Source organism: Carassius carassius, chromosome 31 (genome assembly GCF_963082965.1).
Source record: "Carassius carassius chromosome 31, fCarCar2.1, whole genome shotgun sequence".
In the NCBI taxonomy this organism is placed as follows: Eukaryota; Metazoa; Chordata; class Actinopteri; order Cypriniformes; family Cyprinidae; genus Carassius; species Carassius carassius.
This window is the reverse complement of record NC_081785.1, coordinates 25,791,143-26,079,500: the sequence shown is the minus strand read 5'-3', so window position 1 is coordinate 26,079,500 and position 288,358 is coordinate 25,791,143. Positions and strand designations below refer to the sequence as shown.

Sequence of the window (288,358 nt, the reverse complement as noted above, 5' to 3'; positions counted from 1 at the left end):
GCAGTCCTGACTGTCAATTGTAGTCTCTTGTCTGTAGATTTCTGATTTGGTAGCTGAACCAAACCAGACAGTTATGGATAAACACAGAACAGACTCAATGATGGCATGATGGTATAAAAGGCTGAACTGAAGTCCACAAATAGGATCCTTGCATAATTCCCAGGTAGGTCGAGGTGTTGCAGGATGTAATGCTATCCCATGTTGACTGCATCATCCACAGACCTGTTTGCTCTGTAGGAAAATTGAAGAGGATCCAGAAAGGGTCCAGCGATGTCTTTCAGGTAGGCCAGGACCAGTCTCTCAATTGACTTCATGACCACAGACGTAAGAGCGACAGGTCTGTAGTCGTCAAGTCCAGTGATTTTGGGCTTTTTGGGATGCCGGACGCCGGATCATTTGCTGACAGTGCTTTTCTCAGCTTTTCTGAGTAGTTTTTTTTTAGCCACTCTGATATCCTTTGTTAGTCTGTTCCTGGACTGGTTATACAATATTTTATCCCCACTTCTGTAAGCATCCTCTTTGGCGTGACAAAGCTGTTTGAGTTTCCCAGTAAACCACGGTTTATCTGTTAGGTGGGAGATAGAGGACCAAAAGGCGAGATTCTCAATCCCAGTCTTTTAATAAAAATTAGAAACAGTGAAGGAATCAACGGGAAACATAAATCCACTCCGGAGACAGAGGTATCAGTCAAAACAGAAATCTTCACTCATAAACCCTGAGCATTAACAAAAGGTGGCAGAGACACTAGTTACTGAGATTTGAAATGAGCGGCAGCCGTGCCAGGTGCAGTGGAAGATCCCAATAGAGGGTACGGCGAGAGGCGAAGCCTGCAGAGAGAGTGGGAATGATAGGCTGGATACCGCGTCCGTTCAGGACCACAACATCTGAGTTGGTAGAGCACAGTAAGGAGCGTGAAGGAAAAAAGGCTTCCAGACAAACCGCACAGGACAAGACGGGACAACACTTGACACAGCAGGTAAGAGATGCGCCTTCAGCATTGATAGCTAGGAATAAACTGACAAAAGGGGCAGAGAAAGCGGAGGTAGAAATATCAGGAAGAATCAGGGAAAAGGGAAAACAGCGATCGACAACCGTAAGGATTACCGTATTGCCACCCGACGAAGGAAGGCCCTTAATAAAATCCAGAGCAATATGAGACCAGGGTCGAGACAGTATGGGGAGAGGACGAAGTAAACCCGCCTGAGGAGAGTTACTGGTCTTAGTCTGAGGGCAGGTTACACAGGAGACGATGAAACTGTGCGTATCGCACTCCATAGTAGGCCACCAAAAACGTTGACGAATACACGTAAACCGGGATGGGCAGACAATTTAGACGAGTGTCCCCACTGGAGGACAGCGCAGTGAGCAGCTACAGGAACAAAAAGGAGCCCCTCTGGACAGTTAAGTGGCACGGAAACCTGAGATGAGTGCGTGTTTGACCAATCTCTCGACTCCCCACACGTCAGTCCCCACAACTCGACCAGGAGGAATACTAAATTCTGGGGTCTCGGCTGCAGAGGGGGGACCATAGAGGAGAGAAAGGGCATCAGCCTTGACATTCTTAGAACCTGGACGATAGGAAATGTAGAAGTCAAAACGCATAAAAAATAGAGCCCAACAGGCTTGGCGAGCGTTGAGTCTCTTAGCTGAACGTATGTATTCGAGATTATGATGGTCGGTCCATACGACGAAAGGAGTAGAGGAACCCTTCAACCAATGTCTCCACTCGCCGAGTGCCAACCTGACAGCGAGTAGTTCGCGGTTGCGTATATCGTAATTACGTTCAGTGGGCGTAAGACGATGAGAATAAAAGGCACAAGGATGAACTTTCCCGTCTGTGGAGGAGCATTGGGAAAGAATGACCCCTGGAACACGGCGGGGGCATTGACTAAACCGAAGGGGAGGACCCTATATTCAAAGTGACCGAGGGGCTTGTTAAAGGTGGTTTTCCACTCATCACCTTCTTTTATACGGACTAAATGATAAGCGTTACGAAGATTGAGTTTGGTGAAAATCCTAGCCCCCTGTAGGATCTCGAAGGCCGATGACATTAAAGGCAAGCAATAACGATTCTTGACAGTTATCTCGTTCAGCCCTCGGTAATCGATACAGGGACACAATGAACCATCCTTCTTTTTGACAAAAAAAAACCTGCTCCGGGTGACGAGGAAGGCGCAATCGTACCGGCATTGAGGGAATTGGACAGGTAATTCGCCAGTGCCTCCCGTTCGGGAGCCGACAGGGAATATAACCTGCCACGTGGGGGCGTGGTCCCTGGGAGGGGGTTGATACTGCAATCGTATGGATGATGGGGGGGGGAGAGAGGTGGACCGGGCTCGACTAAAGATCTCCCGCAGATCGTGATAGACCTCCGGGACTCCAGACAAATCACCGGGTTCCTCCTGAAAAACAGAAACAGCAGAGACAGGTGGAACAGCAGAGGTTAAACACTCAACATGACAGGACAATTTCCACGACAAAATGGTACCATCTGACCAGTTAATCTGGGGGTTGTGTTGTACTAGCCAAGGGCGACCAAGAACCACAGGAGTGAAGGGGGAATGAAAAATAAAAAAGAAATTGTCTCTTTGTGATTTCTCAAGACGGTAAGCGTCAGGGGCACAGTCCTTTGCTTAATCCTAGGAAGGGCGCTACCATCTAGGGCAAAGAGAGGGGTGGAGTCTTTTAAGTCTAAGAGGGGAATACCTTGCTTTCGAGCCCACAACTCATCGATGAAATTACCCTCTGCCCCCGAATCGACCAGAGCCATGCAGGAGACAGAGGAGACGGGCCACCGAAAAAGTGCAGGAAGGGTAGTACAGGACTTGGATGGAGAGGTACTAGACATCGCGCTCGCCAGTAACCCTTCGCCTACTGACGAGCGCTGGCTTTTACCGGACAGTTGGAGACGAAATGGTTTGCAGAAGCACAGTACATGCACAGACGATTGAGGATGCGTCGCTTGCGCTCCTTTGCAGAAATACGGAGACCACAGAGCTGCATGGGTTCGGGGTCCGTGACGGAGGCTCGAGGGGCTGTACCAGTAGATGAAGTCGAGAAGAGGGCGGCTTCGGTACGGCGTGCTCTATGGCGCTGGTCGAACCGCTTCTCAATCCAGATCGCCAGATCGATAAGAGCATCAAGTCGAGCAGATACCTCGCGCATGAAGATCTCGTCCTTGAGATCAGGATTCAATGCCTCCAAGAAACACGCAACCAGAGCCGGTTCATTCCACCCACAGGATGTGGACAGGGTGCGAAACTCTATGGAGAATCAGTAACAGAGCGCCTACCCTGGCAAAGGGAAGAAAGGAGTCGTGAAGCCTCTTCTCCGTGGGCCGACCGGTCAAAGACACAGATCATCTCTCGCTTGAAGAGAGTGAAGTCGGTGACACAACCACTCTCCGCCTCCCAGTCTGCCGCTCCCCATTCCCGAGCTCATCCCGCGAGGAGGGAGATAACGTAGGCCACCTTTGCCCGGTTCTGAGCGTAAGTAGCAGACTGTAACGAGATGTTAGGTGGGAGATAGAGGACTAAAAGGCGAGATTCTCAATCACAGTCTTTTAATGAAAATTAGAAACAGTCAAGGAATCAACGGGAAACATAAATCCACTCCGGAGACAGAGGTATCAGTCAAAACTGAAATCTTCGCTCGTAAACCCTGAGCATTAACAAAAGGTGGCAGAAAAACTAGTTTCTGAGGTTCAAGATGAGCAGCAGCCGTGCCAGGTGCAGTGGAAGATCCCAATATAGGGTACGGCGAGAGGCTAAGCCCACAGAGAGAGTGGGAACCATAGGCTGGATACCGCGTCCGTTCAGGACCACAGCATCTGAATTGGTAGAGCACAGTAAGGAGCGTGAAGGAGAAAGGCTTCCAGACAAACCGCACAGGACAAGACGGGACAACACTTGACACAGCAGGTAAGAGATGCGTCTTCAGCATTGATAGCTAGGAATAAACTGACAAAAGAGGCAGAGAAAGTGGAGGTAGAAAAATCAGGAAGAATCAGGGAAAAGGGGAAACAGGTGAAAGGATTATGTAAGTGGAAACAGCTGGGACTAATGAAGTTAAAGTGATGGTGTAGAGAAAGAGTGTGTAGGATGACCACAAGAGGGGGACAGAGAAAGGAGTAGGGCTGTAGTACTCGAGTCCTGGTCTTGGACTCGAGACATTTTTCTGTCGTCTCGGACTTGCATTTGCACTCGGACTTGTCTCGGACTTGGCCATTGGACTCACCAAGTATTCTAGTTGGTCTTGACCGAGTCCAGCAAAAAAAAAAAAAAAAAATTCTCCTTCTAAATTTGCATGAAGATTTGCAGATTTGCATGAAGTCGCGACTGAAAACGTGTGGAAAACGCTAGGTGCGCCGCTTTTTTCCTTTTTTCTCCAAAGCACTCTGTAGCCTGCAATCTACGCTTGTGTTTTTGATCAATAAACGCTTATTAATGTATAGCCTTATGCAACAATTACATATGTAAATTTTAAAATCTTTATAATTATGACATATTTAAATGACCATGTAACAGCCAGTATCTGTATCTGTAACAATCACAGTTCAATTCAATTCAATTCAAGTTTATTTGTATAGCGCTTTTTACAATACAAATCGTTACAAAGCAACTTTACAGAAAATTATGTTTCTACAATATTTAGTAGTAGCTAGTAGTTTGTGCACGTTTGACAGGATTTTAGAAAAAGAAAAATAATAATAATAATAATACAAGACGTAGTCAGCTAGATGATGAACTATCATATTATTAATTAATAGTAATTATATGATGCAGTCACACATGTAGCAATAATTGTTAGTTCTGTTTGTTGATTCAAGGTTAGGATCATTCTGGGGTCCTCTGAGGGTCAGCATCATCTCTTCTCAGGTGTTCTGGATGCAGACTGGAGCTTGTGTAAATCCTAGTTACCACGGGATGTAAATCCCGTGGCAAAACATAGAAACAAAATAGAGACATCATTAGCATAGCTGCTGATCCAACAAAGTAAAATTAGTTTAACCCAAGCTAAAGAATAAAAATGCAGATGCAACTACACTCACAATTTAAGAGATACATTATTCGAATGCTAGGCGAAATAGATGCGTTTTTAATCTAGATTTAAACAGAGAGAGTGTGTCTGAACCCCGAACATTATCAGGAAGGCTATTCCAGAGTTTTGGAGCCAAATGTGAAAAAGCTCTACCTCCTTTAGTGGACTTTGCTATCCTAGGAACTACCAAAAGTCCAGCGTTTTGTGACCTTAGGGTGCGTGATGGGTTGTAGCGTGGTAGAAGGCTAGTTAGGTACGCAGGAGCTAAACCATTTAGGGCCTTATAGGTAAGTAATGATCATTTGTAACTGATACGGAACTTAATAGGTAGCCAGTGCAGAGACTGTAAAATTGGGGTAATATGATCATATTTTCTTGACCTGGTAAGGACTCTAGCTGCTGCATTTTGGACTACCTGTAGCTTGTTTATTGACGAAGCAGGACAACCACCTAGAAGTGCATTACAATAGTCCAGTCTAGAGGTCATGAATGCATGAACTAGCTTTTCTGCATCAGAAACAGATAACATTTTTCATAGCTTGGCAATGTTTCTAAGATGGAAGAATGCAGTTTTTGTAACATTGGAAATATGATTTTCAAAAGACAAATTGCTGTCCAATATAACACCCAGATTTCTGACTGTAGAGGAAGTAACAGTACATCCGTCTAGTTGCAGATTGTAATCTACAAGATTCTGTGTGGTGTTTTTTGGTCCAATAATTAATATCTCTGTCTTATCCGAATTTAATTGTAGAAAATTATTTGTCATCCAATCTTTTACATTTTTAACACACTCTGTTAGCTTAGATAATTGGGAAGTTTCATCTGGTCTCGTTGAGATATATAGCTGAGTATCATCAGCATAACAGTGGAAGATAATTCCGTATTTTCTAATAATATTACCAAGGGGCAACATGTATATTGAAAATAGAAGGGGACCTAGGACGGATCCTTGATCCACAGCATTTTTCGTATCTGCATTCGGATACAACGTCGTACAGTTACTTGATAAGACCCTTATGACTTTTTATCTTTTTTTTTCGTAGTTATCACTGAACAAGTATGTCGTGTTAAACTAAAATAATTATTAATTTATAAAACAATATTTATCATGCAAGCAGAGAGATGCCATGACCAATGACTGAATCCATTCAATGCGCACATTTTCATTACATTAACACGTTAAGTGAGTCTTATGATAAGCCGGCAGCCATATCACCCTGGAGCCCAAGACCGGTTTCCCACTGAAGCTAAGCAGGGCTGAGCCTGGTCAGTACCTGGATGGGAGACCTCCTGAGAAATCTAGGTTGCTGCTGGAAGAGGTGCTAGTGAGGCCAATAGGGGGTGCTCACCCTGTGGTCTGTGTGGGTCCTAGCGCCCCAGTGTAGTGATGGGGACACTATACTGTCAACAAGCTCCGTCCTTCGGATGAGAGGTTAAACCGAGGTCCTGACTCTCTGTGGTCATTAAAAATCCCAGGAAGTCTTTCGAAAAGAGAAGAGGTGTGACCTCGGCATCCTGGCTAAATTCATCCATTGGACTCTGACCATCATGGCCTCCTAACAATCCCCATATCTGCTGATTGGCTTCATCACTCTGTCTCCTCTCCACCAGTAAGCTGGTGTGTGGTGGGTGTTCTGGCGCACTATGGCTGCCGTCGCATCATCCAGGTGGATGCTGCACACTGGTGGTGGATGAGGAGATACCCCCTGACAATGTAAGTGCTTTGAGTGCCTAGAAAAGCGCTATATAAATGTAATGAATTATTATTATTATTATTATTAATGTTTAGTAAACTTCACTAAACAGATGTGTGTGTGCCGCGCAAACCAGCAAAAGGTAAAGATGCACATGTAGGACGAGTAGACAATGTATCCGTATCTAAGCTGATTATTAGCCTGCTCTCGGGAGAGAACTTGTTTTGGTTTTTGAGAGACTGAGACGCGCAATGCGGATGTTTGATTGGTGAGCGAGCTGTGCTTATTCCATTCATTCGTATCATATCATAGCCTAAGCTTTAAATCATTGCCTTTTAAATATATACAAATACTATAGCGTGTATGATGTATTATTATAGGTGATATTACTCTTGCAACGCTCTGATTTCTGAGAGACGCACAGAGAGGCGACAACAATACGGTGTTTGATTTGCGCTCTTTTTGCTCATAAAGTTTACATTCATTCACTTCACACTCGTGACTTTAGAGCTCTCCGTATAATATTGCGTTGATCCCCTGGCTCACCTGTTATCTAGCAAACACCAGACTGTGTCAGCTTCAGCCGAGTATTCAGGCAGAATTATTCATTGTCTGTTATTCGTTTTTTAAGCCATTATCCGAGCCATTACGAATAAGGTATTCGGCTTCAGGCACAACCCTAATTATTAGGTTACATATTTTATTTTTACATGCAACATAGATAAGGTCATAGAAAGTAACAGCTCCATGCAATATTGTAATTCTAAATTTACGTCGTACTTGCAAACACTTTGTATGCATTATGGTTAATGCATGCTGGAGTAGTTGATTGTTTCCAACAGTGCTCGACTAGTCTATGCAAGCACTAGTATAGTATGACAAAAATTTCGCTGTATTTATGTGCGCATGCCCAGTAGTATGCCTTCTAGCCTTGCTGCGCACATTTGTCACATCCCGAGCTTTGCATGTGTGTGTGCACTGTGCCAAGGCATCAGTCATTTTAATTTTTAACCACAGACATAATGTCAGCAAAAGCAGCATTCTTAAGTAAATAAAATGAAAATAAAGTACATAAAAATAATTTGACCTTACAGCTCCAAACTCTGTTCTACAGGGCCAGTGTCCTTTATAGTTTAGATCCCAGGGTCAGACTGGAGGTAAAACCAGTACTCATTACCAGGGCCCCAAAGGAAGAGAGGGCCCTTGAAAAGTATTAATCTGAAATATATTTTATTTTACCTGGATATTTTCATGGGTGGGGGGCCCATCAGGACTGCCTATGCATAGGGCCCGGGATCTTGTGTAACACCCCTGTTAGCTTCAACCCTAATTATACACACTTGAACCAGCGAATCAAGCTCTTACTAGACACAGTAGAATATTCCAGATAGGTGTGTTAAGGCCAGTTGGAGCTAAACTTTTCAGGACATTGGCCATCCAGGGTCTATTTTGGAGACCCCTGTCCTACAGAGTTGTTACTTTGCACATGCTTTTTGATCATTACAAATAATAATGTAAAATTATTTTCTTAGAATAGGAGATATGCTGTCTCTCACATCACATACATTATCAGTAATTAAGTATGTGGTCTTGAAGAGGACCCTTTTTTCTCTCATTTGGACTCGGTCTTGACTTGGACTCGAAACTTTTGGACTTGGACTTGACTTGGACTCGTACCTCTTTGGACTCGGTCTTGACTCGGTCTCGATTAGTCCTGGACTTGGACTTGACTTGGACTCGACAAAGCTGGACTTGACTACAGCTCTAGAAAGAAGGAACCCGGATCATGACATTGTCATTATTAAATGATAAGAATCTCCAGATAGGAATGCACATATCTTCACAGAAACTGATATATGAAGTTACAGTCTCAGTGAGCTAATCCAGATCAGTGGCTGAAGCTTCAAAAACACTCCAAACAGTGAGGTCAAAACAAGCTTGTAAATCACTCTCTGCTTCATTAGTCCATCTTTTAACAGTCCTTAATACAGGTTTAGCTGATTTCAGTTTCTGCCTGTAGGCGGTATAAGATGAACCAAACAGTGAACAGATAGACCCAAAACTGCCCATTGGACAGAGTGATATGCATAATTTATTGCTGTGTAACAGTGATCCAGTATATTATGGTCTTATTCAATATATTACTTTCTTATTCAGCCTAAACTGGCTGTTGGTAAGAAATCACACACAATCCCGGTGCACATTCACCACTTTCAAGAGAAAGAGCTGATTTTGCATCACGGGAGACAACAACCACATGAATACAAGGGCAAAAGGGTCCTGATTTTTCTCAATTATATCACTGAGATGATGTCTCAACTAAATGCCTTTCGGGACATGATGCAAACAATGCGCAAAAAGGGCATTAAGTTGAGGCTGTGGTACCCGGCCAGGCTGCAAATCCATCATCACAGAGCGGAGGCACCTACAGTTTTTTAAGATCTGATGGAGGCAGCATGATTCCTGCAAAGGTGTGGTGAGAACTCAGGAGAGTGAAATTAACTATGTTCAAACATTAGCCTATTATACTTTACTGCTGGCATGCCTATGTAGGCCTACAATTGGGACTCAGCTGCAGTCTGTTGTCATTTAAGCTAGCATGCACCTAGACCACTACCACTTAGAGAAGAAGTATATTTCGAGCTTTGGTTATGGAAGGTGGCAGTCCCTTTTGTTAATAAGAATACCTCCAACCAATTCAGTTCTAATATCTCCCCACAATGCTGGGTCACTGATGGTCACAGGTGGTCATTGTTATGAAAATAGTTTATGGTACCTTTAAGAAAGGTACTGGTTAATGTTGTGTTTACCCTTTAAAAATTGGGACCAGTTGCTTTTTGCTGTTCTGAGTGTGATGTTAAGAGATAGTGATGGTAACACTCACAAAACGCTATTTAAATATAACAGGCTGGTGTTTGGGATGGCGTCTAGCCCGGCCATTTTTCAAAGGACAATGGAAAGCCGATTGCAGAGAATTCCACATGTGGTAGTGTACCTCGACGACATTTTGATCACAAGGAAAACAAGAGGAGCACTTCAGTAACCTAGATAACCTGGTTTTAACCTTGGTTAAAACAAGGCAAACGTACATTCCAGGCTGGCAGTATTAAATACCTGGAAGATCAAATATCAGCCCAGGGCCTCCATCCCTTGCCAGAAAAGCTCAGGGCCATTAAGGAGGCCCCAAAACCGGGAAGTGTGTAAGAGCTTAAATCATTCCTGGGCATGGTAGCATATTACGGGAATTTCTTGCATGATGTATCAACTGTGCTGGCCCTGTTGTACCAGTTGTTGTATCATGATTGCAAGTGGAAGTGGGCGGTGGCAGGTGCCTTCATGAAAGTAAAAAAATCTGCTGCAGTCAGCCAGTGTGCTAATCCATTTTGACCCAGATAAAGAGCTGTGTCTTGTGATGCCTCTCCATATGACATTGGCACCATACTGTCACATGTGATGGAGGAGGGCTAATAGAAACCTATTGCATTTGCATCAAGGACACTTACTAAAGTAGAAAAAGGGTACTCTTAACTAGACAAAGAAGGCCTGGCTATTGTGTTCTTTGTGAAGCGTTTTCATTAATATCTCTATAGTCGTCATTTCACAGTTTCCATGGATCATAAGCCGTTGATGAACTTGTTCAGTGAACATAAGAGCATTCCTTCCATGGCATCAGCTCATATCCAGAGGTGGGTGCTGATATTGTCTGCCTACAAAGTAGGTACTACATAGTATAATGAGCAGGGAAGGAAAATTCCAATGCAGATGCATTAAGCAGGTTACCACTTCCAGACACCCTGCATCCAGCCCACTGCCACCCAAAAACAGTTTTCTTGTTGGAAAAGTTGAGTGACTCACCAGTGAGTGCGAAGCAGATCAAAACCTGAACAGAGAGAGAGACAAAGTCTTATCAAAGATCTAAAGATTTGTCATCCAGGTTCTGGCCATTCATTGTGGTGGACACAGAGAGGAATTTTTTTGAGAAAGGGAAAAACTAGCTCTCAGTTCAGGATGGCTGCATCTTGTTGGGTTCAAGAGTGGTGGTACCGCCACCAGGATGAGCCAGATTGCTGTTGGAGGTCCAGATAGCCCATCCTGGGGTGTTACTCATGAAAAGCCTAGCAAGGGCATATGTCTGGTGGCCAAATATGGATTGAGATCTCGAAAACAAGGTCCACCAGTCACTCTTCAGATCTGGGAATGGCCTAGTAGGACTTTGTCTAGGTTGTATTTGGATTTTGTGGGTCCATTAATGGGGCGATTAATGGGGCGAATGTGGATGTCTGCACCAAGTGGCTGGAGGCACACATCTTGAAAAACATCACAGCTCCCATGACAATTGACACACTGCGACAAGTGTTTTCTATACATGGCTTGCTGGGAGAGTTGTTTAAAGAATTTGTCAAGAAGAATGGAATTAGACTTTTTCGTACATATTAGTTTCATTCTGCTTCATTGTTAGAAGAATGGCATCCATGCTAATATTAGTCTGTTTCTCTCTTATTCTGAGGTCGATGTGAGTCCTCTGCACAATATGACTTTGCTGAAGCCTGGAATTGAACCATGCCGTTTTTTTACTACCAAGACACAGTTTCCGACCGTGAGTTATTCCATAACGGACGCAAACAGTTCTGTCGCTGAAGAACTGAAACGTAAACAAAGGAATTATGATGGGGGGTGGGACCAAACTGACATTCAAAAGGGGACATGCCTAAGGAAGAGTGGTGTAACGTGTTGTGTGCAAACTCAACAGAGCTCCAGGCAGTCTGATTGTTAGAGACCAGGCATCTGAGAGTCTTCTCGATCTCCTGGTTGACCCCCTCAGTCTGTCCATTTGATTGGGTGTGAAATAATAATAATAATAATAATACATTTTATTTATATTGCGTTTTTCTTATACCCAAAGCGCTACACGCACAGAACAAAAGTCAATACACAAAAAAAATAAAAAATACATGTACATCCAGTGTAACCAATCAAGACACAAACACCATCTTAAAAAGCTGGGGTTTTAACTATTTCTTAATACTTGTTAATGTTGGGGCATTCCTAACAGTTAAGGGAAGTGCATTCCACAGCCTGGGGGCTGCCACAGAGAAGGTTCTTTTACCCATCGTTTTTAGTCTACAAGTAGGCTGTTTAAGGAGAAAAGAGTTGGAGGAGCAGAGAGAATGAGGGGGCATATATGGCGTAAATAAATCACATATATATGATGGCGCAGTTCGATGTACAGCTTCATATGTTAAAATAAGAGTTTTAAAATCAATACGGGCATGGACCGGAAGCCAATGCAAGTTCCTAAGCACCCCAGAGATATGCTGACGAGAAGGAGTATGTGTAAGAACACGAGCAGCAGAGTTCTGTATGTGTTGCAGTCACTTAATAGACTTTGCAGGTAGGCCAAGATAAAGGGCATTACAATAATCAACCCTAGAAGTAACAAGTGCATGGACAAGCCTTTCTGCATAAGGTAATGAGAGAAAAGGCCTAACCCTAGCAATATTCCTTAGATGGAAAAATGCAGATTTTGAAATGCTCTTGATATGTGCTTCAAGTGTCAAATGAGTATCAAAAATTACACCAAGGTTGCGAACTTGAGGTAACGGAGATACTACATTATTTTCAAGGTGTAAACTAAAGTTTCTACCATTACAGGTAGCTGCAGGGGTACCAACTAAAAGAACCTCAGACTTTGTATCATTCAATTTAAGAAAATTTCATCTCCTGCAGACAGTCAGATATGTTTGCTGATATACCTGTGATATTAGTTTTCATGCTAATATGACATTGATTATCATCAGCATAGAAGTGGAACCCCAAACCATGCTTTCTAATAATCTGCTCTAAAGGAAGCATGTAAATATTAAAAAGTATCGGGTCAAGAACAGACCCCTGAGGAACACCATGAAGAACCTGTCCAACGTTAGATTTATTGTTTTCTAAAATGACAAACTGTGTACGGTCAGTGAGATAAGATTTAAACCACTCCAACACTGTACCGGAAATACAAAGCCAAGTCTCTAGTCTCTCAATCAATATAGAGTGACACACCGTGTCAAAGGCTGCACTCAAGTCCAACAGCACCAAGATAGTAAGGGCACCAGAGTCAGCAGAGACAAAGAGATCGTTCATAACTCGGACCAAGGCAGTCTCAGTACTATGTCCTGATCGAAAACCAGATTGAAAAGGTTCTAAAAGCTCATTCATGGACAAGTGAGAATGAAGTTGTGACACAACAACACATTCAAGAACCTTCGCCAAAAAAGGAAGATTAGATATAGGCCTGTAGTTAGACAGATCAAACACATCACATCCAGTCTTTTTAAAAACTGGTGAGATGGAGGCAACTTAAGGGCTTGGGGAACAAGTCCAGTAGTAAAGGAAGCATTAACAATGTTCAAAATAAGAGGACTGATAGATGACAGACACTCTTTAAGAACGTTAGTTGGAATAGGATCCAGAGTACAGGTAGCAGAACTCATCGTCATAATTAATTTAGAAATGTAATCAATGGTAACCATTTTAAAACTAGAAAACAAAGTTAACGGACAATTTAAAGGCTAAATATCAGGAGGTGCACCCAGAGAGACAGAAGTAATAAACTGATAAATATTCTCAATTTTTTCAGCAAAGAATTTCAAAAACTTATTGCACTGCTGCACAGAGGAACAAATAAGTGAATTGGTTAGTTGAGTTTGTTGATTACTTTAAACATCTTATTTGGATTTGCAGTACCATCATTAATGACTTGAGCATACTATTCAGTTCTTTCTATTTTGAGAACATCGCTGTATTTAATCAAATGCTCATCGTACATAAGTTTATGGACAGTGAGCCTGACTTTTTATATTGTCGTTCCAACTGCCTGTTCTTTGCTTTAAGAGCCCTAAGCTCAATAGTAAACCAGGGTGATAATTTTGAAAATGAAACAATACGTTCTTTCCTGGGGGCCAGCACATCTAGAGTTGAAGATAAAATTAAGTTATAGTGATCAACAGTATTACCTGTAGGACTACCATTGATCATACATGAAAACTGATTAAGATCAATATTTTTAAGATTTCTAAAACTAATAACCCCTGTAGTTTTTGTAGAGAAACAGGTAAGTTAAAACTCAAGAGCTTATGGTCACTAATTCAGAAATCTTTGCCTTCAAGTTGATTAATATCTGCACCAGCTGTACACACTAAATCAAGTGTATGAGGACAGGCTAATGGATGCCCCAATGAGGCGACCGAAAGACTTCCAGAATCGGGAAGTGAATTGTGATCCCCGGTCGGACACCATATCTTGGGGAAAGCCATGAATTCGGAAAACATGTTGCATCAACAATTCCACAGTCTGGCCCGCTGTGGGAATCTTGGGTAATGGTATTAGATGACAGGCTTTAGAAAAATCGGTCTACGCCGGAGGATACAGGTCTTTGCTTGGGGATAGTTAACACCTCTGTGGATTGGGCTGGTGGCTTGAGAGGGATGGGCAGCAGCTTGGAAGGGGTTGGGGAGTCAGACTTCGCCAGCAATTCAACAGATAACAGAGAGAGAGAGACCTGAAATACAACAATTACCCCAATCAATCACTGCCCTGGCTGTCCAATCTATATGTGGATTATGGAGGGATAACCATGGGAAACCAAGGATTAAGGGGAACTCTGGTGAACGAATCAAGAAAAACTGTATCCTCTCCTTATGACAACCGATTTGTAGATGGAGGGGTGTAGTGCACTGTCTCACCTGACCAGAGCCCAGAGGTCTCACGTCCAATGCAGTTATGGTCAGGGGTTCTTGAAGAGAGTTGGTCTGAATTCTAAGGTTTCTGGCTAAAGTATAATCCATAAAGTTTCTAGCAGCCCCTGAATCTAGGAATGCCTGAAGCTTATGTTGGTAGCCCCAATTCAGTGAGACATTGAGTGAAACCCCAGAAGCTGTTGGTTGGGGGAATGTGATTACTCTTGTCCCAGCCCCCCTCTTTTCGGACGAGAGTTGTCTTTTCCCGTCAGCTCAGGGCAGTTGGACCTGAAGTGGTCTGGCTTACCACAGTACAAACAGCACTTCTCCCTCATGCGTCGTTCCCTCTCGGCTTGTGACAGTCTGGTCCTTTTCAGCTACATGGGTTCCTCGAAATTCCTGGGGAGTGGAGATGGATCGAGGGCACTGCTAGAAGCTTGGGGCTCGGGCAGCCGGACCTCCCCACAGCGTTCCCGTTTGCGTTCTCGAATGCGGTTGTCCACCCTGATAGCAATGTCAATAAGGGACTCTAGGTCGGGAGCCGGATCCCGGAAGGCCAGTTCATCCTTGAGTTCAGGGGACAGGGGATGGTGGAACGTTGCTCTCAGGGCTCGTTGGTTCCAACCACTCTCAGTGGCTAACGTGCAGGAACTCAATAGCAAATTCCGCTACACTACTTGTCCCTTGAGAGATCTGAAGCAGCCTGTGATCAATTTCTCCCCCACTAGCAGGGTGATGAAAGACCCTCCTCATTTCAGCAATAAATAGGTCACAATTGTCAGTAAGTGGGGATTGTTGCTCCCACAAAGCCGTAGCCCAGTCCAGCGCTTTTCCAGTGAGCAGAGTGATGATGTATGCAACCTTACTGCTCTCCGTAGGGAAATGGTTATGTTGTAATCCAAATACTAGAGTGCACTGAGTGAAAAAGCCCCGACATCTCTCAGGATTCCCATCATACCACTCTGGTGCAGGTAGTTTTGGCTCAGACAGAAGCTCAGGAACTGGAGGTTGCGGGTCTCACAGCTGGAACAGTAAACACTGGAGAGGTTTGAGACTCAGTTTGCTCACCTAAGCGTTGTAGGATCTCAGTTAAGATCTGCTCATGTCTGCGAATGGTGGAGGCTTGGCCAGACAGAGCAGCTAATATACGATCCACATTGGAGGCAGGTGGGGCTCCTTCTGCTGGGTCCGCTTCCATGGTTCAATCTTGCTGTAATGGGTGTCTGAGGCTGGAATTGAACTCAGGTCTTCTAGGCAACTGAACTACCTCTTTACCGCTGGGCTATGGTGGATGATAGATATCCATTGGACCCAAGAGCAGAAGAACAAGAAGGCTTTGTCAATCGAACAAAAGAGCTTTCCTGAAGGTTCCAAGATCCCAAAGTACAACATAAAAGAAGCCGTGCTTCCTCAGTGAACATACAAAACAAAACATGAATACAAAACAATACAATACAAAAGATGAACAGTAACAAAACCAGAAGCTTAACAAACTTGACTTCCTAGGCAAGGATTACACACAACAGGTTAGCTCAAGATTGAACACAAGTCTAAGGAAGAGGCACACTTAAATAGGCAGAATACAAACAAAATAATGACCAGCAGGTGGTAGAAATCAATCCCTAATTAGTGGTGACCCAAAGAGATCTACAACAGCTGGGCCACCTAGTGGATGGGAGAGTTATTACACCTCATGAGTGACAGCGCCGGATAATGGTTGGGAGAGTCATTACATGAGCAGCAACTAGAGGCTGGAGCCTTACAGTTTCCTGTTTACATTTGTGTAAGTGGCATTTCTCTTACAAAAACTTATAGTTTGTTCTCTAACTTAAATATCCTCATTGTATTCTGCTAATAGAGATTTTTTCAACAGTATTTAACAAGACCATCCATTATGTATGATGCTTTTTCAGATTTCTTTTTCAAGTAAAGTGATATTTTTATGGCAAAAAAAAATTTACCACTTCTAATATGTAAGGAAATTTTAAAGCCATTGTTAAGAGTGAACAGATTCTCTTTGTCCAAACCTTAAACACACCCATCGTGAGTGATTCAATTGATTTTCTTCCTTCCTCCATAGTTGTCTCTGAAATGCTGTCTTCACAACTTGTTGTGAACCACACTGGCTGCTCCTTTGCATACCTCTCTTTTCATCCTACAACCTTTCTTTCTTTCTTTCTTTTAAGTGAAGTTAAGTCTCCTATATTTATATAGCGCTTTATACAATACAGACTGTGTCAAAGCAGCTTTACAGTATTAAACAGGAAAATAGTGTATTGATAATGCAAGAGGACAATAGTAAACACTCAATTTTTTCAGTTAAAGTTCATCATTGATTCTGTGATGTCATTGTCCAGCTCAGTTTAGTTCAAATAGAATCTGTGCAATCAAATCAGCAATATTGCCAGAAATCAACCCCAACTAAGCAAGCCAAAGGCGACAGTGATAAGGAACAGGTTGTGCAGAGGACTCAACTGGTTCCCGTGGTCTTGTGCTGATCTTGCAGAGGATCTGTCTCTGGGGCTATTCTAGTTGACATGGTCTCTGCTGACATTCAGGTGCTGATCCAACATATGGACTAGATACAGACTGGATCTGGGGAGCTATGTTACATTGGTGTAATGGGAAGTGTTCCCTGTTCCGGTTGACCTAATTGATGCAGCTTAACAATACTCAAAAGGTTTGAATTATAGGAATGTGATAGTGTTTTATGTGTTTCAGAAGAGCTTTAGCTTGAGGCTGCCTCTGCAAAGGTGCCTGCCTCTTCTCTCCCCTTTGTTAACTATCCACCACCTACATCATCTTACACCCTCTTTAGAGCCATCCCCATAGCAACCCCAACCCACACCGCTGCTTTTCAGTTCAGTTCGATCTGGCCCATATGTCAGAACCCCAAAATATCACAGACCTTTCTAAAATGAACCGAGACAATCTCTAGAGGTGGTCTGAATACAGTTAAGTATGGGACAATAAATTGATGTATCGCAATTCGTGGATCGATTCGGAGACATTGGCTCCATATGAGGACCCGTCACCCAGCCCAAGGGCTAGTCTCTCTTTGCAAATCATACATTCCACTAAATCATTAAAATTTTTCTATAAACTAATCTAAAATTATTTCTCTCACTGCTGCAGCTGTGATTTCTACTCATATTAAAAATGTTGGGGTTTGATTTAATCCGTTAAAGTTTTCTTTTCTTGTATCACTAAACTCCTCGCAGGTGATAGCACAGCTTGCTGTTCTTTGTAAACACTTTTTGGGGGATGAACTTGGAGCTCAAGCCGAGCCTGGGTTTGAGCCTCCATTGAGGACAGCAAGTGTATAATACTCTTTTTTTTTCTCTTAAAAAAATAAAATAAATAAATAATAATAAAAAAAACCTTTTTAACTGTTGTTTCAACTGTACAAACAGCATTTTACAAAAAGTGTTGTGGAACAAATCCAGGTTGGGCAAACATGAGACATACCTCAATATTTATTATAACGGCAGTGGTTTGGTTGTCCTTTCATGAACTCCATTCTTGTTTCGTGTTTTTCTGATACTAGACAAATGAACAAAGACTTCTGCAGTTATCATTGGGTTCCTTCTCACCTGTTTAAGGATTTCCGGCTGGGTTCTTCAAATAATTTTTGCAGAATGCCTGCTCCTAGGGAGATTAGCAGCAGTCCAGAATTTTCTATATTTTAGACATGGTATCTTACTGTAAGTCATAAACACCTAGGTCTTTAGTAATGCTTGACATGATTCACACTAACCATACTTTCAAGAAAAGAACCGATTTGTCAGTAACCAGACTTTGTGTGCCTTTATTTAAAGGGACTTGCCCTTTTAATCTAATCTCCTTAAATAAATCCAATTAGCTTTTGAAGAAGTTGTCAAAGAGAGTTTCACTTAAGTTTACTTCCAGCCCTATTCATCAAAGAACTCTAAAATATGTAATAAGGTTACCACAAAAGTATTTAACTATTTTCAACTCTGAAATTTTGTATTTATATTTTTATTTATTTATTTATTCCTTGAATTGAAAATCAGAATATTAGAATGATTTCTGAAGGATTGTGTGACACTGAAGACTGGAGTAATGACGCTGAAAATGTATCTTTGATCACAGCAATAAATTAAATTTTATTACATATTAAAATGGAAAACGGTTCTTTTTAATTCTAATAGCATTCCAAAATATTTTTGCTTTTACTGTATTTTGATAATTATAATAATGATGATAAAAAGTAAACGCAGCGACCTATTTTCGAAAACATTAAAAAAACACACAACCTCAAACCTTTATATGATGCACAAACACACACACACACACACACACATATACATCTTATACATACTTATGTTTCATTGACCCTAATAAAACCAATAAATAGTCCTTACCAATGTTTAAACCAACATTCAATACTAGTGAATGTGTGGTGTGTCTTTGTAGAAAAACTTGAGATAACCTGTGAACTCCTGTCAAATTTATTCATGATAAATGCATCTGTCTATCTCAGCCTGCCATTTTTACTAACGCCTGTATGTTTTTCACTTGCCTGACTCATTTCTTTTCAAATGCTAGTCCCTATGGTGACAGAAAAATAAAACGTTTTTGTTTCTGAATTTATGTGACAGATTGGCAATCATCACCAAGTGAGTGGGTGGATGAATGGAACCACAATGCCATTGTTTTTAATGTATGACTTTTCAGAAAACAATTCATACACTCAGTTTTAGCTCACTCTGACAGATCAGTCTAGCAATACGAAATAAAATGTGTCGCTTGCTTGCAAATTCATAGTTGACATTATAATCTCACCACAAGGGGGCAGGGCAACGCCACTAAACTTTCATTCTTGGAGCTCTATGCATTAAAGCATGCACACACACACACACACACACACACACACACATATATATATATATATATATATATATATATATATATATATATATAAAGCATAGCAAAGAAAAAATACAAATACAAATTTCAACTGATGCCTTACAACATGGTTTTAACTGGCACATTAACATAGACAAATGCTAGAAATCCATGTGTTAACCTGCTCTGCTTTCACCAAACTAAACTGAGAGCCTGGGCCATAAAGTACAGCTTTTCTCTGATGTAAAAGGGAAAAGAAGCAGGTGTGACGACTGCTGAGTTATGGCTTTATTGTAGCTGTTATTTTGCCATGTCCCCATCAAAACACACAGGCCAAGTCACCTGCCTTATCAGCAGTCATATAAAAAGACAGATATGGACATTACAAGAGGATATTCAAGGAAGTGCAGTATAGACACTGGCTGTTCTGTATATGTGCCATTGAAAGCTAAACCAATAACCGATGATCATTTTGTCCTGTTTACCTAATGATGTATACAATTTGGTTTGGTTAGATGCGTGAATTTAGAAAATTGTGTTTTGCTAAACCTCTTTCCATAGTGTTAGTGAATATTGAATAATAGGAAAATGATCTCAGACATGACTCTTCTCTGTGGAATGGCATTTATGCCGGCAGATATAAGGCTGGATATATTGATTCAGCAACCATGCACTAAAAATGCCTAGATCCACAGACATCAAACAACAAGTGCTCTTGTCTTGGAGTGCAATATGCATTACTGTAAGTCAGAAGATCCTTCTGCAAATAGTTTTTATCACACCCAGGCAAGCAATGGCTTCAAGCCTTTCTGGTAGTGCCTCATCAAGCCTGTGGCTTGACACAGCCTATCTATTCAAAGTGTCCAGAAGTATATGTAATGTATTAATATAATGTTTCAAAAGAAGTAAGTTACATGCTCAATGATTATCATTACTCTTTTACTCACACTAAAAATTGCAGAAGTTTATAGTGTTTTCTTTTTGTTCTCTATTTTGGTGTCACTTTCAATACTGAGTTTACATCATCAGTGCAGATATGTCAATTTCAGGTATAATTTTTTTTCCATTTCTACTGCATCCTGTATTCTGGTAAATCTCACATCATTTAATTGGATTGGACTAAGAAGCTGGATAAAAGGGAAGACCAATTTGTTAAATTTCATACTTCGTATTGAGCACTAAGGAACAATATAGACTAACATCACATGGCATATTTTTCCAAAATTTCCCTGATCAGGTAGATTGAAAGAAAGTCAACAAGTGGGGTTTCATGTCAAGCACAATATAAACTCCCAGTACTAAATTAATTGCCTGTAGTTGTATCTTAATTTTATTTTAGTAAAGCTAGATTTTGTAATACAAAAATAATTGAAATGTATTTAGCACAGATTCATTACTTTCCAAATTACTTTGCTTTCAGTTTGTCTGCTGAGCACTGGCAGTTCAGACGGCAAAGAACACTGAAGGCCTTAGGTTGAAACTGTGAATAAGCTTTAGTGATGCCTTTTTCGTCCATGTTCCCAGAATGTGCTCATTAATCAGTGGTCGAGCCCTTTTCAGTTCATGACACTCTGAGCATTAAGCAATGGTCCTGTGTTTACAGAGAGGGAGGTACCAGGATTTACACCCAAGCTTTAGTGCCTTTCAACACCTTTCGCTCAAGCTCCTCTGCCTCTGCTCTCAGCGAACTGGAGTTACTGCTCCCACCTGCCAGGTACAAAGGAAAGTTCTGCACTTTTTATGACAGCAGGCCGATATTCTTTAAAGTAATGACTCACCAATACGACAATTGTTTGATTGCTACAATGACTGTATGAGTTCTTGAATCTGGGATAGTTATTTTGACTCTGAGGCTCATCTGACCATGGAGTTATCAAGATGATTCGGCGTCTGCTGAGATCTCTCTCATCTAGGAATGTAAAGTTTGTTAACTCAGTATCTATTGTCTGAGCTTAGATTCTTTGCTAGACATTATATATGTGAACCCATCTTGACACAATATGATATTCAAACATCCCTTGGGGAATAAAAACTAGAGAAACCACACACAAAACACACTTTCTCTCTATTAAAGCTTGAGAATAAATAACTCAAAAAAAAAAATGTATATACAGACTTTTAATACTGAAAGTCATAACACTATTACAGCTGTATTTTTGTAACAAAGTGCATGCTTTGGTCAAATAAGAAGATTTTGAAAAAAAAAAAACGTTTAACAAATAGTCTTCTGCTGACTCTTTGACTTCATTCATGCTTTTTATTTGTAGAGTGTGATTTCAGATTTCATGTATAAGGAACATGTTAATGAATATGATAATCAAGTGCAATTACAGAAGGTTACACAGTAAGATATGAACACAGCTGATTGCCTACATTACTTTGATTACGAATACTCAGCAACAAGAATACAGTAAGACATAGCATACAAAACTAAGCCCATGACATTTGAATAAGTAGATGCAGGGGACTTAAAAACAGGAACATTTGAAAACACAGGATCTTGGTAACACAGGTTCTACTGATTCCACTGTGTGGGTAGTTTTTACCTGCTATTTGCGTTGTCGTTAAAGCATCTGGCCAGCCAATCAGGTGATGAGAACACTGCTCAGATGAGCTTCGCTAGGTTGCTAATAAATGAGCATAAACGGTCGTTTACATACATCTCTTAACTATCGGCCAAACAAATTAGCAGTCAAATAAGTTGTAACGTCTGTATTATACGTTAACGTAAAACGTTTTTTAAAAACCATTAAGTGAAGACTTGGCCTGAGATGTAAATTTATTCCATTCAGTATTCTCTTTTTAAAAGGATCTGTCATAATTGTAACCATTGTAACCAGTGAAAAATAGTATTCATGAAATCAATATCTATTTCCATATTGCGTGCCTCTGATAATACAAGTTTAAGCCTTTGCAGATGGTGCTGCAGGAAGAGGCCGTTGGTAGTGCTTTTCTTATAAGGGTTCATCAAAAATAAAAAAATAAAAAAGGAAAATTTGACACTACAATATGAAATCTGCATAAGGCACGTTGAAAAAAAAATCAACTAAACTTGCCTTCCGCTTTGCATTATCATTGTGGTCAGCGGACAAAAGTGTCTAATCTGACAGAGTTAAACTATGATACAAGATTAAATAAATGGTTAGTAAACTGTTCAAATTATAGCGTACTACATAAAATATTTCAGGAACATTTACGATTTAAAAAAAACATAAAATGTTGTCCAACTTAAACCATCCTAGGGGTCAATGTTTGGCTGGTTAGCTTAGTCTAATGAACCCCTGCTGGTAAATGGCATAACTACACCATAGTTACTGACTAAAAGCATCTTTCTGCACAGACACCCCTTCGAAGGTAACCATTTAGACTGGTGAAACAAAATAAATTATTGTGGCATACTGTCAGCAGAGACCATGTCAATTAGATGAACTTAGAGACAGATCCCCTGCGAAGACCTTATAACCAGGGGTTTCAACCATATTTCTGGAGCACATAACACTGCATATTTTCCATATCTCCTTAATCAAACACACCTGATTCAGGTCATCAGCTCATTTGTAGAGACTCCAAGACCAGAAATAGGCGTGCCAGGTAAAGGAGAAATGCAAAATGTGTAGTGTTGGGATAGCTTTAGGAGTGTGTTTGGGAACCACTGACATAGATGGCCATTGGCACAAGACCACGGGAACCAGATCAGTCTTTTGCACAATCTGACCTGTGTTGCAGTCTAGAATTAAACCACGCCATGTTGGTTTTATCTGGCCAGAGAAGAACTAGCCCCCCGACTGAGACTGGTTTCTCCCAAGGCTTTTTCTCCATTTCTGTCACTGATGGAGTGTTGGTTCATTGTCACCTTTTGGCTTGCTTAGTTGGGGACACTTCATTTATGGCAATACTGTCTACTTGATTGCACAGATGTTAACTGAACTGAACTGAGCTGGATGATGACATCACAGAATAAACTGTGTATTGACTTTAACTGAAAAATTGAGTGTTTACTATTGTATGCTTGCATCATCGGCATTCGTGTAAAGCGCTATATAGATAAAGGTGACTTGACTTTAGTAAGACCATTTTTTGGAGAAATCATAAAAACACGAATTAGACTTCGATTTTTATACTGCCACTGATGTCATAGTTCAGGATCACATAGTTCTGCTGAGTAATGTGGTATGTACAGATCAGATAATTAACTGAAGAAGAAAAAAATATTTGGAACTGTGTACCCATGAGCAAAGATGCCAATAAAGAGGCTGAGCACTTCCGAGGGGACACGCATCAGTTGAGCTACTGCCATTTAGATGAATGGCAGAGCTGAAAAGTTTCTGTTAGACAATCCTTTTCCCATTCAACCACTTTTTCCAGATGGCAGTTTAATACACATGCCCGTCAGAGGTGGGTAGTAACGAGTTACATTTACTTCGTTACATTTACTTGAGTAATTTTTTGGGGTAACTAATACTTTTCGGAGTATATTTATATACTTTATACTCTTATTTGAGTAAATTTTTGGGGGGAAATCTGTACTTTTACTTCGTTACTATGGGCGACGCCCCTCTCGTTACTTTATCTTAATGCAATAAATGTTATAAATGCTTCAGTTTATTCCAAACGCGCCGTCTACTTTTCTCTGGGCAATGAGCGATGCCCATTCGCGAATGATTCATTCTTTTGAGTCAACTCTGTTCAAAGGCTTGATCAAACCGAATGGCTAACGTGTGAATTGGTTCATGAATCAGTTTGAATGAGTCGTTCAGTTCCCTGCCGCACGCGCTGAGGGTCTGAAGTGGTTCACTCAGAGTTGTAACGTTTAAGAACAGAAAGAGCGCTGAAAACGTGGCTGGAACTGCACTGAATTGAAAGCAAATCTGCAAAGGCTACTATTTGCTAGCGATGGAGATCCTTATTAGATGAACACCGCGTGTGCTGTACTGTTTAACAGGTAATAACTTGGGCTACATTCGATTACAGTACACGATACCACTGTGACATTAGTTAGTTGTACGTGTGTGGCTTATAACAGAGGGGAGTCAAGTTGAATGCAGCTTCCAAAAGACAAAAAATAGCCGATTAAGATTTTATTAATTTTAATACAATCACACCGGTGCGAGTACGTTCAGCGAGTCATATTATCAGCTGCTAAATTCAGATCTGTGATCGCTTGCTGGCGCTGAGCCAGAGATAGATGCGTTTTTACAGCGCTGCGCATTATAACCAATCACACATGATTCTGTTGAGCTTATTAAAGCAATGGCCAATCAGAGGTGTTCCGATGAGTCATCGCTAAAATGCCGGTGCTTCCTTCACTCGCTCGCTGACTGAATACCTCTTTCTGGCGAATTCTCTCGTCAGAAACAACAAAGTGCAGATGTGTGTACGAATCTATAATTAAGATATTGATTTCACAGTGTTAACAGTTTCAGTGATTTTAATGGGAGTTTCTAAGAGTGATTGAAATCTAGCCTGTCAGTGAAAATGATCTTTGATAATGTAAATGTTATTTGCTCTCTTTCTGAACAATGAAAGATTAGTAGCAATTTTTATATCACATTAACTTTCAATGTTAAATTCACATTTAATATAAAGTCAGTCGTATTAAAAATATGTTATGGCATGACACCTATATCTGTTACTTATGTAATTAGACAGGGTTTTATAATAAATTACATAAATTGGAGTAAAGGCTGATGAAATATATACGTTTATACACGCACGCATACATTACATACATTTTATCTATATATCTAAATAAAAATAGGCTCAGTATATATGACCCAAAGTAACTAGTAACTAACTACTTGAGTAGATTTTTTATCCGATACTCTTTTACTCTTACTCAAGTAACTATTCACGACTAGTACTTTTACTTTTACTTGAGTAAATATTTCTAGAAGTACTTTTACTTTTACTTGAGTACAGTTTTTGGGTACTCTACCCACCTCTGATGCCCGTACAGTTTCATATTATATTATATGAGAGCCAGTCACAAAATAATCTGTACACCTCTGGTCATCACTGCATCAACACCCTCATTCTACATTGCACAACATGGTAAATCTTCTCACACATCTCTAGAACCATTATAAATGGTTTACATAGTTTATAAAAAAATTAAAGGGTTAATTTCATCAAGCTCATATAGAGAGAAATTCTATATGAACTCTATCAGGAATGAACAACAGTGTTTTGGTGCTGAAGTTATTGAGGCACAGTATTAGTGTTGAGAATATTCTTTCACTTTGACTTTCATCTTTAAAGGAAGCCAAACAATATGTATTTTTTTTTACTTTTACCATCTCATTGAATTGCTTTGTGAGATTTATGGGAATGTGGCTTGCCAGGTGCATTGCCATGGCATGGTTTAGATGTGGTTGCCTTAATCAGACATTGTTGTTCTTCCTATTGTTGCATCGCCTTGGATGTGTGTGAGCAGTTGCTTACGGGAATGTCTTTGGTAATACAGATGCCCAATGTTCAGCCTCTTAATGTTACTGCAAAACAAGAGATGCATGACTACCTTGATTCACTCAACAGATGTTCAGGTCTTTTAAAGGATGTTGCTTTTGTTCAACACAAATGGCAGACTTCCAAGACACTATTTAGACTTCTGTGAATTAGTAAGTAATGCCAAACACCTGCAACCTTCCAATATCAGGGATTTACAATTGGATTAATTGGTCATTAACAAACCTGTATAGATGTGTGGTGTTTTCAGGAACTTTTTTTCGTTGGTGTGTGAGCTTTCAAGCTTCCAATTGGACCTGTAACTGGATTTCTAGGCCTGATAATTCAGTTGAAGCAGAGATAACCACTAAATACTGTAATGAGGCTGGTTCAGTGGCAACATCAATGTTAAAATCTTTGTCTTGGCAAAACAAAGTACTACAGTATGATTTATGTCCATAACGTTGTCCTTTTTCCTCCAGTTTGTAAGAATTATTCAGAACATGGTTGATCACAAAATTTTTTATCCCCTTTCATATCTTTATTTATCACTGATGGTCTGTGATTACATCACCTCTAAGGCTCATGTTCATACCAGGTGTCAATACGGCCATTGTGTGCTGGTGTGGTGTATCAGTTGCATTAGACTTAGCAGTTACCGTATTGAGATGGTTAAAGTAATTTAAATGTGCATATGAATCTTTTTGAGATGCACATGTACTTAGGTCAGTTGTGGCAAATTGAAAAGTTCACCCTCTCTCTGACCACCTTTCAGATGCATGGTGACACACTTGACAATTGATTAATGTCTCTTTAAGTGAATTTTCAAGGCCTAGCCCCAAGGGTCAAATTTTTCCCAATGACCCTCTTTTGGGGTGGTTGACTTTCTCAGGTTAAAATGATGTTTCTTTAAGAGGGGAAAATAATAGAGCTCCTTCTTAACAACACCTTGACAGCCCATTGACAAACTCACAAAGAACTAGAGCCACAGAGTGCAGGGCAGAGGGAAAGAAAATAACGTCACACACACTTGTCAGTCACTGAGCTGGTTTGCTTTGATAACTTTGTCTGACTTAATCTATTAAAAGACATGTTTGCAGAGTAAAGAATACCAAAACACTGAGTATTTGCTTATATCTTAAGCAATGTTTAAATGAATTAAATACACAAACTCTATGTATTTTATTTGTAAGCACATTAAAATAAAACATATGCTCAATTAATATAGAACTTTGATATATGTTGCTGTGAGATGTATGAATGTGTATTTGAGACATTTAACATCTTGATTTTTGCATGGGCGGAAACTTAACTGCATAAAGAATAATTTGACATGTTTTGGCTATCAATTAAACAAATCTCAATTAAACAACTACAGTGTTGAAGGGTTAGTTTACCCAAATAGCAAAATTAAGTCATTAATAACTTACCCAAATGTTGTTCCAAACCCGTGAGACCTCCGTTTATCTTCGGAATACAGTTTAAGATATTTTAGATTTAGTCCGAGAGCGCTCAGTCCCTCCATTGAAGCTGTGTGTACGGTATACTGTCCATGTCCAGAAAGGTAAGAAAAACATCATCAAAGTAGTTCATGTGACATCAGAGGGTCAGTTAGAATTTTTGAAGCATCGAAAATACATTTTGGTCCAAAAATAGCAAAAACTACGACTTTATTCAGCATTGTCTTTTCTTCCGTGTCTGTTGTGAGAGAGTTTGTTTGTCATATCCGGTTCGCGAACGAATCATTTGATGTAACCGGATCTTTTTGAACCAGTTCACCAAATCGAACTGAATTGTTTTAAACGGTTCGCGTCTCCAATACAGATTAATCAACAAATGACTTAAGCTGTTAACTGTGGCTGACACTCCCTCTGAGTTCAAACAAACCAATATCCCGGAGTAATTCATGTACTCAAACAGTACACTGACTGAACTGCTGTGAAGAGAGAACTGAAGATGAACACCGAGCCAGATAACGAACAAAAGACTGAATCGTTCTGCTTTGTTTTGAATTCTCTCACAACAGACACGGACGAGAAGATAATGCTGAATAAAGTCATAGTTTTTGCTATTTTTGGACCAAAATGTATTTTCGATGCTTCAAAAAATTCTAACTGACCCTCTGATGTCACATGAACTACTTTGATGATGTTTTTCTTACCTTTCTGGACATGGACAGTATACCGTACACACAGTTTCAATGGATGGACTGAGAGCTCTCGGACTAAATCTAAAATATCTTGAACTGTGTTTTCCGAAGATAAACTGAGGTCTTACGGGTTTGGAACAACATTAGGGTAAGTTATTAATGACATAATTATGCTATTTGGGTGAACTAGCCCTTTAATATTTTGTTATAATGTACAGGTTAACTGGGTTAAAGTAAGATTTTTTGTTTTAAAGATGCAATATGTAATATTGTCAGCTAGCCTTTGAAATGAGTACTGCAGTCCAAATTTAAAATATTGGAGAGTTGGTTGTCCCACCCCTCCACCTCAGACTCAACAATCATGTGGGTTTCCAGTTTGAGGGCATTCAACAGTAGCCATTTCGACTGACAATAGAAGGCAGGAAACACTGAAAGTTGATGAGATGCTTTATTAATATGGCTTTTTGTTGTTGTTGTTATTGTAGTCTGGCCATAGAGCTTTTTAGATTGATGCTGAGGCTTTTTAGGTCGGGCAGAATCTGTGATTTCTGACCCAGTTCATTTGCTGGCTTCCATGGCAGAAATACGCTGTTTTCCACTAACTGGCAACCCGAGGTGTCAAAATACTATTGGGTAAATTGACAGTGGGCTGAATCATACAGACAAAAACAAAAACAGACATTCTGACACGGAACACACATTTCAAAGTAAAGTAACTGGCTGTAGTGTTGTTTTTTGCAGAAACAAGTATGTGAACTTAGCATGTTTCCTAAATATCTGCAAAAATATTGTGGTATTTTTATGCTTTAGTACAGTAAATAATAATAATAATAATAATAATAATACATACATACATACATACATTCAGCACCTTAAAAGTAAAATGTTTGGTTTACAATATAAATTTAGTTGCTATAGTTTATTATATGCATCTGTGTGCCAAGTATTGTGTGGATTCTGAGAGCAGCAGGCACTGAATCCTGCCAGCCATAACCCTGGAGAAATGGACTCATTGATGGCTTTGTGACTGCATGTGTCATGGAAAGTTATGAGTGACTATAGCTAACAGACACAATGACAGACGGAACAGACTGCAACACATTGGAAGTAAAGCTTGGGACCCCTGGGAGATATTTTGACAGACGTACAGACTTCAAGTTTTAGGACTGAGGTTATTGGCTTGATATTAGCTTCAATAAATTATAGTTAAGAATAATGCGGCTTTGAGAAACTTTGATCTTTATGGTGATGCAAAACTATTTGAATTGCTCTCAGAGTGTTTACACTGTAAAACATGATTTTTGTAATTGTAAAACAAAGATTATTGGAGTATATTTAACAAGAACTTCACTTTAAATTCAATGTTACTTGCTTTTTCTTTGTAATTGTTTTACTTAATTTATTTTCATGAAATAGGTCCAACAAGTATGGCATTTTCACAGCTAGTTCAGAAATTTCTATATCATGCCATCTCTATATATACAAAATGTATATCTTACATATTGGCATTACTAATGGTTAAAATCACACAGATTTATTTTGTTGCTGTGAAATTTTTGTTTTCGTTTGTTTTACAAGATTTTTGTAGAGCTTGAATGTTGGGATAGAGAATTTGGTCATGTCATTGGGTTCAATTATGGGATGTGAATCTGTGGTAGGGTGTAGCAGGTGGCTTAGAAAGCCCTCTGCCCAATTGTGTGCTGAATTGTGTTACTTAAAGGATATTGCAACCAGATGGTAATTTGGACGGAAAGTTAAGTTTCTAATCTTTCTAAAATTTCTATCCAACACAAGTACCCATGTTGAGCAGTGGAATGGATTCCACAAGCAAAGAAGAGCCTTCTGATGACCATGAGATTTCTGCAAAACTGATTGAAAGATGACATTAAAATTGCATATTGTTGTCAGAGTCTGACAAAAGAAAATGACATAAAAGAATGACACATTTGCGACTGTCAGTATCATTGGAAGGTATTACTAATATTGTAAAGAATGTCATGACCTGCAAGTGACTCACACGGCAAATGAAAACAAGACTGATGAAAAGTCTTTACTTGCATGATTGATTAGAACAGAATGACAGGCTCATGCTCTTTCAGGGGTGGTCCATGGCTTTGAATCACACAATGAACTTTTTACCCTCAGTATTCTGTGTTAGATTTGCTCTCGTGAAGTTTATTTATTTATTTATTTATTTATTTATTTATTTATTTATTATCGCATAGATTTTAAAATATTGCTTATTCCTTATTAAGCCCTGAATGGTTTAGCACCTCAGTATTTGAATGAGCTCCTTTTACATTATAATCCTCTACGTCCGCTACGTTCTCAAAACTCAGGCAATTTGATAATACCTAGAATATCAAAATCAACTGCAGGCGGCAGATCCTTTTCCTATTTGGCACCCAAACTCTGGAATAACCTACCTAACATTGTTCGGGAGGCAGACACACTCTTGCAGTTTAAATCTAGATTAAAGACCCATCTCTTTAACCTGGCATACACATAACATACTAATATGCTTTTATTATCCAAATCCGTTAAAGGATTTTTAGGCTGCATTAATTAGGTAAACCGGAAACCGGAAACACTACCCATAACACCCTATGTACTTGCTACATCATTAGAAGAATGGCATCTACGCTAATATTTGTCTGTTTCTCTCTTGTTCCGAGGTCACCGTGGCCACCAGATCCAGTCTGTGTCCAGATCAGAGGGTCACTGCAGTCACCCGGATCCAGTACGTATCCAGACCAGATGGTGGATCAGCACCTAGAAAGGACCTCTACATCCCTGAAAGACAGCGGAGACCAGGACAACTAGAGCCCCAGATACAGATCCCCTGTAAAGACCTTGTGTCAGAGGAGCACCAGGACAAGACCACAGGAAACAGATGATTCTTCTGCACAATCTGACTTTGCTGCAGCCTGGAATTGAACTACTCATTTCGTCTGGTCAGAGGAGAACTGGCCCCCCAACTGAGCCTGGTTTCTCCCAAGGTTTTTTTCTCCATTCTGTCACCGAAGGAGTTTCGGTTCCTTGCCGCTGTCGCCTCTGGCTTGCTTAGTTGGGGACACTTCATCTACAGCGATATCGTTGACTTGATTACAAATAAATGCACAGACACCATTTAACTGAACAGAGATGACAACTGAATCCAATGATGAACTGCCTTTAACTATCATTTTTGCATTATTGACACTGTTTTCCTAATGAATGTTGTTCAGTTGCTTTGACGCAATGTATTTTGTTTAAAGCGCTATATAAATAAAGGTGACATTGACATTGACATTTATTTATTTATTTATTTATTTATTTATTTATTTATTTATTTATGTCCAGACATAGGTATGACAGCTCTTTGCTTGAATATTTCATCATGTATGTGATTTGGATCACATATTTTAGCAAACATATGAGACTGTAATCATTATTGCTATTGAATTAAGGGAACAATGTTGCCAAGAATATGGAGTTGTGGACAATGTTGAAAAAGGTAATTATACACCTTTATACATTATACACTTTTATGAGTGAGCATCAGTCATAGTGTTGACTCATTTGTTCCCCTAATTGACCAATTATTAATTATTTGTTATTTATATAAATATAAAAATAAAAATTTTATAGATTGTTTATTGTGAAAGGGGACCCAACATAATATGTTTTTCATTATTATTATTATTATTATTATTATTATTATTATTATTATTATTGTTGTTGTTGTTGTTGTTATTATTATTATTTTTTTTGTTTGTTTGGTTGACTATTTATTTAGTTGCTTGTTTATTCATTTTACTTTGTTTTGAAGAAAAATAAAACAGAAAAAAAACAGAACAACTGCTGAATAACTCACTGATCACAAAGCATTTTCATGGTATGGTATTGGAAGGGGAAAAAAGTCATATAGGTTTTTAGTTACATGAGGGGTAAATGTGTTTGAATTTTTTTATTTTAAAGCCAATAATCTACAAAACGTTTATATATATATATATATATATATATATATATATTTTTTTTTTTGTTTTAAACATAGACTCTTGATAGCAGTGTTTTACTTCATTTTTGATTAATTGTAGCAAGGGTGCGTTTACTATCTTTACATGCCTGCACTATAGCAGTTGTTGTGTTTAGCTTTTTCTGTTTTCTTGCTTTGTTGTAAACTGCTTTTGTCAGATTTTTTCTAGACAAATTAAGCTAAATGGGAAAGAACCATTTTTACCTGTTACCTCATACCGCCCTGTCAGCATGAATATGATTCATAAAAGAACTGCACCTGCACTCATTGTGTCTATTCTGAGGTTAAAGAACTGGAGCAACATTACTTTGAAGTTCTCTCTTGAGCATAAAGTAAAAACACAACAAGACCTGTTTAGTCATGTGAAAGTCATTCACTCATCCCGGTATTTCAATAAATTCAATAAACTGAACGCCTACTTCTACAAGTCATTAGGAAGATGTTTGTCCTCAGGCTTGTCTTGGATGTCTTCAAGGTGCTGATCAAACATCAAAACAAGAAGTTTCAAACTTGATTTCTAGTGGTTGTCATATTTAGTTATGTGTGGAAAAAAAATAAAATAAATAAATATATCAGTACAGATTAAAATTTAAGGAAGAATTAGATTATTTCACTATCCAGTTATTTTGAAAACAATAAGAAATCAACAAATTTACATAAATTGTCACACTTCGTGCATTCTTACAATCATATCCTTTTCTACCAAGAAAGTGATCTACAAAGTTACGCTTTGTTATAACAGTGATTTGTATAGTGCGTATAATAGTGTTTAGAGAGGAACTGTAATTACAGTGTAATTACTTTCATTTTGAAAAATGATTTTAAAAAGATGGCCTGTAATCTATTAGATTTGTTTCTACTTTAAATTTCCTGTTAAGTTTTTTTCCCCTTTTTCAGTATTGACATGCAGTAGTGTTCAACATAACAGGACATCACATAATGTGTTATCTTTATTATTATTATTATTATCATCATCATCATCATCATCATCATCATCATCATTATTATTATTATTATTATTATTATTATTATGTGTCACGCTTGGTTGATTATAAATTAGTGCACAATGATGAACAAAAAATCTACAATAGCTGATTGAGTGACTGAGGTCCAATGAGGAGCCGGAGGGAAGGAGGAGACAGATGGAGCCAGAGGGATGGAGGCATGAGGCGAAGCTGGAGGAATGGAATCCCATGGCGATGGAATGTCGATGACTGACCAAGGCATGGAGCTGGAGGGACGAGGGAGCCTGGTGGGGCCAGTGAAATGATGGGCCATGGTAGATATGATGTAGCTAGGAGCCAAGGTGAAGCTGATGGTTTGAAGGGCTGAAGTGGAATACAGGACTCAGGGGCCGGAGGCTCCAGGATGGCACTGACTGAGAGTGAGCTGAGGGGCTGGCAGGAACTAGCAGAAACAGGGCTGAAGAACTGGCTGATATATGGAGAGGAGGGTGGAGAGGGAGGTTTGGTGGGAGTTCAGAAGAACAGTAGCTGGGCAGAACTATCAGAACTGAGAAGACTCAGATGATTAACTTGACTCAGATGATTCAGTAGTCCTAGGTAACTCAGATGACTCAGGAGATTCAGGGCTGGACGGAACCAGCAGGAAGACAAACAATTCAGGTAATCCAGGAAATTATCCACTTCATAACTTCTCCAGAGGCCATTTGTAGCTCACCCTCAGCAGCGGGAGCGTGGAGAGGTTTTGATCCATCCCCTCGTACTTCACTAATATTCCATCCACCAGGTGCGGTTTTACCAGCTCAACACCTGGTCAGACGTGTCAGGCTCAGGCTCCAGGGTAATGGCAGGCTCAGTCGCTTTTTCTCCTGCTGACTCTTCAGTCACGGTGGATTCTGGCCCTCTGTCTACAGTGGGCTCTGGCAGATTCTCAGTGGGGTGATGGCTGGCTGGGCTCTGGGTCAGGAGTGGGGCTGATGACTTCCTGCACGGGGCCTATGGTAAACAGCGATTCACAGTTAACAAACACTGCTCCCCCAAGGACCTTTCCTGTACAGCTTGGCCTTCGTCTAGGTGTTTAGTCCGACATAATAGAAGGTGCAGAGGCAGATGTCCAGGTAATGATCCTGGTAAGCCAGGTCTAAAAATTCCCTCGTGTGGTCCTTGAGGAGCAAAGGAGCTTGACAGCAGGTATATCCATTTTGGAAGGAGGGCGGAAACAAAACAAATAAAAGAAACAAATAAAATTGCCGCAGTAATTTTCACTGTGTGAGGCCGTTTACTCTGTCATGCTTATAAATGAGCCACACAACAATAAAGAACTAATCCACAATAGTCTTTTAATTATAAATCCACAAAGACCACAGACGAATCACCAGAACCAACGTAGCACAAAACGTAGACACAATGACTGGCACCAACTCAACAGAACAGGGAGTATAAATACAAAACCAAGTGAGGGACTAATGACTTAATTAATAGAACACTGGTGAACTGAAAGACATAATTAAGACATATAAGGAAAACTAGGTCAAAGGAAAACTATGGCAAATTGCATTATTATTATTATTATTATTATTATTATTATTACATTACCCTGTGTTTTAGTAATGTATTTTTGTCTATTAAAAACCACATGTGCGGATATGTATCATGGCCACTTACCATTTAAAAAAAAAAAGAAAAATATAAATGTAATTTTGTAAGATAATATTAATGTCCCATTATTAATATTATTATTATTATTATTATTATTATTATTATTATTATTATTATTATACAAAAAAAACTAAGAGTAAGACTGGTCTGTCTGGTTCTGGTGTATTTCCATACCAACAAATTGGTCTTGTGTTTGCTGAGTTATTGAGGATCTGTTGACAATTTCCTCTTCAACAAATTGTATTTGGACAACAGTATATTTCGCTGATGTCTTTTGCAGTGGTTGGGGCCAAGGTCAGTTTTATATTCTACTGAAATCATAAAATGACACTCGAGATAAACAGAATGTTTACACTCCCTGTGTGAGCTGAAGCAGATATGTAAATTTAGCCTTATTCCTTCAGCAAATTTGCATTTGGCCTCTTAACCAAACACTATAGGGCTCCAATTCAAACAACTTTAATGATGGCCGCCCCTTTATGAGTGATTTCTGTATCAGGAAAAGGGGAAGAGCAATTTAGATTGGTATGAATGGAGAAAAGCGGCTGAGCTATCGCCCACCAGCTGACAATACTTGGATCAACTATGCAGAGAATTGGCTGTGTTTTGATGCTCTAGTGGCAGACTGGTGATCGCCTGCCTTTTTTGCCTATTTATCATTTGTCTTTTATCTACTGCTAGCAGACCTTTCCATGGTGCCATTCTGGGCCCCGCTAATCAAACAACTTTTTAATAAGAGGGAACGGCAGCTCCACAGCCTGTGCAGGGATTCGCCACTCTCGCTCGCTGGGAATGTAGGGATGAATATCAATGAAGACTCTCTCACACACACACACACACACACAGAGTTATCTTGAAAGCTTTTGTTGTATTGACTTCCAGTTGATTATGTCTCTTCCTGTGATCGAATTCAAATTTATACACATATATTGTGCGCATTTGAAATGATATATTAACACCATCGGTTCATAAGCATAACACGTTATTGGCTAAAATTATGTTTCCTTATCATTGGGAAAAAAGTCCACAACGGTGATCACATAGTTAAAGGGCATATCATTCATGAAACATATCATGAAAATTCCCTTGTTCTCTTGAGAAAAAAAGTGTGCTGATTTTTTTTATTTGCAATCAAAGTTTTCAACCAAATTTTGTTCAACATTTACATTTAATAATTTAGCAGATGCTTTTATCCACAGCGACTTACAAATGAGAACAATAGAAGCAATCAGACCAACAAGAGAACAACAACAGTATACAAGTGCCATGACAAATCTCAGTTAGTCTAGTACAGAACACGTAGCCAGGTTTTTTTTTTTTTTTTTAAGAATATGATAGACAAGAAAATGAAAGGTAAGTACTAGTATTAGTTGGTTAAGTGCTGGTGAAAAAGATGAGTCTTTAGATGTTTTTTGAAAATGAGTAAAGACTCAGCTGTTCAAATTGAGATCGGTTCCACAAGCTGGGCACAGTCCAGGAAAAGGTCTGTGAGAGCCAAGAAGATTGAAGTGGTAAACCATAAGTCAAATTAAATTATTTATATAGTATACATATATAAGATACATATATAACATATATATATATGTTTTAAAGAAGCTTTACAAAACATTGTGATGCTGATGTGTATAATACCTTTGTATCATCAGTTCAGTTCAGTTAATCTTTATTTATTTCCCGAAGGCAATTTGGTTGCAGTATACAACCATATCACATAAGCCAACAAAACACACTATACAAAAAAAAACACTGAAAATCCTTCCTAAAAAAGTTTTAACCTTTAATCTTCTTGGCTTTTAGCCTCATTTAGCAGATTAGAGCTGGTCAATAATAAAGTTAACATTTGTGATGATACAAGCAATCAAGCAGTTTTGCTATATAGCATATATTGCTCCAAGTGAGAATACTGAATGTATGTGAATACAGTTGTACATGGCAAATTTGAAATCTGGACTATAATAAACTTAAGATCTTGCAATAATAATAATATAAAAAAAAAGGAAGATGAGAATTTCTATATAGTATATCACTTTACAATATACTGTAAAATGTATGGTATGTATGCAAAAAAGTTGGAGATAATCTAAATCCACATTTACATGTAGAACTGGGTGATAAAATAGACGAAATAAAAAAATCAGATTTGCTATATAGTATATACTGCCCTATGTATACTGTTGCGATGATATAAAAAAATTTAGGCAGTTGAATTTTGCTATATATGTATGTGTGTGTATATATATATATATATATATATATATATATATATATATATGTATGTATATACAATGTGAGCATACTGTGTGTACTGTATGCAAGTAAAGTTGAACATACTTTTATATCCACATTTATATTGAGAGCTGGGCGATAATAATAGTTACCTTTTATGACAAAATAAAAAATCAGGCAGTTGAGATTTCTTGTGTAGTATGTATCGCTGACTGTGAGTATGTGAGTATACAATCATACTTTAGTTTAGGGACCACTTTTTAATATTGATTAAGTATTAACTATGACTTTTTGTTGACTCCTAGTTTATTGCTTATTAATAGATAGTTGTTAAGTTGTTAAGGTTAGGTATGGGGTAGGATTAGGGGTCTAAAATGTGGTCATGCAGAATAAGGCATTAATATGTGCTTTATAATTAGCCAACTAATAAACAGCCAAAATGCTAGTTATATGCATACTATTTAATAATGAGAATTGGTCCTTAAATCGAAGTGTTACAGAGTGTACTGTATGTATAAAAATATGTTTTGGATATATAGCTGTCCAATAATACAGTTTGAAAATCGCATTTAAATATATTTTGACACTGCCGTCTGTCCAGTTTCACCAGTAACATTTCTGGAAATTTTGTACAAGTTCCTCTGCAGTCGCTGCTCATTTTTGCGGCACATCCTCGTGAATACTAATGGCTTGAGGGTCCCGGCGAGCTGGACAGCTGCTGGGGCTGGTGCAGCCGCTGAGAAGTTAACAAGTTCAAAACAAAATAGAGACAAAATGGCACAAAAGGGAGGGGGTGGGTTTCAGAGTCTGTGTTTAAGGAGCATCCCCCTGTTCTCTATCACTTGCTCCCTAGACGGACACAGAGGATAAAAAGAACTGTGGTGTGGGCCTTTGCTAGGGAACTGAGAGTCAGTTGTTTGGAATGTGCCTCTCTTTAGATCCTCGATTTCCCCCTCTGTAAGTCGACTGACTCCGGCTCGCCTTATTTTTCTATGTTTGTTGAAGATAAATGTATGATTATGCCGAAAGTCTTGTTTGTGGTCCAAACTGTGGCTTTTTCCACGCGTCTGTCAAATTGCTATCTAATGGTAGCAGTTCTGGCTGGGAGAGAGGAGATCTGTTTTTCTTTCTCTCTCTCTTTCTTCCTGGCTGCCAGCGGCCCTGCCATTCACAAAGCCAGGGGATGCCACACACATTCTGTTTGTTCTACATGAGCAAACAGATTGTAAACTGGCTGATAATTTTTGTACTGACAATGTCATTTACGGCTGTCAGCCTTTTGTCTTCTCTGTTTGCTTTATTCAAATATGAACCGAGTGGACCTCCCCTCTGCTGCACTCTTCTGCATTAAAATCACATCAATTCCCTTCCATTTCTTCTTATCTGAAATTCATTGGAGGCAGTCACTTGCTTGAATGCTCTAGGGTTTCCATAGAGACCAAAGGTCCCGCGCGGACTACAGAAGGATTAGAGACTTGTAAGATTTAAGTCTTGAAGTACACAGTTGCTTTGTTATGTCTCCCTTTGATATCTACTCAAGAAAATTGTCCTTTTATGCTTTGATTTAAGGAGAAAAATATGTATTGACTATTAGGCTTGTTACTTAAAAAAAAGATTGATTATAAGTTTTTTATTGCTTGTTTTACGAGGCGATCGTAGGCTGCTTTGCATTCACATAGCTTAATTGCACACGGCATGTTGGAATATATGTTTCGCTCCTGTGCCGCTCTTCTCAGCTTGTCCATCTTTGTGTGGCAACTATGACAGTCGTAGTGGTATGCGGTGCTGGGTGCCCCGATGGCACCGCTTTCACCCGGAGCCGGGACAATAAATCCCGCTCACCGGTCCCTCTCCGGGGGCTCTCCGCTCCTCTGCTAGGCATCTCCCCTTTGTTCTCTAGAGGTCAGGGCAGGCTGAAAGTTGAGTTATTCACATCTCAACTGTCTGTCTGGAAGCGTCTGCAGATGTTACTGTGCTTTTCTTTCTTTCTGCTGCTTCTCGGCACTTCCAGGGCATTTGCTAGTCCCATTTTTAAAGCACTGGAAGAAAAAGGGGAAAAAGAGTGGCCCCAAAACTGCCTCTTTGGTTTTATTCCTCGCCAGCCAAAAGTACAAAGTAAACAGCCTGAAGTAAATGGATTAATTTTAGTTTCAGCGTGGCATGCTGTGTACGGCTGAATGCTCCTCCTTTTTGTTCTCTTACGGGTAATAATTTCCATCTATACTACTGCATTGTTGAAAGTGAAAAGCATTTGTCCTAATTTGTTTCATATACAAAAAAAATAAAACATTATTAATCTTGTCACTTTAGAGTTTATTAATGTATTTCGCCTTGTGTAAATGAAAAAAAATATATAATAAAAAAATATATTTTGTGTGTAAAAGTTTTGTGTGTATGTGTGCTTTTACATCAGTACAATGTGCACAGATAAACATCATATGCATTAAAACAGTGTGACGAGTGGGGCGGGGCCGAGGGACATGGGAGCGAGGCCGGTGGAGTGATTGGAGATGAACTACACCTGTTCGACCCGCCGGTCTCGAGGCCCATGGAGGAGATGGAAGGATATAAAACTGGAGCGACGACAGTGAAGGACGAGAGAGGACCAGGCCTGGGATTTTAGTTGTGTTTTGGTTTTATTTGCGCGCACCAGTCGTCCGTGAGGGGCTGGTGCGCTGTTTTGTGTTTATTTTGAAATTATTAAAATGTTCATTTTGATTGTCCGCCGGTTCCCGCCTCCTTCTTCCCGATGACTAGGAAGTGTTAATTCATTACAGTGGTGCCGAAACCCGGGAGAAGGAGGGACGCGCTGCTGAAGATCCCTCGCCGCTGTGGTGAATCCGCGGTGCCATCGAGCAGGCGAGGAGTGTGCCGCCATGGACGCTCGAGGCGGTGGGCTGGAGCGAGTTGCCGGGGACGGGCGAGCTCGCTACCGGCCGCCCACGATGTGGAGAGACGGCTGCCGTCCGTGAGGGAGCGGAGGAGTCGGCGCCGTTCGCCAAGTGGCCGGAGCCTGCTGCCATCCGCCGGAACGGGGAGGAGCAGGGAACGGGGGACTCCTGCCGGCTGCCCAAAACCGGAGGAGCCGTCGCCGTCCACCGGGCGGCGGAGGAGTGTCGTGCCGTCCGCCGAGGGCCGTCCAGTGCCACCGCCAGGCACCGCGGAGGAGATCGCCCAGCTGGTGGAGGGCCGAGCAGCGGTGCGTCTGGGAACCGGATTTTTTTTTTTTTTCCTCTCTCCCCTCTCTCGTCTCTGTCGCTCCTCCTTCCATCTCCTTTTCTCTCGCCTCGTCTGTCCTACCCCCAGGTTCCCGCAGGTCCCCGTGAGCGGCCCCCCCGGAGGGAGGGGGGGGGGGGTAGAGCGCAGTCTCGGGAGTACCCCCCGGCCTGCGAGGGGCGATGGGGGTATGTGACGAGTGGGGCGGGGCCGAGGGACATGGGAGCGAGGCCGGTGGAGTGATTGGAGATGAACTACACCTGTTCGACCCGCCGGTCTCGAGGCCCATGGATGAGATGGAAGGATATAAAACTGGAGCGACGACAGTGAAGGATGAGAGAGGACCAGGCCTGGGATTTTAGTTGTGTTTTGGTTTTATTTGCGCGCACCAGTCGTCCGTGAGGGGTTGGTGCGCTGTTTTGTGTTTATTTTGAAATTATTAAAATGTTCATTTTGATTGTCCGCCGGTTCCCGCCTCCTTCTTCCCGATGACTAGGAAGTGTTAATTCATTACAAACAGTTTCAAAATATAATGAAGGTGAAATAACAAACCAAAAACAGTTATACAGGAAAATACTTAATTAGTGACAATTAAGGGAAATTAGTTTTTGTTGTTGTTGTTGTTTTACTTTAACAGACCTATAAGGATTTTTCCTATCACTGTCACTGTCTGAACATGGAAAACCTCATCAAAGGGTCAACACTCTTTAATGCATTTTCAACATTTTCTCAAATTTGGGAAGTAAACAAATGTGACCTCCAATGGCATGCTGTCACCAAGAACATCTAAACAATCAATGAACATTTGCAACTTGCTATTTGCCATATTGTTTGTATCGTTGACTGGCTGTCAAGGTTGAGATATTACACAAAGGTGATCACATAGTTAAAGGGCATATCATTCATGAAACATTTCATGAAAATTCCCTTGTTCTCTTGAGAAAAAAATAAATAAATACATTTCACTGGTAGCAAACATTTAAATGTTTCAAATGTTAGTCCAAATGTTACATTTTAAATTATTTAAAAAAAAACATTAAAATAAAAGATTGTCATTCTATGTATTATTAGTTCTTCAGAACAATAATGTATTAGATGAACACAGCACATTTGTATCTTTAATAAATGATCAATAGAAAAAAATGCATGTTTCTAGACTCTTTGTCACATACACATACATAAAAAATAAATAAATAAAAGCCATCTGTTTCCTTAACATGACAAACACAAAGCGCCCAAGTTATGTTCTGTCCAACTCATCTCTCAGTTTTTCAAGAAAGAACGTATTCAGTCTTGATCGTGGCATAACTCACAAAGGCTTGTCTCTTAAAAAGCCTTGCAAGGTGATCTTGTCCATGCCTGTTGGGACGATATTCTGTGTATGAGTGGAGGATTATTCCCAAATACCAGTCCTGGGTTAAAAAAAAGACCTGATGATAGCAAATTAGGCTTTGGGTTTTGTGTAAGGAGAAAGAAAAAATAGAATGAAAACTTTCTTCAAAGGTTTGACAAACCTGGTGGTCTTTTAGTGCTGTAAGTGTCTTCTGTGCCACTAATTTATTTGTGATTAATATGCATTACATGAGACCTCGAGGTGTGTATGTTCCATTCAGATGCCTCATTCTGATTGTGATGCTATTTTATGAAGCCTTTGTCCAGATTTAAGTCTAGCTGCCAATGGTGCCAAAATAAAATCGTTTTAAGCATTTGTTTTTTTGACAAATGTGTTGGGCCACGCCAAGTATTAAGCCAACACTGACAAGATGAATGTGTTTCTACATGGAGTGTATTATTATCCCAGCTAGCAGAAATATGCTCTAAGAATGTTTTGCTAACGTTCCATTAGATTATGTCTAAATGTTCTCTGATCCTTCAAAATGTTCCGTTTACTATTTTAGAATGAAAATAACTTATTTTGTGCTCAAATTTTGAGAGCCTTATTAGATCATCTAAATCATTTTGAGTGAACATTTAATTAACTTTACTGGAAGAATGTTTGTTGATAATTTTAAGATTATTTAACTGAAGTGAAGATATGATTGTTAACGAACGTGTCATACAAATGATCAAATTGTGAATCTATTATTGTGCAAACCCTCAGACCATTCTCTCCACATCTCTTCAGAATACATGTGAGGCCGATGCTACTCATGTCTACACTGCATCTGTGACTTTGTATAGGTGCATGTCACCACTCGAGCCTCTGCCAGAACATCTGCAGTTTGTTTAGGTAGTTCAGATGGATCTGCGCAGGCCTCAGTTGCATGGCTTGTTGGTTTTAGGCCTAGGTGGAGCAGCTCTCAGGAGTTTGGCACATGTCCTCTCATTGCTCAGAACATTCCATGTGTGACATCTCTCAGTCATTAGCAGGCACTGGTTCACATTGTCTCTGCGAGGGAGTCCATTTTGATAGGATTAGCCGTAGCTAGGAGCTGTGTTATTGCAGATTTAGGTTGCTAAACTTAGCTTGTATTGTACTCTGAAGGGAGAGCCACGGCCACCCAGGTTTCCAGAGCCACTAGCTCAGGGAAATAGTCACACCCATTGGGAAATGTTAACTAGAACTACCACAGAAGTGCGAAACACTGATGTGTGAAAGTTTTACAAATTCCCTACTGAAGTAATAATGGGTGGCAACAACACCAAGATATTACACTTTAATTTAAAATTTATTACACTTTAAAAGAACACAAAAGAAATGTTGATTATCAAGTATACGTCCACTATTTTTTAGTAGTCAACACTCTCTAGAAGATAACTAATGGGATTCTGTCCAGATCTCCTGATCTGATGTCAATTAGCATTCAATACCCTCAAATAATCAATTGATTGTGTTGATAGTGTATGCTTTTTGTGTCTTGGAACTGTGAGGGACGGCTTGAGCAAGGTAGCAAGGGATACTTCTTGTGGTTCTTTTGTTTGCAAGCCAGCTACGAGATCATGTTGGACTGGTGCAGTCAGCAGGAGGCCGCAAAAGTTCATCTCAGAGAGAGGGAACCATGCTGTGTGGGATGTCCCCTTCGGACCGGCACCCCTCTGTGTTAGCATTGTGACAAGTCCGAATCCCATCATGTTTGCTTAGGTCACAATTGCTAGTTTGGTTATAATAATGCCAAGTCTCTAACTGAAATTAAAGAGATGTCAATGAAAATCGGGGGGCTTTACCATTTGGCAACCCATCAATAGCGTATTTTTCTTTTTAGGCGTTCTTTTTCTCATTGTCACTTGTCTGGGGACATCTTGTAACCGCAGTGAGCATGCTGAAGGAGTGAATGGGGAATCTTCAACAATTTAAAAGCATACTGATCTCATATAATATGGCCCCTTGCAGTTACCTTCGGTGTTGCTCAGTGGTTTTTGTATCAAGGAATGTTGGATTGCTTTGCTACTTTTCACATGCATTCATTAAGCATTCATACCCCTTATGGTTGTCTTAAACAAATCTGTAGAGGAAAAATCTGAAAATATGCATAACTGATGTGTGCACAAGGATTTTGAAAGGTGGCATGAGGCTCAACATTGTGGCCAGCTTTGGGGTGCACAACCCAAATGCAAACACTCACATTTATATCATCTCTCATTAATATATCCGAGTGTATAGGTGTCACTGGAATGCAATATTTCATAATTACATACTGTGATGCTCCTTTATTCAGTTTATTATTTTATTTTTATTTAATATTTATTTTCATGTGACAGTAATTGTGCAAAAGCGTCTTTGTTTGCAAATGCACTTTCTGAAGGAGATCATTTTCATAAATAGACACGGAGTCAGTGTAAATGAATGCAGAGCTATGAAAATTTCCACATGAATTGCCAGTGCAAATATGAATTTTTCTTTTTCTGAAACGGTGACTAAACTACAAACGTGACTAAACTACAAACTAAAAAACAAACTAAACTACAAACTAAAAAAAAGGTGACTAAACTACAAACTAAATAACTTATATTGCTCAGACAGGGAATAAAAATATTTTCCCCCCACCTTGTTACACTTCAAAATTGACTGACCTAGCAAAAATTGCTTATAAATTTCTTCTTGGCCTAGTGGTTAGAGATGGGAAGTTGTGGCCTAGTGTCAGGGATCTTGGATGGAGGACCGAATTGCGGTGCGAGATAACAAGGTTTTATTGCCAAGACAGACTGATACAAGAGGGTAGTGATGTGCACAATAGATACCACAACAGGAACACCGTAAACATAAATAGTTAGGGAAGGCCACTGGGATGGCTTCAGACATCTACTGGCAGAATGCCATGGCAATAGAGGGGCGGCAAAACCAGGCTGATGGAGAAGACCACACAAGGTACCATAGAGCAGAGCTCAGACACTTGTTGACCACAGACTCTGAAGCAGACCAAGTGCCAGGCAGGTAGAACCAGAGCAGGACACATGGACAGGTCAGGAACTCCTACACAAGACTAGACAGGACAAAAGCTCCACAAAGACAAAAATTAAACCCAAGACAAAGAATACAAACCAATGAACTAAAAGGTAAAGTAACAATAAGAAATTACCAATTTAACCATCTTAGAAAATGTCAAACAAAACCAAAAATCAGGACTAGAAAAAACTAAATATATTACAAATAAACAAAAACCAAACAGATTACTAAAACAAGGAGCAAGACAAAAACATGGAACTACAAGGACTAGACTAAACACAAGACCAACCAGGCAGGGAGACACAGACACATATTCAGCCACATCCATAGACAGAGACCAAGACAGTGACAGAGGGGGTGAAAATGACCACGAACCAGCTAACACAAAAGGGTAAGGGGCACTATACATAGAAGGAAAATACATGAGAGACAGGTGGACACAATTAGACTAACCAGGCTAACAAGAGGGTATGGTAGAAAGGAAACAAGGAGGAGGGGCAAAAGGAGCACATGGCCGAGAATACAATTAACAAGGCCATGTGCTGACACTAGACACAAGAAACAAAACATAAAACAAAGTGACAGGGCAAAACCCTGACACCTAGTGGTTAGAGAGTTTGACTCCTAACCCTAGGTTAGTGAGTTTGAGGCTCAGGCTGGCAATACCACAACTGAGGTGCTCTTGAGCAAGGCACCGAACCCCCAACGGCTCCCAAGCGCCACAGCATTAATGGCTGCCCACTGCTCTGGGTGTGTGTTCACTGCTGTGTGTGTGCACTTTGGATGGATTAAATGCAGAGCATGAATTTGGCCGTATGTCATGTCACACTCTTGTTATATTTTCAGTTCTTGGATTTAATCTTGCATAATCATTGCTTTTTTTTTTTTTATCAATTAGCACAGGTTTTGTGTTTCTTTTTGGAACTGATTGACTGTAGACATAATTATAGGCTATTTTGGTCATTTTTGAACAGGAACACAAGGGTTAACATCACTTAACCAACCTACATACATAAATGTAACCATTTTATGGGTAAAATCAGGTAAAAATAGCTTTTTAAGATTATAATTGCATGTTACCATTTTTTACAGTGTATCTCTGCTTTGGTGATGTAATCTTTATGCAGTAGTTCTATTAGTATCAGATTAATCTTAATTTTTTAAGATTTATACCAGCCTAAATAACAGACTTAATTCTAATTAGTACCTCAAAGAGAGCTTGAGATGGGTTGTGGTTTGCCAACCTCTTTTATCATTGAAACATCCATTTTATCTAATGCTGATAACAAAAATAATAAGCATGCTGCATTTAATGGATCTTTCTTAATGGAAAACTTCTCAGAAAATGCTTGATAAATAATCTGAAATGGATTACTTTCAACTCACACAATAACCCTAATCACAGAATTGGAGACTGCCTGCAGATTCATGTCAGATCAATATTTTGTTCTTGCCTCATTGCAGCTCTGTTTACCTTGGCTAGAGCTGCCTACATGCTGAGCCCCTTCTCTTTGTTTGAACATGTGACTCTGTAATAATGGCAGGTAGAAGAACTAATAGGCACTGCAATATCTGCAGTTTGACCCCATGTGGCTTTTCCTAATTGATCCATAGATTAGCATCAGACTCATCAGTTAGAGGATGATCTGGCCTGTTCATTGCTCAGTCTGTTCTCTGCCTCACCAAATCATTCGTGAAAGGACAGAAGGAACAGCTCATTCCTGCTTTTTAAAAATCAAACATGTTTAAAAATAAGGATACGGAAAGATAATAAGTGGCTCGTTGTGTTACCTCATAAAAAATTGAACAAGGGTTGTATGTGTTTTTCCTTGTCTTCTGCTTATTCCATTCTGGCTTGCATGTGAACTTTTAAATATTTGCATTTTATTTTAAGTGACTATGCAGGCAATCTAACCTTTACATCCAACCCACAATCCCAAAGTCCAACTCTGACCCCCCCTCCACCCTTCAAAAATGGTCAGTGCAGACCCCTCCACTCCATGCCCTATATGTACATTTGACCAAACTATGTAAACTTTCACATGTGGGTGTCATTCTTGCCCATATTTGCTATGGGCTTTATTGGGACACGATTAGTTTCCAGAGCAAATTTGTAATGAAAGAAAACATCGCCTGTGGCATGTGAGCCAACAAACTGTGCCACTGCGTGTCATTGTATATTTACATGACTCCAGCTTTGTTTTGATAAACCTTTACCCGCAGGTAAAGCTGTTAGAACTATTAGAGGTAAACCTAGCAGAAAATAGCCATGAGCAGGTGATGCCTCATTGACAAGTTACAGCTTTTTGCATGAAATGCAGCATGGAAATGATGTTAAATTGAAAATTCTACTCATAGACTTTCTTTTCTAAATGACTATTTTGTGTTATGCGAATATTTGGTTTTGTGATCAATCAATGCAAATTGTTTAGTAAAGACTTTAGTAAAGACAGATATGTTTCTTAAAAGATTTTTATTTCAAATAAATGCTGTTCATTTGAACTTTCTATTAATCATATAATCTTGAAAAACGTATCATGGTTTCCACAGAAATATAAGCAGCAAAAAAACGTCATTTTCATCACTGATGCTAATAATAAGCGTTATTAATAATTAAGCAGCAATAATAATTGTTAATAACTGAGCAGCACATCACCATATTAGAATGCATTCTGAAGGATTATGTTACACTGGTAGTGTAAATTGCTAGGCTGATATTCTTTTTTTTAAATGTTACTCTGTATTAGCATAAAATAATTTAGTTTTTACTTCCAACAAGAATCTTGTTGGTCAAAATAGCTTAGATTTATAGAAATGAAGTGTTCTTCTGTAGATAAATGTTGATAATGCAATAATATCTTCTGTAACATCCAGATTGTCTTCTGTCCTTTTCACTCTTAGCTCTTTGGGCCACTCCCATCTTTTACCGCTGGGTCGATGCCATGGCAACAAAGGAAGCTCCCAGCCCCTGTGCAATAATGCTGGTCCGATCAACCCCACATTCCTGTATTGACCACCCCGCGTGAGATTAAATGCAGGTGACATTTCCGAGGTGAAATTTGCAATTTCCACAAATATGATTTGGCTGAAACGCGGCATGACAGCACATAAAATCAATACAAATAACCTGAATCCCTAATACCTTGATCCCTGTTAGTAGAGGGATGCATTACAACTAAGACACTGGAAGTGGGAGCAACAGCCCAGGAGCTGATCCCTGATTCCTATCGACTGGCTCCAGGCCAAACACTGCCGCAATAACAATTAGGTGTGCAAGTTTGTCGATTTTCTTCGGCTGCATGCTTCAGCACAGGCAAACTTCTGAGCTCCCTATACTGGACCTGGCAAATGAGGAGCCAATTTTGCATAATGTGCATCTGAGAAAATGTTTTGACAAGTGGTTTTTAATTTTTTAATATTATTAGCCAATTCGCATTTTAGGATTAATAGATGTAGAATATAATGAATAGGGCATTAATATGTGCTTTATAAGTTTTCTGGCTGCATCAAATTTAGTATTTTAAGAATACTGCTTGTCAATATGGCGTGATACAATTATGAAAGAGAAATGTTTATGGACCCACTTTATATTAAGTGTCTTTAACAACCATGTGCTTATATTTAAATTAATAATTTGATACAATGCACTAGTTACATCTATAATTACACTGTCAACACTACCTCTACACCTTAACCCACCCTTAAACCTAGTCATATCATCAAACCTGTCCCTAACCTTGACCATTATCCCATCTTAATAGCAGCAATAGTGATTTGTAATACAACAAGAACACTGCACTGTACCATCATTCTTTTTGATGTGCATGTTTGATGTAAGTAGTTAAAGACCCTTTATATAAAGAGGGGCCCTCCTTTCACTTTTAATTCAAATTATAAGCATATCAATTTTAATTTTGTTGTTGTGATGGGGCTTAAATAATGCAGTACTTTAAGATGAAGTTTAAGGTCAGTAACAATTAAAAATAATAATAATAATAATAATAATATAATAATAACAATGACAATAAACATATGCACATTTGGCATACTAGTTTAAGAATCATCCACTAAACAGACAAAAACAAAAGTCCCTAATTAAAAGTAGTCAGTTAATACTCATTGCACACTCTGGGGAATAAAACACCCTTCAGCATATCAAAATACACAAATTATATATGTGTTTTATCAAAACAAACAAAGAAATTGCATACCTACACATAAAATATAAATTTACTCTAAAAGCATGCTTCAATGAACAAACAATAGTTTAAAAATGCAAATCAGTATAAACAAATAAAATCAGTTTTCAGCAACGTACCATAAATTTGAGGAAATAAGATTTGGTAAAGTTCAGCAGTAACCTTATACTTAGTAATGTAAAAATTCTTGAAATGTTAAATGGACAAATGGTGCAGTTTCCTGAGAATGTCCCTGGCTCATTATCATCTTGCTCTTCCAGTAATGTGTTGTTTTATACACTGGTAGTGAGAAAATAAGAAAGAATCCATTTAATGAGTAGTGTGCTTAAAGCAGGTGAAAGAAAGCGCTTCAGCTGTCTTAGATCTGTTACTCATTCACAAATCAGCAACGGACAAGCCTCCTCCAGCAGCTCAGAAACGCAGTGTGTTTGTGTAGGCTCTGATACGTGATTGAAGGATACCGTGGAATCATTGGCTTCTTAAGCTGCTCTGTCAGGAGGAATTAAGGCCTGGTGATCAGGAGCAGGACAGGTGGAATGCAAGAATGGAGATACCTTAATCTGGCTCTTTCAGAAGTGCCACTCTGCTGAGCGGTCAGGAGATCGCGGGTTACACAGTTGACCCATAACCTTGGCGTACAAGTGTGTGGCAGACATCCGGACAGGTCCAGACTCCTCACCCTCCTATTCTGTTGTTTGCCGTTTTTAAAGCGGGCCCAGAGCCATCATCATTACACTGAGAGTGTGAGATGGCCAAACCTTAATGTGTGTGCAGAGTTGCTCCATCTGTTTGTAGGGCCCTCAGCTGAAGTGTGGCGGCTGTTGACATTCTTTATATAAAATTGTTTGAATTTTTCATCAAGATCCTGGTCTGCATTACAAGAGCCCTTTTGTTTCCGAGTTATTTGTACATTCTTTGTACGTGTGTACCTAGCTCTTCTTTTGTTTGTTTGTCCATGTGTCTTATTTTAACACCCAGTCCATTTTTTATCGGCCCCTTCTCAGTCCGGGTGTTGTTTGTGGGGTCATGAGCGGCGGTCAGCTGCGAACCCCCACCCGTCCTGCGTCTCTTTTTGCCGGTACCTTTTGTGCAGAGGACCCTGACATGCCTGTGAATGCAGGTCACCACAGGTTACTGACAAAGGCATGTGAAAGGGTGTTCTGTGCTCCACTGAATGGGCTGATGTGCACCATTAAATACGGCCTGCCTCCTATCAATGTTGCTGCCATTAAAAAGAGTTTTGCTTGATACCCTCTCCTTTTCATGCACGTGAAAGTTAGTTTTCTCTTTGTTTCTCCTGTTGTGTCAGGGCGTTTGGCGTCTTTGTCATACTGTCAGTGTCGCAGCAGTGAAATGAGTTCATCTTAGAATCGGAGCCTGTTCTGTTGTGTTCGCTCCCATAAATAAAGGAGTAATTTTTATAATCTCTGGTCAGTTCTGCTTTTAAATCTGGAGCTTAGTTTAAATCCCTCTTCATTAGGTAAAGAAGGTAAATGCTCATTAACAAAATACACAATAGCAATACAATATTATTATTATTATTATTATTATTATTATTATTATTATTATTGCAGAGGTGCATGTTGGAGTACCACACTGATAAAAATAAATAAATAAAAATGGTTACATAAATTTAAAATAATTATAGGCTACTATACATCTATACAACAGACACTATAAAACTTTTTTGAAGTTTTTCAAGTTTTTACATTTAGTTTCCATTTTAGTTAACTATAATGATCCTGCTCTAAGATTATAAATCAATTTGTGACAAAAATATATTTTTTATGGGTTAAATCAGGTAGAAAAAACTATTTAATAATTGCAGGTTACCACTTTTTACAGTGCTTGTAAAGACAATACACTAATATTGTAATTATTCAGCACCATGATATGCTCTAATTTCTATTTAATTTTATTTTAAAAGCACTTTTTTAGCAAGCTGTAATATTAACTGCAAGCAATGGTATGTTGGCATTATTAGGCACAGCCGTCTCACTTTGTGTGTTAATGAATTTGTAGTGTGCGTGCACTCAATGAGGTTAATGGACGGGATCTCGGAGGCTCATCTTGCCGACCCAGCCCACTCTTTCAAGCCTGATCTCCATGCATGTTTCCGGAAACGATTCTTTAGTCAGCTCGTTGCCTCTCCGCCTCCTCTATTGTTCTCTGCCCTCTAGGGGCCCTTCTCGCTTTATCTGATGCCAATTCTGCATCGCACTCCTCCTGCCCCCTATCTGAATGTCTCCTATATAGCTGTGTTATCTTATCCACAGTGTCATCTCTTTATCAGCCCTATCACGACCCCAGCCGATCAGTCAGACTGCATCGCAGAACTCCACACATGAGCACAGCTCTGCTTGCACATAATCCGCTCGCAGTATTCTTCAATTTGCTCTATCAAGACAGACAAATGACTATTGAAGGGAAGAAATAAAAAGTTTTTTTTTTTTTTGCTCTTTGCCATTGTTGCTTGCACTGAGGTTGATCAAGTGTATAATAATATAATATAATATAATATAATATAATATAATATAATATAATATAATATAATATAATATAATATAATATAATATAATATAATATAATATAATATAATCCCATGACCCTACAGATGACAATAAGTTAGAATAGAATAGAATAGAATAGAATAGAATAGAATAGAATAGAGTAATGTAATAAGCTCACAAAAATATGATTTAATTACAAAATTACAATTGAGGTAAAAGTGAGCTTAATTGTAAGGTAACACGTTATTTTACAGTGTCATTGTTACGTAACATGTACTACTTATACTATATTAATAACAGTAAATTATGCATAATTACAAGCAACTAACCCTAAACAAAAACCTATAGTAAGTATATGTTGTTAATTATTATTACTCAGCAATAAAATGAATTTCACTTTAACAAGACACCTTAAAATTAAATGTAATGTAATACAATGTTTACAACCTTACAAAAAGAGAAAGAAAGAAAGAAAGAAAGAAAGAAAGAAAGAAAGAAAGAAAGAAAGAAAGAAAGAAAGAAAGAAAGAAAGAAAGAAATTTAAATGGAACCACATTCAGCTGCGGTACATATTCAATTAATTACACATTAATAACAAATTAATAATAGTGTTATTAAACAACACATGTTTTTTAAGAAAAACGTTTTAGCATTTTTTTATTTTTTTATTTTTAGGACAGGCTGAGAGTTGTATAGGTGGAGAGGTGCTTTTCTTTTCTTTCTTCAGTCATTCATGGAACCTACCTTCTACATTTGTTTCTGTTTCTTTCTCTGATCCCCATTGAATGAACACAAGGCTTTTCCTCCTCGCCGGCGCTGACGGACGGGATTGGATCTGCGTGACAGGTGAGTCGGCCCAGCTGCTACCTGTAGCTGCCACCCCTGTCAGACAGCAGCTGTCCGTCTCTCACTCAAACACACACACACACACACACACACACACACACTCACACACTCACTCACACTCACAAACAGTCAGTCACGCATCCAATCACACTCATTCAAAAACAAAAGTGCATACACTCCCACACGGCCATTCACCCCAAACAATCATCTCTGCTCAGATGCCCAGCTAAAAGAGCAACATGCTCTGACACTACTGTTTTTTCATGAGACTCAACTGAAATGGATCTCATAGTTTGTATGTATTTCCTTTGCATTTTTTTTATCAAGATTCATCAGAAATGAATCTGTTTAATAGTTTCTAGTTTGGTGAATGACAAAAAACAAACCAGGCACAAAATAATTCATTAAATATGTATGTAAAATAAAACTACCCCTAATTCATCTAGATTATTTCTGCAAAATTAAGATCGAATTTACAGTCTTCCTTAAGCATTTAAGAAGTTTTTGTTTGTTTCGTCCTTGTAGTCCCATCCACCATGACAGGATCACACATGCTTTGTCTAAGTATTATGATGGTGATGAATGTCCTCTAATGGCCTCTGTCTGTTCCTCTTCTACACCTCCGCTCAGGTACACCTGCCACCAGTCGAACGCCTCTCTGTCCGCTCCCATCCCCCTCTCTTTCCTCTGCAGTTGAATAAGGGAGATCAAACGGTGGGCACGTTGTTAAAGCCCACTGTGTTCTGCATATACACCTTGACTAAAACTGTAATCATTTGTATTTCTGGAACAAATCTGTAAAACGGTTGTTATCTCAACCATGAAAAACCTGCCATATGAAATAACAGTCACAAAGTCACACATGTTTTTATATCATATTTAATCCACCAGGCTTTTATGGCTCGTATATTATGACTTTGGATAATATGGAGCTCATATTTAGATGCCTAGACTGAGCCAAAAAGTAAGATAAAATTCTGATAGCTTCTAATGGAAATTAAAGAGATATATAGTATAATTAAATCATTTAGACGCCAGAGGTCATTCTATTTCTCCCAATAATATGGCCTAGATTATATTTAAATGCTTAGAAGCTCTGTAATCCGATGATTGAGAGATGAACAAATAAACTTTCCTCAAAAGCCTGATTATTATATTTGATACTCATATTTGAGCATGATTTTTCTAAAAGATGATGTCTGGATAATCAAATAAACCCAAGTTGCTTCAGTCCATTAAGTGTTCGCCTTGAAGCTATTTCTATTTGCACCGACCCTTAAAGTAAACATGAAGGATTGTATTAGAGGCATCAAAAAAGAATGCATTAGGAATTGTTATAAAAGTAAAGGGTCTTGATCTCAGTCATAAAGGAAAAGTTTTTAGCAGGGGATTAGGGATTAAGCAGATCACCAGTTTGACACCAGATTAAAAAACTTCTTAAATTCCTTATTTTTCTAAGTTTGTGTATTTGTGGCATCATTTAACATGTGAATGAATACACTAGACAGCCTTAGCACGGGCTGCTGTGTGACCTCATTATAGGTGTGGAGCCAGACAAAAAAATAAATAAATAAAAGCTTCTTAGGATACTTGCTCTTTTCACGTTGCATTGTGTCTGCAACATCAAATGCTCAACTGAGCAAAGCACCGTTCATCTGCTGATTATTGCTGCCGGCTCACTTTGATTAGCTCACTTTCAGCCCACAATGGACACATATCTTGTTGGAGTGAGACAATGCCTACAAAGCTGATGCTTCAAATCCTTCAAAGCTGTGATCTGATGCATGCATCTGCCTCAAAATACAGTACAGATTGATCTATAGTTGAATATCTGTTCCTAGTATTATTTTAGTCCTTAAAGGATTTTATTAGTATTATTATTATTATTATTATTAATGTGCATTTCAAATAGGCCTACTTTTTGGAACATTCTCAAATCATGATGGATTGCATGTATCAGGTTTTATGAAGATTTTTTTCCTGTTAGACATTCTGAAATTTTCATCAATTGTGACGGTAATAATTATATTTTGATATATTTTTGATGAAAATAATACATAATGAATATGTATATTTAATTAGAAAATGGAATCATTTCCGTTTTCCATATATTGTCTCAGACTAGAAATATTGCTTTTCCGTAGTCTTAGACTTAGCCAGTTTGACAGAAATAGAAATATAAAATTGAAATACCTAGTTATATTTCTAATAAATGTCAAAAATTCATTGCCTCTTGTATTCTTCCTTACATTTGTCGTCTGTTTTTTATTCTGTTTATTTTTATTCTATGTTGTAATTTTATTTGTGTGTGTATGTGTGTGTGTGTGTGTGTGTCTGTGTGTGTGTGTGTGTGTGTGTTTGCACCCAACTCCCTTCCACATCAAAACCTCATTAACCCTCTTGGTTATTTAAAGTGCTGCTTGACTGACTGACAAATAATAATATTATTAATTTATGCAAAACAGAATCTGTCCATTTTCCAACAAGAGGCAGATTTGCTGTCACCCACCCCGAGCTCTGATACACTTGGGGGACGGTCGCATCCAGTAAAGTGGAGTTCACAGAGCCCCTTATGCAGCGTTCACTGCTTCATATACGCTCTTAAAAATAAAGGTTCTTTACTAATATCTATGGTTATCTTTATAGTTGAAAAAGGTTCTTTAGATAAAAAAAAAAAATAAAATAAAAATCATGCTAAGAAAATAAAGAATCTTTTAAGAACTGTTTTCTGATAGCTTCTTTGGGAACCCAAAATGGTTCTTTCATGGCATAATAGTGAAAGTTCACTTAAGGCGACAAATTACAAAATGTAATGCAATTTATTATCAATTAGAGACTTGCAAGCTCTAAATATATTTTGCAATGATTAACATGACAATAAAGGTATACTGGCTCTATCATCATCTTAACTATAACTCTTAATCATTATGGTTAGATTAACTGTTGTGCACTTTATACATGCGAACAACCATGTGCACCTGACTAATTAAACTTATTAAATAATCATTCCCCAACTGCTTTTTCCTACTTTATATTTTTATTTTTGACTTGCAGTACTGTGGCAGTGCACAGAGACAGGTGGCTAAATGTCCCTCTGCACCAGCTTTGTGCTCTTTCAACTTAATTTACATTGTTTACATCAAATATGCTCTGCCTTTTCTTAAATGATTTTACATTAAACACATTTTAAATTGACAAAAGTTGTGTATTTCATGGATTAATTGTGGTTGCATTAAATACGAGTTCAGTGGAAATAAATTTAAAGCGACAAGCGATCTCAAGCAACTCTCTCAATCAGCTCAAAACTAGCTTAAAGTGAGTTGACTTTTAGATGAACGAACCACACAATTTTCCTGTAGTAACAGTGTGATTTTCACTGGATTTTAAAAACATTGAGAGACCTCATAGGAGGTTAAATAATTGTACCACATTTTTCTGCATTAAGTAAGCTGCATTTATAGTCATGATGTTTATTTATTTAAAAAAGGCTTTGTTTATTATTATTTAAGCCTATGCCTATTTATGATGGCTAATTAAGAATCCATAGCTCCTCAGATCAAACTGTACTCAGAAAGCAGACTTTAATAGGCCAATGAAGAGTCTTAATTGTTCAGAGAAAAGGCAGGCCGAGAGCATCAGAGTTGATTCAGTGTCTCCGGTTGGCTGTCCTGTTGGTGTGGGCGGTCGTTCGTGTCTCCAGGCATGGCAGCCTGTGTTTGCAGTTGTCCCTAACAGCGCCGACCGACTCCAGCCCAAACACCTGTGTTTGCTTTTGCGCTCACTCCCCCAATCTTCTCGGTGCAGGTCACATGATCGGCAGATAGCCCTGGCACCATGGGAATACAAAAGCAGGGGCTCTTAGCACAGTTAATCATTAATGTCAGGCTTCCTTGTGCCCCTCTCTCTTGACGTTGCAGATGTGAATGTTATCTTGTTCATGCATCCAGGTCAGACGTGACTGAGGGTAGCTGCAGGTGAACGTGGCTGATGGAAAGGGTTCAACCAGCAGTTGCCAAAGGAAGGGGCATGGCATGACGGTGAAGTTGATTGCTGATTGGTTCAGATCTAAAAAGAGAAGCATATTCGACACAATTAGAGTGTAAAATATTTGTAAAGTATATAGATTTATAATAATAATAATACAATTGAAGGGAGAATGTGTAAATATATTCACACATAGCATAATATTACAAGAATACCCAGTTTTTGGTAAGAAAAGCATCTGTATTCCAGAAAACACATTGAAATATAATGTAAAAATATAGCAGCAACCACTGGGTTTGACATGGTAACTGAGAAATTTGAAGCGATAATAGAAGTTAAAGTACTATGTGCTAACATGGAACAATACATCCGTCTTTAAGGAATTAAGCTGGCTAAACCACAATCCTGTTCTGAAAAGATACTGGGATTGTACTTCTGCCCAAACTTGTTACTGGTTATTCCACAGACCCCAACTACCCCCATACAATTCCCCGATGCAAATACACTTAAAATTAAAGGTTCTAAAAGGGGGTTTCATAGAAATGCCATAGAAAAACTATTTTGGGTTGCCCAAAGAACCATCATTTTCTTAGTGTAAAGAACATTCTAATCATCAAAACATCCTTTTCACCATAAAAAAAAATATTTTGTGGAATGGAAAGGTTCTTCATGGAACCATAGATACCATACTTTTATTTTTAAGAGTGTGGACCTGTTGTTGAGTTTAACATGTTCAAGAACGCAAGGTTTTGATAGGTAACAAAGTTGTAGTATGTCCATAGTTAATCATTCCTAACAATTAAGGTGTATATCAATTAAAAGTTTTAGGCAGAGGTTAAAAAACTAAGTAAAAGTACTCAGCATAGTTCTACCCTGGCTATATATATGTAGGTCTGAGGTTAAAATTTGTTTGTGAGTTACCTGTGCATTGTCATTGTACATTCTTGTTGTAGTAGAATTATTTGCTTTACAACAAATATGGCTTATTCATTGTTATTATTATTATTGAAAAACAGTGCAATCTAAAGAAAGACAAACCTTTAACTTAAATTATATGTAGAAATATCACTGAACCCACAATGTTCAGACATCCTGCCAGATTTACACCACACGCTGTTTGTTTGTTCACCCTGGACGCTAATGATAAGAGCTTGGAATATGAGTTCACCATAGAAATCACTAGTTAACCAGAGCATGCCTCCCCCTTCCTCTGAAGAAACTCCCACCCACACACAGACATGCATTACCACACTGCTCCTGTCAAAGAAATAAAAAGCGGATTATGAGGCATATTTCCTGACCCCGATCCAATGGGGAAATAAATAGTTCATTTGTTGAGTCAGAGCAGGCCCTAACCGTAGTGCGCTTTAAACAAAGGTGTCTGTTTACCAGCAGCAGGTAGAAGATGGATAGCTGGTTAAACATTGCTGGCATACCTGGCCGGAGCCATGGGCCGGTCAATGAGACCTACTAAGGGGACATTGTGTGGCTGAGTCTTATCTCTGGTGTACTCTTTGAGACCAGACCTGTGAGTGAGCGAAAGGAACGTTTAAAGAGATACAGATTGTAATGTTTGAGCTTTGGGCTGATGTGTATAGCCAAACTGTTATCATATATATATATATATATACAGTAGTCAAATTTGAACTGGATTAAAAAAAAAGATAATCAAAGTTGTCCTAAGAAAAGAATGGGTATATATATATATATATATATATATATATATATATATATATATATATATATATATATATATGCAGTTCCAAGTTATGGAAATAGTAAATTATTCAGAAATGGTTATTTCACTTTTGATGTGAATAGCCATTTCAATTTAAGATGCCATTTATTTATATTACAATTTAGTTTTTTGTTGTTGTTGTTGTTGTTTTATGTAAAAACTTTGGAATGCAATTTTATGCATAAATCCATCATCAGATCAAATAATTAAGTTCTGGAAAATTGCCCAAATTTAACAGAATACAAGATTACCAGACATACCTGGCCCTTAATTTTATTTAATATTTTGCCCTATTTTTTTAAAGACGAATATCTAAAAAAAAATGTATTACTCAAGCCTTTGACAGCTCATGGTCTCTCATTTAATCAATTACCAAAATACTGTATCACTTTTACGTTTATTTTTGCAAGTCTCACCTGGGTACATGTAAAAGTCCTTCAGCAGGGTGTGTTTATATTCGTGTGTGTTCCCATAACTGCATCCTTGGCATGTTCCGGTACTTGCTAATCACCCAGATTTTGTGTGTTTCATCTTATATGAGTCAGTCGTTCTCAGCCATTTCTGTGCAGTAGAGATCTGAGTCGTGTTTCAACACAGCGATTCTCAGCACCCATAAATTACACAGTGGTGGCAACTTAAAGAGATGCTGAACAGCCATGAACAGAGCTTTACTTTACTATCAGTGAAGCATAAGACTGCACTATCCCACACACGACCTGTTCACACACACTCACACAAACGTGCATGCATACATACTGTACATCCATTCACATACTTACAAAAAAAAAAAAAAAAAAAAAAAAAATATAAAACAAATCTTTTTTCTTTCTTTTTTCAAAGCCATTGAAGGTATTATTATTATTTTGGGTTTCATTAAAATCCAACATCCTTGTGACAGAACTGAGAAATCTGTCATCTTTCATGAGATCCCATAGCTTAAACCATTTTATGCACTAATGCCTTAGTATTAGTGTATGAGTCATGACAAGAATGAAACAATTCTTCTCATCAACTTCTAGCTGCCTAATACATCCATAATTCCATATTATTTTTCTGGTGTGTCTGCACTGTTAGATTAAAGAATATAAAATACTGTACGGTAAGAACAAAAGAACAAAAAAGAAAAAAGAAAGAAAAAAAATCAGCGGTCAACCTAATTTACTTTAAACTAACTATAGGCTATTATGTTTGATGTACATACTCAAACCCATCAAAAAATTGCATAAAAAAAGTAAACACAAAAGAACTGAATGCATACTCTAGTGTAAAACACATATGTGCTCAGTTAACCTAAAAATGATACTTAAATATAGTCAAATGTCAAAAAAATTACTCAGTATGACTGAAACAAACTGATAATATTAGGTGTGTTTACTACTTTTTATGGTGTGCAATCGCAACAAAGAAGCTCTGGAACCGGTTTTTTTCTTTCCGAGCAGCCATCGCATTGTCATCCATCTTTCCTTTTTACTGATCAAAGGAGTCATGTGAATAGATTTCTTTGGCTACCACTCATTTGTGAAACACATCAGAGATCAGAGAGCTACTGTATCATTAGCACACAGCCCATATTAGAACCCTTACAAGATAAGACATGGCCCTCACACCGCAGTCTTGACCCTCTTTTTGCCTCAGCCATTCCCCTTAAACGAGAGCACATGCAGAGGTGAAGCCCAGCCAAAGAGATATACAAGCAATATGCAGCATAAGCATGTTTGTTCCCTAAATTAAGAAAAACCATGCAAAAGTATCTAAATGGCCATACAGTACAACCTACAATGAGAATTAAACACATGGGGCAGCTGGACTCTTATCTGAACGAAACCCAGCAACAAAGGAGCCCTAAGACTAAGAGGCTTGATGCATGGGAAAGCTATGGGCCAGCTATTGTGACTGCCCTTCTGCTGAGCAAATAGTCCAAACTGTTCATTCCCCGTCTTCCATTCTCTCTCCGGCACATTGTTTGTGTCCTTGCATTTCATTCGGCAAGGAAGATTGCTCTCAGGCCCAGTGAGCAAACAGTCCAGAAAAGAGCCGGCTATCTTCTGCTGTTCCCAGGAGAACTAGCATTTTGATTTGGGCTCCAAGCTGTCAGAGGATTGGAGAGTTGATGTCAGGGTGCCTGAATTAATTGCTTTAAGCCGAGGAGGGGGCTGACAGCGTTTATCACCAACTGTTCAGTAAGATGTTTCTTCGCAATTATGCCCTCGACTTCGGCTGTGAGCTCCTCAATTGTTGACTATTATACTTTATAGATGCAGGTTGCCGCAGGACTCAATTAAGGATCTGGACTAAATAAACTTAAACATATCTGTGTGGATGGTTATTATTCTAGTCTGACATGATGAGAAGTCATTAAGAACATTCAGATTCTGCTGGATATTACACTAGCAGAAACATCAGATCACACAGCATGTTCTGTTGGCAGTTTCAGATCAAACGCAATTCAAACTGTGCTTTTCCTTTTGGAAAGTGAAATATTAGTGTCTATTTTTCCAAGTGCAACATTCATCCAAGCCGAACAACAATTCCTAAATGTCACAAAGGACATATAGCTGTTGTTTCAAGTACCATTTAACAGCTTAAATTAATTGTAAAACTTATTGTGTTCTTGTCTGTTACTGTCAAAGGGCACCTCAAATGCAAAAAAATTAATCTTCTCTATTCTCATTTTTCCCTTTTTCTATAGCTTCCACAGAGAGAGCATTTGCATGTTAAAGGCAATATGAGTCTTAACCTGTCTCATAAAAGGCACATGGATTTGTTTAAATTATGAAGCACCTCTCCTAAATGTCTCACTGCTCATACCCATCCCTGATTTGTTTCAAAGGTGGCCTCATGGCAAGGCATCCTCCAACAATGCTTTGTTTTGCATGTAAAAATGGCTCTGAGTATGATTTGCATTGGTATAGGTTTGCACTGGTTGTAGAACGGTCTATGGGAAGAGTTACCTCAATGATGAGTTGAGCCTTTTAACTTCCTAATTCACAGTTATGGTAACGGTTGTTGCTAGTAATGTTGCCTGTACCAAACATACATAGCCTGTACCTCTTTTCTTTTTAATTCTGTTTTTGTTGTTGTTGTTGTTTACAACAACACTGTGTTAGAGTGTTAGAGTTATTTTTTTTCCATACGGAGATTGATTTTTAATGAAAACTTATAAACCTGTAAAGACAAACCTGTTGTGAGCTCTGAGGTTGATAATTGATTGGGTAAGCTTTTGTTAAAGCTATTTTTTAACTTTTTTCAACTTAATTTTAAAAGAATCATGTACTAACTATATATATATATATATAATCCATTAAGTAAGCAGTCTTGTACATTTATTTTTATTTATGTATTTATTATATTTTCAAATCCTTTCAAATACATGAATAACTCCATTTGAACAATATTTTTAAATCCCATGGGAAAGGGGAGCGGAAAAAATAAATCTGGAGCCATTGCCAGTGGACGAACACCAATGCACTCTGTTTTGTGTGTTTAAATGCATCTTTTCAAGGAACTTTAAATCATGCTTCAGAACTATTGCTATGCTATTCATGGGAATCAGCAATTGAGTTGCTTTTGTATTACAGTTAAACATACTCTTCCAGTGGTTAGTATTGTTTTTAATCTAAGGGGCCTTATTAAAATGATCACTAACTGATGCTATAGTCATCGCTTCTGTAAACTGGAAACAAAGACATGCTTGCTGATAATAAATCATCTAAAACAATGAGGAAAGCTCTTGATCTGACCGGAAATTGAATTAAACTGCCTGCTATGTGGCTGTCAGAACGAGGAGAGGGGTTAAACATTGTGTGTCAGGGGACCACTACTGTGTAGCATCTGAAAGTAATCTGTTCTAACGTAGCAGAGGCTCCTCCGGGCTTTTTAACAGGCAACACCCAGACATTAATCTCTTTGTGATAAATGCATTTATACTGGATTAAACAGAAGATTGCATTTAGTTTGAGAAAGTGTTGATGAATTATTTAGGTCTGAGTTGGGGGACTGTGGAGTCTCTGGGGACAGTGTGGGTAGAGATCCTGGATATGTATTTACTAGTAGGTTAAATCGGATTTGATCAAATAAAAGAACATCAACTGGTATTTGCTCTCCCATCATGTTTTCTCATGTCTACATTTGTTAAGTGGTTTACCAAACTTGAATTTAATTTGAATGTAAAATGAATACTAATCTTTATAAACTGTCTTCTTCATCGAGTTTCACATTGCAACATTTATAATAAACATAAAGAAGCATCACTACAAAACTTAAATCCTGCATACAGATGTGTTTGTGTGTGTGTTTATTCTCCATGAATGCTCGAGGAAAAAGATTCTCATGTATGTTGCATGCATGTCCATCGCCCTCTAAACTACAAGCTCCTCAGTGTTGAAAAGAATAAATAAATAAATGCAGAAATCACCTTTGTGACATAGCCCTCTCACGTACAATAAATTGGACATGTTCTATCTTGGAATAACCTATCGCCTTTACCATTTCAGCACTGGGAACACATGCAGGACACAATCTGATTTGCTTTTGTTATGCAGGGAATCACGCAGGGGCATCTGGGCTTGTTTGCCTTTGGTGAGAAATGGAGATTGGTTTGGAGGTCTGAATAAATTGCTGGCGTCTGTGTTTATTGCTTTCATTAAGATTTAATGAGTCAAGTGTCCTTCCCAGTGACTTAGATTTTACCCACAGCATTTGACCACAGGAAATGTTGGGCAAGTCTGTGAACTATTGGCATCTGTACCATGTAGACATGTTTGTTAACGTAAGTGTAGGAAATAGCATAGGTGACATCAACATTGTAATTTCTTATTTAATATCCTACTTACTTCATCCATAAAATAGAATCTGGCATTTATCCAGCCAATTTATCCCAAAAAGATACTGATGTTTAAGCAATAAATCAGGCGAATGGGTTTGTTGAATGGACATGTGGTTTGGCCTGTACGTCTAAGAATTTCACACCAAGCTGTTGGATGAGTGGGAACACAGGCCAGAACCATTACAGTCTTACACTATTTCCGCTGCATTTGCCATGATTCTCCAACCACAACACCTTGAATTCCTAGACAATCATACAGCCTTTCTAAGCTAAAGAATAATGGACAATGTTCTTATTCAGAGTGTCTGAAGGGTTGGGCATGTAAATGACATTAAAACCAATGTGAGATAAAAAATAAAATAAATAAAAAAATAAAAAAATCTGGTAATAATTAATTTCAAACCAATTTAAAACAATGCCACTTACTCATCCCATTGATTACTACAGTAAATTGCTCAAGAAATGCTCATGTCGTGTTTTATTTCAAATAAAATTAGTCAGGTCATATCATGTTGATAATGACAAACTTAACCAGCTTGAACAGCTCCAACAACATATTCATATCGTGTTAAGGGTTTAGTTAAGGGTTTAACATGCATTGTCTCACATATAATACTAACATTTAAAGGTAAAATAAAAACTTCCATTTTTCCAGCCAAAGAAATGTGCACTTCTATTGTAAATTAGAGAAGGGAGCATGATTCATTTGATCAGTTGCTGTGTTGATTTAATATATATATATATATATATATATATATATATATATATATATATATATATATATATATATATATATATATATTACATCTGATCAGATTATTGACTTAAAGAAACAGAGGTGTATCTGTTCATGCTTATAATATTGATCACATTATACTTTTTTTATGTATTAATTTATATTTGTTACTTATCCGTTGTTATTTGGGTGGAAACTGTCCTTTTTTCAAAGCACGCAATCAGTTCAAGGTCATCTTTAGGAAATTAATCGTGTGCTCCATTGTTTTCTGTCTGACTTTGTTATACATGTAGACCAATTGATAAATATGAAGTACTATCAACAACATTGAAAAAAAAAAGAAGATAAATAATATAGATTTATTTGCATTTTAAATGGGAAATTGCTTTATAAACTATATTATTTCACCAAGCATTAGTACGCAAATAAAATCGTGGAAATATAATATGGAATTATTAATTTTGTTGTTGTTTTTATGTGTATTTACCCTATTAATATTTTATTAGAATCTGTTTAACGGGAATATTTCGCACTAGTTCAATGTAATCGTATAGCCTATTGCGCAGCGTTTAAAAAAAAACTATTAAAGACTATTTCAAAGACTAGCCTAATCCTGTTCGGCATATTGCAGTGAAACTGCCTTTCTAACTTTAGGGTGTAAGATTAGGCGTCTGTGTTGAGTATTAATATAGTGTGGGACAGCAGCAGGATTAAGAGTATTTGGTCTCAAATTGGGGCAGTGCGAACGGTCCCTCCCCAGCAATCGGCTAAAGCGGCATTACAGCTTGTAAGATGGGTGTCCCGCAGATCTCCCTGGAGACCAGCTCCACTTGGGTGTTCCAGGACTGAGTAGAGTAAAATACGTGCTAAAGCCATTAAAGGTTTTTTTTTTCTTTCTTTTTCAAAATTAGCAAATTTTGTTGTTTAGGTTACAATGTCAGTCGTTAATGTGCATCCAATTCAATCCAAATAAATAAAAATAAATCAAAGTTTCAAATCCCAGTCATGTAATTGTGCATTACGAATTATTCGTTAACCATATTTGGCCTGAATTATGTTTAATGTGACGTTGCTACTTATGAAAGTTTTTAACTCTGCTTGAGAAACTTTATACTCCTAATGAGAATTTTGAGGATCAGTTGTTTATATTCCGACTTTCATTTGCAGTATGATATGCAGATTGGACAACTCCGACGAAAAGCAATTAAACAGGGTTACCTATAGGCTAAGTGAGAAGGGAAAACACGCTAAGGGAACATTACAACAATAACAGTTCGATTTTTAGATTTTGTTTTTATTCGTTTAAACTTGCAGCTTTTTAAAATAATGGATATAAAATATAAATATAAACCAACTATAAATATGTTTTAGATCTTACTTTCATATTGCATCATTGAAAGTAGCCTACTCTATCTAAAAGCAGCTTGAACTTTTTTATTCCAGGCCACATGTCTAAGATATTCACATAGCCACAAGTAAATATTGGTAATATATTAATAATAATAATAATAAATTATGATTATTATTGTTGTTGTTGTTTTTGTCGTTGATGTTGATGATGCATGATGATGATGCTTTTTTAACATTGTACAGAATCGACGGAAGATCTGAGAAGCTTTTTATTATTTTATTTACGTTGTAAGTGTAAACCTGATCTTCCTATAAATTTACATGTTAAAACTTATTTTGACTGATGTCAAACATTAGGGCTACATATATTGTATCGCCTACTCATGTTGATGGCTGTTGTTATTTGTGTCTCTGGAACGATGTAAACAAAACAGAAATGAGCCAGTAATTTTCTTCTTGGTTGTCGAAACGCTTTAAATTAGAGTCTTGTACAAGCGTAATTTGGTTGCAACGCCTAGGCTATGCGTTTATTTCCATAACAAGTTCGTTAGATTCAAATACAAAACAACAACAATAAGAACTCTACTGTATATCTGAGAACTCCATTTGATGGGCTGCATTTGTTGACATGGCAAAACCCATGCAAGTCTCCTGCAGTATCACTGGTATCAATCAGCTGGAATAGCCACCTGACAGTCGGCTGAAAGAGCCCCTTAACATCAGCACTTGAGCTGTGTCTGTTCAAGCGTCGAACTATATTGCCCCGAAATCAAAGTTGCACGCACAAACCTCCAATATGAAATCCCTATTAAGCCAAACACACGGCATGCATCGAAAGCCTAAGCAGTGAGCTGGATTAATCATGATGTTCGTACCTGGAGCCTGCAGAACGGTATCGGAGCCTCTCCCGCTGCCTTCTGCACAGGGCTGGAAGCCTCGCGGCATTTATTTGAGCTCAAACTCTGTCACTGTTGACTTTAGCAACAAAGCAAAGATTTCACTGCCCCGCTAGTTAAAAAATACACTGATTATTTTACCAAGATATTGATCAGTGCGTTATAAAAATTCAGCCTAGCATTAGGCCTATGTCTAAAACGAGGGGCACCGAAATTTAATTTCTGTGTAAATTTACCTAGAAGTGACGTGCTCTTATTCAAAGTTTACACTCGTGTGATTTGATTGCTCATGTACACATGCTATATGTATTAATACCGCCTTTTTCATTGTTTACCAGTTTTTGCTTATTCGTAGATCATGACGGTTTGAAATACAATGGAATGGACTGAGAACTGAAAACACAGAGGTAACAAAACCAGGCCTTCTTTGCCATTATTCAAGATGAAGGAGAATTCACATAGTGTACACATTGATGTGATACCCCAGGGGGATGATTTATTGGCCACAGATGACTTCTTGATCTGCAAGTTTGCTACTAAAAGGAGAAAGCCTGTAACAACATTTCTATATCTGGTTTTATTAGGACTTATTTTTCCTGTTTTTAATTTTTTAATTTTTTAATTTTAATTTTTCTTTTTTTTATTACATCAGATGGGTTTCAAGTCGGAAAGAAACGAGAGACTTCGTAAAGATGACAGAAGAGGTTATTTTTATCAAATCAAATCAAAGTTTATTTATAGAGCAGTTTTTTAAAACAAACATTGTTTTCCAAAGTGCTGTACAAGCATAATCAAAGTAAAACAATTTTACAGATAACTAAATAACAAACAATAACACTAACCAAATACATAAAAACAGCTCTCAAACGGAGTTAAATTCCAGAGCATAAAAACAAGCTTAAGTCTGGATTTAAAAACAGCAAGTGTTTGGGCCTGTCTAGCATTTAGAGGCAAGTAGTTCCAAAGCGTTTGGGCTGCAACAGCAAAAGCCCGGTCACATTATTATTATTATTATTATTATTATTATTATTATTCAGTTACGTCTAATAAAAAAATGCAAGTTTTCATTTAATATGTGTTGCAAAACTGGTGGACTGTTATAATTTGTTAGATTTTTACATCAAAGAGTCTCGCGTCTAATTCGTAAATGAGACAAATGGGCTCGGGCTTTTTTATTTATTTTTGTTTATTATTATTTTTATTTAACTCGTTTAAAAAATGTTATGTCATCATGCATATACTGTGCCTGTAAAAAAAAAAAAAAAAAAAAAAAAAAAATTATATATATATATATATATATATATATATATATATATATATATATATATATATATATATATATATATATATATATATATATATATTATGCAAAGAATTTGTCGGTTTTGACTTGGGTTTCCTGCTACATTTTGTTGTCATTTGTCATTGTTGTACATTTTGAATATAACTAATACTGATTATTTGGGGAATTTATGAATGTTTTGAAAAGTTTGTAATTAAAAACATTTTAGCTTATTTCATTTATCAGGGAAAAAAAATATTTTTCTGTTTTTATTGTTGATTTATTATTTCAGGTCAGGTTGAAAATAGCAAAGAAATCAAAATAATTTAAATGTGGCAGCAAATCTGTATCCCTCTGTGTGATATACTAAGTGATACAATATATACATATATAAATTGATAATTCTTTGAGCAAAATTACATTTATTATTATTGTTTTTGTTGCTGCTGTTGTTGACAACACAACACAAATGAGTGAAAATCTGAATTGCGAAAACATTCCAAATAACACTTTAATATAGAATCTGTTCTTGTCATCAACTACAAGAATACACATTTACAAGCCATAAATAAGTTTACACAAGTGATTGAAGAACTTCAGTCCGTCCTCAGTTCTTCGGTGTGATTTTGGTCCATTTTCAAAAGCCGGCTCGAAGAGTTCCTCACATTGTCAACATATCTTTTACAAAATAATTACTAATGAACTTCTAAATTAACTGGGAACGTCAAAAATCAGAATACATATACACAAACATTTTACAAATGTACAAATTTTCATAAAGTCCGTGAGAGTTTAGGAAGAGTTCAGAATGGGCCTGGAGTACACACCTTGATAGTACGATGTGTCCGGCGAATCCAGGCCCGCTTTGCTCGCCATGGAGCCCATGGATAGCGCGCCGGCCATCGGAGAGCCGTAACCGTAATGCATCACTTGCTCGTATGTCTTTAGGTCCATTTTGTGATGCTGTTGCTCCGAGGACATGAGGTTGTTGATGGAGAAGGGGTGATTGAAAGAATAGTGATGTTCTGGCTTCAGGTGTCCATCATGCGCCAAAACAGAGTGATGTTGGGCCAGGAGATGCTGCGCTTGGGAGGTCGGGGAGGCTCCGTGGTCCGGGCTCAAACCCTGAGCCGACTTCATGTCAGACAGGGATCTTTTGTGCTCGTTGCTAGACGAGTTGGAACGAGGAGATTCGTTCCCGTTGCAGCTTTCGGAGCTGCTGTTCGAGCCGCCCTCCGAGGTTTTCCGACCCGGCTCCTTGCTCAGTTTCTTATCGCACTTGAAGCGCTTTTGCCTCCTCAGATAGCAGCCGTTTTCGAACATGTTTCCGGAATCGGGATGAAGGGTCCAAAACGAACCTTTGCCCGGTTTATCCGGCGAGCGAGGCACTTTCAGGAAGCAGTCGTTGAAGGACAGTGAGTGGCGGATAGAGTTCTGCCAGCGCTGCTGGTTCTGTCGGTAAAAAGGGAAAAGGTCCATTATCCACTGATAGATCTCACTGAGGGTCAGCATCTTACTGGGCGACTGCTGGATGGCCATGGTAATTAGAGAAATGTACGAGTAGGGCGGCTTGGCGTGCGTGTAGCTCCTCCGGTAGGACTTGGGGTCTCTTGATCTGTTTATGGTTGACTGGCCATACATTGGGCTCATAGCGTTCATATTACTATACGAGGTTAAGGCGTTCATGGAGGGCGCTTGCGCTGCCATGGGGCTCATGGTCGGACTCAGGGCTGCGCTCATGCCCGTCATCCCTGCTCCCATGCCGGCCATCGCTCCCGCGCCGGGAGACATGCCGGTCATTGAAGGACTCATACCCGTGTTGACATAGGACATGTTCATGCTGTTAGCTGCTGCCATGTTTGCTGTCGAACTCATTCCGGACATGGTCATGTAAGTGTTCATGGAGTTCATTCCCAGTCCGGTGTTCATGTTGCTCACCGAGGTGTAACACTGCGAAAGAAATCAGACAATACGATTAATTAGGCTACAATGCAACTCCAAACAGTACATATTTAGAATCGCTGGCTTCGCTAAACTGAAGAGAAGCATTAGAAAATATTGTATTTTATTTTTTATTTTATTTATTTTTATTTTTTTGTAGCATGGGCTATAATTAGTTTCATATAGAACTGTTTTGTATTATTATCATTATTATTTAATAGTTCTTTTTTTCTAACGAATTCATCTGGAGATAATGTGTCATGGGGTGTAACTAAAGTGAAAGTCTTTTCGGGAGGCAGATAGAAGATTCCAACATAGGCTATTGAAGGAAACCCCAGTTGTAGTCGATATTACCACCGCTCATAAATGTTAAACCAAGAACAAGTATTCAAGGCTATTTGTTTAAAAGTCAAATATCCGTTATTTTCGCTTTCGAACGCCCGATGTTGTTGAATAAGAAACCCATGTATTCGTCGGTATCCGTAATTGGAAATGAAAAGTTTGCATTGCATGTCAAGCACAACTTTGTTAGGATAGTGCAGGGCGTCGAGATGATGGGGGAGGATTTGGAGGCGCCTCAACTCAATATTTGATCTCAAAGTTAATATTATCTCAGGGCTAATATTGAGTTGTATAAAACCGGATCGGATTTCGACGAGGAGAAAAAAATACACATATATATATATTTATTTAGGTGAGTTACCCACCTCGGGCTCTCCGTAGTAAGTGCTCCAGTCTGCTGCGTGTTCGTGTCCCTCCATTTTGACAGCACCAAGCATCCTTGAAAAAAGTTTTCTCTACTTTCAAAACGCTTCCCCACACGAGAAATGCTGCTATTGTGGGTCCTTTGGCAGCCAAAAGGTGGTTGTTGGGGACCACGGGATACACTCGTGTCGTCGTCGTGCTCTCCTCCTGTCAAGGGCTAGCGCATGTGTGTGTGTGAGTGTGTGTTTCTGAGATGATTGCAGTTGAAATGTCGCCTGCTGCTGGCTCTTAACGCTGTGATATAGATCTGTGCGCCCGGGCGAGCCTCCAATCCCTACTGCTTCACTCGGCCCCTATTTGAATAATCTGCTCACACCTAGGCGTGAGACTTCTCCATTTGCCCCCTATTGTACACCTGCGCAGCTTGAAAAGAGCAGCCCCATTTGAAAAGATTCATTATATCCTACTCTTATTGTATTCCAGCGGGAGAAAGGGGGTAATAGAAATTTGGACTGCTGGCAGAACAGTGGTTTGAAATCACATCCAGATAAAATAAGGGAGAATGGGTTTAAGAATGCCAGCACCTCTGGGTGTTCTTTAGTCTTTATATGGATTATTCAACTGCCCGGGTGTTTTCATTCCAAAGTTCTTAAGCAGTAGCTACTTTATTCATAATCAATGGGAAGCAATAAAAAAAATAAAAAAAAACACCCTTCCATGGTATATTTGACCAAATCCATACCATTAGTATTATTATTATTAGCCTATTATTATTATTAAAAGCTTTTTAACCATTTACCGGTAATGAATATTATTTTAGAACTAAATATACAAGTCCAATAGGCTAAACATAATGTTTATCTGATCACTGAATTTGAAAGTATGCTATTATTAGTAGCTGTATTTTTTCATTTTTATTTTTTACATATATAAATAGGACAGCTGTGATATAGGCCAGATCGAAACGTTTGTTCTAAAATGTTTTCGCCTATTTTGAATTAATTTGTTTACTTGCGCTCTAGTTTATGTAACTAATAGCGGTACGCAGTTTGCTAATGTAAGAGCAGGTCATCGATGTTGATTCTGCAGAGCTCAGTGGCAAGATTTGATTGCCTTCATTAAACAAAGTAGCCTAACATTTATACACTTTGTTTGACTTTCCACGATATCTAGCTGGTGGTGGTTTGGTGCACATGCTGAGGACAACGAAGATCAAATCAATTCAAATCAAAATTAAATAAAGAAATACCTGAAGCCAACTAAAAAAATAATTACTCATATTTTGATATCCTTCCTTTGGCCTTTTATAACTATGCATCTCTTGTTTTTGTGCAAAAAAAAAAAAAAAAAAAAAAAAAAAAGCAAAAAAAGTGCGCCCTCTCTTGGTATACAAATAGATTTTCCACAGAAGAATTGAGGTTAGTATGCTTAATTGTTAACACTTTGAAGTAGCTTTAAATGGAAAGTTTTTATTTTTTTTTTATTTTATTTATTTATTGCATTTAATGTTTGATAGATTACTAGTTAGTTGTATTCAAACATGTCACAAAATGTTCCATGTATTTTCATACTCAGACGTAGGCTATATGAAATACTGATCTTTTAAGCATTAATTAATGAATAATTAAATATATTAATGACATTTAAAATTATGAAATTACAGTTATTGTTCGGTATCAGTTCGTTTTATAAACACATTTTTATCTAAATTTGAAGGTTTAACATTACCATTCCCTATTTAAATCAAATAATAAGCCTAATAATCCCCTCTTTTTCACACGTGCCTTCAGCATTAATCGTGTAGAATCAGATTAAGTGTGTACCTATTTGCGTATAACAGGGATATACAGTTTGCAAATATAATCACGGAGTTTATTTGGACCTGTGTATTTTGTAAACGGTGTAAGTTTGACGCGCTCACAGACACAGTGACACGAACCAAATAACGTTCAGCAAATTCCTAGCAATTTCTTATTATGGTTGAACATGTATGCCACTGCACATCTTAAACGATGGTGGTTATGAAGACAAACTTTCTTGAACAACAGACAATGTAATATTGTAACGGTAACTCAATCAAAACTGGGTCATCGCATCAAACGAAGACTTTATTTTTGCTGATATGTGCCTTGAGTGGGTAACTCCTGAACTGAGTAAAATTAAATATTCCTTCAGTTTAAATGGAATTGTCCGTGTGTGTGCAAATGGATCTACTTCTTGTGTTTAGCATGTTCACAATACATTGATTTGACTTCAAGTCATTTTTGTTGATGCCATTTTAATTATTAAAGACTGAAAAGTTTGACAATGCTGGACCAGTTGCAGTCATCATAAAACTGTTCCATATAATAAATCATATGTATAAGTCATGTTCGTTCCGTTTTTATTATTATTATTTTTTTCTGAGTGAAAATCAAAATAATAAAAAAGAGCAGTATAATTTGCCAGCTGTCTCTAGATCTAGCCTACATCTCAAATAAAGAGATTGAAGTCTGTGTGTGTGTGTATGTGTGTGTGTGTGTGTGTGTGTGTGTGTGTGTGTGTAGCCTGCCACATCTTCTAAATGTTCATTTTGGTTATGGAAATTAATAGCACCCTTACAGTAATCCCAATAACATTACAGGTACTGTTTTATTTTCAGTCTCTAAAAGAACGCATTAACCCACCACCAGTTTGAGACAAATAGATAGAAGACAATTGCCTTAATACAGAATTCTCGTATGACACCATACTGAGTACTTGACAGCACCTCAGGTTCTCTGAATACTGAGTCACTACAACACTGTCCAGTTGTCCAAATCTAAATCATTTATATGAACATGCTATGACAGGACAGGTCTTTTTTATTAGATTTTTCCAAGCTATACTAAACTAGGTAACTAGGCTTACCTAATAAAAAAAAGCAACTATACCTTTTGAATTACATGGCACAATGTCCTCCTAGATTATTTTGTTTGAAGTTAATTATTAATGGACAAGGTACAGACTGTGAACGCATTCTGAGTAGAAGGTCACTATCTTGTATTTGGTGGAAATGCGAGAGGACTGTGTCTTTGAGTAAACACACCACGTTGGAGCATAGGCATATACTTTGTGCCTTATTGAACTTAGGTTGGCATATGTCACATATCTCTCAAAATATCACACTCTTAACCAATACATGGTAAATCTTTTAGATATTTCTTTTTTTTTTTTTTTGTCCCTCTAAAGCATTAGGAAGTGTAATTCAGCGCACTTCTGTGTTACAATTCTGTGTTGCAATGTACTTTAACTTTGGGTGGCACCTTGGTGATCCTACTCAGTCTCATACATTAGGGCCTGTATTCTCAGTAAATATTGTCAAGGAATCTTTAAACCTCCATTCTCATTTTTGCCACTAGGAATTCATGTTCTAGATCATAGAGAGGTCAGGATATTTTTAAGCTACTAGATAGATAGATAGATAGATAGATAGATAGATAGATAGATAGATAGATAGATAGATAGATAGATAGATAGATAGATAGATAGATAGACAGTAAAAGTGAGGCAGCAGGGTTGCACTGAATTCCCTGCTGTTATTTGCAGGAATGTGTTACTTGGAGCTCCTCTTTCAAAGCTTTTGAACCACAAAAGAGGTCTTTAAACAAACCTATGTTTGTTCTGATTTTCTCTTTTTTGCCATTTGCACTTTTACCCCGTCATTTATCTGATGGAACACAAAAGGGCCAGCAGGTTAAGCTTATGATTCATCTGTGTAAAACCGATAACTGGATCTCTTTCTTCCAAATAAAAGATGCAAAAATGTTTGCCGCACAGTGTCTGTGGCGACAGTAAACATTCCAGAGCGAGACAGGAGTTTGTTCTGCCTATTATCTGGCACAGCTGTGACAACCCCTGTTGGCTGCAGGTTTGCGGCCAACCAAAGTATGTTTACCTGGAAATGAATCTCAAAAGTAGTGTGACGGGGAATGTACACATGGATGCAGAGGGGGTCCTGCCATTGAAATGGCATTCAAAGCTAAAGGGGTGGTATGGAAGATATTGCACAGGGGCCTGGGCGCAAACAGTGGCGTAAATGGGCCAAAGGACTTCCTCAAATATGCACATTTTGATATTGAGAAGCATTCGCTGAGGACTTCACCATAGTGTGCTTCTGTTTGGTCTGTATCCAAGGCCCACTGCAATACGCTTCTCTTGTCATGTAAAAACGAGCACGGCACAATCATGCATACCTCAAACACGGTGCCAATCCACATCCAGTGAACCCAGCGTACTGGAGGATCATCTCTTCATTTCAGCTAAATGACCAAACTGGGAAGAAGTTAAACGAGGTGACAGAGGGAACAAAGCAAAGCCTTTCGACGACTTGAGATGGTAAATCTCTTAATTGATCAGATTAATGCATTATAATGCTTTGGCATGTCTGACAAACTATTACCCCACTGAGGACAAAAAGGTTCGGATTAAATCCGTTATTTTAATCCTTCCATTTTGATGTATGCCACAGCAAAAATGTAATATCAAATAACCCTCCACTGCTATTCATCAGTGAGGGAACTGCAAAGTCAACACACATTTTAATTACAAGGCAAAAGCAATTAAACGTGAGGACAAGCGTCAGTATGCTAATTAAATGGCAGGCTCCCGTGGGAAGAGAAGCTCTTAAATATCACTGCTATCATTCCAGATTGAGCACTACGAGCTTCCATCGTTCACACTCACCTGACACATTTTCACCTCCCAGCTGCAGTAAAGCAAACACAGGTTTGACTCACATCAATTCATTAGGGAAAGTTATTAAAGCGTTCGTAATGTGAAGTTAGTAAGAGATTAGCGATTCCTGTGTTTCCTTGCCATACTTCTCTCCTTCCATTAGTAAGGTTAGAAATAGCAATAGAGTGCTACTTTTTAATTTTTGAAGGTAGAAAGGCCAGAAATCCATGTATCTTAATATGCAGGTTCTGCCAATCCTTATCAGCGTTTCGCCAGTTGAACTGACTGATGCAGGCATTCAGCCCCTTAAGAAAACAGTCACGTTTCAGTTTTACATCAGTCAGAAGCCATTTGACTGTTCCCATTTTCCATTATTCCTGTGTCTGCCGGAGGGCAGTCTTATCTGTATTCCGGATTGATAGGTGATAGTGAGTTTGGGATTAAAGTAGCTGGAATGAAGGCTGACCCAAGACAGCCATCACCAAGAGCTTTACTCTGTGTTTTCAGCTTCACGTTGGCTATTCACACATTGACTCCTTTCATGAATTCAATATGTCTATTAGATATTTCGTACATAATTTTAAGCTTTAAATAGCTTTTAAACCCATGAAGTCTAACTCTGTAGTGTATTTGATACATCTAAATGATCAACGTGATCAAAACTTTGCTGAAAAACAACTTTAGTATAACTGTACAACCATCCACCTTCAGGTCATGGTTCATGTGTCTTTTTCATCTTTATTGATTTATATTAATTCAACATAATAATGGCATTTATATTGTTAGTAATATTTCAAGATTTTACTAGACTTTACTTTTACTGGATTGAAGCAGCTTAGCTTTAACTTTTATTATCCAGACATCATTTTTCAGAAAAAAAGCATATGTGAGTCATCAAAAATGACACATCATCTTCCTAAGGTATTATTGGGAGATATAGAATGCCAACTGATATTTCTATACTTTTTTGTAAGTAGGCCTATCTGCTATACTGTTATAAAGATCTCATTGATTTACATTACACACTATCAGAAGTTCCTCTTACTTTTTGGCTATATAAATATCGGCATCTGCACCAAATTGCATATTTGTTCTCAGTTTTGGCCTTTGAATAAAATTGAGGTGTTTTTTCCAATCCTTGAGTGCCTGATGTATCAAATGTGATACAAAACATAAAACACAAATGCAAAATTGTAATTTTTTAAGACTTTGTATAATGGAACAATTTGTTATATTTAAAAAAATTATATTCCTGGGTATTATTCCATAAACCCTTTAAGAGGTTAATCTTATGTGTGAATGCTTAGATGCTGTGCTATAATGACGCTAATAAACACCAATATCTGTTGATATCTGCTGGGTTCCCTGAGTTTCCATCAGACTCATGAAGGAATGTTATTAGAATTCTGCTCTGCAATTCCTTCCTGCTTCACCTGAAGATCCATCCATATGCAGATGGCTAATTTGTAATGTTTACTGAAAACAGCATGGGGGAACCAGGGAAGCTCAATCTTTTTTTCATCCCAGCCGTTCATTCAAAGGTCCCAACATCAGTGCCCAATCTGTGTTTGCTTACCCATGAACAGTGACAGAACTCAGGGAGGAGAGCCCATAAATTCAAGCTCTGTTTTACAGGCCTGGATAGCTAACAAGCTAGCCCGCTAACAAGGAGAGTCCATAGCGAGCCCCTCGACAGATTAGCACCTCATCAGCCTCCCGTGGCTGAGGACAAATATAGCCTTCCCTGCCATAAAATACAATGGGACCGCCAGCGATAAACAACACCCCAGCGGGGGTCTGATTCCCCCTCACAAAACTTCCTGACCTTCCCCTTCTCTCTGCCTCGCAGCTGCCTGAGCCACCAAGTCCTGCTCCAGCCCTGTGGCCCAATTGGAGAGTTGTGTGTATTTCAGGTGAGCAAATATTGCCACTTGCTTGAGAGTTCAATGGTTGCCCCTTTCAGAGGTTGTGTATTGCAGTCACTCACTTTAAGATGTGAAGCTATGGGAATTCCTCTCAGCACAGCTGGAGTCATCCAATCAGCCCAGTCTTCAATTGGCCCTTAGATTTCAGCCTCTTTGTGGATTCTGTCGGTCTCATTTAACTCTGGTGTATAGATCGCTAGAAAGAGAAAGGGAAAGTGTCATTTTTTTTACATACAGTCTTTAAATGGCTGATTCTGTAGCTCACGGTAATGGTGAGTTCTGAGAACTGACCTGACTGAGCATGTGCTGTTTTTGAGGCACCATTGTTCTCATTAAGAGTTTAAAAAGGTGCCAACTGGCTTTTTAGCTCCTACCTTAATAGAAAAACAGTTAAAGTGACCTGAACTGAATTTTTAGTGATCAGATAAACAGCATTTTCTTCATATCAAATTACAAAGGCAGCACCTTACACATTTATTTACACAAATAAATGTTATCATTATGCCCAGTATACATAACAGTTTCAGAAGATATGAATGAACTGAACGCTTTAACGCTCTTTAGTTAACAGTTGCCAAATTCATTATAATGTAATTTCTGTTTTCACAATAAATCCTCTGGTTGTACCCTCATAGTGTGTTATGATTATGTCATTTTCCAAAACCTTCACTCTCACTGTTTCTTGGTGGTGAGACTAACTCCCAACCTTCACCTGAATCCATAGCAATTTATAATTCTAACCATAACACTCCTAGGATCAATTGCTCTATCTAGCATTTTAGCATAAAATAAATAAATTAAATAAATGAAGAAATATGTTGAGCTAATACTTTACACTAGTGCTGTACTACACTGGTGCTTGCAATAATAATAATAATAATAATAATAATAATAATAATAATAATAATAATAATATGGTAACATTGTGTTACTCCCTTGGTTTACTGCTTCTGGTTGTAAAATGTTATAATATTAATTGAGAGATGTATAATATTGATTGAGAGAGAGAGAGAGCGAGAGAGAGAGAGAGAGAATATATTCATAATTGTGTATTTTATATACTTTTGGCTTGTGGAAAATAAAATTATTAAGCATGTTTTTTAACTCATTTCTAAATTTAAATTTGTCCACAAACAATGACCAACAGTGCATGTGCATCTCATAAGTTTTCTAAACTTATGTTATACATGAGGGATGGCCATGATGTAAAAATGTACCTAAATCATTTTTACCCCAGAAAATATTTATTCATTCTCAGAGAAAATGTTACCTTTGAAAAACAGTACCTTTAGGGGAACTATAAATTGTCAATGGGAGACTACCCTTAAAAGGACATCTCTCTACCGTATTTGCCTTCACAGGTTCATAGTAGTACCATACGGTTTTACTTTGTTAAGGTACTTTAGTAAGGTACTAATATGAACTAATATGATAATGTGCAAAGTTATCATTTTAAGGATATTGTGCCACTGACAACCTATTGTACCCATAAAGGTACATTTTTTACACTTTTTTTTCTTCAGTGTTTCACCACTTTTTTTTTAGATCATCATACTTGCTAAAATGTAAAATGATGGATTTTCATATTTAAAGTCTTGGACCGCATAGCAATTGCAGTATAGGAATAGTAAATGAATGCGTGATAAAACATTTACCAAACGAGAATGGGATGTGTGTACATATATAATGGCTAAATATAATGGTCCTTTCTTAGAACAGTTTGCTGAAAGGTTCTTTGGAGAATCTAAAATAGTTCTTTGATATCATCACTGCAAAAACACTTATTTGGAAACCTTTTAAAATACATGACATTTTCAGAGTACATTTTATATCCAGATGTTATAGGGTTTCAGGAGCATTAAAGTCATACCGAACTGTATGAAGAACATGTTAATCTGTCAATAAAAGCACCAGCATGTCACATGAGAACAGCTAAGACAGAACAGCAGTGCTGAATGGGACAATGCATTCCAACAAGACGTAATGTTAAAGGCACACAGCTGGAGAAGGCTATACCTCTGTGCTCAATCAAAGCTCCAGATAGGCTACTCTAGTGGGCTGTCCATGAAAAAGACCCTCCTCTACTGCAATCAGCTCTCTCTCACACCTCAAATCAATCGGCCCCTGATCCTGTTTACTCTTTGTGTGTTTGCTTGTTTGTTGGTTTGTTTGTTTGCTATAATGCCCGTCGATGCCTTGCATTGTGAAGACAGACAGCAGCTAGATGATGCTTCACATGGACCACCCTTGAAGCTGGCTGAAGAATGCTGATGCTAATCTGAATTATACTTAGAAGGTGGTTTAACCCTTTCATGCATGAATTATGATAACCTCAGTCAGGATTTTTTGTTTTTATTGCTCTTAGGGCATGAAAAACAAGAATTGATTTTTATTTAATTTTTTTTACAAATTTTTCAAAGAGATCTTCAGATGTCCACTTGAGTGGACAGCATGCGGTTGGTTTAAACTGAAGATATACTGTATTAAATATAAGACAATAATCAAACAGATAAAGTATGTGAAGTTAACAAACTATTCAATGCAATTATATCAAATAATGTGAAAACTATAAAATATATACAAAAAATATAAATGCAAAATATTGCAATGGCTTCATACAACTTCATACAAGTTGCACTTCACGTATGATATCAGAACATGAGGACGTGATTCCATCAGAATTTTCTACAGCCTGTCAAGGTACAACTGTGGAAACCACTCAGGGAGCCTCCAGTGCACCAGAGTATGGAGATTTACCCTTATTAGCTGATAATTATGATTATGTTCAAGATGGACATGCACATTTCTATCATAGCCCTCCTCTGAGAAAACCTAGCGATACGTTTTTTCAATCTCATCTGAAATGATCAGTGTTGGGGGCAACGCATTACAAGTAACATGCATAACCCATTCAGATTACTTTTTTGATGTTACAAGTAAAGTAATGTGTTACAAGTAACATGCATTACCTAATCAGATTACTTTTTGATCTAACAAGTAATTAACTACAAGTAATGTGCATTACCTAATCAGATTACTTTTTGATCTAACAAGTAATTAACTACAAGTAATGTGCATTACCTAATTACTTTTTGATGTAACAAGTAAAGAAACGCATTACAAGTAACATGCATTACGTAATCAGATTACTTTTTGATGTAACAAGTAAAGAAACGCATTACAAGTAACATGCATTACGTAATCAGATTACTTTTTGATGTTATGAGTAAAAAAACGCATTACAATAACGCACATTACATAATCAGATTACTTTTTGATGTTATGAGAAAGGAAACGCATTAAAAGTAACATGCATTACGTAATCAGATTACTTTTTGATGTTATGAGTAAAGAAACGCATTAAAAGTAACATGCATTACGTAATCAGATTACTTTTTGATGTTATTAGTAAAGAAACGCATTACAAGTAACATGCTTTACGTAATCAGATTACTTTTTGATGTTATGAGTAAAAAAACGCATTACAATAACGCACATTACATAATCAGATTACTTTTTGATGTTATGAGAAAGGAAACGCATTAAAAGTAACATGCATTACGTAATCAGATTACTTTTTGATGTTATGAGTAAAGAAACGCATTAAAAGTAACATGCATTACGTAATCAGATTACTTTTTGATGTTATGAGTAAAGAAACGCATTAAAAGTAACATGCATTACGTAATCAGATTACTTTTTGATGTTATTAGTAAAAAAACGCATTACAATAACATGCATTATAAAATCAGATTACTTTTTGATCTAACAAGTAATGCATTACAAGTGTCATACATTATGTAAGCACATGACTTTTTTCGATGTCAATGAAAATTACATTCTAATAATACAAATACATTTATTTACAGTAGAAAAAGTCAATGCATATTAAGTTTTTAAGTTTTAAATTTCAAAAACAATATCCAAATTATAATTATGAATTGTAGCTGAAATATAGCCATTGCATGCATGACGTCCACTACAGTGGACATGTGATTAATCAGAGTTTTCTCTCAATCTAAAATCAAAACTTGGAAAATTTTACTGTGATATGACTCATTAGATATTGCTTTATGCTGCAATATTTTTTTTACCTACAAAGAGTCTCCTAGGATAGAAGGAATGGGTGGATATTCTGGAGCAACTTTGCATGTCTGACTGACCCTTGGCCATCTTGGTTTGGAGGGGGAAAAAATTGAAACACAAAGGCTTGCCACTTGGTTGCAATTTATAGGATGATGCACCAGGGTCCAATGAAGAGGCTGATGTGCAAATTCAAGAAAATGCTTTTTTTAATAGCTGTCCACTGTAGTGACCACTATGCGTGAAAGTTAATATGCATTTATGTTTGATTGGCAGAAGAGTTCTGAAATGGAAAGAAGGTGATGTTTATCAGCTGATAATATTTCTAGTATACACAGCACAGTAAAGGCTTAGAGACCCAAAGCTCCCATACTTCACTGAGAAACATATTTTATTGATTATTTGAAGACAGGTTATGTCTTATGAAGATAGATTTAGTCCATATGCAATTCTGATATGTCATAATAATGACGTTTTTAACAAAATACATACAATAAATGTGTTGAGTTAATGTGTTTAGTTCAAGGTCCGATATTTCAAGACAGACAGATGTACTTTATTTCCTTCTAAAAGGACATTTCATGAATTAAGAAATATAACTGAAGTATTAAGCAATCAATAAATAATGAAGCAGCTCAGCAATAACGAAACCATTGTTAATTAATAATTATATATCAAAAATTTCACCGTAAGAAGAAAAAATGTGTAATAGTGGAGACCAAAAGATGCTTTAAATTTATGCATTTATCAGACGCGACTTACAGGGCATTCAGGCTATCAATTTTTCCCTATCATGTGTTCCCAGGGAATCAAACCCCCAACCTTGCGCTTCATAAAGCAAATGCTCTACCAATTGAGCTACAGGAACACTTTATACATGAGGTGAGTTGTAACTCTTTCAGTTTAGCCAATGAGAAACTAGCTACTGGTGTGGAAGAAGATAGATAGCAGATCGATAGACGAGAGAAGAGAGAAGAAAAGATTCATTTTAACACAATCTGAAAACAATTCAGGGGCCCTGTTACCACAACTTAAATGCAATGTTGCAATACACTGCAGTTCAACTGTACTTTCTGAAACTGATTAAAATAATAATATTATATAAATAAATTAAATTAAATTAAACAATGCATTGCATATAATTGGATAAGGTGAATAAATGTTGGTATTATTATACTTTCTTGTTGTTGTTGTTGTTGTTGTTAAGGAAAAGACCCATTTGTGTTTAATGATGTTATGCTTGACATTTAATAGAGGTTTTGTTTTGATGTTTTGTGGTTATCGTTGTGCTGAAGACCAGGCTTGTGGTTAGGTTGTGTTTGGTTGTGGCAATGTGAAAGTTCATACTGACTCTATGAGCAATGATTGTGCTAATGCCAGCAATGAGTAATATCGAACTTGTTTGTTACTTTTACATGCTAAATAACTTACACTTAGCATGCATTACATTAGTTGTTAATGTGTTAGTAGTTAAATAATCCTCAATATTTCTTTTTTTTTTAAATAATCAACTTAAAATGATTATAATTATGTTTTTAGTGCATTATTCAATAATCTGATTTGTGATAATGTTAATGACAGAACTTTGTAGAATGCAAATCATCAGATTATGTGGTTTAATTTGATATATACCATTATATAGGAAAAAATGGGACTTATAATCAAATAAAATGGAAAAGACCTACATCATCTCACACACTGTCTAATGTTTTAGAAAAGAAAAGGTTTCCTTAGCATTCACAGTAAATGAAAGTGTTTCAAATGAAATGAGAGTGTGTTGCTGTAAGATAAAAGCTGATGAGCGATGGAATAATTTCAAACAAGTTAATATGCATGTTTTACAGTTACAATACAACCATCTGCATGTTTTGAGTCCACTCCTTTAGTGAGGTAGTTCCTTGAACTCTTTGTACTCACACAGTTTAGGAATTATTTTTACTTTTGTGGTTTTTATTATTAATTAAATGTTATATTTTATTTCAAGGGTGATGTTTTTACAGTGTTAAAACACAAATAAGTACCAAATAATATTAACAAGCTACATGCACAACTATAAGATTGTTGGGGTTTGAATTAGGGTTGGTTGCTTGTAATTATGCACAATTTTACTTTTGTTATTATTATATTATATAGGCCTACATCTGTAACTCCACCACTTTAAAGTTTTACCATTTTAAAGGATAAAGATTTGCATCACTACCCAAATTTACGTTTGTGGGTCATATAGGCCTGCATAACCGATATTTATTTACTTTGGTGTGTGATGCACTTATACCCTGATACAACTTGAACAATACATTTATTGTTTTTATTTTCAAACTAAACGTTAAATAAACAGGGTTCATGATTCGAACCTGTGACCATCTGAACATTTGAATAGCACACATAGTCTACTACAAAAACGCATTGCCCACATAAGGGTTTTCGGTCATTCTATGAGCAGCATGCCCTCTAGTGGCATAAAAATGAAATCAAGTCCGGACGACCTTTCCAAGAAGGATAGATGATGGTTGCAGAAAAAAAAGTTCATTTGTATTCCACTGAGATTCTTTTCACTATATCAGTCTATTTTTTATTTTATTTTTCTCCACAAACACATAGCATCGTTTTTATGGAGCACCCGAAATGATCAAATTAATGTTCTAGAACGTAGGCTATTTATGAAGTTTCAATGACAAAGGATTTGTAAAATAATTTGGTGTAAATTATAATAATAATAATAATACTAACTTATTATATAATGTATATAAATTACAGTAGATGTCTCATCAGAATCACTGTACATTCATGTCATGCCATTCATCAAGATTAATCTGTAATTCACATATGCAACTCACATATGCAAACGTGTTATTATTTTTTCTTATAACTCACAGAATAATGCATTTAATCCCTCTGTGGTATCTATAACAAATGTGTCTATAAAGATCATAGGTAAGAAATGCAGATGAGAATGAATGAGACCTCAGTGCTCCACTTACACGCTGCTTCACCTTCTGGAGCAGCATCTGGTCTTCATTACCCATATATTTACACAATATGTGCATTTAAACCTGTTTTGATCTCTCCGTTTTCCCCCAGTCTTTCCAGCATTTAATGGACCGCCAAACCTTACATCTCGAATGAGGCCGAATCTACAGCTATATAAATCTTGCAAAAATGTCAGAATTTTTGCGATTCAGTTTGAGTTTCACTCACATACTGAAGAGGTTTCTCACACGAAGAGGGATATTCTTTTAAGACAGAAAACAAAAGCACTGGATGAGGTGTCCATTTTTTGTTTAATGGCATTAACATGCTTCCATTATGCTCTGTACTGCAGGTTAACACAATTTATATCCATGCATATTCAAAAGAGTTTCTTGGTATTTTTTTTTTTACTTGTTTTCCAACACAAATATCTATGATACACTATGATACAGAAGCAAAATTACACCAAAACATCAAGTCAAAAAAACAAAAAAAGTATCAAATTGGAATGAGTTTTAGCTGGGGCTTCTGCTAAAAGAAAATATTTTGTCAAATATTTTCTGACCACTTAATTCCATGTTATGGACAAAAACTGAGGCATTTATCAAAATATCTTGTTTTATGTTCCACAGAAGGAAAAACGCCAAATCAACACATCAGTGTTGGTATTTTACTGCTAGTTTTAAGTTTTTACAAATAAATAAAAAAAGTCTTGAAAGTCTTTACTCTTGAAAGTTTTATTTTAGTTTATATTATTCGGACAAAGATTGTCTTATTTCTGATCTCAGCCCTGTAGGTCAAGTCACCTTTATTTATATAGCGCTTTTAACAATACAGATTGTGTCAAAGCAACTTTACAGTATTAAATAGGAAAATAGTATGTCAATAATGCAAAATGACAGTTCATCACTGAATTCATCCAGCTCAGTTCAGTCTAAATAGTAGACTATCTGTTAAATCAAGTGCAATCAAGACCTGTAGGTGCCTTATCTAAACCATTTTATGATAAAAATCAAATGTATCCTCAGCTTGCAAGGTCTGGTCATGAAATAAAATGACCGTTAATTTATCTTTCCAGTTTTCCTGTCATCAGAAGATGAAAACTTATCAGTCAGTCATGTGGCAGGGCCACACATCTTTAAGCCATTTGCGGAGAAAGCAGATAAAGAAGCTCATTCAAAGGTCCCTTCATCTCGGGGGAAGTGGATGAGACTCGCTCTTAACACACTGAGTACAGCAGGTCTGCTGTCTCCAGTACCAGCAGTAATATTGTGAAATACTATTTAACTGTTTTCTATTTAAATCATTTAAAAAAAAACAGTAGTTCATTCCTGTAATGCGAAGCTGAATTATCAGCAACTAACTTATAACAAGTAAAAAAAAAAATATGCAGTTTAGTGGAGATGTTAATATTATATGACCAAAGAAAAAGATGAAATTCTGATATCCTGAAATATTACTAACAATATTAAAGTTGTTCTTACATTTACTCATGGTTCACTTGTCTTTTTACTGGTAAATCTTTACTGATTTTTATAATTATAAAGGCCTTTAACTTGCTAAAAAAAAAGTATAAACTACCAATCAGGGGACAGAAGCCTTGTAGTAGATCGTGTCCCATGGAGATACAACTCTAACGCATACTGTTTTTTTAACCTACTAGACAAGTATTCATATTCGGATGCTGCCATATTTTACATCCGTGATACTCAAATCTGGCTCACGAGATCAACTTTCCTGCAGAGTTCAGCTCTAACCCTAATCAAATACACCTGAGTTTCCTAATCAATGTCTTCAGGATCATTAGAAAAATCACAGGAAGGGTTGTTTGATTAACAAACACCACAGTTGTGTTCACATACTTAAGTATGTTTCTGGCCTTATGCTTTGTTCAAAAATGGAAATTACAAATTCTCATCTCAGCAAATTACCAGAACTGTTTTATCTGTATATGTGAAACCTCCTCATGACATTCTAGTGCAGACATGCCTAGGTCCTTCATACTGAATATAGGTCTATGGGATCATTTCATGACCTGCAAAACTTGTCAAATCTCTCCTTAGGAAAGTCCAACACCTTGAAAAATTACCCCAAACACATGGAATGTATCGTTTTTTATTGAATCAGTATATACAGAACACTGACACTTGCCAAATCCAGTGGCAACATAATGATGAAGATGCAATGATTTAGAGGAATCCTCAATCCTGCTCTCCCATATTTCAATGTGTACATAACAGTTATCATTTCATGGACAATGAAAAGAAACTACTAGAAAATGGCTTCTTTTACCCTGATATATGATTTTCCAGTTCTGGGATTCATAGAAAGGTTCATTCTTCAGGACATTACATACTATATATAAATAACACGGTTATTAACAAAGATTGTTAGCAGTTATTTTCAATACATTACCTTTTTTTGTCTGAAAAACAGCTTTGCTAATATGTCAAAAAGCTTTCTCACAGTAGGCTTTTGACCAACACATCTTTCTTCACTGCTTAGCTGCTATTAGATTTAAAAATCGCAGTATGAGGAATAAATAAACAGAATGGCACTGAGGACAACAGCTCTAAAACGAAGACAAAACAAGAGTCACGATAGATGCAAAAGTCTTTGGTCCGCTGAAGATACTATCTCCCGTTCTGTCTGTCAGATTCAGTTCAGTTCAGACATGCTTAAGTGTGGTTCTTGTTTCATCCGACGGCAATGATTTTTGAAGAATGGCGTGCTGTTATCTCACAGTATCCACTTCATTGTACCAGCTGAACTGGTTGTATTGTTTAGTGCAAAAAAAAACACCTTACCGACCCTTTTGTTATTAGGATATCATAGAAGAATAGAAGTTTAAAATACGCATGTTTCAGTTTGATGCTTTCAAAATGAAAGGCTGTGAACACTAATATAAACGTCTGCATCACTCTCCCCAGTATGTTTTGTTTTACTTCATTCCCATCTGTTACTAACCTTTATATTATTGTAAGAAACAAACTTAACAGCACCTTTTGGAAAAGAACAGTCATTAAGACTTCTGATTGCACTCCAAGTGAATATTTCCATGCTCTGAAACAACCTTCATCTTCATTAGCAGTGTGGATCCGCAGTTTCCATGGCTCTTGTTGACATCCAGAGAGAAGTCTGCTCCCCTCAAAGACTGCTACAGATTGCTGATGTGTTTCATCTCCATAGCAACAGACCATTAACAGGTTGCTGCCTTCAACTGACCTCATTTTCAGTTCGGCTCACTTAGCCACTAGAGGTCCTCGTCCATATCTTCGAGGTTTGGAGCCATGATAAAGTGCTCAGGATACAACAGACTGTGCTCGTAAGCGTACTTTTCCCAGCGTGCATCATCGCTCTCGTGAGTAATGTAGCGTTCACCTCGGCGTGTCTCAAACTCTCGCAGATCGAGCCACATCTGGTAGTCCTGGGACAGTGCAGACATGAACAAGTTGAGGTATAAATCTCTAAAACATTCTGAGAAGCCATTTTACAGGTTTCTAGGCTCCTTACCTGTAGCCATGGATGACTGAGGGTCTTATCCACACTGTAACGTTTCCTCATCTTGACTTGGAGAAGGTTGTTGATCAGATCTGTAGCTATAGAGTTAATTTGGAGATTGTGGACATAGTTAGACTGGTTATACATAATCTGGGTCACATTTACAGAAAGAACAATCTGTTCCCTTACCAAAAAAGGTTTATTCAAGTGTACTATTGGTGTACTTGTTTTAACGGAAAAATAAGAGTGTATACTTCTAGTGTACTGTATGTGTACATCCCTGACAGTACATAAACAATTTGATCTCTCATAATTCCTTACAAAAAATTATTAGAAAATTAGAAAACAACACTGACAGATAGAGCAAAATATATGTTTATATAAAAAAAGCATGTCTTATTAATTGAAATCATGAAACTTACAATATTTAACAGCAATTTATTAAAAGTTTAACAAAAATTATATTTTAAGGCCCTATGAAATATTTTATTATATTTTTTTATTTATACCATATTTTGGATTTAATTTTAATAATCCAAAGTATCTCTAATTAATAGATTTTATACAAAATAATTTAATATTTAATTTAATTTCTTCTTCCCCGTCCTCTGTTTATGTGTTTGTGTACTCATATATTGAGGCGGCAGAGGTTGAAAACACAGTGAGCATCATGCACGCCTTAGCATGTGTGTAGTAAACAACTTCCATTTTTATTACTGGATTCTGCAATTCCACATCACGGAAATCATAGGACCCTAATAAAATGTACTTGAGGTGTGTGTGTGTATATATATATATATATATATATATATATATATATATATATATATATATATATATATTAATTTATTAAAAGATGCAAAATATCCTGAAGTATAATCAATTGTATAAATGTTTCAGCAATTTATTAATCACAGAGCTAATAGCAAACACTAACATTCAAAAGTATGGGGTTTGTTTTGAAAAAAAGTATCTTTTTATCAAGACTGCATTTACAAAAGAAAAAAAATACAGTAAAAACAGTAACATTAACATGTGGTTAATACTGCTATAATTTAAAATAACTTTTTTATGTATTTAAAATAGAAAATGCAATTTATTCCTGTGATGGAAGGCAGAGCTGAAGGTTCAGTAACATTACCAAGAAACATTTCTTATTATTATCAATGTTGAAAACACCCCCCCCCCCCACCCCCCATCATCACCTATATTTTGAATGGTTTTTAAGTAAAATAAAATTCAAACAAGTATAGAGCTATAATGTGAGTTTCTTCACAAATTCAACAATAAATGAAACTAGTGTAATGGTGAATTTGAGTATAATTGTTCCACAAAAATAATCCAAATTATAAAACTAAACATGTAATGATGTGAAACGTAGAGACAGAGAAATGACATTAATAGTGTTGTAGAGGAGTGTGACAGACTGAAATTGGGAGAGGCTGGTATAATCTTTCAGGTCTTGGGCGGAAAGAACTATTCTAAACAGACGTGGGGGTGGACAGTCTGCTCGCTGTCTGACAGACATCTAGACATCTCCCTCTTTCTTCTAAAGCAAAAGATAGAAATGACACACTGCAGTACAGATGATTACAAATGAACACCACATCCTCAGTCATTTGCTGAATAAGATACTGCACTATTGCCTGTTTCTTCTGAAAAAAACAGTTTTTATATATATATATACATATTAGTAACTGCAACTACTCAGTAACAAAAACATTGCAGTGCTGAGAAAACAGGTTAATTCTTTAGAAGGTAGCTTGAAATCATTAAAGCGTGACTGCTTACCTTCTGCAGAGATCTCTTTCCAGGGTGCTGGTGGGTACATGAACGCTGTGTTCTGGATTTGGTCGTTAATGTCCTCGTCCTCATTAAAGGGGAAGGTGCCACTCAAACTGACATAGATAATGACTCCCACTGACCACATGTCCAGGGAACGGTTGTAGCCTTTACTGCGCAGCACCTCTGGGGCCAGATACGCTGGTGTGCCCACCACTGAACGGCGGAAAGATTTTTCCCCGATGATCCGAGCAAACCCAAAGTCACACAATTTTACCTGAAACAAGAGAGTGATCTCACTGAGCAAGTGGTCTAGTTTGGTCATGTTTTATCACAGGAATTTCAAACATTTTGGTCAGCTGAACCCGTTTGATTCAAGTATTTACTTGAAGTACCTCCGGAGAGTTTAAGATAATAATCCAATAATTTATCAACACATTCACAGTTGTATGATGTTGGTTAATGGTTACAAATAAACATCTAAATTATTTAAAACTTTTCTTGTGTTATATTTTAAATGTTTTTATATTTTATTTTAAAATAATGTTTATTTATTGTAATTTCAGAACTTCTTGCAGTTCGCAAAGCCCAGTCTGTGAAACCCGGTGCTTATTATATGGTGTTTAATTCACTGTTGTTTACCTGAGGAAAGGGCTCCGCAGATGCCAACAGCACATTCTCTGGCTTCAGGTCACAGTGAACAATGTTCTTGAAATGGAGATGTCGCAAAGCCACAAGGATCTATGACAGTAAAATAGTCACTTAATGGCATGCAGGTCTTTTTAAAGCTTTGAATGGCCTCCAATGTAATATCCACTTCTACTGCCTATCATCTATTACCCTATGATTTACTCACTCCCAAGCCATCCTAGGTGTATATGAGTTTCTTATTTCAGACGAACACAATCAGAGTTATATTAAAAAATGTTCTGGCTCTTCCAAGCTTTATAATGGCAGTGAATGGGTGTTGAGATTCAATAGTCCAATAAAGTGCATCCATTCATCATAAAAAGTACTCCACATGGCTCCAGGGGGGTTAATAAAGGCCTTCTGATGGGTTGTGTAAGAAAAATATTCATATTTAAAACTCTATAAATTGTAATCTCTAGCTTCCACTAACTGTCGTATGCTCGTTCATGAGTGACTGGCATTCCAGTGGATAAAAAATGATGTAGGCATAGCATAAGCTCCAGTTAGAATATGCTAGTTTCACGGGAACCAAGTTTTGTTTACAGGGGCAAAGGAAGCAAAGTTTCCTTTATTTAGCAAAGGGAAACCAGTCTTCGCTTGGCTTATATTGAAATCCTCTGACATTTTATTTGACACATTCTTGTTTTGTACTTCTAATTCATAACTGGTGTTTTGTTTTTACTTCTCCTCTGTACTTAAGTGTTTGTCACGCTACACCTAAATCACCTGTCATCTCTTGTGAACGAGCATACGACAGTTAGCGGAAGCTGGAGATTATGGTTTATAAAGTTTTAAATATGGATATTTTTTTTACAAAAACCCATCAGAAGGTCTTTATTAACCGCCTGGAGCCATGTGGAGTACTTTTTTATGATGGATGGATGCACTTTATTGGACTTCTATTGGACTACTGAATCTCAACACACATTCACTGCCATTATAAAGCTTGGAAGAGCCAGGCCATTTTTAAATATAACTCCAATTGTATTCACCTGAAAGAAGAAAGTCATACACACCATAGGGTAACTTTCCTTTTTGGGTGAACTATCCCTTTAATTTGTTTCTAATTATCATCAGCTGTGTCTGATCAGATAAATGGGATAATGTGATTTCTCTCCAATATAAAATATATTCTAGTTGAGCAGCTTACAGTTTCATATGACAGTAAACAAGCTTTCTGGACTGATATTGTAGTTTGACACTGGTAAAATATTAATGTATTTAAGAGGAATACTGTGCTAGTAAAAGGTTAGTTTAATAAAACCTTATCAAATCTCATATTACATTACTTATATTACTGTTTAAATGTTTGGGATCAGTAACTTTTTTTTTTAAATCCTAAAAATAATATTACTGTTTCCAAACAAATATGAAGCAGCACAACTGTTTTTGAAATTGATAATCATAAATGTTTCTTAAGCAGAAAATCTGCATATTAAAACGATTTCTGAAGAATCATGTGACACAGAAGACTGGAGTAATGAAGCGGAAAACTCAGCTTTAATCACAGGAATAAATGACATTTCTTCAAACAGTTAAAATTACATTTTAATAATGTTAGCGTTTTTACACTAATTTTAATCAAATAAATGTAAACTTGGTGAGCACAAGAGATTAAAAAATATTTAAAAAAATCTTACTGACCCCAAACTTTTGAACAGTGGTTTACGAATGCTGGATTGATAGGAAGATAGTTGGGCAGTGAGACCAACACCACTGACAGCAGGCATCGGGCTACATGTCGAGAACATACATGGATGCAATCACAAACATCTAACACCGCAGACAGAAGCAACTTTGCCACATCACAGTAGCTCTGTGGTTTCAGATCCATGGCTAATGGATGTTCTCCCACTGCTTTAATCAACTCACAGACTCACCGCTTTAATTTAGTTCAAGATGAGATCCATGACTACTGCCTCATCGAAACAAACTGCACTTCAGAATACATACGATAAACAAGAAAATTGGATTTGAAAGGATTGGAGGAGACAAAGATTTGCAAACCTGTGTGACCAGAAATTTGGTGATGCGCTCTGGAAGTTTGCTCTTCTCGCTGGACAAGATCATCTCCAGCATGTCTCCATGGACTTTCTCCATGACAACAAAGACTCTCTCTGGAGTCTCAAACATACACTCCAGGTTTACAATCCCAGGATGGTGCAAATTCTATGAGAACAAGAAGGACACATATTAAAGAGGACCACTCATCTCCAGCGTTATGAATTTAGGAAGTCATTAACATTCTTAAATGTTCTTAATGAGTCTCTCAATATTCGCATTAAAAACAATGATCACCTGTAAAATGGCAACCTCATTTCTCAGCTGGCTCTCCTGTTTGGTGGGGAATCTCATCTTGTCTATTACTTTGATGGCCACATCTCTGCCTGTTTTTCTATGTTTCCCTTAAAACACATGACATTTTAAAAATGATTTCAAATGCAGTCAAATATTTAGCAAAAAGTTTATTGGTTTCAAGTGATAAAACTATATATTTATTGTAATGCATTTGGTGTGTATGTTAGAAATAGTACATGTAATTGATATATCAACTTTAAAAAAAAATGACCCAAATAAAGCTGACAGGACATGAATTTCACAAGAGCTCTCATAACAATCTGAAAAGGGGACTGGCTGGAGCTCATTCCACAGCCACACAAATATACTGTAAGTGTTACATTGACATGAAATAATTTACAGTGACAGAAGAATGATACACAAAATATGTGAAACTGGAAGAGCTGCCACAATTGCCACAAATGACCCATCAGAATAGCTAGTACTGCATTGCGCTGTGTAATAAATATAATGAAATATAAAGTAACACTTTATTTTAAGGTGTCCTTGTTATACGTTACATGTATTTACTATTATAATAACGATTAATTATGCATAATAACAAACAAGTAACCCTCATTACTCAAATCCTTACCCTAACCATATAGTAAGTGCATGCAGTTTATTAATATTACTTAGTACTTATATGCACAATTACACTGTAACAAGGACGCCTTAAAATAAAGTTCAACAAAATGTACCTTACAGAATTATAGTAGATTTGGTACCAAAATTTAGTAGATCCATGCAATGAGTTAAAGTAACTAAGATATGAGCAAGCCAATTTTAAAACCAATATTTAAGAGTAATGTAAACTTATTTTATGATAATCTGTTGTGCGAATGTTCATTGAGTCCAACTTTCTTTAGCTGTGGTCAAAGATGAAAAAATACTGATATTAAATAAGTAATAATTGTAGTTCTTGAAACTGAACGGTATAATTTCTCCATTCTCAAATATTTAGATTCCAATTTCCTAAAAAATATATCTTAAAAATATAATTTGTACATCAAATCTAAATTTAACCTAGTTCTAAATTTAAAACAAAACAAACTGCTGGATTTGTTAACATTTATTTAGGTGTCTAACTCAAACACTTAAGTGATTTTAAGGTAATATATTTTAGAAAGAAATTTTTTTAGTGTACCTCCATAAACGATGCCAAACTGTCCAGAACCCAACACTTCATCAGCAAAGATCTGATAGATTGAGCTGATATCCTAAAGACAGAGCAATACATAAATAAATACATAAATAAATAAATAAAAAATGTAAAAAAATATAGATGTAAGATACACTCAATCACTAAACAAATATTAAAATCAAACATAATTTGAGAAGTAAATTTATTCCAAATAGAACTTCTCAGTCTACAGATAAATGCATGCTTAATAACCCCAATTGGTTTTTATTTCCTCGTCTCAGTTCTTCATAACTTACTTCAACTTTACTTGACCGTGGACATGACCGAGTATGCAGAAGTGTGAATAAAGAGAGTGTGTAGTTATGAAATATTGTAGGTAAACACATTCAGACACTCACCACATTTTCCTGGATTTGACTGTTAGAAACAGAAATGCTGATGGACAGTTCCTCTGCAACACACACACACAAACACACACACACACACACACACACACACACACAGTTTAGCTTTGGCATTTCATATAATTCATGTTCAAAAGTCAAACTTGTGTTTAGGAAAATATGAGAACTCTTTTCTTCTTTTTTTTACTTTCTCTAATAAATTATCTCTATGTTTCTCTAAACAAATTATAAGTTATCAGGTCCTTTAACAATTTGATTGCCGTAACATTTTCCAATGTCCTTTTTTTTGCCTCTGCAAAATGTTATAATAATTTAAACAAATCCTATTTGAAATATATAATACATTGTAAATTGCTCTGAAAATGACAAGCATGAGTTGCATAGTAATTATCTGAAGGGACACTTTGTGTTTTTCTGTTTATTTTTTGGGTTGGATTTGTACAGACGAATCCTTAATTAAGTATGTCACTCATCTCTGGGCAGAAATCTCCTCTGAATACTGAATCAACAGTGTGTTTGTTTCATAAGGAAAAAGCTTTCATTAATCCAGACCTGTCAAACCTTTTTAATCTTTTGTCTCTCAACACAATTAAATAGAGGTGCATCAGGATATTAAATACTTAAGCTCAGCCATTTACTCTCCAGAATAGAGCTGCAAATCTGCCTGAAAGTCACTATTTACGGTTGTCTTGGTTTGTACCATTGCTTCAATGACTGTTTATTAATTTTTTTTGAACATTCTAAACTTCAAACTGTATTTATTCTGTTTCACTGATTTATCACTTATATGCTGATCCATACATCCAAACATCATTCTGGACTATTCTGTTGACTTGTTATATTTGCAGTTTGTACAGTATTTAGAATTTTGCATGTTGCTACTTTTCTTTAAAAGTGCTTTTATGTTTATGTCTTGTATTGGGGACTGGATATTTTATTTTATTATTTTCAGTAGCAGTTAATTTCATGTCATGGCTGGTCACGTATCTTTTTAATTAAAGCCTTTTGGGATCATTGTAAATTTGTATTAATATGTAGCACTAAATGTATATCTTGTTTGTAAGATTTGTTAGTTTTCAAAAGAAGTTTCTCTATGTGAATATTTTGTAAAATGTAATTCATTCCTTTGATTTGAAAGCTACATTTTCAGCATCATTACTCCAGTCTTCAGTCTTACACGATCCTTCAGAAATCATTCTAATATGCTGATTTGATGCTCAAGAAACATTTCTGATTTTTATCAATGTTGAAAATATATATATATTTTTTGATACATAAAATGATTAAAATACAGGTTTGATTTAATATAGTCACTCTACTGTCAATCCAATTAAAACGACTTTGCTTGCTAATTTTTTATAATTATTTGTGAAATTTACTATAAATTTCTGAGATTCAAAGTAAAATAAAATAAAAACTGACTTTTTTTTTGTCCTTTTTGGAATAAATGGTACAATTGACCAACTGTATGGAAAAGTATAAACAAGCTCGCACATTCTGTAAAATATCTCCTTTCCAGTTTCTTGGTTGAAAATGAAGATTCACTTCACATGATTTTAAAAGACTTGAGAAATGCAGAGTTCTGACTTTGCTACTTACTGTGATCTTTACTCTGTCCCACAGCGGCGCCCATGCTGAGTTGTGGTGTAACTGGAACAGGCATCAGGGCCTGGCGGATGGCCCTCTCCCAGCCCTGGGCCACCTCCAGCCCCACGCCACTGGCAGCCAGCGCAGGGTTGTGGATGTGGAGGTGGGGGCCGCCAGTGTTCTCCCCAACATAGTACACCATGGTGGCAGTGATGACCTCGAGGCAGTGCGGATTGCCCCCCAGGGCTAAACTACTGAAGTCATGCGCAACCTCCACCTGCAAGATCTCTGACAGGGGAATCTCCTGTAGGTCAGACATTGAGTCAGAAATTTAGACTCTGACTCAGTGACAGCTAGATAAGAACATTTAAACAACCTCGCATTTGCTCTTTGAATCTGGAAATGAGTCATTAAATTAATCCATGTGATGTTGAATTAAAATGTCCAGTCCAGTGTAAAGTTTGCCTCACAAAGTTCGCTATAGTTCACCAAATCTATTTAATTCTGAGAATTAAAGAGCGGTTGCTTTACAAGTCCATGTGGTTCCTCCAGGTTCAAACAGATACTCTCAAATGTTCCTTATCAAACATTTCAAAAATAGTACTGTCTGCAAATGCAGCCCAAGCTTGCAGTCCAGGGTTAAGCTTCAATCTTCACTGACGACGCAAAACCTAATGAGCCAAGTCTGATTATGACAGTCTCTTAAGAGTCTACCTTCTGCTCAGCCCCCGAACTTGCTCTCAGATGAGACAGGAAAAACAGTAGCTGCGGCCAATCAGCACAAATGCTGTGCCTGAAAACTTCTCTGAATATGAGATGAAGTGCTTTTGGTTTGGTGGGTAAGTCATGTGACCCAACCCTGTAAAGAGCTCCATGATTACAGGGCAGCGCTTGCGAGGCATACATGCATGAGTGTGTAGGCCAGGCTTACACTAGCCACTGATACATTATGTAGGAGATGGTAACACTTAAGGGGGTGGGCTGTGGTTATTTTGAGAAAGGCCTGGAAACCCCTTGCCCAAAAAAACAAAAGTACAGGGCTTCTATCTTTAAAAGAGTGCACTATGATTTCCAAATGTGCAAATCTGACCAGTTCTATTAAGCCATATATGAAAATCAAATGCATGATCATGTCTCACACTATACTTTAAGTATAAAGCGTTGGTTGCACTGTGCTGAGAAATTTGACAATTGATTTTGGTTTAGATTGTTTTATAAATTAAGTTGTTAATTATGTAGTACTTCTGTAAAAGTGAATCTAACATAGGTAAAGCCAAATGAGCTTGCATAGAATGTGTATTCATGGCAAACTTTCAAAGTAGTATCTTTTTTTAGAATTTAAGATACAAGCTGTGTGCCAAGCTGATAATAAAGTCAAGCGCAAAACAGCTTTGAGCACACCCTGGAATCTCAACCAGGGTGGTGAGGTTTCCTGACTTTAGTTTTACAGCTGGAAACATAGTGGAGCTGCCACAGGGACTTTCACAGTAATGCACAAGTTCTTAAAAACAAAAGGGCATTCAAAATATTTAGATTTTCTAATTATTATTATTTTTTTTATTTTTTTTTGTGGAAACCATGATATATTTATTTGTCAGCTTTCTTTTGTAAACAGAAAGTTTGGACATACTTTATATTAAGTGTCTAACTACTATACACAAGCATTTAAATTAATCATTTGACACAATGTACTCATTACTATACAGTACAGACCAAAAGTTTGGACACACCTTCTCATTCAAAGAGGTTTCTTAATTTTCATGACTGAAAATTTTAGATTCACACTGAAGGCATCAAAACTATGAATTAACACATGTGGAATTATATATGGAATTATATACATAACAAAAAAGTGTGAAACAACTGAAAATGTGTCATATTCTAGGTTCTTCAAAGTAGCCACCTTTTGCTTTGATTACTGCTTTGCACACTCTTGGCATTCTCTTGATGAGCTTCAAGAGGTAGTCACCTGAAATGGTCTTCCAACAGTCTTGAAGGAGTTCCCCGAGAGATGCTTAGCACTTGTTGGCCCTTTTGCCTTCTGTCTGCGGTCCAGCTCACCCCGAAACCATCTCGATTGGGTTCAGGTCCACTGACTGTGGAGACCAGGTCATCTGGCGCAGCACCCCATCACTCTCCTTCTTGGTCAAATAGCCATTGATGCCTTCAGTGTGACTCTACAATTTTCATAGTCATGAAAACAAAGAAAACTCTTTGAATGAGAAGGTGTGTCCAAACTTTTGGTCTGTACTGTATATATGGCAGTTGTACTTTTGAATGGTAGTGCACATTTAAAATATTTTAAGCTGTCCACCTATCCTTAAACACAAATATTCCTGAAACGTACTCTGAGCATATACAACCTTGCCCACATGGTTTGAAATTGCCAATACAATTGCTAAGTGTCCCTCACAAAGATTATTACACAATAAAATTAATTTCATTCTCAAGACACACAGGCTATGTGCATAATAACAAATATTTCTTGAAGTTGTAACAAGCAAACATGTACAAACTCATACTGTATAATATAATCCAGAAATTTAGTGAAGCTGTTCAAGTCCTAGAATAAAGAGTTATTATACTGATTAGTTCACAGTAATACAGCTTCATTAACCATGTAACTACAACGTTGAATTTGAAACACTTCCTTTCTCTTACTGAATTGCTTTTAGCTCAAGCTGAAGCATTGGAGGAGGGGTATTCTGTGGTACTTGCAAAATACCTCAGCGGTGTATGTGAAAGGGGAAAATACTACCGCCTTTAGTTGTGTCAAATGCTCTAGATGAGCAATTAATTATAATGTTTTGACATTACAAAGATCAAAGGTGGACTGCAGCATAATCAGTTTCGTAAAAAATTTATGAGCAATATTCTGATTACTGGGTTATTCTAAAGGTTGTTCTAGATTAAATTATGCACATGCATGTCAAATTTTTCCACCAACATAGAATGTCATTTAAACATGAACCTCAAACATTATTTGTGTTTTAGTACAACATTTACAATAGAAAATAGAAGTAGAATATTATAGAATACTTAACACCTACTTTGTAAAACTTGGCTCCTGAGTCATTCTGAAACAGAGTCAGACTCTTGCTGTCCAGTCTCCAGTGGTGTCAAAACAGGTTTGACTAACTTCAAAACTCAGGAAAGTTGTCAGCAAACACACATTGATATAAAGGGCATTTAATGCAAATGTATTATGTATTATGCCGTCAATGCGTACATGTCGTCTTAGGTTTAGGCAACATGAGGTTAAGTAAATGATGACAGAATTGTCATTTTGGGGGGAAATACTAGGCAAATTTTTGCTTTACATCAGATTATTTAATTTCAGAATTCAAAGCAGTTATTTATCTTGCTTAAAAGTAATTGCATTGAAACAATAGTGCTAACAAAAATAGAACTTAAAATGTCAATGTCAATGTCAATGTCACCTTTATTTATATAGCGCTTTAAACAAAATACATTGCGTCAAAGCAACTGAACAACATTCATTAGGAAAACAGTGTCAATAATGCAAAAATGATAGTTAAAGGCAGTTCATCATTGGATTCAGTTATGTCATCTCTGTTCAGTTAAATAGTTTTTGTGCACTTATTTGCAATCAAGTCAATGATATCGCTGTAGATGAAGTGTCCCCAACTAAGCAAGCCAGAGGCGACAGCGGCAAGGAACCGAAACTCCATCGGTGACAGAATGGAGAAAAAAACCTTGGGAGAAACCAGGCTCAGTTGGGGGGCCAGTTCTCCTCTGACCAGACGAAACCAGTAGTTCAATTCCAGGCTGCAGCAAAGTCAGATTGTGCAGAAGAATCATCTGTTTCCTGTGGTCTTGTCCTGGTGCTCCTCTGAGACAAGGTCTTTACAGGGGATCTGTATCTGGGGCTCTAGTTGTCCTGGTCTCCACTGTCTTTCAGGGATATAGAGGTCCTTTCTAGGTGCTGATCCAGCATCTGGTCTGGATACGTACTGGATCCGGGTGACTGCAGTGACCCTCTGATCTGGACACAGACTGGATCTGGTGGCCACGTTGACCTCGGAACAAGAGAGAAACAGACAAATATTAGCGTAGATGCCATTCTTCTAATGATGTAGCAAGTACATAGGGTGTTATGGGAAGTGTTTCCGGTTCCGGTTTACCTAATTAATGCAGCCTAAAAATCCTTTAACGGATTTGGATAATAAAAGCATATTAGTATGTTATGTGTATGCCAGGTTAAAGAGATGGGTCTTTAATCTAGATTTAAACTGCAAGAGTGTGTCTGCCTCCCGAACAATGTTAGGTAGGTTATTCCAGAGTTTTGGCGCCAAATAGGAAAAGGATCTGCCGCCTGCAGTTGATTTTGATATTCTAGGTATTATCAAATTGCCTGAGTTTTGAGAACGTAGCGGACGTAGAGGATTATAATGTAAAAGGAGCTCATTCAAATACTGAGTTGCTAAACCATTCAGGGCTTTATAAGTAATAAGCAATATTTTAAAATCTATGCGATGCTTGATAGGGAGCCAGTGCAGTGTTGACAGGACCGGGCTAATATGGTCATACTTCCTGGTTCTAGTAAGAACTCTTGCTGCTGCATTTTGGACTAGCTGTAGTTTGTTTACTAAGCGTGCAGAACAACCACCGAATAAAGCATTACAATAATCTAACCTTGAGGTCATAAATGCATGGATTAACATTTCTGCATTTGACATTGAGAGCATAGGCCGTAATTTAGATATATTTTTGAGATGGAAAAATGCAGTTTTACAAATGCTAGAAACGTGGCTTTCTAAGGAAAGATTGCGATCAAATAGCACACCTAGGTTCCTAACTGATGACGAAGAATTGACAGAGCAACCATCAAGTCTTAGACAGTGTTCTAGGTTATTACAAGCAGAGTTTTTAGGTCCTATAATTAACACCTCTGTTTTTTCAGAATTTAGCAGTAAGAAATTACTCGTCATCCAGTTTTTTATATCGACTATGCAATCCATTAGTTTTTCAAATTGGTGTGTTTCACCGGGCTGCGAAGAAAAATAGAGCTGAGTATCATCAGCATAACAGTGAAAGCTAACACCATGTTGCCTGATGATATCTCCCAAGGGTAACATATAAAGCGTGAAGAGTAGTGGCCCTAGTACTGAGCCTTGAGGTACTCCATACTGCACTTGTGATCGATAGGATACATCTTCATTCACTGCTACGAACTGATGGCTGTCATATAAGTACGATTTAAACCATGCTAATTCCCTTCCACTGATGCCAACAAAGTGTTCAAGTCTATGCAAAAGAATGTTGTGGTCAATTGTGTCAAACGCAGCACTAAGATCCAATAAAACTAATAGAGAGATACACCCACGATCAGATGATAAGAGCAGATCATTTGTAACTCTAAGGAGAGCAGTCTCAGTACTATGATACGGTCTAAATCCTGACTGGAAATCCTCACATATACCATTTTTCTCTAAGAAGGAATATAATTGTGTGGATACCACCTTTTCTAGTATCTTGGACAGAAAAGGGAGATTCGAGATTGGTCTATAATTAACTAGTTCTTTGGGGTCAAGTTGTGGTTTTTTGATGAGAGGCTTAATAACTGCCAGTTTGAAGGTTTTGGGGACATATCCTAATGACAATGAGGAATTAATAATAGTCAGAAGAGGATCTATGACTTCTGGAAGCACCTCTTTTAGGAGCTTAGATGGTATAGGGTCTAACATACATGTTGTTGGTTTAGATGATTTAACAAGTTTATACAATTCTTCCTCTCCTATGGTAGAGAATGAGTGGAACTGTTCCTCAGGGGGTCTATAGTGCACTGTCTGATGTGATACTGTAGCTGACGGCTGAATGGTTGCTATTTTATCTCTAATAGTATCGATTTTAGAAGTAAAGTAGTTCATAAAGTCATTACTGCTGTGGTTTTTGGGAAATGTCAACACTTGTTGAAGGCTTTATTTTTCGTTAATTTAGCCACTGTATTGAATAAATACCTGGGGTTATGTTTGTTTTCTTCTAAAAGAGAAGAAAAGTAATCGGATCTAGCAGTTTTTAATGCTTTTCTGTAGGATATGTTACTTTCCCGCCAAGCAATACGAAATACCTCTAGTTTTGTTTTCCTCCAGCTGCGCTCCATTTTTCGGGCTGCTCTCTTTAGGGTGCGAGTATGCTCATTATACCATGGTGTCAAACTGTTTTCCTTAACCTTCCTTAAGCGTAAAGGAGCAACTTTATTTAAAGTGCTAGAAAAGAGAGAGTCCATAGTTTCTGTTACATCATCAAGTTGTTCTGATGTTTTGGATATGCTAAGGAATTTGGATACATCAGGAAGATAACTTAAAAAGCCTTTTGTGTTAGAAGTGATGGTTCTTCCATACTTGTAACAAGAAGTAGAATTTACAATTTTGGCTATATGAATTTTGCAAAGAACTAAATAATGATCTGAGATATCATCACTTGGCTGAATAATTTCAACACCATCAACATCAATTCCATGTGACAGTATTAAATCTAGAGTATGATTTCGACAATGAGTAGGTCCTGAAACGTGTTGTCTAACACCAATAGAGTTCAGAATGTCTATAAATGCTGATCTCAATGCATCGTTTTCATTATCAACATGGATATTAAAATCACCAACTATTAAAACTTTATCTGCAGCCAGAACTAACTCGGATGTAAAATCACCAAACTCTTTAGTAAAGTCTGTATGGTGCCCTGGTGGCCTGTATACAGTAGCCAGTACAAACATAACAGGAGATTTATCATTAACATTTGTTTCTTTGGATAATGTTATATGAAGTACCATTACTTCAAACGAGTTATACTTGTAGCCTGCCCTTTGAGAAATCCTGAAAACGTTGTTATAAATTGAAGCAACACCTCCACCTTTGCCTTTTAGACGTGGCTCATGTTTATAACAGTAATCTTGGGGATGGACTCATTTAAAATAATGTAATCATCAGGTTTTAGCAAGGTTTCTGTCAAACAGAGTACATCTATATTATGATCAGTGATCATATTATTTACAAAAAGTGTTTTCGTAGAAAGGGATCTGATATTCAATAAGCCAAGCTTAATCATTTGTTTATCCATATTGCTTCTGTTTTTTATTTGTTGAACCTCAATTAAATTGTTAATCTTAACTTGGTTTGGACGTTTTTTGTATTTTCTAGTTCGGGGAACAGACACAGTCTCTATAGTGTGATATCTAGGTGAAAGAGTCTATATGTGCTGAGAATTAACTGACCTCTGTGACGGGAGGCAGCTAGCAGACGGTCGGTTTAGCCAGTCTGTCTGCTTCCTGACCTGGGCCCCAGTTAGTCAAGTATAAACACTAAGACTATTTGCCATATTTCTAGAGAGAAGAGTGGTGCCACCCCAGGAGGGATGAAGACCATCTCTTTTAAACAGGTCAGGTCTGCCCCAAAAGCTCGTCCAATTGTCTATGAAACCTATGTTATTCTGTGGGCACCACTTAGACATCCAGCCATTGAGTGATGACAATCTGCTATGCATCTCATCACCACGGTAAGCAGGGAGGGGACCAGAGCATATTACAGTGTCTGACATCGTGCTTGCAAGTTCACACACCTCTTTAATGTTATTTTTAGTGATCTCCGACTGGCGAAGTCGAACATCATTAGCGCCGGTATGAATAACAATCTTACTGTATTTACGTGTAGCATTAGCCAGCACTTTTAAATTTGCCAAGATGTCAGGCGCTCTGGCTCCCGGTAAACATTTGACTATGGTGGCTGGTGTCTCTATATTCACGTTCCGTACAATAGAATCACCAATAACTAGAGCACTTTCATCAGGTTTCTCAGTGGGTGCATCACTGAGTGGGGAGAACCTGTTTAATGTTTTGATCGGAACAGAAGAGCGGTGTTTTGACCCACGACTACGCTGCCTCACCGTCACCCAGTTGCCCTGCTGCTGGGGCTCTGTTTCCGGAACCGAACAATGTACAGGAATCCCTGAGCTAGACGCATCCAAAGCCGTATCTAGAGCCCTAACATTCTTACTGTCCTCAATTAAAGTTTGGATGCGTGTCTCTAATTCTGAAATCTTCTCTGTCAGCCTAACTATTTCCCTGCATTTATCACATGTGAATCCCTCATCAGCGACAGAGATAGATAAACTGTACATGTGGCAAGAGGTGCAAGTAACAATGACGGGAGAAGCCATTACTCACCGTGCTTGATGAAATATTCTTACTGCGGTTGTTTGATGAACTTGTGAAAAACGTGCTTGATGAAATATTCTTACTGCGGTTGTTTGATAAACTTGTGAAAAACTGAAGCGAGGGAGAGGAGAAAAGAAAACAGTGATAGGTTCGAATGAAAACGCTAATGACGTGCTAACGCTTTAAAATGCCACAGAGACCTCAGGGAATAGTACTGGCACATTCGTCACTTAATATTTTATTTTGATGCATTAATCTATTAAATTACTTAGTTTTTAAAACCATAATTCCACACTCAGCAAAAACAGTCTTCTTCCTGCGTTTTATTTGACATGAATCACCAGTAGGATGAACACATACACTTAGTCTGAAAGCCTTCTTCAGTGTGTTAAACAATTCAATCCCTCCACCCACTGTTTAAATTTTTAATTATACTGAAGTCATTATTCATCAACCAATCTTTAATCTCTAAAAAAACACACGTATTGCATGTAAATGCTGGACAATTTCCATTTGTATACAACACAAACCTTCACGTCCATCAATACATTGCATCATATGTCCATGACTAGAACATGAATTGCATATGATCCCATATTTAACACAATTATACAATTAAACAATTTAATAAACAGTTAAATAAATAAACAAATCACCAGAATCTACTACTAGATAGGGCTGTGACGTTCACTGTGACAACCGCGTCATGTTTACTGTCTACTGCACGTGATGTCATGCACTCTATAACAAGCATAATACGAAGTTATGTATACAAGTGTAATAACAGTAATAGCAGCACATTGTTTTACTTAGAATACAAGTCTTTGGTAATTCACAAATGTAATTTTGATACCTTGGACATATAATCTGTTTACACTTTACACCAAATTCTGGCACAATTTCTGCATGGGAAACAACCTTGTATAACAAACAGCAGACATTTTTTCTCCTCACATTTGCCAACATATCAGTGGGCGATACTGGAATGTATCATTAATTAAGCCCACCAGCAACTATACAGGTGCTTCTCAGTAAATTAGAATGTTGTGGAAAAGTTCATTTATTTCAGTAATTCAACTCAAATTGTGAAACTTTTGTATTAAATAAATTCAATGCACACAGACTGAAGTAGTTTAATTATTTGGTTCTTTTAATTGTGATGATTTTGGCTGACATTTAACAAAAACCCACCAATTCACTATCTCAACAAATTAGAATATGGTGAAATGCCAATCAGCTAATCAACTAAAAACACCTGAAAAGGTTTCCGGAGCCTTTAAAATGGTCTCTCAGTTTGGTTCACTAGGCTACACAATCATGGGGAAGATTGCTGATCTGACAGCTGTCCAGAAGACAATCATTGACACCCTTCACAAGGAGGATAAGCCACAAACATTCATTGCCAAAGAAGCTAGCTGTTCACAGAGTGCTGTATCCAAGCATGTTAACAGAAAGTTGAGTGGAAGGAAATAGTATGAAAGAAAAAGATGCAAAACCAACTGAGAGAACTGCAGCCTTATGAGGATTGTCAAGCAAAATAGATTCAGGAATGGACTGAGGCTGGGGTCAAGGCATCGAGAGCCACCACACATAGATGTGTCAAGGAATTTGACTACAGTTGTCGTATTCCTCTTGTTAAGACACTCCTGAGGAGTCTTACCTGGGCTAAGAAGAAGAAGAACTGGACTGTTGCCCAGTTGTCCAAACTCCTCTTTTAAGATGAGATGCGAGTTTTGTATTTCATTTGGAAACCAAGGGCCTAGAGTCTAGAGGAAAGGTGGAGAAGCTCATAGCCCAAGTTGCTTGAAGTCCAGTGTGAAGTTTCGACAGTCTGTGATGATTTGGGGTGCAATGTCATCTGCTGGTGTTGGTCTGTTGTGTTTGTTGAAAACCAAAGTGCACTGCACCCGTTTACGAATAAATTTTGGAGCACTTCATGCTTCCTTCTGCTGACCAGCTTTTTGAAGATGCCATTTCATTTTCCAGCAGGATTTGGCACCTGCCCACACTGCCAAAAGCACCAAAAGTTGGTTAAATGACCATGGTGTTGGTATGCTTGACTAGCCAGCAAACTCACCAGACCTGAACCCCATAGAGAATAGGGTATTGTCAAGAGGAAGATGAGAAACAAGAGACCAAACAATACAGATGAGCCGAAGGCTACTGTCAAAGAAACCTGGGCTTCCATACCACCTCAGCAGTGCCACAAACTGATCAACAACCATGCCAAATTGAAGCAGTAATTAAAGCAAAGGCAGCCCCTACCAAGTATTGAGTACATGTACAGTAAATGAACATACCTTCCAGTTCACTAAAAATGTTTTCTTTTTTTTGGTCTTCTGAAGTATTTTTTAATTTGTTGAGATAGTGAATTGGTGTTTTTTTTTAAATGTGAGCTGAAATCATCACAATTAAAAGAACCAAAGACTTAAACTACTTCAGTCTGTGTGCATTGAATTTATTTAATGCACAAGTTTCATAATTTGAGTTAAATTACTGAAATAAATGAACTTTTCCACAACGTTCTAATTTATCGAAAAGCACCTGTAGTTGCCGCAGTTTATAGTTGTCATTTTCCTTTTGTAAGTATTTTCTAGATGTTATCCATGTTTTATTTCTCAATGACATGCAAGAAAACAACCAAATCAAAGATTTCAAGAAAAAAAAAAAGAAGAAGAAAAAAAAGGTATTAACTTTCTTCCTATCATAAGAGGCTGTCAAGTTCCTACCCCTACTTCCAGAAAGCATGGTGAAATCTTCCAGGAGCTCTATAGTTTTTAGTATGCTTAGTCAAATGTCCAAACGGCAACTATAGTTGCCAGTGGGCAAATGACTTGTAAGTACATATCATGGGGAAACTGGGTTTGCTGTGTTAATAAGTTAATAAATCAAGGTTATTATTGGTCTTGTTTAATCCTCTGTGGTCTAGGGGGTTTTGGGTGCCTGGGGAAGTTTTGACATGATGCGCGAATGAGGCGAATTCGCGTTTACAGTGCCTTTACATTGACTTAACATTGAAATCATTCGCGCCAGACGCTCTATTCGCATTTGGTGTAAACGCAGCATAAGAGGTCGCTTTTGAAATCACTGGGTCTTATAGGCACGTAAAATTGCTGGTATTTTCTGTCTAGCTTTCACAACTTTAGTAACACTTTACAATAAAGTTTCATTTATTAACATTAACTATTTTAACATGCATTTAACTATTCCAAACTGAAACATTAAAACATTGATCATTTATAAGTGATATATAATTGTCCATGAAGGCTGAAAGAGAAAAACTCCTTATATTCAGGTGTGCATAATTATTATGCATGTTATATTTTACAGATGAAATGAGCCAAAAAAAGAGTTCTAACTCAGAATGAAGTCAAAAAATATTAAATCCCCATGAGAAATATCAAAAACTAATGCAATACAGAAATTGAAAAATTAAGTCATGACCACTGGACAAAAAATGCTGACAGGATCAGCGGGGTCAAAAAATAAAAATAAATAAATAAATACAAAAAAACCTGGTGAAGAGGAAAATACAAAAAGAATTGCAAAAGATTTAAGAAATAATGTGAAGATTAATTTTAAGTCAATTCTGCAAGACAGACTTTTCAGGATTTACATTTACATTTAATCATTTAGCAGACGCTTTTATTCAAAGCGACTTACAAATGAGAGCAATAGAAGCAATCAGACCAACAAGAGAACAAAAACAGTATACAAATGCTGTGACAAGTCACAGTCTAGCACAGAACACGTAGCCAGGTTTTTTTTTTTTTTTTGCAAGAATATGATAGACAAGAAAAGAAAAGGTAAGTACTAGTATTAGTTGGTGCTGGCGAAAAAGATGAGATTTAGATATTATTTAAAAATGAGTAAATACTCAGCTGTTCGAATTGAGATTGAGAGGTCATTCCACCAGCTGGGCGCAGTTCAGGATAAGGTCTGTGAGAGTGATTTTGAACCTCTCTGGGATGGTACCACAAGGTGTCGTTCACTTGCAGAACGCAAACTTCTGGAGGGCACATTGAACTAGTGAGTTTAGGTATGTTGGTGCCATGCCAGTGGCTGTTTTGTAGGCAAGCATCAGTACCTTGAATTTGATGCGAGAGGCTACTGGTAGCTAGTGTAACCTGATGAGGAGAGGAGTAACATGAGCTATTTTTGGCTCATTGGAGACAACCCTCGCTGCTTTCTGGATCAGTTGCAGAGGCTTGATAGTACATGCAGGAAGGCCCACCAGGAAAGCATTACAATAGTCCAGTCTGGAGAGAACAAGAGCTTGGACAAGAAGTTGGGTGGCTTGCTCTGACAGGAAGGGTCTAATCTTCCTAATGTTGTATAAGGCAAATCTGCTGGACTGAGTCGTTGTAGCAATATGGTCTGTGAAGCTTAACTGATGATCCATCACAACTCCTAGGTTTCTGCCTGTCCTGGAAGGAGTTATGGTTGACAAACCCAGCTGTATAGAGTAGTTGTGATGAAACGTTGGGTTGGTTGGAAACACCAGCAGTTCTGTCTTAGTAAGGTTGCGCTGAAGGTGATGGTCATTCATCCAGCTAGAAATGTCACTCAGACAGGCTGCAATGCGGGCAACTACCATCGGTCATCTGGTGAGAAGTAGAGTTGATTGTCATCAGCGCAGCAGTGATAGGCAAAGCCTATTCAAAGCTTCTGAATGACAGATCCTAATGACGTCATGTAGATGGAGAAGTGGTCCAAGTACTGAGCCTTGAGGAACCCCAGTAGAAAGTTGTTGTGACTTAGAAACTTCACCACTCCATGACACCCTGAAGGATCTATCTGAGAGGTAGGACTTAAACCACAGGAGTGCGGTTCCAGAAATGCCCATCTTTCTGAGGGTGGACAGTCGAATCATGTGATTAACGGTGTCAAAAGCAGCAGACAGATCCAGCAAGATGAGTACTGAGGATTTGGAAGCTGTTCTTGCCAATCGTAGGGCTTCAGTATCCAAGGGCAAGGCAGTCTCAGTTGAGTGGCCACTTTCAAAGCCAGATTGGTTGCTGTCCAGGAGGTTGTTCTGTACAAGAAGCATAGAGAGCTGGTTGAACACACCTCGCTCAAGTGTCTTTGCAATGAATGGAAGAAGGGATACTGGTCAGTAGTTTTCTAGAAGTGCTGGATTTACAGATGGTTTCTTAAGCATTGGGCTTACCTGAGCCTGCTTAAATGTTGAGGGAAATGTTCCAGAGTGAAGAGAGGTGTTGATAATGTGAGTAAATGAAGGTATGACTGAAGAAGAAATCGCTTGAAGGAGGTGAGTGGGGATCGAATCAAGTGGACAAGTAGTAGGATGATTGGACAGGATAAGTTTGGAAACGTCTGTCTCTGAGAGTGGAGAGGAGGAGGAGAGAGAGTGTGCATTAGTCGTTATGGAGTTATCCTCACTCTGCAGTTTGTAGAATTGGTCACTAATGGTTCTTGTCTTATTTGTGAAGAAAACTGCAAAGTCGTCAGCTGTAAGAGTCGATGGAGGAGGAGGTGGAGGCGGATTAAGACGAGAAGAGAAAGTTTTGAAGAGTGTGCGAATGTCACAACAGTTGTAAATTTTGTTGTGGTTGTATGATGTTTTAGCAGTGAAGACATTTGCAGAGAAGGAAGAGAGGAGAGACTGATACACACAGAGGTCGGTAGAGTTTCTTGATTTATGCCATTTCCTCTTTGCAGCCCTGAGTTTAGAGTGATGTTTACGGAGAACATCATACAGCCAGGGGGCAGATGGGGTGGAGCGTGTTGGTCTAGACAACAATGGGCAAAAGTTATCCAAGCAAAAGGTTAGAGTGGAGCAAAGTGTGTCAGTAGCACTGTTCGTGTCCAGAGCTGAAAACTGAGAGAGTGAAGGAAGTGAGGATGAAACCACAGATGAAACCACAGAGAGCGTAGGTTCCGTCGAAAGGTGACCTGCGTTGGAGTGTGTGTCGCTTCAGGAGTAAGTGCGTGGTTAGCAGTAATGAGGAATTTGTGACTCGCTTTAGTAGATGCTTGTGTGTTGAAGTGTTGAAGTCAACAGCCTGGGGTTTATCTAGGTGGATGCTGAAGTCACCAAGCAGTTCCAGAGGAGTAACATTCTCAGGAAATGAATAGAAGATGGAATAAAAATTATCTCATAAAACTTATTGCCAGATAAATTCTTCAAACAGTCGTACAAGAGGACGTGGTGGTGGCCCTTCAAGAGTCACTCAAAACCTATCTGTCCATAAAGCCTATATATAAAAAAAGTCGTAATATATAGTATTTCACAATACTTCATGTTATTCTATGTCTTTTTTTTCTTCTTTTTTTTTACCCAAGCAAAGTCTCTCAGCACCTGACACCTTGTAATTCTGGAGACTCCAGGAAAGTTGCAGTTCTGGAAAATGGTGGCGCTGTAGACTAAATGCTACCTGATAGTTTCACACCTAATTCTTCACTTTAATTCTTAATTCTTTTGCAGATAACGTATTTCTGTTCTTCCCCACCTGTATTTTTTTTTCTTTCTGACCCTTCTGACCCAGTAAGCATTTTGCTGTCCAGTGGTCATGTCTTAACTTCGCAATTACTGTATTGCTCTAATTTTGAATATTTCTCATGGGGATTTAATAATTTTTCAGTCTGAGTTAAACCTCTTTTTTGGCTCATTTTATCAGTAAAGGAAAACATGCTTAATAATACTGCACACCTGAATATAAGGAGTTTTTTTTTTTATCCAGCCTTTATGGTCAATTACGTATATATGTATCACACTCATTGCCTTTTCTAGTGCAGCTCAACCAAGTCTCATCCCATTTGTCGATATTTGTATATATCACAAATCCCAGAAAATATTTGTTGTAGTCCAAACAAGTTGTTTGTTGTAATTTTAGAAAAGTGATTTTTGTTAAATAAAATATCTCCTTTTGAATCAGACTTTGAGCTTTCTAACTTTGCAGAACTTTTTTATGCTGAAACAGCAACATTACAGACTAACTAAAGTTGAAAAAGTGAAAAAGCATAATAGCACTCCTTTAATAGAGATTAAGCAGTTCATAAATACAGCTATAGAAATGTTTAGTTCTTGAGCAAATCTATAAAGTGCAATCATTGTATTAACATACTTTTTTACATACTTTTTATCATTTATAAATTAAGTTATTTACAAACCAGTTATTTAGGAGTTGTCAGTGGTTCATGAGATCATTAAGAAAGTGAAATTAAATGATTAATAAACTATTTAAGTGTAAATACATAAATCTTATTATTTAGACACATGATAGCAGTTGCTCAGTGTTTTAATAACTGCTTTATTAACACATATTCCGGCTGTAATTCATGATAAAGTCAGATTTTTATAAAACATTTACTAGTTGCCAGCCATCTATTTTTGTGACCTCATTTAAAATGAGGACTATTTATACCTTTTAAAGCATTCACAAATGAGATTTAAAGGATCATTAATCTTGCAAACAGAAAAGTTAACACAACACAGAGGGATACAGAACACAGAAATATTTTTTTCAAGATGCAAGAAATTTAACTATAAAGCTATACACTTAATAAAAAATTTAAATATAAACCTATGCAATTATAGTATATGCAGTATTTATATATCAAATTCAAGTGCACAGTTTCCTTTTATTGCATTTTTAAATACATATTTCTGAGTTCTGTATCACTCTGTGTTTTGTTTTTTTGTTCATTTTTTTATTTTTCTTAGGAAGTTAACTGAGCCTTTAATCTCCTTTGTAATAAATGTGCTTATAAACCAGAGCAAGTTATTTATAGCTGTATTTCTGAACTGCTTACTAATGACTATTAATTTCAGGACAAGGCTTTATAAAGCATGAACTGACTATTTACTAATGCTTAGCTAATGAGTGCAGTTATTATAAAGTGCTACTAATGCATTTACTAATGTTAACAAATGAGACATTATTTTACAGTGTTACCAAATCCTTTAATGATTTATAAGTGTTTTGTAATTATTTTATTGACCTATAAGCATTTGTGAAATAGTTTTGCTTGCATTACAGCTTAGTCATCATTTCTGAGCTGAACTGTTTTACTGTAACATCCATGAGATCGTGTAAATTCAGATAAATATCATGTCACAGGATGTCGGTCATAGGTCAGTATCAAATGAGTTATTTGCAGCACAAATAATAATTTTTTGTATTTTTAAATCCCTATAACTGTCAGAAAAGGATAAGGCCTAAGAGATTTCATAAGCTTTAATGAAAAAAACCACCATAAGCAACAACAACAAAAAATGTTTAAAATACAGATTTTTTTTTTTTTCTGGTGATTAAAGAGATGTTTGAGTCTCTCTCTCTCTCTCTCTGTCTCTTTCTCTGTCACCCTCCCCCTACCCCACAGTAAATACTTACAGCCAACACACACACACACACATTCCTCACACAGAGGGCAGTGGCAGAGTGACATCAGATGTATGATAGTTTTTTTAATTTTATGTTATCCATAGAGTGTTGTATAGTCATGAAACTATGCATATTTCCTCAGAATGACTGGTCTTCTATATGTAAAAATTTTGGAAGTGTTTGGAAACTGCACTTTAAAAAATAAAAGACATTTACTAGTTCTTTTTTACTGTTATTTTAATAAATCACCACGACAAAACCGTTCAAATTATCCAAATTTAATTTGCAATTTAAGATCGTCAATATTTTGGCATCATGTAAACAAAGTATGGTGTGCATAGTGTAATTTTTCTCTGAACAGTATGCATTAATTCACAGCTATATTTGTCCAAAAATCCATATTCAAATCAAAATAGCTGACTTCCTGTTGGTCATAGCTGATGACTGTGAATTAGAAAGTTGTCCTTCTTGATAAGAACAAATTATGCACAGAGTTTGGTGTCTGTAACTAAAACTAACCCCCCCCCCAAAGTTTTAACAAAAGGTGGCGCTATAGAGTACCTTTTCCATACCCTTTTATGAGTTTTTACCATGGTCTATCTGTTATTAAAACTAATATTTGTTTTAGTTTCGTGTAATTCTGAGCATGTTATCTGCCTCAAAATCACCAGAACAGATTAAGTTTGACACGTATTAGACACACACTGTATTAGACACTGTATTAGATATCACTATACGCTCAACAGATTTACACCGGCCTTGTTTTGTCTTTATTCTGATGAAATTTAAAGCAAATAGAGTAAAAATAATAAGCTGAATTCTAAGTATTTAGAAAATGACATACTTCCTGCTGCCAGTTGGTGGCACTTTTACTCCTAATAGTCACATCTATATGATCAGCATCGTGCAACGAACAAACCCCTGAAGTTTGATCGAAATCAGAAAATGTATGTGGATGTTATTAGACACTTCCTGTTTCTAATTTCTCGCCATAACTTCATCGCCTCGCCACGGCCAAACCGTTCGAGATATCAAAAATCTCTTTGCAATTTAGCATCCCCAATGTCTTGAGATCCTTTTCACTGATTTGGTGGCAACTCCTTTGGGCTTGAACCCTAAAAATACGATACTGGCTGTAGATAGTTATCATCCTGTTAAAGTTTACCGATTAGTCAATTGTGTAGATCAATGGTTTTCAACCTGTGGGCCGCGATGATATTGCAGGTTGGCCCCCAATTACTAGTAAAAGAAATAATATTTTAATATATATATATATATATATATATATATATATATATATATATATATATATATATATAATTAACAAAAAAATATATTAAACTGTAACTATGCTTCCACTATTCAAGCTCGCTGATTGGTTTAAGAATAAACCACCAATTTATCTTAGATATTTTTGCTGTATATGCTACAGAGCAACAAATTCAAACATGCATAAATGGCTGTCAACATTTTCCCTCCTGACTGCTTGCATCACTGACTGTCGACCCACTGCAGAGTTCTGCCTGGATCTAGTTTTACCATTTTTCTGAGCGGTGCCAGCATAAATTATTTTCTGTTCATTGCCAGTTCATTCAATAAAGACAGTTAACAATCTAGATTCTGAGTACTAAGTTATTAACCCAAAAATAGCAGGGTCAGTTAATTTTTTTGCAGTGGGCCGCACAAACATATGTGTTTGGTTGTGTGGGCCGTGAGTTGAAAAAGGTTGGGAACCACTGGTGTAGATTAAAATGTAATTAGTGCTACATGTGAATTTATTGACAGGTAAAATTCAGTTCAGCATTAAAATCATTGCATTAAATAATGCATTAGAAAAGGTTAATAAACAGAATAGACATCGAAAATAGAAAAACACAGTAAAAAACAAAGAAAATTTTCAGGAAATTGTTCTTTGACATACAATAAGCATAGTAATACAATAAAATCAATTATTTATACACTGGCATATATTTTCATCTGATGAATCTCTGAATGATAAATTCCAGTAACACCCACCGTTTAATTTTAAAAGATGATGTAACCTGTCAGATATGTTGGTAAATTCGGATGTAGTTAGGAGAAGAAAAGTGTAAACAGATTATATGTCCAAGAACACGGAAATGCTTTAAAATTACATTTTGTATTAAGTGTTCAACTCATAACGTGATCTATATGTTAAAGGGATAGTCCACCCCAAAATAAAAAAAATTGTCAACCACTTACCCCCAGGTTCAACGGATGTCGCTTCATAATGTTACGGTTGAACCACTGATGGCAGATGGACTATTCTGACGATGCTTTACATACTTTTCTGATTTTAGACAGTGCAGTCTAATTTAAGATATGAAGGTATCTTAAAATCATGTTCCAAAGATGAACGAAGCTTTTACGGGTTTGGAACGACATGGGGTTAAGTGATTAATGATAACATTTTAATTCTGGGGTGGAGTATCCCTTTAAAATGTCCTTGCCAAAAGATATATATAAGAAAATAATTGAGTCAGTCAGAAATTGCTAGTTAATGAACATAAATCAAGCATAAGTAGCTAGACATTTCAACGAGCTGGGAAATTACATCAAACAATTGGAATTTATAGGTATAGAGGAGGTTTTCGGATCATGTAATATGAATAAAGACTTATTAAAAACGAAACATTTTTGATGGTCTCTGGCTCCAAATTGTATGGTTGAGGAATTAGATCTTTCTATTTTGCTTTAATTAATTATAATTGATGGCATCCATCTTAAGTATATTGTGGAGTATATTTTAAGACCTGGAGTATATTTAACTATTCATTTAATTGCTTAATTGTGTAATTGTGATAAATATGGGATCATATGTAAAACATGTTTTAGTCATGGATATTTTATGCAATGTATTGATGGACGTGAAGGTTTGAGTTGTATACAAATAGAAATTGTCCAGCATTTAAATGGAATGTGTGTGTTTTTAGAGATTGAAGATTGGTTAATGAATGATGGCTTCACTATTATTAATTAGTCGAGGGACTGAATTGTTTACAAAATGTTTGTGTTCATCCCACTGGTGATTATCGTAAAATAAAGCACAAAAAGTATGTGGATTATGTCACAAAACATTACTGACTACTCAAATTAATCGCTGAATCTCTATTTTGAACCAGCAAATGCTTTCTAATCAAGTGCATAAGTCATGTAAATAAATAAATAAACAAGTGTATATGAAATAAAATCTCACAAGATTGTCTCGATTGGTGTAATGCACCATCCAGCCCTCTTTGACCACAGTTGAGCTCCTTCGCTTGGTGTGTTTGATGGATTGCACCACACGCATCAGGGGGATATTGGTGCTGGTAGAGGGGCTTAAGGAAGATATGAGAAATGGCAGTGATCGATAGTGTTGATGTGGATCATTGATCAAGAACATTTATTGACTCGATAGTTCACCAGCAGATGGTTTTATCCAAAGTGACTTACAAATTACGACAACTGAAGCAATCAAAACAACAAAAGTGCAACAATATACAAGTGCTATGACAAGTCTTGGTTAGTCTAACACAGTTCAATTTGCAAGGATTTTTTTATAATAATAAATGAAAAGAAAACACGTTGATAGTACAGAAATAGAACAGGGAGTGTAGAGTTAAAGGGTCAAGTTTATATATATATAAAAAGTTAAAGTGAAATGACATGCGGCCAACTATGGTTACCCATACTCGGAATTAGTGCTCTGAATTTAACCCAAAACCCATTTAAGTGCACACACACAGCAGTGAACACACACACTCCGTAAACTCACACCCGGAGCAGTGGGCAGCCATTCATGCTGTGGTGCCAGAGGAACAGTTGGGGGTTTGGTGCTCAAGGGAAGCTCAGTCGTGGTATTGAAGTTGGGAGAGAGCACTGTACATTCACTCCCCCCAACTACGATCCCTGCGGTCCCAAGACTCAAATGAGACAGATTCTCTAACCATTAGGCCATGACTTCCCTGAAGTCTGAAAGTGACTTTGTGTCTCATTGGGATGCCACTATAAATAATAATAATAATAATTTGTTACATTTAAATAGCGCTTTTGCTGGCATAAGCAACGTTCACTAGCAGAAGGCAAGCTGCTGGAAGCCACATAAATCTGAAGTAATGAATTTAATTAAGTAACAGGATGAAGAGCCCATGATTGTTTTGTAGGTATTTTATAGTATTTATTATCCAGAGCATATAACTGATGGTTTTCACATGTTCTTCATCTTTCTCACGGTCCATGAAGGGGGAGTCCAAAAAGAAGAGCTTGTCTTCTGGAGTGGTTGGTTCCTCTGAATCATCCAGACCATGACTGCAATCGCTGTTCACATCACTGCTGTCTACTTCCATTGTGGCATCACAGTCAGGACCAGGGCTGGCAGACTCTAAAAAAAAAAAAAAAACCATACAGTAAACTTACGTGATGATACAGCCTATTGTGTGTGCACAAGAAACATTTTGTGAGCTCACGTGTCACAGTTTCCGGTTGCGTCACTCTCTGCCATCTTACAACAAAGAAAACAAAAGCATGGAATATGTAGTGTGGGAATATTTTACTGTCAAATGTCGAGTGCACTGTGCACTGTTGTAGCATGATAGTACATTGCTATAATACGCAAGCACAAATCTCTTTGCTCACAAATAGATTTCCTTTGCTCTCACACAAAACCAGACTACTATCACCCAGAAAGTGTGCGTGCACTTAAAACTTGTCTGCTGCAATCTCTCCTCTTGCTCAAAGTGTGCACGCTCAAACTGTGATCTTTTGCACTTGTGGATTGGGGTGCTTGGATGATTTGTGCAAATAAAAATAACCTAGTAATCTGTCTTAACTGGTTGTTCAAACCCCTCTAAGCAATTTATGTAAATAAATAAAAAATAACAACAACCTTTTATAGATCAATGTTATGTCATTATGTTAGATATCTCAACTGAATTTAAAATCAGTGAAATAAATTCTCTATCTGTACAATGATGCCAATAATAAGTAACAATTATAATGTTTCATACCAAATTAACATTGAATGCAAAATGTAAACGATGCACAATATATAATAATAACTGCTGTAATAAAATTGCCGTTTGGACATTTATTGGGAGTTTTTTTTTTCATCCAGCTTTTTTTTTTTTTGATTATTATTATTATTTTTTTATGAAAACACACTTCATATTAGCTACACATTCAATGGCATTTTCCTCTAAGACAGTAAATTTACAGTTATATGACAGATTAGATTAGATTAGATTTACTGTCACTCACATTTTTGAACATAGATTTAAAGTGCACGATCCAAACTTAAATTTTTATAATTCATGAATGAAAACATTTTGTAACATGATATTGATGTACCATTTACATGGTAATGCAATGTCTGATGGGTTTTAAAGGATGAATTTTGAGATTTTATGTTTTCAGTTGATATATAATTTCTGATAATTTCTAAAATGTGATAGAGAAAAAGGCAATGAAGAAGTCTTTTTTTTTTTAAGAAAAAGGTCAGAACTCCTGTTATAATGTAGATTTTTGAGGGTGCACTTGTCATAAATTAATCTATTACTTTTCCTACATTACACGTTTTAACAACAAACACTGGTAAAATATATATTTGGGAGTCTTAGACCTTTCCAACAATATATGTCAGTCAAGATTAGATTAGATTTAAATGTAGGCGTCCCGTATACGGGACGGGGTGACAGTTAAAGGGTTAGATTAGATTAAACTTTATTGTCATTATTGCAGAGTACAGAGCTAATGAAATGCAGATAGCATCTAACCAGAAGTGCAAAAATATAGTGTGTTATATACATATAAGTGCAGAGTAAGTGAAGGTATGATATACAGAATGTACAATGGAGTTGCTATATACAGTATTAAGCAGAGTATGTAGAGAATATTAATAGGAGTGCAATGTAAGAAATATATGTACATTATGAACAGCAGTAATGAAGGATTATATACAGTATATACATTATGAATATCAGCAATAAATACAGTTGGATGAGTGTGCAATAGTATTGTTAAACAATGTATTTAATGCAAAATAATAGTAGTGCAATGATATTTTTATAAAAATAGTTTACTGTGCTTTGTACAGTAACAACTTTAGACAGTTTACAGTGTAATAGCTTGAACAATGTGCAGTCTGTGCAAAATATGAGTATTGCAATACATACAGTATGTGTAAAGTACTGTGACCAGTGTAGTAAGAGAGCAGGTGCAGGTTAGATTGGTGGTGTGGTGTTCAGAAGTGTCACAGCCTCGGGGAAGATGCTCTTCCTGAGCCTACTAGTTTGTGAGCGTAGGCTCCTGTAACGCCTGCCAGATGGAAGAAGGGTGAAAAGTCCATGGTTAGGATGAGAGGCATCCTTGATGATGTTCCTTGCCCTGCCCAGACAGCGCTTGAGATAGATGTTCTCAATGGAAGTGAACTGGGTGCCGGTGATCCATTGAGCCGTTTTCACTACCCGCTGGAGTGCTTTGCAGTCAGATGCAGAGCAATTGCTGTACCATACTGAGATGCAGTTTGTGAGTATGCTCTCAATGGTACAGCAGTAGAATTCCACAAGGATCCTGGGAATTTTCTTAAGGCTTCGTAAGAAGTAAAGGCACTGCTGTGACTTTTTGACCAGGGTGGAGGTGTTAGGGGCCGTTCACATATCGCGTCTAAAAACGCGTGGAAAATGCTAGGCGTGCCGCTTTCTCCTTCTTTCCAAAGCGCTCGGACAGTTGCGCCCCTGAGGCGTCTGCCGTTGCTAAGCAACCATGACGCGCTCTCTCCATGAAGACGGGAAATTTCAGCAAAGGATAAATGGATTTGCAGCACTAAAAATCGCTTGAAGTAGCTCTGCTACTAAATTTATTTCAAAATGGCAATCTATACACAGCTATGGTCAGCTGTTTCTTCATCTTGGCTGAGCTTTCAACCTTGTTACGGGAAAGGATGAAGCTGATTGGTTAGTTCTTGTCACATGACCCGCGGTGCGCTTGCGGCATTCTAAAAAAAATGAGATGTTTTTAACTCGATGTGGTGCGGACGCGCCTGGAAAAAACCACGTCGCTTCCATTATGAGCGCGCATACCGCATGCCTACATTGGAACTAACGAACTTGAGCGCGCAAAAGACGTGATATGTGAATGGCCCCTTAAGGGACCAGGTGAGGTCATCAGATATGTGGATGCCAAGGAACTCGACACACGCTCCACTACAGCTCCGTTGATGTAGATGGGTGTGTGTGCATGACTCCTAGTCCACCTGAAGTCCACAATGATCTCCTTTGTCTTCTGGGTGTTTAGTTCCAGATTGTTGGTGGCACACCACACAGCCAGGTGCTGCACCTCATCCCTGTAGGCTCATCGTCATCCTTGATCAGACCAACACAGTGAGTTGTCATCTGCAAATTTGATTAAGGTGTTGGAGCCATAAACTGGAATGACTGTGGTCTGTTAGTCAGAAAATCTAGAATAAAGTTGCAGATGGATGTGCTGATTCCAAGCTGGCTTGGAGGGATTGCCGTATTAAATGCAGAACTGAAATCAATGAACAGCATTCTTACATGTGTATTTTGACTGTCCAGGTGGGTGAGGGCAGAGTGAAGTGCCGTTGAGATGGCGTCCTCTGTTGACCTATTGCGGGGATAGGCAAATTGGAATGGGTCTAGTGTAGCAGGGAGAGAGGATTTAAAGTGGGATGCAACCAGTTTCTCAAAGCACTTGGCAATGATGGGGGTGACTGCAACAGGACGGAAGTCGTTAGGGACGAAGGCAGTGGAGTGCTTCAGTACTGGCACGATGGCGGAGGTTTTGAAGCTAGTGGGGACAGTTTTTTTGGCCAGGGACAGATTGAAGATGTTTGTGAAGACCTCAGCCAGCTGCTCTGCACAGGCTTTAAGCACACAACCAGGTATTCCGTCAGGGCCAACTGCCTTTCGTGCATTCACCCTACGCAGAGTGGAGTAAACATCTGAAGTGGAAGAGTATGAGAGGCAGTTCACTGGGTTGATGCTCAGGTTTGAGTGAGATTATTTCCTTATTATTTTGCTTGTCAGGCAGGGAGGCAGAGCTGGAAGGGGGCACAGTGTTAGGTGTTTTGTAGTCTGTGATAGATTCTATGCCTTGCCACATACGCCGGGGGTCTGAAGAATTGAAGTATTGTTCAATCATCTGTTTATGTGTGAGTTTGGCCTGGCAGATACCCTTCCTCAGGTTGGCTCTGGCTGAGCTGTAAGCCTCCTGGTCTCCTGCTTTGAGCAGGAGGCAAACCTCGCTGTTCATCCAAGGCTTCGGATTGGGGAAAATGTAAAAATGTTTGTGTGTAGTCACTCTGCCCACACATCTGTTGATGTGCTCTAAGACAGAGTTGGTGTAAATGTCAATGCTGATCTGAGAGTTTGTGGTGGCCTGGGCAGCTGGAATTGTGCTGGAATTGATGTTGTCTGTGTGCTGGAATTGATGTTGAAGAGTGAGCACCTTCCAGACAGATTTTAACAGTTATTATTGTAGTTTTCACACATTTGATGATCGGGGTATACTTGGGGAGCAGGAACAAAGAGAGGTGGTCAGACTGACCCAGGTGGGGGAGGTGTGTGACTTTGTAGGCATCAGTCACATTTGTATAAACATGGTCCAATGTTTTATGTCCCCTGTATTGCAGGAGACCTTTTTTGGTGAAATTTAGGGAGGACAGGTCTGAAAGTGCAGTGATTAAAATCCCCAGCAACAATAAAGGTTCCATCCGGGTGCAAGTTTTGTAATTTGCTAATAGCAGCCCAAAGTTCTTTCATAGCCACGTTAGCATTAGCGTCCGGTGGTATATGAACTGCAGCGGCAACAATAACAGATATAGATAACACTGTCTGCTAATTAATTAAAGCCATAGCATATAATGATGTTATGACAAATTTGTTATGGTGGTTTATATTCCACATTTTAATTATTTGGGGAATAGTGGATCTGACTCTTGATCTAAATAGTTCTGTCTTATCAGAAGATGTTGTATATATATTTTAACCCAAGTACACAAGATAAGTACAGTAGGTGGACAACCAAAATGCATACTGCCAGGGCAGGGTGACGGAGTTAAATGCAAGTCAGTTGCATGTTAAAGTTATCCTTGAAATTACCGCCAGGTAAAAAGGGACGATATATACACACACACACACACACATACAGTAGGTGGCCAACCAAAACAGTGGTTCTACCGCCACACCTACCACCGCCGCAGCGTATGGAAAGTGCATTTGCAGCTTTTGACCGCTGAGTGGCGTTTTAACCACAAGTTATCAAACAAGCGTATCAAAGCACATTTTCGCAAATAGACGTCAGTTTTGCCTCGCTGATGTGTTACATTTGACGGCTGCAGTCAGGGAAAATTAAAGAAAAACACTGTAGTTAAAATATTTAATATATTTAATATTTAATATTCACAGATGAAAGTTTGGTATCGTATTTTCAGCACTATAAGGCTCACTTAATACTATAAGGCTCATTTTCTTAAAAAACGACAGTGCGCCTTATAATCCGGAGCACCTTATATATGGATCAAGGCGCTCTGTCAAAATGTTGACATTCCCTTTAGCACAGCTCCATCTAGTGGATGCATAACGCAAACCCAGTCAAACATTTGACTGCAGTATCTTCTATTCTATGCGCCTTATAATCCGGTGCGCCCTATATATGAAAACAGTTCTAAAATAGGCCATTCATTTGAAGGTGCGCCTTATAATCTGGTGCACCTTATAGTGCGGAAAATACGGTACTTACGTGCATTTCTTAGAATTAATTCAAGCAGGATAAATGTCAAGCCTGTGCCTGTGCTTATAATTTCTCTAAGATACATGGTATTAAACCATATTTTAGAGTTGACACATTTAATAGGTGTGCAGTATTATTTATTTTACATGAATTATGTGTTATATTATTCAAAAGAAATTGTGGTTTACTTTGGATCGGAGCATTTAAAGTGGTAGCCTATTTCAGTGAGCTAGGCTACATGGATTAATATGCAAAATTTCAATATTTTCATATATTAGCCCTTTATTTTAATTTATATTTTAAAAATCCTTTAATAAAACAACATGCATTTTTGTTATTCGTTATCTGTCCTTTATTTTGACAGATAACTTCTTGGGGATAATATATTTGTCTGTACACTGAGAAATTGTTGCATGTTTTATGAATTATTTCCTTTCTTTTAGTAAAACGTGAGGCACTGTATAATTTCGCTCCCATTATTTAGGCTAATTAGCGTAAAACAAGAAACGAATAAAATAAACCTGCACGATTTTGCTAAATCTTTGAAACTCTAAAGAATGGATGGATTAATAAAACGTCCTCACGATTAAACTTAAGTCCTCTAATTATAATCAACAAAATGCACATTATTTAAAAAATCTTTACTTGCTTTTAGGGCTGGGCAATATGGCAAAAAAAAAAATCCCAGATTTTTTTTTACAAAAAATCCAATTTATGATTTGAATCAATTTTTTTTTTTTTGCCCCCTACTTAAAATCAATATTTTAATGACAAAGAAATTTTTCAAAACAAGTTTTAATACATGTAGTTCTTTATCATTCGTTTATCAGTCAAATTTATAACTGAGACAAGACGATAAAAAAAAAAACAGTAACGTTATTACCTTAATGCTGGAAAGACCTTTATTTTATTTTATTATTTCATGAAAAAAATTTTTTATACTAGCCCATCATGCATCTAACCATCCACTCTGCGTTAAGAGCTGTTCAGATTAAAACTGCCAACTCCGCAGTGAGTCAGTGTCATGGACGTAGGATAGAGCAAGTGTAAATATATTTTCTAGTCGATATTTCTATATTTCCTTCTCATTATGCCTCTGGTTTAGTTTTTTTTTTTCTTATATTAATTATTTGTAAATAGAGCAGTCACTGTCTGTCTCTACACTAGAAAACATCACACTACAGTGTCAAATCTTCTGAAAGTAGTGTCAGTACATTTCGTCATAAATAATAAATAATCAGTTTACTGATGGGGATCGTGTCCAGTGTAGACAACATCACTGGGTTCTATTGTCTTTTGTTGGATCGCGCCACTCGTGTCCAGCGTAGACCTGGTGTGCATTTTTTAATGGGTAATGTTACAGCCCTGCTTGTGTTTAATGTTTTTATTAAATATCTGTATAGACTGCATCTCCATCGTATTATTTACTGCCACGCGAGCCACAAGAGTAAAGCTTGGCGGGCTGAGCAACGAGCATTACTGCAGGTTGCTTTTTGGCGGATATGCTGTGCTTGTGCTGCCGTGGTCGTCTTCATTTTGTAGGGTGAAACATCTCTCTCACTTGGCAGCAGAGCATGTGAGCGGAGCAGAGTGGCAACAACTTCCCCTCCGCGCTCCGAGCATAATCACTCCGCTCTGCGCTCACTGATACCAGAAGCACCGCTCCGCCTTCACTCCGTGGCTAAAGTATTTCTGTATGTTTTAAACAGGAGTTTCAAAGTGGCTTAGGCTGTTGTGTGTAAATTTTTTTCCCTACCACATGCCAAACTAATAACATTGTAAGCATTACATGTCACGCTGTCTAGTCTCTGTTTCCCTGGGTGTCCACTAGTGGGCTCACTTCCCCTTAGGCACTTCTCCGTAGGCACTACAATTCCCACTAGCCTTGTCCCTTCATCACAGTAATTGCACTCCTGCTAATTGCACCAGGTGTCTTCACTTATTAGTCATTAGCCTCCCTATATTTACCCGTCTTTTCCTGTTTGTCTTCATGGAGTCCTTACCTTCCGTTTCATGTCATACCCAGTCTCATCGTCTCCCGAGTTCCTCGCTTTCCGAGTTCCGGTTCCTGTTCCCTTCCTGTGCCTTCGTTGTTTGTTTGTTTGGGCTGTTTTCTGGTTTTGACCCTGGCTTGTTTTGGATTACGTTTTGGATTACCCTAATAAAAACATACCTGCACTTGGATCTCTCTCTCCCTGTGTTTCACTGGGTCGCGATCGTCACAGAAGGACTCCATCAAGACAAGATCCAGCGGTATGTCTTTTGATGTTTCCTGTTCCCCAGCCAGTATGGTGGAGCGGAGGGCAAGATATTTAAAGTTAACCACCCTCCGCCAAGAGGGCAATGAGGTGGGTGCCATGGCACAGGTGTTCTGGTCCCTGGTCGAGGGCATGGGATATAATGATGCAGCCCTAAAGGACTATTTTAATACCGGGCTGGATGACCCGGTTCCTCAAGAGTAAATGGTTCAGTTGGACACATTTGGGTTCTGGGAATTCGTGTGCTACTTGCAGCATCGGCTTCTGTGGGATGCCCCAGCCACTCCTGTCTCTTCCGGTGGGATGACCGCCAGTCCAGCGTCACTGCACAAGAAGTCTGCCAGTCCAGCGTCACAGCACAAGGTGGTCGTCAGCCCAGCGTCACGACGCAAGATGGCCGCCAGCCCAGCGCCACAGTACAAGATGGCCGCCAGCCCAGTACCACGATGCAAGATGGCCGCCAGCCCAGCGCCACAGCACAGGATGGCCGCCAGCCCAGCATCACGACGCAAGATGGCCTCCAGCCCAGCGCCACAGTACAAAATGGCCGCCAGCCCATCGCCACTGCCCAAGATGGCCGCCGGTCCAGAGTCATGGCACAAGATGGCTGCTTGTCAAGCGCCTCTCTACAGGATGACAGCCACAGTTGACCCTCCAGAGTCGAGTCAGGTTCCCATGGACCCTCCAGAGTCGAGTCAGGTTCCCGTTGACCCTCCAGAGTTGAGTCAGGTTCCCGTTGACCCTCCAGAGTCAAGTCAGGTTCCCGTTGACCCTCCAGAGTCGAGTCAGGTTCCCGTTGACCTTCCAGAGTTGAGTCAGGTTCCCGTTGACCCTCCAGAGTCGAGTCAGGTGCTCGTGGACCCTCCAGAGTCAGGGTTAGTCATCGTTGACCCTCCCGAGTCAGGGCTAGTCACCGTTGACCTTCCAGAGTCAGGACTAGTCACCGTTGACCTTCCAGAGTCAGGACTAGTCACCGTTGACCTTCCAGAGTCAGGGCTAGTCACCGTTGACCTTCCAGAGTCAGGGCTAGTCACCGTTGACCTTCCAGAGTCAGGGCTAGTCACTGTTGACCTTCCAGAGTCAGGGCTAGTCACCGTTGACCCTCCAGAGTCAGGGCTAATCACCGTTGACCCTCCAGAGTCAGGACTAGTCACCATTGACCTTACAGAGTCAGGGCTAGTCACCGATGACACTCCGGAGTCAAGCCAAGTCACCGGTGAAATTCGTGGACAAAGACAAGTCACCAATGATCTTCATGGGCAAAGTCCAGTCACCAGTATTCTTCATGAACAAAGTCAAGTCACCATTGATGACAGGGAGGTGCTCTCTCAATCATTTGAATTTTTTCCTGATAATTTACTTTATAGGAACTCCCGTACACTATCTTAACTTGCAAAATACAATTTTAATCACACCAACGTTTCGGTCACACGACCTTCATCAGGAGTATACAAATGTTCAAATTCATCTCTTTTAAGATAAACACATGACCAATTAACAGAGCTACCTCTGCACAGAATTAAGCTCATTGGGAATACATAATTAGCACCACATCATAAACAGTTACACATTATTATAATTCAAACAATCAAGATCCCCCTATAGGTTAACAAAATCATCCAAAAGACACATAATCAACACATCGTCATCAAACAGCATCAAATTGTGTTTCTAAACAGTTATAACAATCAGTCAGGCTCCATAGTCACTCAAACTCATCGTGAATACATAGTAAAAACAACACCTCATTCAAAACAATTGCATGACTATAACATTACATTAAATAAAGCTTCATCGTTCATACCCATAGGTGATAAAGTTTGAAAGGTGTAAACACAAAACAGTTCGCGTCTCTGTAGAAGTAATTCAATGTCTCCACCTCTAGGTGGCAAAGTTACTTTCTCAATCCCACAAAAGCGTAAAGAGGTTACATCGTGATTCAAAGTTAAAAAATGTGCCGCAACTGGATAATTTAGATCTTTTCTTCTGATCGAACTCTTATGTTCACTAATTCTTTGTTTCAATTGACGTGACGTTTTTCCCACATAGCCTATACCACAAGGACAACGGATCAAATACACGACATGAGTGGAAACACAAGTAATCACAGATTTGATGCTATATTTTTGCCAGTTCTAGGATGACAAAAAAATGATGTTTTAAAAGTATTGTTACACTGAGCACAATTCCCACAACGATAATTGCCCTTCTGTATAGAACTAAGTAAACTCTGAGATGCACGAGGGCTAACGATCTGAAACCGAGCATGTACCAAGCTGTCTTTTAAATTCCTAGCGCGTTTGTGTACAATCAAAGGAGGATGTCTAAAAATATCGCTCAGCTCCGAATCAGAAGACAACAAATGCCAGTGTTTTTTAAAAATTGATTTTATCATGCAAGACTTATGAATATGGTGAATATGTTGTAATACAAGCAAAAGAATACTTTCTTGTTTTTCTTGTCTTCTTTTTTAGCAATTCAGACCGCGTCTTTTTAAAAGCTGTATTAAATCCTTCATCAACCCAATCTAAAGGGTAATCTCTGTTCAAAAATTTATTTTTCATGATTTTCGATTTCTCAATAAAGTCGGAATCTGAATAACAAATCCTCCTCAGTCTGTAGAACTGACTCTTAGGCAGTCCTTTTTTTAAAAAAGTCGGATGAAAACTGGTAGCGAGTAAAAGTGTGTTACGATCAGTCTCTTTTGTAAACAAAGTTGTAGTCAAACTGCCTTCGTTCTTCTGTATCCACATATCAAGGAAGTGTACTCTAGACGGATTAATTTCAGAAGTAAAATCCAAGTCGTCAACCAAGCTATTCAAATATGTCACAAATTCTCGAGCCTCATCGTGATCACCCAAAAAGACACAGAAAATATCGTCAATGTATCTATACCATTTGATGATCTTTGAATAGAAAGTATTATTTTCTGTATTCAATACATAACTCCCTTAAAAAAAAAACATAAATAGATTGGCATAGTTAGGGGCAAAATTCGAGCCCATTGCTGTCCCACTTATCTGAAGAAAAAAATCCTTATCAAAACTAAAATAATTATATTTCAAAAGGTACGAAGCCATCTCAATGATAAAGTCTGATGGTGGACTAGAGTCCTCACGTAACGAAAGATAATGTCTAAGGGCAATAAGTCATTTTTCATGTGAAATGTTAGTATATAGACGTGTTATGTCCAAAGTTAATAATAAAGAAATATCCGGTAAATCATATAACTCGGAAATCTTGTTGATAAAGTCAGTAGAATCTCGAATGTAAGTAGGTAACGAATAAACAAAAGGTTTTATAAAAAAATCAACATACTGAGATAAAGGAGATAAGAGGGAATTAGTCTGTGCCACAATCGGATGACCTGGAAGGTCGATAAGTCTCTTATGAATTTTAGGAAGAGTATAAAAAACAGGTCTAATCGGGTGTTGACAATACAAAAATTTAAACTCCGATTGAGATATCCAACCTTCTGTTTTAGCATTTGTTAAAAATGACAATATCTCAGATTGATAAGTGTTGGTAGAAAGTCACTGGGAAGTTTTTTATAAAACTTAATATTCTGTAATTGTGAAAGAATTTCGTGTTGGTATTTTTTCGTATCTTGGATTACAATAGCCCCTCCTTTATCAGCAGGTTTTATAATGATGCTTGGGTCACTTATCAATTCAGTCAAAGCTTTTTTCTCATTTAATGAAAGATTATGAGAATTTTTATTACTAGAAGAAAAAGCTTCCATCACCTCTTGTTCAACCAAACGACAAAAAGTATGAATAGTGTGGTTAGACATATCAGGGCAAAAATTACTTTTAGGTCTAAAAGGTGTCGTAGATAAACCCGATTCTGATTTGGAGAAAAAATACCGTAGTTTCATCTGTCTATAACATTTAAACAGATCCACTTTTAGACCAAAACAATTAACACCACTAGTAGGCACAAAAGAAACTGAGAGTGAGTTTACCATCGACAGTGATTCGAGTGCACATGCTTCGACTTCTTTTTTGGACAGACGAGCCCCTCCACAGAGACTACAAAGAAGAAATGTCGAAGAGGTTCAAGAGCCTCAAAGAAGTTTACGACCGTGGACTCGCAGCTACTCAAAGAGACGGTAATTAATATTTCTGAAAAGGAACTTTCTGATGATCAAACTGTGGTTTTATCCAAAGGACTTTCTATTTTCTATTCACTGCTACACGTGAAGCACGCGTGAACGTCTGACTCGACACTTCACTGCCACACATGATTTACGTGACGTCTCCGTGACGTCTACGCCTCGTCTGCGTCTTAAAATGAATGGATTTAATAGCAAAAAATTAAGACGCCAGTGAGATGTTCAGCGAGACGAGTGCATGTTACAATGTCATATTAATGACCTCGTCCGAACGCCATATGCGCGCAGAAAAGAGGCTCTTATTTTGTGCACCAGTACACCAACGGCAGATCGCCTCCTGCTATCTGTGCCTCAGACATGAAGCTCTGCACTTCCAGTGCTGAACGGCTGCCCGTGTCCTGCGCACAGATTTCGAAATAATTCCACAAGAAATGACATAGCGAATGATTACAATGTAGTCTGTGCACGCGAGTGCACTTCCGGAAAAATCGACCAAAAAAAAAACATAAACCCGCCGATTGCCGATCGCGTATTTTAATCAAAAACCGTCCGTTTCCGATTTATGGCCGGTCAACCGGTGCATCCCTACTAATTAGCGAATGTTTTCATAACAACATGAGCCGCTTAAAATTATTTAAGTTATTAACGTAACTGATATTCAAAATGGTAAGTAGGGGAGAACTGGGGCGAAAGTAATGCGGGACGAAAGTAACAAAGTGATTTTCTCAGAGACCTGTTTACATTTGCATTCCAAGCTATGACACCACGTTCAGCATGCAACCCTTGATGGAGCTGCCGAATATCACGTGATTTCGTCATCTCTTCCTGCGGTTAGGTCCGGAAAGCGGTTTTCAAGTACGGTAAGTAAATTACTGAAGCTGTATTTTTTTTCTAATTACAAGTTGTGTTTCTCGTTTCATGTGTCACAGTAATGATCAATCTACATGTTTTTTATTGTTGTAACACATCCTAAAGTTTGCGTCGTCATTGTTTTTCAGTAAAAAAGTAAATCGGGTTTAAATGTCAGGAGTTCCTTTCGGGACGAAAGTAACACTTGTTACTTTTGTCCCGCTGCTAATGTGGTGAATTTCTGGGTGTTGCAGCATTTATTAAAACATTTTTATGTCATATTATACCAACAGAACCTCTGGGGAGAGGGGGACATTGGTCACCATGTCGGTCTAACGGCATAGTCTTACTATCGTTCCCACCCCACTGCTCACATCGTCTCCAGCCACTTTACAGAAGCGTCTTCGGTCCACTGAAGCGATATATAAACACGGCAGCAGATCACTGGATGAGAACACACCCTGGAAAAAACTTTGACCATCTATGATGTTCCAAGCCTAGTGGCCACAGCTCTGCCAGGAGAAGCGACACCAAGAAACATAACGTCTGGCTTTGTGTGCACTGGCATCTGCCCCTTTAACCCAGAATTTTTTGAGGAGCAAGACTTTTCACCTGCCTACGTCACCGACCGCCCTTTTCCTTCATTGGTACCATGTGATCCCACACCACATTCCAACAAACACCAACTCAGCAAGAGCCTGTTTGAGGGAGGGCTGCTGCCAGAGTATCCTGGTGGTTCAACCAGGGAAGCCTATTTAAAGTCTGCAATCCCTGACCACCCAGTTGTCTGTTCAGGTAAAATAAAATTAAATAGAACTTGGTTAATCCCATAGGATTTTAGTAAAATAATAACTAAAATAAAATTGTGCACGATATTGATATTATTGTTTTTGTCTGCTGATTAAGCTGTCCCACATGAAGAAGGCGGAAGATGTCTGCTTGATGTCCCAGGGACATTCTTTCCAGAAGCTGTACGTCCCTTTCCTAAGGCTGGTCCGAGAAAGGACACAAAACAAAGAGGCAAAAGGAGGTGAGTGGCATTTGGTTTTTGCTTTGTCCTGAGAAATTTCTTTATACATGCTGCAACCATGTGGACAGAGGATGAGCAATAACTGCCTGTAAATTTATACAAATGTTGACAACAATTTTTCTCACTTTGAATGTTGCAGGTCAACGGCGATCCTCACAGACTCTCCAGTGAGGGCAGCTCTGGAGGAGGAGCAAAAGAAGAGGATCCAGAAGAAGCAATCCGCTCCAAAGAAAAGGCTCCTCTCTATCGAAAACACTGCAACCACAGCTTCCCAGAACAAGGATGAGGAATGTCTTGTGTGTGGGGAAACATTCAACTCGTCCTTGCCTGGGGAAGTGTGGGTGCAGTGTCTCTTTTGCCAGCTCTGGTCACATGAGGCATGCACTGAGGGTGCAGAGCATTATATATGTCACAACTGTGACAATGAGTAGGCAAATGCCTTTTGTTATGTTCATGTTTGTTTGTACTGTTAATTATATGCTTTCATACTGTTGAAAAAATGTTTTATAAAATGAATTGATATTGCCAATAAACAATCTAAACAATTCAAGTTTGTCGTGTTACTTTTGATTAAATTGAAATTTTAAATGAAATTAAATGTAATTTAATAATTTTTTGCAAAGATAAAGGACAAAATATGTTTGCAGTTACATATTAACAAGGCCATAGTTAGGTATATTTAATAAAAAAAAATAAGAGTAGCACAAAAAATCTAGCTTGTATTGTTGTGTTACTTTTGACCCACCTGTGTGTTACTTTCGTCCCAACAGAGGGGGTCAAAAGTAACAATGTACAACTTATGTTCAAAGTGAATTTATACTGAAGTCGTTTTACATTTGTACAAAATACCACCTGGTATTGATAGACCACACTTGTGAGTTATTGACCACAACAAAAATAAATATCTGTCTAAAACATTATCTTTTAAAATGAAATGTTTCTGAAAAGTGGTACTTTCGCCCCTGCTCTCCCCTATACACTGCTTTGTTCACATTTCGTACATATGCGTTTATCTCATATATCTTTGTTTTGGGTTCTCCTTTTGAACGACGAATATATACTATTAATAGCTGCTGATATGAACAGCTTGTTCCTCTTAAGAATGTGCAGAACTCATGTGTTAGTTTGCCGTTGGCTGTAGTCTGCTAGCTTTTTGGTCTGGCGCTGCCGACGCGAGGAGACAACACTGTCGGCTTTCGGCGCCACTAGTTCTTTGAAGTCAGCTTGGTGTGTCCTGGCCTTAACACAACAGCGAGGCAAAGCTGATGGCTATTTGCGAAAATGTGCTGTGATGCGTTTGTTTGATAACTTGTGGTTAAAGCTTTGTGTAGGAAAGCACACTCTGGTTGGTCACCTTCTGTATGACTACTTGAACCGAATCACATACTTTTGTTTGTTTGTTTAGATAAATCACTCAGAGAGGTTTTACCAACCAGTTAGACAGACTAGGTTATTTATTTGTACAAATCATCCAAGCACCTCATTCCTAGCCATTTTTAATATACATTTGATAAATATTATTAAATTGTAAAGAAATTAGAGATCCATCTTTGATTGTCAAAAGAATTACAGTTGCAGTTCCCTCTCAGCCAATTAGATTTCATGTAGCATTTTCATCAGTCAGTCGTGGAAGTCTGACTGACTGATAACTTTTTCTCTCCCGGGCGGAGAGATTTGCGCTCTCGCATCCTAGCCAGAGATGTATAAAGTACTAGAGACCCAGACTTGATTAAAAGTACAAGTGCTCTATCAAAAAAAAATACTTGAGTAGAAGTTGAAGGGCTCTTTAAGCACCACACTTAAGTAGAAGTACTAAAGTATTCAACATTTTTTGTACTTAAGTATTGCAAGTAGCATTTTTGAAAATTTACTACTCAAGTACTGAAAGTAAAAGTACAAGTATTGTGTTATGTAGTTATTAAAGAAAGTAGTCAAAAGTTTGAACATATTGTTTTTACTATTTCAAATTATTAACCTAAAGGACAATCACAATTCCTTTGACTGTAACTTTTTGTAAACAAAAAACAGATTAAAGGGTTAGTTCGCCCAATTTGCAAAATTATGTCATTAATAACTTACCCTCATGTCGTTCCAAACCCGTAAGACCTCCGTTTATCTTCAGAACACAGTTTAAGATATTTTAGATTTAGTCCGAGAGCTCTCAGTCCCTCCATTGAAACTGTGTGTATGGTCTACTGTCCATGTCCAGAAAGGTAAGAAAAACATCATCAAAGTAGTCCATGTGACATCAGAGGGTCAGTTAGAATTTTTTGAAGCATCAAAAATACATTTTGGTCCAAAAATAGCAAAAACTACGACTTTATTCAGCATTGTCTTCTCTTCCGTGTCTGTTGCAAGACAGTTCAAAACAAAGCAGTTTGTCATATCCGGTTCGCGAACGAATCATTCGATTTAACCGGATCTTTTTGAACAAGTTCAGCAAATCGAACTGAATCGTTTTAAACGGTTCGCATCTCTAATACGCATTAATCCACAAATGACTTAAGCTGTTAACTTGTTTAATGTGGCTGACACTCCCTCTGAGTTAAAACAAACCAATATCCCGGAGTAATTAATTTACTCAAACAGTAACGTACACTGACTGAACTGCTGTGAAGAGAGAACTGAAGATGAAGACCGAGCCGAGCCAGATAACGAACAACAGACTGACTCGTTCACGAGTCAAGAACACTGATCTACCGTGTATATATATAACTTATATTATAGATCAGTGGTCAAGAACCATTTCTGTCAGACGTGTCCGATTCGAGAACCGAGGAGCTGATGATACTGCGCATGTGTGATTCAGCGTGAAAGCAAACCGACACACAGAGCGTCTTAACCGAACTGATTCTTTTGGTGATTGATTCTGAACTGATTCTGTGCTAATGTCATGAGCCCAGGTAAACCGAAGGCTTGCAGTCAACGCCAATGACGTCATTACGTCGAGCGCAAAAGAACCGGTGAACTGTTTTCTTCAACTGGTTTATTGAATCGAACTGTCAGAAAGAACTACTGGTGATTCGAAAACCGATGCAACCGCTTCTTGACTCGTGAACGAGTCATTATCTGGCTCGGCTCGGTGTTAATTTCTCTCTTCACAGCAGTTCAGTCAGCATGCGCAGTCTTCTTAATCGCTTGATTCGCTCAATGATGTGCCAGCTTCATCAAACCTGCCATCTACAGTTCTGTTTGTAATGGAATGATTCGCAACATTTTTATAATTGTAACGAATAATGATGCAGCACATAAAAAAAATATCGGAGTAAAAGTATTAAACTCATCGAAAATATGTACTGAAGTAAAAGTGGAAGTAGGAGAAAAAAATAATACTCTAGTAAAGTACAGATACCGCCTTTTAGTACTTAAGTACAGTAGTGAAGTAGTTCTACTTCGTTACTATACAGCTCTGATCCGAGCAATATATTATCACGCTACAACATTGCACAGTGCACTCCCAACATTTGACAGTAAAATAACGGCACACTAAATATCCATGCTTTTGTTATCTTCGTTCTATGACAGCAGAGAATGACACAACTGGAAACTGTAACGCGTTAGCTTACGAAACGCGTCTTGTGCACACGCTAAAGTATCTCATGAGCACGCAAAAGTATCTTGTGAGTATTTGTAAGTCTGTGTATTTATTTATTTTTTATTTTTTGCAAAGGTCCCTTTAGGGGCTCTGTATAATGATTTCTATGAGTATGTTTTTCCTTTTAGTTGGATGTGGCTAAAAACCATAACCATACCTCCACTGAAGACTCCAAGACAGTCTTTTGGTACCTTTGAAGCACATCGCTTGTGGCAATTGAATTTACAGTCTGGTGAAGAAAACACATGATCACTTTTTTTTCTACAGCTGACTAGAAATATTTCTTATAAGAAAGCTTATAGCAAAATGGCGATACTCAACTTTGCACTTCATGCCCTGGCGGAAAAGCCCTTTGAGCAGTTGTTTGCAGAACTGGCAGATGGTGGGGCGGGTGTAGGTGTGAATGACAAAAGTGTGAGGGACCTTCACTCGCCCCAGCACCATCTTCTCCATCCAGATTGGCCGACCGCTCCATGACGGTATCCGTTTCCCTGGTTCCTGATGGCGTTGCTGTAGCAGAGAAATAAGTATAAATAAAACTGGCAATTCACACACTGTGCACAGCATGCATAATGCATACCAAACAAATACTACTGTACAAAGATTTAAGTTTAGTAAGATTTAGTTTTTAAATTAATACTTTTAGAATCAATCTTGTTGACATTAAAGAATTTTACAGTGTTAATGTGTCCCGGCAATTGTTCCAGGGTCACTAGATTTCGCCCCTTTCACACTGCCATTGATTACCCAGAATATGTGCGTGCATTCACATACAACCCGTAAAGGTCTCGTAAAGACATGTGACAACAGGATGTTATGTGTAATGTACGAGCCAAAAAACTTTCACTGAAGCTGGTGAACAATCTCAGCTTCAGCGCGAAAAATGTGAGGAACTACCAGATCTTTGCTTAATTACAGCTTGCACACATTTTTTCCGTCGCGAACATTGATCTGCCTTCAAAACACCCGGTAAAAGAGTTGCACGATAACGTGCGTCATCACTACGACACACCCTTTATGGCATTAGTTCTAGCTTTTGATCACACAGAGCTCGTTCCGCGACTGAACAATGTTACTAGGGACCCTATTTTAACGATCTAAATGCAAAGTGTAAAGCGTACAGCACAAGTGCACTCAGGGCGTGTCCAAATCCACTTTTGCTATTTTAATGACGGAAAAACGGTTGGCGCGCCCGGGCTAAATGGGTCGTCCCTATTCTCTTAATGAGTAATGGGTGTTTTTTGGGCGTAACGTGCAATAAACCAATCAGAGTCTCATCTTCCATTCCCTTTAAGAGCCAGTTGCGCTCGTGCCATAACAGATTTGCTATTTACACGGGCAAATTTGGCAAGCGTAAAGACAGAACGTGTCTCCGAGATGAAACAGAGGTGCTCGTGTGCGAGCAAATATATAGCCTAAATCTTATACATGCGATGACTATCCATTATGATATAATGATATGACATCATTTATATGTATATATATATATATATATATATATATATATATATTTTAATATTTTATAATTAACCTACAAAAAATTCTTATGCATTGCAGTCCTTTCATTTTTAATATCCCTGTGTTTAATAAGCAGCGTTTACGCGCGTTGCGGACTCACCTAACTATTAACACGCTCTTTAAATAAAATAGTATTTATAAAATATCACTGTAAATGAAGCGTAAATCTAGAGTATGATTTCGACAGTGAGTAGATCCTGAGACGCATTGTCTAACCCCAATAGATTTCAGAATGTCTATAAATGCTGATCCCAATGCATCTTTTTCATGATCAACATGGATATTAAAATCACCAACTATTAAAATTTTATCTGCAGCCGGCAATAACTCAGATGTAAAATCAGCAAACTCTTTAATAAAGTCTGTATGGTGTCCTGTATACAGTAGTATACAGGACTGTATACTATAGTGTATAGTAGTATATAGTATATAGTATAACATTTGTTTCTCTGGATAATGTTATATGAAGCACTATTACGAGTATAAATGAGTTATACTTGAATCATGTCCTCAGAGAAATCTTGAAAACATTGTTCTAAATTAAAGCAACACCTCCCCCTTTGCCCTTTGGACGTGGCTCATGATTATAACAGTAATCTTGGGGGGTAGACTCATTTAAAATAATGTAATCATAAGGTTTTAGCCAGGTTTCTGTCAAACAGAGCACATCTAGATTATGATCAATGATCATATAATTTACAAAAAGTGCTTTCGTAGAAAGGGATCTGATATTCAATAAGCCAATCTTCATAATTTGTTTATCCATAAATGGATAAACAAATTAAAATAAAGAAAACTCTTTGAATGAGAAGGTGTGTCCAAACTTTTGGTCTGTACTGTATATATATATATATATATATAGTATAGTTTCTCCATAAACATGGCACATACCGAACCATACCGAAACCGTGACTCTAAAACCATGAAACAAACAGAACCGTGAAAAAGTTGAACCGTTCCACCCCTAGTAGACATCTATTTAATGTCTGCCTTTACAGGGTTTCCCCTACCATTATATAAGGGGGGCACCCTGCCCCCCTTGAAGGTCAAGTAAATTTGATTTGATTTTCTTTATAGCACCAGATTACAGTTTGTTATTTTATTAAACAAACGAAATAGCCCTTAAGTAATATGTTATTTATCTTATTTCCACGATGGCATGTCTTTTCTGTCTGTGTTTGCGCGTTTACAATTATTCCACTCGCACACTCACACACAAACAAACACTTGCGTCACATACAGTCTATGGCATTAATGGAATACACTTTGTTTGCATTAATGGAAGTGCAATAGTATGGTTTGAATCGTACTTATATGACCGCCATCAATTTGTAGCAGTGAATGAAGAGGTATCATATCGATCACAAGTGCAGTATGGAGTACCTCAAGGCTCAGTACTAGGGCCGCTACTCTTCACGTTTTATATGTTACCTTTGGGAGATATCATCAGGAAACATGGTGTTAGCTTTCACTGTTATGCTGATGATACTCAGCTCTATATTTCTTCACGGCCTGGTGAAACACACCAATTTGAAAAACTAATGGAATGCATAGTCGATATAAAAAACTGGATGACAAGTAATTTCTTACTGCTAAATTCTGAAAAAAAACAGAGGTGTTAATTATAGGACATAAAAACTCTGCATGTAGTAACCTAGAACACTGTCAGTATTTGAATGAGATCCTGTTACATTATAATCCTCCACGTCTGCTGCGTTCTCAAAACTCAGGCAATTTGATAATACCTAGAATATCAAAATCAACTGCGGGCAGCAGATCTTTTTCCTGGGAAGTCGTGGCCTAATGGTTAGAGAGTCGGACTCCCAATCGAAAGGTTGTGAGTTCGAGTCCCGGGCCGGCAGGAATTGTAGGTGGGGGGAGTGCATGTACAGTTCTCTCTCCACCTTCAATACCACGACTTAGGTGCCCTTGAGCAAGGCATCGAACCCCCAACTGCTCCCCGGGCGCCGAAGCATAAATGGCTGCCCACTGCTCCGGGTGTGTGCTCACAGTGTGTGTGTGTGTTCACTGCTCTGTGTGTGTGCACTCTGGATGGGTTAAACGCAGAGCACAAATTCTGAGTATGGGTCACCATACTTGGCTGAATGTCACTTCACTTTTTTCACTTTCACTTTTCCTATTTGGCGCCAAAACTCTGGAATAACCTACCTAACATTGTTCAGGAGGCAGACACACTCTTGTAGTTTAAATCTAGATTAAAGACCCATCTCTTTAACCTGGCTTACACATAACACACTAATGTGCTTTTAATATCCAAATCCGTTAAAGGATTTTTAGGCTGCATTAATTAGGTAAACCGAAACCGGGAACATTTCCCATAGCACCCGATGTAGTTGCTACATCATTAGAAGAATGGCATCTACGCTAATATTAGTCTGTTTTTCTCTTATTCCGAGGTCACCGTAGCCACCATATCCAGTCTGTATCCAGATCAGAGGGTCACTGCAGTCACTCGGATCCAGTACATATCCAGACCAGATGGTGGATCGGCACCTAGAAAGGACCTCTACAGCCCTGAAAGACAGCGGAGACCAGGACAACTAGAGCCCCAGATACAGATCACACAGGACGCGTTTGGAGTCCGCTACTGATCCGCGGCTGTTTAGTCCTCAAACACAAATTTTGTTCATTATTTTAATTTCAAATCATGTAAAAAATAAATAAATATTTTTTTAACCTTTTTCAGCATTGTGACTCTCATCACAGTACAGTAACAATCTGTCATAGTCATAAATATAGTTTAAACTCAATAAATATAAACAACGTATTATTCATGCATTTGACTTCTAGGCAGGTCTGGGGTGTAACGAAATACATGTAACGGCATTATGTATTTAAAATACAAAATACGTGTAACTGTATTTTGTTATAATTACATTTTAAATTGGGGTAATCAGATTACAGTTACATCTGAAAGGTTTTTTAGATTGCCAGTGGTTTCTTTTGATGTCTATTTTCAATAGAGATGTAAAACTCCTAACTTGATTCACATTGTTCACTTGCTTGAAGTGGTAAAACAGATCGTAGTTGATTGTATGCACTTATTTGAAAGTCTTCCGATTCAAGCGTTTTAAACCGTTCGGAGCTTGCACGCACTCAAAGCACGCACTGAGAGCAACGTTTCAGACAGGGCACGTACACATTATTGATTCATCTTTCGCATTTCCTAGCTTCTGAATGAACACTTAAACACAAAATTATCTCAAAATAATTGTCTCTGCAAGTATTCTCGTAAACACAGTTGGTTATGTCTTAAGTGAACATATACATTGGAGAAAGAAATCTCGCTAACACTTTCTATGAAGCCCGTATTTATAATACATTATAAGGGTATTCTTAAGGCATTATAATTAATGCATTATAAAAAACCTTATAATATGTTATATCAACTCATGAATATTCATAACAACAATTATAATACTTCATAATAATTACGTATTTGTGGTTATAAGTTTAAGAGTATGATTATGTATAACACTGTCATAGTGTCTGGTCTGTGTTTCCCTGGGTCTCCACTAGTGGTCTCACTTCCCCATAGGCACCTCACCGCAGGCACTACATTTCCCACAAGGCGTTGTCCCTTCACAGTAATTGGACTCCTGTTAATTGCACTCAGGTGTCTTCACTTCATAGTCATTACCCTGCCTATTTAAACCAGTCTGTTTCTGTTTGTTTCATGGAGTCCTTACTTTCCGTCACCTGGTTTCCTCGCGTTCCTAGTATTTCAAGTTCCTGTTCTTGTTTGTTTGTTTGTTTGTTTGTTTGTTTGTTTTTGGACTGATGTTTGGTTATGACCCCGGCTTGTTTTTATTTCTGATTTTGGATTACCCATTAAACTCACACTGCTTTTGGATCTCTCGTCTCCTGTGTCCCAGTCATTACAGATCCTTACAGAAGGACTCCATCATGTCTAGATCCAGCGGTGTGGGACTTCGTGTCCGTTCCCCAGCCAGTGTGGAGGAGCGGAGGGCGTAATTCCTCAAAATAACCACCCTCCGTCAAGAGGGGAATGAGGTGGGTGGCGTGGCACAAGTGTTCTGGACCCTGGCGGGTGGAATGGGATATAATGATGCGGCCCTGAAAGACCTTTTCAGCGCCGGTCTGGATAACCCTGTGCCAGAAAGGGAAATGGATCAGCTGGATGCCTTTGATTTTTGGGGGTTCATTTTGTACCTACAACATCGGTCTCTGTGGGATACCCCAGCCACACCTGTCTCTCCCGGTGGGATGGCCGACTCTAGACCGGGGTCTACAGACAGGAGGACCGCCAGCCCAGCACCGCTGCACAATATGGCCGCCAGCCCAGCGCCACAGCACAAGATGGCCGCCAGCCCAGCGCCACGGAGCAAAATGGCCACCAGCCCAGCGCCACGGCGCAAGATGGCCACCAGTCCAGCGCCACTGCGCAAGATGGCCGCCAGCTCAGAGCCATGGCACAGGATGGCCGCCTGTCCAGCGCCTCTGCACAAGATGACAGCCACTGTTGACCCCCCAGAGTCGGGTCAGGTCCCCGTTGACCCCCCAGAGTCGGGTCAGGTCACCGTTGACACTCCAGAGTCAGGTCAAGTCACCGTAGACACTTATGAGTTAAGAATTACCACAGACCTCAGAAGTCAAGTCAAGTCACCGGTGATCTTCATGGGCAAAGTCAAGTCACCAGTGTTCTTCATGGGCAAAGTCAAGTCACCAGTGTTCTTCATGGGCAAGGTCAAGTCACCAGTGTTCTTCATGGGCAAGGTCAAGTCACCAGTGTTCTTCATGGGCAAAGTCAAGTCACCAGTGTTCTTCATGGGCAAAGTCAAGTCACTGACTACCTTCATGAGCAAAGGCAAGTCACCAATGATCTTCATGGGCAAAGGCAAGTCACCAATGATCTTCATGGGCAAAGTCATGTCACCAATGATCTTCATGGGCAAAGTCAAGTCACCAGTGTTCTTCATGGGTAAAGTCAAGTCACCGTTGTTCTTCATGGGCAAAGTCAAGTCACCAGTGTTCTTCATGGGCAAAGTCAAGTCACTGACTACCTTCACGAGCAAAGGCAAGTCACCAATGATCTTCATGGCCAAAGGCAAGTCACCAATGATCTTCATGGGCAAAGTCATGTCACCAATGATCTTCATGGGCAAAGTCAAGTCACCAGTGTTCTTCATGGGTAAAGTCAAGTCACCAGTGTTCTTCATGGGCAAAGTCAAGTCACCGACTATCTTAATGGGCAAAGGCAAGTCACCATTGATCTACAGTACATGAGCAATGTCAGGTCACCAGTGATCTTCATGAGCAGAGTCAAGTCACCATTGATCTTCCTGAATCCAGTCAAAACACCATGGATCTACCAGAGTCTCTCCACGTCTCTGCTGAACTACTAGAGTCTTTCCACGTCTCTGCTGAACTACTAGAGTCTCTCCACGTCTCTGCTGAACTACCAGAGCCTCTCCATGTCTCTGCTGAACTACTAGAGTCTCTCCACGTCTCTGCTGAACTACCAGAGTCTCTCCACGTCTCTGCTGAACTACCAGAGTCTCTCCACGTCTCTCTGCTGAACTACCAGAGTCTCTCCACGTCTCTGCTGAACTACCAGAGCCTCTCCACGTCTCTGCTGAACTACCAGAGCCTCTCCATGTCTCTGCTGAACTACCAGAGTCTCATCACGTCTCAGCCGAACTCTCTGAGCGCTCGACTTATCCTGTCGTGGCCACGGAGGCCACCCTTAACCTGTTCATGTTCTCTGTTTCAGACTTGCCTAACCAGACTTGCTCTCCTGTGTCATCGCTCCCACTGTGGTGGTCTTCGGCGCCGCCCTGGTGGGCTGCTGTCTCGACCGCACGGCTGTGGTGGTCTTCTGCGCCGCCCTTGTGGGCTTCTGTGTCGACCACACGGATGTGGTGGTCTTCTGTGCCGCCCTGGTGGGCTTCTGTCTCGACTGCACGGATGTGGTGGTCTTCTGCGCCGCCCTGGTGGGTTTCTGTCTCGACCGCATTGCTCCAGTTCCACCTTGCTCCAGTTCCACCTTGCTCCAGTTCCACCTTGCTCCAGTTCCACCTTGCTCCACCCTGGATTCCTCCGTCCCTCCCCCTGGTCCTCTGCCGGTCCACCTCCCTCCTGGTCTCTGTGTTCCTTGGGTTGTTCTTATGTTCGGGTGGAGCATCTGGTAGCTGCTCCGTAGACGAGGGGGTAATTTCACAGTGTCTGGTCTGTGTTTCCCTGGGTCTCCACTAGCGGTCTCACTTCCCCATAGGTACCTCACCGCAGGCCATACATTTCCCACAAGGCCTTGTCCCTTCATCACAGTAATTGCACTCCTGTTAATTGCACTCAGGTGTTTTCACTTCATAGTCATTACCCTGCCTATTTAAACCAATCTGTTTCTGTTTGTTTCATGGAGTCCTTACTTTCCGTCACCTGGTTTCTTCGCGTTCCTAGTATTTCAAGTTCCTGTTCTTGTTTGTTTGTTTGTTTTTGTTTGTTTTTGGACTGATGTTTGGTTATGACCCCGGCTTGTTTTGATTCTGATTTTGGATTACCCATTAAACTCACACTGCTTTTGGATCTCTCGTCTCCTGTGTCCCAGTCGTTACAGATCGCTACAAACACACAATGAACACTATATTAAATCATCTTTATTTACAGTATAATGGACTGTATCATATCTTGACTGTTTAAGATCTGCACAGTATCTTACTACAGCTTGTGAGTGGTTAGATGTTGAGTATTATTTGAGTGTTTCTGTGGAGCTAATGATTATAAATTGATGTGGGCTAAATACTCCAAATTTATATGGTTATATTTTATCTTGATTGCCCTCCTAATCAATCGACTATAAGCAACTTTGCAACTACATGCCAACTTACTCTCATTAGAGTATTATTATCCTCAAGAATGGTAGATTATAGTATGGTAGAATAAGCTGACCTACTTGCAAATACATTTATAGTCAGTTTGTTTGTTGGTTGACCATCAAAATAAAGTTTTAGCATATATTTACAGTAACAGACATACTGATACTCCAATGACCACTAGTTGTTATTTAGTTGCAGAGTTACTTATCATCAGCTCTCTAAGGGGTACCAACAAAATAATCAAACTGATATTACAATAAGAATAGTTCAAAGCAAATGTGTCATATTACACATTCAGCTGATCTGATATCTGATCTTATGGCTGTTTGAGAGAATTATTATTTTTTATTATTAATATTATTATTACTACTTATAAGTGGTCTCTGGCCGCTTTAAGTAAAGTAGCATCAGAAAAATGGCAAGATATGAGACTTATAATACATTATAACTATGAGAAATATAATCCATTGTAAAAGTGGATGCAACGTGTTCATTGTGTTATAAATAATCATACTCTTAAAAGCTATAACCACAAATAAGTAAATATTATAATATATTAAAACTGTTCTTATGAATATTTATGAGATGATACAACAGATTATAAGTTTTTTTTATAATGCATTATGCATTCATTATAATGCCTTAAGAATACCCTTATATTGTATTATAAATACAGGCTTCACAGAAAATCTCAAAATCTCCTGTTCATTATTACATTGGACACGGGCACTTGGTCTTAAAGGGGCAGCAGCCTTAAAGTTCCATTAGTTGCTCCTGCTGTCAGAGAGTGACATTTGCGTCTCATTCACAAGGGTAAAATCGGACCATTCTGTTCTTACTTCATTTTTTTATTATTATTATTATTATTATTATACAATCCAAATTACATGTATTTAGCATCTTTTTTGTAAAGTAATTAAAATGGTTTTCTCTGATTTAAAATAGAGCACAGACAATTTTTTTTGTTTAAATTTAGATATTTCGATTTTTTATAGTTGTATGATTTTTTTTTAAATCTGATTTAGGATTTGGTTTAAAATTTTAAGTAAGTATTATTATTTAACATTTCAATTTCCCAAAGAAATATGCAGCATTTTGTCTAATAATAAAAGGACACGTTTTCATTTATAATTTGTCTTAAATCTCATTTTGTAAAAAATAAATAAATATACAAATAAATTGTTAGAAAATTGTATGGTGTAATATGTATTGTGAATCTTTTTGCATCATAAGTTTATTGAATCATTACATCCAGATATGCTACTAGTTTTTGCTGATCATGCTGATTTGTCCACAGTAAAGTCCAGCCAATGTCTTTTCTTTTCTTTCTTTTTTTTTTTTTTTCTCGGTCTAGTTAAATTCATGTTGGGCTACCAAAACCTGGAGAATGCCTGCCAAAAGGGCTACCAGGAATTTAGACATTTTGAGAGCCTTTAGGTGTGTTTCCCCAAAAGCATTGTTAATAACGACATTCTTGTGAACGTGGGAAACAAGCCGTCAATTTTGACTCAGCGATTCTTTTGTGACTCTTTCTCACTTAAAGTTTGGACCATTCGTTAAATAAATCTATTGTATAACTTAAATAAATAAATCTATTGGACAACCGTGCCAGTTGTTTTGGCTACTTTTATTATGTGTTTGGTGTGTCTGGATTCATTTTGAAGCTTGATGTGCAGAATGAAACAGCACGGAATCCCATTCATTGTATTCAAACTGAATTTATATTGATTGGAAGATTTAAATGACATAACATTTTTTTGTTGTTCATAGAAATTCTGTGGAAAATTGATGTTCTTACAAATAAAATTAAAAGAAAACACATCTTATAGCTGGTAGATGTCGGAGAGCATAAAAACAAGACAATAAAGTTATGTTCCTTTGTGTTACAAAGCTTAAGTATTTCAAAGTAGTCTAAAGTATTTAAATTAAAATTTTAATCTAATGAAATACGTTACTGATTACTTTTTAAGTTAAAGTGACATGACATTCTGCCAAGTATGGTGACTCATACTCAGAATTCGTGCTCTGCATTTAACCCATCCAATGTGCACACACAGCAGTAAACACACACACACACACCGTAAACACACCCAGAGCAGTGGGCATCATTTATGCTGCGGTGCCCGGGGAGCAGTTGGGGGTTCAGTGCCTTGCTCAAGGGCACCTAAGTCGTGGTATTGCCGGCCCGAGACTCAAACCCACAACCCTAGGGTTAGGAGTCAAACTCTCTAAACACTAGGCCATGACTTCCCCCTTGTATTTTGTAATCTGCAGTGAAATACATTTTAAAAGTAACCTTCCCAGCCCTGCTTCTAGGTTTTTATAATAAGCTACTCAAACAAGGGGCAAAACATTTAAACACAACAATTAGCCTACTTTTTTGTTAGAATATTGCAAATATTGAAAATTAAAACACCACTGACAGAAACAGTTGACTCTCGTGCCTTTTGCATGTAAATCTTTATTACAAGCAATAATGAATGGGGAATGGGGAAAGCAGCCCCAAGTTATAGGTATACTCGTACATTGTGGCTGTGATATGGCAGTAAAAGATCTAATATAATTTGCATATGCATACAAACCCCACAGGTGCAATATGCCTAAGGTTGTTAAAATATTTAAGTCAGGCCCCGGGTTAAGCTCCACATTTCCAATAAACAAGAGAAAAATTATTAAAAGTCTTGATGAACTTAAAATGTGTTTAGACTTATTTTCTTTTTCGTTGGAAATATTTGGTTTGACATCAGTTTCCCATCGGTGAAAAATAATAGTTTGTGTGGAGAAAACCAGTGGCTGATGAGAAACTATTTGATCAAAGTTTGTGGACACAAACCTGTGGTCAGAACGGTGTGGGTTGTTAACCGGGGAACTGGTTTGTGGTGCAGAAAGTTCCGTTGGTAAGGAAAACTCCGCTGGCGACCGGGTACGCTTACTGGCGTTCCTCGAGGCAGGCCACAGCACAGCGCAGCTCCAGGCTCGTCCACAGACCCCCGTTCCAACTTCAACAGGGCGGATCCTCCAGGCATGAGTCTCTGATGTGCAATAACTCGGCTCCCGGAGCACCCCGTCTATCACAGCCGGTAGCGCTGCAGACCATTTATCCAGTAGGTCCAGGCATCCTGGCTCCTCACCTCCCAGACAGCCGGGTAAGCTGTAGGGTAGGCGATCGCGGACAGAAACAGGGACTCCAACAGCGTGCAGGCCCGTTATAAGGACAAAAATCATGCCGAAGAAACCGCGTGATAGAGTAGGGGGAAACCCAGACTTTGATGGAGCTTGCATTGGCGTGCGTTGGTCATGTCTAGGGTTTGAGCGTTTACATGTGCGTTTGTTTATTGTCCGTATGAGGCAGCTTTGTCGGGCTGCCACATAGCATAATCGGAGCCAGTAGAAAGTCAGTATTGTACCGTACTGGACAAATATCAGACCTGCAGACGCCTGAAATGTTGCGTATTTGTTGTTTGTTTGCCGTAGCAGTTCACATCCCCTTGCGACTGCTACCACTGCTGCTACTGCTGTTACTGCATCCGCCATCTCTCTCCCTTGCTGTGTGGCAAGAGTGAGGATGTAATTGCCAAATTCGACATTCCACCAGAGAAAATCAAGGCTGTTGTTCACGACAACGGTGCTAATGTCGTAGCAGCAGCAACGATTTTGCAAGAAAGGCATGGATGGGCATCATTGCGATGTGCAGGGCACACCCTCAACTTGGTTGTTTTTGATCCACCAAGCTATCTCCAAGTGTGTGGCTTCTGTAAGATGCCTTGTTGAACATTTTAAGAAGAGTGAATTAGCATGCTCCAAGTTGAAGGAGAAGCAGAAGCAAATGGGCACCAAGACAAACATGCTAGTGCAAGATGTATGCACACGGTGGAACAGCACCTATCAGATGTTGTCCAGGCTGCTAGAACAAAGATGGCCAGTGACTGCTACACTCTCTGACCCAGCAGTGACTCAGAGAGCAAAACAGTACCTTGATCTCAAGCCTGAACAGTGGAGCCTGATTGAAGAGCTGTGCCAGGTTCTTGAGCCCTTTGAAGCAGCAACAGTGTTTCTGAGCGGACAGCAATATGTTACACTTTTTCTGCACTTCCACAGCTAGTGCACAATCTTAAGATCACCGTACAGAGTCCAGATCCTGAGACTGCACCTGTGAGTCCAGGCTCATGCGACAGAACAGATCACAGCAAGATGGCAAGGACTGACAGAGTTTACACCTGAATCTCTAAACATTACCCTACTTGCTACTGCTCTAGATCCCAGGTTTCGAAAACTAAAGTTCTTGACTGCTGACCAAGTATTCAAGGTCCAAAGCACAGTACAAACCATGGCACTAGCTGTTGCTAACAAAAAGCAAGTGAGGCAGCCCACTGCAAGAGTAAATGGAGCATCCAGCACAGCACACAACTCTCCAGAAGCGCATTTCAAGAAGGTCACATTCACTCAAACAAATGTACTTTCACTTTTGCCAATTTTACTTAATCCATTCATGTTGTGATTACTTAAAAAAATTAATTTACGTAACAATGTGAACTTAATTTAGTCTAGTTCATTCAACAAAAAAGTGTGTATTGTCAGCTTTACTTAAAAATTATTTGTTCAGCCAACATAACATTGTTGCATAAAAGTAACAGATTAATAAAACCAATACAGACTTGAATCTCATTGGCTGAGGATTTTGCAGTGTATTATGGGTAATTGTTGTTCTGTCACCCTCTTGCAGAAGTGTAGCACCATTAGATAGGTACGTGAGTAATAAAAAAAAATCATGTTTGATTTACTGAACTTGTTCTGATATATTTTAGAACAAAACATACAAACATTAGTGATGGGAAATTCGGATCATTTTACCGACTCGTTCAGCAAAATGAACGCATCTTTTTTCGAGTCATATCGTTCATTTCATTCATTTTGTTCATTTCAGCAAATTGTAATGAAAATGTTATGTGTTACTTCCCCAACAGATCTAGTACTTACGCAAACGTTGATCACACTAAAAACAATACAAAACTAAAATGCTATAAGATACAGAAAAAAAATTCATTCTTTACCTGGGTCTTTAGTCTGTGATTAGCTCACCTCTTATCTGACAAGAGTCCTCGGGTTTAAGTCATTCCTTAATCACGTGACAGCCCCATACGCAAAACTAACGCAGTCTTGAGCCGGAATGAGAATTGATTAGTTCATCTCATGAGTCTTTCGGGTCTCGGGTCGAGTTTGACTCGTTCCTTAATCACGTGACAGACCCATACGCTATTTCTGACATTTTCTGTCACTGTGTTTTTGTTACTGTTTGTTGAGGATCTGTGGTTTGTTATTATTTTATAAATAAATTAAACCCTGTTATAAATAAAATATTGATTAATTTGTCTTTTTGACTGTCTATCGGTAAATAAACACTAGGCTATATAATAATATAATCCAAGCTTACAATAAAAAGTATTTATAGACTACTCCAATTTTGAGTTTTCTGGTATAATAATTGCTATTCCTAGGCAGACTTGACATATTGGTGTAATATATGTATAAGAAGATTGCTCAAAAAAGGACATAATGACATATACATTAAAAGCAAATAAAATTTTGAATTTGAATTATTAATGTTAGTTTAAAACATTAAGGTTATGACAACTTCAGTTTTAACAGTTTTAACCCAGCTCAGAGTGAGGAGGATATTTCAGATCCTGGTGCGACTGCCAGTGCAGGGGCCATGTTTTGGGAAGACTTTGACTAGAGGGTAGCAAGCTTGAGGCTTTCTGCTACCTCTTCTAAGACCTCAGATGCTATAAAGGTGCAGGCCTACCTTGCAGAGCCACTCTTACCCCGCACATCAGACCCTCTGGCCTGGTGGAGGAGTTGTTCACCAGTATACAAAAGCCTTTCTGAAGTCACAAAGACAAGACTTTGCATTGTGGCCACATCTGTGCCATCTGAAAGATTTTTTTTCTAAAACTGGGCAGATTATCTCAGATAGAAGAAACAGACTCAGCCCATCCAAGGTCAGAGAGCTTGTTTTTTTTTTAATGCAAACATGCCTTAAAGCAAGTCCTAAAAATATAGCCACAGTGTGTTATTTATTTTAAAGCTTATTTATTTTTCTTTATTTAGAAAAAGACTAGCTTGTTGTGCAATATTTTTGTTGTTGTTGTTGTGATTTTAAAGGTAATTTGTTATTGTTTTAAGGCTCAGTAGCTTTAGTATCTCTTAATTTTCATTTATTTTTATTTAAATGGTTTAAAATTATTTGGGGAATAGTTATCCTCTTTGATATAAAGTTTTTATTTTGGCACAAAAGTGTTATTTATTTTAAAACATATTCATTTTAAATTATTATATTAAAAAAGCAAAGCTTGTTGTGCAATATTTAGTTTTTCTTTTTTTTTTATATTGTACTTTTAAAGTTCATTTGTTAAGGTTATTAGACCCTGTGGCTTTTATTATCTTTTAATTTTAATTTTATTTTTAATTATTTACTTTTTTATTATTTAGATTTTATTTGGAATAGTTGTCCTCTTTGTTACAAAGCTTTCTGGCACAAAAATAAACAATAAACAACAATTCAAAAGTATGTATACAGGGTTTTTTTTAATGTTTATAAAGTGTCATATGTTACAAAAGTATGGTTTATACAGACAATCTGATTTAATAATTACTCTAGCCAATGTTGTCACATCATGGGACAAAAGAACGAACAACCCGAAGAACCGAAAGATGAACTAATCAATTCTCTTTCTGGCTCAATACTGCATTCTTTTACTGTTAGCGTATGGGTCTGTCACGTGATTAAGGAATGACTCGACCCGAAGACTCATGAGATGAACTAATCAATTCTCTTTCTGGCTCAATACTGCATTCTTTTACTGTTAGCGTATGGGTCTGTCACGTGATTAAGGAATGACTCGACCCGAAGACTCATGAGATGAACTAATCAATTCTCTTTCCGGCTCATACTGCATTGGTTTTAGCTATGGTTTTAGCGTATAGGGCTGTCACGTGATTAAGGAACGAGTCAAAAACCCGATAGACCCGAACTATGAACTAATCAATTCTTTTTCCGGCTCAGACTGCATTGGGTTAGCGTATGGGGCTGTCACGTGATTAAGGAACGAGTCAAAAACCCGATAGACCCGAACTATGAACTAATCAATTCTCTTTCTGGCTCAGACTGCATTGGGTTAGCGTATGGGGCTGTCACGTGATTAAGGAACGAGTCAAAAACCCGATAGACCCGAACTATGAACTAATCAATTCTCTTTCCGGCTCAAGACTGCATTGACTGACAGGTGAATCACTACTACTAGAACAGAACCTATAGAATAATGCGCATGCGCGACTGAACGAATCACTCCCCGAGACGACTCGTTCTTCCCGAGTCACATTAAAGATTCGTTCAAAATGAACGAATCGTTCAAGAACGACACATCACTAACAAACATGGCTGGACTGGCCATTGGGCATACCGGGCCCGGTGGGCTGACGTGATTTTTGGGCCGATATCTCATACTCATACTTTTTTTTTTTTAAACGGCCCATAAAATTTGTACATCAGCGGCCCATTCGTTTTGTTTTGTTTTGCTTTGCTTAATTGGCGGCGCTGGGTTTGTGCCGGTGTAATGCATTGGTCAAAGTCAGTGTTAGTTTTTTTTTCTGACAGACCAGCCCATGAAACACGTAGATCAGCGGCCCATTGGCTCTTTTCTTGATTGACACTGGGCTGGCCCAATCACAACTTTAAACGAGTGAGCGAGCGGCAGCAGTGTCAGTGTGTATCTGTAAAAAAAGATGGAGAAGAAACGCAATTAATGTGCAGATAAATAGCGTGAAAAAATAGAACCAGGCCATTAAAGCAGACACTGTAAACTGTGTCAAAATATATGTTTTCTGACCTTCATCAGCTCCTGTGGCAGATGATGATAGTGAGGACGGAGGATCAGGAGAGAGATGAGAAAGTGTAGAGCCTGCGGTAAGCATAACTACTTTCAAAACACTTAGGCCATGTCATGAGTGTAGATTATTTCCACATCTGCATAGTTGACGATTACCGCAATTCACTAGAAATTTAATAAGAGGCATTTGTAAACCATGTTTTCCGCCAAAATAAAAGCTTGATGCAGTTTGCGTCAAAATAAAAGATCATGTGCTTATCTCTTTCAAGTATAGAAATTGGACCAACTAATTAAGAAAGTTTCCTTTATTTTTTTGTGCATTTGTTTTACAAAATATGGCTTTTACTGTCATTGGATTAATATTATAACTATTATTATGTATAATTGTAATGTAAATAGACACTGTAACTAAAAGAGGTTTGAATTTTTCTTTGTTTAATTTGCACACTGAATATGGGTTGGAGCTTTTAATTTTGAACTCTCAAAGTGCACCAGATTAATGAATTTAACATTAAAATGCACAAAATTTTCTCACGGGGGGCATGCCCCCCAACCCCCCTAGAAGGACCAAGGACACACCACCATAGTTTTAACAAAAATCCTGTAAGAAACACTGGTATTGCTATGCCAGAGCCGCTTATAGCTTGTTTTAGGATTCACCGCTGTGGAGTATAGTTCAACTGTATTAATAAATATAAAATCTTTACTTATTTCATCTATTAACTCTCACTCGTTCCTATACTCACTCATTACATGGCATTAGTGGTTTTAATGAATAGGAGTTGGTATGCATATAATTAAGGGCGTGCAAAGATGGGTGGTGTTTATGATCATATAGTGGGCCGGTCTGGGCAAAAATGCCCGGGCCGATTTTTTGTCCCAGTCCAGCCCTGCGTACAAACAAATGGTTGGAAATGCAACATTGCGTTTCAAACATGTTTGTGATCTGTTTGATGAACTGCAATTAAGAGATGGTTTATATGTTGAGTTTTATTGAGCAGCTGCACTCTTATTTACTGATTCAGTGTTATGGATTTATTAAATCCTAATTAAAGGGGGTGGTGTTTCTAAAGTGGCATTATTAAAAAATTCTGTCATCATTAATTACAATTTTCATGTACAATTAACTCAATTGTTGTTTGTTGACTCTACTAAGGTTTGTTAAGTTAAGTTTACTTAAACTTCTTTTGTAAAATGAACTAAATTATTGTTTGTTGAGATTACTTAAATTGTGTGGAACCTGTTGACATAATATTTTTAATTAAACCCAGCATTTCATTTTTTTGAGTGTTGTTCCTCGACATACTGGGATCAGACTCCAACTCCAGTGATGAGGAAGATGAGGAGCAGCAGTTAAACCAAGCTGTGCAGAAGGAGGTAGGCAAGATCTTTTTTTTTTTTGCTCTTATTTAATAATTTCCACAATAAGGCAGTTCACATAATAGAACATTTTTAAAACAGAAACTTTTTGCAAAGATAAATAACCAAAACAAAACACATTTTATTCCACAGATTTTGATGTATTTCGGAGAACATCCCCTGTCCAAAAAGGAGAATCCACTGTCTTGGTGGAAAACGAATGAAGCGTGCTATCCAACACTGGCAAAGCTGGCAAAGACCATGCTGTGTATTCCAGCCACATCCTCTCCAGCAGAGCGTCTGTTTTCAGCACCCGGAAACATTGCTTCAAAGCGCAGGGCAAGCCTTAGTTCTAGTTTGTGCCTCCTAAATGCTACAAAGCATTCCAAAGACAGTAAAGGCTTATGTTCAGAACTTTTAGTTAACTTTTAGTTAACTTTTAGTTCTGAAAGTTAAGTTGCATGACTAAAAAGTAGTGTTTTTGTATTATTATTTATTTTAATGTATGCTTTAGTTTTGATACTTAAATTATAATTTCTTTGAAAATAATTAATTTTATTTGTTTTTGCATCTCAGAAAATGCTTTATTTAAAACCTCAAATGAATGGCACTTAATTGCACTTAATTCATCTGTCTACTTTGTCATTGTTGACAGTAAAAGTACAGACCGAGAAACAATGGGTAATAATTAAATGTTTATTTTATATATGCATTGTATTCTATTCATTTAAAAAAAAAAATTCTAAAAAAGGAAACTTAGTTGTTCATTTTAAGAGAGTGAGTCTTATTTTCTCTTGCATATTTAATATTGCACTTTAATTAAGCAAAAAACCATTTTATCCGATTACTCGATTAATCGATGGAATTTTCGGTAGAATACTCGATTAGCCTACTAAATTATTCGATAGCTACAGCCCTAAAGCAATCCCACATGTCTTAATAAACTTTGTTTTTCTGCCTCTGTTTTTTCTGAAAGATACACTGCAGTGACAAAAGCTGCACACTTTGTGGATAAATTATATGTTTAGTTTAATGTACAGTTCAAATAATTGTTCAGTTAATATATTCACTGCTGCCATTAAAAGAAACATATGAACACCATGACTCCTTTAAGTGTTTGTGTCTGTGTCAATTTTCCCCAACCAACACCCCCCCCCCCCCCCCCCCAAAAGTTGTAAACCTAGGGGAAACACTGTACTTAAACATTGAAGTGATGGGAAAATCTGTGCGAAGCATTTAAAAACACTCAACATCATTAGACCATTTCTGCCACAATTGTTCCTGTAGTTTTACTATGTTAAATCATTGGTGAAAGGTGGTGGAGATTTTGTGGTTATTGAACAACGTTTTTCCTGGTTCTGATATCAGCTTTAACAGAATTCTTCAATGAATCTGAATGCTTCTCACAAGATTTGACAGAAATGTTGATTCTGTGTAGCCTGGGAAAACCCAGACTACTTCCGGCGAATTTCAATGCTCTCTACAGAATAGTCTGGCAAAGAGGACTATCTAGCTCGTTTCTGTGCCGCCGAAATCGCGGCATCAATCAGAAACGTTGAGGCGGGGTTTACACGATGACGACAGCGCAGCGACGGTAAAGCAGATTTTGTACATTACAAAGATGGATGCTGCAGAGGAACATTCGTTCGAAACTGCTATCGCGTCTGTTTTAAGTGATTTAAACTTTAACTTTGCGTTAAAACCCGAGCAAAGAACAACACTTGATTGCCTTCATATCTAAAAAAGATGTTATCGCTGTCTTACCGAACTGAAAAGGGTCTGGTTTTAACCAGACTAGATTCTGTGGCGAATTCGACTGCTTTCTTCACACTGTATCTCCCAGCTCTGTGTATATCAGTGTTGCGTGATCGAGATCAGCCCACGGCTCCAGCTCTAGCAGATAAACAGTCTGCGATGCGTAGCCCAAACTAGTAGCGCAGATTAGTTTCCCTTTCGGTTTGTTTATCCAGTGTAGCTTTTATACACTGGTCATGATGAGAACACAAGGCTGTCCATTCCATTTTTTGATCTGAAAAACAACCTGTCTTTGACTGAATGTGCATTACGATGACGTCACGGGACGTTTCTAAGCCCAAATTATGTGGAAAATTTGTAGCAATTATGAAAATATACAACCTTTTTGTTAATATTCTTAACCAAATAATTCTGGCTAAAAGTTTTAAAAAGCTTGTGTCTAGGTGATTGTCTGCTGATGTACGAAGTCTTACCTGAGGCCAGTATGAAGTCTTAGCTTAGTAAGCTAGTTTATACTAATTTATACAAATTTAATTTGCATTTAAAAGGAATAGTTCACTCAAATGAGATTTTTAACTGTTTTCAGTTCTGTTTGTGTTCTACTGAAGAACAAAAGTCACTACATCTTGGATGCCCTGGGGGTGAACTATCCCTTTAAGTTTATTTGCATTTTATTTGTAACTTTTGTGTTTTTTATTAATGTATTTATTTCAAAAATATATTGTTATATAATTTAAAACCTAAAATAATAATAATAATAATAATAAAATACAATAAATGTTGGTAAAGTTTGCTTGGGGTATTTTTCTAATTATAAATAACTTATTATAGTGTTTCTATATAGATAGAGCGAAAGAGAGTGAGTGAGTGAGAGCATGCGAGAGAGGGAGAGAGAGAGAGAGAGAGAGAGAGAGAGAGAGAGAGAGAGAGAGAGAGAGAAAGAAAGGGGAATTTAGACATAAATAAAAAGACACAACTGCAAATGTAAAAAAAATAATAATAACAATAATAAATCATTCCTCACATCTTCCAGGGCCACGACAACATGCTCTGCTGGAGCAGGACGAGGAACAGACAGCGACGGGCTGGGCAGAGACACGTTCGAAAGACGTCTTTTCCTTACACCGCTACAGTTGTTAGGGATCTTAAAGGCACATCGCTTGTGATAGTTCAGGCCACATCCTAATAATCCACAAAGAAAGCTTTAGTGTTCAGGATTCAAATCAGAAATAAACCTGAGATTTGGTTTATAACAAGATAAGGTATATGATAAGTGTTTAGGTCAAGAAGATAAAAATCATGTATAAGTTTTAAGAATTCAAGATAAAATTACACAGACAAACACAAGGCGAATTCTCCTAAACTCCAGCAGAGGGTTCCCCCTTCTCTTTACAGACTTAGACATATGGGCACTTAAACATGTGTACATAGATACCTACATAGAAACTAGAATATTATTTAGTAATTAATTTCAAATGTGTTTTTTTGTTGTTGCTGTTGTTGTTTTAGTAAGTAAATACTTTATGTAATTTGTTTTTATCAACTTGAGTCTATTTTACTGAAATGGCATATACACTAATAAAGTTTGGAAGAATACATTTTTATTTTTTGATGTTTTTATGATTCTCTTTTGCTCACCAAGGCTGCATTTATTTGATAAAAAATACAGCAAAAGCAATACTTTGAAATATTGCAATATAAAGACTAATAAATAGATTTTAAATAGAAAAAAAAAAAAAAAAAAAAATATATATATATATATATATATATATATATATATATATATATATATATATATATATATATATATATATATATATATATATATATATATTCTATTTAAATATATTTTAAAATGTTAGCCAAATCTTCATCATCATAACTCCAGTCTTCAGCAACACATGATTCTTCAGAAATCATTCTTTCTATGATCAATGTTGAAAATGCTTAACGCGTAATATTGTTTTTAGAAACCACAATACATATCATTCAAAATATTGGGGTAAGAAAAAAATACATATTTTTATATAAAAAAAAAAAGTGCATTAAATTGATGAAAAGTGACATTTATCAAATAATTTATTTTTTTATATTTTTTTATTTTATTTTTTTTTTACCTTTCAGTTCATCGTAGAATCCTGATTTTTTTTTTTCATCAAGTATCGTGATTTCCACAAACATATTAAGCAGCAAAAACTTTTCCACCACTGATAATAGTACTTAACAACTTAGTACTAATAAGAATTAAGCACCAAATCATACATTCATCATATTAGAATGATTTCTGTAATCACAGAATGATTTTTTTAATTGTATTTAAATAAATTATAATAATAATTATAATAACATTTCACAATACTGTTTTCACTATATTTTTTATTAAACAAATGCAGCCTTGGTAAAAAAAAAAAAAAAAAAAAGTACTTATTCCAAAATGTTTACTGGTAGTATAAATGTTTATATTATTAATATTAATATATGTGATTTGATTGTTATCCATAGAATATGCATGACGTCTTTTAATTGCAATTTAACTCATGGTCCTGATACTGAAATCTAAATATTTATATTTATTTAAGTGTACGTTTATTTATTTATTTTAAATGTATCTATTTAAAAATAGACCCAAAATCCAACAGTCACAATCATGAGACATGATTGTTGAAATTTTTGATTCTCATGCACAGCTTACAGAAAATCTGAAAAGTGTATTCTTTCTCCTTGCGAAAGCCTGTTTGAGACAATGGTAGACTCCCTTGACAGAGTTTAATTATTAATATCATAAACAACACCATTTCACCCACAACAAAAATTCTAAAATCTTAACTTTTAATTGATATGCATCAGCAGTGATAAACCCTATTGACTCTGGCAACTGGAGAGGCAGTGAGGAAATGAGTGTGCTACCTTCACATTTGAGGCCCTGTCGGACGAGTCCCCACAGCATCTCTCCACAGTAGTCGCAGAAGGTGGGCGCTTTGTAGGAGTGAACATAAAGCGCATGTGGTCGGATCTGGAAGTCTTCCACTGTAGCTTGAGCTGTAATCAAAATGCAACTTAAAAGACAACTCAGGCAAAAGAATGGATGATGCAAAAAAACACTGAACAAAATAATACAAAATGAGCACAAAATGAATCAAAAGAACAAAATACATATAAAACATTAGTCAGCATTTGCTGCATATAATTGGGAGTAACAGTCATAATATTTCACAATAGGCTGCACGATTAATCGAATGAAATTGTCATGCGCATCTTGTCAGTAAAGCCCGTTCTGTAATCAGTAGTAAATCTCCATCACGTGGCTTTCAGATGGAGCAGCATTTACTACACAGAGCCGTAGTTTACTGACAACATACACAAAATTGCATTAATAATGGCAGATGATTATATTGAAATCGAAGAAATCATCCTGCGATTATGAAAGCCATTTGCATTGCTTGTCAGTGAACTATGGCTCTGTGTAGTGAATGCTGCTCCATCTGAAAGCGCATGAAAATACTTTAATGTTGGTTTCACAAGGAAATCCTTGTGTATATGGACAAATGCATGAGATATCACTACAGTTTAATAACATGCAGATAGAGATGCTTTGTTGAAATGTGGAAGACAATAAGCAATTGCAATACAACGCTAATTGACATAGCTTGTATAACAGTAAAGATTATTATAAAGAATATTTTCTGCCTCACTGTGATAAGAAGCAACATAGAACCACAGAAGGTAACGTTTTCAAACATGACTGATGTTATATGGTGATTTTGGAGCAAAACATGATATTAGAAACTGGATATTGATATTGGATATTCCAAAATGGCGCTGCCGAGTTCGGACGCCGTCCTGGTCGCTTCGCTCAGATTGTGTTTTTATTTACTTTTTTTTACTTACTTTTGCTTTCTCTTTTAACACACATAACGTCTACTCACATTTCACTGCTGGTTATATGCTCTATATAATTGTGTATGTGATGAATAAAAATCTTGAATCTACGGTAGTCTCATAAATTGTCAAATTTGACGCTATGTTAAGCAAACATACTACCTATCCCTGTTACCAGGAGCAACTGTTTTATAACTAATTATGAAAAGTACATTCACATATAAGATTATGTGGTTGTTTTAAGAATGGCAAAAGCATATAAGGGTAAGTGAGGGTTTAAAAGAAAAGAAAGGGTTTAAAACATTGTGAATTGAAATGTGCCAGTAAAAAATAATGGGTAAATGGTGTATGGGTAAGGTTGGGCATCATTTACATTTTTATGATTCCGATTCTTGTCAATTTATTATTTTGATTCCAATAAGATAAATAATGATTATAAAAAAAAAAAAATAAAAAAAAAAAAAAAAAAAAAAATATATATATATATATATATATATATATATATATATATATATATAATACTATGAAAAAATACAATTTCATTATGAAATCTAAGAAATTTTTCACGATAATAACAGCTGTTTGCATAGCTTCCCAGTGAACTACGCCTCTGTGTAGTAAATGCTGCTCCATCTGAAAGCATGTGAAAAATACCACATTTAATAACATATTTTTACTCCAAACTCACTTCATAATGTCAGTCGAGTGTTTGAAATAAATCCTTCTGTGAGATGATGTGGCTTCTTACACAGAATAAAGCATGCAACATATTTCATAGAGCTCCGGACCCCACGTGACCACCAGTGTTCGGGCCGCCATTTTGGCAGTAAAATGGCCAGCGCCAAAGCTTTCAAGCCATCGGAGTACTCATCTCACTTTAATTCGAATGACATTGAGCTTTATATAAAAAAATTTAATAGGTTAAATATTACCGACCCATACAATGCCCCCGGGGTGCTTTTCAAAAGTATCTCCGCTGAAGAAGACGTCCCAGATCTGCAGTATCCGGATATATACAATTACCTGATAAACTTCCCATCTTCCTACTCGGGTGACTCTCTAAAAGCCTACAAAAGCCTGGAGGGTTACAAATGGACTCATTCTGGTTTCGTAACGAACATCCAGATGTGGAATCTTCAAGCAAAAAAATGCTGCGTCATCACTGGAAGGGTAAGTGTCCAAGTTTAATAAGTAGTAGTGTATCGTTAGCTTGGCTAGCTACCGCGGTGCGTCTGTCTATCTGTAGTTAGTTTGTATATTTAATGTACTCAACCAAGTTAGCTGACATTTTTAATTTCATGTATAGGTTAATCATTCCCAAAGGCTTAATGACCCTCAGTTGAAGCCATGGATGGTGGTGAGCAGGGACGTGCACAGACATTTTGAGGGGCAGGGGCTCAAGTGAAATAAAGGGCACTTCTCATAATTAGGTTTTTTTTTTTTTAAACAAAAAAGTATATATATATATATATATATATATATATATATATATATATATATATATATATATATATATATATATATATATATTAACGCAACTCTGACTTCCTTTTAAAAAAAAATAATTAAAAAAGTTAATTAATTTTATCTTCCTCAAACTCACGCAATTGTTTCATTTTCAAAAGATGTCTACAAAATAATCAGTTCACAGAAACCATGGTCTCCTTAGTATTCACTAGGTTTATAGAGCAGCAAAGGAAACCATTCCACAATCTGCATGTTTTGAAAACATTTTCTATGCTACTAGTTTCAAGTATATATGAAGAGTTCATATGCAAAAGCCTCTAAGTGCCATCTGAAATTTTCTTATGAGCTTTTTTTTTCAAGCTCGTATTTAAGTTCAGTAATTTAACTTAAATGACAATTAATAGGTAATTTTCATTGCCAGTAATGTGAAATAAGTGAACATAAACATACAAGCTTGATAAAAATGATCATTATTGAAGGAAATTTCAGATGGCACTTAGAGGATTTTTCATCTGAACTCTTCATATTTAGAATAACCTAAATAACTGCATCAAAAAGAGGGGCGTGTTTTACTAATAATTTGTTAATTTTTGCACAAGGCACTACATCGTTTTAATTATTTTGGTGTTATCAGAATACATAACACTTTAAAATTAAACTTACCAAAATAATTGAGTAAAAATTCAATAAAAGCCAATGTCATGTATGTATTTGTGGTTGTATGGAATACTATTTTATCAAGGTTTCGAGGAAATAAAAAAAGTTAAATTACTTAAATAGTTAATTTATAAATATTGTTATTTTTAAAGTTTAATGTTAACTTATTTCTACTCAGTTTTATTTATTAATGTACCAGATGCAGTTACTCAGATTTACCAAATTTTTTAGAGTGTATCCTCCATCTGTTTGCATCTGTAGATGTCTTCTAAATTCACCAATTTAGATTTCTAAATTTCAGGGGGAAAGACTCTTGATGCAAGTCATTACTGGGGACGTTCTGTATGCAAATTAGGCGTCTACTAGTTAAAATGCGCACATTTGCATCTAATTGACAGGGAAATGCATAAACAATAAATAGGATAAACAAAATAACTAAAGCATATCCCCTGGTGGTGATATATGCTTATTTTATTAACTTATTTTATTACATGGCTTGGTTGAATTCCAATGTAGAATGCGGTCTGTTATAACCAACAGACCGCTGTGTGGAGTATAACAGACCGTTGCTATGAAAAACAGAGCGTTGCTATGGACTCACAGGATTCTAACCGTAGAGATGGAGCGGACTATTTCCTTTAGCAGAAGCAATACAATCGGGTTTGGCAATCGGGGGAGAGGGAGAGAGAGCGCTTCAGAACTCCTGACCTGATATTTAGATACTATATTTCAATAAATATATTTGTTTGACAGGGAAGCTGTGTGCAAACAGAAATATATATTATTTTTCAAAAATAAAAAAAAGCATCCCAGAAAAAAGGGCACTTTCTCTCCAGGAATAAAAAGGGCAGGTGCTCAAGCCCCCTTTCATGTCTATGTGTGCACGTGCCTGGTGGTGAGGAATGATGGGGTTGTCTTGGGAGCCCACTGCAATTGCACAGCTGGACTTGGTGAGATCTGCTCCCATGTGTCAGCTGTGTTGTTCAGCATATGGCAGCATAACAATGGAAGAAAAGAAGAGATAGCTGTAACATCTAAGAAGTGCAAGTGGGCCACCCCAAGTGAGGACTCTTTAAAGAAAGTGGAGTATCAGCAGGGCAAGGACATAATTTTTAACAACACTCAACAATATAAAACAGGAAAATCTTCGAAAGGTCATTCTGCCTCCCCAGCTTTCCCACCTCTGACCGCTGCTGAGCAAGCCCAACTCTACAACAACCTCTCCCAATGCCGCACACAAGAGGAGCGGATCATCAAACCAGTAGTCCTGTCTGTTGTCAAAGAGTATGCAGCATCCTCTGTGCCAAAGGCTGTCATGCTGGATGTACCAGAACCCCTCACAAACCTGTATAACAAGCAGTTAAGAGACTTCAACCTGGCAGAGTTACAAGATCGAGCAGAAGCACTTTTTGAAGACATAACTGTGACCAAAAAACAGGTACAGAACATGTTATCTATCATTGCTGGAATGTGTGTAGTCTGTGTCAGAGAGAGAGAGGCATGGGCATGATCAAAGAGTGGAAACATAAAAACATACTCTTTGATTTTGTTCATACTGGACATTATTCAAACTGCAAAGTGTTTAGCCTACTTATATTTGTGTAAAACACAACACTGTGCTTTTGTCAAACCGTTACAACTGTCAACCAACCACAGACACACACACTGTTTAAAAGCAAATATTTTCTCACCTTTTGGACATTCATCATATTGCACTGGTTTTCATTTCTTGTAATAAAACAGAGCACTAATCTGTTTATTTTTAAGTTACACATTCTACATTGATTAAAAAAGAAAAACAAATGTGTTTTTAATGGTAGTATTATTTTATACAGAAATAAATGATTTATGATTCAGATGTTACGCACTTATGTTAATTACAATTTTAAGGAAACAAATATATTGATCTGAAAACATAGCAAATTAATTTTAAAATCTGTGCTAACTTAAAAAGTTATGTGTAACAGTTTCGATCATGTTTTCAGAGTGATATTGTAGAGGAGGAGACCCGAGCCCAGTCCAAGTCCAAAATCTGGTTTGAGCAAAGGAGTGGTAGGGTAACAGGATCTACCTTCAGAGCAGCCACAAAGTCAGACATCAGAAAGCCTGCAGTGTCTCTGATAAGACAAATATGCTACCCAAAGTCCCATAGTTTCACCAGTGAGGCTACCAGGTATTCATGAGCATAGAAGAGTTAGGGTAAAATAGGGCATGCAGTGTGTAACTGCTCCTGTGTATAAAATTGTCATTTCCAGATGGTGTACAATCAAGTTAATGTGATGTATGTAAAAGAACAGGGAGGGTAAATACAGGAAGTACTTTTCTAAAACAGCAGGAGTGTAAAACCAAGTAGTATCAATTTGAAAGAGCAGGGAGGTACCAATGTGGGGTGGCATTACTATTGTCCAAAACTGGTGTTTGGTGTTTTAAGCCCCCAACGGCACCTTCCAGGCAGCGAGGGGATGGGTAGGTTTAAGGTTGAGGGTAGGGTTAGCTGCCTCTAAGGAGCCATCGGGGGCTTAAAACACCACCGAGCTCCAAAACTAAATGTTATTGTTGTTTCTTCAGATGGGGATGTCAGCACGAGGAATTGGCAAGAAAATACTATGAAATGCAGCATCGCCTCTCACACATGGATGTCATGGTAGGAACAGCTGGATTCAGGATTTCACCCCTGCACCCATTTATTGGGTGATGGCTTTGTTTCCTGCAGCTGCTGTGGTTCAGGTGTCATAGAAATTAAGTGCCCATTTTCTGTAAAGGACCTTTCTGTTAATGAGGCAGCAAATTCTGTTGCACACTTTTGCCTTGAAAAAGATGCGCAAGGAAAAATTAGACTGAAGCGGGACCATGCATACTATTATCAAGTGCAGATGCAGCTATTTGTTACTGACAAACAATATTGTGATTTCATTCTGTGGACTGAAAGAGAAAGTACTTCACCTTTTGTTGAACGTGTCACACCTGATGTGGCATTCTTTGCCAAAGAATTGGAATGTGCTTGTGACTTCTTTAAAAAATGTATCATCCCAGAGCTGCTAGCCAAGTATTTTTCTGCACCAAAACCAGCAGCATTTGCTGATCATAGTCAACAACAGTGGTGCTACTGCCGTGAGCCAGAAGCAGGGAACATGATGGTCTGTGCATCAGGTTTTTGTTCAGTTAAAAAGTTTCACCAAACCTGCCTTCACATGAAAAGGGTCCCAAAACAGTGGCTATGTCCCAGCTACCGAAAAGTAATCAATGCCCAAACAAGAAAAAATCCTTAATGAAGAGTTAATAGTAGTAGCTGATACTGTACTCAATTATTTTGAATAAACAGTTGTTAAACCAATGTTGTTCTCTTCCCCATCATAAGTATTAAGTATCTGTAGCAATCAATATCGATATTAAACATGGGTAGGTCATTCATATCAAACACACCAGAACAAATATTTGCTTGAGTGGAACTCAGTTAGAATGGGTGGATGTTCAGCTTGATCTATAAACAGAATGTTACCATGTCAGAATAGCGAGTGATCAAAAGTAATGTCACAACAAGGAAGCAAGAAGTGAGAGTCAAAAAGGTTTATTTCCTGGTTGAGTACATCTGTAGCCAGTCACATCAGTTCAATTTACTGTACATCCCATCACTGGAAGGGCACTACATATTCAGACACATTTGTAAGTGCGCAACATATGCTCACAATCTTGTCAAGGTAGGTAACATCATTTTCTCTGTCTATGTCTGTGAAACTTATGGGGACAGTGCTTTGCAAGACTGTGTACTTTTGACGGAGAACTCCTATTACTCTTTCTATATGTATCCTAAGAGAGGCTAGACATCTGGTGTTCTCCAAGTCAACAGGATCTAACTGCTTCTTTCCACGAGTAAATGCTGGAATCTTTAATTCAGCTTTGCATCTCTGAATGGACTCTTTAACCAGGAAACCTCTGTCCGCTAAAACAACGTCCCCTAGGAGCAAATGAGATAAAAATTTACTTTGTTCTGTTATGAACTTATCACTTGTGCAACCTCCCCATCCAGTGGAAATGAAACAAATGGAACCTTGAGGGCAAATTGCAATTAAATATTGCATTGTGTGGTGTGATTTGTATGAGGAGTAACACTGAGCACTGGCTAGCAATCTACTGGGTTTATCTAGAAATATTTCAAAACAATCTATAATGCAAACAGTCTTTTCAAAGCTACTGTTTCGAAATGCATATGGAAGAGATTTTCTTAAGGTTTCTCTGTCAGGCCAAAACACTAGACTTGGCACCAGTCTACAATGCATCACACTAATACAGTGTTTGAAGAGCTTTGAAACAGTGGTTGAGTCAATGTCAAAATAAAAAGCCCAAAATTCAAAGGACAAGTTCATTCTAAGCTTCATTGAAGTTAACATGTACTGCTGAAAATTTGTTAAACAAGATTTAAGTTTGACAAAAGGAGCCACAATATGAAAAATTGTCATGAGAATTGAATATGTTGATAAACCAGTGAGAGTATTAACCCTTTTATCATCGTTATGCAAGCTCATTTAATTTAGTGTAGTCCTATTCATTTTTTCCTTCAACAACATATTTTCAGTCCTCAGAGCTTGGCATTCTTGCTCAAGAGATTGGACGTGTTTACCACAGGTTTCAGTGCTGCATGGTGGAGTTGCTGGATCATCCTCATGGAGAACAGGCTGGACATCATTTCCAGGTTCTTCATGGGTAGATTCCTTCAAAGGCTCCGTGGTGGGAGTTTGGTCTGCAGGAGGATCCTTGTTGCTGTCTTGGGGACAATCGGTTGATGCTCTGGTGAAAACACAAAAGTAGTAGATTAAGAGTATATGTATACACAACTGATGACAGTTTGTCTTTTTTTTTGTCAATCACTCTCTGTTTTCTGCAGTATATACACTAGCTTTCATTAGTAAGTAAATCTTATTCGTATAGCACATTTACATCATAATATATATTATCGATTGCCTACCAGGTAAATATTGACAATGACTGTGACAATCACATGCATAGTCAGTTGCTGCCAAATGCAAGTCGGTAGAGGTGTGTGATGATTTCAAACCAGTCACAGATGTTATGGTTTTTAGCTCATTAGGTGTTATTAAACCTACAATGAATTGTGCGAAAACTTTTTGGTTTATAATTTTAAAGTCCATGGAAGTGGGGTTGAACAGGTTAAGAAACTTTGATATATTCACCTGGGAGGGATGGCTTTCGCAGATAGCTTTGTCTGCTCTATCTTCTGTAGCTTTGCTTTCTGTCGTCTGTTGAAAACCTCCAGTCTCATTTTTCTTTTCCTCTTCTCTGGAGATGGAACGTAATTGAAAATAGATGGAACAAAGTCCGGACTCAAGGGATTATCACTCTTTCTCCCTACAAAATAAACTTACTACATTAGCACTTGCTAGCTTTCATGACATTGTTAGCCCATCGAATTGCATGCTATAATTCAACTAACGTTAGCTAGTATTAAACTGATCAGAAACCACAATTATAGCCTATTAAATAATGAAGATACTTATGTTCGGTAACTTACCTGATATGAAGTGATCGCTGCACAAGCGGAATCCAACGGCTGGGGGGTCCCATCTTTCAGTCTTGTTTTGCTTGCTTCTGGCTCTTTTAATAGCGCTGATCCACTTAGCTCGCCTCTCCGCATCTTTAGGAATGCGGTAAAACGACGTACCTTTCTTTTTCCCTCGTTTATTTGTGCAACCTGGTGCACAACAGTTATCGACCATGTTTAGCCGCCTTCACCACAACAGTATGCCAATCTGCCGAGTACTGCCAAAATGGCGGTGCGCACGGTTTCCTGTCACGTAACTACGTCATCCCCCGGAACTCTATAGTATTATAAAGAGGTGATAAAGGCACACTGCATTATAAATATAATTTTTTTTAATGAAAGTTATAATAATAACTACTCAGGTAAACCATCAATTGTCATAATCACGTTTATTACTCACGTTGAATCAATAAAAGCAATTAAATCTTATTTTTATCCAGCTACTGCTATAGGCATTTCCTGGGTTTCTTCTGCAAGGCGCATTTGGAGTTTTAGCATGAGAGCCTAACTGGCATTTGGATGGAGATTTACTGCTGATCACAGAACCGTGCTTTACTGAAAGATAGGCATGACAATAGCTGTTTCTGACGTATTGAGATTTTGATTCCATTTAAATTTATCATGCAGCCCTATTTAGCACTCCTTAATGTCCATATCATCTCATTTTGGATATGAATAAATCGTCCGGTCATACATAGACATCTTGTTTATACACCCATGTGCTCATACATCCATAGCACGCACAAAGAAAAAAAGTGATTTTAAATGCATCTGATTGACAGATAAATCAAGGTTGATCTATCAGCCAGAGGCACATAAAAGGCATGCATTCAGTGTTGTTGTTAATGTTGAGGTTATTTTAGCTTTGTACATTTAGTTTAACTGCACTGTTAAAGAGGGCGATGCATTAACATTTTTAACATTCAACTGAACTATGTGTATGTATTTAGACACTTACATTGTTCTTACTCCATCCATTTAATTACTGCATCCTACTATCAACTGAGTATAAAATCGACGGTTTGACCCATTTCAGGAGCTGACAAAATTATGATTTAAAATCAGAGCATAGCTCACATTTACTAAAATAGTCAAAATACTCAAGAACTCAAAAATAGTTGGTTTTGCACCTGAGTCACACCTGTCTGTTATTGGCTGAAACACAGGGCTCAATCACAGGAGTTGGAAAAGTGCCCGTCAAGCGCCGGCTCGCTCTTTTCCATTTTTTTCTTTTTTTTTGCACAAGTATTTTTTGAATACTTTAGTTTTATTCTACTCAAATAAAAATAAAAGTACCACAATTTAATTATACTCAAGAAAGTAGAGTATTAAGATTAAAGCGATTCGATATGAGGCAATACCATTTATATCGATATAGATAGCTACAGTAGTTTGATACGAGCGCATCTGAAAATATAGCAGAGGAGACAGAGTGATGAAGCCAATCAGCGGATATGGAGATTGTTAGGAGGCCATGATGGTCAGAGGCCAATGGGCGAATTTAGCCAGGATGCCAAGTAGGGATGGGTATCGTTAAGGTTTTAACGGTATTACTACTCTTAAGCCCCTTTCACACTGCACGTCCGACCCAGCATATTGCCGGAACATTGCCGAGTCGCCTTCTGTGTGAAAGCAACACGGGTGGGGCATGTAGGTAGGCTGCAAAGGACTCTTTAGCCATTCTTTTGAAGAAAGATACATACTGATTTTTCTTTATTTGGAATTTTAAAAACAAGTAGAAAATATGTTGATTTCATTATCTCATTTCTCCCAAAAGAAATCAACAGAATTTCTACGTAAGGTTAACAAACCAAGGAAATTTTACATTTATTTTAAATGACGTGAACAACGTTGATTCAACATGGTTTCAGCATACATACCTGACGTAGATGGGGCGACAACCAGAGACGAGCTAGCTAGGCAGTCGAAAACATTGCATGTCTATGTCTGAACATAATGCACTTTTGATAGATGCTTTGACAGATTGCTTGTGTTTCTGCCCTTACATGCAAATATTTTGTTGCACTTATGAAAACGAGCGTTGTCTGCATCAACTCTAGTGAAGTATAACCACACTTTGGAACGTTTTGCTCTCTCCGCCATCGTCACTCTTTGTATTAAGCGGGAGTTTTCGTACTGTTATGCGTGTGCATGCATCGTGCTCGTTCTTGTTGTGTGTGTAGGATTATCCTTGAACAGTCCATTTCAGTAAAGGAACCCACACTCTAAAAAATAAAACATTGGGTCAACAAAAAAAAATATGTTAACGTTTTCCACTAGAATCTTTATGTTAAGACTACTGGCAGAATTACATTAATTCAAAGCGATGTTTTGAGTATGGTGAATTACCTTTTAGGCCACAATAAAACACATTTCTAAGTAACATGAACTTAATAATTTTCAATATGAATGCAAGTAATTAAATTGATCCAACATAAGGTTTTAAGTAAGGTGAAGAAGTTTTTAGGCCACAGTAAAATGCATTTCTAAGTAACATGAACTCAATAATTTCCAACATGAATGCAAGTAATTAAGTTGAGCCAACATAATGTTTTAAGTAAGGTGAAGAAGTTTTTTGGCCACAATAAAACACACTTCTAAGTAACATGAACTTAATAATTAAGTTGAGCCCTGTCCTATAATAAAGACATTTTCCTGTGTTTTCCAGGAGGGAAAACAGAAAGATGACAAACACATTCTGAAAGGTTGATAGATTTATTTTATATTTATTTATTTAGCACTAAATCCTTAAAAGTGCAAACAGCAGCATTTGTAGGCTACATTCTCCTAAGACACAAAACATGTCTTTAATAATTGCACTGTCCATGGAGCGGACCTGAGTCACATTTCACTGCTGGTTATACAGGTCCTTCTCAAAAAATTAGCATATTGTGATAAAGTTCATTATTTTCCATAATGTAATGATAAAAATTAAACTTTCATATATTTTAGATTCATTGCACATTGCAACTGAAATATTTCAGGTCTTTTATTGTTTTAATACTGATGATTTTGGCATACAGCTCATGAAAACCCAAAATTCCTATCTCAAACAATTAGCATATCATGAAAAGGTTCTCTTAACAAGCTATTAACCTAATCATCTGAATCAACTAGTTAACTGTAAACACCTGCAAAAGATTCCTGAGGCTTTTAAAAACTCCCAGCCTGGTTCATTACTCAAAACCGCAATCATGGGTAAGACTGCTGACCAGAAGGCCATCATTGACACCCTCAAGCGAGAGGGTAAGACACAGAAAGAAAACAGGCTGTTCCCAGAGTGCTGTATCAAGGCACCTCAGTGGGAAGTCTGTGGGAAGGAAAAAGTGTGGCAAAAAACGCTGCACAACGAGAAGAGGTGACCGGACCCTGAGGAAGATTGTGGAGAAGGACCGATTCCAGACCTTGGGGGACCTGCGGAAGCAGTGGACTGAGTCTGGAGTAGAAACATCCAGAGCCACCGTGCACAGGCGTGTGCAAGAAATGGGCTACAGGTGCCGCATTCCCCAGGTCAAGCCACTTTTGAACCAGAAACAGCAGCAGAAGCGCCTGACCTGGGCTACAGAGAAGCAGCACTGGACTTTTGGACAAATTTTGCATGTCATTCGGAAATCAATGTGCCAGAGTCTGGAGGAAGACTGGGGAGAAGGAAATGCCAAAATACCTGAAGTCCAGTGTCAAGTACCCACAGTCAGTGATGGTCTGGGGTGCCATGTCAGCTGCTGGTGTTGGTCCACTGTGTTTTATCAAGGGCAGGGTCAATGCAGCTAGCTAACAGGAGATTTTGGAGCACTTCATGCTTCCATCTGCTGAAAAGCTTTATGGAGATGATTTCGTTTTTCAGCATGACCTGGCACCTGCTCACAGTGCCAAAACCACTGGTAAATGGTTTACTGACCATGGTATTACTGTGCTCAATTGGCCTGCCAACTCTCCTGACCTGAACCCCATAGAGAATCTGTGGGATATTGTGAAGAGAAAGTTGAGAGACGCAAGACCCAACACTCTGGATGAGCTTAAGGCCGCTATCGAAGCATCCTGGGCCTCCATAACACCTCAGCAGTGCCACAGGCTGATTGCCTCCATGCCACGCCGCATTGAAGCAGTCATTTCTGCAAAAGGATTCCCGACCAAGTATTGAGTGCATAACTGAACATAATTATTTGAAGGTTGACTTTTTTTGTATTAAAAACACTTTTCTTTTATTGGTCGGATGAAATATGCTAATTTTTTGAGAGGTTTTCATGAGCTGTATGCCAAAATCATCAGTATTAAAACAATAAAAGACCTGAAATATTTCAGTTGGTGTGCAATGAATCTAAAATATATATGAAAGTTTATTTTTTATCATTACATTATGGAAAATAATGAACTTTATCACAATATGCAGATTTTTTGAGAAGGACCTGTATATGCAATTTATAATTTTGTATGTGACGAATAAAAATCTTGAATCTTGTACCCAGAAGTTTTATGAGGAGGAACAGTGTTATAAAATTAAGTAAAACCCTGTGCATGAACCACCATCCTTATGTACATATGAAAATGATAATAAAAAAAAAATTACAGGTGGCTGTACATTCCACTAATTTCAACATCAAATGAGCAAAGCTTCTTTCAATAAACTTTGGCAGTACTTACATTATCATCTCTTCTCTCATCAATATCAGACTGCTCATACTCCTGACTAACTTAAGGAAAAATATCCAGCAAAAGAAGGCATCGATGATGTCAATTTTCATCACTTGCATCGCAAAGTCTCCGTCGAGCTCCTCCACATCCTTGAAGAAATTAAAAGATGTTAGGAAGTATAAAATACATGGCTCAAGCTCTTCAGGGTGATGTGCATAAGGGAATGAAGGGTGACCATGTACTTAAAACCTAGCCCACAGGAGGCTGGTGCACGGGATTGAAACGGCCATATCTCCACATGGGAAGGCTACAGAGACATGCAGTGCAAACAAAAGTAAAAATTAAAAGTATACTCAATTACTTACATGGTACTGTTTGAAAAGGTCCTCTTCCTCCTCTTCAAGATAGACTATGAGGCAGCGAATGGCAATTTCTCTCCGCCTTTCAACTGTGTTGTCCTGATTCAAGTGTAACCCAAATCACGATTTGAAAAAAAAAAAAATAACAAAAAGAGTGTTAGTTAGGGATCTAAGTAGGGAGATAAATTAAGTAAAATGATTCAAGGAGGTGTGTGTGTGAACACAATTGATTTATTTACGGTGGATCTGAATTACAAAAGTTAAGTGTTAATGTTTCTGTCTCACCCTGTATCTCTTCACGGCTTTCTTTAGTACTGGATCACAGCAGAAAGCCACACCTACACACACACACACGACAGTATTTTAAATTTCATTCAATTTCAGTATTTCTTCAATTCAGTAACTAAATAAGTTTCACCTGTGTCATTGTCACTAATTGTAGATGGACTCTGACCGCTCCTCACCTCAGGGGAAGGAGAAGGTGATGTCTGGTTTGTCCTGAGAGGCTGACCAAGTCTCAACTTGAAACCTTTGTGCACGATACCAGGAAAAGATGAAGGCGAGTTTTTTGTCCTTGCAAGGCACACAGCAAAGAGACTGAAGACCTGAGTAGAGAGAGAAATTAAGTAAAATTATTTGAAACGTGTTACAGCCGTGGCAGGGTGACCCACCAGTGGCCAAGTGTGTTTTTTATGATGGGGGCCAATCTTAAAGCAAGCCTTGTAATGCTGGTAATAGGATAAATTACAACACAAAAATGTCAAGGAAATTATAAGGGTTGCTCACGGAGGATGGATATTTTAGTGCAAACAAAACAATTATTCATCATGAATTCACAATCTATATTTTAAATAACACACATGAAATTACTGACTTTAAGTAATTATGCATATTTTTAAACAGCTTTCCAATCACTATTAATCTTTTTAGCACCATTTTTTAATTGTGATATATTTCTCTTTTAAACATACATGTAACAGTCACATCTTATTTCCCTTTCAAAACATTTAAATGAACTGTATTACTATTACTGTCCAACGTAAAGCAAGCATTTTCTTAGAAATTAACCTGTGTACTTATCAATTCAAATCAGACATTCAGTTTAATTGTATGGTCACTACAACTACACTACACTTTTTTCCGATCTATCATCGTGTCAACTCTCAGTTGATTTTGATAGTAATATCAATTTTGATTAATATGCACGAGGGAGGGAGAGCAAGACAGAAGACTGTGAGAGCGTGCGCGCGGCCGGAGGAGGGTCTCTCTCTCTCTCTGCTCGTTCTCTCAGTAACATGCGCGGACGCCTGTCACAACTAGCAGGCAGTAATTTACATCACTCACCGATCAAATAAGGCTTTCCACTTATCACTCCACGCAGGTTCTGTTCATAGACAGTAGGTTCTGTTACTAAAGAATCCAACACGAGACAACAATATGGAGTAGCCAAACTGTTGCATGATTGGCTGTTAACGTGTCACTCCCTACGTTGCTAGGTTACCAGAGAGCGAGTGCCTTTGTTCATGCAACCAAACTTGCTTCGCAAGTTCTGGTTTCTTCCGACGAAGAAAACAAAAATATATCGAACGTTTTATCGAACGCATTTTTTATTCATATTGATTACATGTCTATCTTACATTTTATTCATAAACCTTAAAAACACACTCTTTTGTAGTAAAATACGAGCAGAAGATAAAAAAAATGGAATTTCAAAAAATGTAAATGGTAAAAAACGAAATTTGGAAAAATAAATAAAACGAAATTTAGGAAAAAATAAAACGGAATTCATAGGGCCTTACATAACTCCGACTGGTTTTGAGCAAGCAAAGTATTTGAACAAATAGTCAGTGTAGCTACTCAATCAGTGACAGGCTACAGCTATGTTAGCTAACTTTAGGTCGGCACACAGACTATAACGTTACTATCAACACTTCCTTAACTTTTAGAGTAAGGACTTGCAGATTTCGGTATTCGGTTACAGTAGGCTACCACCAACTGAATCCTGAGCAAATGTGAATATGTGTAATTAAGCATAAAATTACTTACCATTCACCACATGCTTCACTCGTCTCGTCTGGTTTTGAACATGGGCGCGGAAACTGTGGGCCGTTTACACGTCATCAAATAGTTTTTTACATTAACAGAACTTAAAATTAAATTGTTTTTTGGTTAACTGAAAATGTTAAGCTCTGACAAGTCATGATAGTATATTTCATCAATAGGCATAATTTGTGTGTCATCCCAACTCAATAAAATAACAATTACAATTAAAAAGTCTAACAGTATCTCAGAACTTGATTTTTTATTTCACAACGATATATAAATTTAAGTAATGACTAAAGGTCCTCTGAATTAGTTTTTAGAGTGCAACACTGCATTCCACAGTTCAGAACGATTCCTCATCGAATTATTAGTGTGTCATAAAACACATTCATGGTGCTAAGATGGCACCCCCCTTTTCCTTCTCGTGTCTGTCTAATCTCATACCAGCAGACATCAGGACAGCAGGAAAAGATTTCTCTTTGTTCCCCAAAATTAAGACCAAATGACCAGGAACCCTGTGGTGACCCCAATGCATAAATCCCCAGCCTTATCAGGAATCAGGAAGGATGCTAACTTTCATTACAGCCTATTCGTAGGGTTTTTTACCTCAGTTATAAGAACTAATCACCAGAAGTTGCCTCATACATGTGTATTCTCTGTATTATGCATGCTTTATATTACTCAAGTAATTTTGTGTGTTAAACACTTATCACGGCTAAATCCTTATTTACTTCCAACTCAACTATGGGAAGTATGTAATTTGGTACCTACTTGAAGATTGCATGTATCATTTGATTACGTCACTTCCTGTTTGTTGTTGGCGGCAGTACTGCGTTTGAGCTCCGTCACTATATTCTTTTCATTGACTATTTTTAACTCAAAAATCAATTTTATACATCATCGTTTCCATTTATATAACGTGTGAATATATCCTCTATTGTATTCTACAACAAAAACAATCAGAGCGCCTCGCTATCACTAGTTTTATTTTGATCTCCCGGGTCCGCTATTAGCTTTTAGCCCGTTAGCATCAGCAAGCTTGGTTGCAGCTAACTGCGCTTACATTGCTAATACTCTATTCACACACATTACCACTGCTTTACTCACTGTTACTTAGTGGTGGAAATTCTGATTCTTTTTAGAGATTCGTTCATTTACAGTTGGTTCACCAAAATGATTCGTTCAGAATCGCTCACTGATTCATTCAGTGACCATTTCTTCGTATTACACAAAATAAGCCAGCAGATGGCAAAAAAGAGTGTATTATGTGTTATGTCTTAAGTCAACGAACGTATTCACTTGTTACAAAAACTGATCTGGCTTTATTAAAATGTGTGTATAATCACATTCAATATATAAAGTCTAATTAAGTTTTTCAGATGAACAAAGCACAAGGTTTTCTTGCCTAATTAGCATTTTAATTGTTTGGTCAGACAGTTTGTATATTATATATTCACATTCATAAATCGGGGATTAAACGTGGAGTTGCTAAATATCAAAACAAGCGTATGTGCACAGTACAGTACTTAACTGCGCTTTGCATTTTTGCGAGATTGACATGCTAAATGGCAGACTAACCCGGTTTACTCTCATTCATTTCGTTCACGAATGAGATAAGCTATGTGCCAGTTCATTTCATTCACGAACGACATGTATCAGCTCATTCAACTCATTCACGAACGACATGTGTATCAGTTCAGTCATTTCATTCACGAACGACATGTATCAGCTCATTCAACTCATTCACGAACGACATGTATCAGCTCATTCAACTCATTCACGAATGACATGGGTACCAGTTCAGTCATTTCGTTCACGAATGATAAGATCTAGTTCAGACTCATATGAAACTCGTTCATTAAGGGCGTATTCGTTCACTACATTCAACAAATCACATACTCTGTCACATCTCATACTCGAAGGCTATTGGCTCGAGGTTGAGTAATTCTTTGACAGGATGAAATGGTTGTTACCCGGTTCACTGAGCTGCACATGCGCTGCTTATAGCGCCGTGCTGCTGTGAAGGGAGGAACTTCACTGAACGAGAAGTACGAGTCAGTGGATTACGTGAACGAGAACGATTCTTTCACCTAAAAGATTCGTTCAAAAAGAACGATTCGTTCACGAACGACACATCACTACTGTTACTTGCTTTAATGGCGGATGAATGTCTCCACTCTGTGCAGCTCGAGCTCGAGGCCGTGGGAAAGCAGATTCGCGACCTGGAGGTGAGGCAGGCCCAGCTGAGAGAGCGGAGAGCCGCGCTGGAATCATCCCGGGCTGACGCTCACAAGTCCGGGGTAAGTATACAGCGTGCTGCTAACAGTCCCACCATGTCTACTCCGTGTGTTTCTCTGCACAGGCCCGGTGCACCCAGGACGCGATCTTCCAAGATGTCCTTCACTGCGACGCCGGGACACCACGGACCCTGGGTGCATCCACAGCGGAGGACGATCGTCGTGTCAGGACCACTGCCCACGTATCGACGAGGACACGAAAGGTTCAGTAGACTTTTTGCTTTAAATGAATGGTTGTTGTCATGGTGTAAAGAACAGAAACTGCTATTTGTTAATAACTGGAATCTTTTCTGGGAGCGTCCTAGGCTGTTTCGCGCTGATGGATTACACCCCAGCAGAATCGGAGCGGAGCTGCTCTCTGACAACATCTCCAGGACACTTCGCTCCATGTGACTAGTAAGACAATTCTCTAATAACTATTATGATGAGTTTTGTTCCACCAGCTTAAATGATAAAAGTACTTGCGCTGTAAAACTATTAAGACTGTGTCTGTTCCCCGAATAGTGAGGTCAAAATATAATGTAGGATCTAGAAAAAATCCTATCGTAATTAAACCAGAAAAATGTAAAGTAAATGAACAAAAACAATTTTTAAAGTTTGGGCTCATAAATATTAGATCACTCACACCCAAAGCAGTTATTGTAAATGAAATATTCACAGAAAATAGTTTTGATGTACTCTGCTTGACTGAAACCTGGCTAAAACCAAATGATTATTTTGGTCTAAATGAGTCTACTCCACCGAACTACTGTTATAAGCATGAGCCCCGTCAGACTGGTCGTGGCGGAGGTGTCGCAACAATATATAGTGATATTCTCAATGTTACCCAGAAAACAGGATACAGGTTTAACTCTTTTGAAATACTTCTGCTAAATGTTACACTGTCAGACATGCAAAAGAAATCTAATGTATCTCTTGCTCTGGCTACTGTGTATAGACCACCAGGGCCGTATACAGAATTCCTAAAATAATTTGCATATTTCTTCTCAGACCTTCTAGTTACAGTTGATAAGGCGCTAATCATTGGAGATTTTAATATTCACGTTGATAATGCAAATGATACATTAGGACTTGCGTTTACTGACCTAATAAACTCCTTTGGAGTCAAGCAAAATGTCACCGGGCCCACTCATCGTTTTAATCATACACTAGATCTAATTATAACACATGGAATCGATCTTACTGCTATAGATATTGTACCCCAAAGTGATGATATTACAGACCATTTCCTTGTATCGTGCATGCTGCGTATAACTGATATTAACTATATGTCTCAGCGTTACCGTCTGGGCAGAACTATTGTTCCAGCCACCAAAGAAAGATTCGCAAATAACCTGCCTGATCTATCTCAACTGCTATTTGTACCCAAAAATACACATGAATTAGACGAAATTACTGACAACATGGGCACTATTTTCTCTAATACATTAGAAACTGTTGCCCCCATCAAATTGAAAAAGGTTAGAGAAAAACGTAATGTGCTATGGTATAACAGTAATACTCACTCTCTCAAGAAAGTAACTCGTAGTCTTGAACGCAAATGGAGGAAAACTAACTTGGAAGTTTTTAGAATTGCATGGAAAAACAGTATGTCCAGCTATAGACAGGCTCTAAAAACTGCTAGAGCAGAGCATATCCACAAACTCTTTGAAAATAACCAAAACAATCCAAGGTTTTTATTTAGCACAGTGGCTAAATTAACAAATTACCAGACGCCACCTGATTCAAATATTCCACCAACGTTAAATAGTAATGACTTTATGAATTTCTTCACTGATAAAATAGATAACATTAGAAATACAATAGCGAATGTAGATTCTACAGCGTCTAACACTTCAGTTTCATCCATCGCACCCAAAGATAAACTGCAGTGCTTTACAAATATAGGACAGGAAGAGCTAAATAAACTTATCACTGTATCTAATCAACAACATGTTTATTAGATCCTGTACCCACTAAATTACTAAAAGAGCTGTTACCTGTAGCCGAAGAACCGCTTCTCAATATCATTAACTCGTTGTTATCTTTAGGTCACGTCCCAAAACCATTCAAGCTGGCGGTTATCAAGCCTCTTATTAAGAAACCAAAACTAGATCCTAGTGTACTGGCAAATTATAGGCCTATTTCAAATCTTCCATTTATGTCTAAAATTTTAGAAAAAGTTGTGTCTGCTTAATTGAGCACCTTCCTGCATAAAAATGATCTGTATGAAGAATTTCAGTCAGGTTTTAGGCCCCACCATAGCACAGAAACTGCACTTGTTAAAATTACAAATGACCTGCTCCTTGCGTCAGATCAAGGCTGCATCTCATTTCTAGTCTTACTTGATCTTAGTGCTGCGTTCGACACCATAGATCATGACATACTCATAGATCGATTACAAAACTATACAGGTATTCAAGGGCAGGCTCTAAGATGGTTTAGATCCTACCTGTCCGATCGCTACCATTTTGTTTACTTAAATGGGGTGTCATCTCATTTATCATCAGTAAAATATGGAGTGCCACAAGGATCCGTCCTAGGTCCCCTTCTATTTTCAATATACATGTTGCCCCTTGGTAATATTATTAGAAAATAACAGAGTGTGTTAAAAATGTAAAAGATTGGATGACAAATAATTTTCTCCAATTAAATTCGGATAAGACAGAGATATTAATTATTGTACCAAAAAACACCACACCGAATCTTGTAGATTACAATCTGCAGCTAGACGGATGTACTGTTACTTCCTCTACAGTCAGAAATCTGGGTGTTATATTGGACAGCAATTTGTCTTTTGAAAATCATATTTCCAATGTTACAAAAACTGCATTCTTCCATCTTAGAAACATTGCCAAGCTACGAAACATGTTATCTGTTTCTGATGCAGAAAAGCTAGTTCATGCATTCATGACCTCTAGACTGGACTATTGTAATGCAGTTCTAGGTGGTTGTCCTGCTTCGTCAATAAACAAGCTACAGGTAGTCCAAAATGCAGCAGCTAGAGTCCTTACGAGGTCAAAAAAATATGATCATATTACCCCAATTTTACAGTCTCTGCACTGGCTACCTATTAAGTTCCTTATCAGTTACAAATTATCATTACTTACCTATAAGGCCCTAAATGGTTTAGCTCCTGCATACCTAACTAGCCTTCCACCACGCTACAACCCATCACGCACCCTAAGGTCACAAAACGCTGGACTTTTGGTAGTTCCTAGGATAGCAAAGTCCACTAAAGGAGGTAGAGCTTTTTCACATTTGGCTCCTAAACTCTAAAATAGCCTTCCTGATAATGTTCGGGGTTCAGACACACTCTCTCTGTTTAAATCTAGATTAAAAACGCATCTCTTTCGCCAAGCATTCGAATAATGTATCTCTTAAATTGTGAGTGTAGTTGCATCTGCATTTTTATTCTTTAGCTTGGGTTAAACTAATTTTACTTTGTTGGATCAGCAGCTATGCTAATGATGTCTCTATTTTGTTTCTATGTTTTGCCACGGGATGTAATATTAAGTAAAACTTAATAGTTTACTTATTAAAGCGTTTAAACTAAACTCTCAGAAGTTTGGAAACACGCGATCACGTGTACATTTCGCTAATTACATGCAAAAACCGCCCAAGACAATATCTGATTGGCTGTCGCACTAAGAAGGATGGGTCAGATGGACACGCTTATAACCTAATGACAAGCAGCTATGCGATTCCTAATGCTTTTAGCTTTTCGCCTCAGCTTTGCCCTAGTTAGCAGTTTCTTGGGCTCTTGCCTATAGTTTGTGCTGACCTTTCCATCGTCCAGCGTGTACTCTTCAAACCACCAAGAGCTTACTCAAACTCATCAACTCTTCCGTAAGATCCTTCGTCGAACTTCTTCCAAGAAAACCCCCTCAGAGAAACTCTGACATGCCAATCAACTAATCAACTCAAAACACCTGCAAAGGTTTCCTGAGCCTTCAAAATGGTTTGGTTCACTAGGCTACACAATCATGGGGAAGACTGCTGACCTGACAGTTGTCCAGAAGACAATCATGTCAAAAGTGATAAGGCATTAAACTCCTTTGATGACAACACTGATTAATAGCAGACTTACATGTTATACAGTACATGAATTTTGAACATTACCCCTTTCTTGTCTTAGGATAACTTTGATGACTTTTTTACTTTTTTGATCCACTTCAAATGATGACTACTATATCTTAGGGCTGTCACTTTTGAGAAAAATCAAATTCGAACGGATATCGAATATCATGCAATGAATTTGAATATATTACAACCCGAATTCTGGAAAAGTTGGGACGTTTTTTAAATTTTAATAAAATAAAAACTAAAGGAATTTCAAATCACATGAGCCAATATTTTATTCACAATAGAACATAGATAACGTAGCAAATGTTTAAACTGAGAAATTTTACACTTTTATCCACTTAATTAGCTCATTTAAAATTTAATGCCTGCTACAGGTCTCAAAAAAGTTGGCACGGGGGCAACAAATGGCTAAAAAAGCAAGCAGTTTTGAAAAGATTCAGCTGGGAGAACATCTAGTGATTAATTAAGTTAATTGATATCAGGTCTGTAACATGATTAGCTATAAAAGCTTTGTCTTAGAGAAGCAGAGTCTCTCAGAAGTAAAGATGGGCAGAGGCTCTCCAATCTGTGAAAGACTGCGTAAAAAAATTGTGGAAAACTTTAAAAACAATGTTCCTCAATGTCAAATTGCAAAGGCTTTGCAAATCTCATCATCTACAGTGCATAACATCATCAAAAGATTCAGAGAAACTGGAGAAATCTCTGTGCGTAAGGGACAAGGCCGGAGACCTTTATTGGATGCCCGTGGTCTTCAGGCTCTCAGACGACACTGCATCACTCATCGGCATGATTGTGTCAATGACATTACTAAACGGGCCCAGGAGTACTTTCAGAAACCACTGTCGGTAAGCACAATCCGCCGTGCCATCAGCAGATGCCAACTAAAGCTCTATCATGCAAAAAGGAAGCCATATGTGAACATGGTCCAGAAGCGCCGTCGTGTCCTGTGGGCCAAGGCTCATTTAAAATGGACTATGTCAAAGTGGAATAGTGTTTTATGGTCAGACGAGTCCAAATTTGACATTCTTGATGGAAATCACGGACGCCGTGTCCTCCGGGCTAAAGAGGAAGGAGACCTTCCAGCATGTTATCAGCGTTCAGTTCAAAAACCAGCATCTCTGATGGTATGGGGGTGCATAAGTGCATACGGTATGGGCAGCTTGCATGTTTTGGAAGGCTCTGTGAATGCTGAAAGGTATATAAAGGTTTTAGAGCAACATATGCTTCCCTCCAAACAACGTCTATTTCAGGGAAGGCCTTGTTTATTTCAGCAGGACAATGCAAAACCACATACTGCAGCTATAACAACAGCATGGCTTCGTCGTAGAAGAGTCCGGGTGCTAACCTGGCCTGCCTGCAGTCCAGATCTTTCACCTATAGAGAACATTTGGCGCATCATTAAACGAAAAATACGTCAAAGACGACCACGAACTCTTCAGCAGCTGGAAATCAAGAATGGGACCAAATTCCAACAGCAAAACTCCAGCAACTCATAGCCTCAATGCCCAGACGTCTTCAAACTGTTTTGAAAAGAAAAGGAGATGCTACACCATGGTAAACATGCCCCGTCCCAACTATTTTGAGACCTGTAGCAGAAATCAAAATTGAAATGAGCTCATTTTGTGCATAAAATTGTAAACTTTCTCAGTTTAAACATTTGCTATGTTATCTATGTTCTATTGTGAATAAAATATTGGCTCATGTGATTTGAAAGTCTTTTAGTTTTCATTTTATTATAATTTAAAAAACGTCCCAACTTTTCCGGAATTCGGGTTGTAGAATATCTACGTGTCCACCACACTGTAGCCTAATGGAGATTCAATCACAAATGTATTAACAGTGAGTCATAAACAGGACTATCTGGATTATTATTATTTTTTTACTTAATGTTTGAAACAGCAGGTTATCAACTTAGAATATCAAATTATACGAAGTTCCACTATGCATATCCCACAACATTAGGCTAAATGAAAAAAAAAAAAAAAACGATTCAGAACAGGCACAAACAATAACGTGACAACTTAAACAGCAGCAGAAGTAAGGCATACAGCCTAGCCTAATTCATTTCTTAATATTGTTTGCAAGAAACATCAGTCTATTAACTTGATCTGGATTAAGTGCGGTTCTCTTTTTATTTACAATGTTCCCCACGTTGGAGAACTCACATTCGGAGCGCACAGACGTGCCTGGCTACTAGCTATTATTCGCTTGATTTGGTCATGGGCCTATGCTATAATACGTCTAGAGAGCACTCTACTGGATAAGATGGAAAAGAATAAAATAAAAAACAAACGGTCTAATCATAAACTGTAAAAAATGCGCTACACATGGCATTTTAAAAACCGGCTATTTTATTTATAGTTCGATTACGGATATTTCACATCATGTCCGAATGCATATTCGAATATCGAATAAAACGTGACAGCCCTACTATACATATGAGAAAATGAGAAATTAAGAGCTCCTCCCTTTGTTACTTGACCCATATATTTTTTATACAATTTTATACAAAAATGTATTTGATTTTCTTTATAACTAGTTGTACTGACTAATTGCACACTTGCAACTAACTGTTTTAAACTGTTTTACACTGTATTTGGTGTAAAAAGCCTCTCCCTTTTTATGTCTGGTTCATTTTAAAAGAAAATATTTGGAAGATACACTTGGTAAAACATCAGATTTTCTATTCAGAATCACAGAGAGTTTGAGTTGACCAACCTCAAAAATTCAACACAAGAACAAATTTGATGTAACTGTCTCATAAGACATGTATCTGTTCAAGGTCAGTTGAAACCAAAATTATAGAAGATTTCCAAAGGAAAGATTAGACAATTAGACTTCAAGGCAACCCCTTGACAAGTCGATTTGAAAATCTGCATTTTGTGCATTTGTAGTTGTGATGCAGCACGTGTCTCATGTATTATCGACTGTGCACAAGAACGAACAGAGAGCTGTCAAGTGTGCGATTCACTGTTTCCTGCTAATAAAGGTTTGTGAAAAAAAAAATTTCAGAAGTGTCAATGAAACCAAATGTCTTAAAAAAAAAACATCTAGATTGAATATTTTTTTCAGGACTATTTGCTTCTTTGAAAAATTATGGTTCTTCAATTAACTGATCATCTCCACTAGAAAAAAAAAAATAATATCTGATGTTAGGATAAAAACTAAAGAAACAAATAATCTCAAACTTGATCAAATCAAACTGGGTAGGGAGAAATAAAAAAAAAGTGCATTCCTTTTTGAACATCAAAGGAAAGTAGAACATTTGAGATTGCAGTGAATCACATGGCAGGGAGCAGTCCAGAGCACTGGAACACACACAACATACATTATAACAAATGAGGAACTTGGCATCTCAAACTCATCTATTAGTCTTCAGGCAAATAATCCAAACATAGTTAATAAAGTCTAATCTCTTACTCTACTCCGAAATCCTCCACAAAAACATTCAATTTCAGATTTTCCTCAAATAAAGTGTGTACTGTTCCACTGCTTAACTTGAAATCGAACCAAAATACTAGGGCTGCAACTAACAATTATTTTGATAATCGATTAGTTGGGGTGGATTAAATCCCCTATTTTCTTTATTTTAATTTTACCAAAAAAACACAGTATACCACATTCTGCCCAATGTGCTTAAAACAAATGTGTCAACTGAATATCGTGAAAGCATACAATGCTTAATTTATAAGACCACCTGTCATAAGACAATATTTTAGGATTTTTTTTTAAAGACAAAAAATATATAATTCTATAAATGTGATTGTAATTTTGGACAAATAACAAATGGAAACAACTAAATAGTACTTATTCACATAATAACAATAATGGCCTCCTTTGCCTTTGTAACGGCTCACATTCTGGCATTGTCTACTTTTTGACTAATTGGGTATCAAATAAAAAAAAAAACTATAAAGCACTTGGCCATTTTTTTCTGCCTTTCACAGATGACAGCAATAATTATATTATAGCATTAAAAATATCTTACTACCGTTACGACAAAGCTTATACATATTGGAGGACTAAGCAATACAGAAAGCTAAAAAAGTATTTTGGTAATTACCAGTACTGTTCGTTAAGAGCAGCAGTGGCACAAACCTTACAAATTGGTTAAAACATTACATCAATTTGTTTTAATGCATTTGTTAATCACTATAGGCTATATAGTGAATATACAGGTGGCATCTCAATAAATTAGAATGTTGTGGAAAAGTTCATTTATTTCAGTAATTCAACTCAAATTGTGAAACTCATTTATTAAATAAATTCAATGCACACAGACTGAAGTAGTGTAAGTCTTTGGTTCTTTTAATTGTGATGATTTTGGCTCACATTTAACAAAAACCCACAACAAACCCATCTCAACAAATCAGAATACGGTGACATGCCAATCAACTCAAAACACCTGCAAAGGTTTCCTGAGCCTTCAAAATGGTCTCTCAGTTTGGTTCACTAGGCTACGCAATCACCCCTGTTTCACACCGCAAGCAGCGCGTATTTTTTTCGGCGTCCATGTTAATCAATGAGTGCATTCACACCGGGACCAGGAGCAGCGCGTGAGCGTCAAGCAGGAGCGTCGCGTGAACCGCAGTGCAGCGGGGGTTTCGGCGTCCGGTCTATTTTTGCTGTGCTGCTCACACTCAATTAAAGTGAAAGCACACTTTTGATGGACAAAATAAATGTGATTTAACACAAAACGTGCTCAAAATGCACAGAATAAGCATGTCAAGAGTTTTAACAACAATGCCAATGTCTAGTGTTTTAACAATTATGCCAGAAAAGAAAATTAAGTATAATGTCACAGGTCGGAGCGGACCACAGATGTCGTGAGTCACGCCCCTCCCTAGTTTCCACCTCGAGGAGGTCCCAAGAACACCCCAATGAACAGACACACGAGAGACGGTAAGTAAGTATTAAAACAGCTTTATTAAATTACTAAAAAAAGGTATAGGGAAGGGAGGCTAAAATCCAACTCTCCAATTGGGGGAGTATCAGTCTCGAGTCTCTTAGACTCCGTCACGGGAGATCTCGGTAAGTCCTTCACTCCTCTTTCCTTCTGGCTATGTGACGACAATCAGCTTATTCACAAGTGCCCCTTTGTTCTAGCTTGCAGGACGGCTGCCCGGGGCCCTCTCCTTTTCCTGGACGTATCAGATACAAGTGGTAAGTATTTAGAGTTTGAATGCACGGTGGATACCTGCTGCTTCCCGTGGCGAACTCCAAGGCGGCCCAGCGGGTTGGACTCCCAGTCGTCCAGACGCTGGTGGAGCTGCACAATGGCTGTCGGGACCCGACTGAGACCGTACTGGTAAGTGTACGGGAGGTGTTTGCGGTTTCTGTATCCTGAGTAACGGGTCGACGTGCAGGTAGACACTTCAAAAGGGATCTGCTAGATCTGCACAAGAACATACAAGTAAGTATGACAGGACTGGACATGGACGGTGGACAGAGGGGCCACTGGCTCTTTGCTCGGGGCACAGGTAAGTCTGTAGGAAAGACAACTGAGGCTTCACTTGGGCATACAGGCGAACGTACAACACAATATGCTGGCTTTAGCTTTGGGCATAGGGTAAGTACATCAAAGGTAGCTGGGACTTCACTCTGGGCATACAGGCGAATGTACAACACAATATGCTGGCTTTAGCCATAAGGTAAGTACATCAAATGTAACTAGGGCTTCACTGGGGCATACAGGCAAGTGTACAACACAATATGCTGGCTTTAGCTTTAGGCATAAGGTAAGTACATCAAATGTAACTAGGGCTTCACTGGGGCATACAGGCGAGTGTACAACACAATATGCTGGCTTTAACTTTGGGCAATAGCTTACGGTGAATATACAGGGAAGCAGAAAGGGATGTTACTCACACCTTTTGGGGAAATAGACGTCAGGCGTTCCTTTTCTGAGGTTTACCAACTGCTGATAGGGATGAGTCGAAATCTGCTGCTGCGTTGGGCCGAACACGGCCTCCGCTGATGTCACACACAGGTAAGTTGTTACACCCAGGGTGTGCTACACTGGGTAGGTCGAACGCTTCCCTCTCCTTTCTGCCAACCAACAGAGTGAGTCTTCTAGACAGGGGCGAACGTTTGAAGAACTCCACAGCAGGTAATACACACACAGCCGATTTCCTCTTCCAGCAGCCAACTCCTCACCATTAATACTTCCCACTTTATCCACACTGTTCTTACTTGAATTTGTTTCCCACCTCCGTTACGTGGGGTAGAAGGGTCAGGATGTCATCGATGGCTTCTAATTAGAGATGTTGTTTTCTTCGCCCGCCTCAGTACTCACTTCCTCCACAGGATTTCGTCGGGCCTGAAAGGGTGGTTTTTGACGACACAAATACAGCACAACACTGCAATTTTCAAGTGTATACACTCACAGCAAAGGACAAAGGCTCACCCACTGCACTCCACACACTCTTGGTGAATTTAGGGTCAAACCCCCCGTCTGACCAAAGACTCGTCCTGGAAATCGTGAGAACACTGATGCAAAGAATATTCAGATTTAAACGTCACCGCCACGACACCCCAACGTCTTCTCTCACTCCTGGTCCCGGCTCACCCACAATCCTCCTCCACGGTGGGGCCGCACACTTACTATGCCAAAAACTCACAAAAAGGCTTACAGATAATTCACTCCAGATAATTATGCTGCTGTACGATGGTTTGGAGTACTCACACCGTTACTAACACAAGGTCTCTTTTCCCTCTTCTGTCCAGCTCCTGGATACGTCTCCTGCTGCCACGTGACCTGTCCAATAAGGGCCTCCTTCAGCGATATTTCCGGTGAGTCTTCCTGTTCTCAACCACTCAGAATTCGTTACACATGTCCATAGAGCATTTCACAGTTAGATAGACATCCCAATATACTCAGCCCGGTTTCTGTTTCTGCCAAACCCTTGTCTCCGTCTTCGCCCAGCCAACAATATTCCTCCGCCTTCTTTCCGCTGCCCTTGCCCAAACACTCCAACTCACTCGCCGTATCGGCTGGAATAAAACAACTCCTCTCTGCAGTTTCTGAGGCCCTCTTTATACTCCTCCCTCTCTCCACACTGCCCAATCCGCGATCGCCCCATTCATCTAGCCACCTGCGATCAATGAAACCCTAATTTCCTTCCACGGAGTTCCCGGAAGTAACCGGTGTTTGAGGAATTATGGTCCAGGCGGAACCAATCTCCGTCCTTTTAGTTCCGCCCTTACAAAGTCACTAAGTGACATCAACAAACATGTATTTACCTATATAAACTTTTTAATTAATCGTTTTGGGTGAAAGTATGGTGTATTGTTATAAAAACAAATGTTGAAAGAATTATACCCATTGTTTGAAATGGTTATACTGTCTGCCGAACACACTTTGCAGCCGCTGCTGTGATGCTGTACTTATACACTTCCGGTGTGAATACTCGCGAGAGTCTGCTGATGCTCGCGCACCGCTCACGCTTGCGGTGTGAAACAGGAGTCATGGGGAAGACTGCTGACCTGACAGTTGTCCAGAAGACAATCATTGACACCCTTCACAGGGTAAGCCATAAACATGTCCAAAGAAGCTGGTTGTTCACAGAATGTTGAATCCAAGCAAAGCTGAGTGGAAGGAAAAGTGTGGAAGAACCAACCGAGAGAACTGCAGCCTTATGAGGATTGTCAAGCAAAATTGATTCAAGAATTTGAGTGAACTTCACAAGGAATGAACTGAGGCAGGGGGCAAGGCATCAGGAGCCACCACACATAGACATGTCAAGGAATTTGGCTACAGTTGTCGTATTCCTCTTGTTAAGCCACTCCTGAACCACAGACAACATCAGAGGTGTCTTACCTGGGCTAAGGAGAAAAAGAAAGTCCAAAGTTCCAAAGTCCTCTTTTCAGATGAGAGCAAGTTTTGTATTTCATTTGGAAACCAAGGTCCTAGATTCTGGAGGAAGGGTGGAGAAGTTTATAGCCCAAGTTGCTTGAAGTCCAGTGTGAAGTTTCGACAGTCTGTGATCGTTTGGGCTGCAATGTCATCAGCTGGTGTTGGTGGTCACTGCACCCGTTTACCAAGAAATTCTGGAGCACTTCATGCTTCCTTCTGCTGACCAGCTTTTTGAAGATGCTGGTTTCATTTTCCAGCAGGATCTGGCACCTGCCCACACTGCCAAAAGCATCAAAAGTTATTAAATGGCCATGGTGTTGGTGTGCTTCAGTCTGTGTGCACTGAATTTAATACACAAGTTTCACAATTTGAGTTGAATTAGTGAAATGAACTTTTCCACAACATTCTAATTTTTTGAGATGCACCTGTAGTTTAAATCTCAAGATCAAAAATTAAAATAAAGACAAATAAAGTCACAGTAATGTTCTGCAGGAACACGCATCGCATGCACTTTGATCAGTCAGTCTCCTCTTACTGTAAATTCTTTTTTTTTTTTTACGCTAATGCATCAGCTTGAAGCTTAAAATAAAAATGTATTATTGTTTTAGGCAGCTTGGATCACATACTTTTCCTGCAGGGCCTCATTCAGTTACCTCCAATATTTGTAGATGCATTTTGTCCATAGAAATGCATCATTCAGTACTGTAATTTAAAGTACTGCAGTTGTATGTGCACTGTGGGCAGACCAGACTAATTGATAAGAATCGTTGTCAATGGTTTTCATTAACCATAATAATCGATTTTATTGGCTTTATAGTTGTTTCAGCCCTACAAAATACATAACATTTTGAAACTCCACTACAGTACAAAGCACAACAATGTAAAATTCAGCAGATCCTGTCGACTATCTCAGACAAAAGCTCAGAGTGATCAGCATCCCGTTGTTCCCTGAACCAGAGCTGCTCTCAACAACCCCTGGTTTTTCTCAGCAGAGGCTCAACCATCACCTGCTGCAAAAAAAACAAGCTTTTGCCTTTAAGCTGAACACAAAAAAAAAAAGATGCAGAGTGTTTTGTTAGCACAGCTTAACCCTCTGGAGTCGATAAACGCGGATACGCGTTTTGAGTCATTTTCTCCTGATAACCCCGAAAAGAACTTAAATTACACTTTCAGTTTTAATCGTACAGATAAGAGCAATACATCAATCGAATCTGTAAAGGGTCTACTTTTTTTTGGATACAGACATAATAACAACAAAACTTTGTGCACTTATAAAATAAAGATAACAAATGCAAGAAAGAAAAAGACAAGACGATATTGAGGGTCAGAGTGTGAAAGCATATTTGTTTGTTTTGTCTAAACCAGAAGTTATCAACAGACTGTGGTGCAGAATCGGACCCAAGATTGCCTCAATCCAAACTTTAAATCACTTCTCAAAATTGTCAAAATAGGAAACTATAAAACAAAGTCTTTACATACTTTTCAATCAGGAACAGAATGGGCAAAAAAACACTTACATTACTTACATTAATAATATATATTTTAGCACATTAAAATATATATCTTCTATTGTAAAAATCCATACTGTCCTGTAAAAAATAAAAAGCATCATTTAATAATCATGAAAACAATATAATAATATATTGTAATAAAGTCTATAATATATTATAGTAAAGTACACGTTTCAGGGCCGATTCTGCGCGCTTGGTGCTTGAATCATTTGAGCACTTTGAACTCTCCTGCAGATGGCACTGCAATCTTGGCAGCGCTCTCAGGACCATTCCGTCCATGATGCCCATTTAATCATAAGTTAGATTTAATTATATTACATGGAATTGATCTTACTGACATAGATATCGTACCTCAAATTGATGATGTTACCAACCATTTCTTTGTATCGTGCATGCTGTGTATTACTGATATTTACTATATGGCTCCGCGTTATCGTCCTGGCAGAACTATTGTTCCAGTCACTAAAGACAGATTTACAAATAACATCCCTGGTTTATCTCAACTGCTCTGTGCAAATGAAGAAAAACTAACTGGGAAGTTTTTAGAATTGGGTGGAAAAACAGTATGTCCAGCTATAGATAGGCTCTAAAAGCTGCCAGGGCCGAGCATATCCACAAACACACACAAAAAAAGAATCCAAGGTTTATATGTAGCACAGTGGCTAGATTAACAAATAACCAGATGCCACCAATCTAAATAATCCCTCACAGTTTAATAGTATTGACTGAATTTCTTCACTGATAAGATAAAATCAGAAATACAATAACAAATGTAGATTCTAAAGCATCTAGTATGTCAGCTTCATTCATTGCACTCAAAGACAAACTGCAGTGCTTTACAACTATAGGACAGGAAGAGCTAAATAAACCTAATCATGTACCCACTAAATTACTGAAAGAGTTGTTACCTGTAGCAGAAGAACTGCTTCTCAATATTATTAACCAAAACCATTCAAGTTGGCAGTTATTAAGCTACAATTGTCATGTCTACAATTTTAGAAAAAGTTAAATCAATGAAAAAAAAACAATATCTCTATGAAGAATTTCAGTCAGAAGTCAGAAACTGCACTTGTTAAATAAACAAATGCTTGTTAAACAAATGAGTTTTACGTGATCTCAGTGCTGTGTTCACCACCATAGATGATGACATACTCCTAGATCAATTACAAAACTATACAGTTATTCAAGGGCAGGCTTTAAGGTGGTTAAGATCTTACCTGTCCAATCATTACCACTTTGTTTATTTAAATGGGGAGTCATCTCGATCATCACCAGTAAAATATGGAGTGCCACAAAAATCTGTCCAAGGTCCTCTGCTATTTTCAATATACGTGTTGCCCCTTGGTAATGTTATTAGAAAATACGAGATTAGTTTCCACTGTTATGCTGATGATACTCAACTATATATCTCTATGAGGTCAGATGAAACTTCTAAATTATCTAAGCTAATAGAGTGTGTTTGAAAATCATATTTCATATTCATATTTCCCATGTTACAAAAACAGCATTCTTCCATCTTAGAAACATTGCCAAGCTAGGAAACTTGTTACCTGTTTCTGATGCAGAAAAGCTAGCTCATGCATTCATGACCTCTAGGCTGGACTATTGTAATGCATTGTTAGGTGGATGTCCTGCATCTTCAATACACAAGCTACAGGTAGTCAAAATGCAACAATTTTACCCCAATTTTACAGTCTCTGCACTGGCTACCTATTAGGACTGCACGATTAATCGCCATTTCCATGTATATTTTCTCAGTAAAGTCGGTTCTGTGATTAGTTAGTAAATCTCCATCACCTGCTTTCAGGTGGAGCAGCATTTACTACACAGAGCTGTAGTTCTCTGACAAGCTATTCGAAATCGCTTTCTAAATCAATTAGCACTTCATTACAGACACTGTATATTTTATTATGATGAAAATTATAATAACTCAAATAAACCATATATTGCCATAGTCGCATGTTTATTAGTCACACTGAATCAATTAAAGCAGTTAAATCTTCTGTTTATTCAGCTGCAGCTTTCGTGGATTTCTTGTTCGTACCAGAGTTTTATATGCTAATTAGGCACACTGAATCAATGAAAGCAGTTAAATTATTCTGTTTATTCAGCTGCAGCGATAGGCATTTCCTGAATTTCTTGTTCGGGGCATATTTGGATCTTAAGCGCATGAGTGCTCTCTGGCCTTTGGATGGAGGTTCACTACTTATCATAGAATTGTGCTTCACTGAAAGATACGCATGACAATCGTAATCGTGATTTATTGCCTTTGCAATTTAATTTAAATTAATTGTGCAGCCCCACTAGCTATTAAGTTCATATCATGTTATTGGGGTGACATTCCCACACCCTGAAACGTGACGCTGAACGAAACAAACTGTGATTGATTGTTTAACATGTTGGTCAAATGGCCTCATGGGTGGGCCTTAGCCAATGAAAGTTGCTGTAGATTCCAGACCTTCAGCCGTCAGTCTGAAGGTCTGGCTATGCGAGACTACCTCAGATGCAGCTGTTAATGATGGTCAAAATGATGATGCAGTCTTTAATTAAAATAATAATAATAACAATAATAAATATAGCTGCAAGCAGCAATTACGGGGCCAAGCACTCCAGCGGAAAGTTGAGGAGCTAAGCATGGCATGGAGCATCACACGAAGTGCAACAATGAGCAATTAAACCAATTTTAGGATGATTGTAATTGAAATGGCTGAAAAATCATAAATACAACCCCTTGTAATAAGATTAAATGGCCTATAACTTTTGACCAACAGGTGGCGCTGTAATCAAATCATTTTGGTGTGTTCTGTGTGAGATGACAACAACACACAAAAAGTTTAGTGTCAATATGCTAAAGCATTGCAGAGATACAGCCTGAAGTGTCATTTTGGCATGATGCCTCAATTTCGTCGTGGTGGTATGGGAAAATGATTTTTGATATCGATACAAAATCCATAACATTTTGTTAGCACAGTCTAAAGATCATCTGAATCAATTTTGGTGAAAATCGGACTAACAGTTGATGAGGAGTTCAAACAAACATAAGTCAAAACGGCAGACGGGAAGTTCGGCTTACTCTGGAATATTTGGTATCTATGTTTTCTGCATAAGCCAGAGAATATTTTGAGACCAGTTTCATTGCAATAGGTTAATGCATTAAAAAGTTATTAGCATTTTTATAAGTGTAATTAATCATGGTTAATGAATGGTTTATTACTCTTGACCAATAGGTGGCGCTGTTTCCATTTATGTGGCATGGTCAGTGTGAGGTGACGATGACACATACAAAGTTTGGTGCAAATATGTCAATGCTTTGCAGAGATACAGCCTCAAATGCATTTTGGCACCCTTCCAGCAAATTCATTGATGCACTAAATGAGAACCGTTCCGTATATCAACACGAAATCCATAAATTTTGGCCAATGGGGTCTGAAGATGATCTGTGTCACATTTAGTTAATAATGGACTAAAGGTCTAGGAGGAGTTCGAAAAAGTAAGTTTTCAACATTAATCAAAATGGCGGACAGGAAGTATGGCCAATTTTGGCATAATTGGTATCAATGTTCTTGGCATGACCCAAAGAATATAGGGAGATCATTTTAATTTCAATAGTCTAATATATTCAAAAGTTATTCGCATTTTTGTGATATTTCATTATAACTTTTGACCACAAGGTGGCGCTGCCACCAAACATTTATCTTCAGGTACCTTCAGGGCATGGAGCCGAAGATTTTTGTAATTATTTTTGTAACGATATGATGCTGCGTTTAAAAAATAGAGCCTTTTAAAACATAATTCAAAATGGCCGACGCCTAAAATTTGGATATCATTCGACTTGACATGACTCACTGAATCTAAAGAGACCAGTTGTGTGATTTTTGGCCAAACCATTCAGAAGTTATAAGCCAAAATATGCATTTTTCATATCTCTTGACCACTAGGTGGCGCTGCATCGAAACACTGCAGGTAGTCTCAAGTCATGCTTGTTATAACACACACCAAGTTTGGTCTCAATATGCCAAACCGTTGCCGAGATATAGCCTCACATGTATTCTTGCGTGCTTTTCATCAAATTTGTTCGAGTGTCACTCGAGAACAGTTGAACAAATCAACTTGAATTCCATACTATTTGCTAGCATTGTCTGCAGATGATCTGAGCCAATTTTCGTGAAAATCAGACTAACCGTCTGGGACGAGTTCGAAAAAGTAGGTTTTTGGAAAAATTTAAAATAGAAAACTAGCGAAAAAACTAAGCCTTGCGATTTTTTTAATTTTGGGGTTCATTCGACTTGGCATGAGCCAAGGATTCAGAGGAAAAAATAACTTTCATTTTCTGGCTTACGGTTCAAAAGTTATTAGCATAAAAACAAGTGGTTTGGCTAGTTATTAATAAGCTAGTTATTAGCTTTGGACAAGTGGTGGCGCTAGAGAGTTGGAGTTAGAGACTTCAAATTTGCTATAGTTAATGTTGGGACTGTCCTCTATCAGTGTGCCAAATTATACAACTTTCCCGCAATCGGTTCTATAGGCTGCCATAGACTTGCGGCAGAAAAAAACAATTAAGCTAACGGATACAATAGGTGCCTACGCACCTTCGGTGCTTGGCCCCTAATCAACCTTTTGCATTTATTATTATTATTTTGTATATATATTTCAGTGCTTAATGGTGTGCCGTGGGATTTTATTTATTTATCAGAACTGTGCCGTGGCAGAAAAAAGTTTGGGAAACACTAGTGAGCCAAGCCATGAACCACTGTGAGATGAATTACAACATTGAAAACATTTTTTTAAAGAACACTTGTGGTGACATTTTTTAAATGTTTTTAACATTGTTACTAGTCAGTCTGGAGGTGTTAATATGCTTAAAGACAAACCAGGTGCAAATACATCATCAAGCGCCACTGCTGAGCATTTTCTCCTTAAAACTAAAGTGTACCAAAGACAGTCTCAGAAATGCAGTTTGAAAAAGCCCATATTCTAACGTTACAAACATGTAACCAATCCCATCAAAGGAGATTTTCATATCATTAGCAAAGCATTTCTACTTAAGGATGCTGATTTTAGCAGGTAAATGTCTTAGATGGTTAACTGGAACACAGTTTATGTAAGATAAGTAGGGTTGGGTATCGAGAATCGAGTATCGAGTGGAACCGTTGTCAGTGTAAGGTAAGTAAAACAATACATACATACTCTCTTGAGGAAAGTGTACCCCTGTGAAAATATATTCATAATTAATAATATTTATATAATATTCAAGTTCATAGATTTGATATTTATATTGTAGTTGAAAACAGCCCTGTGAGAAATTCATAGTAAAGTTAATAAAAAGTAAAAAGTTCATAGAATTCTAATTGATGGAGAAGGTCAGACTATTTTCTTCAGAAAGACAGTTGGTTAGCCAAGCTCATTTAAAATATCTTAAACTTTTTTTGACCCTGCCTCTTAAAAGAATCGGAATCGAGAATCGTTGGGAACTGGAATCGAAACAAGGAATCGGAATCGGAATCGGACTCGGAATCGTTCAAATTTAAACGATACCCAACCCTAAAGATAAGCACACATTATTAGCTGTGGATAAAATAGTCAAGTCAAAGGCTAATGATACTAATTAATGATACATCTCCGAGGTTGTAGAGTATGATGTATAAAATTCATTACCATTCTGATGTAATGTGTTGGCAGATGTTTTTTATGCGTAAATTCAAATGCATAATAAATTACGATTTGCTGTTAATTTACTCACCCTCAAGCCATTTTTTTTTCTCTTCAGTTTACCAGTAAAGAAGATTTTTAGCTGAAACCATGGTCCTTGGTGATTCTTAAAATGCAAGTCAGCAGGAAGGAACACAAAATGAATACATATATATGTATCCAGACAATATATTGGGGTCTTATTAAACAAAGCAATTTGTGTGTGCAGAAAACTGAACATTATTTTCAACATTATTACATGTAATCTATAGCCTCAGGCAATGGGTAAATACAATTTTTTCTTGTGACTTTGTTCTTTTGGACAGTTTGCCTGAGACTGTGGATTACAGGTATTAATGCTGTAAATAATGTTCAGTTTCTCCCTCAGACTGAAGTTTTTGCTTTATAAGACTTCAATATATTGTCAGGAGCCATGGGTATTTATTTTGTGTACCTTGATATGCTTTGTCTTATTCTCAAAGACAGGGAGCTGCTGACTAGCATTTTATGAATCACCAAGGCCAATAGCTTCAGCTAAACATCTTCTTTACTGTTCTACGCAAAAAAAAAAAAAAAAAAAAGTTACCTACATCTTGGATGGCCCGAGGGTGAGTAAATTAAATTGTCATTTTGAATGAGCTATCCCTTTAACCAGTTTCATTGAATGTGTTCAGAGCATAAGTTCAATAACAGGAAAACTTTCATGAATAAGGATCTGAGTTCTGGGAGAGCGCTTGGAACTTTAGACGGAACAATCCAGAATACTGGCTTGCAGTCAGTCATGCACATTGTTGATTTCCAGTGCCGTGTGTTTGCCACTGAGTATGGAGGATGTGAAGAGCAGGTGTGCTGTACAGCTCCCATGTGAACACGCTACCAACAGGAAGATCAGTCTTCATAGAAAAGGCATACACAGGATGTACAAACCATTTTGCACGGGAACAAAGATGAGCTCAAGCCCCAAGTGCTAAGGGTTAATATAATTTAAACGGATCAGTTATAAACAAAATCCACCCTCTCACAGTTGTCATGAAGAGCAAAATTAGCTATATAGACCAAAATAATGTATTTGAACCAGGCTGTAAACATGTTTTTTTCTGGTGTAAAGTTGGGCATTTTAACATGGGGAGTCCATGGGACTGACTACCTTTTGCAGCCAGCCTCCAGCAGCCCCCTCTGCCTACCCCTTCCCCTTGTCCCTTGAAACAGAGTGTCAAGGGGTAGGGAAGAAAATATTCCCCTAAGGATTGGGACACCACTACCATGACGTCACACGCCATCATTCGTCGTCTAACTCTTACAATACACACATATACTGGTGTGCTGGTGTGCATTAGAGCCTTTAATTATCGTTCTGGATTAATGAGCTGACACATATGACATGACACATATCAGAAATCGCGTAGTTCGCACATCCAGGAGAAAATAAACTTGTCAACGCTGCCCCACGACTTTTATTAAATACAGTATAAATACTGAATCGCTACATGACATTTTCCAGTGACGAGAGGATACAATCGCTCTTTTTAAGTAAACTCCCTCTAAAAAGATAAACGCACAGATGTGAATACACGCAACTTCCATTTCTCTTTCTCTCTCTCTCTCTCTCTCTCTCTCTCTCGAATAGGCAATATTTGAGAAAATGGTTTAGCGATTTCTAATTATTGGGGGGATTAGCCCCCATCAATGTCTACGGCAGTTATCGCCCTGATCAGACATATGCTGTGGCACTATCATGCAGTCTGTAATGATATGACGTTAGCAAATATTAGCGATTTTTTGCAAAGATTTCTTTGAGTAACATGACCATTAATATGAACTCACAATTGAATGTAACATAAAACAAATGATTACTTTTCGTTAAAATTTTAATTTTTGTTCGCTGTAGCAGCCATGTTTCCGAGATAATTCATACCCCTTCGTTTAAAGTGTGGTCCCGAAAAATCTTTGTTTGAAGGGCTATCTGGCACTTTCCCTTACCCCTTCCCCTCCAACCAAAAGAGAATCGAGACAGGGGAAAAGGGGAAGGTCTACGGGGTAGAATTGGGATTGAGCCTAAGTCACTTCCTTGTTGGCTTCACGAGAGAGAGCAGGAGGTTGCCGCTCGGTGATTTAAACTCTTGATTTAAAATCATGCTGCACTTTATGCATTTGCCTATTCTCATATTCATGTCATTTTCACTGTGTGCTGTATGTAAAATGTTACCTAGGGCTGGGCGATATAAAATAAAAAAATTACATCTTGATATTGTCAAAATATTTACAATATGCGATATATATATATATATATATATATATATATATATATATATATATATATATATATATATATATATATATATATATATATATATATATATATATATATATATATATATTGAATGTTTGCATTTTCATTTAAATAATAAACAAAAACATGATTTTCTTTTGGCTATTAAAAAAAAAAAATCAACAACAAAAACAATTTAGCCCTTTCACGCATAGTGGTCACTACAGTGGACAGCTATTAAAAAAGCATTTTCTTGAATTTGCACGGGTTTTTACGGCAAAGTTGCACATCAATCTCTTCATTGGACCCTGGTGCATCATTCTATAAATTGCAACCAAGTGGCAAGCCTTTGTGTTTCGATTTTTTCCCGCCAAACCAAGATGGCCAAGGGTCAGTCAGACATGCCAAGTTGCTCCAGAATATCCACCCATTCCTTCTATCCTAGGAGACTCTTGTAGGTAAAAAAATATTGCAGCATAAAGCAATATCTAATGAGTCATATCACTGTAAAATTTTCCAAGTTTTGATTTTAGATTGAGAGAAAACTCTGATTAATCACATGTCCACTGTAGTGGACGTCATGCATGCAATGGCTATATTTCAGCTACAATTCATAATTATAATGTGAATATTGTTTTTGAAATTTAAAACTTAAAAACTTAATATGCATTGACTTTTTCTACTGTAAATAAATGTATTTATATTATTAGAATGTAATTTTCATTGACATCGAAAAAAGTCATGTGATTACATAATGTATGACACTTGTAATGCATTACTTTACTTGTTAGATCAAAAAGTAATCTGATTTTATAATGTATGTTATTGTAATGCGTTTTTTACTAATAACATCAAAAAGTAATTTGATTACATAATGCATGTTACTTGTAATGCGTTTCCTTTCTCATAACATCAAAAAGTAATCTGATTATGTAATGTGCGTTATTGTAATGCATTTTTTTACTCATAACATCAAAAATTAATCTGATTACGTAATGCATGTTACTTGTAATGTGTTTCTTTACTCGTTACATCAAAAAGTAATCTGATTAGGTAATGCACATTACTTGTAGTTAATTACTTGTTAGATCAAAAAGTAATCTGATTAGGTAATGCATGTTACTTGTAACACATTACTTTACTTGTAACATCAAAAAAGTAATCTGAATGGGTTATGCATGTTACTTGTAATGCGTTACCCCCAACACTGATCATGTCAGATGAGATTGAAAAAACGTATCGCTAGGTTTTCTCAGAGGAGGGCTATGATAGAAATGTGCATGTCCATCTTGAACATAATCATAATTATCAGCTAATAAGGGTAAATCTCCATACTCTGGTGCACTTGGAGGGAGCATCTGAGTGGTTTCCACAGTTGTACCTTAACAGGCTGTAGAAAATTCTGATGGAATCACGTCCTCATGTTCTGATATCATAGATACGCGAAGTGCAACTTGTATGAAGTTGTATGAAGCCATTGCAATATTTTGCATTTATATTTTTTGCATATATTTTATAGTTTTCACATTATTTGATATAATTGCATTGACTAGTTTGTTAAATTCACATACTTTATCTGTTTGATTATTGTCTTATATTTAATACAGTATATCTTCAGTTTAAACCAACCGCATGCTGTCCACTCAAGTGGACATCTGAAGATCTCTTTGAAAAATTTGTAAAAAAATAAAATAAAAATCAATTCTTGTTTTTCATGCCCTAAGAGCAATAAAAACACATAGGAAAAAAATCCTGACTGAGGTTATCATAATTCATGCATGAAAGGGTTAGATTAAAAAGCTAATTTAAGCAGTTAAAAAAAATCTAAACCAAGTGATCACTTCTGCTTTTTATTAAATGAACACATGTAGGCCTATATGTAACTGAAGCAGTGCAAAACAATTACAGAAAGTACATTCTGTCAACTTTTTAGTGCATGCAATTCACAATTTAAACTATGCAACCAGGTATTTTTTTTTACAAGTTTTTAGCTAAGAACACAAGTCTGTCAACTGTCTGCGGTTTTAAGATAAGCTCTGTGGCATGAAACTATGTTCCCACTGACACTAAAAACCCTCTAAGATGGGGAGCTATTTGCTGAAGCATATAGCTATTTCTTATATATAAATATATACTGTATATAAATGAATACCAAAGACTTCTGCACTCTCTCTGTCTATATTATGAAAACTGGTAAACATAACAGTGAAATTCCCTAATAGTAATTTGCAAATGGCCATAGTCTATGTTTCTCTATTCAAACATCAGCGGTGAGTAAGTGCATTTATTCAGCGATCACAATCGCAAACAATACAGTCGAGATCTCATGACAGAGCACAGACCAGCTGAACGACGCTTTTATTAAATCGCTTAACTCCAGCTTGTTATTGTTTTCCGATCATCCTCGGCCGCGGCGCTTCCGCATTGAGGAGTAACCACGCACGCATGGTTGCCAGATTGCTTAAAATAAGCAAACACCGGGCAGAAAATGTATTCTTGTAACAGCGAAGCTCTGATTCAGGGATTTAAACTCTTGTTATCCCACAACCGCTCTCATGAAAGCTCTAGTAGTAGAGTAGTAGATTGTGTAGCCTAGTGAACCAAACTGGGAGACCATTTTGAAGGCTCATGAAACAGCAGGTGTTTTGAGTTGATTAGCTTATGGGCATGTCACCATATTCTGATTTGTTGAGATTAGTGAATTGGTGTGTTTTTGGGTTTTTTGTTGTAAATGTGAGCCAAAATCATCACAATTAAAAGAACCAAAGACTTAAACTACTTCAGTCTGTGTGCATTGAATTTATTTAATACACAAGTTTCCAATTTGAGTTAAATTACAGAAATAAATTAACTTTTCCATGACATTCTAATTCATTGAGATGCACCTGTATTTTATCAGGAGAAGCAGAATGGTGACAGAATTCTACATTTCGTAATTTTCGGAACCTTGTAAGGAGCTTAACAAAAAGGTGCTGTGAATACAAAAACCATTTAAAATTTCCATTGTTTCCCCCCCAGAATTCACCCACACCGGCAACAGCAGCTTGCTTGGGGCTCAAACTTGTCTCCCTGAACACGTGCAGTAACTTGAGACTTCAGCAAGTTGAACCTCTTTAACAGCCTGATATTCTGCCCTGGGCGCCTCCATCTAGGAGCTAGCGAGGGAACCATCAGCTGACCTATTTCTCCATGAGCTGGTTTAAGTCAATCAACAGTAACTCGTTCTGGATGGCCTCCAACATCGACCAGGAAAGTTTTGAATTCAGCCTCCAGAACATGAAATGGGCCATCTTACGGGGGGCGCAAAGAATGTTGGTGATCATCATGATGGATGTAAAGTCAGCCGCAGAGAGATCTTTGGGCATTCAAGCTACCGTCAGTCCATGCTGTGAAGCAGGGACAGGTTTGAAAGTATTGATTCTGTCCAGGAGGGCAGAGCGTTGGACTCCAGGGCCTTGTGCTGTCTGGGATGAAATCTCCTGTGACCTGCAGAGCCTGGCTATACACCAACTCTGCTGAGGGAGTTTATAGATCCTCCTTGGGAACCGTTCGTAGGTCCAGGAGGACCAGGGTAGCTGCTCACTCCATCTGTCAGCCGTCAGACTGGCACTCTTTCAAGAGAGCGATGAAAGCATTCACAGAGCCAATTGGCCTGTGGGTAAAAAAAAGCCATAGTATGGTGAAGCTGCACACTTAGGATCCGAGCCACCTCCACCCACAATGATATAAATTGAGGCCGGCAGTCAGAAGATATGTCCGATGGTGTGCTGAAACGTGCAACCAATGTGTCAATGAAAGCTCGTGCTACATCGGCCATTGTCATTGAGGGCAATGGTACTGCTTCCGGCCACCTGGTGGTTCATTCCACCTTAGTCGGAAGGTGAATACACCCACGAGACGGTGGCAGTGGACCAAACAGGTCAATGTTAACATGGTCAAAACGTCGTTCTGGTACCTCAAAAGTTTCCAGTGATGCTTTGATGTATCTCTGTACTTTAGTACACTGACATTCCAAACATGTTGAAACCCAGCTCCGCACATCCTTTTTCAATCCATGCCACATAAACTTTGACGAGACTTGTTTCTGTGAAGCTTTCCGCAAAAGGTTTCAAAAACCTCTGAACTTTGTCGAACACTGCTCTCCTCCATTGCACAGGTATCACTGGATGAGGGTGGCCTCTGGAGACATCACACATCAGCATAACTCCTACCACCGTGAAGCGGACATCAGTTATTTTCAAACTTGAGATCGCTGTCCTGTAATCCTGCACATTGGGATCAGATTGTTGGTTAGCTGCTAAATGGACAAAGTCTATACCCAAGTGTACTGCTTGCACAGTGGCCCTAGAAATGCAGTCTGCAACAATGTTGTTTTTCCATCAATGTGCTTGATATCTGTTGTCAACTTGGATATATAGGCCAGGTGGCATTGTTGTCATGATGACCAGGGCTCAGAAACTTTGAACACAGCATAAACTAAGGGTTTATGATCCACAAATGTTGTGAAAACACATACCTCCAAAAAGAAACTAAAGTGTCTTACTGCCAGGTAGAGCGCAAACAACGCTGTCAAAAGTGCTGTACTTCTGCTGATTTGGGCAAGGGGTTGCCAAACACCATCTACCAGTTGTTCATGTACAGCACCCATGGCACAGTCTAAAGCATCAGTAGTTATAGCAATGGGGGCATCTGGAATCGTATAGGACAGCATGGTTGCCTGTGCTAAGGCGAGTTTAGAATCCTCAAACGACTTAGTCATCTCCTCTGACCAGCTGACCTGTGTATTCCTGTCCTTTGAGGGCCCTGTACAAAGGGTACATATAAGTTCAGCTGGTCAGTGAGGAAATGATGATAGAAATTCACCATCCCCAAAAATTCTGGTAGTGCCTTGGTTGTGTGGGGAACGGGGAACTTTGTAATAGCATCGACTTTGTCTGGTAGGGGAACTGCGCTCTCGTTTATGATCTGGTGACCAAGAAAGTTGATAGCAGCCAGGCCAAACGGACACTTAATTAGCAAGCCATGTTGGCTGCGGTGAGCAAACCACAATTGCAATGAGTGCGATGCTCTCTTCTGGAGGTACTGGCAACTAAAATGTCATCAAAGTACACAAAAAAAAAATCCAGGTCTCGTAGGATGGAGTCCATCATGCGCTGAAAGGTTTGTGCTGTGTTTTTTAGTCAAAAAGGCATCCGCAAAAATGTTAAAAGTCCAAATGGTGTTATCACCGCTGTTTTTGGGATGTCCCCCTTGAACACTGGCACCTGATGGTAACCTCAAATAAGGTCCACTTTCGAAAAAATAGTTTTCCCAGCCAGTCGGGCTGAAAAATCCTGAATGTAAGGAACTGGGTATTGGTCGGGTGTGATGATGTCATTGAGTCGACGATGATGTCCACATGGGGCAGTAAACGCCATCCGCTTTAGGGACTATGTGGAGGGACTAGGCCCAAGGACTGTTAGAGCGCTGGACTATACCCAGTTTTTCCATGTTAGCGAACTCGGCCTTGGCAACTGTCGGTTTCACTGGATCTAATCAACGGGCCTGGGCATGAACCGGCAATCCTAATGTAGAGATTTGATGTATGACCCCATGGCTGACCACTGCCGAGGAGAGACTGGGTTTAGTGAGATTGGGAAACTGACAGAGCAATCGGGTGAACTCACAGTCATCTGTCAATGCGCTGGACAGAGTGGTCTTGGGAAAGGTGCTCCTTAAACAAGGTGAAACATTGAAACCTTCCACGGTGACCAAACAGCAGTCCTTGTTCAGCCGAATGACGTGCAGTGGGAGCTGGCCGCTCATCTGAACCCCGTGCTGCAGCGCTCAAAACAGGTACACAGAAGTAATTAAGGAGTCAGTTGCTGTAAACTTGTGTGACGCTGCCTGATACAAATCTGCCAGCTGTGCCAGTTCCCTGTATTCAGTTACTGTACTGTTTGCAAGAGAGGTAAGAACATTCTTTGGTAATTGTTGTAAGAACAACTCTTTAAACAGAAAACTTGGCTTTTGCTCACCCAGCAGTGCTACCATGTGTTCCATTAACTCGGACGGCCGTGAATCTCCGAGGCCAGGCATAGAGATCAAACAACGTGTTAGTGTAGAATATTTATCCTGAGCCGGGGGATTTTCCAGAATGCTGATCGCTAGCGTGACCGTGGAGCTGTTGAGGGCTGCGACGACATAATAGTATCTTGTGTCGTCTGCGGTTATTTCCCGTAAGGTGTACTGAGCTTTGGCTCAGTCAAACCATACGCCCGCTTGTTGCTCCCGAAACTTGGGCAGCTTCAGAGATACAGCATTCGTCGACATAGCAAATATGTTATTTGTTCTGTATCGGGGTCACCAATGTAGCTTTTATAAGCAATCAAAAATACACAGCGTCAAGACTGCTGCTTCAGACCAGAACAGTCATATATGCTTAATATATGTACATATGTATATATACAACCCGAATTCCGGAAAAGTTGGGACGTTTTTTAAATTTTAATAAAATGAAAACTAAAGGAATTTCAAATCACATGAGCCAATATTTTATTCACAATAGAACATAGATAACGTAGCAAATGTTTAAACTGAGAAATTTTACACTTTTATCCACTTAATTCGCTCATTTAAAATTTAATGCCTGCTACAGGTCTCAAAAAAGTTGGCACGGGGGCAACAAATGGCTAAAAAAGCAAGCAGTTTTGAAAAGATTCAGCTGGGAGAACATCTAGTGATTAATTAAGTTAATTGATATCAGGTCTGTAACATGATTAGCTATAAAAGCTTTGTCTTAGAGAAGCAGAGTCTCTCAGAAGTAAAGATGGGCAGAGGCTCTCCAATCTGTGAAATACTGCGTAAAAACATTGTGGAAAACTTTAAAAACAATGTTCCTCAACGTCAAATTGCAATGGCTTTGCAAATCTCATCATCTACAGTGCATAACATCATCAAAAGATTCAGAGAAACTGGAGAAATCTCTGTGCGTAAGGGACAAGGCCGGAGACCTTTATTGGATGCCCGTGGTCTTCAGGCTCTCAGACGACACTGCATCACTCATCAGCATGATTGTGTCAATGACATTACTAAATGGGCCCAGGAATACTTTCAGAAACCACTGTCGGTAAACACAATTCGCCGTGCCATCAGCAGATGCCAACTAAAGCTCTATCATGCAAAAAGGAAGCCATATGTGAACATGGTCCAGAAGCGCCGTCGTGTCCTGTGGGCCAAGGCTCATTTAAAATGGACTATTTCAAAGTGGAATAGTGTTTTATGGTCAGACGAGTCCAAATTTGACGTTCTTGTTGGAAATCACGGACGCCGTGTCCTCCGGGCTAAAGAGGAGGGAGACGTTCCAGCATGTTGTCAGCGTTCAGTTCAAAAGCCAGCATCTCTGATGGTATGGGGGTGCATAAGTGCATACGGTATGGGCAGCTTGCATGTTTTGGAAGGCTCTGTGAATGCTGAAAGGTATATAAAGGTTTTAGAGCAACATATGCTTCCCTCCAAACAACGTCTATTTCAGGGAAAGCCTTGTTTATTTCAGCAGGACAATGCAAAACCACATACTGCAGCTATAACAACAGCGTGGCTTCGTCGTAGAAGAGTCCGGGTGCTAACCTGGCCTGCCTGCAGTCCAGATCTTTCACCTATAGAGAACATTTGGCGCATCATTAAACGAAAAATACGTCAAAGACGACCACGAACTCTTCAGCAGCTGGAAATCTATATAAGGCAAGAATGGGACCAAATTCCAACAGCAAAACTTCAGCAACTCATAGCCTCAATGCCCAGACATCTTCAAACTGTTTTGAAAAGAAAAGGAGATGCTACACCATGGTAAACATGCCCCGTCCCAACTATTTTGAGACCTGTAGCAGAAATCAAAATTGAAATGAGCTCATTTTGTGCATAAAATTGTAAACTTTCTCAGTTTAAACATTTGCTATGTTATCTATGTTCTATTGTGAATAAAATATTGGCTCATGTGATTTGAAAGTCTTTTAGTTTTCATTTTATTAAAATTAAAAAAACGTCACAACTTTTCCGGAATTCGGGTTGTATATATATATATATAAATTATTTTTTACTGTCTTCATCTTATAAACGCATCAACAAAACTCTATAACTCTTAAAGGGGACGTGTCAAATATGCATTTGTGTGCGTGTCGGTGATGTGTGAATTAAGTATCAGTGATGTGTGGGTTGCTTGCCCCTACAGAAAAAAATAAAGTAAAACTGTAATATTGTGAAATATTCTTACAATTTAGAATAACTTTTTTTCTATTTGAATATATTTTATGCAGCTGAACTTTATTGAGCACATTTACTGCTCGCGAAAATATTATCAATGTTGAAAAAATCTGCTTTAAATTTTTGTGTATATGGTGCTACATTTTTTAAGGATATTCTGATGAAAACAAACTTTTAACCTAAATGGAAATATCTGTAACATTATACATTTATTAATTCTGATCAAATTAATGCATCATTGCTGAAGAAAAAGTATTAATTTCTTTAAAAAAATAAATAAATTGCTGACCCCAAACTTTTAAGCAGTTGTTTCTTTGTGTATCTCATAAACAGACTCATGTATTTCATTTATCATACACAACCACTGGTAATGGTGATGGTGTTGTTTCAAAGTGAAACTTTTGTCCCACACAATGTATTGTCTATATATTAATATAGACAATACATTGTCCACAGTGAGTACAACTCACCAGACAGGACGACCTCAATCAGATCTCCCTCATGGATATCCTCTGCTGATGTTAACCGCTGGAGGATGTTGTCTGAGTTCAGATCATGGCGGAAGAGCAAGATCTTATCATACAAGCCAAAGAATCCACATTCTGGGAACTGAGGAGGAGAGAATGGGATTTGTTATTAATAATGAAATCAAACATCAAAAGTTTCTTTCCTTGATCAGAGCTTTGCATAAATACAAAATTATTTTAAGCAGAATTTCATATTCACTAATGATTTGACATAAATCACATTATTGTATAAATAAGGCATAATGTGTAGTTGGCATTGTAGTATCTTACAATAATGATCATATGACTTGATTATTACCCCGTTTATTTCACAGCTTAAAAGTTAAAGGTTCTAATTAGAAAAAAAACAGACAGCTTAGCAAGAAGTGTACAATGTTACAGTATTAATTTATACAATATTATTTCTACTTTTTCCATTTTTTATGGAAAATTTTGTTATCAACAATACATGTCTTCCTCTTTTAAGTTCTCTCTTCAAGACAGAGTGTGTTAAAAAGGAGAGAGAAGATGAAAAAAGTATCACTGTTATGTTGCAATGGACAGTATTGAACTTTTGCTTACACTAAAGCACACATTGTCACACATGACCATTCAGAATCAAGTATTCCAGAGACCCATATAATAATGTGTGATGAATCCTAATTCCTGTGCTCGAGCGAAAGCATGACAAGAAAGAGACACAGAGAGAAACATCCAAGTCCTGTTTTCCAGCAATGGCTTGCCTCTAAGGAGGTTACTAAAGCTGAGAGGCATGCAGAGCCGAGCAGAGCGCCTGGAATGTTAGCCCTGTAAAGGAAAGGTCTGAAAAACATCTGCTGAAATCAAGCCCACAGTAATGAGTCACACTACTGTTCTCTAATGCCTCCAGCTCAGTTCTTCTCCGTGTGTAACGAATTAGTATGGAAGACAGGAGGCAAATGCAAGTTAACAGAGTTTATTGTAAAGAGATGTGATGGGTGAAGGTTGGAGAGTGGTAAATGAAATGGTAAAGTCAAAACGTCCAAAAAAAAAGTGCCCATCGAGCCTGCCTGGAGTTCAACCTTTTGGCGGTGCTAATGTATTCTAAATTCTTGTGGTCTGTCCATACAATAAAAGGAACCCCCGATCCTTCTAACCAGTGTCGCCATTCCTCCAATGCCATCTTAACTGCCAACAATTCTCGGTTACCAATATCGTAATTTCGTTCGGCAGGAGATAAACGATATGAAAAATACGCGCAAGGGGTGATCAACATAGGGGCTGAAACGAAGCAGCTTTTCAGTTTGGCAAACACAGCCTCAGCTGTGTCTGACCACCTGAATGCAGTCTTGGCGGAGGTCAAGGCGGTCAGAGGTGCGGCTAGTTGGCTGAAGTTGCGAATATAAAGCTGGTAGAAGTTAGCGAACCCCAGAAACCTCTGTAGGGCCTTACGGGAATCTGGACTTGGCCACTCTACTATAGCCTTAACCTTCTCTGGATCCATGCGTGTTCCCTCAGTCGACACGATATACCCCAGAAATGGAATTGACTGTGCATGAAACTCGCATTTCTCCGCCTTGACAAAAAGCCCATTCTCTAGCAACCTCTAAAGCACTCGTCGGACGTGCTGCACATGTTCCTGGAGAGAAGAAGAAAAAATCAAAGAAAAAATGTTGTCCAAGTAGACATATATGAACTGATCAATCATATCTCGCAGCACGTCGTTGACGAGTGCCTGGAAGACCGCTGGGGAGTTGGAAAGCCCGAAGGGCATGACCAAATATTCAAAGTGCCCTCTGGGGGTATTAAAAGCGGTCTTACATTCATCCCCCTTCCCTGATACGAACCAAATGATAAGCATTGCGTAAATTCAGTTTTGTGAAAATTTACGCTCCCTGCAACCTCTCGAAGGCCGAAGACATCAATGGCAAAGGATAAGTATTCTTTACTGTGATGTTGTTCAGTCCCCGGTAATCAATACAAGGTCGCAGTGATCCGTCCTTCTTTCCCACAAAAAAGAACCCCGCCCCCGCAGGAGAAGAGGAATGGTTGAACTTCGAAGCTAGAGAATCAGAAATATATTTCTCCATAGCCTCCCTCTCCGGAACAGAAAGTGAATATAATTTGCCTTTAGGCGGAGACTTACCTGACAATAAATCTATGGCACAGTCGTAGGGACGATGCGGAGGAAGAGAAGCAGCACGCGACTTACTGAACACCTCCTTCAGATGGAGGTACTCCGCGGGCACGTTAGACAAATCCACCGCCTCCTCCTGTAACACAGACATAGACACAGACGGAGAGGCAGACACTAAACAAGACTCATGACACTTTTTACACCAGGAAAGATGTCCGACTGATGTCCGGCTCCCCCGCAGTAGAGGCACAGGCCAAGGGACCTCCGCCTCTCCTTCTCCTCCCGGGAAAGCCGAGCTTGCCCTACCTGCATGGGCTCGTGATCGTAGGAGGGGCTGGCCGCGTCCCCGCCGCTGAATCGCACATCCGCCGGTGTCCTGGATGTGGTGCTGGGTAAGCTCCTCCTCTCCATCCGCGTCAGACGTGCGTCGACCCGCAAGGTCAGTTCAATAAGTCCGTTGAGGGACGTGGGGAGATCCAGGGCGTAGATCTCCTTCTGGACGCGGTCAGCCAGCCCATGCAGGAACATGTCCCACTGCGCCTCCTCGTTCCAATGACACTCCACCGCCAGGGTCCGGAACTCGATGGAATAGTCCGAGACGGATCTCTCATGCTGGCGTAACTCCGCCAGCCTCCTGGCCGCCTCCAGTCCGGCGACGGCCCGATCAAAGACCCGTCTCTTTTCGGCGGAGAGTGCCTGAAACGAGGCGCAGCATGGATCCTGGTTCTCCCACACCGCTGTCCCCCATAATGCCGCCCTCCCAGAGAGTAGAGTCAGCACAAAGGCCACCTTGGCCCTTTCATTAGCGAAGGTTCTGGGCTGTAGGGAAAAGTGCATGTCACAGCGGGTTAGAAATGCTCTACAGAAGTTGAGCTCACCCGAGTATGTCTCCGGAATCGGGAGATGTGGTTCTGGCAGGGAGGGGGTCTCCGATGGTACTGGGAGAACAGGCGGTGTGCGTGGCGCAGTGGGAGCTCGTAGTAGCTGGAACTGTTGAGTGAGCTCGGACACCTGCGTCACCAAGGTTTGTACCGCGCGACCAGTGTCGTTAAGATTCCTCTCCTGGGAGTCCATTCTCCGAACACTGGCGCTGAGAAATTCCTCGAGAGCGGAAGGTTGAGTACTCGCTGCCTCCATGATGGTCAGATCGTTCTGTAACGATTAGTATGGAAGACAGGAGGCAAATGCAAGTTAACAGAGTTTATTGTAAAGAGATGTGATGGGTGAAGGTTGGAGAGTGACGCAGGGACCTCGATGGCAGCACAGACTGGTGAATAGGTGGGTTGAGTGCGCTGGTAGAGATGACGGTGGTGGTAGATCCGTGAGAGGTGAAGATAATCCGTGGGTGAATGTAACAATCCTGAGACGGTCGAACAGGAGACAAGGCAAGGGCCGGAACACGCTAAACTGAACAGACATCAAAACGGAGGACCTCAAACAACGATCTGACAAACAAGAGATGAAAGACAGGGCATTAAGTAGGCTGTTGGAATGAGCTGCACCCACATGAAACAATCAACATGACGTAACATGAATACAGCAGGAGACGGTGCATTCATGAACCGTGACACCGTGTGGATGAAATGTCGAACACTAAAAGGAAATTACTTCCAAGATAGAGGGCTCATTACTAGAGCCCGACCCATATATCCTTTTGGTATTTCGGTATCGGGCGAATATGGCGCTAATATGCCGCCAAATATGATTTTTTTAACAGAACATATAATGCAGATAAAATGCTTGAAATGGTGTAATTACTTGGTTTGCTCATTTGCTACTGGTGACCTAGATGAAATACTTTAAAGGTTTAGTTCATTCAAAAATGAAAATTGTGTCATTAATGACTCACCCTCATGACATTCCAAACCCGCAAGACCTCCGTTCATCTTCGGAACACAGTTTAAGATATTTTAGATTTAGTCCGAGAGCTTTCTGTCCCTCCATTGAAAATGTGTGTACGGTACACAGTCACTCACAGAAGTGATTCATGGCAGAGTTAGTTTTTATGCATTTACATCTATTTGATTTTATTTAAAAACTCATATTTTTAAAATCTATACATTAAAAGTAAATAAACTCTAAAAGATTTAATCAACTATACAATTTATTTAATGCAATTAGTTAATAAAACTAACATTGTTTGAATAATACGAGTTATAAAACAAACAAGATTATGTTATTTAAAGTTTATGTGATTGGTTTTCATCAAAGTTATGAAAAAAATCCATTTGGGAAACAGGAAAAGACGTCACTTTCGCTGGACACAAGCCCTCGGGATATTGTGGGAATCCGTCACACACATGTTGGTAAGTAATCCGAAAACATCCTTTGTTGAATTGCTCCTGTTCTAATTATGCATTTTATTTTGCATCGAGTATATTAATCCATTTATGATAAGTTTATGTAGTTTGTGATTTTTTTAAACGGTTTTACGTCGTTTTACCAGAGAATACAGAAGCCCGCGTTAGCATCGTAACTTTAGCTAGCTTGGTCAAACAACTTTAAAATGCATCAAATTAACCCATTGCTGTTGGTTTTTATGTTTGTGAAAATAAAGAGAATTGAATTCGAAGTCAAGAATTGTCACTGTAATATGTAAGCTAATGTTTGCTGTTTTACGGCTAGTTAGATTACAGAATTGAATGTTTGACACCACTTATCATTTCATTCTCTCATTCTTTTTTCCAGAAACGTAACTCTTATGGTATTTTCTTAGTTTTCCTCTCGCCGTGTTCACACCACGTGGCAACATAGATTTTTGTAAGTATAAGTTAAAAGATGTACACGTTAAAATGTAGAACATATCTTAAATGAAGTTGTAATTAATTTTCAGTCCATGTAATGTAAAATAGATTTTCAATATAATACTGAAATTTTTAGAGTAAACATTAAAATGTGAAGTATTTAATTTACAATATAAAATGATAATTATGCCTACAATGTTTTATATAAGACTAGGTTGAAAATGTGGGGCTTTTCCAGGTATTATTTTACATTATACAATTGAACAAGAGCTAGCTTATACGTTTGGAGCATCATTAATGTTGTTAAACCCTAACAAAAAACTAAAGTGAAAATGCAGCTAAGTTCACAAATAACCTAATAGAGTTGTTTTTCTGTTTGTCTTCATTCACAGGTGCTGAAAAATCTCTGCAGTCTCCCCGGAAATCCCTCCGTTCTAAAGCACAAAACCTTACCCCAAGTGAAGGGTTGACCCATAATCAAGTGAGAACAAGAATACTTGGATAATATTCAGATATTATATTGTTGTTGTTACATTAATAGGAAATTGCACAACTGGAGATAAAAATGCATTGTGTTGTTAACATTATCCACAGCCTTGTGACTTTTTTCCAGGCTTTTAGGGGGTGATCAGGTCTTAAGGTCATTATCCTGAACTTGCATCCATTCCATTCTCATGAATGCATATATGCTGTGTGCTTTAATGAAAAGTTGTGTGTGTGTGTGTGTGTGTGTGTGTGTATACATTCCAGGACATTGAATCCAGAGAGGCAGAGGAAGAAATGGCAGGAAAGATTATGGGCATCTACAAAGTACAATCAGAGGATCCACTGCAAAAACAGAAATCTAAGAAAGTAAAACAATCTTATTTCTAGAAAATACATCTTGTTTTTTGCCATAAAAGACCAAAATTCTTATAAAATACATTGCATACTAGTTCATTAATCTTAATGTAAGAAAATTGGTCTTATTCTGTCTTGATAAGTAAATTTTAACTCATTTTGAGGTAGATTTTACCAGAAACAAGTGACAGCTATAAAGTGCGAGTTTTGGTGGATTTTCAATTAGATTGTTGTGCTAATTTTAAGAATAATACCACTCCTAAAAATTCTATTTTCAAGAAAATTAAGAAAGTTCAAATATATATATTTTTTTTCTATCTGTTCATGTATTTGAAAATTCAATTAAGACAAATTGCTTGTGTGAACAAAAACACTTGGTCAAAAAGTGGTTTAAATCTGATTTACTATATTTCATTGTATGCAGAACAATCACATTTACAAAGTAACACAGATTTATTTAACCCTGGGGCTGTCAAAACAATGTCGATGAACTCAACTTGTAAAAATATCCAAAATATCCCAATGGTAAATTAAAGAATTATTTTATTTGAAATTGTTAGACATCCAAAATAATTCAAAACGTATTCAATTTAGAACACACCCATAAATTCTCACACACTTGAGGCTTTATGTAATTCAATCACATCTCTGAGGTAATATTTCACAGGGACGTATGTAATGTCCCTGTGACTTAAAATGTAATACGGTGTGAAGTCTATAAGGTTGTCTGCATTTACTAGTTCAGTTGCCTCCCAGGTTGTGAACCTCAATTTTATAAGACATGTAGTCTCTGTCAAAACAGACTGTACTGTACATCTGACATTCAAAACAATACAAAGATGAATTTATGACAAATATGTTCCTCACAAGTCCAAATTCCGGTAGACTACTACCATTTGCCATACACACTACTAATGTTTTTTCACTAATGTATTTGTTTCCATTTAAAGTAATCCACTTAACAGACACTGCATGTTTTATCTGATCAACTCCAAAGTAGTCCCTTACTTTTCCTTTTAAATACGGCATGTTTTTTACTTCTGATACTGGTCCCAATACACATTCACTGAAAAAAATCGGGTGGTTGGAATGGTTTACATTCTGACAGCATTCAAACATTTGGTTGTGCTTAATTAAGGACTTACAGACATTTTTAAAATTTACTTTTGAAACCCATTTTTTAAAAAAACAATGTTTGGATTCGAACCTCATGCACATGTGACGGAGCATTGGTCCCAACAGTTTAATCTGGGATGGAGCATGAATCAAGTAATGCTGTTTAGGTGTAATGTTGTTCTCTGAGAAAAGGTCCTTAAAATGTTTAAGATGCTGTTCAATAAGTACTTTCAACTTATCAGTAGTCTCAAGGCTAATAACAGGTGAAAACAAAATTTGAACAATCTCCAGAAGCTCAAGAATGAAGGAAAAATATGCAGTACCTTTAATCACATCCAATAGAAAGGGCACTATTTTGAGCAAAACAAGCATTTGACCTGATGACTGCTTCAGTTTGTTGTCATTGGAAGCTAACGTACTGTACGCAATAGGGCTAGGCCTATCTCTAGTATCTTGTGGAGAGTATGGGAATCCAATTATATCAGCATTGAAAGCATCAAGGTCCAGTTGTCCCAAAAGAACCAATTGTTTCAGGATACACTTAATTTCCAAGGGAGCAATGCCCTCAAGAATTACATGCATTATATCTTGAGGAGTTTGATGGATTAAATTAAAGGCAGGAAAATCCATTACTTTGCTCCTTCGGTTTATTCCATATGTAGTTTTAAGGCTGTTTTTGAGATATTCAGTACTGGCTTTCTCAATGTCACTACACTGTCGAATATGTCTTTCCAGTGTTCTTTGCTCAAAGTTTTCATCATTAAAAAACATTTGCATGTCTTCAAAAGAACATTCACAATGTCGGCATTTACTGTATGCAAAGCCCACACCCTCTTTAAATCCACATAACTCATGTTGAGCTAAAGTATCTCCACATACAGACACCACTGCTCCATATATCTCACGTTCACCACATGGAAGATGAATCGTCACGCCATTATATAGCTTTACCAAGTCCTCATGCAATATTGCCAATATGGCATCAACTCCACATTCTGAGAGTTCAATTTGCTTTGCAATAGCAAGAAGGCGGATTGAAGCTAATTTTGACCTGTACTTTGGATTAATGTTTCCCAAAGTGTAGTAAAACATGAGCAACTTATTCTTTGAAGCATGAGACCCAAGTGGATTGCAAATTTCGATTTCATCCGAATAAAGGATTATCTGTAAAGCAGAGGGTCTAGAAGAAAATAAAGGGTGTGAAAGCATTATTTCGCCATCTATGATGTCATAAAAATATCCACTGCTGCATTTCTGAGATCCACCATTTATCATGGCAAAGATTCTTGGATGAGACATTAATTGTTCTAAACTCTTTATCAGGGGTATATAATGGAAACATTTGTTTTTTATTTTGAGGTCTCTTTGTTTTTTTCTTTTCTGACGACATACTGCTAATCCGACTGAAACCTCTTCTGCTTCCACAAAATTGAATTTTTCTTTTATGACACTGTCCTGTCTATATGATGTTGAAACTGCAGCAAATGGATCTTTAAAGGAGTCAAAGAGTCCCAAAGCTTCTCGCTGAAGTTCACTTCCTGCATGTCTGCTGAATACTGTTTCTAGCTGACTCCTCAAGCTGTTCAGTAACTGAGCTTGATACTCCTGAACCTCAGCCACAACATCATTCACACCACTCTGAAAAAAATAAAAACAAAACATTAATTAGGAGGGAAATGTCACACACCTGGACTTATTTTGTGTGTTTTTGCCCCTGTGACCCAGTTTCTGTCTTCCGTGTTCGGTTTGATAAGTTTCCAGGTGTGTCTCTTCATTTCCCCATGTGTTCCATGTCCCTGTTAATTTAGTCATGCCATCCACCTGTGTTTCCCCAATTATCCCTTCTACTTAAGCCTTGTCCTTGCAGTTCTGTTTTGTCGGGTCGACTCGTCTACTTGTCAACCTGTCTACTTGTCCACTTGTTACTTGCCACTTGCCACCTGTTATTTGTTACTTACCTTGCCTATGTATAATTTAATAAATCCTTGTTTCGTTTATCCCTCGGCTCCGTGTTCCTTCCAGCAGCGTAAGCCGTGACAGAAGACCCGACCTGAAAAAGTTAAAAACTGCGTGTTTTCCCTCCGTTTTGTTTTCCGTTTTTTTTTCACAGTCTTTTTTCTTTCCGTAGTGTTTCATGGATCCCCTCTATCGCCCCGAATACCTCCTCCTCCTGCTGGAGCAGGAGGGACTGTCTCTCGAGGACCATACCAGACGGTTTCTCTGGCTAGCTAATGCCACCAGCTACCCGGACCACGCGCTCTGCACCTTTTATCACGCCAGCCTGAACCCTAGGTGCAGAGCGTTGTCGCCCGAAGATGGTCCTCGGGAGGATTTCGCCGCATTTATAGAGTGGAATCTGGTGAGAAATGGGTCCCCTCTCACGGTCGGCCCAATGGAGGATCTCGCCAGGTCCACTCTGGACCCAGAGCCCAGCCTACAATCTCCCCACGGTACGAGGCATAAGCCTGAGCCCACCGATGACGGAGAGCCAGAGAGCATCCCGTCAGACCAGGTGCGAGAGCCGGCGACACTGCCCACCACGAGGGAGCAAAATATGGAGCGCCAAATGGGTCAAAATGAGGGGGGTTCCAATTCACCTATGCCAGATCCTCCTTTAAGCCCAGGACGGGCTCCTGATCCTCCGTTAAGCCCAGGACAGGCTCCTGATCCTCCGTTAAGCCCAGGACGGGCTCCTGATCTTCCGTTAAGCCCAGGAAGGGCTCCTGATCTTCCGTTAAGCCCAGGACGGGCTCCTGATCCCCCGTTAAGCCGAGGACGAGCTCCTGAACCCCTGTTAAGCCCAGGACGGGCTCCTGAACCCCCGTTAAGCCCAGGACGGGCTCCTGATCCTCCGTTAAGCCCAGGACGGGCTCCTGATCCTCCGTTAAGCCCAGGAAGGGCTCCAGCCCCAGAGCTTACTCCAATGCCTGCTCCTCCAAAATTCCCACCCTCCCACCCACTCCTGCCTCCTCCTCCGCTGTCGTCTGGCTGCCCCTCTGCTCGCCCTCAGCCTACCATCATTGTGGTGCGAGCTCAGCGGGACCGCCATCCTCCAGCGACGCCTTGGTCGGCGTCTCCCTCACCTCCGCCTCCAGCCTCTGAGGCCTGGACTCCGCCTCGGCCCGTTGACCCGTCGGCTCCACCATGGCTCCTAGCTCCTTCCTCTCCGCCGTGGCCCGGCAGTCCGCAGGCTCTGCCTGGCTCCCTCGTCCCTCCGGCTCCGCCTTGGTCTGGCGTCGTCCATCCTATGCCTCGGGACTCCACTCCTCCGGCTTCGCCTCATCCCTCCGTCCCTCCGGCTCCGTCAGGCTCCTTCATCCCCTCGGCTACACCTCAGTCCTCGGTCACTCTGGCCTCACCGCGGCCTTCCGGATCCACATCGCCGCGTCAGTCACCAGAGCCATCAGTTCCGCCTAGGACCTCCGGCTCCTCCCCGTCACCCTGGCTCTTCGGCTCTCCGTCTCCGCCTCGGGCTCCTCCTCCACTTGCTCCGTTGCCGTGGGTCGAGTCCCTGGAGTCGGTGACCATTCCTCCTCCATGGCTCCTTCCACCGTCGGCTCCACCTTGGGCCGTTATGGCTGTGGCCTGGGTCCTGCTGGGTACCTCCTGCTTCAGATCCTTCCTGTCTCCTCCCTGGCTCCTCCCTCCGTCATCTCCTCCCTGGCTCCTTCCTCTGTAGTCCCTGTCTGCTGGCCCCCTCCTGGGAGGCTGTCCTCCACCGGAACCTCCTCCCAAGTTCCCACCCACGCCTCCCTTTGTTGTTTCTACGGTGCGAGGACGCACCTACCGGGAGGGGGGAGTACTGTCACACACCTGGACTTATTTTGTGTGTTTTTGCCCCTGTGACCCAGTTTCTGTCTTCCGTGTTCGGTTTGATAAGTTTCCAGGTGTGTCTCTTCATTTCCCCATGTGTTCCATGTCCCTGTTAATTTAGTCATGCCATCCACCTGTGTTTCCCCAATTATCCCTTCTACTTAAGCCTTGTCCTTGCAGTTCTGTTTTGTCGGGTCGACTCGTCTACTTGTCAACCTGTCTACTTGTCCACTTGTTACTTGCCACTTGCCACCTGTTATTTGTTACTTACCTTGCCTATGTATAATTTAATAAATCCTTGTTTCGTTTATCCCTCGGCTCCGTGTTCCTTCCAGCAGCGTAAGCCGTGACAGGAAATACATGTTACAGCGTTACAAACATCACTGAATGAGAACATTGATAGATCATTAATGTGACTTAGGAACAAAGTTTTTGCTAAGTTTTATAGTAGCAAATACTAATTTTAGAGGTGTACTTTTGAGGTTGTGAGGTAAAATTTGGAAATATTAAAAAAATATATGGTTTTGATAGACATCTCGTATGCTCAAAGCCAACATTTATTTGATCAAAAATACAGAAAAAAATTTATATTGTGAAATATTACAATTTAAAACATCTGTTTTCTATGTGAATCTCTGTTAAAGTGTAATTTATTTCTGTGATGTGCAGCTGTATTTTCAGCATCATTACTCCAGTCTTCAGTGTCACATGATCTTCAGAAATCATGAAAATATGCTGATTTTATACTCAGTTATTATCAATGTTGGAAACAGTTGTAATGCTTAATATCTTGTGATAATGTAAACCTTTAATAATATTTTCAGGATTCATTGATGAATAAAAATAGTAAAATAACAGAAATTATTCAAAATATAAATATATTCCAACAATGTCTTTACTGTTGCTTTTTTTTATCAATTTAACACCACCTTGCTTAATAAAAGTATCAATTTTTAAAAAAGAAAATAAATAAATGACTCCAAACTTTAAATGGTAGTGTACATTGTTATAAATTATTTCTATTTTAAATAAATGCTGTTCTTTTAGATTTCAGATTACAACAAAAAACACTTCACAATAAGGTTTTATTAGTTAACATTAGAGGTAACACTTTATTTTATTATCATTATTACTATTAATTAATTTATTATTATATTACACACATATTAATGCTTAATTCTGCATAACCTTATTCTATATTCTTCATCCTACCCAATACCTAATGTTAACAACAAACATATTAATTATTAATAAGCAGTAAATTAGGAGGTTTTCTTTCAAAGAAAAGTCAATAGTGTTTCAAGTTAATAATGAATGTGTTTCAACTACTACAGATAACATAAATTAAGAACAATTATACAGCATTTATTAAACTTAATGTTAATTTTAACATTTACTAATACATAAAAAAAATTCTGTAGTTTTTAAACATTAGTTAATGCACTATGAACTAACATGAACAAACAATGAATAGCTGTATTCTTATTAACGAGCATTAACAAAGATGAATAAATACTGTAACTAAAAACTGTATTGTTAATTGTTAGTTCGTGATAGTTAATACATTAGCTAATGTTAACGAATGAGACCTTTTGTGTTAAGCACTACAACGCATCTTTCTTTTACTGATACTAACCTTTGAGAGATGATGTTTCTCTCTAGCAGTCATCACAATAGCAGTGGCATGTCTGGATAGCACATCATCGCTTGATAATTCGTCATTCTAAACATGAAGAAAATCGGCAAAATATAATATTCTTGAATGTATTATAATTAGGTTAAATAATATACTATGCTATGACATAATCAACATGAACCAAGTTATTAATTTACCGGGGTTTCTTGGTGGAGGCATGAGGAACTTGAGTCATCTGAAGGCCTGTTTGGAATAGGTAGAGTGGGATTTGAATCTGAAGTTTCATTTAGTAGTACATCCTGTGTTTCCAGGTTCGGATGAGACCGCAAAACGGTGTTACTCCTTAAGCCAGAGAAAACTGTTTCACCAGTGACAAAAGCATCAAAATCACCAAAATGTTCCACAGGAACAAGAAGAGAGGTTTGCAAATCCACACTATTTTCCAGTGTCTTTTCATTATCCGGACTGTCACTTGAGTTCCGAGTTTCCTGAGCCACCAGCGTTCGTCCACTATATGTCCACAAGTTGTTGCTGTCCGTTATTCTAGGTTCACCGGATGCCTCGTGTTGTGCTGATCTCTCTCTCCGATGTGATCTGCTGCTACTCACGCCGTCTAGATATTGTGAGTGTGTTCGTCTGATGTGATACCAAAAAGAGTTGTAGACTCGGTACTCTTTAGTGCACCCATCTATTCCACAAACCAGACGGAAATCTGGACTACGACTATGTGCAAAATTGATGTGGCTCAATAAAGATTTGAGAGTAAGAGCCACAAACACATAACAAATGATGCAGCGCCAAATCATTTTCTCCGGTAAAATCAAAGCAAGCTTTCGTAGCTAACGTACCTCAAATTAAACAGAAGAGACCTTGAGTTTAAAACTAATGTCAAATCTATCTTTCAACAGTAACCAATTAACTACATTAAAGCCGGAATAACTACTATAACGTTCTTAACGTGCCAAATTAAAAATGTACAACACAGGAAATAAGAAAAACGCGCGAGAGTGCATGTGCAACAGAGCGTCGATCCTGTGACGTATTAACGTTTTGTAATACGCATGCGCAATCATCGCGCCAAAGTGCAGCAAGGAAACGAAGGCACAAGAGGGGGGTCCAAGATGGCTGCCTAATCAGATGTGTTTGTACGAGCTCCTGCACCATATGTGCTTAGATAGTGCAAAAAGGACTTTTAATTAATTGTATACTGCCTGTATGCCATTTTGCTGCTTCTTTGATTTGAAGACTACCTTTATAGTGTCACCATGGGGCGTAAACGCGGCCATTTGAGTAACTCTTCGACTGATGCTAAGGAGGCTAGCGTTAATACTAATGCATGCTCACCAGCCAGTAGCGGTCATGATTACGTTGTTTCTTGTGCAAGCGAGGAAAGTGCGTTTTGTTTAGTGGAAGAGGAGTTCCCTGCGTTGCCTATCACACCGAGTAAATCACCGGTCATAAAGAAGAGAGCAAGTGACGACACTCGAGCTGATATCTCATCGCAGCTATTAGGCATAACACAGCTGATCAACAGTCGCTCAGACGGAATTGAAAGAAAGATCTCAGACATGTCAGCTGAATTAAAGGCCGTTGTTGAGAAGGTTACTACTCTTGAGCGGCGAATGGATGGTGTTGAAAGACCTGTGGCTCAGTTGCAGCGGAGGATGGATGATATGGATACATATTTGAGAAGGCGTAATTTGAGGATATCCGGAATTCCTGAATCTGAGCGCGAAGATATTAAGCTTGAGGTTGTCAAAATCTGCCAAAAAGTTTTCCCTAGTGAAAAGGACAAACTCTCAGATGTTATCGACGTGGTCCATCGTCTCGGGAAAATGCAACAAGGTGGCGCAGGCGCGGATCGTCCCAGGGTGACCATTATGCAGTTCTCCGTTCGCTCTTACAGAGACGCTATCTGGAAGGCCGCGAAGAATTCTTCCTTTCTGAAAGAGAACGGTTTGCGCTTTATGGAGGATTTTTCAGCCGGAGATCGTGAAAGGAGAAGGAAGCTGTGGCCAGAGGTCCAAAAAGCGCGTGCAGAGGGGAAGACGGCATACTTTGTTGGAGGCAGAGCTTTCATTCAGGGGCAGGGTGAAATCTTATCTACTTAAAGTGCTTTCATTTTAATAATAGGCGTCGCCTATTTTGACTTGGACTGATCTGTCGTGCACTTTGTAGACATTGTTACGGGTTTGTTTTATACATTTAAGAATCTGCCAATATTTTCCATTACAGTGTTCTTTTTGTAATTTTTGATATTTAACATGGTTCTGCCTTTTTCAGCATTTTTTATTTTTGTGACCTACTTTCAAAAATCTAAGTCTATAGAGCGCTCTTAAAGCGGGTTAATTGTTCCATTTTTTGTGATTTCAAATGTCTTTTTCTGTTGTGTCTTTAAACGCCAGGGGTTTAAGAAATGTTGTTAAACGCAAGGCCTTATTTTTATTTTCTAGACAGTTTGGTTCTGATTTTGTTTTTTTTCAAGAGTCTCATTCTAATGATAAAGATGTTAATTTTTGGAAGTCGCAGTGGGGTAATGAGATATGGTTTTCTCATGGTTCAGAGCACTCTGCAGGCGTTTCCTGTTTAAAAAATAATTTTGCAGGGGATGTGTTGCATACATACTGTGATGAGTATGGGCACTTTACTTTGTTAGTTCTAAAATGTTATAATGTCAATCTTATTGTTGTTAATTATTATGGTTATAACTCTAGATCTGAGAATGATCAGCTATTATTTGTTTTGGAAGATAAGCTTACTGATTGGCAGTCAAAATTTCCAAATGCTTATTTAGTGATTGGTGGTGATTTTAACACCGTCCTAAATGAATCTCTTGATAGGTGGCCACCTGGTCGCCAATCGAACTCAAACACAGCTTTGAAAGCTTTTATGCATAGATTAGAGCTTGTAGATATCTGGAGGGTTAAAAATACATATGACAGAGAATACACGTGGAGCAATAAAAATTCATCTAGACTTTCACGAATTGATTTTTGGTTAGTCTCTAGAAATTTAGATAAAGATCATATTTCTGTTGATATTTCTACAACGCCATTAACAGATCATAAGGCTGTCTCTATTAAATTTATGTTTTCTCCTGAAGCTAGATTTATCAAAGGCTCCTCTTATTGGAAAATGAATAGTTCGTTACTTAATCATAAAGAGGTTAAGTCAGAGCTGGGAAGACTTATTGGCTTTTATTGGAGCAAAGCTAAATGAGAAAATTATTTTGGTTTAAATTGGGAATTGTTAAAACATGAAATTGGGAAATACCTCAGAAAGTATAGTGGTAATTTGGCTAAATTAAAACGTCTCGAAGAAGTAAAAATTGTTAGTGAAATCTCTTCTATTACCAAGATCTTGCCTGAAAATTTGTCCGATAGTCAAAGAACTCATTTAGTTGATTTACAAATTAAGTTGGATGATTTGTATAAATTAAGAGCAGAAGGTGCTTTTATTAGATCAAGGCAAAGGTGGCTTGAGCATGGAGAACAAATGTCTTCCTATTTTTTTAAGCTTGAGAAAAATAGGGCTAAACATAATTCTATTTCTCAATTAAATATTGGAGGGGTTGTCTCAGAAAATCTTAAAGAAATTTCCCAATTTTGCTACAAATTTTACTCTAATTTGTATCAATCTAAATTTAATCTAGCCGATTTGGATAGTTTTAGTTAACATCTTGGTAATGTTAGGACTATTAGTCATGATGATCAAATTTTATGCGATTCGCCAATTTCTATCGATGAGGTTAAGGACTCAATTTCACAGTTAAAAATGAACAAGTCGCCTGGTAGTGATGGGATAACGGCTGAATTTTATAAGTTATATTCTGAGCTGTTATCTCCATTCCTCCTGCAAGTGTATACAGAGAGTTTAAACTGCTCTGAGCTTTCTGTTAGTATGAAGCAAGGTGTCATTTGTTTAATACCTAAACCTAAAAAGGACATTCTTCTCTTAGACAATTGGAGACCTGTTAGCCTTCTTAATAATGACTATAAATTGTTTGCTCTTATTTTCTCTAATCGTTTTAAATTGGTCTTGAACTCCATTATTGATGAAAATCAGTCAGGTTTTATGAAAGATCGTCATATCTTTAATAATATCAGACTGGTTTTTGATCTCATTGATTACTCTGAACTTATTGAGGACGATAGTTTAATTCTGTCTTTGGATTTCTTCAAAGCTTTTGACACAATTGAGCATCCTTTCATTTTCTTTTGTTTAGAGCGTTTTGGTTTCGGACCTTTTTTTTGTAATGCGATGAAAACGTTGTATGCTGGGGGAAATAGCTCAGTTAAATTAGGACACGGCACTACACAGAGATTTTTTTTAGAGCGAGGTGTTCGGCAAGGCTGTCCAGCATCCGTATACCTCTTTCTTATTGTAGCTCAAGTCTTTTGTCATTTTATAAAGGAAAGTAAGCTTGAAGGAATTCATATAGCTGGTAGAAATATTTTAATTAGTCAATTAGCAGACGATACAGCCCTTTTTTTTAAAAATCCAACCCAGGTTCATCAGGCGATTAAAATTATTCATTTGTTTTCTAATGCTTCAGGTTTGTACCTTAATATTAAAAAATGTGAAATTTTAGATTTAAAAAAGTCCTCCCTTTTATCTTTGGATGGTATTCCTGTTAAAAAAGATGTTAATTACTTAGGTGTTGTCATTTCGAAAAATGAGCAAGATAGAGTTTCCCTGAATTTTAACCCTGCCCTTGAAAAGATTAAAAGAAAATTTAACCTTTGGTTATTAAGGGACTTGTCCCTGAGAGGTAGAGTTATTCTGTCAAAAGCAGAAGGAATTTCTAGACTGACCTATATTGCTTCAACTATACATTTAGACAATAATTCTCTAAATGCTATTGATCGGACTTTATTTAATTTTTTATGGAAGAATTGTGTGCATTATATTCATAAATCTGTTGTCGTGAATTCTCTTAAAAACGGTGGACTTGACTTTTTGGATTTTTCCACTTTAAATAACACTCTCAAAATTAACTGGTTAAAATTTTGTCTGAATAAACCTTCTTTGTGGAATTTTATTCCTAATTTTATTTTTGACCAACTCGGGGGTCTTTCTTTTCTACTAATGTGTGATTATAAGATTGAGAAATTACCGGTAAAACTATCTGCTTTTCATGCTCAAGCCTTGTTGGCTTGGAAATTGATATACAGGCACAATTTCTCTCCGCTGCGTTATTTTATTTGGAACAATCGTTGTATTCTGTATAAGCACAAATGTATTTTTTTGAAAAGCTGGTTTGATAAGGGTATTGTTTTAGTTTCTCAGTTGTTTAATACTCAAGGGTATCTCATGACTTATGATGAGTTTCTTGAACACTTTAATTTTCCTGTGACTCCCAAGGAATTCTCTCTTGTTTTCTCTACGATTAACTCTGGTATTACTTCTTTATTAAGAGATGTGTTATGGGTTGACATGCCCATAGTCAATCTAACTGATACAATGTGTGGTAAAATTTGTTTTTCACAGACTAAAAATAACAAATCTATTCGCGATCTGTTTTTAAAGGAGGTTACTACCAAGCCTTGCTCTATTGCTTATTGGGCTAAATTTGTTAGAAACTCTTGGGAAAGTGTTTGGCTATTGCCTCACAAGTTTTTTGTTACAAACAAGGTAAAGGAAATTTATTTCAAAATGATTCACAAATTCTATCCTGTTAAACATTTTCTTAGTAAATTTAAGAAGGATATTGATGTTTTCTGTTCTTTTTGCTCTTTGCAATTGGAAACTGTATCTCACGTCTTTTGGCACTGTAGTTTTGTTAAAAAGCTGTGGTATGACGTCTCCGTGTTTATCAAAGAAATGGTACTCTCTAATTTTATTTTGCTATTTGAAAATGTAGTTTTTGGATATTTTACTCAGGATAATGTGAATAATGAAGCCTTTGTTATTAATCTGTTTATTCTTTTAGTTAAGTTTCACATCCATAAGTGTAAATTTTCTAACAGAAAACCCTGTTTTACAGTGTTTTTTAAAGAATTGGAAAATTACTTTTGTACTATTCAAAGTAGTACTAATAGAAAGGCTACTAAAACTGTCCGTTTATGTTCTGTCTTCAAAATATTTGAGTAATGTAATGGTCTTGCCTTTTTTTTTTTTTTTTCTTCTTTCTTCCTTTATTTCCCTGGCTTTATTATTTTGTCTGCTGTATTGTTCTGTATATGTTGTTAAGGCATAATAAAAAAGAAAAAAAAAAGAAACGAAGGCACTTCCTCCCGCCAGTTTCTCACGATGGACGGACTCGATGAAGTTGCGATTTGTACTCTAAAAGGTTAGTAATTTTTTTTTTTTTTTTTGGAAAGTCAGTTAATTCTATTGGTCAGTCTGTGTATTTGAAGTTGAATTGTAATCTTAAATGATTCCTACCGGAAACAGCGCTCCTGTAGCTGAATGAAATTAACTGATCATTCAGTCTTTTTCTCAGTCTTTTTGTCTGAAATTTCAGCCTGTCCCTTGTTGCTTTCCATCTATTTAGTTGTACTAGTTAGTACAAATTAGGTTATACTTAATTTATTAAAAGCGGCCTATATCCAAATATGACCTCAATTTTTTTGTGACGTCACCCTGAGGCAAATTCAATTAAACTATCACTTCTGTTGTTTTATCGTTAACACTTTATAATAAATTAGTATTCAGTGACAATAGTCAACTGTTTTTCAACATTTGTTTTGCAGCACTTATTGATCCTCGTGTTACATGGACTATTATATATTTTTTTTTAAATGTGCATACCACAACATTGGTTATTTCATAATGAACATACAATGAACATTTTTACAACCATTTACCAATACTTTTAAATGCTCTAAAACTTAAAAAAAAACTCTGCTTTTTCATGATACCTAATGCATTTACTAATGCTGACAAAAATAACCTTTTTGTCAAGTGTTGAATATTTTATCATTATTGCCTGTTTATTTAACTTAATTAATAAGCCATTTCATAGATTTATATTTCTGCCATGTTAGGACCATGTTATAAAACAGAAATGTCTCTATTTCTCTTATTAAATAGCTATAATCAAGTGAATGCATTTTCACAATATCTGAAAAAGTTATGCATACAAAGTATAATGCACCTGACCTATGCTAACTAACGTATTTACATGTGTTCTAAGCTGCTAACATTGGGGAAGACATTTTACCAACTCTCTCACGGGATGATATCCGAGATCTCTTTCCTGGTCCTGAGCACTTCCTGCGACGCAAAGCCATTTGGCATATTGTTCATAAGGAAGAACAGGTAATTTTACTTAAACCCTTAACTGTCACCCCATTTTTGAGAATAAACATGATTCCAATCCAAACTTAAATGTTTATAATACAAGAATGCTTTGAAAAACAGACCTAAATTTGGTCTGCTTAATATTGCTGATGAAAAGTATGAAAAACTTATGAAAATTTAAATTTACTGTAAATCAAGTGTACTGTACTTAGCATTTATTTTATATAAAATGTATATTTTATCAAATATATTTAACACTAAAATTGCTATCAAATTAAAGCAATATGTCTATCCAAGTTGCGTTTTCAAGTTGATGTAAAAAAAAAAAAAAAAAAAGCCGCTGGGTGTCACCGACATTGTTAAATTTTTTAAATAGAAACAAATTTAAATTTTACTATTAATAAACTGTACTATTATTTTTAAATTACTATTACAAATTTATAAAGGTCTGTCCAAATATCAAAACAGTTGGCAAATATTGAACCGTGAGACTCAGACTTTTGCAACATTATTTGTTTTTTCATGATTTGACTATAAAGTAGCTAAACTAAATATTGTAATTTGTAACATGACATCACCCGCTAGAGTAGGAGCTCACTAAAAGAAATGAATGTACCATTTCCATGGTAACACCACATCGATTTCAAATGGTTTTCATAGGTCGAACCTAATTGTGGTGTTGATTAATAAAATATGTGATATGAAAAAAGGCAATATATAAGAAGAGTGCCAAGTGTCCCACCAGTGGGATGGTGACAGTTAAGGTTAAAATATTTGTGTTTTGGATATTTTTTACCTGTTATCGGTAATTACATTTTCAGCACAGAGGATTTATATGTAAGTTTGTGTGGTTAAAGATTAACACTTATACATTCAAGTGAGACCCTCTGGAATAAAATTATAAATTTCTTTTCTGAATTGATTAATGTATACATTTTGTATTTTAGGGGCACACCATTCCTGTTGAACCCCAAGGTTCATCAGCTGATGATGAACATAATGGAAGTCCAAAAAGAGATGACCCCAGCACTTCAAAGTTTTTGAAGTTACCCAGCCCAGAATACGTTCTCTTCACTGATAGTGAACTACAACATGTGAGACGTGCATACTTCGAGCAGCAACGTCTTGGAAAGTCACCTTATCAAAGGAGCTCTTCTGCCGACTCATCCGAAATACCATGACAAATATGATATCTATTGCAAGAGCCTCTTCAGATGACTACAAATATCCCACTAAACATGAAGTTATTGCCATGGCAAAGCGGTTAGTACAGTACTACCCTATGATAAAAGATAAGTCAACTGGATCGAGTCATGAGTGGGTGAGAGACTTCATTTGCTTGAATATTTATAGTCAAAACATGTTTTCCTGCTAACATTATGTTTCAAAACTATTCATTGATGCTTTTTTCTTTTTTTTTACAGGACACTGTTGCCAAAAAGCTCTTGAAGCGACTTTCAAATATCCGAAGTCCTGTGAAGGCCAAACACCCTCCCTCCAAGAGAGCACGTCTGAATGAAGTACCGTCTGCTGCAGTGGCAAGTGACTATGATGCTGATTCCAGTGCATCAACAGTTCATCTATCACCACCTTCAAGATCAAGCACCCCACAGCAAGAAAATGACAGCATTGATGAAGCATGTATGTACATTAACATTTACAAGAAAATTCACAAGTATAGTATTTGCAGTAAGTAATAACATAGTATTTGGTAATATATGTAAGCCTAATTCTGCTTTATTAATTTTTATGTGGCATGGCATACATTCTTGTTCTAATTATATTGAATGCCTGAATTATAGCCGACGGTCCAGACAACAGCCTTGACAGCCAGAAAACACAGGCACGACATTACAGGACTCTACAAGAAATGTACAAAGCAAAGAAGCCAAACAAAGCTGCTGTAACTCATCTATTAGACCTGGAGTTCCAGTCCAGAAGAAATTTCATTGACTCAAATGCTTTGAAGGAGCAAGACCGACCCACAAAAATTTTACAGGCATACCCGTGCTTCAAAGAACTGGACCATGTGGGTATACACACTGCAACATACTTTAGACTGAGTGTCAAATGTCCCATTTCATCTGCCTAACTGCAGACATACAGATTTTTATAACTTTCAATATTTCACTCAGGTATTGGATGAACTGCGGAGAGTCATTGAGCCAAACAATAGCCAATACACTTCTGAGGTAAAAGGCAGGTGGGAGAACTTCTACTCCAAAGTTCAGTTTTATGGCGTCATGAAGAAAGTCATGAAGCCTCCAAGGACATTAAATGGAGGTAAAGATGTATTTCATTGATTGACCTACCTGATTTCAGTAACAATTTATAATAAGTATACAGTAATAAATTACTTACCCTTATAGTACTTATTGGTTTATATTTAATTCATAGTTATTATATTGTAGTCTCTACATTGGTAATACTTTAATAGGCTATTTGCAATTAGTCAGTTCTTCAGTGGAATTAACACAGTTATTGTTGTTTAATTAGCTCATAAGTAATAACTTAGTTAATATTTATTATGCTTTGTTTACAACTTAAAGGGCTAGTTCACCCAAAAACGAAAATAGTTTAATTTATTACTCCCCAACTCATGTTGTTGTACACCCATAAGACCTTCATCTTCAGAACACAAATTAAGATATTTTTGATGAAATATGATGGCTCAGAAAGGCCTCTATTGCCAGCTGCAATGACACTGCACCTATCAAGATTCAGAAACAGTTCATGTGACTACAGGGGTTAAACTTTTTGTACTTTTTATAAGCTCTCAAGATCCATAAAGGTACTAAAGACCTGAATCACCCTGAATCATTGATACGAATCGTAAGTCTCCAAAGCAGAGTTTTGAAATCGTCCATCACTAGATATTGTTGGAAAGTAAACCACTCAACTCACATGAACTGTTTTAAATATGTCTTTAGTACCTTTATGGATCTTGAAAGGTTCAGTGTTATTGCTGGCTATAGAGGCCTCACTGAGCTATTGGATTTAATAAAAAATATCTTAATTCGTGTTCCAAAGATGAAAAAAGGTCTTACGACATGAGTGTGAGAAATAAATGAAATCATTTTCATTTTTGGGTAAACTAACCCTTTAACCGTAAGGAGATCTCACTTTAGATTAGGTCACAGAAAATTGGAAAATGTCATTAATTAAGCGCTTTACACCAACCTTTTATAAATTAATTGCATAAGTATTAAGTGCTCCTTTAAAAACTTAAATACCCATTTTCTGTGATGGGTGGGTTTATGGGTAGAGTTAGTGTAGGGGGAGAGAATATACAGTTTGTACAGTATAAACAACATTACGCCTATTTTAAGGAACACTTAATATGAATGCAGTTAATGTCTAATAAAGGTTGGTTTAAAGCACTTAATGACATTTTTCCATTTTCCATGACCTTTCCATGAATTTTGCTATGTATCCTAATCGTAGTTAACATGTGTTCTTTACTTCCATGAGCTCATTGTTTTTACCTTAAATTAATACATTGCTTAAATTAATACATTATTAGCTAACTATGATTTGTATATGTACATTTCTGAAATTACTAAAATTGGACAGCCATTTGATAACAGATCACTCTAAATTGTAATGTTGACATGCATTCTCTGTAAATCTGCTTTAAAACTATGTATTGTGAAAAGTGCTATACAAATAAATGTGAGTTGAACTGAATTAATCTATTTACTCCTAGTTAAAGGCAGGGTAGGTAAAAAAATGTATAAAAAACTTTTTTTCCAAATTTGTTTAAACTTTATATATCAATACATAATTAAAATGTAAGTACTCTGAAAAAGAAAGTATAAAAATAGAGTGACTGTAGACCTCTCACGACTGTTTTAAAGACAGCTCATTATTTCCATTCACTCCACCCCCTCCCTTCTGGGCTCCTATAGATTATTTATCGTCTCTACTACGGCTCGCTAAGTAATGTTATGTCAGCTATATTACGCAGCTACGTGTGCTAATGACACATGCTTCATGAAAAAAATATGTATGATCAAAATACAAAAAGAAAGATTTACCTGTCCAGCAGAAATAAAGCCATCAAGGAGTCACTTTTCAGCCCCTTGAGTTCCCTCAGTTCTCGCCATCGCTGGAAAGCCACGCCGATATTAACTCGCGTTTTATTTCTTTGTTTATCCAAAGACTTTTTGTTCATTGCCTTTTCTTGTACTGTTACTGTCTTCCTTTTTTTGCCTGGTTTGCCTTCACTAACTGCATAGGCTGGTACTGTGAATTTTGCTTGCTGTTTCTCTGCCATTGTTTTGGTATTCCTAGGATCCTGCCTGTTGAATTCCTCAAATCAAACGTGCGCGCGCAAGTGGGCAGGTCATGTGTGGCAAAAGGGTGGTTGCCATGGTTGCGAGAGAGTGACAGTCGCCTAGGCCAATCCTATGTTTCGTCCCGAAATGGAAATAATGAGCTGTGTTTAATACAGATTAAACGGTCTAGAGTCACTCGATTTTTATACTCTTTTTATCAGAGTACTTACATTTTAATTATGCATTGATATATATAGAAAGTTTAAACAAATTTGGAAGAAAGTTGTTTATACATGTATTACCTACCCTGCCTTTAATTAACAATTCCTTTACTATGAGCTAATTAAACAATAATAACTAATTTCTGTGACAGTCTACTCACTATTTGTATATTAATATATGTATATTAACTACAAATTAACTATAAACTAATAGTTTGTTAATGATTTTGATGTACTTTATTCCTGTATAATAAAGTGTTAACCTAATTCTTAAGTGCATATCAATATCGATTTCCTCTTGTTTGTTTTTTTTTCTTGTTTTTTTAGTTGAACATGCCATTGCAGTTTTTACTGCCCTGCCACTGCTCTTCCCATCTGGCTCTGCAGCACCCAAGAAACTTGTCCCAATCAGTGAGGCTCTTTTCCACGTCCTCACGGTAAGTTTAACTTCAGTAGTGATAACTTAGCAGGTGCCTAAGATGCCTACACTCTCACTAAGAAAATGTCCTAATTGGGCTACTCAAAAATTGGCCATGAAAAAAAACAAACAAAAAAAAAACTCTACCCCACCTTTGGTAGAAAAAATACCCATAATAACCAGTCATTTAGAAGGGTGTAAATGTTGTTACGTGTAATTGAGCTTTATTCATATGTTTTATATTGGATGCATTTTTACCCAGGAAGAGCCTCAAACTTGAAACAGATGTTTCCTTTTCCTCATTAACCATGTCCACCCAACAACATATGAAACACAAACATTACTTACTTTGCTTTTTTGCTGTGTTTGTAGTCTAAATTCTGTATTTATTTATTTGGTTTTCTAGCCCTCTGAGGATCCTGATACCTACATCCACTGGCGTGTGCTTTCTAGTCCTGTCTTGCTGATTGGTGAGCAGAACTGCATTGTGGTTGTAGGTACAACTCCAGTTGTAACATTTGAGAAAGATTTGCTCCACGAGGGACCTCTCTACCTCCTGGCCTATTACTACGCATTTCACCTGACGTATCCCAAGTGTATTGCCACACTCTTGTCTGTGTTACAAACACAAGTACTTGGAGATGTCATCCATGAGCAGGATGCAACCTCCTCGTACAAGAAGGACATTCATGAATGGAAAATGTTTGTTGAGTAATTTCTTTCCTAAGATGTTGTATGGCTAAGTCAGTGAGGGCTGCAGGTTTTTTGGTTTGTTGTTGTTTTTCCCCTATTTCTTTTGCACTTGAATTGTGATATTTTTTTAGTTTCTCACACTTTTCAGTACTGTTTATTGAATTTGCCATAAATGCAATACATTCATTGAGTAATTGCTGTTTGAGGTTATAGTGAATGCAGCTTATAGACTGATGCATATCTCTTTGTGCAGAACATTTGCTGTTGATATGCTTGTTATTTTGTGTGTGTGTGTGTGTGTGTGTGTGTGTGTGTGTGTGTGTGTGTGTGTGTGTGTGTGTCAGTTGAATAGCCTTGAAATCGGTTCATCCTGCTTATATGCTCCATTTGTTTAAGAGGAGGTTATTTAATAAATGTTCAGCAAAACGTAAGTTTGTTTATTCATTTAGTACATTTTATGTTTCTTTATTGGGGTGTTTCAAGAATTTTTATCTATTTTCAGGTTATTGAGCATCTTTAAAAAATCAAAATAAGATAAATTTAAGGGTAAATATTCTAGTTTTAATGCAATCTGCATTAATATTACTTATTCAGTTCTTATAAAAAGTGAAAGTTGCTTAATTATAAGCATGTTTGTCTAGTTATAAGACCTTATAGTATTTTTAGTGACTAGATTTGAGATAACATTTTCTAGTTTTAATGAAATCTGCCCTTAATGTACTTCTTATTCAGTGCTTATAAAAAGTGAAAGTTACATAATTATAAGCATGTTTGTCTAGTTATAAGACCTAACAGTATTTTTAGTGACTAGATTTAAGTACAATATTCTAGTTTTAATGCAATTTTCACTAAATGTATTGATTATTAGATTCTTATAGAAAGAAAATACTGCATAGCTTTAAGCATTTTTGTCTAGTTTTAAGATCCAATTGCATTTATTAGTGACTAGAAATGTATGCTATTTTCAAGAATTCTTATCAAGTCAATTTTGCTTACCCCATTGGCAGATTTTTTTGCTTGATTTTAGTACACTTTAACTGGATTTAACACATCTTGCTTGTTTCAAGGGGGGCGTTTTTTGCATGGTCAAGGTGATGGATGCTTCACTGATGTCTGTGTTGTGCTGGAAGGTGTGGAGGTTCTCCACAACCCGCAGAGTGTCACTCATGCATTTGTTATGTTATATGGCCTGATCTACGCGCTCAATTTGAGCTACCCTAAAAGCCTGAAGTGTACATTTGAGGTGTACCAGAAAATCCTGATGGACCTGGACTCAACCAAGCTTTCCCCGAAAGTACAGACACTGAAACTGAAATTGCTCCAGTGATTTGGCTGGCAATAATGAACTTATACAGCCCCTACCCATTTTTTTCTCACCATGTTCCAACCCAGAGATATGTTAAAATTATTTCCTAGTTCTTTAATGATACGTTAATAAGCAATAGCAACTGAAAATGGATCTCTGTAAAGTTTTATTTTTATTTTTTATTTTTTTGGGTGTCCAAGCAGTCATGTGATGTTCGAGTGCGGCTGTGTAAGTGGGTTCATGGATGGTTTCCTAAATGTTGGCTGATGTTAACTTGGCTCAATCCAGAGATTTGTATCAAAGAAAAATACAAATAAATCTGGAATTTTCAAGTTGGTCTAATTCTATTTTTTTTTATAAGATGGGGAAACAATTGCATAAATGTGATGCATTGTTTAATTTGGTTTAGTATATAAGCATACATTAAACATGATTCAAATAAATGTTATTTAACTTTTTTAATTATCCTGATTTAGTTCTCTTAATTATTATGCAATTTATACAATAAACTTTATGTATTTTAAATAAATAAACTTTTTATTATTAATTTAGCATAATTACACTTTACATAAACTAATTACATAAACCTGAGGATTATGCATTTAAAATAAATAGGTTTTATTATCCTAATGAAAATAAATCGTATAAAGTTTATTTGGTAGATTTGTGTTAAAATTATGAAAAAAATATAAATGGGAATTTGTCATGTAATAAAATTACATAAATCTTAAATTTTGGGTGAAATATTTCTGTGAGTGCATGTCCAGAAAGGTAAGAAAAACATCATCAAAGTAGTCCATGTGACTTCAGAGGGTCAGTTAGAATTTGTTGAAGCATCGAAAATACATTTTGGTCCAAAAAAAAAAAAAAAAACTTTATTCAGTCTTCTCTTCCGGGTCTATTGTGAGTGCATTCACGACGCTGCTGACATATGACGCTGCTGACGTGTTTTCTGATGCGCCCAATAACAAAGATAACACTTCAGCAGGGTCATACATCGGCAGCGTCACTGCAGTGTTGAGTAACCCTTTTTTGACTGATCGAATGAAAACAAATATACAAGACAAACTAAAATATTTTGTTAATAAGATAATATATATTTTCGTAATAGCCACCAATTTTCTGCAAAATTTGTGCTTAGAAGCGTCCCGTGAAGTTATTGCAATGCGCATTCAGTCAAAGAAAGGCCTTGCATTCTCATCAGGAACGATTTACAAGAGGTACATTGGATAAACAAACCGAAAGCGGAACGAATCTGCGCTACTAGTTTGGGCTGCGCAGACCATTTATCTGCTCGACCCGGAGCTGCGGGCTGATCTCGATCACGCGATACCGTTATACACATCGGTGTGAGATACAGTGAAGAAAGCAGTCGAATTTGCCACAGAATTTTTTATTTTTGTAGAAAATCTGATTATTAAAAGGATTTCTGAAGGATTGTGTAACTGGAGTATTGATGCAAAAAAATTCAGTTTGAAAGTCAGCTTTGATTGTTCCTAATAAACTGTTTAACTGCACATGCAAGTGGATATTAAATTATGTTGTGGGATAATTAAATATATTCTAAATAAACTACAAACATAAAATTATATACATTTATTTTGTCCTCAAATTCTTTCTTGTAACTCTTCCCTCTCAGCCATACACCTGACAGAACGGCTCATTATAAGGGCCTTTGTCTTCTCAGGTGTAAATCACAATGATATTCATGATAGTTGACACCTACTCACATATGACTTTTACCAACAAAAAGTGTCTTAGAAAATTTAAATCAATATATTATTTTCTGTAAGTGAGTAAACAAGATGATTTTCACATAATGTTGAAAGAATAATTCTAGGCTACAAGCTCCAGTTCTCAAAAGACCCGGGAACCAATGTTCTGTATGTGTTTTTTGCCTTATTCAAGTGACTGAACATTTTACGTTTTTCACTAACCACGCATAAAAAAATTCTCAAAAACACAATCATGTAAATACATGCTGCTCACATATTATTATAGCCCAGTTTGGGCTGATTACAGTGAGATTAGACTTTAGCCATTTAGATGTGTATAAGAAACAAAACTTCTCCAGGCCCCAAAAATCCCCTTAGACTCCAGAGGGTTAACCCCCTGTCCTCCGGGAGGCGCTTCAGGAGCCTCCGGACAAGGGACCAGCAGGTTCAGGAACAGCTTTTTCCCTACAGCTATCTCCTTGATTTATTTATTTACAACAAGCAAAAAAAACAGTAAACTTGTTATTACTTGCACTACTCTCTGTTCATCCAGAACACTGAGTAATCCATTCACACACTGAAACATTTTCTATGCACTTTACTGTCCATTGAACTAGTGTAAATGATGTTCATATGTTCATAGTTTCTGCCTATAGTGTACATACACTTTTACATATTCCATCTGTATAGTATGTTCATAGTATGAAATGGACAGTATGTTAAAATTATGTTAAAAGGTAAGTATCCTAGAGTATCCAGACATAGCCGCCTGAATGTAGGCCTACTGTATCAGTGCACTGGATCAGTGCATTCAGCAACAACAAAGAAATCCCTCACTGCTCTTGATTAAAAAGCTTTTGTAACTCTAATCTAGAATACTTTTTAATTTACACAGTCCAGTATTCAATGTTGTTTTACATTTGATTACTTTATTCAATTTCTGTACCTAAAAACTAATGCTAGACCTAAAGTAGGCTGTTGGTATATTCTGTACTTACTGCTTATTGCACTTCTGGTTAGATGCTAACTGCATTTCGTTGCCTTACCTTACATGTGAAATGACAATAAAGAAAACAATATATATAGAGTCAAATAAAATAATGGCATCTTTTATTCATTAAAAATAATCTGATTTTGGAGTTTGATGATGAACACATTGCAACCATGCTTGGGACGGGCCACATAAACGAGCAAAAATGCTTTAATGTCTTGAAATAATAATTTCTAAATATTAAACATTGACTGTCAGTCCTTATTCACCGGTTTCTCGTTGTATCTCATTAAAATTAAAGTAAATAGTGTACATTACATCGCTTACGTCATATTTAACACACTGTAACGCAGTGTTACAAATAATAAATAACAGATCAGAGATTAAAATAATAGCAGATTTGTCCCATTTTAAATGAATAATAAAAACTGAGATAAAAAGAAAATTAAGCCAAAATTTACTATGGTAAAGTAAATGTGTGTTAAAACTAAACCCGCATTACTTTGTGCCCCGCGCTCCCATATATTAATCACACTTCACACTTTTCTAGTAAGTTTCGTCTGTGTGAAGACAGTAGTGCATATCTCTGTCATGTCATTATAAGTGTCTGATCACCAAATTTGAGTGATCATTGCAAACAATGTGTTTATATATATATATATATATATATATATATATATATATTCTGTTTATGTATACTGTATTCTATATATATATGTGACGAGTGGGGCGGGGCCGAGGGATGTGGGAACACGAGTGAGGCCGGTGGAGTGATTGGGAAATCCGCTACACCTGCGACCCACCACCGGTCTTGAGTCCAACAGAGGAGATGGAAGGATATAAAACTGGAGCGACGACAGTGAAGGACGAGAGAGGACCAGGCCTGGGATTTTAGTTGTGTTTTGGTTTTTATTTGAGCGCACCAGTCGTCCGTGAGGGGCTGGTGCGCTGTTTTGCTGCATTTATAGACATTCTGAACTCTATTGGTGTTAGACAACACGTTTCAGGACCTACTCATTGTCGAAATCATACTCTAGATTTAATACTGTCACATGGAATTGATGTTGATGGTGTTGAAATTATTCAGCCAAGTGATGATATCTCAGATCATTATTTAGTTCTTTGCAAAATTCATATAGCCAAAATTGTAAATTCTACTTCTTGTTACAAGTATGGAAGAACCATCACTTCTAACACAAAAGACTGCTTTTTAAGTTATCTTCCTGATGTATCCAAATTCCTTAGCATATCCAAAACCTCAGAACAACTTGATGATGTAACAGAAACTATGGACTCTCTCTTTTCTAGCACTTTAAATAAAGTTGCTCCTTTACGCTTAAGGAAGGTTAAGGAAAACAGTTTGACACCATGGTATAATGAGCATACTCGCACCCTAAAGAGAGCAGCCCGAAAAATGGAGCGCAGCTGGAGGAAAACAAAACTAGAGGTATTTCGTATTGCTTGGCGGGAAAGTAACATATCCTACAGAAAAGCATTAAAAACTGCTAGATCCGATTACTTTTCTTCTCTTTTAGAAGAAAAAAAACATAACCCCAGGTATTTATTCAATACAGTGGCTAAATTAACGAAAAATAAAGCCTCAACAAGTGTTGACATTTCCCAACACCACAGCAGTAATGACTTTATGAACTACTTTACTTCTAAAATCAATACTATTAGAGATAAAATTGCAACCATTCAGCCGTCAGCTACAGTATCACATCAGACAGTGCACTATAGATCCCCTGAGGAACAGTTCCACTCATTCTCTACTATAGGAGAGGAAGAATTGTATAAACTTGTTAAATCATCTAAACCAACAACATGTATGTTAGACCCTATACCATCTAAGCTCCTGAAAGAGGTGCTTCCAGAGGTCATAGATCCTCTTCTGACTATTATTAATTCCTCATTGTCATTAGGACATGTCCCCAAAACCTTCAAACTGGCTGTTATTAAGCCTCTCATCAAAAAACCACAACTTGACCCCAAAGAACTAGTTAATTATAGACCAATCTCGAATCTCCCTTTTCTGTCCAAGATACTAGAAAAGGTGGTATCCACACAATTATATTCCTTCTTATAGAAAAATGGTATATGTGAGGATTTCCAGTCAGGATTTAGACCGTATCATAGTACTGAGACTGCTCTTCTTAGAGTTACAAATGATCTGCTCTTATCATCTGATCGTGGGTGTATCTCTCTATTAGTTTTATTGGATCTTAGTGCTGCGTTTGACACAATTGACCACAACATTCTTTTGCATAGACTTGAATACTTTGTTGGCATCAGTGGAAGTGCATTAGCATGGTTTAAATCGTACTTATATGACCGCCATCAGTTCGTAGCAGTGAATGAAGATGTATCCTATCGATCACAAGTGCAGTATGGAGTACCTCAAGGCTCAGTACTAGGGCCGCTACTCTTCACGCTTTATATGTTACCCTTGGGAGATATCATCAGGAAACATGGTGTTAGCTTTCACTGTTATGCTGATGATACTCAGCTCTATATTTCTTCGCAGCCCGGTGAAACACACCAATTTGAAAAACTAATGGTTTGCATAGTCGATATAAAAAACTGGATGACGAGTAATTTCTTACTGCTAAATTCTGAAAAAACAGAGGTGTTAATTATAGGACCTAAAAACTCTGCTTGTAATAACCTGGAACACTGTCTAAGACTTGATGGTTGCTCTGTCAATTCTTCATCATCAGTTAGGAACCTAGGTGTGCTACTTGATCGCAATCTTTCCTTAGAAAGCCACGTTTCTAGCATTTGTAAAACTGCATTTTTCCATCTCAAAAATATATCTAAATTACGGCCTATGCTCTCAATGTCAAATGCAGAAATGTTAATCCATGCATTTATGACCTCAAGGTTAGATTATTGTAATGCTTTATTGGGTGGTTGTTCTGCACGCTTAGTAAACAAACTACAGCTAGTCCAAAATGCAGCAGCAAGAGTTCTTACTAGAACCAGGAAGTATGACCATATTAGCCCGGTCCTGTCAACACTGCACTGGCTCCCTATCAAGCATCGCATAGATTTTAAAATATTGCTTATTACTTATAAAGCCCTGAATGGTTTAGCACCTCAGTATTTGAATGAGCTCCTTTTACATTATAATCCTCTACGTCCGCTACGTTCTCAAAACTCAGGCAATTTGATAATACCTAGAATATCAAAATCAACTGCAGGCGGCAGATCCTTTTCCTATTTGGTGCCCAAACTCTGGAATAACCTACCTAACATTGTTCGGGAGGCAGACACACTCTTGCAGTTTAAATCTAGATTAAAGACCCATCTCTTTAACCTGGCATACACATAACATACTAATATGCTTTTATTATCCAAATCCGTTAAAGGATTTTTAGGCTGCATTAATTAGGTAAACCGGAACCGGAAACACTTCCCATAACAACCTATGTACTTGCTACATCATTAGAAGAATGGCATCTACGCTAATATTTGTCTGTTTCTCTCTTGTTCCGAGGTCACCGTGGCCACCAGATCCAGTCTGTGTCCAGATCAGAGGGTCACTGCAGTCATCCGGATCCAGTACGTATCCAGACCAGATGGTGGATCAGCACCTAGAAAGGACCTCTACATCCCTGAAAGACAGCGGAGACCAGGACAACTAGAGCCCCAGATACAGATCCCCTGTAAAGACCTTGTCTCAGAGGAGCACCAGGACAAGACCACAGGAAACAGATGATTCTTCTGCACAATCTGACTTTGCTGCAGCCTGGAATTGAACTACTGGTTTCGTCTGGTCAGAGGAGAACTGGCCCCCCAACTGAGCCTGGTTTCTCCCAAGGTTTTTTTCTCCATTCTGTCACCGATGGAGTTTCGGTTCCTTGCCGCTGTCGCCTCTGGCTTGCTTAGTTGGGCACACTTCATCTACAGCGATATCGTTGACTTGATTGCAAATAAATGCACAGACACTATTTAACTGAACAGAGATGACATAACTGAATCCAATGATGAACTGCCTTTAACTCTCATTTTTGCATTATTGACACTGTTTTCCTAATGAATGTTGTTCAGTTGCTTTGACGCAATGTATTTTGTTTAAAGCGCTATATAAATAAAGGTGACATTGACATTTTGTGTTTATTTTGTAATTAAAGTCTTTGTTTGATTGTCCGCCGGTTCCCGCCTCCTTCTTCCCGATGATTATTAGAGTTTAATTCATTACAATATAGTATCAGTCAAATGTTTGGAGATACGAATGGAAAAGTGTCCAAACCTTTGACTGGTACTGTACTATAATATACACAAACAATATAATGTCTGTATAATCAAATAGGCCTATGCTGTTTAAAAAAAAGAGCAAGGTTGTAAATTAAAATGTTTATACTTTTACAAGGTAATGCTATTTCAGTTTTTCTACTTCAGAAAATGTGAATTCAGTGTGTTACTATTTCTTAGTCATAATCAGAGAAATATACTAGCAATTTCTGAGTGCATTTTGTTTCAAGGTAAATTCTACATTTTTCCATTATCGTCAGGAATTTGGGCAATTGACTTGGTATGTTAGTTGGCAGTACTTAAGTTAGTAAACTATGTTGAGAGGGAAGCATAAACAATCCAAAATGAAACAGTCCCACAGTCAGAGGTGAGAAGTCCTGTCAGGATACGATCACAGCCAATTCTGAGGCATTTCCTCTTATCAAGAATCACCAAACACCCTCCCATTCAGACAGGAGGCTGAATATTTCATCATGACATGTCTCTGGTGTATCTGGCCTTTTCAAACCTAGGGGTCTTTGGGAGTATTTTGAGAAAGAGTCAGTGAATAAGTAAAGTTGAGTCAATTCATATTTATTGGTATAATGCTACAAAATAAACATTGCTTCAAAGCTGCTTTACAGGAAATCATGATGTTGATGTTTATAATACAATAATAGCAGATTAGAGCTGAACAATAATTTTACTTTTTGTGATGATAAAAGCAATCAAGCAGCTGAGAGTTGCTACATAGTACTGTATATATCGTTAACTGATAAAGTACGACACATACTGTACATCCAATTTTATATAAAGAACTGGGCAATCATTTAGTTACAATCTGAAATAAACAAAAACAAACTAAATCTGCAACAACAACAAAAGTGTTATATAGGAATTTTTTTTTTTTAGTTTGCTAGCTTGTGAGGAAGTGTTCACAACAGGCCAAATGAAAATATTGGATATCAGATATGAGGGGATGAAAGATAGTGGAGGGGAAGAGAATGGGCATATGAATGGATGGGTGAGGATCAAAGTCCCCCTGAGCTAAAGGTTCTGGATGAGGTATGTCTCACTGCCAACAAAAAAAATCTAACACAGCTGTTTCCCGGCTGGGTCCTGACACACAATGCACCAAAAACAATACTGCCCATAATGCCAGGGCCAATGAAACTCACAGCCAATGTTTTTGGCATTGCCCCAATGTCACCTGTGGTCAGAAATCCCTGTCTGTCTCTGGAACAGCTCTGTACTTCCTCTAGACCATGATCTCACAATCAACACAATGACATGTCATTACAAAATAAATAAATAAAAATAAATAAAATCATGAAGGGAAAGAAAAATATTAAGAGTGAACTGTATATATGTGTGTGTTCATATATATGTGTGTTCACGGTGTGTGCAGTGTTTACTACTCACTGCTTAGTCTGTGCACATAATTTTATTGTATATTTTAAGACTATTTTTCTATTCAATGCTTTTCTAATTTAACACAATGATAACTTAAAATTATCTTTTGGTGGGGGGGGGTAATTTCTCATCCAAAATTGATGTGTGGTTAAAAAAAATAGGGCTTGAAAACCTTATTTAAAGTTCAAGAAGTTAAAGTCAAAGAGTAATCTTGTTAAAGGTGCACTAAGCGAATTTTAGCTAACAATGTTAATATTTAAAAGCACCAAAACAAACACGGCCATATCCCAACAGGACATCGCCCCTATTTTAATAACTCCTCCACACACTTCCATAAACAACCCTTGTCAGCGATGATGGCAGAATCTGCTATGACTGCCATATTCAAGCAAAAGCTAACACAGAAAAATATATATTTAAATCTGCAATCTCTCACTTTATCTGTCATCTGCTAATATCTGTCCTGTGCAATCTCTGAGCACTCTCTTCTCCCTATCATTAGACATAGGACTGTCACTTTTGTGAAAAATCATTTTCGATTTTTAAGACATAAGTGTTCATTGAATCGATTGTAAAATCGATTTTCCATGTAAAAAAAAAGACTTTTCCTTTTTCTACGTCAAAAAACGGATGAACGTAAAGAGAGCGCTGGAAACACACAAGTCAGCAATATTTCTTATTTATTGGCATGAAGTTTCGTGCAGAGTAACAAACAGCAACAGGAGTGCAACATTCTCAAAAAAATATATATGCAGAGGGGACGGCTGCCATGACAAAAGAAAAACATCAGTGCAGGCTTCAACCCGGCTGCATTTATGATTTAGGCAATTCAAAAATCTCCAAGATTATTTTAAATAATGATTCAATCCATTTCAAACAACTGACTTGAGAACAGGCCATGTGTGTTTTTTATTGAACCGACACTTAGGCTAGGCGGCACTAGGCAGGCATAATGAAATTTGCAAAAAGGCTAGGCCCATTACAAATTTACTGGACAGGAAAACAAGTCAATCAACATTTTTGGGGTCCAGAGCAGAGCGTTTTTTATTCACTATATGTCCAGCTGTTGAGAAGACGCGCTCCGACCGCACTGATGTCCCAGGGACACTCAGGTACAGCTGCGAAAGGTGGGGGTATTACTGCCAATTTTCCACCACAAAAGCCGGTCGCTTTCAGCTTGCAATGGTCCTTTTCATAACTCAGAATCTCCTGTAACTAGATGCGCGAATGAAGCGAATTCGCATCTACCGTGCCGCGAGACCTCCAGACGCGCGTAAACGCGTCTTTACATTGACTTAACATTGAAATCATTCGCGCCAGACACTCTATTTGCGTTTGGTGTGAACGCAGCATAAGAGGTCGCTTTTGACGTAACTGGCGCGTAAAATTGCTGGTATTTTCTGTCTAGCTTTTGCAATGCATACTGCACTTTCGGAAATTCTTTATTTTCTTTTTCTGCTTGTTTGTGAGTTTTGTTACATATATATTTTTTAATTGTTGAATTATTTTAAAATTAATAGTGTACATATTTGATGTAAAATGCAAACTTCACAAGATCTCACAGCTGGATTTTACTAAGTTTGCAAGGTTTGTGAAATTAAATGTTTATTAGCCTTTCAAAGATTTGTTTAAATTATATGCATATTTGCTTAATGCTGACAGCAAACAAGAAAGTATTATAATGTTTGCATTTCTATTACTAATAATATAAAAGCAATCGTTACAATACTTTTTGTATACATTAATTCCTTTGTTTATCCATTCTATCTGATTATTAAAAAGACTTCTATCTGTATTAGACAGAACTGTTAACGATGACAGAGAAACAAGAGGGAGAATGCAGTTGTCAGCGCCATCAAAATAAAAGTCCCGCCTCAAACACATTGGCCAAGCAGAAAAAAAGTATCGACTAATGCAGTTATTTGAAAAATACCAAATATATATAAAGTGAAAGTGACATGACATTCAGCCAAGTATGGTGACCCATACTCAGAATTCGTGCTCTGCATCCATGCAAAGTGCACACAGTGAACACACACCTGGAGCAGTGGGCAGCCATTTATGCTGCGGCGCCCGGAGTGAAGACAACTTGATCATGTCTTGATTTAAAATTATAGAAGCTACTTCTTTTTATACTAGTGTTTATTTCATATAGCTTATTATTTTTATTTTCATCCCATTCTTTCTGACACTTATTAGTTATATATAAATTAATTACTGGTTTCAAATCAGAAGGTTGTATTTGAGAGTCAGATATTTCAAGGTCAAGTGCATCCCTGGCAGCCATGTCCGCTCTCTCTTTTCCAGTAAGTCAAATGTGACTTGGAACCCAGCAAAAAATAATATTAAAGTTATCCTTCTTTAAAAGATCGAATTTGGTTAAGATTTTAAAAGTTATGGGATGATCAGTTTTTAGAGATTCAAGTGCTTAAAGACATGATCTTGAGTCAGAGGCAATTAAAAAGTCCCATTCTTGACCCTTCTCAATATTTTCTAGAACAAGAAGTAATTCTCAAGCCTCAGCTGTAAAAATAGAGCCTAGAGCCGGAAATCGAATGCCATATTGTTGAACTTCTATCACTACTGCTGCTGATACACTGTTTTGGTCTTTGATCCATCATTGAATGCAGTTTTATGTAGTGGAAATGAAGACCTTAGCTCTAAATTACAATTATGGGATTCAAAACTTCAAAAACAGGCAAAAGAACCATAAAAGTGGTTAGACTCTATAGCAGTCTTCTGAAGCCACAAATACTAGTCTGGGGTACATTTCCCATAGAACAACATAACTCTCTGCTTAATTGCCCTAGTACGATGCATCAGATAAGTTTACCAGCTGGTTTACGACTGTTGATCGCAGTAACATATCCACAATTGTACTGATCTATTCTTAATGACCTCATGCAGGTCAAACCAAAGGTCAAAGATTGTAGAGCCAACCACATATGTTTGCCATGCCGTTTGCAAATGTGCATTAGCTCAGAAGATTTGGAATGTATGCATGAGACATATGGGACACTTTTGTGATACTTCTATTGTGCTTTTTTAAAACGGGGTAACTGCAGGTCAGAGTAATGTGCGTAACAAAGAGTGGCATGCCCAAAGGTGAATGTTACAATAGATATTAACCCCTAACTAGTGGTCAGTTCGATATTGTTTTTTTTTTGACAGCGATGCTGATATCTTGGAAAGCAAGTTGGCCGATAGCTGATATAAAGCCGATATCATCAATTTTTTTTTTTTATATATTTAAGAAATTTGAAATAATTATACAATGGATAATTTTTTTTTAAAATAAATATTTAAAGGGGTCATACAAAGCGATTTCAATTTTTCTTTTCTCTTTGGAGTGTTACAAGCTCTTGGTGCATGAAGAAGATCGGTAAAGTTGCAAAGACTAATGTCTTAAGTCCAAAGAGATAATCTTTATCAAAGTTAAGACTCTGCCATGCCCCCTAAAACGGCTCATTCAAACACGCCCCCACATGTCTACATCACCATGTGGAAATATTTGCGTAATGCAGCCCAAATGTTCATGCAAAGAAAGAAGGCGTGGTTTCAGTAGTTAGTGTTGAAGCAGCCATGTCAGGGAGATGTTGTGTGTATCTAGGCGAAAGCAAAAGCACCTTATTTGGCCTTCCGAAAGTGGATTGCATTTAGGAATCTTTTAGATTACTTACAACAGAACAGCAACGCATTTTATGGATGACCGTTTTGTGAAACTAGGAGAGGAGGTAATTATGACTTTGCTACGACAATCTGGCGCTTCTGAATCAGCTTCTGTAAGTATGTTTTGTTATTAGTTGAAGTATTTGCAGTTTTGCATGTGTGTGTGTGTGCATGCGCGCGTGTGTGTGTGTGTGTGTGAAAGAGAGAGAGAGAGAGAGAGAGAGAGAAAGAGAGAGAGAGAGAAAGAGAGAGAGAGAGAAAGAGAGAGAGACAGGGTCACGTCAGAGAGTCAGCCGTCTTAAACGTCCATGGCTTGTGTACTGCAAACACATGAGCTGTGCTTCATCACTGTGTCTGTCACGCAACTCTGTTCCAATTTGGAGCTTGAACTGATGGGTTGAACTGTCTTTACATTTATTTTGAAAGATGAAGCTTGTGATTATGGAAAGGGACGTTACATTTCCGACAAGTGCTTGCAGTGTTCAGCCAATCACAATGCACTGGGTCAGCTGGCCAATCAGAGCAGACTGCGCTTGTCGGAAGGAGGGACTTTGTAGAAAACAATGTGATTGAGAGAGGCGTGGCATAAAGGACCTACAATAATGTTCAGTATTTCAGGGTTCCCACTCTTTTTCAGAGATCATTTTCCAGGACTTTTCCAGGACATTTCAGATTTCATATTGATGGGAATAAAATATAAGGATCACATATTCACAGCCTAAAGTAATATATTCCTCTCTCAAAAAAAGCATACAATTTATGGCTACTATAATATATAACCCAACTATAAAATCAGAAATGCACCAAATAAACACACACACACACACGTCTGGTTCACTATCCTGCTAGAGAATCTCCTTAGACATAATGGTTTTATATTGTATAAACTGTATATTCTATCCCCCTACACTATCACAAAAAACTTTTGACATTTTTACATTTTCAAAAAAACATTTAGTATGTTTATTAATCCATTTCCCCGATGGGGACTGCTGGCTGGTCCCCACAATGTAGATTATCTCAGGTTATACTATCCTTGTGGGGACCATTTGGTCACACACACTCACACTCGCACTCACACTCACACACACTCACACTCACAGAGCTTCTGAAGGTAAACTCTACACTTTAGTTTAATGAACACATTATAACGACTGCCTAGGCTCTTCTTGTTAAGCTTCCCCTTCCCTCTTCCCCCAACTGCAGTCTCCAAAGAAATAAAAGGCATTATAAAAAAATAGTTTGCAAAAAGCATCTGTCCCAAACAGACTAAACAAATAAATGTCTGTCCAAAATATTTACTGCATCAAGCTCCACAGTATCCTTGCAAATTTTTTTTACTGTTTGAGTTGGCTCAAACTCTCTTGCAACTTTTCCAAGCTTTTTTTTAAAGCTGTTAACTCCTCACTTTTTTTCTGCGACACTTTTGCGATAGGCATTTGATTTTGACAGTAAGGTGAAGTCATGCTTTCTCTCTGCCCTGACGGCCATTTCATCTGCCTCTTTCTGCATGGTTTCAATGCTATGTATTATTTTTTGTCTTTTTGCATTGACATTTGCAATTTCTTGGTGCAGGTCTTTTCTTTTCCTCTCATTGGCAGTTTGGTCTTTTTTTTTTTCTTTTCATCCTCCAAGTACTGCACATATCTCATCCTTGCTCCTTTGCAGTGTGCATCAATATCTCTTGGCAGGACTTCATCTAGTGGCTGTCCTGCCATTGCATCCTGAACTATGCACAGTGCTACGAGAGACCTCTCTTTAAGGTTTTCAACTAACATGTCTTTGTTGATAGAGTATCCTCGTTCCATTTGCCTTGTTGGCCTGAGCATGTCGCCTCTTCATTTGTATTGGACACTTGAAAAGCTATGCTTCCCTGACAGCCACTTTCTACATCTACAGTGGTTACCTGTAAGTCTTTGCTTTGTCTGCAAATGTCCTTGTCCTCTGCCTTCACAAGTAATTTCCCTGAGAAAATGTGTAATTTTTGTCTCCTTTTTCATTTGTGTAGCAACCTTTACATGGCCTTGTCCTCGTTCATCACTCTTGAGTGCCGAGAGACCCATGTTACCAACATCAAAGGATTTCTTGCAAAACTTGCAATATGCCCTTTGCACATCTCCTGATACTTCTGTAACGGATATGCAGTTCATCGATTCATTGGTTCTGAACTAATGAATCACGGTTCGTTGAATCTAAAACAATGCAAACCCAAAGCTTGTAGATTTTGAATTCTGGCATATAAACCCAACTCTCTCTAAACTAAATGCCTGGTGCCAGTCTGGCTGGATTTAAATTATTTACGACACTCTGGAGGAGAAATTCCACAGTCACGTGAGCAGCCTCAAAGGAGAAACGAAACACCCACATTCCTAAACACACACACAAACTTTTCTTTACGCTCTTTATGTAAGTCCTTAATAATATGTATTTTGAATAGGTTTGTGTGTTGCATAGAATGGTTAATCCTGTTATGCGAGGATTATAAATTGCTGACTTGTAAATTGGAAATGCTTCTCCTAATTTAATGTTCTCAAATAAGTCATGATTCTGTAACCCTACTCCTGACCAGATCATAAAACTTTACGACCTATGGGAAACAGGACAGGAAAGCTAACTCTTAGAAAAGAGAATAGTACCCTTTTATCTTCTCAATGTATTCTAAATCTATTGAGTATTGCCTTTTTGTGCAGTAGATGTTTCCCCATATAAATTGGAGTATCTGCAGTTTTATCATGTGTTAATCAAACTTTAAATGTGTGTAATCCTGCATATGAATGTAACATCGTGTTTCTATCAGTTATATATGTCAGTTCTGGTATCTTTATAATCGTAAAAATCCGACTGTGTCGAATCTTGACGACAAATTACAAAAAGATGCATCGTTTCAGAAATACAATCTTAAGAAAAAAGTTCAATTCTGTCAGCTATAACTCACGCGAGGGGGTGGTTCCCCAGAGACAAAGGAACGTTTTTCCCGCTTCAGATCGCGGACGTTCATTGGTTGTTCACGCAAACAGAGGTGTGAACCAGTCAAGCCTTGACCCAGGAAGTTCCTCCCTGTCTTCTCTTCTTCTTGCTCTTCTATCGTCGTTGATCTCAGCATGGCGGCTGAGAGAACAGCCGTTCTCATGGCTCCTTCGGGAGCTTTCATCTCCGTTGTTTTCATTTCTTTTACTTACTAAGTTCCTCTCTACACGAGGAAGATGAATTCTGGAGTCCGCAGCAGCCCCGGAAGACACGAGAGAACACGCCCAATCATAAAGAGACCACATGCAAGTATCCTCCTCTATGGAGATTTAAATGCTGCTTAAAGTTTGTCTATTACCTTTTCAAGGTGATTTGATTCGTTGCTGTCTTTCAAGGGTTACTGTCTGTGAGTTTGCATAACCGAGCGTAATTCTGTGATCGCGCCTATTCTCTCATCTCTCTCTCTCATCCTCTCTCACTCATTTGGATTCCGTTATGTCCTGTCTGATCTTTAGCTACAAGCTCTTTACTTTTTAGTAACCGAAATTTCATAATGATAGGATAATGTTTTCATGGCCAGAGAATATTTTTCCTTGAATTATAAGAAGTGATAACTTTGTTGAAAGTTGGTAAGTTATTCTTACGCCCGTTTGCTGGACAAACGACTGTTTGATTTGCGGTAATTTACAGTAAGAGGTATCACTATAATTGATATGAAGAATGAAATATTGACATATTAATGAGTAAATTACAGTGCCTTGTAATGAGTTATTGATCTATTTTTCATCTTCAATAATTTTAATGTAACTGTCATATGAGATATATATATATATTAATCATATTCCTGATTAATTATTAAAATTCCCTATATATCATTTGAGTTAATTATAATGTACAACCCAGTGCGGCTACACTTCCCTGAACTGGGGATCTTCTTTCCATTCCTTCTTAAACTTACACTGCCTCCCTGACATTTGTCTTGCTTATTTCTGTAATTTAAGATCAGAAGTGTTACAGATGCAATGACGGGTATAAAGCACCTTTACATGTTCTATAGCTTTATTTTTATTGCCATCTCTTTTTGCATCCTATCCTGTTCTAATTTTGTATCTGGTCATTGGAAAGCACACATTCTATATTTATTTTAAGTTATGTTATATATTCATATTGTATTAACCAACTATTTAATAAAAAAATCACTAGTAATAATCTAGTGTTTTAATAAAATATCAACGAACAGTATATCACAATTTTATAAATAACGCAACAAATGTAATGTTTTAAAATAAATACAATTTAGAATAGAAAGAGGAAAGGTAAGATGCTTTAACAATTAAACTATTACCACCAGTAGATGGCAGAAAATAACAGTCTTAATGAGTGAATCATTGGAGTCACTATCAAACGATTCATTCAAAACGCTTATTTAGGAATGAAGAAAATGACGGTCTTCATGAATGGGTCATGAATCGTTTCTCAAACGATTCATTCAAAAACGAAGATATGAATCAAAAATGCAGATTCAGTCGGCAAAGAAACGTCACTGTACTGTATGTTGCTAAGAGAAACGTCTGTTTGGAACTACTAGGTTGCTGAAACAGAGCAAACAGACAATAGTTTGTCTAAAAAGGAAGTCACTTATATTGACATCTTTTTTGGTGAACTGTTGCAGAAAATCAGTATCAAGTTTGCAAACGTGCCTTTATTACGTTTACATAAGTACTATTATATACTACCGGCCTCCACCTCATGTTCACAAGTCTGTGCTGCACTATGAACATGCAATTATCGCTGTGCATCGCGTCAGCATTTCATTTTCACTTCCTATATCGTTCATAAAACAGGTTTGTGAAGTTTGGGTCTGATTTGTCATGGGGATGCAAGATGTTCCAATGATTCTAAATAAAATAGACTTAACAAATCGATAACCTTTTCTCAGGCAAATGCCGTCACGCATGCTGTAATTCACCGTGCAGACCCCTTGCACATGCGTATCAAAATAATTACTTTACAATAATACTTAACATGTAATTAAATATTACCTGCATACCAATGAACATTTGCTGCAAACATTCGAGCACTTAATTTCTAGCACCTGAAAACCGCCAACATGAGACAGTGTCATACGTCACAGGGGGCTTAAACAGCGTGAGCTCACGTGTCAAAACTCAGCATCCCTGAACAGAGCGCTTTCTCTTACATTAATTGTTTCAACCAGTTGTTGGCCAATTCTTTAATGATCAAGAACATTTAAAAATAATAATTTTCCAGGACAACAAGATTTTTTCCAGGACAATCTAGGTTTTCTCTCATTTTCCATGTGTTTTCCAGGACTGGAAAATTGGTCATTAATATTCCAGGATTTCTAGGTTTTCCAGGACGCGTGGGAACCCTGGTATTTGAAAAATAATGTGCTTTTTGACATTAAAGCATGTCAGCCTATTCTGTTACACTAAATACACAAAATAATGATATTTTAAAAAGCATCATATGACCCCTTTTATAAAAATATAATTAAAAAGGAAGTAAACACATGGCAGCCATTATTCTGGGAAATTTGTGTGCACACTGGGAATTTTTTTCAAATAAATTCAGGGTAACACAAATATTTCATACAGCACACAGAGAAAATGACATGAATATGACAGTGGGCAAATGCATAAAGTGCTGAATGATTTGAAATCACAAGTTTAAAGTTTAAAGCATTCAATTCACACGGGCCGACCATTACACATAGAACACACGATAATGCTGGATAAAAAATCTCACAGCTGGATTCGACTAAGTTTGCAAGGTTTAAGAAATTAAATGTTCATTAGCATTTCAAAGATTTGTTTAAATAATATAAATGCGTATTTGCTTAATCCTGACGGCAAACGAGAAAGAGTGAGTTCAGGCGCTGCCTTTCTCAGTGCCATCAAAATAAAATCTTTTGATTTTTTTTTGTTTTTGACACATCAGCCAAGCAAAAAAAAACATATCACCATTGGCGATATATTGGTCGACCACTAACCATAAACATAACAGAAAGACGTTTATCCACACCCCATATATATATATATATATATATATATATATATATATATATATATTATAATAACAATAATATTAATACATTAAAAACATCTAAAAGAATCACAACAGTGTTTCTTATTGCATAATAAATGTCTGAAGCATCTCAAACTTGATATGTCTTAGTCAATTTGTGAAGTTTTAATGACTTCTTGGAAGTTCCTGACTGTAAATTTACAATTTGTATACTTAATATGTGCTGGAACTTGTATTTTTTAAATAAAAAATGGAAATGTTTTTTTTTTTTTCTTTTTTTTTTTTTTTTTTTTTACTTCCACCTTTACTTGTAATGCAGTTGTATGTAATTTAAAATGTTTTCCTTGTATATAAAATTTTAATTTGCTGTCAACTATCTCTAGTGTGTCCGTTTGGTATCCAAGTATGTCTGCTAGTGAAAGGAATGAACAAAGCCTTGTTGTTCCTCCACACTCTCTCCAAAACCTTCACCCTCTTTATTCCTGTCTGGTGGAATGAGCTGCCAACATCCACCCTATCTGCTGAGACCATCACCTCTTTCGCAAGCACTTTACCACCCCATAACCTTAAGCCAATGCACTTATGCGTGCGCGCACACACACACACACACACACAAATGCTCTTCATTTTCTTTGCTGCCTTTCTGGTCTATTCTATCTTATTTCCTAATTTAGCTTTCTAATAAACCTAACATTTTATACTTCACATGCAATAAAAAAATGCTGTTCTTCCTCTATTGTAAGTCGTTGTAACTTCTTTGGGATGTCACCACAAGGCGTCGTTCACTTGCAGAGCGCAAACTTCTGGAGGGCACATAAGATTTAACCAGTGAGTTTAGGTATGTTGGTGCCGTGCCAGTGGTCGTCTTGTAGGCAAGCATCAGTACCTTGAATTTGATGCGATATATATATCGAACCCCTCCCAAAACACAATTAAAAACTGAAAGGATTTCAGGGTTATAATGGGACTTGTAAGTGAAAGTGAAAAAAAGTGAAGTGACATTCAGCCAAGTATGGTGACCCATACTCAGAATTTGTGCTCTGCATTTAACCCATCCGAAATGCACACACACAGAGCAGTGAACACACACACACACTGTGAGCACACACCCGGAGCAGTGGGCAGCCATTTATGCTGCGGCGCCCGGGGAGCAGTTGTGGGTTCGATGCCTTGCTCAAGGACACCTAAGTCGTGGTATTGAAGGTGGAGAGAGAACTGTACATGCACTCCCCCCATATTGGATAGAACAGCAGTAATTCATATTGTAATAATGCCAAAAACAAAAAGGAATTTTGTAATGGTTTAATGGAAACTGTAGGATTTTTTTTAAGCAGGGTAATGATACTCATACTGTACTGCACATTATTGACAATACTGAGCTGAAGCTTGTCTTTGCAAATGTAAAATCGCAAATCAAATTGCAATATCGGTAAAAAACAAAAATCGCAATTAGATATTTCCCCCATATCGCACAGCCCTAATAAACATGAAGTATGTATGTATGTTTATAAGTCTAGGTAGCCACCAATATCCATGAAATACAGTAATAATGTGTTAGGAGGTGCAGTGATTTCTTCAGCTCATTGAGTGGCTGATCCAATCACAGCAGAGCAGCTATAAGATGGACCAAGCAGGACTCATCATAAGGCTCATATTTCACTACCGTTGCCAAAGATGTCTCTACCTCCAGCTTACTCATTGTTTTCTATACTCACTCATTTCCATCTGTGTCTGTCCTTCTCTTCTGTCTCATGCGCTTTCTTTCTGTCTCCCAGATACATTCATCAGAGCACAAAAAATGTTGGTCATACAGTAATATTAATGATATTATTTTAAACAAGTTATAATTTATAAAATCCTTATAAATAATTTATTTTACCTATCTGACTACGTCTTGATTATTTGTATTTATTTATTTTGCAGTAAACAACTTGTATGCACTTTGTAGCACTAGCACACCCAGATCATGTCTTTTTAGTTTTTAAGAGAGCACTTTTCTTTCCCATTGATCAACTGAATGATTATCAATACATGAATCAACTTGCCTCAGAATGTAAATGTCAAATAACATTTTCAAAGAGGACCAGATTGTGTCTTGAGTGTCTGAAGGCCTTTTACACTTCCTTGCGGTAAGATTATCAGCTGAGCAGATCACCTACTCAACAGCCAGGAAATGTAAGCAGTTCATAACACTTTCGCCCAACTATGCAAACTATTCTCTCCGATACCGTTAGCACGGTGCTTCAAAACTACAAGAAAAGTGAGGCCTCCATATGGTTTCCATTGTATGAATGTGCCACTATTAACATAATAGGAGGAAATCTCAATTTTTGTGCACTAACAGTAGTTCCATTGCATGTGGGTTTTTTTTTTTTTTGTTTTGTTTTGTTTTTGTTTTTTTTGTTAGTGCCACACCATCTGTGTGTGATTTCAAACTATATGGTGATTTAAATTTTATATGTAAGCTACATTTAAGCTAAATAAGAATATATATATAGATGTTCTTTTTTTTTATAACATCACAAGTAAAATAATTATATACATCCATACATACAAAGAGCTGCACAACTTAAACCTGAAATTGATACCTTTCCTCCCCTTTTTATTCTAAAGTACTGCTGTATTATTATAAAAAAAAAAATATATATATATATATATATTTTTTTTTTCCTTAATTTTTATAATTACAGTTAAATAATCTAATTATTATAATTATCGTCATCATCGACAAAAATTATGATTTGTTGTTGTTGTTAAATTACTGTAATATGAACTTACATGGGGTTCATTTCAAACAAAATGCTGTCTATTATTAAGTGACAATTTGACAAGCAATTGACTTCTGTTTGTGACACTACTTGTTTGAAAACATAAACATTCCAGCGTGTCAAAGTTCACGAAAATTTCCTATCTGTATACTGGATGCAATGATGTCATTTCATCAGAGCACCTTTCAAATGGTTTTGGTCTTGACATTCCTCTGGAGAACATCCAGAGGAAAGAGTTGATCATACTTTCCATGCTGTAACTAGCCATGACTTATGAAGGGAAAATGATCTATTTCATTTTGGGCCAATGTCTTGAGGCTTTCTCTTCCTGTTAAAAAATATCTTTCTGTAATTATACCTAGATCGGTTTTTCACTTGAATGTCACGTAAGCCCACCTGAACTCTTGACACTCATTCTGAAATATTATGAACTTACAGAGGTTCAGATTTCCAACAATGTCATCAGGGCAGAAAAAAAAACACGTATGGCTCAAAGATGTTAAAAAAATTATGGTTCTTTCTGTTAAAATACATAACTGCACTTGTGTTCCAGGGCCCTCATTTATCAACAGTGCATAGAAAAGGTTCTATATTTTCTCCCATATATGAAATGTAAAATGTGTGCAAGTACAAAAAAATCAGTATTTGTTAAATGCATGCACACGGTTCTTACGCACACCAGTAAGTAACCATTGTTGATAAATCATACGTTCTTAAGCACCATGCTCGTTCACATTCATGGTCATTTGCATTCAGAAATACCTCCAATGAACCATATATGATGACAACACCTCCCTTTATAAATCATGTGAATGCATGTGTCCTCATCTAAATCATGGCAAAGAAAGTGGTACCAACTGAGAAGCCATTCTCTGCTTTTACTAAACAGATCAGTGCTGTCTTTGAAAATGTGTTCTCTGCACAGTGCATGGTTTGCCAGATCTTCCAGCAAAGCGTGATCAGCCATGACACTATAGCTATCTTTCAGATGAATTCCCAGCTGTCTTTTAAAGCTTTTCTAAGCCCTTATGAAATCCATTTAATATTTTCCCAAATTCAGTTTAATTTTTTTCCAAATTCTGTTTTTTTCTGTTTAAATTTTTCTGGATTCAATTTTTTTTCTGTTTTAATTTTTTTAATGGTTAAATTAAATTGTATTAATTAAAAAGCATGTATAATTAATTAAAATCATTAAACTTATACATTTTCACAACAATTTATTAAAGTTTAACAAAAATTATATGTTTAAGGCCCAATGAAATGTTTTATTTTTTCTTCACCATATGTTTTATTGTTACCAAATTCTGTTTTTTAGCATGTCTAATTATTTAAATGCATGAAAACAACTTAATTTATTCATTTTTTAAATCTTAAAATAGCCTTATAAAATGTTTTTTCCCCTCAGGAATTCTGTTTTGTTTTTCTGTTTTTTTTTTTTCTGGTTATCAAATTAAGCCATAAAACATTCATTTAATTTATCTTTTAATTAGTGAAAATTAAGCAAACTTAATTTTTTTTGTAAACAAAGGGGATTTACTATTAAAAATAAAACATGACATATATTTTGTGTGGTTATTCCTTAAAAAATAATGTTTGTTTCTTTTTAGTAGTAGTCGTAGGCTATGTACATTCTGTTGAACTCAAAAAAATTACTCTTTAAACTTACTTAAGTCAATTATGGACAGTGGTTCCACACAACCAAATTGTGTTTTGATAACATTAATGGAATTGGTTGAATATATGCAAACTCCTTGTGTTGTGACAACACAACTGAATGAGGTAGAATCTATGTGAAATAGTAATGTCCAACCAAATCAATTTATTCACTTTGCTTCAACTTAAACCGGTTAAGTTAACTGAACATTTTTTGGTTTATTACAATCTAACCAAATTTGTTTCACTCTATCAACATAAGGAGGTTTGTTTCAAATTACTAATTTCAATTATGGACAGTGGTTCCACACAATTAGTTCTAGTTACTTTAACTAAATATTTTCTATTTAAAGTTACTCACTTCAACAAAGCATTTTTTTGTGTGATTTGTCTTGTAATGAGTCAAAAGACAAGATGTCACAAATGATCAAAGTGTATTTGTTAAACAAGCAATAAATAATTACACACAGTTACAGTAAATACAGTTTAAACCACATTACAGAATTACAAAGAAATTACACAAAATAGCAGAAATATCAAACTACTCATTCTCTAATTGGCATTCATGGGTAACCAATCAAACCTTATTCCAGGAACAGGAACTGGCTCCAGAAATGACTTCTTCAGTACTCCAAATGTGTACCTGAGTTCAGGAGGGTTGCTCAAGTTCAGTCCATATATCAGTCCCAGCAACATGGTTTTGCAGACTGTAAACTGCTAGGTCCTGAAGAACTTTATCCTTTAAAACTCCAACTTCTGCTGAACTGTCTTCAATGATGCAGCTTCAAATAGATTCCCACGAGTCTTCTGGATCACCTCCTGATTGCTGCCAACGTCTGTATCCTAGAAGTATTTAAAGGATGGAGAACTCAAATTCTTGTGTATTAACTTTAACAAATCATTTATTAACCTTGAAAAAAAAACTCATCATATACTCCATACTGCTAGGGTCTTCATTTGGATACTTCAATTCCATTAGTCTGAAGATGAAAACAACAAAATTTAGCCTTTGGTTTTTTTTCCCTAAAATTACATGAAAAAAAAGTCAGTCATTCATCTCCTTATGGGAAATACAGGCAAGCAGAAAATGGTACACACATCTGGACCCTGTACGGTAAACAACACAACTGGAATGTTCCCAGAAACATAGTAAAGACATTAGTAAAACAGTCCATGTGAAAGTGAAAGTGACGTGACATTCAGCCAAGTATGGTGACCCATACTCAGAATTTGTGCTCTGCATTTAACCCATCCGAAGTGCACACACACAGAGCAGTGATAACACACACACACACTGTGAACACACACCCGGAGCAGTGGGCAGCCATTTATGCTGCGGCACCCGGGGAGCAGTTTGGGGATTGGTGCCTTGCTCAAGGGCACCTAAGTCGTGGTATTGAAGGTGGAGAGAGAACTGTACATGCACTCCCCCCACCTACAATTCCTGCCAACCTGAGACTCGAACTCACAACCTTTCGATTGCCAGTCCGACTCTCTAACCATAAGGCCACGACTTCCCCGCGTGACATCAGTGGTTCAACCATAATTTTACAAAGCTACAAGAATACTTTTTTGTGCAAACAAAACCAAAACAGCGACTTTATTCAACAATTCTTTTCCAAATCGCATCTTCCACCATTATCAACAGCACGTAAATAATTCATGTGCATGGTGCTGCTGACCTAGAACACGCATGCACTGAGCCTTGATTACACGCAGAGGAAAGCAATGTTCATGCCTCGTTACTCTCCATAATGACGGCATATGTGATTTGGAGAAGAATTGTTGAATAAAATCGCTATTTTTGTTTTCTTTGCACAAAAACGTATTCTTGTAGCTTTGTAAAAGTGTGGTTGAAGCATTGATGTCACATGAACTGTTTTACTGATGTCCTTACTATGACTCTGGCAACATTTCAGTTGCATTGCAGCCTTTATGGAGGTTCAGAAATCTCTCGCATTTTCATAAAAATATTAGGGATGCACCGATTGACCCGCCATCAATCGGATACCGGACGGTTTTTGCTTAAAATACGCGATTGGTAATCGGCCGGTCTTTGACCTTTTTTTCGGCCGATTTTTCCAGAAGTACATCCGCGTGCTCAGACTACATCTACATGAGGGTGAGTAATTAATAGGGCTGTCACTTTTGTGAAAAAATCATTTTCGATTTTTAAGACATAAGTGTTCATTGAATCGATTGTAAAATCGATTTTCCATGTCAAAAAAAAAAGACGTTTCCTTTTTCAACGTCAAATAACAGACGAACGTAAAGAGAGTGCTGGAAACGCACAAGGCAGCAATATTTCTTATTTATTGGCATGAAGTTTCGTGCAGAATAACAAACAGCAAACAGCAAAAAATATATGTGCAGAGGGGACGGCTGCCATGACAAAAGAAAAACATCAGTGCAGGCGGCTGCATTTATGATTTAGGCAATTCAAAAATCTCCAAGATTATTTTAAATAATGATTCAATCCATTTCAAACAACTGTTTAAAAAAATTTAACTTTAAATGGACTTGAGAACAGGCCATGTGTCCAGAGCAGAGCGTTTTTTATTCACTATATGTGCAGCTGTTGAGAAGACGCGCTCCGACCGCACTGATGTCCCAGGGACACTCAGGTACAGCTGCGCAATTCTCCACCACAGAAGCCGGTCACTGTCAGCTTGCTATATCATAACTCAGAATCTCCTGTAACTAGAAGCGCGAATGAGGTGAATTCGCGTCTACCGCCCCGCGAGACCTCCAGACTACAGTTGTGACGTTCGCGAACGAACCGATTCTTTTGAACGGCTCATAAACATGAACGATGGGAGCCGAGTCGCGGCTGGAGGGGAGCCGTTCTTTCTATCGTTCTTTTTTCCTATGCGTGTTTCACACAGATGCACACAAATGAGCTCCTCCGCGAGACAGAACAGTTGTAGGGGGAGGGGCGCACCCAGCGCAGGCCAACCCTTTATAGCGTGATGATATTAGTTATGAGTTGTGCACGCATCCTTCACGTCCTTCACATCCTGCGTGCCTCTCTCATTGGGTAGGAGCGTTGAAAAAAAAGCTGTTTTGCACAGACATTCATTGCAGCCCACTTTGTTATTGTTCATTGACTTGAAGGGGCTGATGTTTGCAAAGTTTACAGTAGTAATTGTATGTAGTATGTAGACATTTCCATTTTATTTATTCTAACTTTAAATATTTTTTGTTTTCTATCAAAATGTTCTTGTGTGATAACAATGTTCTTGAGTGGAAGTGTTTGCAGTAAAAGCTGTTTTGCACATAAATTCATTGCAGCCGGCTTTCTTTTTGATGTTTATTCGCGAGTAGGTATTGTATGAATAACATAAGTCAACGTAGCTTTACACACACACACTTTGTACTAAAGGTAAATCCAAAATAGTGATGTCACTGTCTAAGCAGAGGGATTTGTGCAACCCTATGGAATATAGTCCACACATGACAAATGAGGTAATAATCAATATTTCAGAATAATTCAAACTCAGATATTGGTGTGTGATATCTGAGATTTAATTATTTGACTACAAATCTCACCTCATCATTCTTCCCAGTGATTATTTCCAGGATAAACTGAGATGGCTCCAAGCTGGCTTCTTAAAACTGACGAAATAGCTAAAAGAGCCAAAAGAGCCGTTCTTTTGAACGGCTCTTTGAAAGGAACGGATCGCGAAGATCCGGATCCCCTCAAAGAGCCATAAATCCCATCACTACTCCAGACGCTCTATTCGCGTTTGGTGTGAACGCAGCATAAGAGGTCGCTTTCGACGTCACTGGGACTTATAGGCGCGTAAAATTGCTGGTATTTTTTGTCTAGCTTTCGCAACGCATACTGCACTTTCGGAATTCTTTATTTTCTTTTTCTGCTTGTTTGTGAGTTTTGTTACATCTATATTTTTAATTGTTTAATTATTTTAAAATGAATAGTGTACATATTTGGTTAAAATCGATTCCCTATTTTCATTTTCGAAACTTTTTTTGGTTGGTCCGATCGATTGTGCAATCGTTTTTCGAACTAAAAGTGACAGCCCTAGTAATTAATGACATGTTTATTTTTGGGTGACCTAGCCAGTTAAACACACCTGAACCAGCTAATCAAGGTTCTTGGGAATTTTAAAACAATAAAGTATTACTAGAAGTTCCAGGCAGGTGTGTTAGAGCTGAACTCCACAGAACACTGGCTTTCCTAGAGCAGGTCTGGACACCCCTGCCTTGCATCAAAATGAATTGTTTTTGGGAGGCAAATTCATTCATAATCTGTCAGTTAATAGTAATACCACATATTTTGCATTTATTGTATTAATAAACCTAATCTTAATCTATCTGTCTTTTTTTTGTCAATTTCCAGTGGCCATTCAGAGAATAATGTTTTAATACAAGGTTGTGTTGAGTGCAGTTGTTCTTACCTGTGTAGTGGGCACCAAGAGGGTTTCAGTATTTGTCCAAGCACCCTTATTCAGTATGCAAACATCTTCATAAGTTCTGTAGTGCGGATCCAGTTTGGCAAAGACTGTTGATTCTAATGGGCCTATGTTAATTCTGTATGTCTCAAATTCTGCACAAATCTGTTAACACATGAAGTGCAATGTGTTACAAAAAAAAAAAAACGGTTTAACAGCAAAAACCAATTCAATTATCAAAATATTAAGTGATTTATTTGTGTGAGTGATGAATAGTGTCATGTTTACCATTCCTAAAGGGAGGACCTGATTACATATCTGGAGCATTTGTATAATGTGAACAGTTCAGAGTAGTGTCCGGTTTAAAGTCATTGTATGACCACACCGCCATGTTCATAAACAAAGCTTCAAATACTTCCACTGTGCTGACCCAGGTGTCTCCAAACTCGGTCGACATTTCATGGTTAGACATTTATTTATTATTTAGCTTTTTGCATTTAGTTAAAATATACATATTCTAACAAATAAAGGGAATCACTTCCGCTTTTGAAAGTCATTATGTATTACTAGTATACAATTAGGGCTGGAATAAACGATTATTTTTTAAACGATTAATCTAGCGATTATTTTTTCGATGCATCGATTAATCTAACGATTATTTTTTCCAGACCGATTCGATTTCGATTATCTCCCCATTAATTGACTACTAACAATTTATACATGTTGATTTACATATCTGAATGAAAAAAAAACATGAATTCCTTAACATTGCAATATATGTTTATTGCTCTTAAAATTACAAAATAAAAGACTGACTAAGAATGCATTACTTTGCACTTGTATAGAGATAGCATTCAATAAAACCTTGAAGCCTTGAAAACACATAGCTTACTGAAACAAGCTTACTGAACACATAGGGCCTAGCTTACTGAAAAAAAGTTCTTCTTTCAGATGAAAATAACAACAACTTGATGTCTAGCATTCAATAAAAAAGTTCACCCAAAATACTTGTTTAGAGCAATTGAAAGAATACAGTAACCAATGTAAACTTTAGGGCTTTAAGCTAATACAGAGAGTGCTTTTCCAAAAAATAAAAATTAACAGTGGGAGCCAGCAGCATGGAGGAAAAAAAAATCTCCGAATGCTCCACGTGAAACTTTGGCGTTTCGCCCTTTTTCTATCGTGTCTAATGAGAGAGAGAGAGAGAGAGAGAGAGAGAGAGAGAGAGAGAGAGAGCAAGACAGCGCTCGTGTAGTTTGAAGACTGTGAGTGCGCGAGCGCGTGTGAAACTTGGGTGTTTCGCCCTTTTCTATCGTGTTTAATAATTTTGATTAATATGCACGATGGAGAGAGAGAGCAAGAAGAGCTTGTGTTGTTTGAAGACTTGTGAGTGAGCGCGCACAGCCGGGGCTCTCTCTCGTACGCGCCCTGTCAGGTGCAGCACAGTCATTCTATTCTACATCACTCACCGATCAAATAAGGCTTTGACAGCCGCCAAAAAAAAAAGATCAATGCAGAAAAACCCCTGGATTGGTTATATAACGTTGGACAGAATGTTGATCCGGCCATCGCGTATATTCAGCGCACATAAGGTAAACGTTTTGCAAACGTTTTTTAGAGAAATAAAAACAGGTTGACGAATCGATGCGCATATTTTGCGTCGACGTATTTTTTGCGTCGACGTCATCGATGACTTCGACGCGTTGTCCCAGCCCTATATACAATTAATTTATACAAATAAATATATTTTGCACACAAAATGAGAAAAGAGAGAATTGCCATTTGATTAGCTATAGGAGGAAGTAGCTGAATGACAAATCATTCTGCCTCTTAACATCTCTTATTGTAAGCCATATGTATAATAAAAGTAAAGGTAAGTGATGGGACGTTTTATTTTTGGATAAACATTTTACTAATAAATACAATCTCTCTTAAAATACCTTATTGGGTTATGATATTTAAAACAGTTTGGTTTGATCTAGCGCAGAACTAAAACTTTAATGAAATATTTCCCACAATTATAAAATAAATGTATGATTAGCTAGCTCCACACTGGAGAGCTGCTTTATAACAGGAAATCAAGTTATAATTCTAGCGACACTGACTCTGTATTTTCATGTTTAATATTGAAAAGCTATCTATTGCATAAGGACTGTTATATAAATAAACGTGACTGGACATTTCTTTACTGGAGTGCCTGGAGAACCTCAGAGTTCGTGCAAACATCCACATCGCTGTAATCAAATATGTTAATAAGAGCTGCTTTTACATCGCGGTCAGTTTTTGTTGTGTTTATGCAGTTATTGAGAGCAAGGCGTGCAGTATATATTTACATATTCATCCAAGGTTCGGATCGGCTCGGTTTGCTCAAACTGAAGTGCTATCTTCTTTTTTTGAATTGAATCAGGAGAGTGTATTACAATCTTGCGCTACAGCGCCACACTGGTCAAACTGCATTATTGGAGGCTTTCACATTAGGCATACGAGATCAAACAACTACTCAAAAACATTTGCAGACAATTTTTTTTTATCGTCGACGTTGTCGATAATGTCGACTAATTGTTTCATAATTGTTATATATATATATATATATATATATACTCAAGTCAATACCTTACAGAGAGTCGTGCGCTTTCACAACTCCCAACCGCTCAAAATCATCTATTAATGGTGCAGTAAACCGATTACACAATACTAGACTGCAAAACAAAAGCACCCCAAAACAGAAACTCTAAGAGAAATTAAAAACTTTGACTTGACACAAGAAAAACTTTAGATTTTCTTACCTGACTGGTACCTCTTGCTCTCCTTCGCACCGTCATCAAATGCGTTGGAAATCGTCACTTCCGGTTTTTTTTTGAATTACAAAATTAAACACTTTACGTTAGTTTAACGATTGATAATTAAGTAAAATTGAAAATGAAACATTTTAAGTTGATTAAGCACAATACAATTGTGTTTTGGCGGAAAACTAAATATACTTGTGTTGTTTTAACAAAACATATCTGTGTAAAACGAACAGTGCAACAAATTCATTTTTTTGAGTGTAATACATTTCTGGCAAATACTTGTCTTTAAATTAAACCAGACTTTTATTTTGACGAGTTGCCGTGAATACCTTTACAGTTCTGTGTATGTGATACGACGCTAGTTTTACTCACATCAGACAGTCAAATGCTCATAAAGTGACTCTCAGTGCAGTTCTGGAGATGTTGTTAATGTGTTTCTGTCCTCATTTAGTGAGACGACAGACACTGAAATCACTGCGAGCGCTTCTCTGTGTGTAATAAATGAAGCCACGCTTCTGCGCCATTCCTTAACACAGACACGCATTACATGCAGGATTCATATTTAAATAGACTTTTCTGGCTTAATATTTACAGATATTAGTCCATATCGCAATTTGATGTAAGTGCAATGACCTACGTTTGATTAATTCATTCAAACAAATGATTTACAAATTCAAATCAAATGGTTGACAAATTCCATGACATTCTGTGTTAACCCTCTGAAGTCGATTAACGCTTAATCGCGTTATAGAGCAATACATTAATCGAATCTGTAAAGGGTCTACTTTTTTTGTATACAGACATAATAACAACAAAACCTGTGCACTTATAAAATAAAGATAACAAACAAGGTGTGCTTTCTGCAGCCTTTGTCTAAGCTGATCTTCATTTAGACATGCGTCATTAAAATGAACTGTAACTCAGTGAATATGCAACAAAGAGACATGAGAGATATATCTATAGAAAGCCTGACATGTCTACTTTTAAACTGCTGTTAAACATCCATATGAAAACACGATGTCTGTTTTTCACGTCTCCCTTCATTATCTTCTAATGCAACTATGCCCCCGCGCTGAACGCGCTATTCAGATTCTAATGTTTCACTGAAGCATGCGGCTTGAGTATGCCCATACAACAGAAGACAACGCAGCGAGACTGTTCTTCAAGTTTGCTTTTTCGAAATTATGCCGGTTTCCCGGTTTATGCAGGTTTTTTTTTCATGCATAATCAGGTGTAGCACTTGCATAAAATGGTTGTTTGGTCGATGTCAGATTTTTGGAAACCAAAAACCCTCCAAACAACAGTCCAGGCTCCTCTTTTTGGGACGTTCTTCTGTGTCATGTTCTACTAGTTCTGTAGCATCCATCTTCCCTGTAACACCTGTTTCACACATACTCCGTCTTCAGTGCATATGCAGTCCGCAGCACGGACTCATTGTGCTTTCACACAGGACGCATTTGCGGTCCGCTACTGATCCGCAGCTGTTTAGTCCACAAACACATTTGTTCATTTTTTTGATTTCATATCATGTAAAAAAAATATATATTGATTTTTTTTTTCAGCATTGTGAGTCTTTTATCACAGAACAGTAACAATCTTTCATAGTTATAGACATTAGTTTAAACTAAATAAATATAAACAACGCATTATTTTACTTCTAGGTTTGTATAATAAGCTGCTCAAGCAAGCGGCAAAACATTTAAACACAATAATTAGCCTACTTTTATTGTTAAAATATTTAAAATTAAAACACCACAGACAGAAACAGTCTCGTGCATTTTGCATTTAAATCTTTATCACAAGCAATCCCACGGGTCTTAATGAACTTTGTTTTTCTGCTTCCATAAAAGTGAACATATATATATTGTTTTCCTTGTTTATCTAAAAGTGCTCTTTTTCTTATTTTAAACCTAGCCAAAAACCCATCTGACTGCGTTTCCATGTCAATCCATGTTAATTTTTCCCGCGAACAATGCGCTTTCACTTTAATTCAGTGCCTGCAGCACAGCAAAAATAGACTCAGTACGTTAACAATCGCTGCACTGCTGCAGAGCACCACTCCTTGAACGTACTGACGGACCGCAACCTCGTGCAGCTGGAATCCGTTAATACGACTGTGTGAAACAGGCGTTATAACGTAACACCAGAGCACTGCTGTGTACCCATAGACAGTAAAAGAAATGGACACAGCGACCCCATTGGAACTCAATTGAGACAAGTGAAGCCCATTTTTAGCGATTTTTAGCACTTCCGTTTCTGACGGGCAGACTCAAGTTCTTTGGCGTGAGTGAGCAGGAGTAAGTATTCTGATTAATTATTTTGTATAGTATTTTAAAATGTAACGCCAGGGCTTGTATCTATGGGCTTCTCTCTTGACATCTCCCCGATTGCCTGCGAGCTTCTCCTCCTGTCTGTACGGTAATTTCTCTACTGTGCGACAGAGAGTCGAGTGGTTATGACGCAATCGTTAGCCTATTTTTACAAAAACTGTTTCTACGGGGCCACAATGTAACATAGAAGGTAATGGAGCCCTTTATACATTGTCGTGTATCTTTAGAAATAAATAATGGACAAATGGAGTCTTTAAACGCCTCAGATGTAAAGTTATTCGCTGTCAAAGTGACGCCAAAATGAATGGGAGTCAATGGGATGCTAACGCAAGTGAAGTTCTGCTACAAGATGGCGACACGCGGCCGACTTCAACTTCCGGTCGACTTCCTTCCCGCCTGTATGTACCCTCACCACGGCTCGCAGTCGCTGCTTAGAAGTGCAACATTGTAAAGGGTCCGTCTGAAACAGTGTCTCGCGGCCGCGGCGAAGCGTAACGTTCGTTCCGAACGCTGAGTAATTAAATACACCGGTATGACGGTATATTCAAAATTAACATCGTAACGAAAATATACACCGGTTTTCGGTATGAACCGGTTTACCGCCCAGCACTAATTACCAGAATTTAATTTCAAAAATTAAAATGGTCTAAAAACATATATACTGTTTAAAACAAAAATGTGTAGAGATTTGAAAGGTACACTTTCTAATGGTTTAACAGAGTGAGCAAGCTCCTAGATTCAGTAAGCAAGTAGATCATGCAAATAAGAAATATCCCTGAAAAGTTATTACCTTTTGATCGACTATGGAGCAGACCAAGTCCTTCACAGAACTGAGGGACAGATCGTGTGGCTCCAGGGTGACCATCTCCCTAGTAAGTCGGATCTGGAGGAGGAAGGACACTCCGTGGAGGGAGCTGGTGGGGCTCAGAACGCTGTGATTCCCATTGGAGAACTGGACACAGAGTGGCACCGGAGGGCTGGGTGATGGAGAAGGGGTTGGGGGTGCAGTCTGATGGTGAGAGTGGACGAAGTGTTTAGGTAAAGTCAGAGGAGAGGTGCTACTACTGGCAGACATTAGTTTCCTCCACAGACAAATTAAACCTTGTAAAACTGACAAGCTTGGAAACCGTGGCTGATATCCAATTAGTGACCGGGTTGTGTTTATAATTAAACGCAATATTCTTCTTTCCTAAGGCAGGTGAGCAGAATCAGCAGTCATGTGCAATCTGTGGCATACGAAGCAGCGAAATTGGACCCAAGAATAAGGTGCCTATTTTTCGTTAAGTTTCCCTCTAAAAACATGCAATCCACATAGCATGCTTCATGGCTCCCTGTGGGATGTTGGACTGATAAGAGTGTCACTCCATGGCTGAGCAATCAGGATGCCTTCGTGATGCTTAACAAAGTGGCTCCCATTGTTATCCAGCTCCTCATTCAACTCTCATTCCTGTTTGAAACAAAACTGTGTCTTTATTCCACAGATCCCTGAATGGGGGTACAGAGCTCACCAAGCCATTATCTATGTGCATAATAAGCTAATATTTAAAAATTCATTGTATTCTGGAAGAGTTTTGCACATTTTTGTCTTTTGCCAAAAAAGACCTCCAGCTCACATCTGGAAACACATCTGGAGACCATCCCACTCTAGATCACATAACAGGCACAAGATCCCAAATACCAGCAAAACAAGTAATACAACGTCTTTGTTCAGGCTTAATCATAATGCATCATGAACAACTATATCTCAAGACCAAATGCATTTAAAATGATTCACTGAAGACAAGATGGAAAAAGAGGGAAAATACCTTCAATGCTAGAAAATCATTTCCCTGATGAAGAAAAACTTACTATCAATGTAAAACGAGGACTTGAACGCCTCCTGGTTTCTTTTTTGAAGCTTCTGAGGCTTAATTTAGTCAGAAAGCATCGCTCAGTCATAGAGTCCCTTACATGAGCTCGGTTTGAAAACTTTCTATCCTCTTTTCGTGATACATTCTGCTACTTCAAACGCGCCTCAATATCTGCTCTCCATTTCAGCGGGCAAATAAGTAACGCCGCCCAGACAGAGAAAGTAAAACCTAAAAGAAATGGCAGGTTTGTCGAGCTGAAATTTAACTTATAAGTGCATAAATGCTTTTGTCTTTCTCTCGCTGTCTGACGCGCATGTCTCTCACGCGCAGTTTCCGTTATGCGAGCGCGGATCGTGTGTTCACTCCCTCTACCGGCGTCATTCCACAGCCACTATGACGCAATAACGCTTTGTAGCGTCCTGAACGTTAGTTACATTCTAGCAATATATCTTTCTTGCTGCGATTGTCCACAAAGCTCAAATTGTTTGCTCATGATTTACAAATAGGAGGGATCATATATATATTACATTTCACTCCACTCCCCCTAAATAATTTATTTCACATAACTATTTACATAGCCCACAAGAATACTACTACTACTAGGCTACTACTACTACTACTACTACTACTACTACTACTACTACTACTAATAGCTGAATTTACACAAATGACTCCATTCAAATACTTGTATCTGTATATTTATACATTTGACTCAATACTCCATCATTATCCGGATATGTTTTGTATAGTAGCCTACCTGTGAGCAGTTAGGTATTTTCTTTACAGCATCTTCTGCAAACCCTTTCCACAAGTAGGATTCTAAGGTCCTTTTTTCCCCTCTTCTTTAAAAAAAGAACTTTTGTTTAATTTAAAAAGCTACGGACAATATTTACTCGTTCCAGAAGACAACATACAGTTTACACTGATTATAGTATTCTCTTAATGCAGCTATTATATGCACACACACACACACACTCAAAAGTCAAAAGTGTGACGCTGGACTATGAAGGACAGGAGGCAAAAGCAAGTTAACAGAGTTTATTATAATATTTGAGATGATGGTAGGTTGGAGAATGACGCAGGAACCGCGATGGCAGCACAGACTGGTGAGTAGGTGAATTGAGTGCACTGATGATGATGACGACGGTGGTAAATCCAAGTGAGATGACAATAATCCGTGAGCGAAGGTAATGATCCAACAGAAACCGAACAGGAGACAAAGCAAGGCAGGAACACATGAATCAGACATCAGACACGGACGACCTCAAACAACGATCTGACAAACAAGAGACGAAAGACAGGGTGTTAAATAGGCAGTTGGAATGAGATGCACCTGCCGCTGATCAGACGATCAGCGGCAACACCCACATGAAACAATCAACATGACGTAACATGAATACAGCTGGAGATGGTGCATTCATGAGCCGTGACAGTACCCCTCCTCCTAAGGACGCCTCCTGGCGTCCCCAGAATCTCTTACCTGTCGATTGTAATCAGCAATAAGGGAGTGATCCAGGATGTCCCTAGCAGGTACCCAACTTCTCTCCTCCGGACCGTAACCCTCCCAGTCCACCAAGTACTGAAATCCGCGTCCCCTCCCTCTAGAGTCCAGAATGCGATTGACCGAATAGGTGGTCTCCCCATCTACGAGTCGCGGCGGGGGGGGGGGGGGGAGGACCGGGGTAGGCGGATTAATGGGAGAATGAAAAACGGGCTTTATTTTGGATACGTTAAAGGCGGGATGAATTCTCCTGTACGCAGGAGGGAGTTTAAGACGGACTGCCACCGGACTAATGATCTTGGTGACAGTAAACGGGCCAATAAATTTGGGAGCCAACTTATTAGATACGGAACGGAGAGGAATATTTTTGGTAGAAAGCCACACTTTTTGACCCACGACGTATACGGGAGGCTTTGACAGGTGGCGATCGGCTTTGGCCTTGGTGCGCGCCCCCTCCTGGAGTAGAGTCTCGCGGGCTCTAGTCCAAGTGCGGTGACACCTCTGGACGAAGGCGTGAACGGAGGGGACCGCAACCTCGGATTCCATACTGGGAAAAATAGGTGGCTGGTAACCTACACTACACTCAAAAGGAGATAGGCCCGTAGCTGATACTGGTAAGGTATTGTGGGCGTACTCCACCATAGACAATTGTTGGCTCCAGGAGGAAGGATTCTTGGAGACCAAACATCGCAACACCCTTTCCAAATCTTGGTTGGCTCTCTCGGTTTGACCATTGCTCTGGGGGTGAAACCCTGAGGACAGACTTACAGTCGCTCCCAGTAGTCTACAGAATTCTCGCCAAAATTAAGACACAAATTGGGGTCCCCTGTCGGAAACCACGTCTATCGGGAGGCCATGTAAACGAAAGACGTGGTCTACGACGGTCAACACTGTCTCCTTGGCTGAGGGTAATTTGGGCAAGGGAATAAAGTGGGCTGCCTTCGAGAACCGGTCCACCACGGTTAAAACTACTGTGTTGCCCTGGGTGGGCGGGAGGGCGGTAATAAAATCTAGAGCGATGTGGGACCAGGGTCTCGAAGGAACCGGCAGCGGTTGGAGTAACCCATCAGGGGGCCGATTGGAAGTCTTACCAGTGGCACAAACCAAGCAAGCCAAAACAAAACTGTGAATGTCGCGAGCCATAAGTGGCCACCAGAATCGTTGCTTGACTAAAAATCTAGTACGGATAACCCCTGGATGACAAGCTACATTAGAGCAATGTCCCCACTGGATAACGTTGGACCTTAATCCCTCCGGCACAAATAAGCGGTTCGGTGGGCACCCGGGCGGAGGCGTTACCCCTTCTAAAGCCGTTCTGACCTTCGATTCGATCTCCCATGTGAGAGTGGAGACCACTAATGTCTCAGGAAAAATACACTCGGGAGTGGACTGGCGTTCGGAATGGTCAAAAATACGCGACAAAGAATCGGGTTTGATATTTTTGGAACCCGGGCGGTACGAGATAGTAAAGTCAAAACGTCCGAAAAAAAGTGCCCATCGAGCCTGCCTGGAGTTCAACCTTTTGGCGGTGCTAATGTACTCTAAATTCTTGTGGTCAGTCCATACTATAAAAGGAACCCCCGATCCTTCTAACCAGTGTCGCCATTCCTCCAATGCCATCTTAACTGCTAACAATTCTCGGTTACCAATATCGTAATTTCGTTCTGCCGGAGATAAACGATATGAAAAGTACGCACAAGGGTGGACCTTGTCGTCTAAGGGAGAACGTTGAGATAACACCGCTCCTACCCCCACCTCTGACGCGTCGACCTCCACCACGAACTGACGTGTAGGGTCAGGGGTAATCAGAATAGGGGCTAAAATGAAACGGCTCCTCAGTTTGGCAAACACAGCCTCAGCTGATGCTGGACTATGAAGGACAGGAGGCAAAAGCAAGTTAACAGAGTTTATTATAATATTTGAGATGATGGTAGGTTGGAGAATGACGCAGGAACTGCGATGGCAGCACAGACTGGTGAGTAGGTGAATTGAGTGCGCTGATGATGATGACGACGGTGGTAAATCCAAGTGAGGTGACAATAATCCGTGAGCGAAGGTAATGATCCAACTTTAACTGTACGCAATTTTCAGAACTTCTAATGCTTGAAGGCAATGCATTATTCCAGGCACTACACAATATCAAAACAAGTCACACTAAAGTCATACCCACAGGACCCTGAAACATTAAGATATAATTGAAAATCTCTGAATCATGACAGAATTCTAACAGAATTACGCTTTTACATTACATTTTTTAAATCAGAAATAACTCAATAAGAGTTATTCAGAGATGTTTTGCCTTACTCACACGTGTTAGCATACATCGTACTAAATTTTGTATGGAATTAAATGCAAAAAAGAAGACTAATTGCCATCCATTACACAAACATCATGGTGACATCATCAGTTTCCGTTGTCTAGCACACATTTTAACAATGTAAGTCGAATTCAAACTTCATAAATTTTCTTAATTTAAACAATTTTAAAAACCAACAACAAATAGAATGCACAAAGTTTGAATAGAGTCTGGCTGAAATTATGCAATAATTTTATCATTGTAATTATATAATTATGCAACCAAATAATGCAATCACAATTAAGCAGAGGAGGACTGAACTACTCCCAGAACCCCTCCATCAGAGCAGTTAGTGACGGTTTTAGGAGGAGGTGGCGCGGGGTACAAACACCTGTAACACGGCCCTCCTCTATAGTTGTACACTGTAAGCTACATCCCCAGAGAGAGAGAGAGAGAGAGAGAAAGTTAAATAAGAAAGACATATTGACTTTCCAGAAAATTGTACTGTATATAGCTTGGGGTCTATTTAGTTTGTTCCTCCACATCAGAGGCAAAGCTATCTGCTAAGCACACATGGCAGAATATGGTCATAATTTGATATGAAGTTTCAGTGCATAAAAGTTACTGCATGAAATGCCAGTGATACCACTAATATCAGATTTGCCCATCTGTTATACAGAAACGGTTTAAGATATGAAATATATTTTTGCCAGCATGGTCTGATGATGACCTGTGTGAAATTTGGTAAAGATCGGACAAATTGTAAAGAATGGGTTTCGAAAAAGTAATGCTGCCTGTCGAAAAACATAAACCACTGGATTCTTTAGGACACAATGAATAGAAAGAGGTCAGATTCACAGAAATTGGATTAAATTTACAAATACATTTTGTATATTTATTTTTATTTCTTGTGACCACTAGGTGGCAGCAGTCCATACCTTTATATGTTGCGTCAGAGCATGGTGCTGAAGACACAAATCAATTAGTAAAATCACTGTACATCAATATTCAAAATGGTCGATGCCTAAAATACCTGCATTATTATAGCATTATACCAAATAACTATTTTGGAATCTTTGTCAAATTTATAAATACACTAAACTAAAATGGTTTGGTATACTGACAACTTTTTGCCAGTAATATTTGAACAAGATCTGAGCCAATTTTGGCAAAAATGGGACAAACTATCTAGGAAGAGTTTGATAAGGTAGGCATTAAAGAAAATTCAAAACATTCAAATGACAGGAAAATTTTCATTATGGAAAATTATGCCATAGAATGCAATCAAAATAGAAAACAGTTATTTTAAATTTGAATACTATTTCACAATATTTGTGACTTTACTGTATTGTTAATCAAATAAATTAGCCTTTGTAAGCATACAAAACTTCTTTCAAAAACATAATCTTTCAGACCCCAAACTTTTGAACACCAGAGCATACTGTATATGTAGTGGTCTTAAAGAATTTAAACACTTAAACTGAAGGTGAACAATATATAATCAAAATTCTATAATATAATAAAATTTGTCTATACTATAGAAGTCAGTTGTTTGGTTACGAAATTTCTTCAAAATACCTTTATTTGTGTTCCACAGAAGAAATCCAGTCATACAGGTACAGCTGATTTTCAGTGGACTTCAGAGAAGTCAGCTCTCCTCAAGTGTTGTTTTTTTTTTTTACATATACATTTATTTGGTCATACATAGTCAATTTTGCAGTGTTAAAATAACTCTTTAAGAGTTTAATTTAACACTGGACCCGAGTGTATTTGGTCCCACTCAGAATTGATGATAAAATGACTCTTGTCACAGTGTTCAATTTTCAGAGTAAAATTAACTCTGTTTGGAGTTAAAAATTAACACTGCACAAAACTGTGTTGTTACAATTTAACACTAAGGGGAAATTAACACCAATTAGTGTTATTATTTCACTTTTGTAGAGTTTATTTACATTTTCTTAGTGAAAAACAAATTCCACTCAGTGAGTACACTTTTAAAACCCATTGCTGATCAAATAACTCCAGAGAACAGAACAGAAAACAACTTCAACATACCATTTAAAATATTTATTAAAACACGGTCAGGCTTAAAATACATTCACAAAAAAAAACATCACATCTGCATAAAATGGCAGTAGGGCACTATATGCAGTGCAGAATCTGTTGTACCATACTTCATTTGAAGATCAAATAGTTTGAAATAACACAGCTTGTTAACATTCACTGACTTTAGAACTCGGTCTGGATGTAGTCTGACTGTAAATGCATGGTAATGGTCATCAAAACGGAGTGTTTCCATCAATGTTCCACATAAAAGTACATTTTCATCTTTCACAGCAATAGTCTTGATCTTATGAAACACTGGCATCTGTGACGAGTGGGGCGGGGCAGAGAGCTGTGGGAACGGGGCGAGGCCGGTGGAGTGATTGAGAAATGAGCGACACCTGCCCGACCCACCGGTCTCGAGTCCCACAGAGGAGATGGAAGGATATAAAACAGGAGTGACGACAATGAAGGACGAGAGAGGACCAGGGCTGGATTTTAGTTTTGTTTGTGCACGGCAGTCGGCCGTGAGGGGCTGCCGTGCTGTTTTGTGTTTATTTTATTATTAAAGCTTTCATTTGATTGTCCGCCGGTTCTGCCTCCTTCCCGAAATTATGGAGTTTTTATTGTTACATTGGTGCCGAAATCCGGGAGAAGGGGGGACGCTCTGCTGAAGATCCCTCGCCGCTGTGGTGAATCCGCGGTGCCATCGAGCAGGCGAGGAAGTGTGCCGCCATGGGCTGGAGTGAGTTGCCGGGTACGAGCGAGCTCGCTGCCAGCCGTCCCCGGCTGATTGTCCGCCGGTTCCCGCCTCCTTCTTCCAGATAATAATTATTATTGAGCGCAGTCTCGGGAGTACCCCCCGGCCTGCGAGGGGCGATGGGGGTATGTGACGAGTGGGGCGGGGCAAAGAGCTGTGGGAACGGGGCGAGGCCGGTGGAGTGATTGAGAAATGAGCGACACCTGCTCGACCCACCGGTCTCGAGTCCCACGGAGGAGATGGAAGGATATAAAACAGGAGTGACGACAGTGAAGGACCAGGCCTGGATTTTAGTTTTGTTTGCGCTGTTTTGTGTTAATTTTATTAAAGCTTTCATTTGATTGTCCACCGGTTCCCGCCTCCTTCTTCCCGATAATTATGGAGTTTTAATCTGTTACAGCATCTCACATGCTACGTCAGTACAGATAATAAATTCAGGGTGATACTCTGTGCCATGATGTTTGAACCACTTTACAGAATAGACATGTTCTGATATTTCCACTCCTAGTTTGGAACCCATCTCCATGCCACCTTTATGTTCACTGAGTTCCACCATCTTCCCTGGACCAAGAGTCAATCTGTACTGGCTAAAAGACTCCCAGTGCATTGCCATACAACTCTGGTGCTTGTTGGCCAATGTTTTGGTGATGTTTCAGAAGCTTTTTAATTGAGTTTAAAAAAAATTGTGTTTAGCTTCATAACGCATACACCACATGTGCAGAATTGGTCCAATTTTTCTTATACACTGTGGGAAATGTATCATTATGTGATGCTTTGGCAAAAGATTTTTTGGGGAAATAATTTTTTGAATAACTGGTGATGTTCAATTATTAAATGTTTAAGATAAATTGTCATGCCTTCTGTTAGGACTGGTGAGAATACGATGTTAACAATCTGCAGAAGTAAAAGCAAAAGATACCAGTGTTTATCATCTCTCTGCACTAAATCATCAAATAACAGAAGCATGTTGCGCAACAAGCACCAAGATTGTATGGCATTTAAACCCAAATCGTTGCTTCTACCAAACAATTTGACTGACGGAGGAAGGTTCTTCTGCTGATTGTAACCATAATCAAAAGCATGTATTCTACCAGCAAGATCATCAGCACTCAGAATATTATTCTGAATGTACAGCAAAACAAGTTTTACCTCTAGATGAGCAATTTATTCTTATTATACAAAGCTGATTTAATATCATCATTACTCCAGTCTTGAGTGTCACATAATCCTTCAGAAATCAGTCTAATATGCTGATTCATTATCAATTTTGAAAACAGTTGTGCTGCTTAATTTTTTTTTATTTTTTATTTTTATTAACTGATTCTTTTTTATCAATTTAACACATCCTTGTTGAATAAAAGCATTTGTTTATAAAAAAATAAAATAAATAATAATAATAATAATAATCAGCAGCGGCCCATCAGAAACGGGCTTTATAAGCAGCGGCATCGAACACAGAGGTGAGAGATGTCTCCAAAAGACTCAGCTAACAATTCTCTGTGTTTCCCCTCCAGACAGCAGCGTGTGACCGCCAGCCCGCTAAGGACACGGACCTCACGGACCCACACAGCACTGCGCACCGAAGGAGGAAGAGAAGGCTGAGCACTGAGCACCGGAAACCCCTCACGTTGGCTATTTTTCCCTACATCACCTCAATAAAATCCACCCTTCGGGGAACTTACATTGATCCTCATGTTGTGTGCTTCTTCACCCCGTCACACTGGTGGAGAATGCGGGCATTGCAGTGAAGAAGTCACCGACCAGGATCCCACTACATCCCTATCACCGTTCACTTAGTTATTGATGGACGTTTTTTTTTCCGGGCTTGTTTTCTCACGTCCCCTTCCTGTTTCCCCAGGTGGCGCTCCTCCCCCAATGATAGAGGATCTGTTAAAGCACCTCACCGAGGTGAGCATCCGCCAGCAACAGATTATGGAGCACATGGACTCCCGACAAGGGGAAACGGAACGAGAGCTCGCCGCCCTCCGTATGGCGGCCGCCCTGCAAACTCCGCTACCTGACCCCCGAGCCCAGGCTACCCAACTCATCCCAAATATGACGGCGCATGATGACGTCAGGACATTCCTTCAGATGTTCGAGGTGATCGCCGTCCGGGAGGCATGGCCCAGGGACGAGTGGGCGCGGATCGTGGCGCCGTTGATGACGGGAGAAGCACAACGGGCATACTTCATGGCTGTGCCAGGCAGTACTTTGGTGTACCGGTCCTCCTCGGCAGGGCTTGGCCAGGGATCGACCGCCTCTTTGCCTCCGTGAGCCAGCCTGTCAGCCCCCCCAGGAACCGCCCCCCACACCGGACGACCACGAAGCCCCGACGGCGTCCCGTGCTGCTGGCCTCGGACAGCCCCAGAGAGGGTGAGTCATCACATCATAACCCTAACCTCTATTATGAACTCTTCCAGCAGGTAACTGGGGCCGGGGCCTTTGCCCGAGAGCAGCACGAGGACAACCGCCTCAAACACTGCTGGGGCCAAATGAGGGTTGCCAATGGGAGGGATCTCCAACCGGCACCCCACCCAACACCTCACTTTGTGGTCATAAACGGCCTGCTGTACTGTGTTGCCCAGCGGAGGGGGGAAGAGAAAACTTTGTTGGTGGTCCCACGGACCAAGACAGGAGCAGTGATGGAACTGGCACATGCCCATCCAATGGCCGGTCACCTGGGGGCAATAAAAAAACCATCCAACGCATACGTGACCATTTTCATTGGCCGGGCCTGGAGGCCGAGGTGAAACGTTTCTGTCAGGCCTGTCCCACCTGTCAGCGGACGTCTCCACGCACCCCTCCCCCCAGCCCGCTGATTCCGCTGCCCATCATTGAGGAGCCCTTCGAGCGGATCAGAATGGACCTAGTGGGGCCGCTGCCAAAGTCCGCCCGGGGACACGAACACATCCTGGTCATCCTGGACTACGCCAACCACTACCCTGAGGCCATCCCACTCTGCAAACCCACGGCGAAAGCCATCGCCCAGGAGCTCTTCCTGTTGAGTAGTCAGGTTGGCCTACCATCCCAGATACTGACTGACCAGGGCACCCCCTTCATGTCCCGGGTGATGGCTGACCTCTGCAAGCTCCTCCAAATAAAACAGCTCCGCACCACCGTATACCACCCGCAAACAGACGGCCTGGTCGAACGCTTCAACCAAACCCTGAAGCAAATGCTGTGGCGAGTGGCTGCTGAGGACAAGCACGACTGGGACAAGATGCTGCCCTATGTCTTATTTGGCATCCGGGAGGTACCCCAGGCGTCCATCGGGTTCACGCCCTTCGAGCTCCTTTTCGGCCGACAGCCCCGCGGCCTGCTGGACGTCCCCAGAGAAGCCCGGGAACAGCAGCCGGCCTTCCACCGCTCCACCATCGAGCACATCCAGGAGATGCGGGAGAGGATTGACAGGGTCACCACCAAAACGCAGGTACGGGCCTTCTTGGGGTTGGCGGGTTACTACCGCTGTTTTATTCCTAACTTCTCCTCCTTAGCCCCTCCCCTGAAAGACCTGACCAGGAAGGGGCAGCCGGAGAAGGTCTCATGGAACCCGGAAATGGATACCGGGTGACATGTCGCCCTCACCTCTGAGCCCATGCTCAGGGCCCCCGACTTCAATTGCCCCTTCCTGTTGCAAACGGATGCATCAGATACCGGGTTGGGAGCCGTCCTCTCCGAGGTCCTCGATGGTGAGGAACACCCGTTCATCTATATCAGCCGGAAGCTGACCTCGGTGACCCCCTAGGTGACTCGGTTGTCTCCTCGCGCTCCAGGACTTCCACTTCACCGTACAACACTGAGCAGGGATGGCCAACGTGAACGGCGACGGTCTCTCAAGGATATGGTCAGCTTTCGCAGGTCTGTCAGGTTCCACTCCCCACCCTCCCTCCCCCAGTTTCCCCACTTCTCCACAAGGACAGGACGACGCTTTGGAAGGGGGGGGGAGGGGGGGGGGGGTGTGACGCTTGCCCCGAGCTCTCATCAGCGTCGCCATGGAAACAGAGCAGACACCCATGCATCTGCTCATTACGGGCTGAGCGGTCACACCTGCGGCCCATCAGAAACGTGCTTTATAAGCAGCGTCGTCGAACACAGAGGTGAGAGATGTCTCCAAAAGACTCAGCTAACAATTCTCTGTGTTTCCCCTCCAGACAGCAGCGTGTGACCGCCAGCCCGCTAAGAACATGGACCTCACGTACCCACACAGCACTGCGCACCAAAGTAGGAAGAGAAGGCTGAGCACTGAGCACCGGAAACCCCTCACGTTGGCTATTTTTCCCTACATCACCTCAATAAAATTCCACCCTTCGGGGAACTTACCTTGATCCTCGTGTCGTGTGCTTCTTCACCCTATCACAATATATATCTATATAAGGGCTTCACGCCCTTCTTGCCACTTCCCGCCGAAACGTGTGTGGCCCAACCTATAAAAGGAGCTCGAAAAGGCTGACTCACCTGATTTTTCATCTCTTCAGCGAAGCTCACGCATCGCTGGATCACAGAGGAGGCAAGCGCCGTCTGAGAAAGCACATCAGCAGGACGAGCCATTCTGAAGCTGCTGGCATCGCCGCCTTCCACTGCCGTTCCTGCTGCGCTATCCGGCGCCTATATCCTTTCAATTCTGTTATATCCAAGCTGTTCTTTATGTGTGTGTGTGTGTGTTCGCCCTGCGACACACACTCGTAAAAGAGCTCAAGTCTTTTTTAAGATGCCTTCCTGCGGCTCGTCAGAGCCCCACTCAGCGAGGGAGACCGGTACGTCATCTGTGTCTCCTGCCTGGGTGAAGATCATGCAGCGCTCGCGCTCGCTGACGGCGGATGCCCCCACTGCGAGCTGTTGCCATGGTGACTCTGAGGACTCGCCTGGCCTTTTTCTCTGAGCCTGCATTCTCCGCTGCGCTGAGGCGTCGTAAAAGCATCGCTTCTAGCGGATTCCAGAACCGTCTTCAGCTCAACCGAGCTCGCCGGTTCGCCCTGCTTCACCGGCCCCCCCTGCATCGCTTCCCGGTGGGCAGCGCCCGCTGTTTGCCGGCGCGTCGTCCGAGGAAGTCGATCTCAGGGCCGCGTCGGGGGAAGAGGACACGCGCTCTCTGTTAGCTTCGGGCAGGGAGGGCTGGGCGAGCTCCGAGGATCTCGCGCCTTCTGCTCAGAAGCCCAGCAGACGAGCTGACATCGAGAAGGAGCCGGAGCGAATGCGCGTGTTGGCCGCGATGAGTCTCGACCGCGAGTGGTTTGCACCAGCGCCCCCCCTCTCGTTCCCGGCTGAATGGTATTTGCCTTTCGGATGAGCGTACTTCTCAAAGCCCGCCTCATTTCTTCCTGAGCTTCACGAAGAGGTGGCGAAGGCTTGGAACACTCCATATTCAGCGCGAACTCGTTCGTCTGTCTCACTAGCATTCTCCACACTGATGATGCTAAAAAACAGGAACTACCACTCACTTCCGCTGGTGGAACAGGCGATAGCGACGCACCTTTGTCCGCCCTCTGCTGGACGGCGGCAAAAGCGGTGTTGCCATCTAAAGCCTGCTGTGTGACGCTGCGTCGGCACTACTAACGATGGCTGCTTCATCGAAGCGCAGGTGTACGAGTTCCGCTGTGGCCGAGCTCTCACCCAAGCGCGCCGCTGTTTCAGTTCCAGGAATTGTGACTGTGTCAGCGTTTTCTGCAATGCGCAAGCCTGCACAGTTGCCCGCTTGCCTGCACACAAAAGCCGTTATCACAACAGCTTCAGCAACGCAGCTCGAGACCCCCGTTCTCGCTCTACCGGCCGTCGCCCCGCGCCGCGGGGACCGCGGCAGAGGATTACGGTGAGGCCGGGAGCCCCGAAGCCATCCTAGGAAAGCCATCTACGCATGCTGCATGACGCTGCGTCGGCACTACACACGATGGCTGCTTCATCGAAGCGCCGGTGTACGAGTTCCGCTGTGGCCGGGCTCTCACCTAAGCGCGCCGCTGTTTCAGTTCCAGAGATTGTGACTGTTTCAGCGTTTTTTGCAATGCGCAAGACTGTACGGTTGCCCGCTTGCCTGCACACGAAAACCGTTATCACGGCTACCCAGATATTTCCCGAAAAAGGTGTAATTTCCGGTGTCCCGGCCACGGCCGATGGTGCTATAAATGTAGTGACGATGCCCACTGCTCAGTGCCCATCTCCACATATAAGCACAGCCCTTCACACAGGGCTCGCGCCCATAAAAGCGACTCAAGTCGATCACGCGCACTACATAGTAGACGTGCCCACTCCTCAGTGCCCGCAATCACTATGTCACACGCGTCATGTGGTTTCTGTAAAAACGAAACCCGTGCACGTTCGTCCGGCCACGGCCGATGGTGCTATAAACGTAGTGACGATGCCCACTCCTCAGTGCCCATCTCCACATGTAAGCACAGCCCTGCACACAGGACTCGCGCACATAAGATCGACACAGATTGGTCGAGCGCGCCGCATAGTAAACGTGCCCACTCCCCAGTGCCCACATACACTATGTCACATACGGCGCGTGGCTTCTGTAAAAACGAGGCCCGTGCACGTACGCTCTGCACAGGCAGACAGCGAGTTGAAAGTGGTAAATGTGCACATATTCAGCCCACAGTTACTCGCAGACATATCGAGTCCCACGGGACCTGCTCAGCCTTCCCCCAGTCGGTTAAGCGCCGGGACGGGGTCGAGGAGGAGCGATCTGCCCGCTGTGATCAGCGCGCTCCCCGCCTCAAATGCGCAGCACACCCGAGCGCCGCCATTGCCCAGTCAACAGAGCGCGCTTCGCATCCAGCCCTTAGCCATTCATGCAGATGCATGGTCAGCGCTTCCAGGGGTTTCGGATTGGGTGCTAGGCACTATAAAGAGAGGCTACTCGCTACAGTTTTTTTCGACGCCCTCCGCGCTTTTCAGCGCGCGTCGAAACTACGGTCAAAACAGAAGTAGCACACATACTTCGGGCCGAAAAATCAAAACTGTTGAGCAAAGGGGCTGTAGAGCCTGTGTCTCAAGCTCAAAGCGAGGGGGGGGGCTGTACAGCAGATACTTTCTGGTGCCCAAGAGAGGCGGGGGTCTCAGGCCCATACTGGATCTAAGAAAGCTGAACAAGGGATTGATGAAACGCAGTTTCAAAATGCTTACGACCAGGAAACTCCTCGCGCAGATTCGCAGAGGGGACTGGTTCATGTCAATAGATCTGAGGGACGCGTATTTTCAAATACAGATAGCGTCAAACCACAGGCGATATTTGAGATTCGCCTTCGAGGTCCAGGCATACCAGTTTACAGTCCTCCGTGGCTCCTCGCACATTTACGAGGTGCATGGATGCAGCGCTCGCTCCTCTCAGACTCAGAGGCATACGAGTGCTGAATTATTTGGACGACTGGCTGGTTCTGGCCCGATCACGAGCAGAGCTCGTGGACCACAGGGCCGTTTTACTCGATCACCTCGAGAAGCTCGGCCTCAGTGTCAATTGGGCGAAGAGTTCGCTGAACCCCAGTCAGAAGATCCTGTTTCTGGGTATAGTTCTGAACTCGTGTTCCATGACGGTGCGGCTGTCACCACAGCGCGCGATGGGCATTCAGCGCGCAGCGAGTTCTTTCCTCTGCGGCGCGACCGTGTCGCTCAAACACTGTCAAAAGATGCTGGGTCTCATGGCCTCAGTATCTCCAGTTCTGCGGCTGGGCCTGCTCCGCATGCGCCACCTGCAGTTCTGGCTGAAGGCTCGGGTGCCGCGCAGAGCGTGGGCGTCTGGCTGCCTGCATTTCAAGGTCGATCAGAGCTGTGTTGCGGCTCTAGCACCTTGGACAGCGAACGGCTGGTACCAATCAGGTGTAAGCCTGGGGACCTCCCCGAGTGTGAAAATGGTGTCGATGGATGCCTCCACTTCGGGATGGGGAGCGCTACTCGAAGGCAGACCGTCCTTTGGCCTATGGTCAGAATGGGAAAAGCTCCATCATATCAACTGCCTGGAAATGCTGGCAGTGGAGAACGCGCTGACGCGCTTTTGTCCCCATATCAAGGATCACCACGTCGTAGTCCGTGCGGACAACATGTCCGTGGTGTCCTACATAAATCGCCAGGGCGGTCTCGGGTCCCGAAACCTGTGCAGGCTGACGGAACGCCTCCTGGTTTGGGCTCAGCGCAACGTGCGCTCGCTGAGAGCAGTGCATGTGCCTGGACTGCAGAATCTGGGTCCAGACAGGCTGTCCAGAGGCAATGTTCCTACGGGCGAATGGTCTCTACACCCGCAAACAGTCCGGCTGTTGTGGGAGAGATTTGGCATGGCGGAGGTGGACCTCTTTGCGTCCCACGAAAATGCTCACTGCCTCGCGTTCTTTTCCAAGAACGAAAGTGCGCTGTCACGGAGATGGCCGTGCTGCCCGCTTTATGCGTTCCCTCCCGTCTCCCTCCTTCCGCAGGTGATAGAACGGGTGAGAGAAACGAGATGTTCAATACTGCTTGTAGCACCTCTTTGGAAGAACCAACCATGGTTCCCAGATTTGATGCAGTTAGCAGATGTCGCCCCGTGGCCGGTACCGTTGAGGAGGGACCTCCTCTCGCAGGCCAGGGGCTCGATTTGGCACCCTCAACCGGAGTTGTGGTCCCTCCATGTGTGGGCGCTCAACGGTTACCCGCTGATCTCGCAGTGGGAGTGCTAAATACCATCACTCAGGCTAGAGCTCCGTCGACACGACGTCTGTATGCCTCGAAGTGGTCGGTGTTCTCCAGCTGGTGCACAGCTCGAGGTTATTCACCCCTTAGTTGTGAGGTGATGGAGGTCCTCTCCTTCCTACAGGAGCTGTTGGATAAGGGCAGAGCCCCATCCACGCTCAAAGTTTATGTGGCGGCCATCGCGGCGTTTTCTGAAACGGCGTCCGGTCAGTCAATAGGAAGGAACGATTTAGTCATCCGGTTCCTCAGAGAAGCTAGGAGGCTGAATCCTCCCAGACCTCCGTCAGTCCCTATGTGGGACCTCAACACACCGTTTCGGGCTCAGGTTATTGCCCTGTCTGCCCTGTCGGTGTCAGGGGAGGATGGAGACTCGAGTCTTCTTTGCCCTGTCAGGGTTTTAAGAGCTTATGTGTCTCGCTCGGCTGCCTTTCGGCAGACGGAGCAGCTGTTTGTCTCGATCGGTGGACGTTCCAAGGGAATGGCTGTTTCGAGACAGACTCTATCCAGATGGATAGTTGACGCCATAGCGTTAGCTTACGCTTCCAGGGGCCTTCAGTGCCCGTTGGGCGTCAGAGCACACTCCACAAGAGGCGTCGCCTCTTCGTGGGCGTGGTCTACTGGGATCTCCTTGCAGGATATATGTATGGCGGCAGGTTGGGCCTCGCCGTCTACATTTATCAGGTTCTATAACCTGGAGGTCCCCGCCTTGCAAGCAAGGCTGTTGTCGGTATAGTCGAATCAGGGCCCTGAGGGGAATTCTGAGTTCACGAGCGCTATGCGCTGCCGACTGTTATATGGGCAGTATTGTCTAAGACCCGCATTGCCACATTGGTCAGGCCTTGCCTCGGCTGTGTGATGTAATATTGCCGCATCTACGGATGCTGCTAGATATAGGACGGAGGGCTTTTTCCCTTTTCTGTCCTGGACTCTCTGTGAGTCCCTCAGGTGACTGTGCACTGTAAATCCTGGGCGTTGCTTCAGGTTTATTGGTGTGTGATCCCTGCGCGCACGGCGTTTTACATTGGGTTCCCGTAGCGTCTTAGCTAAGACGCAGTACGAGAGAGCTCTCGTAAGAGAACGTACTCGGTTACTAAACGTAACCTCGGTTCTCTCTAGAAGAGCGAACGAGTACTGCGTTCTCTGCCGTGCGCACGATTCACTCTGGTTCGCTTAGGCGATGAAATAAATCAGGTGAGTCAGCCTTTTCGAGCTCCTTTTATAGGTTGGGCCACACACGTTTCGGCGGGAAGTGGCAAGAAGGGCGCGAAGCGCCCTTATTGGTCTGATGTTGCATCAGCCCGCGCTCGATAGGCTGTGCAGTTGCCGCAGAACAAGCCAATGAGCGAACGAGCCGTCTCGCCTATGGCTGTGTACTGCTGCAAATGCGCTTTACAAAAATACAAAATTAAGGATAATTTTTTGCTTCAGTATTTCGTGAAAAGAGACTTTTCCCGTAGCGTCTTAGCTAAGACGCAGTACTCGTTCGCTCTTCTAGAGAGAACCGAGGTTACGTTTAGTAACCGAGTACATTTTCACCCATCTACAAAATCCAGGCCCCATCCCGAACCTTAAAAGGGCTGCCATAAGAAAGCCCCATTCTACCCGGTTAAAGGTCTTCTCCGCATTAAGCGAGAAGGCCGCCACCGTGTCTAGACTAGATTTACTTTTGTGTATAAGATGAATAAGTCTTCTCATGTTATAACCTGAACACCTATTCTTAATAAAAACCAACTTGATCACCATTGATATCTGCCAATATCTTATCCAATCGGGAGGCTAAAACCTTTGTCAATATCTTACAATCAACTCCTAATAGGCTTACTGGTCGGTAATTCGTTGGATTTGAAATATCCCTATCCTTTTTAGGAATAAGGGAGATAAGTGCATCATTAAATGTACCCGGTAAGGAGCCTATTTCAAGTGCCTCAAGATAAACTTTATGCAAGACTGGAGCCAGAATATCAATTTATTTCTTATAATATTCAATCGGGAAGCCATCCAAACCTGGCGACTTCCCATTTTTCATTGATGAAATAGCAGCTCTGACCTCTTCTTCCATTATAGGTGCTTCCAGCCTTGTTTTCTGTTCACTAGAAAGAGTTGGTAATTGTAGACCTGAGAAAAATGTCTCCACCTCCTCCTCTGCTGCGCACCAGCAGAAGTATACACGTCTTTATAGAATGATTTGAAAATTTAGTTTATTTCCTTTGATGAGGTTACCACTTGGTTATCTTTTTCAATCATTGATATATTATTTTAGGTTATCTAGGTTATAAGGCATATTCAGCCTTTTTATTCTAAATCTCATTTAACTGATATTTTAATTTACAAATAGTCATATTTATCATTTGAATATTATCTCGCCAAATCCTTCTCCAATTCACATATTTTTTTTCAAAAAAAATTTTCTCTCTAAATTACTTTTTTTTTTACTTTTGTCGCATATGCAATTATCTTTACTCTTATATATGCTTTAGATGCTTCCCAAACCATGGCTACTTTATCTGTGGAACCCATATTGATTTCAAAGAAAAATTTCAGATCCTTTGTTAACTCCTCACTAACAATTTAATTTGCAACAACATAGTATTGAGCCTCTAGCAACCCCTCTTTGTTTTATCTGTGTTCAAATCGATTTGCAACTCTACTGTGGCATGATCACTAAAGACTTTGATATTGAGATGAAATCTATCCTTGAATATGTTTTATGACAATTAGAGTAAAATGTATATTACCTTGAACTAGGATTAACTAACCTCCAGATGTCTACCAGACTAAGGTCCTCCGCCAACAAATGAATAGCCTCTCTGCCCCTCACGATCCCCTATTATCTTGTTAATTCCATGAAAAAAATATGGCTCCTCTTTATTAGAGGCATAAATATTACACAAAATTGCTCGAACCCCATTAATTAAAGCTTCCAAACATATAATGCGTCCTTCCTTATCATTATATTTTTTTCAGCATCACAAAACATCACTTAAATTTTGATTAATAACGATCAAAACACCATTTTGTTTGTTTGAATGTGAACTATGAAAGACAGTGCTCACCCAATCTCTTTTTAACTTTTTTGCCTCTTCCTCTCCTACAGGGGAAGTCGTGGCCTAATGGTTAGAGAGTTGGGGTTGTGAAGGGTTGTGAGTTCAAGTCTCGGGCCAGCAGGAATTGTAGGTGGGGGGAGTGCATGGGGGGCAGTGCTCTCTCCATCTTCAATACCACGACTTAGGTGCCCTTGAGCAAGGCACCGAACCCCCAACTGCTCCCAGGGTGCTGCAGCATAAATGGTTGCCCACTGCACTGGGTGTGTGTTCACATTGTGTGTGTGTTCACTGCTGTGTGTGTGCACTTCGGATGGGTTAAAAGCAGAGCACGAATTCCGAGTATGGGTCACCATACTTTGCTCTATGTCACTTCACTTTCATGTGAGATTCCTGGATAAATGCTATATCTGTATTTTAAGATTTTAAATATGTCAGAACTTTCCTCCTTTTAACTGGGTTCCCACATCCTTTTATGTTCCATGATATTATTTTAATATACCTATTCATCTTTTATCTAAAAAAGAAAAAAAAAAAAGAAAAAGTGGAGTGACATTCCCTGTGCGCTTTACAACCCTGGTCAAAGCCAAAAACATTACACAACTCAAATATATATGTATAGGCACTCAATATCACAAAACATATCTTGCCCATTCAAACTAGCTGTCTAAGAAAAATCAAACATAAACAAAATGAACACCCTTCTTTGCATAGCAACCCAGAACAATGTTGCTAAGTGACCCCCACCTCCCCTCCTTCCCATCCTACCCAGCCCGAACTAACTATAGCTTGAGTCACTAAACGTTACTTGGTCCGTGAGACACATTAGATGTCCGACAGCAGCACAACCCCATGCAGTCCCGTTATACCCATTGTTTGTTACCTTATAGTTTTCAGTTGACAAACACTTCTCCATACGTTACATTAAGTCCCACACTCCTCTAAGTCAACTCCTGCAAAACTTTCTCAGCCTTCTTTCCATCTTTGAACGTTTTCTTTTGTACATTCCACATAAACATAAGTGTTGCAGGATAAGACAGCCTATGCTTCACTTGTAGCTCTCGAAGACCTTTTTTCACCGGGTTGAACGCTTTTCTCTTCTCCGCCAACTCCCTTGTAACATCCTCAAAGAAGGAAAGCTTAGCGCCTTCCCAGTCAATACCCCATTTCTCTTGGGCCACTCGTATTACTTTCTCCCTGGCAGATTAACGTAGAAAGCGGACAAGTATTGCCCTGGGAGGTTCATTAGGGTCCGGCATTGGTACAGGGGAACGATGCGCACATTCAATTTCAAATTCACATCCAGAAAGCTCAAATGCTTTTTTCAGAATCTTCGTCACATATTGATCCACTTTTCCAGGTTCCTCTACACCTTCTTTAATCCGATAATCCGTACATTATTTCTCCTACTCCTCGCATTTGTCCACTTTTGCCTCAGTAAGCGCACTAGCATCTTCAATGTCTGATATACGCTGTTCCGCCTCTCCAATCCTCACTTTTATATCTTCCACTTTTAGTTATTTAGTTGTGTCCTTAATAGCAGTGACATCTTTTGTCACCGCCTGCAGAGTAGCATTCATTTTCTTTATTTCTTCTAAAACGTCTTTTTTGCTGTCACTCCCCGTGCTCTCCTCCGTTGCCACTGAAGGGGCGTCATCAGTAGGTGTGCTTTCATCAGGCATCATCAGCAGGTGTGCTTTCAAGCGGCTCTAGCTCCGGGGTCTGGGCCGGGGCGAGGCTAACGCTAGCTTGCTTCTTCCTCCTGGTAGCTCCATTGAAAAAGTTTGCTTTATTATTACTTGCCATTTTTACGACGGCTTCAGTCCTTAAGAAACCTCAAAGTCGAAAAAGGGTGTCAAAATTATGACCACTATTGAAGTGTATGTCTCCAAATTCAGAACATGAATCAACGGGCTTTAGGAGCTCCTCTAGTGTGCGGCCAGCTTTCTTGGTGGTCCCACGTGACTCCCTCTGGAACAGTATTAATTAAAATAAAAAGTGATCTAACAAAAATAAATGCATTCAACAATAGGACCATGTGATAAAAAGATACAATATTAAACAATGGCATAGCAGCTGAGGTCTGGGTTGTGGTGACCCTGTGTACAAGTAGTGCAGGAAATGTAAACAAGTAGTGCAATAGTGCAGCTGAAATGTAAAAAACAGTAGTGCAGAGGTACAGTTGAAATGTAAACCAATGAGGAACTGTTGAAAATACTATTTGCATCTATGTAATGTTCAGTGGTATTGTGGTCAAGAAAGGCCGAGAGTCTGTAGATTGTTTGGCAGTATTCAGTTCACAAATGGCTCTAGGGTAGAAGCTGTTTTTGAATCTGTTTATCTGTGATGTGAAATGTCTACAGAGGGCAGCCGGTTAAGCAGCTGATGTCCAGGGTGAGATGAGACTTTAAGTATGTTGGTTGCTCTACTGAGGCAGTGGGAGCCCACGGACCATTGGCTAAACATCTGATGCATATGGGACTCAAAAGTGGAAACACTTCAGGAATGTCGAAGTAGTTATCAGATTAGTTGAATTCTACAGGATTTCTGTGAGACGTGTGTGTCACTTTCTTTAACGTTCCGCCTGGAAACAAAGATACCGCGGCGCCACAAAAGAAGAAAGCCATCATGTTTACAACTGTGACAAAGAGCGCTTATCAGGATCAACTAAATGCTCGATTTTCAAAAGCATTGCAAATATTTAATGTTCACGGCATAGAAGCTTTAAAATACGTCAGAAAGTTTTACACAAAGCCTGAAAGTCTGGCTACGCGAGACTAGTAGTCCTTGAGAGATCTGAAGAGATGTGTGGCTTTGGTAGGACCAGCCTCTCAGAGCAGTGATGACCGGAGTGAGTGAGACTGTACGGTAGTTATTGGCAGTTTATGACAGTCTTTTTTAGCAGTGGGATAATTGTGGCAGACTTCAGGCAGGATGGGACGATGGATTTGGACAGAGTTTCTTTGTAAACACCCCATTGAAAGTCATTTGGTTGCTGGGTTTGTAACTGGTGATTTGCTGGATGCCCTGAAACACCAGCCGTGAGTTGTTGTTATTGCAGTGGTTTAAATTCTCCTTTTGTAGGCTGCTTCAGCCTCTCTGATGCCTCTCTTCAGGTTGGCTCCGGCAGTGCAGTGTAGGGCTCTATCACCAGACCTGAAGGCTGTGCTGCAAACTGCAAAAGAGAGTTTTGACCTCCTTCTTCATCCAGGGCTTCTGGTTGGTGTACACACTGATGTTTTTGTTAACTTAGACATTGTCAATACCGTTCTGAATGTAAAGTACAGTTGAGGTGTACTCCTCCAACTCCTGAGCCTCAAAAATGTCCAAATTAGTCCTTTGAAAGCAGTCCTGGAGCTGCAAGGAGGCTTCTTCAGGCCATGTTTTAACAGTCTTTACAGTAGATTGAGTTTTTCTCCTGAGGGGGGTATATACTGGGATTGGAAGTATGGATAAGTGGTCTGACTGGCCTAAATGTGGTAGAAGTCTCGATCCTAGATCATTCTTAATGTTTGAATAAGCGTTCTCTAGTGTCCTTGTTCCCCTGGTAGCTTGTTCCCAAATTTTGGAAGAACAGCCTTCAAATCTGCTTGGTTAAAGTCAACAGCTATGATTTGAGCTGCATCAGGGTAGGTGCTCTAATGTGCATTTATAGCATTGTGCAGGTAGCCTAAGGCTATGCTATCATTAGCATCTGGTGGAATGTAAACAGCATTGTGATAATGGTTAACTCGCGTGGAAGTTAGTTCGGTCTGCATTTAATTGTCAGATACTCCAAATGTGGAGAGCAGTGACTGCCTATGATTTCTGTATTTGTGCACCAATTGTTATGTACGTAAATGCACAATCCTCCTCATTTGCTCTTACCGTACTCTTTGTTTCTATCCCAATGGAATGATGTGCAGCCCACTAGCTCAATAGCTACATCTGGGATGTGTGGTTAAAGCCATGTTTCAATTATAATCAGAATGCAACAGTCCTGAAAGAGTTTGTTCACGGAGATGATGAATCCATGATGAACAGAAGAGACTTCTTCAAAAAAACATTACAAATCTTACTGATCCCAAACTTTTGAACAGCAGTGTACATTTTACCATAACCACAGTACTTAATTTCATGACACAGACACCTTTCTATTTTGAAAAAAAAATAAATAAATAAATAATAATAATAATAATATATATATATATATATATATATATATATATATATATATATATATATATATATATATATATTCTGTCAGACAAATCATTTGAGCTGTTCTATTCATTAATTTATTTATTTTTAATATACAGTATGCTCCAACATATGGTATGAATTCAGAATGGTAACTGTAACAGGGCTGGAGTTTGACATTACTAGCCCTATGCTTAAGGTCAAGAAACTGTTGTGTACAGTGTAGGATTTATTTCAGATGAATAACAAGTTTGACAAATTTTAAAAAAACGTTCCCCCAGAATTAAAAAATATATATACTAATCAGGCTAAACCCAAAAATAGTTAGAATAAAGACAAGCACCAGCGTTCATTCATTCTTTGTTTCCTTTCATTTGTTATTAAACTAGAAATGCATTTGCTAAATAATGAGAAGTTGGAAACTCATGGTTTCAATAGATTGATGTGTGCTTGTACACTGTTTTCACTTAATAAAATAACACATAATAAATGTGAGCATCAAATAACGTTACCTTGTTAAAAATCGTTAAATACCATAATACTAAAGAAACAACAACAAGAACAAAAAACTACACATTTGTACAGAGATCACCCACAACCTATGGAAGCATATGGGTAGCAATATTCAATTTGGAATGTAATATGTAAAATGACAATGCAATATGTAAAATGGCAATGCATTTCTGTATTTATATTTACATTTTCCAATACATTTGTGCAACCTATGGTGCAAAGTGAAAATTAAATTACATAATTTTCATTTGCCATTTCACACACTAGTTTTAATATGTAAAATGAATACTAATTTTCACGCTTTATAAGTTGCAAAACAAAAATGTATTACAGAAATGATTAGATATGTATAACATGTTCAAGCAAAAACTGTGGCAAAATTATCATTCAAATGCTATTTTTCTTAATTGCATTAACACTCACAGTCAAGACACTTATGATTGCATTTTCATTCAATGTCCCGCAATGAATGTAGCAAAATTCAATGTGCACATTGAAAATGCATTCCGAGCCGATCACGTCTTCGCCCCCTCTCGCGCCACGTCAATCACTGCGTGAACAAGGCGGGGCTTGCAGAAGGTCAAGAGACACAATACTCAAGAAGAGGATTCAAGTGAGAGAACATGAACAAGACAGTTGGTCCGTGTACGTTTTGATCATTTCGGTTTATGGCTTCAATATTTCATTCGCACTTGTGGGCGGAGCTGAAACGCTGCTTTCATCAAAGTCCTTTCAGGCAAGTCGTGCCACTCAGCCGCCATCTTGGCAATGCCTCCGGGCAGCTATTTAAGAATAACAAGACCAGCTCCTATCTAAATGAATGGGCAGAGAGTCAGAACTGCACTTTCACTGGTCACCGGGACATAAAAACAGCATGTATAGAAACAGCAGTGAAATATGATAAAAATCTCTGAAAAAATTTGATGACTTTGCCCCAAAATAAGGTTTAAAACGCCTTTTCCCCCACAGGTTATACCTTTACTACGCATGTGCAAGGGTTCCTCAACTGTGCCCATACGTCATTGAAACCAGATGGTAGGCTTAAATGTTTCCCGGCTTGACTGTTAATAGCAGATGATTGGCTTTCCAGCGGGAAGGGCGGGACATGTGCACACAACCGCCATCTTTGCCGTTACGGGTTTTCCTTATATAGTTGTATTGAGGATTGAGGAAGTGGCATGTCTCTTATAAACTGTCTCTGGCTTTCTTCTGATTGGTCGAATCGCTCCGCCTTCAGCTTGGTCTTTTCATTCTTTCAGACAGAATAAGAGTCAGTGCGAGTGAAGCACTGTAATGTCTGAAACTACCACTCACTGTTAATTAGCATAATATTTGAATCAGATGTAGCTGGGCACATAATTCATGCTGCTGCGACTTGCAAGAGACCCCGTTAAATTATTTCTAGGTTATAGTATTGTATAAATATTGTCCCACTGATAAAAACAGTGCAAATAGTTCTGTTTCCTTGGATTACAGTGAAGTGGAAATAAATATAGTTACATTTATGAAATAAAATTAAATAGGGTTTATTGGGAAGGTAAGTCTGGCCAGTTATACAGCAACATGAGTCAGACGAGTCTGAAGATCTGAGCTGAATTTGGTGAAACATTAAAGTTCTAGTCTGTGTTAATTACTCTCATAATAAATAATAATAATAATGTTACCAGTACTTTTCGGACTATAAGTCACACCTAAGTATAAGTTGCATCAGTCCAAAAATACGTCATGACAAGGAAAAAAACATATATAAGTCGCAATGGACTAAGTCGCATTTATTCAGAACCAAGAGAAAACATTACCGTCTACAGCCGCGAGAGGGCGCTCTATGTTTTCAGTGTAGACTACAGAAGCTCTGAGCAGCTTAGAGCGCCCTCTCGCGGCTGTAGTTCATTTCTCTTGGTTCATGTCAAATTAATTTTGATAAATAAGTCGCACCTGACTGTAAGTCGCAGGACCAGCCAAACTATGAAAAGAAGTGCGACTTATAGTCCGGAAAATATGGTAAATATATGTTGTCTTTCTCAAGCCCAACAAAGAAGACTAAAAAGAGAAACATCATTCAATTTAGTAT

At 38.5% G+C, this 288,358-nt stretch overlaps 4 protein-coding genes and 2 long non-coding RNA genes across 7 annotated transcripts; 1 reads left to right on the top strand and 5 right to left on the bottom strand.

Annotated features, from left to right (window-relative positions):
• Positions 1-54,743: 54,743 nt before the first annotated feature.
• LOC132111814 (uncharacterized) lies at positions 54,744-65,590 on the bottom strand. Its single transcript, XR_009424856.1, has 2 exons — positions 65,452-65,590; positions 54,744-56,008 (listed from the first exon to the last, which is right to left on the bottom strand). It is a non-coding gene; the product is annotated as an uncharacterized LOC132111814 (long non-coding RNA).
• Positions 65,591-67,247: 1,657 nt separating this feature from the next.
• LOC132111813 (forkhead box protein A2-like) lies at positions 67,248-69,743 on the bottom strand. Its single transcript, XM_059519418.1, has 2 exons — positions 69,403-69,743; positions 67,248-68,704 (listed from the first exon to the last, which is right to left on the bottom strand). The coding sequence occupies exons 1-2, from the start codon at positions 69,472-69,474 to the stop codon at positions 67,547-67,549; spliced, it is 1,230 nt and encodes a 409-aa protein (XP_059375401.1). The 5' UTR covers positions 69,475-69,743; the 3' UTR covers positions 67,248-67,546.
• A 16,218-nt stretch (positions 69,744-85,961) lies between these two features.
• On the bottom strand, positions 85,962-263,646 carry LOC132111812 (serine/threonine-protein kinase D3-like). The gene is given in 19 exon segments (XM_059519417.1): positions 85,962-86,500; positions 86,587-86,672; positions 88,366-88,633; positions 88,999-89,097; positions 91,054-91,215; positions 91,345-91,451; positions 92,531-92,603; positions 92,926-92,978; positions 94,531-94,822; positions 97,569-97,652; positions 114,260-114,383; positions 115,237-115,426; positions 132,796-132,890; positions 132,955-133,148; positions 153,038-153,195; positions 154,921-155,052; positions 203,004-203,142; positions 262,243-262,899; positions 263,301-263,646. Coding segments are annotated over 18 exon segments (2,715 nt in total). The 5' UTR covers positions 262,528-262,899; positions 263,301-263,646; the 3' UTR covers positions 85,962-86,326.
• Positions 161,601-163,849, bottom strand: LOC132112133 (THAP domain-containing protein 11-like). 2 transcript variants are annotated; one of them, XM_059519712.1, is made up of 3 exons: positions 163,544-163,849; positions 163,206-163,380; positions 161,601-162,801 (listed from the first exon to the last, which is right to left on the bottom strand). In XM_059519712.1, exons 1-3 carry the CDS (start codon positions 163,746-163,748, stop codon positions 162,540-162,542), a joined length of 642 nt encoding a protein of 213 aa, XP_059375695.1. In that variant the 5' UTR covers positions 163,749-163,849; the 3' UTR covers positions 161,601-162,539. The 2 variants fall into 2 exon arrangements, with proteins under 2 accessions (XP_059375695.1, XP_059375696.1); XM_059519713.1 differs by having other exon boundaries at positions 163,206-163,311.
• On the top strand, positions 215,411-228,180 carry LOC132111872 (uncharacterized). The gene is made up of 8 exons (XM_059519508.1): positions 215,411-215,926; positions 222,443-222,567; positions 223,497-223,870; positions 223,974-224,190; positions 224,352-224,578; positions 224,685-224,832; positions 227,375-227,484; positions 227,872-228,180. The coding sequence occupies exons 3-8, from the start codon at positions 223,727-223,729 to the stop codon at positions 228,178-228,180; spliced, it is 1,155 nt and encodes a 384-aa protein (XP_059375491.1). The 5' UTR covers positions 215,411-215,926; positions 222,443-222,567; positions 223,497-223,726.
• LOC132112132 (uncharacterized) lies at positions 252,486-256,820 on the bottom strand. The gene is made up of 3 exons (XR_009424898.1): positions 256,340-256,820; positions 256,067-256,144; positions 252,486-252,901 (listed from the first exon to the last, which is right to left on the bottom strand). It is a non-coding gene; the product is annotated as an uncharacterized LOC132112132 (long non-coding RNA).
• Positions 263,647-288,358: the final 24,712 nt, after the last annotated feature.

What these genes read in the sequence shown, in the direction of transcription:
- LOC132112133 (XM_059519712.1), bottom strand. Translation starts at nt 163,748, where the DNA reads ATGGTCGATAACTGTTGTGCACCAGGTTGCACAAATAAACGAGGGAAA. An exon ending in CAGCGATCACTTCATATCAG is followed by an intron (nt 163,381 to 163,543) that starts GTAAGTTACCGA and finishes TTTATTTTGTAG; the next exon opens with GGAGAAAGAGTGATAATCCC. An exon ending in GCGAAAGCCATCCCTCCCAG is followed by an intron (nt 162,802 to 163,205) that starts GTGAATATATCA and finishes TGTTTTCACCAG; the next exon opens with AGCATCAACCGATTGTCCCC.
- LOC132111813 (XM_059519418.1), bottom strand. Translation starts at nt 69,474, where the DNA reads ATGCTTGGTGCTGTCAAAATGGAGGGACACGAACACGCAGCAGACTGG. An exon ending in CTTACTACGGAGAGCCCGAG is followed by an intron (nt 68,705 to 69,402) that starts GTGGGTAACTCA and finishes TTTCTTTCGCAG; the next exon opens with TGTTACACCTCGGTGAGCAA.
- LOC132111872 (XM_059519508.1), top strand. Translation starts at nt 223,727, where the DNA reads ATGACAAATATGATATCTATTGCAAGAGCCTCTTCAGATGACTACAAA. An exon ending in CTGGATCGAGTCATGAGTGG is followed by an intron (nt 223,871 to 223,973) that starts GTGAGAGACTTC and finishes TTTTTTTTACAG; the next exon opens with GACACTGTTGCCAAAAAGCT. An exon ending in TCCAAGGACATTAAATGGAG is followed by an intron (nt 224,833 to 227,374) that starts GTAAAGATGTAT and finishes TTGTTTTTTTAG; the next exon opens with TTGAACATGCCATTGCAGTT.